Source organism: Brachycentrus maculatus, unplaced genomic scaffold, assembly GCF_059751285.1.
Source record: "Brachycentrus maculatus isolate JH-2025_06_01 unplaced genomic scaffold, ASM5975128v1 h1tg000405l, whole genome shotgun sequence".
NCBI lineage: Eukaryota > Metazoa > Arthropoda > Insecta > Trichoptera > Brachycentridae > Brachycentrus > Brachycentrus maculatus.
In genome coordinates this window covers 65527-353884 of record NW_028281154.1, presented here as the reverse complement: position 1 = coordinate 353884, position 288358 = coordinate 65527, and the positions used below count along the sequence as shown (strand labels likewise).

Here is a 288358-nt window from a genome sequence, read left to right as displayed (position 1 = left end):
ACTATTTGTAATAATGAGCCGCTTAGGCTTACAGAAATAGTATGAAATTGGAACATTTGTGTAAATACTGTAAAACACAAACATTTATCTTTAAAAAAATGTATATAAGTATTTGCGATAATTATTCTTAGCAACTGTTACTGTAACTTTTTTTAATGAAAACAGTGCAAGTGTAATTGAAATGTAATTTAATAAACCAGGGTTTATTGTTATTTTATTGTTTTTTAAAAAAAAGATATAAGTATTTGTATTTTTATAATGTATTTACGAAAATACTTTCACACTTTTTCTGTGAGCCTGAGTGGCTCATTATTAAGCATAGGTATCAAATTGTGATAGAGTAAGTTCAAACCCAGAAACTCTGACTTAAGAGTCCGCGATACTAACCACGGGACCACAGCGCGATACCTATTTTGGTAGTTATTCCAAGTTACACGATTTGAAACGTTAAAAATGTACATTCAGGTATTTTATGATGACATCATATTGGCTTTATGTAGTACCTGTAATAAATGACCCGGTAAAGATGCACCTATCCAATTTTATACATTTTATATTACTTAGTAAAAAATGGAAGGAGAATGGAGATCATCAAAAATTATTATATTTTTTATATTATGTTTCTTATCAATTGTTGTGTTTTCTTCCGTTCATTTCCTTTAAACTCTCTATTTTTCTTATCTGGATATAATGGCACCTAGGACACCCCATTGGATTAATGTGGTGATGAATGTAAAGTCCTTTTTATTTCTATTTAGTAAAGGTTTATATTACGAATTTTACTACCCATTAGGGACACAAAAGTTTTTCTGCGCCATTCAACCTGCAAATAATGAGATCCGTTGAAAACTTTGAACATTATTATACTTTTTTTTGTTCTTTTTTTTGTATAAAGTCGTAACTTCCTATCTGGACGTTGGTAAACTAAACTTAGCCTACATTCCATATTGGATCGGTAGGAAGTTGGAAGTTGATTGTCTAAGGCTGGACAAATAAGGGTGTCGTCTCGCAAATGGGAACCGTTTAGTTACAATTTAGAGGTTAGTGACACTTAATATACTATGATTAGTACTGTACCACAATATAAAAGCACTGTTTTTGCGACTAATTTATTGTTTTGTTCTCTCTTTTTTTCTGACCCCTATACGTACCAAGAAGTGTACAAGACACCGCATTGGGTTGATTACTATTGTTAATTGTTTTTCGTTTATTTACTGCGAGGATCAACCTCAATGGTTTTTTGTTCAAAGTATTGAACCGTTTTTCGAAAGGAAAAAATGTAACAGATACAATTGATTTTAGTAGAAAAATATAAGTACATATATATTAGAATTGATATGTATTTATAGTGTTAAGAATAGTATATTTAAGGTATATAATATGATACACAATTTTATTTAAAATATTTCTTGACGTATGGAGGATCTGGAGAATGGTAAATATCGATAATTTTACCAGGATGATAAAAATATAAAAAATGAAGGCAAAAAATCTACCCTCATTTACGAGTACATCATCTAAATTTTCTACATATACTTATGTGGTAATATTGTTATATCATATTTTGTGTCTAAATGCATCCCTAAACTAACTGCATTTAACGACATTTTTTAGGAAAAACAATTTAACTTTCCCTACTGAGTTCTTTCAATCATTTAGTAGTATTTTTTCTTCAATATTTACGTTATAACATTGGTTTAATAGCTTTTTATTGAAGTTGAAAACTTTACGTAAAACAAAATTAATAGTATGAAGAACGCAATACCTAAATACAAAATTAAATTAACGAGCGTTCGACTTCGACAGTTCTTTCTTCATTTAGATGACGTTATACAAATTGGTAGTTTTAATGGATTTTATCTAGTTATAAATTTTTAATCTTTTACGTGTAAGTTTTCAAACTTTCCCACTGGTTTCTGTGTGTTGAAAATTAACTATAAGAAATATTTTAATAAAAATTAATAACGTTTACGTTATCGTTTAATATTTTATAAAAAGGCAATCAACTGATCACTAAACGATGTATCGTACTTCATCGTTCTCGCATATAAATCGTAAATGTAGTATGTACCTACTTACAAGGCCTTTTCTCCCCTATTTTTAATACAATATATCTCATAAATTGAAAAAGCCGGCCAGCTGATGAACCTTTGTATTTGTGGGGACCTTTGTGGGATGTTGGTAAAGCGTTTTAATTTCAGACAATGATTTAAATTGCTTTTGGCGCCATAACACATTTCAATTCTTTGAAAACTCATTTAAATATTTTAATCGCCAGTTTTATTTTCCCTTTCCCACTTCAATAAAGTATTTTATTTTTGTAAACGTTTATATAAATTTAGTTTAATTTCTCATCAGTCAGCCTAAATACATACTTAACGAATTACGCCTACAACTACAAATTTCGCCTAAGTATACACCTACCTTTATAATACGAATTACTTCATTTGTTACTAGACCTGAGTTTAAACTCTTTTAAGACTCATTTAAAATTATTAAAATAAAAGGTTAACTAATTCGTTCATCATCATGTAATGTTGGAATTCTAATACTCTTCATGTCTAAATATGAACTTTTAGTACAAAATTTTCATGATGAGACTTAAAGACACACTTTTTATTAAACCATGTAATTAAATTGTACGTCCTCTGGTCATTTTTTTCTTGCTACACAATTTTGTGTTCCGAAGAAAGTTTGTGCATAGGCGGCCGAAAAGTTGGTACGAGAATAGTAATTATAACATTGTTTAACCCAACAAAATATGAGTCGTCTTAAAACTTATATATTAATAGTTTCGAATCTGTTTTGCAACTAAATGTCATCTGTCAACAAAATAAACTTCATTTACGTATCAACTTGATTTGTTTATTTGATTAAATACAAATTATATGGAAGAAAATAATTTCTTTCTCCTTTATGATTATATTATTAATATGATAAATAAAATAATGACACTAAATTCTTTTGTCCGCCTCTGTAGTTTAATGGCCAGCACGCTCGGCTACCGTACTGGAGGTCCCGCGTTCGATTCCCAGGGAGGGTCAAATAAATATAAGTGATTTTTTTCACTCTTATATTTATTCAATATTACCTTGGACTGGTACCGGAAGCGGAGGGCTGATCACCTTTCCTTCATGTGTTATCGATCCAGATTACACTGCGTTTATATGATGATGTGCCCTATGCACCATTGGGGTGTGGATAAGGGTTTGAATGAATGAATGAAATATTCTTATAAAGTTTGAAATTATTATTAGGTACTTGAAAGCGGAAATCGTGTTTTTTTTTTCCTTGAAAAAATATCGTAATTTATTTTTTATGATATCATCAGATGTAAACCGGGTGGTAATTAACAGAACCTGGACATTAAATTTAACAAACAAAAAAACTGGAATTACCCGCTATAAATTAATAAGCCACTTTATATTTGCTGAAATTCCACAGGTTTAAAAATACAATGTGCCTGAGTGTCCCGATTACGAAGTAGCAAATTTAATTCGGGTGAGCAAATGTTGAATTAGCTTCGGACACAACAAGCCTGGTAACCGGGTAATGTAAAGCTGTCCCGGTGTACTAACTCCTCTAGCGATATCCAAAATACGACCCTTAGCGGTGTTCCAGGATTACTGTGAAAGCTTTCGCTGTAAATCTTAACGCTAATGACGATTCCCTTAATCTTGCGCAGGTGGATAGACAGACCTAAAGCGTTTGTCATGTCGCCATTCGCCATTCTTGAAATCAGGGGAATAAATTTATTTTTAAATTATCTTTTACTTGGTAAATACCGCTCTTTCTTAAAATCTTTTGTGACACGCGTTTCGATGCTTTTCGCATCATTTTCAAACACCGAAAACGATGCGGAATCCATCGAAATACGTGTCGCAATAGATTTTAAGAAAAAGTGGTATTTACCAAGTTAAAGTTAAATTAAAAATGGATAGATTACCGTAAAGTGACTGCCGATTCAATTAATGAATAAATTTATATTTTTTCGGGATCTACGTTTTTTACACCCGTAAGGCCTATCATGATGTTTTTATTAGTAACATTTATATTGAAATTACTTAAACTACTTTTGATGTGCGTTATTCGATTTCTGTAACTATCGTAAGTACTTTTACCTTTTTTTTTTAAATAAGTAAAATTGTGAAAATATTGTAAATATAAAAAAGATAGTCTAGATCCGAATTGGGGCATCTTTTCATTTATCTGATATAAGGCCGCGTTTTTAAAAAAATGAAGGTCAACCCATCGACTACTTTTCCAGTTTTCCGGACACAAATATACAGAAGGTGAATTTTTGTAAATAAAGATATATATATATATATATATATATATATATATATATATATATATATATATATATATATATATATATATGTATATATATATATATATATATGTATATATATATATATATATATATATATATATATATATATATATATATATTTATATATACATATATATATATATATATATATATATATATATATATATATATATATATATATATATATATATATATATATATATATATAGATACATATATATATATATATATATATATATATATATATATATATATATATATATATATATATATATATATATATATATATATATACAGTGGGTGGCCAAATTATTAGGGACACTTCGAATTTCCTGTAATTTTCATGATCAAATGAATTTAATGAGCAAATAATTAGGTTTTTTAATTATATTTTTTATTGATTGGGGTGCTTTATTAAGAATTTAGAAACAATGTAATCATACATTTAATAAAAGTAATTTATTTTTATCATAAAAAGCGATTATTCAAAAATTTCAGAAAAAACCTTAATATTTAGTAATAACACCCTATGCTGCGATTACAACTTCCAAACGTCGGAGCATGCTTTCTATGCAGATTTTTGTATTGTGCCGAAGATTAGGGTTACCATGCCATACTCTGATAAGAGTTTCTTTCAGTAACCCCTTGGTGGTGATGACTTTTTTAGCAATTTCCCGTTTCGTTAGCCTCCAAATGTTTTCAATGGGGTTCATATCCAGCAAATTGCCAGGGCAAGGCAAAACACATACTCAACAGACGTTTTTTTCAGCCAGGAATGCGGTAACACTCCTGGCTTTATGACACGGTACTTGTTCATGCATAAACACATACTCTTTATCACCAGGGAACCATTCCTTAGCTTCGGCTGGAGCCGACTTTTCAGTACTCGCTGGTACTGGTCTTGCCTCATGGTCCCTCCATGATATGGAGGCGTCCCATACCCTTAAATGAGATCATGGACCACAACATTATGCTAACAGGGTGTTTTTAGCCTTCTTCACCAGGCAGTCCGGGTGGAATTTTTCTCCTGGGCCCAGTCGGACGAATTAAGTTTTTCCCACCAAAATTTTAAATGTTGACTCGTCTTAGAAGCAGACCTATAAAGTATTACCATGATTGTAAAAATGTGTATTTTTATTTTCTTCTTATTTTATTATACAATTATAAGTCATAAATTCTCGATTCCAGTCCGAAACAGTCATATTCCGGAGTGTTCTGGCTCATAAGAGTCGTTTTTTCTTCATGGCCTCAGTCAGGCGTAGTTTTTTGGTTGGACGTCGACCAATTAGATTTACTTCAACTAACCGTCTCCAAACTGTCATTTTGGAGGCGTTGATTCCTACATCGTTTATCAACGTAGTGGACAATCAACACACGTTTTACGATTTTGGAAATAGATGTCCCTGATTTTACAGTGACCACGCGGAGTGGTGATCGTTTTTCTGCCACTTTTTCAGACGCGGGCTGCTTCTAGAGGTGGATTTTTATAAATTTTTCTTTTTATCCGGTTGACTCCGGACTTTGAAATACCTGTGAGTGCTGCTATCTCTCTTTAGAAATATGTGGAATGAAGTAGTTAGGTTGGTACTTCCCTACATTTTCTTGGAGATATGTCTAAAGACTTGCCCATACTTAAATTTAGAATATTAAGGTTCAATTCAAACTAAATAGAATTTTAAATAAAAATTAATTGAAATTTACTTATTAAATTAGCAAAACTAATAAATTATTAAACAATACTTAATTTTTTATAGTCTTGGACTCAAAAAACATACAGAAAAATGGTGTAAAAAAATATTAACTGAGCTCACACCAACACCATTTTTCACTAATTAACACTAAAATGAGAAAAAAACTTACTTCTTTGATATTTTGCAGCATTGCTACGTCTTAAAAACAATAAATATGATACAAGCAACAAAAATAAATAATATTTTTTAATTAGAACAAATTTATTTGATCATAAAAATTCATTTAAACTTGAAAATTACAAAAAAGGACAAGTGTCCCTAATAATTTGGCCACCCACTGTATATATATATATATATATATATATATATATATATATATATATACATATATATATATATATATATTGTATATATATATATATTGTATATATATATATATATATATATATATATATATATATATAAATAAATATATATATATATATATATATATATATATATATATATATATATATATATATATATATATATATATATATATATATATATATATATATGTATATATATATATGTATATATATATATATATATATATATATATATATATATATATATATATATATATATATATATATATATATATATATATATATATATATATATATATATATATATATATATATGCAGAATTTCTTTTTAAGGCATATGAACCTAAAAATGTAGATTTTCAATGTATGGAAAAGTGTAACGCTCTTTGATTTTTTCTTTGTTTTAAATTCTTTTGCATTTTACAATATATCAAAATTACAAGTAGGTACATAAAAATATATAATTTAATAAAAAAAAAGATCCCACAAAGGCATGATTAGTTTTATATGTTCTAATTAGGCAAGATCACTTTCATGTTTTAAGAGAACATTAGTTTTAGGACATTGCCTCGTTTCTATTGAAGTGCCGAAAATACCACAAGATTGTACCAACATGTTTTACAACTTTAATTTTACTTTGAATGATTGTATTGTCATTTTTTTTATAAAATCGATATTTTCGAAAGATAAAATACGCAATAACAATGATTAATTAGATTTTGGGTTATTACATAAATTTTAAGCTCTGTTAATTTTCATTTCTCTCATAATTCTCGTTTTTATCATTGTTATCTTATCTGAGTCCCAAGATCATATTACGAAGGGAAACGCTGTGATGGGGTGATCGTTACTAATGTTATTAAACCCTTACCTGTGATCATTAATTAGCCAATTTCCAACTACCAAAGGCCCTTAGTATTGATGGGGGGGTTCATTACGCAAGATATAACCAAACCTTTTAAGATTTGATAGTAATATTGTATATCTGGTGTCTACTCTTCAATAATTTTAAATTTAAACTTAATTTCGTATGATTTAATATTTTTTTCGGCAAGTAACGATTTTATGAATATGTATATTTTTAAATGCTTTTTTTTTAAAGTTGCGTTATACTTATATTGAAATTCCCGCCACATTTCTGGAACCTTCATAGAAATTCTAAGGTTTTAAAGAAACAAAAAATTATCTTAGGATCTCACTAAATAACAAAATGGTTAGATATTACCTTAAAGTGACTACCGAATCCATCAATGAAAATTATGGATAATGGAAATATTGCGATCCGAATTTAATGAAAAGTTACATTTAGCTCTCAATGTCTCTATAACTGAAAATCTAAATAAATATTAACATGGAAACCATCATAGTCCAGTTTGGGAATGATATGGATTAGTTACTGTTTAGTTCTGTTATTCAGTTAGATCCGAGTGCTAACCCGACGTTAACTGATACGCTGACGTATCCACAGACCTGACCAGCACAGCAGATAGACACTGAGTCATAGAAAACGTTCACACAAGGATTCAGTGACCAACTTACGTTGTAATGTCCGGGTTTATTTATTATTCGTATAACATTATATTATATATATTATACGCTGGTGACGAAATTAACTGGTCATTGGTCACTACCAAAATATTTTCCAGGTCAATGACGTTTTCTTTTGAATTTATATGTATTTATTATGAAAATGAAATGCTTTGTCTTCCGTTTTTACTACTGTTTTTCTCTTAATTCACCTAAAGTAATAGACACTTCCCAATTAATTATACCTCTCCAATCGCCCACTACGACTCTTGACTAACCGCCTCTATTCTATTCTAGTGTTCTTCATGGATCCTAGAATATCGGGATCAATTTTTGACATTTGTTATTTCTGGACTTAATTTGGTTATTATTTATTCACCAGAAACACTAATTTACTTGCAAATTTTTTTTACTATTATTTACGAATTTATCATAATGTCTTCTGTTTTCACATTTCGAAGTACTCCTTATTCTCGTTTTTACGTATTGTACTAACCCATGTTATTATTTTATTTCCTTTAGTGTTTGCACCCTGCTTATAAATACAAGGTAACTTTACAGATACAGATTTTTACATATTTACTACAGTGTTTTCAAATACATATTGTATAGAAAAAAGGTAAACCAGTACAGTTTAGCCAATCAACTCTATCTTACTTTGGCTCTATATATACTCGTGCAAGGTAAAATAAACGTGTCTATAAGAGAAAAATTATTACATATAAATTATGACAGAAAAGTGAATTTCAACTGCTTTATGGTAAACTAACATTCATTGGCTCTGGGTAAATATGCGTGCTAAAACAATGCAACTAAATATAGAGAGCGAAATTATTTCATATGTTCTGCAGTGTTGCATAATCATAAAACATCTTATATAGGAAATGAGATGAAAAACAGTAGGGTTCAGTTAAAATGCTCTACAAAAACATTATTTCACATGTTCTGCAGTGTTGCATAATCATAAAACATCCTATATAGTAAATGAGATAAAAACAGTAGGGTTCAGTTAAAATGCTCTACAAAAACATTATTTTATATGTTCTGCAGTGTTGCATAATCATAAAACATCTTATATAGGAAATAAGATAAAAACAGTAGGGTTCAATTAAAATGCTCTATAAAAACATTATTTGGCTTCTTATATACAAGGTGGATATATATATATATATATATATATATATATATATATATATATATATATATATATATATATATATATATATATATATATATATATACTTTTGTATTTACAAGGTGAATAAACAAAAGGTAAATTATTTAATTTTACTATAATGTTATTAAATGAACATATCCGTTTAATTATTCATGTATGATAATCCTACATTTCACATTATAATTTATTTAACGCATACATTAAAATGGCGCGATTTCAAAATTTAATAAATTATCGTTTTTGTATGCTTTGTTTCGAAATTATAATTTTTGTAATTACTGTTAAAGTATTATATCATTAGCATTATCCTTTGTCGTTTCAATGAAACTGCGTGGAAAATTATTTATGCAATAATTTAACATCTTCCCATTCCGATTCCTTTTTCTTCCGTCTCTCTCATTCAAATAATAACAAAAATTTTTGTTTTATAAACATAGAGACCGTAACAATTTCACATTAATCTACGGTTGACCTGATGATTGTGTGGTTATTTCGAAACCTGTAGTCATAAAGTAGTGTTTTTTAAGTGGCATGACTAAAAGTGATAGATGAATGATTAAGAAAGTGTTATATTACCATACCACAAAGTTGACAATGCTTTTAATATTATTTTTCTTACATCTCAATATAGATGAAGACTGCCAATATGGAAGTCTGGGCATTTACAGGGCTTACGACCGTCATATGCTTGGTTAAGTGATCACTTTACACACGTGTAATATTCGCCAATTCTACCCATGATTGACAACCACACTACTCAAATTCTTGAAACTGCTAGATGATACAGATTGTTAAACAAGTATTTGGACACACTCAAAATGTTGTATATGCTTTTAATATACAAAATCTACTTATCGTTTTTATTCGTAACTTATCCTCTATATACTCGTATAAGAATACAAAGTAAGGTGGAATAATGACTAACACATGTATCCGATTACACAATACACATACTGTATACACATAGATTCTAAAAATTATGTTAAATTATTGCATTTTTTCCAAACCGCTGTCAGGTTATGCTAAAAGCTCTCGAAGCGCGCCAAGTTTTCCCGCCCGCGGCGCTGGCGTCGCCGTCATGGCGGACACATCTCGAGTGCCACTACTCCCGCCATGCCACGCTGCTACACAATAATACGTACGCACGCCGCTCTCGGTCCTGCCATAACAGGCCCTTACTCGATTAATTCGGTCCCCGTGTAAGCGCCAATTAAACGGATCGCGACCTCTCGTGTGCCGCCAGCCTCGTGTGCCGACGTATTAATTTCAAATTTTACGAGTTGGCGGGCATGATATTCGAATTTTGAACGTTGACGTGATAGAGTACATAATTCAAATTAGATCGAACAACGGATAAAGCGCGAGTGTTAAATTAGAACACCATTTAATAATTTGTACCTGTGCCACCGTGTGATTTCAAATTTCGCGCCCTTCCGACTTGTAAAATATGTGTTCGTGAATGAAAAGTGATCAGTGATCAGTGATGTTCGAAAAATGTAAAATGCGCTCTGTGGAAATCGTCAATGAAACTAAACGTAATATTTTTATATTGTTTGAATTTTAGAGGACCCGTATCATTAGAAAATGAAGAGTTCGAAAAAACGCGACCCGAAGCGTGTGTGGAAAATCTTTTGCGATATCCCCATATTTAAATGTGTGTAAAACTAAACTATATTTTTTAACAATAGTCTTAAATATACCGATTAGAAAAAAAGGCATTTGCCAGTTTGTACTTACCGATTTTTTTGAAGGAATAAATAATAGTCCCTTTCTTGTAAATGTACCACATTTTTACGACATGGTCCGAAATGCTACCAAACGGTTGCCTGTCGGCTGAGGAAGACTAATGAAGGACTTGATAGTTAAATATCAATGCCTCGTAATGTTCTTTGATTGTACTAAGTAACAAAACAGATGTCGTATTCACTGTTCAAAGTGATCAATGTGTCCTATTATGGTTATTCTCGTACTTAAAACCATTTTGTTTTATGTTTCTACGTCGATTCTGATTACACTGTCATTTTACTGTCTTAAATATACGCATCGTTTCACATTTAAAAAGTACCATTTTTTTTGTCAACAAAGTAGAATGTTTAACATTTTGAGTATGTCCAAATACTTATTCATATTTACAAATCTGGATTATCTCCAATTATAGGAGTTATTTTTCAAATTATTTTTTTGTCATTTCAGCATAGACGAAAAAGAATATGTAAGTCTGGGCATTTGCGGGGCTCACGACCGTCATAGACTAGTTTAAGTGATGTTTTTACACACGTGTAACATTCACCAATTCTACCCATTTTGACAACCACACTACTCAAATTCTTGGAAATTCTATATATATTAACCAATTTTGAAACATTGTTCTTGAGTCACTAGAACTTCACTAGAGACATCTACTAGAAGATGTCTCTAGTGAAAATTCTAGTGATTCAAGTAAAAATTAGATCTCGAAATTAGATCAAATATATAGAACTTTCAAGAAATTCAGTAGTGTGGTTGTCAATCATGGGTAGAATTGGTGAATGTTACACGTGTGTTAACTGATCACCAGTCTATGACGGTCGTAAGCCCCGTAAATGCCCAGATTTCCTTATTCATCTTTGTTGAGATGTCAAAAAAATAATATGCTGAATATGTATTTACTCCGCCTCCGTGGCGTGTTATTTTTAATACGTTGCTAGATTTTTTTTTGTAAATCAGTTCTAAAATATGCTTCATAAATGCAGCAGTTTACAGTTCCCTCTGGCGTAATTACATTATGTACTCAGCACCCAGACTGTTTTGCTCTCGAGAGCTGGTCGTAATATGTTTTACTACGCTACTAGAACTTTACAGAACGCTTTTCCGACGTACTTTCACAAAATGCTTCCTGAATACGGACCTGAATTAACATACGAGTATAATCAAAAATGTTTTTAGAAGTACCCCGTCCATGAAGATATAATATATATGTATATATATATATATATATATATATATATATATATATATATATATATATATATATATATATATATATATATATATATATATATATATATATATATATATATATATATATATATATATATATATATATATATATATATATATATATATATATATATATATATATATATATATATATATATATATATGTGAAAATTTTACGTTAAGGTTTGATACTCACGTGCGTTTTATCACCACATGATCAAATTATTTATTTGCTTGTCTTTCGGGATAAATGAAAACGAATATGCTGTTGATAATCTCGCATGTGCATCGCCCTATTTGTTTGAATGTATCTCGAGACGCAAACGATTTTATTCTGTTGTGATTTAAATTCATAAACGTTAGTACTCGTAGTATTATCGTATTCGTTTTTTTACCTTTATGTTTTTCGTAAAGCGAAACACCTTCCATAAAATAAAAATTTAAAAACCCATTAAAATCCGAAATCGCGCGTTGTTCAGCTATCAATAATTATATATATCATTGAAACATCAATTCAATCTGTACATATAATATAATATCATTTATTTATTTAAATATCTTATATACACTTTTAAACCCTCAAATGTTTTCATTTCTTATGTTTAGATATTGGTAGACAGTACCTTATTTTTAAGAAGAGAAACAGAAATTATTTTTTTTCCATTAATTATATATTCTTATTTTTACGAGATTAAAAAATAAAATTGGGATCTTCTTACAAAAAAAACTATCCTTGATGTATTGATAATTTAAAAACTAAATGATTGTCCTTGGTTTGATAAGTAGGTACCTTTATAACGCGTTTTTAATTGTGTCTTGAATATCATCAGCTTAATAGTAGGTTACATAGTGATTGCGTAGGTTGGGTTTAATTGATTTGAAACCAGCATGTCCTAAATTAAAACAATATTCAATGTGTTTAAAAAGAGACAATTATGTTAATGATAATGACTAATAAACTAGTTTAAAAAAATCTATGTAAATTAGACGTGACTCATATTTATTTTAAACCATTTGTTTATAATTTTTAAATTCGTCAATAAAACATCCTACATATAAAATACCATACATATTTTTATTAAATAAATTATATAGGTGCCAACAGTTTTGTAGTGATCGTAATTTTTTCCTGCATAATTTTACGATCGGTCGAAATTCTTGACGCAATATATGATTTAGTTACGCTCTACTTGGACCAAGGATAACTTGTGTATATCATATTTGTTTTATAATTTTTGTTGATCCTTTATCAATAAATTAGTATTATGTTAGCATTATTTATTGTATCCGGGTGTTGATCCGATAGGCGTAAATAAATTTATTTCATTAATTGATTCCGCAGTCACTTTGTGGTAAAATCTACCCATTTTTAAACTAAGTTTTACAAAGTAAATTCAGTACCACTATTTCTTAAAATCTATTGTGACACGTGTTTCGATGCATTACGAATAATTTTCAAACACCAAATGATGCGGAATGCATCGAAACTCGTGTCATGACAGATTTTAAGAAATAGTGGTATTTACTAAGCAAAACTTCAAAAAAGTAAACAAATTCACTCGCTTAACTGACTTTATTGTACTCTAAATTTCACTATGTAGCTACTAAGTCTAGAATTTATCCACTCAAAGCTTAATAGCTTCAAGCTCGAGTCTCTACGTCATCGCTTGCTTGGGCTGGGATTGCATACATATGCATATTCATTTTACTTTAGATAACTTTAACTCTACTTATGTACTTTTATTTCTAACGACTTTGGGATTTTTAAATGAATCGTTAATCAGTATTGTCAGGATGTTAATGATACCGAAAAGAACAAATTTATATATTTTTTTACCGAATAAGAGTAAATTTGAAATTATCTACACTACGTAGTTAAAATTTAACTTTCGTATGTAATTGATGCTCAGATAATTTATGCACTGTTGTGAACGTATAAACATCTGATTCAAGATTGTGTTTCTTGATTGTTCGTAAATATCATAAATACGTATTTTAATTTGTAAGTCTATCGGGTACTTTTTCAATTATTACATTATTTATCTCTTAGATACCTAGCTATTTCGCTATCGTTTTTTTTATTGTAAATATATCAAAATTATATATTATATTGCCTTTATTTTTGCTAGTTTATTTTATTTCACAACATTTCCTTAAAATGCGTTCCATGTTTTTTTTTATTTATAACACATGACTTTCAAATTAATCATAAGTCGGTTTATATCAATCATATACAAAATTCCCAACTGCATAACAATCCGCATATACTCATATTCATGTTTTCCGTAAATACGAAGACTACTTTACGTGTATGTGCTTGTCGTCTGAGTGGCATTACGGAAATGTGCAATGCCATTACTAAGATACCCAAGTGGAGCCTTCTGCAGTAAAGCGAGCAATATTAACGCAAATAGAGGAACATTGCGGAACTACTACTGAACTTATTGCCTCTTGAAATAGGACGCGTTCAGGGGGATCTATCAGCGCCGAGTCCGGACGTCGTCCGGTCTAATTTTTTATTTAATTTCTACTCTATTTATATTGATATTTAAGCTTCGGACAATTCGAGTGACATTAATAACGACATTTATTTAAATTTTGGGAAGGTTGCGTTTATCGACCCGTTGTGATTTGATAAAAATACTTTTTTCAGCATAATTTATTCTGTCACCGTAACGCGCGAGCGAGACAAGTTTAACGTTTTTCTGTCGCGCGTTGGCGGAACAATCAACATCGCTTTTATTTCCGGGACACAACGCACTGTCTAGAAAAAAGAAATGTCATCGACTTAATCGGTCGAGTCCACCCGCTCATCTGTTCCGCATAAATTAGCGGGCAGTTCGAGCACGCGTGGCTGACGGCGCGGAATCCCGGAATGCGCGCGCTGCCGCGCATAGGGAATAGGGACAGCGAGGATATCCGATGGAGTGCATCAGCAAACGGTCGAGCGGAAGTGACGGTGAGGACGAGAGGTTCCGACCCGTTGTCTGGGGACGCCGGTCGCCCCCGCCGCCGCCGCTGCCTCCCAAGCCGTCCGCTCCGCCGTCGGGTTGTAGATACCCTCCCCAAGTTCCGTACTTCCATCCGCCTACCGAATACCAGAATCCGCCGAGTCAGACTTTCTTCCAGCCCGAGCATCAGAGATATAGTCGGGAACAGTGCTACCCCTTGGAAAACAACTGGTACCAACGGACATCGTTCAAAGACCCGTGGATTTCTTCGACGGAGACTGTCCAAGTTCTGCCGGCTTACGCTTTGAGCGAAGATTTCGTGACATCCTTGCGAAGTTCGTCTTCCGATGTTTTCTACACGCGGGATGACCGTTGCCCTGTTCAGAAACCCCCAGCATCACCACAAGTTGTCCCGCGCAATAGAAGATCGTCGCTGCCGAGAAACTCGTTTCTGCCAATATCCATTGCACCTCCGTCTCCCGTTCTCTTCTACCTCCAGCCATCCACAGGAGACTCCAACGGTTTCGAGGACCCGAGAAGAAGGAAGAGTGTAACTCCGGTCAGTTCAGGAATATTCTTATTATTCATGGTTTGTTTAATCACATCGCATCGTGTTTGCACTTTTGTGTGTTGCATATTAAAGTTTTGGGAATGGCACGAATTGATTTATGCTTTCATCAAAAAGTGAAATATATAATTTAGTTCATAGACAAACTTGCATGTTCAATTCATTTTGATTTTCCCTCTGGGTTGTAAAGTACGTACGAGTATAATTTAAGTATTATGATTACGTTTCGTCCGTTTATTATGGATCTTGTACCAATTAATTCACGGCTTATAATGAAATTAGTAGAACCAATTGCCAAATAATTTGATCCACGCCTACCGTCTATTGCTCTTAATTGCTTGAGTGATTTACCCTCGCCTCTCTTTGATAATAAAGCTATGTTTTATTTGTATTAATGACCACATTAGTTTTAATCGGCTTGTCTGAGACGGATAATTTCTGTGTCCGAAGAAATCATAAATTGGTTTAATTCTTTACGTCGATTTCATAAATATCAACTCCCCGGACTTTTTGATCGCAGTCATATTTTTATCTATCTTGATATCATCCATTACGCTATTTATGTCTACAATGTTAGTTATGTTGTTAATTTGATCCTGATAAATTTTATTAAAGTAATTTTTATATCTCAACATAGATGAAGAAGATCATGGTAAATACAGAGCTTATTACCTGTCGTAGGCTTGTGTAAGTGATCACTTCACACACGTGTAACATTCACCAATTCTACCCATGATTGACAGCCACAATACTAAAATTTTGGAACTCATACATATGTCATCAATCTCATGACGCTTCAGCATTAAGATCATAACAGCCATCCAAGGTTCGATTCAGAAATATTCTTTTTAGCAGAGAGCCTTTATTTAGATGTATGCAAGATCTTAATCGGATCATTTTACATACTGGGAGACGACTGAAAATATAATTTAAAAATTTTATGCGATTGCTTGACCAGTTAGTTATTTTATTCACGTTTTGGGTTTGTAGCACCCAAAATGTTATTTACTAAAGTCATTTGGCAAATCTTCGGAATGGGTATGAATGAAATGAGGCAGATTTTTTTTCATTTTTAGTTACAATAAATGGGAAATAAGTAATAAGTTATAAATATGGTAAACCTTATTTACGAATATGAATTTTACATGAACATAATATGTTCTTAAATACATACACAGGTATCTTTTTGCATTTATCGCCATTTTTCAGTTGCGCGGGAAACCGCCATTACACACGAGTGTTATATTCATCATCGTCCTCGGAATGGATACGGCTGAACGAGATCCCGTATTCGGTTTCAACTTCAATAATCGATTTCCAAGTATTTGCGAAAGGTGTACAGTACATTGGAATACAGTTGTCTTACAAATATGACTAGGGCTGTATCATATTTATGTATTATCAGTTCTAAAGGAGTATCGCAACGCAGTATTTTCATACAAATGTTTGACTCTTGAATTATGTGTTTAAAAAATAGGATTTAAAAAATGTTCAACAAATTATACTACCCTCATTTAACTTCACAAACGTACCACTATTTAAAAGCCAGCTTTATATTTAAAAATATTATGATATTGTTAATACGAGTATGAATAACTTGATATATTTTGTAAAAATAACTATGGTAAATTTCAACACTTACTTTTTTGATGGAATGATGACATGGTAGTCTAAAATCCACTCTCAATATGTAAATTTTACTTTGTGTGCGTTGTAGATTATTCCATAATTGTGGAAAATTCATTTAAATGTCCCGAGTTAATGAAAAACTCGTGCGCCGGTGTTGTTTAGCGTGTAATCACACAAACCTTCATTCTCGGTATTATCCTTAATAATGGTTTTCATTTTTTATTTCGTGAGTGTTTTTTTTTCATTAGTAATATTGCTTAAAATCTTTAAAAAAAACATTGTAAGTATATCAAACATTTTGAGTGTGTCCAAATACTTGTTCACAAATCTGGATTATCTCCAATTATACGAGTTTTTTTCATATTATTAATAAAAGAGTTTCTGCTCAATAAAAAGCTTATTTTTATCTCACCTTTAGATGTTCTAGTGAATTCAAGAACAATGTTTCAAAATTGGTTCATATTTATAGAATTTCCAAGAATTAGAGTAGTGTGGTTGTAAATAATGGGTAGAATTGATGAATGTTACACGTGTGTAAAGTGATCACTTAAACCAGCCTATGACGGTCGTCAGCCCCGTAAATGCCCAGACTTCCATATTCTTCTTCATCTTTGATGAGATGTCAAAAAATAAGTTTATCAAAGTTTTTATTCACAAACTTTAAGTATAACATGCTTATATCAAATGGAAGTTATTCATATTAATATTTTTATCAATATCTCAGCATAGATTGAGATGGGAATATGGAAGTAGGTGTATTTACCAGGCTTACGACCCGTCATTATTGCTGGTGTATTGATTATATTTATATGCATATACATTTACAACGTATCATTTACCAAGCTGACAGGTGCCGTGGCGTAGGTAGGTAGTCGCTCGACTACGAAACTGGCGTCGCGGCTTCCATTCCCTTCAATTGCAAAAAAAATATGAAGATTTATTTTCAATTGATCTGGTTATTGTGATATATTTTTTACATCTACCTTCCCTATCCTTATTATCCTACCCGTAGTCAAGCCTCTTAAAGTAGAAGCTTTGCGCGTTATTCGATAGTATGTGTAGGCCTAATATTACAATTTTATCGAGTAAATCACCTTTATGTCCGGAAGCTTTTTTAAAAATCTGTTAAAAATATCTGATCTTTGAAAATATTATCATTTTCTCATTGTGGGATTTCGAGAACGCGCTCATATCATTTTTGATTTGTATGTATTGTACTTAGATTCCCGCGCTTGGCCACTAAACAAACAGTACACAACGACAAGCCGTGAATTTTATTATTCGCACGTACTTTCTAATTTTTTTCTTCTTATTCCTGTTTCCCGGCTCGTCTGCGATTCCACAGTAGGAACTAAGGTACCTACCCTCCATTTAAAGCGTGTACGCCGACGCGCGACGTCAGCATAATGCTTTTCCTCATTTATTTGGAAACGCTTTAAAATGCCTCGGATGACGCCGTACGCCGAAAGACATTCCGGATTCCGCAAACGTTTGGGAAAAGGCAACACCAGGATATTATAGACCGCGAATGTTCAGACATTTTGGCGGCATTCTTAATTTGAAATGAGGAAAAAAATGAGCTCTCCATGTTAGTTTCCCTCGGTTTGCCCATAAAATCCCGAAATGATATTTTTGTCGCATGTATTGGGTACGTGACCGCTTTAACGCCATTTTTATGGAATACAAAATAAATAGTGTGCATATTTAAAAAATCAATACTTCCTATGTATTTTTGAAATTTGGTGACATGAAGAATATCGCTTAAAAAAACAAAATGGACATAAATATTCCAAAAGTTTTGAGACCTACATATATACTTTTTTTCTACAAAATCCCGCTAAAGCTGCCGCAGATCGATTTTTGTTAACCCGATGTATCAATAACTCCCTTAAAAACATGATATGTTTTTAATAATCCCTTAAAATTGCAACAACAAGATGAGATGGGTTATGTTGCTTTCGATATAAAATTTCATTATTTTTTTTCGTATGATAGATTTTATAAAATACTTTCTTTTTTAAATTAGCGTTTTTGTATCAATAAATGTGAACCATTCATAAATTACACGAATTCTCATATTATTTAAATCATCCACTTGTTAGACGTAATGAATCCTTACAATGTATTAATTTTTAAGAAAGAAATAAAGATTTAACCAAGAAATATTGACGGGAACGTTTTTAATATTCAATTTGCAAGAATTGTTCGCTTTATATTGTAGATGTGTAGATTATGAGCTTAATATACAGGTACAATACTTGTATCGTACAATACTTGTAGGTATTTATTATTTGATAAATGAATTGAATAATCTTGAAATCCTCTTTTAATATAACATAAAATAAATTAACATAAAATATAATGTTTTTTATTTATTGTTTCGGCATTAACTTTGTGGTAAGACATGTTACAATGATTAAAGAAAACACTTCGTTTTTTACCACTTGAGTTTTATTATATGTAGACTACATGTTTCAGAAGTTAAACTTCCATCATTCAAGTCTGTATAATAACTGTTATTATACAGACCTGAATGATGGAAGTTTAACTTCTGAAACATGTAGTCTACATATAATAAAACTCAAGTGGTAAAAAACGAAGTGTTTTCTTTAATCATTATAATGCTTTTTCATTTTCTAAGGCTTAGCCGGTAATGAATTATTTTTATGTTTTAAGTTTTTCTCTTCCTATTAAACATTTCATAAGTACTCGTATAAAATATTTCTCAATATGGACGAACTATAATATTGATGTAACGATAAGTATTTTTAAAGGGTCGTAGCACCTTTTCTGTTTACTATTGAGTGTTTTTTCACTATTTTTAGACACCTATTATAGAACTTTTATGTTGCTCCGTTATTTTGAAAAGCTTCTACGTACAGAACGCTGATAGTATTTTAAAAGCACTTTAGTTTGAAAAACTTCACATCGTATCTTGGAATTGCAACGGAAAGCTGCCTACGCTTGGAATGTGGTTCAAATCGATTGGTTAATTCTTAATTTCTCCAAAGTGCCTAGTAAAACTTAATTGTAAATACAAATAAAAATAATCATTAGAGTGAGATGTGGCTCTGTGGTAGCGAGGTTAACTTTGGGATCCAAGTTCTAAGAATTAATTCCTGTTTCTAACGTGACACTATGAAGCATGAAATAGTACTGATGAAATTGTAAAAGAAAAACACTTGTTTTTTTACCACTTGAGTAACTTTTACTCAAGTGGTAAAAAAACAAGTGTTTTTCTTTTACAATTGCATTATGTTTTACCACAAAGTGAATGCCGAAACAATAAATAAAGTACAGATGAAAATGACAAAATATATACATTTTTCCTTACACAAGATTTTTGTGATATTTCTAATCGACGTTCTTCAATTTGTATTTTTATTACAATTTCAAAACGATAAGCCTATTAATATAATTTAATCACACAGATTAAATCAATTTACAAGTATCGCTTTACAGTATCGTGTGATATGTTGATCTGACAGCTTCACAGCAAACATTTTTGAGCATTCATAAAGTTTTGTTATCATTATGATAATTTGATTTGTGATCTCCAGTCAGTTTTTTCCAATCCGGTGAATAAATATTATCATTTTTATTTTATTTTCTGCTCCAAAAATGGTATCTAAATCGTCAACATTTTCATATTAAAAAAGACTCCCATGATTCTAGCGTTAGAAATGGATATTTCTAACGCTAGAATCATGTGTGTCTTTCGAATATGAAAATGTTGACGATTTATGTAGATACCATTTTTGTAATATTTTTTTTTTGCGTTGTGACCCTTTGGCATTTAACCAGCAACATGTCTTACACCGTTTTTTCATTCATTTTCTTTTGTCTAGAAACATTGGTAGAAAACAAGCAAAAACGAGTTTTATACATAGATAAATATACCATCACGACTATTTTTCTTATATAAATGCATATAGTATGCTTCTTCTTCTTCTTCTTATTGTAGGCCTTACGGCCTGTTTTTAAGAGGGAGTAGCCTCCTGCGACGTCGATTCCCAGCTATCGGCCCATCTCTTTGGTGGTCTGCCCGGGAGTCGTCTACCATGGGGTTGGCCGTACAATGCGATGTGGGGGAGTCTGGATGGTTCCATTCTCTTCACATGCACATACCATTGTCTTCTTCGTTGCCTTCCCCACCTAACGACATCTTCATCTTCATCTTCTTCGTCATATAGTATGCGAGGTTTCAAATATAAATAAATTGGTTTATGCAAATTGTGTATTTATTTTAATTAAATCCTTAATGATTTTTTTTTATAAATGTATTTCTTCTTCCATCTATTGTATATAGTTTCACCAGTTCCAATCAGAACCATATTAATAAATAATAATAAAACCCTTATCTGCACCCCAATGGTGCATAGGGCACTGCGTAATACAAACGCAGTGTAATCTTGATCGTTACACATGAAGGAAAGGTGATCAGCCCTCCGCTTCAGGTACCAGTCCAGGGTAATATTGAATAAATAGTACAGTGAAAAAATCACTAATATTTATTTTTACCCCCCCTGGGAATCGAACCCGGGACCTCCAGAACGGTAGCCGAGTGTGCTGACCATTACACTACGGAGATGGACGTGCTGACCATACACTATGGATTAAATATATATACATGCGTATACACACATACATACATTTTTGTAACTTAGTTTTTCTTGTACTTTGTCTTTCCAAACAAACGAACCTTAATATTATTATTCGCTCAAACTCTTAACTTATCACTCAGGAAAGTTTTTGTCCTTTTTCCTTCTCCGCACGCAGTATAAAAAACTAATAATTCAAATTGAGTTTCGTTGTATTTGTTTTTCCTGAAACGAATCGAAAAGTTTTACCTTTAAAGGCACATGCTTTGAATTTGAGTTTTAATTAAAATGTGTAAGTATGTCAAGTCAATTCCTTTTTATTTTTATTTTTATCAAAATAAGCAAAAGGTCGTCCTTTTAGTTTAATTTAAAACATTATAATGAATAACATACTGTGAACCTAAAATTGTAGCGTTTTGTTATTATGAATTCTCATTTCTTTTTCATTATTTTGCTGGAAAATGATGATCGAAGTTTAGACTTTGGAGTGTGTTCATGAACGGAAATATTTTAAGAAATATGGCCAGCGTGAAAATGCAATACGGGGGCGGATTCTCGAATGTAATACTTCTAAAAATATACATTTTTTTTACTACGTCGTGACGTAGTAAAAAAATGAGCCGTACACATACAGTTAAAATAAAATAAGCATTGTTTTGATTTATAACTAGTTTTTTTTTATATAATTTATATTTGAAGCACTAACTTTGTGATTTTCCATTTTATAAATATTTAAAATGTAACTTTGTTTTAAAATCACTATAAATATTTTATTTTAACTTAATTATAATGTCTACCGGTTTCGAAGCTAACCGCTTCTTTATCAAGACTGATTATAAAGAAACGGTTAGCTTTGAAACCGGTAGACAAAAATAAAATATTTATAGCGATTTTAAAACAATGTTACATTTTAATTGTAGTTTTTTTCTGTCCAGTTTCACTCTTAATGATAAAAAAACTGTTATTCGAATATCTCTTATGTATGTTATTTATTCGGTATCACTTCGTGCTAAGATATGATAAAATTATAAATGAAACACTTTTTTTACCACTTGAGTATAATGTTTGTTATAAAACATTTATGGGTTTGAATATAAATTATTCCACGGGACCAATTAATACCACTTTACATTCTAAACGGTAGATAGAAGCAACTGTAGCCTCTTATGCTAGTCGCAGCAATATAATTCACATGTAGTGTTTTATTTTTATTTTTATCTCTTATGTAGGCTTTATGATTGCAACCAGTCAAATAAAATAAAGTTGACGTAATATGGTTTGTTTTCTTTTTATTTTATGTTGGAAATATGGATAAATATGTCAGTTTTTACAATATGTACATTCATTATACAGTCACTACAGGTTTATTTATATTTTAATTTTAACCCTAGATAACTAAACATTCGTCCACGCGACAACGCCCTTCTCCGAAAAAGTCAAGTGCACCAGGCTTTGTTTGCGGAATAGTGGTTTATTGTTAAATGTCTTTTACATTCATTCCTAATAAACCAAACTTAAGTGTCATGTAACCACTTACTATTTTTAATAAATACTTTTGATAATTTTCACGTTTTTAATTACGTAGTCCACCGGACGAATGTTTAGTTACTATGTATCTATAAATATAGTAAGTTATCTAGGGTTAATTTCACCTTATGTTGATTGATGTAAGTAGTGTTTATTTGATAATGTTTGCAAATAATTTTGTGAGCGAGTAATCCAAATCTTTTCCATACTACATGCGTATTTTCATTAAAAACCAGTGGCTGGAAAATTTGGCGATTTACAAAAGATTAAGCGCTCATTCTCAATTTACTTAATCATTCAACAATTAAGGAAGACTTAATTAGGAAAGGCTGATGTCTTGGAGGACATTGATTCTTACGGCAGAATATAATCAGAGTTACTTAAGTTGAGATTACGTTGTTCTCAGCGTTATTTATTCACGTCGTGTGTGAGAAAGTTCCGAAATAATTAATCATATATTGTGTTTTAGTTAACTAGACCTTAAAAAAGCTTTAATTTATATCGATTTTTAAAAGATCTGAATATAACGACCAATACTGTTTTACGATAATTTAAAGTCAAAATCGTCATGTAACATTTATTTTATTTTTTTTTACAAAAATGTATTTATTAATACTTACATATGTAAGTATTAATAAATACATTTTTGTATATGAATTACAATAGCTGAATTAGATGAATAAGATATTAACTAATTTTAGCTCATATCAAAAAATTTATTAGTTTTAAGTTAAAAGTTAAAAAATGACGAATAAAAAAATCTTGAATGTTCACGAAGCGCCCCCTGCTTCGACTGCCATACAATAAATTTCCTATAAAATTGCTAACGGCTCGGAGGAGCGTTCTGTTTTCATTTTTACTGGTTTCCATTCTACTCGGTTACTTCTTTCTTCTTTCTGCGAGGGGTCTATTATAGATCCCTCGGTATGAAGTACTCGGCAGAGGGAAATTGTTCCTACTGCATATACGAGTACACCTATAGGCAGGGTACGGTTCAACCGCCGAATGTATTACGGATTGTGGAATCTGTCCATTGTTCTATTGTGTTATGTCTTCCGAGAACACTCCGCAGAGAGAAGTGCCATCTCGAGGCACCTCAACCCTCCTTTAGTCGAGAGCATTCTCGACATTTTTGCACTCAATTGATTTTGGCTTTTAGCCCTTACAAAATACCTTGAATGTCTATAAACTTTATGTTTTTTTTATTTTTTATTTTCATTGGAAAACCAACAGAATATTGAACAAAAATAACAATAAAATTAAATTAAAAAATAACATTCCAATTAGAGGTTTTCACTTTAGTAATCTAAAAATTTAAATAAACTGTTATTTACATAAAAGTATAACTACATAAATAAACTTACATTACATGTTTTTATCAAATAATAGAAAATTTCTTTATCAACTAGTCAAATAGACATCAACAATATTTCTCTTAAACGTATTAAAAGAAAAATTATTGATGTTTATTTCATTAAGCATTACATTGCAACTATCGCAGGCTCGATTTAAAAATGAATGTTGGTAGGACTTGGTGTTCATTTTAGGGATTTTAAATAAATTTTTGTTTCTGGTCTGTGCTCCCGGGACTCTGGCTCTGGGCAATCTACATAATTATTAAAAAAAAGTATTTGTTCCCACGTGTTATGGATATATCGCTCACTCCTTTCAAGAACATCATAAATCAAAAATCGTCAATTTTCAGTTGTTCATGTTTTCGGAATGCCCAGAAAATGTTCTATATCCCAGCAAAAGAAGCATATTTTTTACTTAATATTTACCCGCTACAGGGCAGAAAGTGTTGTTTTTGCATTTTGAAGAAAAGGTTTTGATTAATAATTTTTTGAAATATACTAAATATTTTTTAAATGGAGAAAAAACCTTCAGGTTTTATCTAAAAAGATCTGTTGCACAGTAAAAAGTTCAGTAAGTGGCTTGATATATTTTTTAACACAATGTTTTATATTTTTTAAACTTTAAAAACGTTCTCCTGAAAAATCAAGTTTTTTGATTTATGACGTTCTTGAAAGGAGTGAGCGATATGTACAATTTACAATTTGCAGTTTATTTAAATCGTGAACAGCATGTATCGTATACGCACTATTAATATGATTTACCGTGTGATTTGAACAGATTTTGTTTGCATGAGTTGTCAAAACTAGATTATTAAAAACAATTGGTTACAATATCGGTACAATTTATTAATGCGATAAATTAACAATAATTATACTTATTATAATGTTCTGTATTTTCTCGCAATCGCGTCGATACGTCTTGACTCAAATATTAAATTTTATTGTCAGTTTTTCAAAACCCATTTGTTCGGGCTCGGGAGAGGAGATATTTTGCTCAATTTTTTATTCAGATATTCAGGATTTTTCAGGACCCATATGAAATTGTCACGTGTCGGGACGAATGACAACCCTTCATGGGGAATCGAACGGGTTTTATATTTTCAACGTGTATTTGTGTTTGCTTTTTAAATTGTAAAATATTTTCATAAAATTATTTGCTTCTTTGAATTTGAAACTTCGTAACCCTATTTTCACGTATGTTTCTCATTAAAGGGTTAGATGCGTCTTCCGTAAGTAATATTTTTTAGTATTTGTTTTGTTTGAATTTTTATTTTGAATCATTTTACTTACTATCCGTTGTGTATTTTTAAAAACGAGTAAATGAAAGTTAAATCCTATTTTTTACTTACCCTCGTTAAAACATACGTACTAGATTATGTTTTCAAAACATGTAGGCACTAATTAATATACTGTAAATTTTGTTTGTGAATTTCAGCCCCGAACAATATATTGTAGCTTTAGAGCATTTCACTGAACAACTTTTTCTACTTGTTCATTTCAGTAACGAAAAATGCGCGAAATGAAACATTCCGATCGTTTCAAAATATCTATATTTAAACCATTGTGCCTTTTATGTTTTGTTTAATTATTTATGTTATGCAAACTATTTTTGGCGGCTCAGTTAGCTTCACATTTTTTGACATCTCGTTAATTTTCATATCATCCGTTGTGAAATTACAATCCTTTTGTGATTTCGGATTATTTTGTATTTAAAGTCTGCATAACGCTAATACTCAATGTACATAAAACACTTGTTTTAATATTTAATTTATAAATTAAAATGGAATTCTACAAATTAAACGCCAAATCTATAAATAAATATACTTGTTACGTTCAGTTTTAGTTGAATTTATTTATTACCTTTAAAAGTAAAACTCTCGATTCAATCCACCAGTAGTTATTTTCTTCATTTCTCTCCAATGAATTTGTATGGATGTTTACAAACATTTCTATGTTTATTTTCTCATCGTCTAATAAAACATCCCGTTGTTTTTACCTCTCCCATGTATCTGGTTTTCTCTTCGATACAAGGTAGACGTTTATAATATAAAAATAAATGTTTTTATACTAATAAGATACTATTGTATTTCCTTTTGACCAGAGAAAATCAACCATTCTCAAAATATTATTTTTCACATGCTTAACATTTATTTTCTCTACCTGGTCACCACATACATGGGTCTTTTGTGTATTTAAAAAAAAAACATTTAATGAAGAATTCATGTTTAGCAAGAGGAAGACTGAGAAAAACATGGCACGATCAGGTATGCCAAATACTTGAAAGTGGTCAGGTTAGAAGTCGTAATAATCGGCGGGTATGTATGAGGAGATGCATGAACGTGGAAGAGGCGAAGAATGTTTACAAAGACAGAGTGGTGTGGCGTTCTATTCTCTCTGCCTACCCCTGCGGGGAAGCGGCGTGAATGTTAGTTAGTTACTTAAACAGAGAACGTTATTATTACGTCGACCTTGCTTTTTTTTTATGTTTTACGAGTATAAAATTATTAATTTGATTATACTGGATATACTTAATTTCAACTATTAAGGCGTATCGCATTTAATTTTCAGAGGTATTTCACTTATCAAGTACTCTTTTCTCAAGAAAGATATATTTATAAAATTATATCTGAGAAAATGAACAAAAAATTAAATTACGGTAATGAAATTTTATTCATTTACTGCTTACAATTTACTTTTACAGAGATCTTCATATGTAAATATAAGCGACATTGAAAATGAAAATTATACGTTGTGTATAAATCAATGAAATTTGATTCGCGGTGATCTTATTTATCGTGCATTTTTTAAATATTTTTTTTATGTATTTGTCATTTTTAAGAGTTCATTGTGAAATAAAGTACTACTTTCCTATGCTTCTTAAACAGAAATTTCATACAATGAAAATTATGTATATTTACAATCTGTTAATTATAAACTCACTTTGTTTACTCGAAGAACTATTATAAATTACTTAGTAAGTTTGTCGACCTGAATAATTAATATAGGTACACATGAGATGATACTGAACACCACTCTAACACACATAACCAATTATAAAAAAGTTCGAAGTAATTACCATATAAATTTTAGTTCAAAATAATAATTTAAAAAATCATTTTTTCATTTAATAGAGGTACTGATAGCCCTACTTTAAGTTTCAGGAGTTTTCAGTAACGCAGATAACAATACCGTTCTATATATATTTCAGTTCCCTCGGGATTTAGAATCTGGAGGCGAAGATTTATTCACGCAGTATTGAGTTCATATAAATCTCTGATCCCACCAAATCCTGATTGTAAATTTATATAACGGGACTCGGTTTTTTTACTCCGCCCTTTGGGCTATTTTATCCGTAATAAAGATTTGTATTTATAACACTAGGAACATAACAAGCTGTCAGTTGGGTTGGATATATGCATTTTATGATGTAAGTGCAAAAATAAAACTGTTTCTTGAATATGATAATGAAAAAATACGTTCAGTATTGAAGTCTATGTGTCTAGTGCCTGAATATATTGCTTAATTGAATTCAGTGGAGATTGCATAATTAACGCCTTTACTTATTGAGTAATTTAATCTTAAATTATAATAAAGTAGTTTTCAGCAACAACAACAAAAAGTCTTGCGAGCTCTTCATCTCAACTATTTTTCAACTACTGTTTAAGTTAAATCGTAGCTAGGTTGCTATACAAGGGTTGGTTGATATGTTCCACCCCTGACCTATTTCGGATTGGATAAGAAAAAGTATATGTATCTCATTTTTCAACGTATTTCCTCTGGATTTATATGCACCGTTTCCAGCGATGCTCCAATATTTATACAGTTTCCTAGTAGAACATTTGTCTGACGCCTGTCAACCGCTCACCTACACAGCACATGAAATTATTGTAATCCATAATTTTCTTTCCGTACAAATGTTCCTTGAGTTTTGGAAATAACCATCAGCGATTTGGGCTAGATCCAGTGAATATAGGGGTGTTCAACTACATTAAGCTTTATGTGTTGGAGCATTGTCTATAGCGCATTCTTTCTTAGTTTTCCCCGCCTTTTCCTTTTTGTCATCTTTTGAGAGAAAGTCAATAAACACACCTGTATTATCCCGGTTTAATGAGGCCATATAATTGCTGAATGACGTCTGGTTCCAAAACTTGCTGCGCAGTCGAGATGCCTTGTTTTTTGACTGCATGCATTAGCACTTGATTTCAGGGTCATAGTCGTAGACCCATGTTTCATTTTGTGGTTACTGATTATTTGAGTGGGAGATTTAAATTTTAAATTTAAAAACGTAATACTCAACTTTGCTCGCGAGCATCCATTTTAGCTCTGAACAGCATTTCGCCGTAGTGAGCGATCTGTTACCAAATCGTTGCAGGTAACATATAGTTAGGTTGCATAATGCACATCATCTCGACTGATTAACTCGAAACGAGACAGGGGTGTGGAGCATATCAATCTACCCTCACATAGTCCCTTACGTCTCACAAGTATCAGGCGCACATGTCTCATTGAGTTATAGTGACATCCAGAGTTAGAGAATCACATTATTTGTTACTCCAGCTCGGATATTCATTTCGCAAATACGCAACAATACTAATCAAGTGAGAAACTCCGATCAATCTTATGAAGAGATTGAATTTGCTTTGTAAAAGATAAAAAAAGTAAATTCTCCTGATCGAATTCCCAGATTTTATTTGATTTATTACGACTGTTGCTTCTGATTCAGTTTTTTTTTCTAGTCGACATCGTCTGTATTTGACGCCATCCATCAACATGGTTGTTGTCAAAAAATATAATTAAATAAGCTGATAAACAAAAAACAGTCGAAAACAGTAAATCAGTGACAATTTTATAAAGCTATGTTCAACTGTTTTTTATTATGTTTTGGATATTGAAAGCATTAACTTTGTGGATCATCTTGATATATCATTTCTCGAAATAATATATTTTTTTATTAATTAAAAAAATGCAACCAATAGAAAATAATAAAATATTTGATACGTGAAATCCCTCTTTATATTATAAGGATGAATCATATTTAGTAACATCAATCTGTATGAGGAGATGCATGAATGTAGAAGAGGCAAAGAATGTTTACAAAGACAGAGTGGTGTGGCGTTCGATTCTCTCTGCCTACCCCTGCGGGGAAGCGGCGTGATGGTTAGTTAGTTAGTTAGTTTTGAATCTGGTTTTAACTTTTTGACATATTCATATCTTAAGAATAATATGATAAAATCAAAATTACATACATGCCTTTAGTTAAGTCCCGAGCAACAATTCCTAAATCTTACATTAAATAATTTATTCCGCACTGTTCTAGTTCTGCTACCGTACCGGAGGTCCCGGGTTCAATTCCCAGGGGGGAGGGATTAAATAAATATTGTGATTTTTTCACTGCAATATTTATTCAACCTGAATGGTACCTGAAGCGGAAGGCTGATCGCCTTTCCTTTCATATGATCAAGATAACAAACACTACGTTTATATGATGCAGTGCCCTATGCACCATCGGGTGCGGATGAGGGTTTGAAGTGAAGAAGTCTTAGTTTAATGCCCTGTGTGCTATTCGATCCGAATAACAAACGAGAAAATAATAATTTGCTTGCGGTTTCTTCTAAAACAAATTGTCTCGTTTATTTTGTTCGCCGTTTTCGCTTTCGGCTTATTTTTTCTCCTAATACCGGTAGGTGAGTGAGTACCTACATTATACGAGGGTAAAATTCAATTTTGTTTCACGCATGGTACAAATTACATTTCCCTTTATATTTCTTGTCATAGTCGGTTTGGTGAACTAAGTTGTCATTCGTTATAAGCGAACTCTCGTCGATGAATAGTTTAAGACTTGAACCACCCGTTCTAGAAAGTTGGTAGAAATAAATTAACAATTTCTGAATCTTAATTTTCTCGTATATTTTAACTGCTCCAGTTGTCGAGTTTTCCCTTTATCCCCAGGGAACTTGAATAACCAAACATAAACTCGGTGAATGTTGAAAGTTTTCAAATTACTCCCAGGTAAAACGTAATGTTAACTTTTCAAAATATGAAGCATGTTTAAATAGTAAGAATTGTTTACATCACATATGCGAAAATTTCCAGTTTTTTACGAAGTTTTGTTGTTTTACGAAAAGGCTCTATCAAACAATTGTTCGTATTTTCAAAAAAAATGTAATTGTTATTAATGTTTTATTAAAAATATTTTTTCATTAATTGATTCGGCACTTTGTGGTAAAATATATCCATTTTTAATTGATGTTATACTTAGTAAATACCACTATTTCTTAAAATCTACTGTGACACGTGTTTCGATGCATTCCGCATCATTTTCAAACACCGTATAAACTAAACATAGAATTCTATGTTGAGATGTCAAAAAATAATATGAAATAACTTCTTATTGGAGATAATCCAGATATGTGATCAAGTATTTGGGCACACTCAAAATGTGTTATATAAATTAACTGGTCATATATGGATCAGCTAAAATAATACAATGAAAATGATGTTTTCTAGCGTTTCTCATGTATGTGATTATAATCCAGGATTCGGACCTCACATACAAATAAAAGAGTTTGTGCTTAGTAAAAAAGCTTCTTTTCATTTCACCATAGATGTCTTTAGTAAAATTCTAATGATTCAAGCACTATGTTTCCAATTTGAACAATATATATAGAAGTTCCAAGAATTTGAGTTGTGTGGTTGTCAATCATGGGTATAATTGGTGAATGTAACACGTGTGTGAGTGATCACTTACCACAACCCAGTCTATGACGGTCGTGAGCCCCGTAAATGCCCAGACATCCATATTCTTCTTCATCTATTTTGAGATGTCAAAAAAATAATGTAAGTGTATTTCTGTCTACTTGCCTCGTTTAAAGCCTCGAGTTGAGGGATAAGTCGTTTTTATTAAGTACCCGCTTGTTTTGTTTGCTTCGATATCTGGACGAATTATGATATTGTGTATCAACCGTGCTAATTCCTAAGGTCTGAGAGGGTCTATGGCATGGGAGGCCAACATTTTCAGTTGCCGGTCAGATTTTAGAATTGAAATTTCCTACCGGGCCGTAAAACAAAATTTATTTTACTATTCAAACAAACAAGATATTTACATATGCATATAGTATATTATAAAGTAAATTATAAATACATAATATAATATATATATATATATATATATATATATATATATATATATATATATATATATATAAATATATATATATATATATATATATATATATATATATATATATATATATATATATATATATATATATATGTATATATATATATATATATATAATATATATATATATATATATATATATATATATATATATATATATATATATATATATATATATATATATATGTATATATATATATATATATATATATATATATATATATATATATATATATATTATATATATATATATATATATATATATATATATATATATATATATATAGATATAAACATGCAGAATTATTGCATATCAGGCATGTTGGCTTTGTTTTAAATTCCACGAAAAAATAGTTCATCTGTCTTAAAAACTTCTCAGTTATTCTTTACTCTTCTCTTCTTTAGTCCAACGTCTTTACTACTTCACGCCATTATGGGTCTCGATATTAGGATAGTGAAATACTCCCATAAATGGAATATGATACGAAATACGCACGATAGAATGTTCATTTGGTGGTTTTGTGTACACTTAAGTAAAAATGTGTGATTTGCTCCGCAGGCCTCAAATAGACACGGCGGGCGCCGCATGCGGGCCGCGGGCCGTGGGTTGGCCACCCTTGGTCTATGGGGTGGGCGGTCGCTATGTTACACGAGGCCACGGGCCCTTGATGCCGGGAGAGGGTGCTAATGCTATTTCCTTGTGTACCTTGTATCTTGCAGAGACCTTACCGCTTGAGGTTATCTCGCGGCCCCAAAAAGGTGAGGGGTCTCATCAACCCTTTGATGTTTCGCCACAAATTTCGTCTTATAACCTTAGGGGTTTGTTACGTTCTTTGAATGACGATTCCTATTATATCTGTTTTGGTTAAATATTTGTTTTTACTCACCCCAACTTCTCGTTAATCCCTAATCGCTTTAGCGTGAAAACAAGAATTTATTTATATTTTTTTTACTCTCATATCCGCACCCGATGGTGCATAGGGCACTGCATCATATAAACGCAGTGTTTTCTTGATCGTTAACACATGAAGGAAAGGTGATCAGCCCTTCGCTTCAGGGACCCGTCCAGGGTAATATTGACTAAATATTATAATGAAAATATCACTTTATTTACCCCCTCCCCCCGGGAATCAAACCAGGGATCTCCAGTACGGTAGCCGAGCGTGCTGATCATTATATTACTCAGGCGAACAACAAAATAATATACGAGGGTGAAATACATAATATATATACTAGATGTCATATATAATGGCCTTTAGTCTTTACTAAACTCTTTCTGAACTCTTTCTGAACGGACGAAATTTCCTCAATTTTTTTTTCAGCCAGACACTGCTGGAAGATGGAAATGACGAATATAAGAACATTTTTTAACATCTGAATGAGGTGAATATCGAAAATACCGAGTTTCCTCTGTATGTGATAAATACTAGTTGCTACTCTTTTTAAATGCTGGACGCTGTTTTCCTGTTTTTCAATTTTGTGTACATTTTATAAGTTTTAGACATGTTTTTTTTTTAAATTTCATTTATTGATCCTCAGCGGTTTCAACTCAGAAAGATTCATTTCACAGCCATTCTACATATATTAAATTGTTTTTTATTCCAATGTGTACTGTTACCCTGCATTAACACTCAAAGCGTAAGATTATAATCTGTACATTTTGGATAAATATTGTTTTTCCCTTTTGAAATGTATTGGAAATGTATTGTTAGATTTTCCGCTTGACTTATGGAAATGTTTCCAAGTAGCTAACCTTAATTTCCCAATTGATGCACTACCGACATCTATGTCTCGGCGTAGGAACTTTTAGCGTCGGTGAACCGCTAGCATTTTTATCAACTTAATTTTATAACAGCAAAATGCGTAATACTCCTATTTATTATATACTTATATGATATGCGTTTAGGCACTATGCTGAAGAATCCAGGTTCGATTCCCAGGTGTATCGTAATAAATATAATAATTTTTTCCTTTTTTTTAATTAATAAGTATATTATGTCACCTAGTACGCGTGCAAAATCGCTTTACAACACCATTTTTTCCATTTTTTCAATACATATTTACAACAATTAAATTTATTCGAATATCTGTCTTCACTTATTGATTCGGCAGTCACTTTGTGGTAATATGTATCTATTTTTAATAAAAGTTTTACGTGATAAATATCACTATTTCTTAAAAATGTTTTGACAAGTGTTTCGATGCATTACGCGTTATTTTATACGGTGTTTGAAAATGATGCGGAATGCATCGAAACACGTGTCACATACGATTTTAAGAAATAGTGGTATGAACCAAGTAAACGTTAAATTACATACGGAATATACATCCTCAGCCACATTACTTATTTTGGCTTTCATGAAAATCCCTATTACCCACCATTATACACCTAGATCTAATAATATTTAATAATACCAATTATTGTTGATGTATAACGACATTTTACAAATATTTGAGTCAGTTTGATAATGTCTTGATAAGACGAAACGTGCTACGTTAAATATCATTGTATCTACTAAAATAAAAGTGGAATAGATAACGAATATCGAATCCTTACAATTTTTTACGTTTAGTTTAGTTTCATTTCATTGGAGAAGATTAGCTTCGATTTTCCTAAACCGACCGCATCCTCCCTAAACGTATCTCCATAAATCAGGCTCGTGTCCATTTGACCCGAGGGAAGGCGCGCTTGTGTTGTGTTGTGTTATGAACCCAGGTTATAAATACCGACATACAAAGACAACATTCTCTTTGTTCGTGAATTATTATCGGCGTGTGTTAACCGTCTCCATAAAATTACCAATATTTTACAAATAAACCATGTTTGCTTTGTAGTCGTACTTCTGACTTCTATCCGCATCCAATGGTGCGAAGGGCACCGCTTAGGAACGGTGTTATAATAATATTATTAATATTTAAAGCATTTACTTTGTGGTTCGTCATTTTAACTTATTTATTTTTTTACAAAAATGTTAATAAAATTAGTATATAACCACTCACCGAGATTTTTTATGTCTACCGGTATACATAAAAATCTCGGTGAGTGGTTATATACTAACTTTATTAACATTTTTGTAAAAAAAAAAAGTTGTAATAATAATAACTTGACAGGCGCCGTGGCGTTGTTGGGTACACGCTCGACTGCGAAACTGGTGTCGCGGGCTCGATTCCCACTGATTGCAAAATAATTTCAAGAGAGATTTATTTTCAATTGGTCTGGGTGTTTGTGCTGTGTTTTTCACATTTACCTTCCCTAACCTTATTATCCTTACTGCAGACAAACCTCTAAATAAAGAGGTTTTGCGAGTTATTCTTTGAAAAAATATAATAATGACATATAATTCTAACCCTTTTCCGCACCATTTGGTGCATAGAGCATAGAATCATATCTAAGCAGTATTATTTTAATCGTTAAGTGGTAACTTGCGATCGGATGATTCATTATGCGTTCGGCTGCGCGTGATACCGGTCTTGATAATTAAAAAAATATGTTTATTGGAATTTGACTGTTTTTTAGAATATATATTGAAAAATATTTCATTAATTTTTTGTTAACTGTTTTTTCAAAACTTTATATCTATTTCGAAGAAAAACTTATTATTTCAATACAAAAACGGTATTTCCAGCAAAAAAATCAATTACGTCATTATTTAATGAAAATTAACTTAAATGAATGCAATAAAAAATGTAAATATACCGTATTTTACAGACTGTAAGACGCACTTTTTTCTTCAGAAAAATTGCCTCCAAATTCACTCTCTATCTGGCAACATTGTAGTGATGGGAATCGTATTTATTTTTTAGTCCAGCTTTAAAATACGAAATAAATACAGAACTATAAAATGTACTTGAAAAATGTGTACCTACCATTGTTAATTTTTTGTGTTATAACATTACAAATAAATGAAAAAACAAATATATACTTTTTTCTACACTCTCACTTAAATTTTTTGACTTACCGGGCCCAATGGAGGTCCAATGCGCCGTTATATGCAAATTACCAAAGAAATCAAATGTCATTCGATGTGACGTTTTATTGTTGTAGCTTTTCATTTTTATAAAAAAAAAATACTAAAAACATATTTGAATTCCTGAGAAACACACTTTATAAATAACTTTTATTCTCATCTGTATAATTGTAAAGCAATGCAGATGTATTAATTAGGTATGTTAGTATGTGAGTTATATGTATAAAGGAATACCTATATATTTTTAGTCTTGAGGAATTTTTGTATTTAGCGGCGTAAAACCATCCAAGTCCTTAACTAATTTAGTTTATTTTCGTCCGTGATCATCCATCCATATGTAGACGTCTCCACTGGTATGCACATTTATAGGAATTGCTGTTAACATCATTATACCGTTCTTATACAAAATACCCTTAACATACAAAATACCCTTAACATACAAAATACCCTCATTATTTATTTGATATCTTGCTAAGACTATTAATCATACTTAGCGGTAATTTAATACCATTCTTAGATTAGTTAACAAATTAGTTTAATAAATAAACAATAGTATTAAACTGTAAAATTACGTTTTATTTACATGTTATGGACGTTTTCAGTGTATGTACTATATTTTTTTGACATATCGCTCACTCCTTTCAAGAACGTCATAAATCAAAAATCGTCAATTTTCAGTTGTGCATGTTTTGGAAATGCCCAGAAAATGTACTAAATCCCAGCAAAAGAGACATATTTTCACTTAGTATTTACCCGTTACAGGGCAGAAAGTGTTGTTTTTGAATTTTAAAGAAAATGCAGTGTTTAATTCGTTTTTTAAACATACAAAATATATTTCAAATGAAAAAAATTTCAGGTTTTACCTAAAAAGATTTGCTGCACAGTAAAAAGTTTAATAAGTGGCTTGATATTTATTTTTAATATGTTGCATTATATTTTTTAACTTTAAAAACGTTCTCCTGAAAAATCAAGTTTTTTTATTTATGACGTTCTTGAAAGGAGTGAGCTATATCAGCATAGATGAAGAAGAATATGGAAGTCTGGGCATTTACAGGGCGATTTACGACCTTTTATTTTATATTTACGACCGTCATAGGCTGGTTTAAGTGATATCTTTACACAAGTATAACATTCACCAATTCTACCCATGATTGACAACCTCACTATTCAAATTCTCGGAACTTCTAGATATAATATTTAAACCCGATTCACATGTCAAAAAAATAATGTAAAAAATAACTCCTAATTGGGGATGATCCAGATTTGTGACCAAGTATTTGGACACACTCAAAATGTTGTATGTTCTATATGTTCACTGATTTGTTTGTGAACAGTATGATATCTGCGTTGAAAACATTACTCTTTTTATTTTTACTAAAATCTTAACTCACTTAATTATACTTTATTAAAATGAATCTACTTTTTTACTATTGCACTATTTTCTTAGATTTTCAAGCTACTTTACTAATTCATAAAACTGCGGTTTTATATATTCTTTGTATTCAAAGGTTTATTATTGAAATGCTTTATTATAAAAACAAAGCATTTCATTAATAAACAATAAAGTATTCATTTATTATTAGAAGAAAAAGTTTATTTTTTAACTTACAATATTAATTATTAAGAAAAGGTCCGCCTCCGTAGTGTAATGGTCAGCACGCTCGGCTACCGTTCTGGAGGTCCCGGGTTCGATTCCCAGGGGGGTCAAATAAATATTAGTGATTTTTTCACTGTAATATTTATTCAATATTACCCTGGACTGGTACCTGAAGCGGAGGGCTGATCACCTTTCCTTCATGTGTAAACGATCAAGAAAACACTGCGTTTATATGACGCAGTGCCCTATGCACCATTGGGGTGCGGATAAGGGTTTTATTATTATTATTATTAAGAAAAGGTATAGGCAGTCTTTACTAGGTAGCAGTCTTTTAAAAAGTAACTACGTGCTATAAAGCTGTCAGTGTTTGTAAGTGTTTTTACTGGTTTTCTAGTTGAGTGTACACATTTCAGTTAAGTGGTTACTATTTTCAGCGCTTAATCCTCTCTTCTAAATCTCTTATTTTCTTTCCTAAACTTCATTTGGTAAATTCTCTCTTAAATATCCGCAAGAAAGTTTCAACTTTGATCAGTGAACTTGCTAGATATATCCTATAAAAGTATATAAGTAAATATAAAGATTTATATTATCCACTGACACTTCGTGATGGAATTGCATTTTTAATTTATTATTAGATTAAAACCAATATTTTTAGCTTTTCCACTTTTTTTATTTGACCAGCGACCGGGTTTCGTCGTTACCGACATCATCAGACTGGTCTGATGATGTCGGTAACGACGATGATGTCTGATGATGTCGGTAACGACGAAACCCGGTCGCTGGTCAAATAAAAAAAAGTGGAAAAGCTAAAAATATTGGTTTTAATCTAATAATAAATTAAATATAAAGGCTATATGGTACAGTCGTATTTTGATGTGTGAAATTTTAATTCGCGGCTTTACATATTTAGGGATGCCTTTTTTCAAAATTGTTTATATGTTAATCGAATTTTAGTGCATTTTTTAAAGAGAAATATTTGTGTTTTTTTACAAAAATGCTTTAATTTCATAATATTTCTGTAAGACTAAGCGGCTCATTATTAAAAATAGGTATCAATTTGTGGTTGAGTAGGTTCGAACCCAGAAACTCTAACTCAAGAGTCCGTGAAACTAACCACGGGACCACAACCCGAAACACCGATTTTTATTTTAACACTATTTTTCTATTTTCTTATAATATATTTCCTCGAATTTTTTTTTATTGCATACGTTTCTCATTAAAATATTGATTTTTTAACCGAGAGTAGAATCTCGAAGCTTTTCTTTATTTAATTTATCAAAAACTGTTGTATTTCAACAATTATGGTAAGTATTATATATTGATAACTATGTCGGTTCAAATTATTAACTTTACTACTTAGCGATATAACTTCTTTATTTCTTCTTGCCCTATCCGCTCACAATGGTACATAGGGTACTACATCGTATCGAAGCAGTGTTATCCTAAATAAGTTCTAGCTATGATGCGGAATGCATCGAAACACATGTCACAATAGATTTTAAGAAATAGTGGTATTTACTAAGTAAAACTTAAATTATAAATGGATAGATTTTACCACAATGTGCCGATAAACCAATACTGCCGAATAGTTTAATGAAATTATATAATTTGAACTTATATCTTTCTTACATCTGATTGCTTAGGAAATCTACTGTAATATTCGTAATTGTTTAGTCTGGCTTTGTGCCAATTTCAATACATTACTTTAATACTTTTACACCCTAATTAACTCTATTTAGAAAGCTTTCCTTATTAACTGCTTTAAACAACGTTAAGATAGTCAATTAAGGACTCGATTCTTGTATAATATAAAACTGCTTAAGATCGAGAACATTGTGTATTTATATTGGAAACAAATGGTGTTTTCGTTGTTGTTGGATAAACATGTTATTTCCAGCTTATGAGTGTGTTTTCGGCCTCAAAATCATATAAATTTGTGTTTCAAAGAATTAAAATCTAGAACACCGGAATATATTTAGTTGTCTCTGATAATTTACGCGTAACTTTAAATCTATTTCTCGAGTTGAACTGTCCACACTAATGAATTTAAAAATTAAATATATTTATTTAGCTAGTCACCTCATTGCTGATATGGTTTTTTTTAACGATCGGCTTTAAATATAAGCATAGGTTTAGGAGTCATTTGATGATTTTCTAATTTTTCTTTGCTTTATGATATCGCATTATTTGGATGGTATTTCAATCTTATCGTGCTCTCAAATTTAACTCGACGTCCCCCACCCCTCTTTTGGTTTGCCTATACTTGTATATCGTTTGCTAAAAGTATTGGAAAAAAGATATGGCTGATACGCATCAAGTTTTGCTACCGGTACCACCGATTGTGCCTTCTCTGATATTCTTCTTGGGCCTACTTCACACAGTGAGTTGATAGGGATATTTACTGTGTATATTCCAGCTACTAGACCTGTGTAAACAGATCTACAGAGTTACTGTCCGTGCGAATTGTACTGTCGACCAGGGGTGGAGAAACTTTTCATTTCTAAAGACCACAATAATTTATCTGATTCAAGATAAAGTCGCGTTTGTAAAAAAAAAACGATTCAATCCAATCACTACTTTTCGAATTTTGCGGATAAAAACACACGGAAGCTGAATTTTTACCATGTTTATAAAGATTTCTTATTTATAATTGGCACACGTCAAAAGGCCGTATCGTAGTAGCCAAAAGAGCGCTAGTTCCTCACCCCTGGTGTAGATTTCGTCTTCAACTTCTTCTAACCCTTATCCGCACCTAATGGTGCATAAGGCACTGCATCGTATAGACGCAGTGTTATCGTGATCATTACTTACATGAAGGCAAGGTGATCACTTCTGCACCTCAGGGACCAGTCCACAGTAATATGAAATAAATATTAAAGTGTAAAAAAATAGTATGGTGTAGACGTAGACTGTTCTGTTGAATAATGCCTTAAGCTTGGGTTTTTTTTATGGAAAAAAATCATGTACGGTCGCGAAATGCCTAAAGGAAGAGAAAGGGGTAATTGAAAATCATTATTTTCTTTTGTATATTATGGTATATGCTACCGAAGATGGGAAATTCGGCAGTAAAAATTCCTGATAAAATTTAACCTTAGAACACCTGAGATTGTATTCATTAGTTTGGTTTTTAAGGAGCATCTCGTGATAGCGAAGTTGTGTGACCCGGTGAACTGGAATATAGTAGCTATCGTTGTCAACTTGTACGTCATATCACACCGTATAAATCTTCTTTCTTTTTTAACCCATCTTCGCACTGCGTCCTATTAACCTCTCTGTCGTTAATTCCACCGTGTAAATCGGGCCTTACTTATCGCTCTCCACACAGTGTGGAGTGAGGGCTTATTAATAATTTCTCTATTCCTGGAATGGCGCACGTGTGTGTGAATTATCAAATAAAAAATATTTCACCACCGAGTTCAACGTTCCACCATCGTCTTACGTCTCATCCCGTCTATCTCCTCTTGTCTCTACAGATATCATTCTTCTGTACCCTATATTTAGAAGGGTCTTCCTATACGCTAAGCTACTATAAAATACACCTTGAAGCATTAACAGTATCAACAGACCTAAGGAATTTACATTCTTATTCGTCCATAATAAGACATGGATTAAACAAAATATTATTTATATTTGAAGCGCTAACTTTGTGATTTTCCATTTTATAATCAAAATGTAACTTTGTCTTAAAATCACTATAAATATTTTATTAAAACTTAATTATAATGTCTACCGGTTTCGAAGCTAACCGCTTCTTTATAATCCAGTCTTGATAAATAAGCGGTTAGCTTCGAAACCGGTAGACATTATAATTAAGTTATATTAACATATTTATAGTGATTTTAAAACAAAGCTAGATTTTAATTAAAAACAAAATATTTAAAAAAATCAAACCTTTATTTATACATCGGCATAGTCAAATGATAATGGATCAGATTGAAGAGGAAGTATTTAAAATTTTGAATGAATCTATGGTTACACTTAAAAATTAAATAAGCCGATGTTTGTAAAGGTTAATAAGCTTATGCTTTAAATCTTTGTAAATCAAGAAAATAATGAAGTTTATAAAATATTGATGAAATCTCAAATATAGACTGAATGCAGTCAAAATGCGATCTCTTAGAAGAATGTGCGACAAAATGATGTTTAATAGATGTCCGAATAGTCAAATAAGGAGAGAATGCAAAGCTGAGATAAGCATTATCGATAAAATTAAGAAAGGTGTGTTGAGATGGTTTGGACATGTAGAACGAATGGGTGAGGTAAGAACGGTAAAACAAATTGATGAAGCGAATGTAATTGGGAAAAGGAGCAGAGGAAAACCGAGAAAAACTTGGCACGACCAGGTATGCCAAATACTTTAAAGCGGTCAGGTTAGTAGTATAAACAATCGGCGGGTATATATGAGGAGGTGCATGAACGTGGAAGAGGCGAAGAGTGTTTGCAAAGACAGAGTGGTGTGGCGTTCTATTCTCTCTGCCTACCCATGCGGAGAAGCGGCGTGATGGTTAGTTAGTTATCTCAAATATTAGAAAAAAAGTTTTTCGAATAACCGAATAAATATATTATGCATCCAACAGTAATTCAGGATTTTGTATTTAGTGAGTATTCGTTGAGTTTTAATTACGAATTACTGAATACATTATTGAAGTGAATATTGAATATAAAAAAATGTATTTGAGAAGGGTGTAATAACATAATGATAATGGTTTAAATTATATCGAAAGCTTAGCATAATGAGCTTATCATATAAAATCTCAATTGTGTTGATTTTATTTAACTTTTGGTTCCTAAAATATGTAATATAAATATACATAAAATAAAACTTTATTTTGATTTCGGATCTGTTTTGATTTTGAAAATAAATCTAGACTTTGCTGTCTGGATAATGTTTTCAGCACGAAATCAGCGGAATACCAAATCGCCATGATGCGTAACATACGCGTATATAAGCTATGGCTTAATATTTACAAATCCCGCGCAAAAATCACACCACTTTAAAACGTGTCATAAAAAAGTTTATTTTGTTTTAATTTTTCATTTTTATTTAGAAAGTTTTATAAATTTTCCTTTTTATACAAGTTTTAAGTCAATAAAATAAATTAAGAGTGTAATCGGAAATAAAAATATTTTTCACTTTTTCTTTTTTTAACCCTTCCACACCCAATGATCAATAGGGCACTACATCGTATAGATGAAGTGTTATCTTGATCGTTGTTTGTATTAAGGCAAGGTGATTAATCCTGCAATTCTTGTACCAGTTCAAGGTGATTAATATCAGATTTAAAATCACACATATTTATTTTGACCCCCCTGGGAATCGGATCGGGACCTCCAGTACGTATAGTTAAACGTTATTTACTATTTATATTTAATAATAATATGATTAGTGATAAAAAAAATATTTTACGATGTGTAATAGTGTGGATAGAATATTTATATATAAAATATTATACACGCATTGGTTTATCTTCCATTGTCAAACAATGCGAGTATGTTAACATCTTGAATTGGGTCGAGATTTCGATATATTTTGGACGATAGGTCGATATCACATGGTCAGAGCAATGAAAACGTTTAAAAACGATGTTTCCGACGCTTTATTGCATTGGTCTTACAAAAAAAATTCATTATTCCGGCTTTATAAAGTCGCCTCTTCATAACTTGTAGACAAGCAAAGCATGTGAACGGCGCCTTTTACATACGAGTATCAATATAAATGTGTGCTCGCTTCCTATATGTTTTTCAGGCAAATAACGGCTATGATGACTTCAGCTGTATTGATAGATATGCCCTTGATTAATTTGACGTCATGATCAGTCTATCTCCAAATCAATATAACGGTTTTCATTCAACAAGGAATTCAACTCCTTGAGATCAAAATAGCTTTACTTCTATAATATATACACATTTTATTGCATTCATATCATACGTTTTATAATTTTTTTTATTCGATTGTACGTACCTTATTGAATACTAGCTGCACCCGACCACGCATTGCTGTGCCTCAGTCTGCTTAAATGGAAAAGAAAGAAAAAAGAATGATCACATTTATTGAAGATATCAAAAATCCATTGAACAACAGTGCAATCAAAAACGTTAAAATGCTAAGTGACAGCAACTGTCAAGAAGTACACTGTCTGCCATGAGCAATGTTTGAGTGTGAATTGCAATTGCATTAATCAGATGGTGCTGCCATTGCGGTAAAAAAAACTGTTTTCATGTCCATTATAAATCTAATAAATTACTTCTTTTGTTCCAGTCACATGAAAATTATAACAAAAACTGTCGAAGATAAAAAAATATTAAATTGTACGAATAATTTTGTAATCAGACAGTATCTCCATAATTATGAACACAAATGAAAATGATTTATTAAATATGCTTTGATTGAATTTCTGCCGCTGGTTTTTTGTATTTTTATGCGTTCTTAAATGCCATTATTCATCAGAAAAGAGGTCTTAAAAAACTGTTGTTAAATGAACGTTAATATTTTCTTATGCCTTAATATGGAGTGCAACATATGGCACCTATTTCTGCTTCTATAGCGGGTATTTTAAGTTTAGGGCGCAACAGAATCGTGTCGAATTATCAAGTGTGTGTCTTTGTAAATAATATGATATGAGATTCTAAATTCCTATACTGTACCTCGCATACAGTTTTCAGCGAGTACTGTTTTACATAATAATAAGAACGATTTTTTCCAAACAATGTTTTACCACACTTCATTTGCGTAATAATATTACACACTTAGTACTTGGTCATATTGAGAATATACTAAGAACTGTTCCTGTTGTAACGGGTTCTGAATCTTAGGTCCGGGGTCCAATTCCCATTCGGTTTATTTTCTAACATATTATCCAAAAATCGCACAAAAATATTTAAATACATAAGCAAATATTCATCCTAACGAATGAAAAAAATATTTGCAGTCAATTTCTATAATAGAGAACATTTAAAAAATATATTTACGAGAGTTTCTAAGAAATAACTCGGTTTACGTTTTTCCAGTTTCTTACAATGAATTACTAAATTAAATTACGTTTTTTTAGACTGAAATTCTGAACGGATAATCCGTTTTGTGAAAACGAAATTATTAAATAAAACGTTTTACATGTGTGGGGGTCCTCACCAAAAACTCAATATTCACAAAAACTCAATATTCTCAATACTCACTTCCAATATTGCGCAAAAAATCCTTAAAATGCAAATTTGTTCTGTTTACTGTATTCTATCGTAACAATTTTACAAGCTATAATTCCTGATTACTTAATATCATTTTTCATGGAAATGTAACGTTTTGGTGAGGACACCTCCACATGTGTTATTTTCCTTTGAAAACTTTGAATAATGTACTCAACGTACTTGAGGTATATACTTACCCGGAATTTAGAATTAATAAAATAATACGTCATATATACATATAAAACCGTCGTCATAGTAAAAAATAAGTCTAAGGATCTAGCATGATTTTTATATGTAAACTGAAAATTTTTGTATGTGTGTTTTATAGTGATTTTACGATATTTTAATACATCTGGTTGTGATATTATTATTATTTTATACAATATGATGCCATAGGTCATGAATATCGGGTCAGAGGTCTAGAATTTAATTTTCTTCTAAGTCACAACACTGCCCTATTTTCTAACGCAACCTACTTAATATAAACATTAAGAACATGAATATGCAGTTTATATTTTTAATATATAATTAGTTTTTATTATTATAATTGACGTTTATCTGAGTTAGGCGTGACGTGTTAAATGAAACTTATAAATCACTATAAACATATTATTTACGAGTATGTCGTTATTGTACTTAATTGAGTCACCCACTCGCAACTCGTTCAATTGCTCCTGATTTTGTCTCTTTTTGAATATGTACGATTGAGTTACTCTACTCCAATTTATTATTATTTTTATTCCTCAACATAATGTATATATTTTTTTCTTTAAATAAAATTGTAACCATATGCTCAGAGCTCTGTGCCTCCTTAGTTTATAGCGAGTTGGATCCTGAAATACGTACACATTGTAAAATCCATGATTGACAAATTTGATTCCCAAAATTCTCTCGGCTGGAATAAAACAATAGCTTGGTAACGAACAAAAAAGGCAAAATATCAAAAAATCCTTTTGTATTTGTTGTTAAAACTGTAAAAAAATGGGTTTGTCATAAGTCCAATTTCGTCTGTTTTATTTAATAAAATAGGATATTGATTTCATTCGTAATAATTATTGCGCAAGTTTTTTGTTGTTGCTATGTTTTAAGAATAATATCCTTTTCTTTATTTATTTTAACTTTATGTACAGTATCTACTCAATGAATTAGGGCCACGCAGAATTTCGCGCAATTTCTCAATTCAAACAGGAATAACTCAGAGAAAACCTTGAATAAAACAACATTGAATTTTATTTACACATGAACACTTTATTACGCTTAAATTATGCATATATTTTCATATAAATATAGTTAGTATTTAGTATTTCCACCTTTGGCAGAAATAACTGCCTCAATTCTTTTTGGCATACTTAAAATGCACTGTTTTATCATATTTTTTATTTCTTCGTCTACTGACCTAATTTTTTGAATATTTTTTTTTAGACAGTCTACTGTCGGATTTGGAAATGAGTATACCTTATTTTTTTTAACATGCTCCATACGTTTTCTATAGGATTAAGGTCCGGAGAATTTCCAGGCCAGGGGAGCAAAGGCAGATTTTCGTTAGACAAACATTTTATTATTGATTTAGCCCGGTGGCAAGGTGCCCCATCCTGCATGAAGGTGTATGGACCTTCTGTTGGGTCGAGTGTATGGTAAAAGGGCAATAAAATTCGTTCGAGGATCTGCTTATAGGAATTTTGGTTCATTGTTCCTTCCACGAAAAACAACGGCCCAGGTAAATTGTTAATAATACATGACCATATCATTGTTGCAGGGGGGTGTTTGATAACTTTTACCACACAGGCCTCATTGTAACTTTCCATTGGTGTTCTCCTGACGAATCGACGGCTCTCTGTCACGGCTTCTAGCCGGCACTCATCACTAAAGATGACCTGAAAAATAATGAAAATTTAAGTTGAATTCAAATATATAAGTTTATTTACTAAAATGATATGTTGAAAATTCAATTTAAATAAATACCTTTTTCCAATCATCTACCGAGTAATTTCGATGTAGCCTGGCCCATTTTAATCGATCCGCTTTCATTCGTGGTATCAATTTTGGTACTTTTACAGGGCGCCTGCATTTCAGATTTACTTCGTAAAGACGTTGCCTCAGTGTTGATACCGATATATTTATACCCTCTTCTTCCAATTTTATTTTTAATGTTTTTGCTGATGCACTACGGTTTTCTAAGGCACTTTGAACGATTTTTGATCAGTCCTCGGTGTTGTTTTTCTAATCCTACGACAGTTCTTTCGCCGATTGCTGGTGGCGAATGACTGATTTTTTATTGATTTTGAAATTCTGTCCACTGTTTGACGAGAAACGTTTTCTTTTTTTGAAATTTCTCTATTAGATAGTATTTCTAATTTCAGTAGCACTATAACACTAGACTTTTTTTCCTCAGAAATGTCTTTACTTTTTCCCATTTCGTCCTTTTCAAAAAAAACACTTGTGTTTACAAAAAAAAATTATACTTTATGAACTAAAATTAAAAATTAAGTTTTTTTCACAAGACACGATAACTATATAACCTCTCTGAACAAAACAACAACCAGAACTCAAGGAACTTCACTAATAAATGAGATAGGACTATTTTTTGAACTTTCAACTATCTGTCTACCAGTGCTAATTAGGGACCTTTCTCAGAAAAAGGGTTTGAAATTTTGTAAAGGGTTAAATAATCCAGGTATATTTTACATATTATTGAAGGTAATATACATGATATTAGATGTCAATAGAAAACTTAAAGTATTTATGTAAAATAAATATAATAATCCAAAAGATTTCAGAGTATTCTAAAAAATAATGGGTGGCCCTAATTCATTGAGTAGATACTGTATATAAAAAAATATGTACGTACATTGGCGGGCTTATTGCTAAGAACCAATATCTTCCGCCAACAAAAAAAAGACTAGTGATATTGGTGAAAACTTTTAATATCGTATATAGCTGTTTACAATCAGAGGGGTTTTGAGTGCTATTTTGCAATGCTAGAAGACCTATCGATGTGATTAACATTATTTTAGCGATGATTTAATTGTCGTCTGCAGCTGAGTTGTCGTTCTCCATGACCGACATCGACGTTTCAAGGGCTAGTAATATGATTACTTGGTTATATTTAGCCGAATCATTGAACTCACAGTTGACTCGGTAGTTCTCTCGCAACGCGATTCTGTAGGCGTGATTTCTGGACCCGTGGACTTATTACTCGTTATGGCCGGAAATTTCATACAATGAATACTTCTTGAACTACTTTTAATGACCCTGCCTGTTGTCGTTGGAACAAATCATTCATCCGTCACAGTGGTTGAGTGATTGCATAATGTTCAACGGCTATTGTTTTACTGATAGTCGCCTTTATAACTTTATGTTTTTTTTACAATCTTTGTTCTTTAAAATACATATAAATAATTACATTAACTTTTTAAAATATGTTATACCAAACATATTAGTACTGTTAGGGATATAATATTTTAGACATGTTTTTGCTACAAAGGTATATACCATTTATATCGACCTCTCCCAGTAAAATATCGTTAACGCCAGTTAGATATAGATATTTTTGTTTTACCAAATACTTATACGCATGGAGTAAATATTTCCAATTTACACTTTGAAGCGATCCAAAGACATTCCAAAAATCGCGTCAACGTTTACGGTTTTCTCCAGATCACACGTTAATTTTGAATAGATTTACTAAAACAAATCGATCTTTACCTAACTGTCATTAAATAATATTTTGCTGGAAAAGGGTCGTTATTATGTTGCTTTATTGACTATAGTCTAATTTGAAACGAATAAGCTAACGGTGTATGTTAATTATAAAATGAGTAATGGAAATCACTCATCGGGAATAGTATATATCGCTCACTCCTTTCAAGAACGTCATAAATCAAAAAACTTGATTTTTCAGGAGAACGTTTTTAAAGTTTAAGAATATAATACAATGTATTAAAAATAAATATCAAGCCACTTATTGAACTTTTTACTTTGCAACACATCTTTTTAAGTAAAACCTGAAGGTTTTTTCTCCATTTGAAAAATATCAAGTATATTTAAAAAAATAATTAAACAATCTTTTTCTTCAAAATGCAAAAACAACACTTTCTGCCCTGTAGCGGGTAAATATTAAGTTAAAAATATGCCTCTTTTGCTGGGATATAGAACATTTTCTGGGCATTCCGAAAACATGCACAACTGAAAATTGACGATTTTTGATTTATGACGTTCTTGAAAGGAGTGAGCGATATGTTACTCTTACGTATGTAATATTTTAAAATAAAAAATATGTGAATATTTTATGTTCTAATTTAAAATATTTACATTTGGCGATAAATGATACATTTTAAATTTTTGAACCGTAACTTTGTTTACACGTGCTACCCCTCGGTAAACAGGAGCGATCCAGATGATGAATCCAAACATAACCCATATCCGCACCCCCAGCTGTAAAGCTAGGGGGTGTGTTCCCTACCACCGCTGCCACTGCACGTACGCCGCGACCCCTGTAGAGAAAAAAATAACTATTTCCGAGAGGGGTGCAGCACATCCCTGTTCCTCGTTCCTCTAGGTTCCTACTAGGGTCGACCATCTGGCTCGAATCAGTTCGCGGCTGGAGTCGCGCGGTTATTTCCATCTCCCGTTTAGCGATCGGTTAGTTGCTCGCGAGCCGGGATACGGGCTTACTGGATCTCGGGACGACGCTCTGTGTATCGGTTAATTCCGCTTCGTAATACGCGCTTGTGTCGGGTATCGGCGCGCATCGGGAGTTTCGCGCACTGCGCCGATGTAAACACGGGCGCGGAAGCATGCGCGAGCTCGGGCGGGGCGGGGCGCTCGTGGCGGCCGCAGTCGCGCATCTGGAGAGCCAGACGCAGCGTCCCGCAGCCAGGCCCCCGGGAGACATGAAGCCGGCGGACGGCGCGTCCAGCTCGGACAGCGAAGGGGGCAAGACCGACAAGCCGGACTCGTCGGAGTCCGCGCGCAGCCCGTCCAGCGGGCGGGACTCGGAGACCAGCTCGGGCCGCAGCAGCCCCACGCTGGGGCGCTCCGAGCCCGCCGCGCCCGCTGCGCCCCCGCAGCCGCAAGGTGCTCGCCCCGACACTACCACTATACATCACCTGCTTCTCCAGCATATTCTCATTGTGGCCGGCGTTTCGTTGTTTACGTTTTACTTTACTTAAGTTCATGTCGTAGCTTTAAATAGAGTGTTGTTTTGTAGAGCATTTCATTCCGAATAAAATGTTTTTTAGTCATTATGATAAGTTTTGTGTGTTGAAATATACTTTTAATTAAATGTGAATTTTTTCTTTTTTATTTATTCTTTAAAATTTAAAAAAAAATCTAATCGATGACTCCTAAATTGATGACGACATCTATATACGATACTTAAATACGCAACAAAGCGAGACGCTACTTTGTTTGTATGGTATAAGTAGGTGTACCATATACTAAACTGCGAGTTTATATCTACTATCGATTTTATATCTAGAGTAAATATTTGATTTTTTAATATTCAAAAAGTAAAAAAAATCATAGTGGGTCTAAAGTAGGAACATTTTGGTAAACAATAGGTAAATGTTTGCGGTCCCACGTACGCAGTGTTTTGGCCGCGTGTTTACCAGCGTACGCGAGATTCGCTGGAAACAGGCCAAGTTCTGCAACTCAGCTACCGAAATAGAACTTCTGTCTATTCTCAACCGTTTGACATCTCTTCGCGTTAGTTAAACTCGATCGGCGGGCTCGGTGCACTCACTGACCTCGCACCTCGACCCGATCCTTGCTGCTAGAGTGGTTCCTCGTCTCCTGGCTCGGTCCTGCCGATGGCGGACGAAGACGCCGGCTTCCCGGCCGACGGGTGGGGGAGCGGAGAGGGAGAGGACGAGGGCGAGGACAGCGAGGGCGAGGGAGACGGGGATAGCGCGGTGACGGTGAGCGGGCTGCACCCGGCCGTCGGATCCTATATGTACTCGGTCATGGGTCAGTATGACGAGCGGCAGGCGGTAGTCGCTCCTTTCGGCTCCTTCCCCGTCTCCCTTTCTCTCCTTAATTTTAAATGGCTTTTTCTCGGAACTGTTCTCTAGGAAGCGATTCTGACAGTCCGGACGATTCCTCCGCGATAAAGCGCGGCACTCGATCGGACAGTAATTATTCCGCGCGCCGCCGCGACTCTTCCAGTTCAGACTCTTCCTCGTCGTCCGGAAGGTCTTTCAAACGGGAGGAAGATGCGGAAGGTCGAGTTTTTTTCCAAATACCGTTTGAGTGTGTTTTTCATACATTTCGTATTTTTTTCTCGATTACCAACATTCGCTGTATTACGCAGACACGACACGCTGTGATGACTTCCGATGGATTAAATCGGAGCCCTCCGCGACCTCCGGCTACGAAAAGGCCAGTCGCAATCTCGCGCGCGCGTCGCCCGCCCCGGATACGGACGAAGATGATCGCGCGAAATTGCCGCAACCCAAAAGATCGGAACTCGCGTCGAAATTCAGCAGCGACAAGCCTCCCGTCCCTAGCGGTCACGACAGGAGCGGAACCGGCAGCCTGGACCGGAGGAGGTACCACAACACCAACAGGGTGGACAGGGACCACAAATCCAGGTCGAGCCATAATCTCAAGGGCCACCAGCACTCTCCCAGCAGGCAGTACGCTAACGGGAATGTCCACACGAGTCCGAACGAGAGTCCGGGATCCGCGAGTTACCGCGTGGACTATGCCGGAAACCACTTACGCGACAACCATCACCCGGACTACCCCCACCAGTACAGCTCTTACACGCCTCCGAGGCAGTTGGGCGATTACCAGAGGAAAGCCATCTCGTACGAACACTTCAACAGGCGCCACGAGCACAACGACCCTCAGCGATACGGTAGCAACTCCATGCTCATGGAGGGCAAGGATCCTCACAAGCATACGGACTATCACGCCTATCACCACGACCTGAGAAGCTTGCCCTATCAGTACGGCAGTCGCCCGGAGCTTCACGGATCCCACGGGGAGCTCTCGTGCTGCGGAGCCCCCTACCCCCCCTCCTGCTACTACCACCCTCCTCCGCCGTGGTGCGGCTGCCAGGAACAAGGCCGCTACCGGACTCCCTATGGCTGCAAGGTATTAGGAAGGCTGGAGTGAAGTTTTATCGATTAACAGCATTGCATGTTTGCGACAATAACTAATAAGATCATCCGTGTTACTAAAAATTATATTTTTTTCCAAAATCTACTGCATCTGGAAACTGTAGAACACTCCTGCGTCGAAATTTGCAGCTATAGTTTCATAATCTGTTGTTTTTCATTGAACCAAGACTATTTAACGAAGAACTCAATCTTATACATTGTTTATTTACCCTGCTTTATATTGCCCATTTCTTTTTTACTTATTTTTTTTATGGTAAAAATAATATGTTTTCTTCCATCTCTATGTTGTAATTTTATTTTTTGTGTGTATATGTAATATGGAAAGTCAAAAGGAGATGTATAATAAACATGTTTCGAGAACTCAGATTCTCTAATATACATATTAATAGACTGAATATTAAATGTGCCACATGTGTGAACATACACTTTTGAAATAAATGGCAGAGAAAAATTTAGATATTTAATGTTTTTGTGGAACCGCTGTCAAATACTGAGCTTGCGGTTAGTGAACACCCTTTTGCCTTTTCACCAAGAATACCAGCGATTATGAATCATCGATTTTCTATATTAAGGTTTTTCTTTCTTTCTTTCAGAATTCGGATGCTGTGGATGACAAACTTAGAAGATTAGAAAGTGATAAAGAATCTCTTCAGCTGCAAGTGTCGGTGCTATCGGAACAGATAGCCGCTCAATCTGAAAAAATCCATGATCTGGAACGGTTACTAAATGAGAAGCGAACGCTTCTCACAAATGCCGAAGAATTGCTTCAAAGGGTAAGTTAAAGTTTATTACATATTTATTTATACATGCTAGAATCTCTTTTATCGAATATCTCACATCTTACGTCTAGTACACATATATAAATGTCTTTACGGATGTACAAGGCAGACGCCTGGTATTTTCAAAATTCCAACCTAGCAACGTTATTTCTAGAATTTGCGAACCATGGATATAGTGAGAATTATCAACCTAGCAATATTACAGAAAGGTCTCTCAACCTTGAGCCACCATGATCAATTGTAAACAAAAGTAATGAAACCAGACAATGCACGACATATGACAAAATCAGACTAATTTCCGCCAATTTGATGTGCGACCGAAAACCAACACTGGTGGAAAACGCTGTAGACAATACAAAAAAGATTTAAACAAAATTTATCATCCACCATATACATAAATGAAGACTTTGGTCGTCTGTAGCTCACATTAGACATCTCAGTTCATAACTCTTTAGCAGTGACTTGGGGCACACATCTGTGATACCGTTAAAATGTGTCCACTGTGAAACTATTACAAATAGTTGTTTAATTTGACAGTATCCAGGATACAATTGATCGTTCGGAAGGCCTTATTTTTTCTTCCTAGAACTCTATCCTCATCTAGATAGTGCTTATGGTATGAGTACTAAGTCGGATTGACCCAGTGTCATAAAGACCTTTCATTAAACAAAGGCAAGATGTTTAGTCCTGTGATCCAGATACTTAGACCTAGGAGTGGAATAAGTTTTATGGAGCTCAGAGAGCTGAAGGACATTACTGCCATAGAATATTGCCAGATTGCAATGTTAACTTAAAACATGTCTTATTTTTTAACATATTTCTTAACAATAACAATTGTTCTCAAATATACCATTGAGTATTAGATAAACCACTGAATATGTGAATTTGTTAAAGAATTGTTATCATTCATCTTTCCTCAGAAAAAAAATCCATTTGCAGTAATCCTCTTTTGTGCATTAAAATATTTAACAATAATTTATTCTTCTTCTTCATTGTCTGGCTTAGTGCCGAGCATCGTGGTATTCTGAGATGTCTGGTATGAGGTGGACCAAGCTGAAGGCAGCTTTTGAAGAGGACTCTGTTAAGTCCATTATTTAGTTGATCCATCTTATGAAAGGCAATTAATTCTCTTGCTCGCATACCCTTAATCATCCATGTCACTACTAGCTTCTTGAGACCTCATTCTTCACCCCTCCATTATTGAATTTTTTTACTATCCTTTATTATTGTAATTTCTCTATCCAGGAAATGTTAACCCGCTCATCTCTGGAGACGCAGAAGTTGGAGTTGATGTCCACCATATCGGACTCCAGGCTCCGGCAGGCCGCTCTGGAGAGGGAGAATGTGGAGCTCCGGGGGGGCATGAGCAACGGAGGGCGGGGAGTCTTAGTGGGAGGGGCGGTGCCCAGCAACAGGACCAGCCCCTCGCCCTGCCCGTCCCCCGGCCCTAACCACCGGGAGGGTTCCACTCCCAGGGTAAAGATACATTTCTCGCTTTAAAAAAATAAGACTTTCAAATTAAAAATTTTACTTATTTTATTTGGTAATATTTTTACAATCAGTTTGACGAATCGCCCACTCCTTTCAAGAACGTCATAAATTAAAAAACTAGATTTTTCAGGAGAACATTTTTAAAGTTTAAAAATATATTAAAAATAAATATCAAGCCACTTATTGAACTTTTTACTGTGCAACAGATCTTTTTAGGTAAAACCTGAAGATTTTTTCTCCATTTGAAAAATATTTATTAAATTAAAAAAATTATTAAACAATACCTTTTCTTCAAGATGCAAAAACAACACTTTCTGCCCAGTAGCGGTTAAATATTAAGTTAAAAATATTCCGCTTTTGCTGGGATAAAGTACATTTTCTGGGCATTCCGAAAACATGCACAACTGAAAATTGTCGATTTTTGATTTATGACGTTCTTGAAAGGAGTGAGCAAAATATGTTTTTTGTTATTTTTAGGGATTGAATTGCATTACAATAAAAATCCGTAATGGTATCTACCTCTCGAAAAGGTCACATGCCTATTTATTCATGATTATTAAAAATTAAACACTTGTATTAGACCACTCATCGAGTTTTATTTTATTTCACACAACTAGTTTCGAAAACTACAGATGTTTTCATCGACAGGTGATAACAAAAAACTGATCATTAATGAAATAAAAATTGATATCACTTAATCAAATGAAATAAAACTCAATTTATGGTCAAATACAAGTGTTTAATTTTTAATAAGGCACAGTTCTGGTACATATTGGAATGGAAGATAGCACCTTAAAAAGTTTTGAACCATGGATTACAGATTAAATTAACCTTACTATCACTATTTTAGTGGACTGTATTGTGTAGATTATAATTGGATATAAACAAATGACACTTTGTCCTATCGCTTAGTATCGCACACATCATCGTGCAATGTGTCGCGGTCAACTCCTTATCAAGGACTACCCTTTGTTTGCCTGTCTTTGTGCCGAAGTAGTCATAGTCGGACATAGTGGAACAAGTGTTGCCAATCTTAGAGAAACAATAATTATTGCAAAGTAGCTATACTTTATTATGAAATGTAATTTTAAAACTGGCAACACGAAAATCTAAACAGCATTGCTGCAGAAGATCTTATGCACAATGATTGGACTATGTGACTTTTTAATTGTAACTGCAGACAGTTGGTAGAATTCCATATTGAATTGTTGGGTAATATATCCAAAATTAAACAAGGTTTATTGGATTGAATTCTACATTTATTTATGTATATGTTAATATGTGACGCGTTTCGTCTTCATAAGACGTTATCAAACACATTGTGTTTGATAATGTTTGTAATAATGTTTGTAATAATATAAAATAAACCTTGTTTAATTTTGGATTTATTACCCAACAATTGTGTGACTTTGTTGAAGTCACATCCTTGGAGGGCTACTATTAGACTCCGAGAAGGCACAGAGGGAGGTCACAATAGACCTTATATGGTTACAGTTACATAAAGGATACAAGATACCTTGACCTCTTATATATATATTTTTTTTTAATTCTTTTTTTCCAGACCCCTCCCGCGACGTACCGTCGTCTGGTGAATCCCGACCAATCCCCGCACTCGTACAGTTCGCTGCCGCGCGGCGCGTCGCTGTGCACGCCACCGCAGCGCACGCCCGCCCCCCTGCAGCACTCCACCCCGCTGGACACGGCCGTGGTGGTCCGCTTCGGTAAACCAAACCAACAGCACTGTATGGTGGTGGCTCGGGGCAGGGGACATTCTGTGCCCAACTTAGGTTTTTTGCCGTTACCTTTTGATGTGTTTTGCTGTGATGTGTCACTGTAGTTTGGCCCCCATTGTCGTCACTCCTTTGGCATGCTTTGTGTGCGAGCGTGGTGGTTTCAATTCTCACACTCTCACCCAGACTGCCATCCGATCTCGGAATGCATGCAATCTATAGCCGCCTAGTAACCGCATTTCTGCAGTCTTGAAACCCGATGTCAACTTTGTCTGATGAGATCGCATTGCATTCTATACACTTTATTCTTCTCCCTCTAACCCTTATCTGTACCCAATGGTGCGTAAAGCGGTGCGTCACATCTGTAGTGTTTTTATTACATGAAGACAAGGATATCAGATCTGCAGTTTATAGTCCTTGAGTGAAAAATCTCTAGGACCTCCATTATGGTAGCCAAATGTGTTACATGTCATATTATTTCTATTTCTATTAAAATATTAAAATATTATTGTAACTAATTTTATCTCACCTTATCCGCACCGAATGATGCATATGGTGTTGGGCTTCAGGTAACAGTTCTGGGAATAATTTTAAATAAATATTACAGTAAAAAATCACTCACATTTATTTTTACACCCCTGGGAATCTTACCCAGGACCTCCAGCATGGTAGCCAATGTGCTAACCATTACACTATATCTGATTGGTTGTAGTTAATTCTGTGTGTGATTGTGAAAACATAGGTACAGTAAAATTTTCTGCCAATATTCCCCCATAATACATAATTTTCATTTCACATTAAATTATTTATAACCAACTTAATATTGCTTAAATTGTATATGTATTGCTAGTTAGTGTGTGAATACCACACCACCATAAGTAAAAGTAACATTTATTGAATTTAGAGGATTTACTGTTTATACTGTACTTACAAAATGTAATAAAAATATGCTGTTCCCTATTTATCTTATATCGCTCACTCCTTTTAACAACGTCATAAATCAAAAATCGTCAATTTTCAGTTATGCATGTTTTCGGAATGCCCAGAAAAAGTACTGTATCCCAGCAACAGCAGCATATTTTTAACTTAATGTTTACCCGGTACAGGGCAGAAAGTGTTGTTTTTGCATTTTGAAGAAAAGGTATTGTTTAATTATTTTTTAAATTGACTAAATATTTTTCTAAAAACATCTGTTGCACAGTAAAAATTTCAATAAGTGGCTTGATATTTATTTTTAATACATTCTATTATATTTTTAAACTTTAAAAATAATCTCCCGAAAAATCAAGTTTTTTGATATATGACGTTGTTGAAAGGAGTGAGCGATTTATGGTAATTGTTTGACTTGTGTCGTTATTGCATTTGCACTGCAATGTATATATTGCTTGGTATTTTTTAGAATATATATGTACTGAAAATATCAATAAGAAACATTCATATTTTCGGAAGTTGTTTTCTCTCTATTTGTTGAAAATAAAAATATTTGAAAAAATTTGAATGTGTTTTGTTTTTATGTGGATGACATGTATTTAATGTTTAAAATGAGAACTCAGATAAATTTCAACTTTAGAAATGAAATGAAATAAAATTTTATATATGTACTAAAACAATTTCATAAAATTACATTCTAAAATGTATTTAATTGTTTTAGTAATCCCATTTTTTTTACTGTTTATTTCAATACTGATACACAGACACTTATGAATTACCTATTCCTTGATGCTTATTATATAATGCGATTATTTTATATTTTATAATAATCAATTTCCCACAGTATATAAATTTCATCTAGTTAAATATATATTTTTTTAAACATAGACAAGATAGTTATATTGATTATAATTTTTTTGCTTTGTTTTACTATTGAATTAAATTATAAAACATTCTGTTTAAATGCCCATTTTAAATTATAAATTAGTTTTTCCATTTCTCTTTTTTTAATGCCACTATTTAAATTACAAATAGTTTCTTTATCCCTTTGATTTATATAGATTTCAATCGAAAATATATTTTTAATTTTCCATTAATTTGTTGCTTTAACACGGGCAAATTTCTTGAAAATGTAACTATCTTGTAAAAATCTATGATAAAGATATGAATACTATAAATGGACAGTATGGTGCAAAGTACAAATCGTCTTTTTTTTTACATTTCAATGACCATTAAGATAGTGACTACAGTCCGTTTACCTGCAATGAAATTTCGAGAAACTCTGTGTGATAATATGTATTTATCTTTGAAAGTCATAGTAATCTTAAAAGTTGAATATTTATCTGAGTTTATCTTGCATGATAAGAGTGTGATTCGAATAACAGTATACAGTATAGATTTGCAGCACAATCTTTACATTTAAAAATTAAATTATTCAGTACAAAAATAAAATAAATTATACTCATTCAAAGTATTTTTTATGTGATAAAAAATAACAAAAATATTACAGTTTCAAAATTGTATTTTTATCTGTAAAGTTGTGTTGGTCGGCTTATAACCAGGATCATTGCGTTTTAGTGATGTGAGTTGTTTGGTGTTTCAGCGGAAAAAGATACAGTGATCGGCACGGGGAGTCCCATACTTGGCAAAATAGGGGGCGGAACTAAGGGATGGGGGGGGTTGTGGCGGGGGGGCAGTGGGGGGACCCTGGAGGATGTGGAGGTGAGCCCGAGAGGCGGAGAGCCTTTTCAGAGGGGAGGGGTGAGAGCGACTGCGGCCCCCAGATTGCAGACTACGCATATTGATAGATGGTAATAAAATCATATATATATTTTGTTTTTTTTTGTTTGGGAAAGCAGACTGAATGTAGTCAAATATGAAGCAATACAAAGTATGATAGATATTCAAACTCCTTCTTCTTCATCTTCTTCCTCAAAGTTGAGCATTGTGGTCTCCTGATGCTAGGCACTGGATACATCATGCATGATACACTTTGTTCCTCTTGGCTCTGGTTCCAGATAAAGAAACCCTGTTATAAGGATCCCGTTATTCCTTAATTGAGTTCACCCATCTTATGTAACTCCTCTTGTTGGCTTTTCCTTGTGTTTGGTCTCCTGATGTCAGACACCGATGCATTATATATGATACTCCTCTGTTCTTTCCGGTTATAGCTCCATATAAAGGAAGCATTTAATAAGGAACCTATTTATTCCTTTATTTAGTCCGTCCATCTTGTAAGACCTCTGGTTGGCTTTTCCTTCCCGTTACTACCAGACTCTTTGTTCTTTCTTGCAATATGTCCGATGTAAGAATGAATATTTTCTCCATATGTCCTAGAGAGTCTCTCAATTGCTGGAGAATACATATCTTCCGCCTCCAGTACTACATTTCAAATACATCCAGCGTATGCAGCGAAGAATACTAGAGATTTGGCTAGATGCGTTTTTATTTCACTCAGTATGGGTCCTAAGTTCACAAATTAAACTGTAAATAAGGTAACTGACTGTTTAAGGGTGAACAGGAATAGCTACCTACACAGTGTATAAAGCTTTCAATTAAGCCATCCAATGCCAGGTCGGATGTCCTGTGAATGCCCAGTCTTCAATATTTCTTTTGTATAATAAGATATGTCAACTCGATTAAGACATCTAAAATGGATATTATGCTAACACATTGTTGTCGGGCAGCTTTTTCATCAACCCCGACCCTAATTATACTCAGACAGTCTGCCATCCGACCCTCAGTATACTTATCATAAGTAACCGCAAATTCAATTCCGATCTATACAATATTTTTGGAGTCTTTTGCGTTCCACCAAAAGATGCAAATACAACGCTTTTTAGCGTCTCCCGCTCACTACTAACAGAATGTAAAAGACATTTTTATGTGTTTCCCGTTTACAACGTGTTAAAATATTTCTCAAATTTGCTGCTCTACCTCCATTTAATAATTTTTGTGAAGAAATCCCAGCTAAATTTTACTTAATAATATCTTTTGTTTATTTTATCTTATCTATAAGTTGAGATTTACATTAATCTTAATTGTTTGGAGTTGAATCAAAATTTTTTTTAGGAGTACAACACCAGTTAAGGAATGGGATGCGGACATCACATGTGAATGGTTGGAGTCCATGGGGTTGGACTGTTACAACGCAGATGCCAAGAAGTGGCTGACCAACCTAGCTGGGAATAAAGGAATCATAGCCACCGCAACGCCACAACAAATAGAGAAGGAATTGAACTTGAAAAACTCTCTTCATAAAAAGAAGATTGTGTTAGCATTACTGGACTTGCAGGTACATTTTTATCTTTTTAAATAACAATTTATTTAAACTGTTTTATTATGTTTTTTCTCTAAAAAAAATTATACCAGGCCATCGTACTCATGTGAATCTAATATCAGGAATTAAATCATTATTATCTCATCATTAGTAAATGATGGCCACAAAAATCTTGCACCTTAAATGTAACACTGTAAAAGAACAAGTAACTGGAACGCAGAAACGATCGCCTTGCCTGTGTTAAACCCAAATTATTCAGGATAATAGAAGTTCTACTGTATTTACAAAATGCAGTATCAGATTTATTTATTTTTTAAAACATATTACAAATATAAATCATATTACATAATAATATTCCCAATGAGTTATTTCTGTTTCTCATTTTGGCACATGGGATTAAGGTTAACAAGACTGAAAGTCAAACGATCGCCTTGCCTGTGTTAATCTCAAATTATTCTGGATAATAGAATTTCTACTGTATCAGATTTATTTATTTTTTCAAACATATTACAAAAAAGTCATATAAATAATATTCCCGGTGAGTAATTTCCATTTCTCATTTCGGGACATGGGATTAAGGTTAACAAGACTAAAACACAAATAAGAAAATAAAAAAAAAGATAACAAAATTAAATAAAACTAACATAGGGCAAATTATAAAATTTAATCTTTCATTACCAAAAAATTCAACTGTCAAGTGCCAATATGTATTGCGTGTCACGACCCCCGTACATCTGACCAGACTAGAGTTACATTGCAGCCAGTAGAGTATAGTGCTATTTATTGTTTGTTTATACGACCCCTGTACACCTGACCTGACTTGCTGTTATCTCCTCTCGTACGGGCTGGATGCAGAATGTTGGTAAAGTATCATTGTGTTCCCAGAACCCTCCTGGAGTGGACCCGCTGCTGCGCGCGGCGGGGCGCCTGGAGTGCGGCTGGGTGCTCCGCTGGCTGGAGGACCTGGGCCTGCCGCAGTATCGCGAGGCGTGGGCTGCGTGTGCCGCCGACGGCCGCGTGCTGCACCTGCTCTGCCACGAGGACCTGCAGCCGCTGCGGCTCACTAGCCAGCTGCACGCCCTCAGCCTCAAGAGAGGTAACACACTGTCACACCTACCTTGTGTGTGTATGAATGTGTATTTATATTGAAAAAATATGTTTATAAGTGCAAAAAAATTCAAGAAAAATTTGTTTTCAATTGGTCATGGTGTTTGTGATGTATTTTTCACATTAACCTTCACTATCCTTACTTTCCTACCTGCAGTCAAGCCTTTAAAAAGTAGAGGCTTTGCGGGTTATTACATTTATATAAAATAAATAAAAAAGGCTAGTGGCTTCAACCCGCATCCACCCACTGCCGGGTGAAGGTCTCCTTCACTGCCTGCCACTCCTTGCGGTTTCGGGCCTTCCTCGACCACTCCTTTCTGGCATTTTGGCGATGTCTTCTGTCCATCTCCAAAGGCTAGTGCTAGGTAATAAATAACAATTGCATTTTGTCACATTTTTTCTTGGACCCATTTGAGTACAAATTTACTGGACAAAATGTGTTTACAGATGTTTGTAGACAGATGTCTCCTGTAAAATTACATGATAGTACACCTAGGACTGGTACCGATATATTGAGTATCAAATTCAACTTCAAATATTATTTTAAAAAAGTGCATTCAAATGTCATTTTGTCAGTTTATTTATTTTAAATCCAGCCTTTTCTGATGTACATCATCTAAGTATTGAACCTCTGCTCAGGTATTCAAGTGCTGCGCGAGACCAACTTCAGCCCCGACACGATGATCCGCCGGGCGGGGGTGCCGGACGGGCTGGTGCCGGTGGGGGGTACGGGGCCGGAAGGGGCGGAGGGAGAGGAGCAGCAGGTGGAGTGGGGCCACGTGTCGCGCTGGAGCAGCCACCGGGTCATGGAGTGGTTGCGCGCCGTAGACCTGGCTGAGTACGCACCCAACCTGAGAGGAGCCGGTAATACACCCATTATTATTACTGATATTCCAAGTATTTACAGTAATAAAGTCCTGCTAAACTGAACGTTCGGTTAATCCAAACATGCCCCAGAATTAATGTCTCATGTGTATTTACTTTTCTTCTTCATTGGTTCAAGATTTTTTTTTGGTTTGAACAATAGGTATATTTTTATAATTATTGTTTACAGGAGTGCACGGCGGGTTGATGTACTACGAAGTCCGCTTTACGGGGGAACTGCTGGCGACACTACTGAACATCCCACCAAGCAAGACTTTACTCCGAAGGCATCTCAACACCAGGTTCAACCAGCTCATCGGCAAGGAAGTCATACAGGAAAAGAGAGATGCGGAAACAACATTAGGATATCAGCCCCTCACTCTCACTGGAAAAATTAAGGTAACCATTATCATTTATTTACTGTAACTGCAGACAGTTGGTAGAATTCCATATTGAATTGTTGGGTAATATATCCAAAATAAAACAAGGTTTGTTGGATTGAATTCTACATTTCTTTATGTATATGTTAATACGTGACGCGATTCGTCTTAGGAAATTATCAAACACTCCATTCATTTATGGGTACATTATTTAAAAGACTAACTACATCTAGTAAAATTAATTTACAAATTGTTGGTAATGTGAGGTGTTTTATTTTTTCTATGAGATCAAGAGAATTCTTGTTTTATATATTTTTTTTTTTAAGTTTTATTTTTTCTTTGAGATCAAGCGCGTCACGTATTAACAAATACATAAATAAATGTAGAATTCAATCCAACAAACCTTGTTTTCTTTTGGATATATTACCCAACAATTATCATTTATATTACCTCATCTATAAACATACGCATTAGCTTACCGAGAGCAGCATTAAGATGGTCACTCAACTAAAGCAATGAACTAACGCCATGAGCATAATTAAAATAATGTAAATGAATATCTCAATGGCCTTCTAGTAAAGTATTCATTAAGAAAAAAATTGTAAAAAAAAAAATTGTTACTGAATAAGCGAGCGTCCTAGCTATTGCTACATTTTCCTTTGCCTGCCTATTATTCCTCCTCCATTTTCCTTCCCATATAGCAGTTATGTCTTGAGCTTCTTTGCTTGTGTCATCTCTTCTCCGTCTTATTCCTCATTGCTGAGGGTTGTGACCCTTGCAGAAGCAACGACTCTTCTCCAGTTATCCCTTGACTGCGCTGCACGAAGCGCTCCAACTACTGAGGTGCCTGCTGCTGCCTTAATTTGATCGGTCCATCGTGTGGGGGATCTTCCTCTCCCTCTTTCCCTCCAGGCTACCGATTACAACTAGTCGTTCCAGGCTATCCTCGTTGCCACGCGCAACGTGTCCAAAGTGTCATCTATATTCTGTCAAAAATATTCTACTCCTACATATCCACGATTTCAGTTTACAACTTCATATGCTGGTATGAGTGACCCCGAGTACCCCAGCCATTGCTTCTATTCTTCTATAGTACCTATTGTTCCTCCATTTTCTTTCCCATATAGCAACAATGTCCTTTACCCTGACTTTTTTCACTTACATCATCTGAATCATATCAAACACATTCCACTTCTTTATCAATGAATCTGGAGCGTAGGACTTATCACCCTGACTCCATATAATCACATTTGAGTTAACACTATGTCAATTTGATGCGGTGCCCTATGCACCACTTGGGTATGGATAGGGGCCGGATGAAAAAGAAGATCCAAACATTTCGCATCGAGATATGTTCCTTTTTAATTTAGATTCATTCGCTTTAAAATAAAATACTGCCAACATAAGACTTTTCAATAGCTCTGTGATTAACATTTGCCTTCTCTGTTATTATGTGTATGAATGATTTCAAAACTTATGTGATTAAAATAATGATAAAATAAAAGACTATTCCTTTCCGTTCTTTGTTGTCTCTTTATTTCAGATTTGTGCTTTTTATGTTATAGATTGTTAAGAAAGGCCAATTTACACTTAAAAGGAAAAAGAACAAAGGGGAGACAGAGTATGGCGATCTTGTCTGTCCCATTGTGGATCAATCTTCAGGTGAAATATTAAGTGTAAGTCTCTAACACAACTAACATTTACTTACATTTCTTGTCTATTCAGTTTGTATAAATGTACATATCACTCACTCCTTTCATCAACGTCAAATATCAAAAAACATGATTTTTCAGGAGATCGTTTTTGAAGTTTAAGAATATAATACAATGTATTAAAAATAAAAATCAACCCACTTATTGAACTTTTTACTGTGTAACAGATCTTTTGAGGTAAAACCTGTATGTTTTTTCTCTATTTGAAAAATATTTAGTATATTTAAAAAAATAATTAAACAATACCTTTTTTACAAAATGCAAAAACAACAATTTCTGCCCTGTAGCGGGTAAATATTAAGTTGAAAATATGCCGCTTTTGCTGGGAAATAGTACATTTTCTGGGCATCCCGAAAACATGCACAACTGAAACTCATTTTTGATACATGACGTTGTTGAAAGGAGTGAGCGATATCTAAATGTATATCAATTAAGGGCACTATATGCAAAATTGATTATCCCTATAATACTCACTGCATTTTTTACCACAAAAAGAACTGTTAAAAGCAAATGCTTTACAATGCGTGTATAATAATGCTGTCAAAAATCTTATCCGGTTTTTTTTTAAGATAAGAATTAATTATTCAAATAAGTTAATATAATTGTGTTCTTCTTTTCTCTAACATGTTTTAACTAACTTAAAACTAATGTTACAGCACTTTAAAAAAAATGGTTTTTGGATACTTTGAGTTGCTTAAATTTGGGTTACGGTTTATGTTTTCTGCATAATCTACGCATACCATCTGTATCATTTAACTCTAGTTGTAAAGTGTAGAATTCACCAGTTTAAATTGCGTAATTTTCCACGTTTTGTATTTTCGATATAGACGATGAAGATGGAAGCCTTCGGAGGAGAGGGGGGTGCCTGTCGGCAAACTGACGAGATGTCCAGCTCTACCGACTCTCCTCACTCCCAGCGGAGCGATCTTAGCAGATCCTGAGGAACACTTCCCGGAGGTCCTCCCCTGAACATCAATACCTACTTCGTTAACCTTCCCCGACTAGTGAGGTGACTTGCTCCCGATACCGGGATATCCAAGTTCAATAAGAGGCCTTCTGTGAATATGTGAAATTGCAACTAATATAATATGATTAATCGCAATGGATGCAAAATAAGATTTCACAAATATAACTAATACTGCTACAAGATCTGCCAAAAAATGGACGCGTTTAGAGTATGCGTTTTAAAATACTATACACGACATAATGATGAATGTGTCAAAATAGGATTAACAAGAAATAATTTTTTTAAATATCGACTGCAGGAGTGACGTCGCATTATGTTTAAGAATATATAATAATAAAACTTTTTATACCATGATACATGTTAAACTTATTGAAATGTCTATAATATTAATTATCATATAATATTTATTAATATACATTTTTCTCAGTGTGCTATTTAGCAATAACTGAAGCAAAAAGAAAAAACAAAATTATCGTAATATTAGCACTGAAAGGGTAAAAGGGCGTAAAACTTTTTAATGCAGTTTTGTATTATATTTGTTGAAGAAACCTCATTATTGGACAAACATATTTGATACAATCCAAAATACTAAGTATTTTATGAATATATCTTTTACATTTTCATAATTTCCTGCATTGCAAACATCCAGTTTTGCAAAATTCAAATGACGTGTGACTACAATTTCAGTAGATAAATTATGGATAGCTGAGTAAGTACTTGACTCAAATAGCACGAATTTGGAAATTTTTAATGTGTCTTCAAAATCTGACAAGGCATGATTTATTAATAAAAAAATCATCCAGACGTAAAATGCTCAACGCTTATGCCCTTTTTGCTTTTTATTAAAATTTAAAAATGATTATGTACACTTTTGGTGTAAACTACATATATACAAATTCAACTTTATGTTATTGGAAATACTTTTCCTTTACATGTTTTGCTACCGCAATATTAGGTAACAAGTTTTAAATTGAAGACAGAAATTGTACATTTTGTCTGAATGAAAAATTAATTAAGTATATCATTAATATTTGATAAGAGATACGCAAATTAAAACAGGATATACACTTATTATAAGCTTATTAAGTAAAATTATAATATCAACATATTTAAATGATATTATCATATAATCATTGTGTTCATAGTATAATGAGATATTCACTATTGAAATAGTGAAAATTTACACACATGATTCAGGGAAATTACCTACATTTTTCAGTTTCCCACAAAGTTATCAGCATTTTATTTAAATATCAGCGTATTTTGAATAAATTATGTTTTAAAAAAATGAGCAAAATAAGTTTAAATTACAAGCATACAAAAATAAATGACAATAAGAAAAAAATACGTAATATTGTAGATTTTATATATATTCGTATTTAACAAAATTTTGCTGCGGCATATAAATATTTTTCACTATAAAATTGTTACAAAAAAAAGGGATATAATTTTGTTAATTTTTTTTAAAATATTATTTGTAACACACTACTAAATATACTTAACATATCTTTATAGAATATCCAGGGTCAATTTTGGACGTTTTTTTTTGGATGAGTATAAAGTCCATTCCGTTACTGCTTGATTCCTATTTATAAATTAAAGACGCTTGTTCTTGTGTGGCTGAAAATAACACAAAATTATATATTCTAATATATCATAAAATATTTTTTAAATAAACATATTTCATTGATTAAAAACTAAACAATATTTTTGTCAAAGGCACAAAATTTATTACTTGAATGACTTAATATGTACTTCCTCAACTTTTAAAAAAAGGATGCGTTGAAAATTCACCGCCACGTCGACCCTTTACCAGCATAATATTGTAAATGCTGATGATTAGGAAAAGATTGTTCTAATAATTCTAATAATAATAATTCTACTCAAAATAAATATACGCACATTTATTAAGGGTACTCCGAAGATCTCTCCGAAATATAGAGACATGGTCTTTACCAAACTTACCTTAACCATGTATATTCTGCCTAAAAAGGGTCAGCACACCTCATTTAAAATAGCCTTATTTTAAGTTTCAAATATAAAAAGGTACAATTTATTTTTTGTGCATGGTGCGATTTTTGCGATATTCTTCTCCACATAATTTTTATCGTGGATTACATTTCTGAATATTTGTCATTTTGAATAACCGCTTGAAAAAATGCTTTGTATATTATCTTTGAAAACATGTTTTTTTTTATATGAAAAATTATGATATAATTTTCTTATTAGAATTATAACAATGATAAAGCTTTTTAATATATGTGGCAACTAAGTCAGCTGTCTCTTTCATAGTCTTATAGTTTATATAAGACTAAATGAAACAGAGAAAAAAATATTTTTATTTGGAGATTTTTATTAGCAAGAATAAAGTTGTCTCAAAAAAAGTTTATATGAATATTTATTTGTCTAAAAATATTAGTTATTTTTTATTATCAAGGAATCGTTTAAGATTTCTGCTAAATTCATACAATTTTATATCTTCGGCACTAGTTATATTAAATAGTTGTCTTGTTGAAACTTCTCAATTTAGCGTAGAACTATACAGAATTATGTCTTCCTACATATTTATCCAATAGTTGAAAATTAAATAAAAATCATAAAAACATAATCAGACCTTAATCAATAGAACTTAATTATAATTATTATGATCACATTTCAAGTTATAAAGTAAAGAATTGTATGTCTACCATTTTTTATAAGAATTTATACATATATTTACCGTAAGTTAAATAAGGTTAATTGATGGTAATAATTTTTCTTTATTAGTTAGTACTAGTGTGAGTAAAATATTCAAAAATCACGTTTTATATTTCTAATATTTGCATCTTCTTTTTTTTTAATGTTAACTTTGTAATCAAAACTCAAAATTATTAATATGAATCAGAAATTATTATAATACTGTTGATATATAGGATACAATGCATCAATAAGAATACTCAGTTTACATATGTGAAGGTCCTCACCAAAACATTTCCATTTTAAATGATTTTAAGTAATCGGGAATTCTAACTTGTAAAATTGTTACGTTTTGGTGTGATTTAATGATTTCATATTGGTTTAACGCAGGATTGGTCACGTTTTGTTGCAACTTTAATTAAGATTTCAAACAGAAAAGATTGGCATTTAAAGATTTTTTTGTGCAATATTGGAAATGTTACTTTTTGGTGGGGACCTCCACATATAGTTTCAAGGAGTCATTTTTATTTACGAAAAATTGCGTCTTTATTGTAAGATATGGGTTTCAAATCAAGGTGTTATTTAGATTACTAAATATGTACCAGGGGTGTTAGTTGAAGTTTGCCGGTTTTTTTCAATAAAGAAAACGCTTAATTCTCAAGGGAATCTCAATTTTTTTTTTATTCAAAGTATTGATAATCGAATTCTATACATTTTGCCCATCTTTGAGGCAAATCATGGATACCATTCCAAAAAAAAATTTTATCTTTCGAGGCAAACCATTCGACGAGCCATTTTTCAACTTTTTCAAAATTGGCAAAGCGCTGCTCTGCGAGTGAGTGTCCCATCGATGCGAAAAGGTGATAGTCGGACGGGGCAAGGTCTGGAGAGTACGGCGGGTGCGATAATATTTCCCAATTCAATGCTTTGAGAGTGTTCTTCACCACTTTAGCTGTATGAGACGGTGCGTTGGTTGCGACAATTTTTGATTTGTCTCTCGTTCATTTGGTGTGGTACCCATTTTCCATACTTTTGGATCTTTCCCATGGCTTTTAAACGTTGGCAAATTGCTCCTCGGGTCACATTAAGTGTTTGGGCCAATTGTTGTTGCGATTGCGTTGGGTCTTCATCCAATAACGCCTGCAATTCCTCGTCTTCGAACTTTTCCGTTGCACCAGGATGCTCATTGTCTGTTAAATCGAAATCTCCACTTTTCAATTGACGAAACCATGTCTCACATGTTCTAATCACTGGAGCATGTTCACCATAACATTCTACCAGCAACCGATGAGCTTCAACTGCTTTTTTCTTTTGATGAAATAAGAAAAGCAACGAATGCCGCAAATGCGATTTACTTGGGACGAAACTCGACATATTCACTTAGGTAAACAACTATGACACTATTATTTTGGCAGAATGTAACTTTGAAGTGTATTTTTGAAGGTTAATGTCCATAGAAAAATATGACAAAGATGCCAAATCATAGAAATGTATACATATCTCTAGCGACATCTATGAGTGAAACCGGCAAACTTCAACTAACACCCTTATGTACACTACTGACGCTTTATTGCGAGATGTGATTGTTAAAGGAAATTATAAAACTGTAAAAAAAAAATTATACTCGTATCATTGTTTTGCTTAAGGGATATATAAAAATGTATATTGATGTATTGTATTCTTTATAACTAATTCATTTCCGCAATATTTTTTTACTGTGAACAATCTTTGATACACATCAATAATATCAGATAACAAATACATATATATATATATATATATATATATATATATATATATATATATATATATATATATATATATATATATATATATATATATATATATATATAATCACTTGACTCTTGGATAAGATGTAATTAGTATGTATAAACTTATGAGTGGCATTGTCACTTAATTTTTAAAAATAAGTTATTAGAACGAGGGATATTTAAAAATGATCTTTAGTTTATGTGGAAACTCATTCAACATACACGTATCTATCTACTATTTAGTATATCTTCTATGTGTGTATGATTTAATTATTATTGAATGCAATGCAATAAGTTAACAATTAAACTTAATATTTTAATACTAGTAACAACTGCAGTAAATACATTTAAGCAATCCAAAGCAATTGAATGATTCCCGTGTACAATATCCCAGTTGCCTTTAAATTATTTTATATGTAAATAAAATATTGAAAGAGCTTTGTGAAGTGTACACATACAAGTGTACAGTCAAAATTGACAAAAATATGTTACATAATTATATAAAGATATTTAACTAGAAATAATATTAATAAAGACCAAATATATATAAACACACAAACACAAACGCACACACACACACATCATATATATATATATATACAGTATCTACTCAATGAATTAGGGCCACCCATTATTTTTTTGAATACTCTGAAATCTTTTGGATTATTACATTTATTTTACATAAATACTTTAAGTTTTTTATTGACATCTAATATCATGTATATTACCTTCAATAATATGTAAAATATACCTGGATTATTTAAGCGTTTACAAAATTTTAAACCCTTTTTCTGAGAAAGGTCCCTAATTAGCACAGGTAGACAGATAGTTGAAAGTTAAAAAAAAAGCCCTATCTCATTTATTAGTGAAGTTTCTTGAGTTCTGATTGTTGTTTTGTTCAGAGAGGTTATATAGTTATCGTGTCTTGTGAAAAAAACTTAATATTTAATTTTAGTTCATAAAGTATAATTTTTTTTTGTAAACACAAGTGTTTTTTTTGAAAAGGACAAAATGGGAAAAAGTAAAGACATTTCTGAGGAAAAAAAGTCTAGTGTTATAGTGCTACTGAAATTAGGAATACTATCTAATAGAGAAATTTCAAAAAAAGAAAACGTTTCTCGTCAAACAGTGGACAAAATTTCAAAATCAATAAAAAATCAGTCACCCGCCACCAGCAATCAGCGAAAGAACTGTCGTAAGATTAGAAAAACAACACCGAGGACTGATCAAAAAATCGTTCAAAGTGCCTTAGAAAACCGAAGTGCATCAGCAAAAACATTAAAAATAAAATTGGAAGAAGAGGGTATAAATATATCGGTATCAACACTGAGGCGACGTCTTTACGAAGTAAATCTGAAATGCAGGCGCCCTGTAAAAGTACCAAAATTGACACCACGAATGAAAGCGGATCGATTAAAATGGGCCAGGCTACATCGAAATTACTCGGTAGATGATTGGAAAAAGGTATTTATTTAAATTGAATTTTCAACATATCATTTTAGTCAATAAACTTATATATTTGAATTAAACTTAAATTTTCATTATTTTTCAGGTCATCTTTAGTGATGAGTGCCGGTTAGAAGCCGTGACAGAGAGCCGTCGATTCGTCAGGAGAACACCAATGGAACGTTACAATGAGGCCTGTGTGGTTAAAGTTATCAAACACCCCCCTGCAACAATGATATGGTCATGTATTATTAACAATTTACCTGGGCCGTTGTTTTTCGTGGAAGGAACAATGAACCAAAATTCCTATAAGCAGGTCCTCGAACGAATTTTATTGCCCTTCTACCATACACTCGACCCAACAGAAGGTCCATACACCTTCATGCAGGATGGGGCACCTTGCCACCGGGCTAAATCAATAATAAAAATTTTGTCTAACAAAAATCTGCCTTTGCTCCCCTGGCCTGGAAATTCTCCGGACCTTAATCCTATAGAAAACGTATGGAGCATGTTAAAAAATAAGGTATACTCATTCCCAAATCCGACAGTAGACTGTCTAAAAAAAAAAATTCAAAAAATTAGGTCAGAAGACGAAGAAATAAAAAACACGATAAAACAGTGCATTTTAAGTATGCCAAAAAGAATTGAGGCAGTTATTTCTGCCAAAGGTGGAAATAATAAATACTAACTATATTTATATGAAAATATATACATAATTTAAGCGTAATAAAGTGTTCTTGTGTAAATAAAATTCAATGTTGTTTTATTCAAGGTTTTCTCTGAGTTATTCCTGTTTGAATTGAGAAATTGCGCGAAATTCTGCGTGGCCCTAATTCATTGAGTAGATACTGTATATATATATATATATATATATATATATATATATATATATATATATATATATATATATATATATATATATATATATATATATATATATATCCATATACATAAACAGGTTGGACAATACTGTCAATAGTATCTTCTCACTCTCCTGTTCAGGTTTCAGTCTGGAATGCTTACTAACTAAAATGACCAATATGTTACTGATTAAGTTTACCAAATCGTTGTACTTTACCGCTTATAACAATAGATAGTGTGTATCAGCACAAATTAATAAATAATACTGAATATTGCAAAGGTTTTATAATTTTATTAAATCCTCCCCCCCTTCAAGAATTAAGAAAATGAGAAATGAAATGAAAAGTTACTTTATTTAATTTACAATATTGTTAAATTATGTAATAAAGTGCACTCAGGGAACTCTGCATAATTAAGTGCACTCAGGGAACAAGGAAGAATAGAAGCCAGATGGAATTTTAGAGGGACAAAACATATCGTTCACTCCTTTCAACATCATTTATCAAAGTCGTCAATTTTCAGTTGTGCATGTTTTCGGAATGCCCAGAAAATTTACTATATCTGCAAAAGCGGCATATTTTTAACTTAATTTTTCCCGCTACAGGGCAGAACGTGTTGTTTTTGCATTTTGAAGAAAAGGTATTGTTTAATTATTTTTTTAAATATACCTTAATATTTTTCAAATGGAGAAAAAACCTTCAGGTTTTACCTAAAAAGTTCTGTTCCACAGTAAATAGTTCAATAACTGGCTTGATATTTATTTTTAATACATTTCATTATATTCTTAAACTTTAAAAACAATCTCCTGAAAAATCAAGTTTTTTGATATACGACGTTGAAAGGTATGAGCGATATTAAACATTTGTTTAGTAGAATATACCTAGGCTTTTTTAAAAAAGAAACACGAAGATTAAATTTCTTTTCAATAAAGTGTGTAATATTTGTTGTATTATATTTCCTAAAACCAATTATCGCTTTATTATTTATAAAAAAAAACAGTTCAATTATGTTTCATTCAGTATATAAGTTGTGAAAAATATTAATATAACACTACTCAGATGATGTGTGTGTTTGTGAAGGTTTGACCCCCATTACTTGATTCCGGCTTGCTAGAAAACAATATTAAATTGAAATATTTGCACATATCATAATAGCAAAAATATTTAATTTTGAATGAGAATGGAAATTTATTTTTTAGTTTCATTAAAATTATTAATTTTTTTTTTAAAAATGCATTTTTTTTTTATTTAAGTGTCATATATATTTTTTAAAGATGGTATATATAACAGAGTAAAATGTTACATGAGACGCTCAAGTTAAACTAGTTGAAAATAAGTTGCATATCACAAGGCTCCCCTTGTTTTTACTAGTATTACGGGGTTGGGTTTCGGTAATAATAACTCGCAATTAGGATGTAATCGGTTTATTCAACAGGTCGCTATGACAGTACAAGGACAAGTGTGTGCAGTCTCTTTTGTATCAATCTCATAAGGGTTTTAACATAAACATTCCCTGCTTACACCCTACCCCTAGCAGGCATTTGGGGCCATAGTTTAATTTGTTAGAATCATTGTGCCATAGTTTGACAAGTTTTAGCCTTACATGACTGGTAAATATGAGATATTAATTTTTGTCTTTTTCAAATATATTTCAAATGGGATTTATGTGCTAAGCATATTCAAAATTAATGGGTTAGACTTCCGCTGTACATTTTTATATTTTTTAAAAACAGGAAAGCTCGTAAATTTAATTATAGGTAGCACCGACTATTCTCAAGTAATTAATGGAGAGAATGAAATATGTGAAAAGGCACTTTTTAGTCAAATAAAATAATATAAATCGTACTATCTTTTGCTCAACACAGTACAGGTAATACACGAATAAGATTTATTTATTAAATAAATATAAAATTAAAAAAAAAATACAATGTTAAGTAAAAATATATTTATTGTATTGTGGTGCATAAATAATTCTGAAAAATGATAATATTCCTAGGAAAAAAAGAATTTACAAAAAAAAAACTTTTATAAAAATAAATAGGTTTATAGAAAAAATATAATTTACAGTAGAAGACAAAATGGTTTAGACTTAAATAGAATTATCTGAAACTACGTCCGATTCTTTTAAAACTTTGACAACCTCATCCTTCTTGGAACCACCTATAATAAAAAATAAGAAATTAGGTTAAAATAAGCAAATAATCAATAAATTTATCATTAGATAATAGAAGAGCATTTGCCTGCATCGAGCGTGTCAGCATTTTTTTCAGTGTAATCTGCATTATTTCTGTCTTCTTTTGCTTTTTCATATGCGGACAACTCCAAGGGACTGAGATCTGTAAATTGGTTGACATATTTATATAAATGCATGTTCATAATATAAAAATATAAATTGACAAAAAGTCATTGTCTTATGTTTGTACTTCTTCTGTGTGTGTCATGTCAGGTCCCCCTGACGTCGACTATCACTTGAGAGTAATTGTCCTAGTCTTGGGCAGCTCTAAAAAGCGCCTCGACAGACGTGATCCCCGTCCGATCTCGAATATTCCTATATGTTTGTACTAAGAGGGGAAGATTGGGGCCCTTCGTACGCGGACTGTTTTTACCAATTAGCCGAAACAAATTTAATCAAATAATGTACAGATATATTTGTGCCTACTGGTAGGTAGCGGGCTTGTTAGAATTACAGTCTTGTCAGTTGTACCAGTGTATGTACATATTTGGTAAGTAAAAATATCTCTGGAGTAATGATAATCATTAACTGTTTGCAATTTTCTTGATACAAAGTAAGTATTTTTTGAACATTCGTTTATGCCCTAGGCAACAGGGATAAAAAAACGTCCTAAGAGTGTCAGAAATGAAGACTCTAAGGAGCATATCTGGCAACAGTCTAAGAGATAACATAAGGAACACCAGGATAAGAGAAATATGTATACAAAATCAAGATGTTAGGTTAGGAAGGCAATGAAGAAGACAATACATAGTATGCATGTAAAAAGAATGGAACCATCCAGACTCCCCCACATTGCATTGCATGACCAACCCCAAGGTAGACGACTATAGTACAAGGACTGTTGTGACAAACAAGGTACAGTTGTAGAACATTCGGCATTCTTCAAACACTACTTCAAACATCGATGCCATTTGATATTTGAAACATGTATACATTCAATGTTCAAGCGCCTATTTAAATGCAGATTTACAAAAAGCACAGAGACGCCTGAAATATAACATATTTAAGGTTTGTTCTTAATTTGTGTTAATCTAAATAGAGCATAATAATTTCATTAAAACTTACTTGCTAGACGAGAATCCATAGCTATCCAGTCCGACCTGATAACTTGGTCGATTGAAAAGCGTATACCCACGTCTGGTTCCATCATCATAGCTACTAACTTCTTACATTGGTCAGACAAGCCCGCCACTTTAGAACGGAATTTCCATTTTCGTTTCATTTGTAAATCGTAAAGTTTCCTAATGTTGGAATCATCAAATGGCATCGACTTATTAAGCATCACATACAGCAAGATGCCGAGAGACCAAATGTCGGCCCCTCTGGGGACATACGGAGTTCCCCGGAGTACTTCGGGAGCCGCGTAAGACAACGACCCGCAGTAAGTATTGCTTAGAATCGGTTTCTTTTTAGCGTCAACACAAAAGCGAGAAAAGCCAAAATCCGATAATTTAGTATTCTGGTTGCTAGTTATCAATATATTTTCGCATTTGAGATCCCTGTGGGCGATATTCATCTCGTGCAAGTATTGAACGGCCAAGGCTATTTGTCTAGCCCAAATCCTCGCTTGGTTCTCTGGCAGTTGACCGTGTTTTAAAATATATTGCAGTAAGTCACCCTTCTCCGCGTAGCGCATCAAAATGAAATACTTTTGTCTTCTGTGGAAAATACTATGAATATGCACGATGTGTGGATGGTTGAGTTTCAAAAGAATATCTAATTCTCTGGGTAAGAATTTTTTAACAAAATCTTTCGGAGCTTTCGTGGCGTCGATAATTTTGCAAGCTAAAGTTGTGGGATTTTTAGATTCTGCACTATTTTTTGCAACTGCCAAAAATACCTGGAAACACAACGTAACTTCAGTGTAAAATGAGACAAAATCTAAAAATTTAAGATTAAGATGGTTATAAAAAAAAAATCAGCTCATTTGAAAAATAAAGAAATGATCTTCCAACCTTTGCGTATGACCCTTCACCGACTTTTTTAATGGCTTTAAAGCCTCGCATGGAAAGTGTATCTTCGATTGACGCTGTTATGCTTAAATTTTGATCGACCATTGTAGAGAAGAATTAACATAAAATCATTATGTGCTTAGGAAGCTATAGGTCCATATAAGATTGATTAATATCTTATGAAAATACGGCCACAGAATCAATTTGGACACTTCAAAATTTTTCATTATTAGAAATTTAAAAGTCACTCTGCGTAATTTACATAATTTTGAAAGGATGTGGTGGGTAAACTAAATGTCAAATGTCAAACCATTACTGTAAGTATAAAAAACAAAACCATTTATTATTCTAAATTTCAAATATTCACAGAATATACATTTTTGAGCTAATCATATTGATTGACTATGATAAATTCCCCCGCCAGAGACAATCTCTGTAGAAAAGATGAGGCTGGCGTTTGTAATAAATAAAAGTCTTTAGTGGTAGGATGGCGTGGATAGAGTCTTTCCTTGCGGATTCTTTCTAGCATTGACTGGGGTTCGCATTTCTCTTTGGCAGGAATGGAACTGGTCAGGAGATCGTGCACAAAATCCGGGAGAAGTGAAACGGAAGATCTGGTCTTGTCCTGAGATAGCGGAGGGGGGATGGGACTCGTATCGGCTTGCTCATTGGACGCATTATCATCCGATAGGTGGATGTAATCAACATCGGATTCATTCAGTGGATAAAGACGTTTGTCTCTCGAACTGTCATTAGGAGCTGTAATAGTTTCTCCTTTCGGGTCGATAATTTCTTTATCTGTGTTCTTTTCATTCAATTCCAATCCAATTGTTTCAACATGTTTGGTAGTATTGTCTTCTTGGAAGGAATGGTCATCGGAATCACTCGAAATGGGCGCACTTTCTGCAGAAGTGCCGTGAGATGAGCTTTTGTCCGATACATTTTGACTCGGATCGGAATTCTCTGAAGTTTGATTCAGCATGTCTTGTCTAAAATTTTTCAAATTTAACTTTTCTTCTTCGAGAAAAAACTTGTAGAATTCATCCACTTTATCCAGGTCAATACTAGAATGAATAAAAAAAATCATTTTGTAACTACCATCAAATTATTACAGGGTATCTGTCTGGGTTATTGGTCTTAACCGGTTTAAGAGGCATCACAACATTGTACAATTTTCATGATTTTTGAATCATTGCAAAAATTATATTTATAAATTTAGACTTGGAAATTCTTACCCTTTATTAGCACTGTGACAGCAGTGGAGAGCTGCAGGATCTATGGGATGCGCTTCTGTGTTGAATATGTACCCACCAACATCGATGATGCATTCCCCTGATGGAGTTTCAATAACGGTTCCACTATGCCCCGGGTTGTGTATAAAATTGTCCGGATCGAACAGCAAATATAAATATTTTGTAGTCTCTGCCAAAAAGAATGATTCCATACGATCTTCTTTGCGATGGTCACGGACATCTTTAATCTGAAATTAAGATATTTACAAATTTGTTAGAAAATAACAGATCAGGAAAAATCAACACATAATTTTCTTTAGTTAGAAGAAACAAAAATTCATTTAACACACTAAAGACGGAAAAGGAATTTCTACCTGTTCGATCGATAATGCTTAAGGACGGAAAGGGTATTTTTACCTTCTGCGCTGGCCTTATTTCGAAGTCAAAAAAGGATGAATTATATAATATTTTTATGTGAATATTATGCACCAATCTCTTTGTTAAGGTCTTAACTATGTGTACACAATTATCGAATCCCGTCGCCAGCGGTCCGCAGGTGTAAAAAACACCCGTCCAAAATGTGTTAATGATCTATTACATAAAAGGATAAACGAAACAATTTTTTAATTTTTATTTTATTTATTTCTTAAGTTAGCTTATATTAAAACTAATATAAACTATTATATACATTTACATCATCTTTATATATTTACATTTCCTTACAGTAACTTAGACATTTATTTTTAAATTCTTTCAGACACTTTTCATACTTCATACATTCAGGCATCTCATCATACATTTTTAAACCCTTATACATTAAGCAATTTTGCGACTCAGCTCTTTTCAATAATGGTAGTCTTATTTTATCCTTTTGTCTAGTAGCATATTCATGACAATTTTTGTTTAAGACAACTTTATCCTTAAAATATTTTGGTAATTTATCGTGAAAAAATTTATTTATAAATATCAACATATTAAATTTAAGTCTTCTTCTTACAGATAACCATTTTAGTTTATCTCTCATTTTTTTTACATTGCTATATTTATTTTTCTTAAGAACTATTCTCATCGCTTTATTTTGTATAATTTCTAGTTTATTTAAATTTCCTTCGTTTGCTAAAAATAATATTGTTGAGCAGTAATCTATACGTGGAAGAATGATTGTTTTGTAAATTAGTTCTGCAGTATCTTTATTTAATTTATTCCTTAATCTACTAAGGAAAAATATTTTTTTTGATATTTTTTTATTAACGTGTTCAAAATTTGCATTTAATGTCAATTTTGAATCTAGTATTATGCCCAAATATTTCATTTCATCAACCTTTTCTATGGTTTCATTATCAATAAATATATTCATCCTTGGGTTTGGCTTTCTTCTTCCTAACTCCATGTATTTTGTTTTTCCAACATTAAGCTTAAGTTTATTAATTGTTTTTATATCACTTGAGTTTATTTATTTATGACTTCTAGTTTCGGAAGCTAAGCTTCCATCTTCAGGTCTCAATAATTACTAAAATATAAAAGTGGTGAGGATAGCAGCAGACAGCAGCATAAGAGGTAGCAGACCCTCAGGAAGACCACCTAAACGATGGAGAGATAGCTGGTCTTTCACCTCCCAGGAGCGGACCGGAGAATGACAAGACATAGTCCTACATAAAGAGGAAGAAGAAGAAATGTATTTGTAGACTCACGGTAGCATATCCGCAGCGCGTCTTGGCGCTGTGCTGCAGGCTCCTCAGGATGTCCTCGCCCATCTGCAGCAGGATGGGGTCACGGGTGTCCCGGTACAGGTACATGAGGGACTCCACGAGCTCAGGCCGCAGCGGGTAGCTCTCGCGGCCCCCCGACGCGCCGCCTGCCCCGATGTTGTACACCTCCGGAGTGAAGCCGTACTGGCGCCACACGCTGTGGTAGTTCTGGACAATCCGCATCGCCGTGTCGGAATCCCCTAGAAATTAGTATTGAATAATAATAATCAATTGATTCAGCAGTCACTTATTGGTAAAATCTATCCATGTCTTTTTAAGTTTGATAATTTATATTTGAAGCAATAACTTTGCAATATTCCATTTTATAATTAAAATAAAACTTTGTTTTAAAATCCCTATAAATATTTTGGTATAACTTCATTTTAATGTCTACCGGTTTCGAAGCAAACCGCTTCTATTTCAAGACTGACCTTGAAAAAGAAGCAGTTAGCTACGAAACCGGTAGATATTATAATTAAGTTATAATAAAATATTTGTAGCGATTTTAAAACAATGTTATATTTTAATTATAATTTAAGTTTTACTTGGTAAATATCACTATTTCTTAAAATCTTTTGTGACATGTGTTTTGATACATTTCGAATACCGGGATGCAGTAATCATGCAAATCAAAATGATGCGGTACTGGTGCAAATCAAAATGATGTGGAATGCATCGAAATATGTGTCACAACAGATTTTAAGAAATAGTGGTATTTACCATGTAGAGCTTAAATTAAACATACTATGTATATCTTTGCCTGCACTTGCCTAGCTTAAATAAACCATTTCACCAACAATTTTTTGAGTGTGTTAAAATTTTTATTAACAAGATTTTTATTGATGGTTATTTAATTGGTTATATTAATCAGATTCATTTTCTGCATTGAATACATGTAATTTTGTGTGATTTTGATGGTTGTGGTTTAGCAATCCAAAATTTGTAAAGGTTTTTTAAGGATTATAATATTAACTTTTTTTGCAAAATCTGACAAGGCACTGAAGACTTAAAACATGTATTTTTTCTGTACATTATATATTTTCAAGAGAGTAATAAAAAAAATTGAAAAATGCACAATCAATTAACAATAAATATGGGAGTCGAACACTGCAATATATCGTTCCGAACATTTTTAATGTTAGAGGTCAAAATAAAATATGGAACAAAGGCAAAATAAAGGAATGGGTAAAATGATCAAGAGTTAATTTTATGAAAATTGTAAAATGTTTATATTCTTAATTTTTTTCTCTTTTTTCTGTGTATATTGGGTTAAAATCGTTAAAAACAATAAAAAAAGTATTAAAAAAGAACTCCACCAACAAGACACACAAGGTGGCTTGGTCTCTGCAAAAAAAAGGTTCTAAATATGTATAAATTGTGATTTAAATAAATGTATACAAATAAAAAAAATAATAATAAACTTACTAACCAATTAAGCTGAGTACGCCGGGCCAATAAGCCTCCAAGGACTGGAAGACAGGGAGAGTGACTTGACCCTTAGTCATGGAAACCCACACGTACCAGTCGTCTTTCTTGAGATATTTGTCTATTGTGGCTCTCCCTTCGTTGAACATGTCCATCAATTCTGGTTTTTGGAATAGGATGGCCCCTGAAATCATGCAATAAGTGCTTGTAACACCAAAATGTTGCAGGCACACCGCAGAAAATGACGTTGGGATGTATAGTCACTCATAGATAGCCTCACGTGCCGTAGACGTATACTCATGCCCGAGTTGGGGCTGTTACTATTATTATTATATTGCTAACAATTATATTCCTCACAACATTTTGAGTGTGTCCAAATACTTGTTCACAAAATCTGGATTATCTCCAATTACAGGAGTTATTTTCTTCTCACCAATAGACGTATCTAGTGAAGTTCTAGTGATTCAAGAATAAGGTTTCAAAAATTGGTTCATATATATGGAACATCCAAGAATTTGAGTCGTGTGGTTGTCAATAATGGGTAGAATTGGTGAATGTTACACGTGTGTAAAGTGATCACTTAAACCAGCCTATGACGGTCCTCAGCCCGGTAAATGCCCGGACTTTTATATTCTTCTTCATCTTTGATGAGATGTAAAAAAATAACTATATTCCTCAACTATAAAACTACACCCCTTGACTTACCCCCCTCCCCACCTAACTTGCCCCCCTCCTTATTTATAGAACAGATAATTATTTATGCTTTAGTTTATATTTAGACCTGAAGATGGAAGCATAGCTTCCGAAACTAGTCATTATAATAAAATAAATACAAGTGGTAAAAACAAGTGTTTTTCTTTTACAGCTATATTCCTATCACATAAAAATCATCGTCTCTTTCGAGACATTTAATATACCTTGGTACATACGCTCAGGAGTTAAAGTCTATATTGAAAATTAAATAAATAAAAAATATTTATAAAATACAGTGAAATCTCTATCTATCGTTCCTCAAATAATCGTTTTCCCGGATGTGTCGTTTATTTCTTCTACCCTGGTTTCATTTCATACAAAAATAGATCGCATTGATCGTTTCTCTATCATCATTTTATCGCATTCATCGAATTACGCTCCAAATTTGATATTTTTGACTGTATAAATTTAAAATAGTAATGAATTGTCTTTGTTTTTCTTAAATAAACCATTTTGAATACTTATCAATTGGTTTTATTGTCAATTTGCATGATACCCACTTCCGTTTTTTTGGTTTTTTTTCTAAAATCACTATTTTTGTGCAAATTTGCAAAAAAGTACACTCGAGTTACGGGTATGTCATAGAAATTGTTTTCCAGCATTCATAGTTTATTTCGATGGTCCCTTGAAAAACGATAGATAAAGGTTTCACTGTAATAATATTTGCGTACCTTTTACTAAATATTCATAATAAGAGTCAACTCCAGCCCCTATGCCCGCATCCTGAGCCACCCAGCGCCCTGTCAATACGTCAATGTGGTTTCCGAGCAGACCAATAGGTGATCGGTGATTGTACAGTGCATACAATGCATGCATAGCTACCTGAAAACAGTGAAATTAATGCACTGCGGGAAAAAAACTGTTTAGACCGGCCAAAAGTCACTTAACACATTGACTCAATTTTCAAATTTCCGGTCTAAAAAGCCAATGTCATTTATGTAATCATATTATATTATGAAAAACTCTAATTATAGTACATAATTATATTTTCTCTTAATTTATTCATAAATTTTCTGTTCGTGTAAGCCAGCATTGATTTTTTGTTCTCTTCCCAGAACGCATCTACCCATATTAGCACTCAAATACTAAGAATTTTATCGTAGTTGTACGAATAAGTAAACACAGTACGAGATAACTCGTAGTCGGCGGTAGTTGGCAGTCAATGTGTTAATTAAATTTTCAAATCAATAATTAATAACACTGCCTGAGGTAACATATTGAATAATTATAAAGTCAGCTCCACTTGATGAACCTAACTGACAACCGCTTGAATGTTAATTTGCATGATCACTTTCAAATTCTGTCCTGCATTGATATTATAATCCCTCAATCACTTTTTTTGTTTATTTATTGATTGATTTGGCGTTTAATTTGTAGAACTCCGTTTTAATTTATGTATTAATTGTTAAATCAAAGGCAGATTTTTTGAGTCTACTAAGTTGTATTTTATGTATTTTTCAACAATAAAATACAACTTAGTAGACTCAAAAAATCAATTAATACATAAACCTTTTTTGCTACCTATCAGCATCCAGATGGCGCAAAAGGCACCGCTTTGAATGGATATGGTGTTAACTTGATCATTAATTGTACGAAGGCAGTGTGATAGTGCTATGCTCTTTTTTCCCGGTTTAGGTGTGGAATTTATTTGATGGAATACAAATGACGCAAGTGAGGAGCTCAGGTTAAAGCATATTGCTATAAATAAATAAATGGAAAGGAAAGAGAGGGTAAATAGTAGGTAGGAAAAAGATGGCTAGGACACTTGGTATTGCATAGCCAGACTCGTATCAGCTTGTGTAACCTTAGCACTGTAAACGTGTACCTGTCCTGTGAGGTAGACTACATCAACAGAATATTATAACTATTTTATTTTTGTATTTCAAGTTCTAAAAATGAATAAATTTACGTATTTATCTGAAACCGTGATTGAGAAAATCCATTATTTCCAACTGTTCACAGAAAATAGGATACAGTGAGAATATACCCTTTTTATATTGGTCTGGGTGTTTGTGATATATTTTTCACATTTACCTCCCCTATCTTTAATATCCGACCTGCGGACAAGCATCTAAAATAGACGCTTTGCAGGTTATTCCTTTAAAAAAAAATATATACATATATTGACCTGAAAAGGAACTGAGCCTAGAAGCTTGTGCTGTGAAATGCAAACTATTTTTTTTTTTCATAAACAGAAAAAGATCGATATATTTATAAAATATTCTATGTGGTGTTAACATTTTTTTAAACAAAAAAAAAAAAAAATATTTGCAATAAAAATGTGTTTGACAGAAGAATCTAAAAACGAAGAAACAGCATGATCAGTTACACCAAGTATTTTAAGGAATAATTGATGTGCACATACGAGGAAATTTGTAGACGTGAATTATATGAAGAATGCTTGCATGATGAAGTGGTTTAACATTCTATCCACTATGTATGCACTTAGTAAGTTAGTTGTAATGACGATATACTTCTTCATAGAGAGGGTCCCCAGTTAGCCGGCTCAGGGCGCCAAACTCGACGATGAAGGTTCCGATCCCGGCCGTGCAGGTGACACTAGTCTCCCCTCGAGGTATTCCGTGCTTCAGGTTGACAGTTCCGTAAGGCATGCCCGTCGGAGTGTCGAAGGCCACAATCAAGCGTTGGGCGACATCCTCTGCTAACCTCAAGAGTGGACCATTACAAGGCCATCCGGGTTCTAACTTTATACCGGCTCTGAAAAACAATTTCAATAGGTTAAAAGCCCTGTTATGGACGACACATAGAGACAAACAATTATTTCATTAAATGATTCCGCAGTCACTATTTGATAATATCTATTAATTTAAGTTTTAGTAAGGCGATAATTTTTTTTAATGAAAATAAGAAACAGCTCCTATCCCCTCTTCAACTTTCAACGTCCCAAGGACCAACGTCTAAAATTTAGAATTAGCTTCACACACGGTGTTAGAAAATGATGCGGAATGCATCGAAACACGTGTCACATAAAATTTTAAGAAATAGTGGTATTTAAAAAGTAAAACATTAATTAAAAATGATATAATTTGTGCATACAACACAGTATTTAATTTAGACACATTTTTAATACAATAACATTAATATAAAAAAACACATAAAATAAAAATGGTAAAACATACAAGCATATTTTTTTTCTTCGTAAGCTAGATGATTATGAATTATTTCGAGAAATATGTGAGTGGATCAAAACACCAAGTATTTTTATTTCTCTAAATAATTTATCAATATGATCAACAAAGTTAATGCTTTCAATATTCAAAACATAGATGATTATGGCTCATCGCCAGGTAGTTTTGGAAGAGTGTGTTCAGTTCAGAGTTGTAAAAGTTATTGTTATTAAATTTTTATGTAAAAAAAATCACTTCAAAGACAAACCGGCAAATCGCCAGCTTTGTGAGTCAGTGACATATTGAACTTGGCCGGCGATTCGCCGGCTTTGTGTTGCAATGGGTCAAAGTAATATTTACAACATTTTGAGTGTGTCCTAATACTTGTTCACAAATCTGGATTATCCCCAATTATTATTATATATGTAGAAGTTTCAAGAATTTGAGTAGTGTGGTTGTCAAAAATGGGTAGAATTGGTGAATGAGACACATGTATAAAGTGATCACTAAAACCAGCCTATGATGGTCGTCAGCCCCGTAAATGCCCAGACTTCCATATTCTTTTTCATCTTTGATGAGATGTCAAAAAAATAATATAAAGTAATATTTTTAATTACACAAAGCATTATTTTGTGGCACAAACAAAGTTTATTTGACAGCTTCAATATAATACCATAAGAACAAAAACAATACAATATAATATCATAAGAACAAAAACAATACAATATAATACCATTAGAACAAAAACAATACAATATAATATCATAAGAACAAAAACAATACAATGTAATACCATAAGAACAAAAACAATAATTTTACCTGTGTGACATAAGATGTGCACTAAGAAGGCCACCAACAAGTCGGATATTTGTTTCAAAAACAGAAATGTTAATGTTTGCATCAAAATTTTCCCTTGTAGTTACAATGTCAACGACTCGTTGGAATTCTGAATAATTTCCCATAATGGCTAGTGTATCCAAGGCATCGACGAGTGTCAAGGAATAGCTTCCCCACGTGTCGACTCCATCACAACTCAGAGGTCGCAGTTCGTCATAAGGATACGCATACTGCAAATAACTGTCATATGCATGCTGAAACATTTCTCGTACTTCTTCCCTGCGGATATATAAATTTCAAAGTTTTGACAAGCTACAAATGATGATAAAATCATACAAAAAATAATTAGAGTGTAGAAAAACTACTTTAATTCTAACCTGAGCTTGAGAACATCGTCTTTGGAATATTGTCGAATAGCAGATATAACCCCGACACCATAAAAAGAAAATAATAAGAGAAAGACAAACGTAAACTGAAAATGCATTTTAAAAAGGGATCTAATATTATAAACGGGTTAATTTACTATTTATAAATATAGTGTCATCGTACCGCAAACGTCATTCTGTCACTTTGACACATCCATACACCATACATTCCATAGACAAAAACAATAAAATATATATTGTTTATGTCTTTTATTATTTTAATAAGTACCTACTTTGATTTATCTATGTATTTTCCGAAGAAGAAAAAATGTGTCGGAAAATTGTGAAGAAAAAAGTAAGGCTACGTGTAGAAAAAAAGTTCGATATTCCTCCGTGAAAATATCATTACATGATTGGGAATACCAAAAGCGGAAAACGCTCAAATACTGGCGCCTCTAGTATATAATGTTTTTATTTATATTTATTGGCAGTCACCCAATCACCTTTTCCTGCCACTTTACGGGTAATTCTGACCAAAATTAATTTTATAACACAATGATGTAACCATGTTTTCTTCATCAAGCTTTGTGTTCGAATTTGTACATCAACTAATGGATATATCTACACTCTCCAAACGTAAAATGATTACAGTGTTCGCAATTCGTTTTGAAGTGAACGCACAGCGAATAAAAGTTGGTAAATAAAATTTGGCGAATATGCATCCGAAACTTTTCTATTGGAGATGTTGTAACACAGTGCAGTACAATTCGCTATCAGATAACTTAAAAATGAGAAAAAACATCTATTGCTGAAAAATTATTTCGATATATAAGACACATTTTATGGACAAAAAATAAATTACAAGTACATTAAAATGTTACATGTATATTAAAATCTAGTTTTTAATGATTTTTGAAACATTTAGATTACGATACAATTTTTTCAGATAGGTGAAGCAAAAAAAATACCATAAGAAAATTAGGCTTACTATCTCCAAAAGAAAATCACAAAAAATGTTATCAAAAATATTTTATTTTTATGTCTTTCTTTCTTTTGAATAAAAACATTTTTGGCGATTATAGAATATCAACTTAAATATAAAAAGGATGACATCCTTTAAGCATGATTATAATTTGGTAATTTAATGCTTTTAAAAATAATAAAATAATAGAAGGTATCTAAACTAGTAAACGTTTTTCGAAAAAAATATATTCAAAATTTTGAAATATACAGCTGTATAATATGCTTAGATAAAAGATAAACGATTTTTCTAATATTGTCTTTGAAATGGAAGGTCACGTGACCTTGATTAAAAGGTCCTGATTGGCAGAAATACAAAACTGTTCGAAAGTCCATAGACAAACACCACCAAGCGACCAGCTGTAGGAAAAGTTCATCCGGTCGGGATTGTTTGTTAATATTTTCGGTTGATGCTTGGTCGTCCGTTGTGGGCGTCGCTATTTCTAAACTAACGTTTTTCAATTCAGTTTCGAGATGTTATTGTAACAATAGTTAAGATGCTGTTAAAGTTGATAATTTCGATAACACCTTATCTCTTCTAGTGCGCCGATTTTCGCGGTTGGTTGTCTGCATATCCAACGGTTATTCTCTTTGAGTTTTCATAACATTTTTGATAACGTTTCGCGATGGCTTCATTTCAAATACACGATGATCAAGAAAATGCTCTTCCCGCCAGCAATATTACAGGGAAAGAAACAGTTGATGCGGCGAAAAATCAACGGAGACCCTTGGGGGGTATAAATCTGAACACGAACCAGCAACGAGTTTTGAATTCGGTAACCTCGAGTTTTCAATGAAGTTTAGCCTATTTCTTATTGATAATAACGCTTTATAATAATGCATGTATTTGTTTCCAGAAATTGCAAACTAACGATGTCAATATTCGCAATAAAGACAATCGCCCGCGTCCCGTGTGCAAGCGTGATAAAGTGCTAGCTTTATCGCAGTCTTCTGTTATTCCTCCAGTGGCACAGTTCGAAGCCTTCAGTGTCTATGAAGACAAATCAGAGGAAAGAGAAATCCCCAAAGAACCCTCAAAACAGCATGTTAAAAAGGCGGAAAAACATATCCCCCCGTCTTCCGTATTGAATTTACATACACAGAGGTAAGCCAAAATGCAAATTGTATTGCAGTTTTCCGTTAAACTATCATCTAATTTTCAGCAAAAATATCATTGATATCAAAATATAACTAACTAACTACCATCACACCGCTTTCCCGCAGGGGTAGGCAGAGAGAATAGATCGCCACACCACTCTGTCTCTGCAAACATTCTTCGCCTCTTCCACGTTCATGCATCTCCTCATACATACCCGCCGATTGTTACGACTCCTAACCTGACCACTTTCAAGTATTTGGCATACCTGATCGTGCCATGTTTTTCTCGGTCTTCCTCTGCTTCTTTTTCCACTTACATTCGCCTCATAAACTTGTTTTATCGTTCTTTCCTCACTCATTCGTTCTACATGTCCAAACCATCTCAACACACCTTTCTTAATTATACATCGTTTTGTCGTACATTCTTCTGAGAGATCGCATTTTGACTGCATTCAGTCTACTTTCATCCTTCTTTTTCCAACTCCATGTTTCACTTCCATACATTAGAGTTGAACATTAGTTACTAGATATCGAAATATTCTACTTTCAAAGGTTAAAAGTTTGTTATTAGTACATCAGTTTTACAATTTTGTTGTATTATCATGTAGTTGTAGGAAAAATAAGGTTATTTCGAAAAATGTATGCTTTGAAGGGATTATTTGCTGGTTACAGGATTATCACTTATATTAAACCCCATAGTGCTTTCTTCCTTTGCGCAACTTCCATTTCTCTGTGTAACAGTCAAAATAGTGTCAACATTTTTGTCAGTTACAGGCTGGATTATTTACTCATAAATGAATTTTTATGTAAATGCTGTGACGTGGTAAATTACTACTATAAATAGGACAATTTATTCAGTTAATTGTGTTGGATATAAATATTAAATGTTTTTTTCAGGCCCCCTTTAAAAGAAAAGAACAGAGATGTTATTCCGGAATCTCCCATGTCCGTGGGTCTGGACACTAGTTTATGCCCTATGTCCATCAATAAATCTGAAATTACCGAGCCCGAAGAAGAGAAACGCGCCACTGCCAAAACTGTTAGGGAATTATTTTTCCATGTCGCGGAATACAGAGATGATATTTATAAATACATGAAGGAAATCGAGGTGGGTTTTATTTGATACATGCACTTAACACATTACAGACGGGTATTTTTTGCGCCTGGAGACCGCTGGCGACGGGATTTGATAATTCTGTACATATAGTTAAGACTTTAACATAGAGATAGGTATATAATATTCATAGTAAAACATAAAAGTATAATAGAAGCATGGCCAACCCAAATTGCACTCCGGGCCGCATCGATTTTTATCGCATCTATTGTAAATTTTCCCAAGGGCCGCCATATACAGACATAACATAACATAACAATGAATTTCATACTGTTTTTTTTGTAAGTATTATAAATAATTTTAATGCAGAGGTAATCAGAAAGTACAATCGGGGTAGTTGTGAAAAAAAAAACTTTGCTACGACCAGGTGTGAGAAGAAAATACACATTAAACTAACAAAAAATGTATTCGTAATGTAATGAACATTTCGAAATTTTTTAATGCCACCATACTCAGAATCTAATTTAGTAAGGTATGCCTTAAATTGGCGATGCTGAAGAGCGTGCTAACAGGTTCACTGTTTTTATAACAACATGCACGACTTGGCTGATGGATAACACTTGACCTCATAAATTTTGTTGATATATCAAACAGTGTACTACATATATATCACTGGTTTAAAAAAAATCGTCATACATGACTGCAGGCGGCGTGTAAGGAACCTCGGGTCGGCCACCCTTGGTATAATTTCTTCTTTTCTGCCTTTAAAATGAGGCTGGCGCACAAGGTAAAAATACCCTTCCCGTCAATCGATAGTACAAGCTTCAATTGACCGAACGGGTAGAAATACCCTTTCTGTCCAAAGTGTGTTAATTGAGTGGTTTGATGAAAAAATTATACCAGATTAACCACTTAACAGTTGAATTCTGGCAAGAAAATTCGTTGGTGCAGGAAATCATCACCAAACAATTCGAAACAGGACTACCCTGTTTACTAACACTGTTTGGGTTAGTCAATAAAAACAAATACATAAATATATTTGGCTTGGGCAAATCAATACCACCATGTAGGAATACGATTTGCCCGAGGAGCACTTGGACTCATCAATGCAACACAAACTCCTCGAGTCACACTCGGCATAAACTGGCAACTGGTTAAACAATCGAAGAGCACACATCAATTTTTAAAGCCTACTAGCGTGATTACTAGGTGACTACAGTGATTACTAGGTATGCAGAATGTATGAATGTATAATGTAACTTGGCTACCGTACTGGAGGTCCCGGGTTCGATTCCCAAGGGGGGTCAAATAGTATAAGTGATTTTTCACTCTTATATTTATTCAATATTACCCTGGACTGGTACCCGAAGTGGAGGGATGATCACCTTTCCTTCATGTATTAACTATCAAGATAACACTGCATTTATATGATGCAGTGCCCTATGCACCATCGGGTGTGGATAGGGGTTAATTTTTTTTAATAGTTTGAGAGTAACGTGAGTGCATGTGGTTTCAGTGGAAGCACCGCCCCAAGGCTGGCTACATGCGCAAGCAGCCGGACATCTCGTACTCGATGCGCGCCATCCTGGTGGACTGGCTGGTGGAGGTGGGCGAGGAGTACCGCCTGCAGACGGAGACGCTGTACCTGGCCGTGTCCTACATCGACCGCTTCCTGTCCTACATGTCGGTGGTGCGCGCCAAGCTGCAGCTGGTCGGCACCGCCGCTATGTTCATCGCCTCGTGAGTGACTTTCTAAATACACCCTTTACAAACAAATATCACTACCTGAGAAGCATTAAACTGCAAGTTGCGATTCTGTCTTCTTAAGTAGATGATCGTATTTTGACACCGTTTAAGATACATTTAATAAAAGTTAGTTGGTTGGAACTGCCGCTATGTTCATCGCCTTGCGAGTCCTGACATTCTACATACACCCTTTACAAATATCACAACCTGAGAAGCATTAACTGCAAGTTGCGATTCTGACTTCGAAAGTTCGATGATCGTATTTTGACACCGTTTAAGATAAAACTAATAAGAGTTTAGTTATTGTCTTCTTTACTAATCAAAAGTAGGTTATTTTTGAGATCATTCTTTCACATTTATAGAAAGTAAGAAATTACCTTGTTTTTTTATGTTATGTTTCTCAAGAATAGGACTAATTATTTCCTCTGCAAATGACTTTGTACGCTGCCATTTTTCTTCAGCGACACTATTTTATATATTTCGAAATATATTCATATAAAATAAATAAAAAATAGTGATGTCTGACCTGGGTTCTACTGAAGTTTAGAAGGGTTCTGTAATATTTTTTTACATATTCCCAATCTCATGTGAACTAATCTAATATCCCTTGAAGAATACATCACTGACAATTTTATTAATTGTTACCTGGATACTTATAAATTAGATTTTTTTTATTAACTATAGCCGCGTGTGCACTATACGGAATTTTACCGTCCGGCAGTCCAGTTTTGAAAAATGATAGCGATTACGACAGTTTAGCGTGATCGAATTTACGCGCAACGAATTCAGGCACCGATCTGAAGAAAGATGGACAAAAGCACAAGCACAATCCAAGCCATCCGTTTTATATGCTAAATGACGTGTCGGACGGTAAAATTCCATGTAATTCCGTGTAGTGCACAAATGCCCTAAGGGTGGCCGAAACATTGATAGGAGAAAAATACATAGTTTAATAAAAAAAGTCATTAATTACCTGTGACTGCAAATCTACATTTTAGTGATAATGAATTTATGTATTAATAATGATGATGAAATTTAAGTCAGTGTTAGCATGTGTATGTCAGGCATGAGAAATTTGCATAATGTATTCCGGAATCGTTCTTCCGGAACGTAAAGTGCAATGTACCTGGAATTTTTTGTTACATTAGCGTTTGGTTTGCAGAAAATATGAGGAGATATATCCACCAGACCTTGGCGAGTTTGTTTACATCACGGATGATACGTACACTAAGCAACAAGTGCTGCGGATGGAGCACCTCATCCTCAAGGTCCTCTCGTTTGACCTCTCCACCCCGACACCACTGGCGTTTATCTCGCTGTTCTGTATTTCTAATGGCCTCTCGCAGAAAACTCTTTACTTGGCGATGGTATGTTTTATTATTATTTTTTCTTTCACACATACACAAACACATGTCCATATTGACATCTTGTAGTGGATATCACAATGTGGAGTGTTATCTTGATTGCGAAATATTCAAAATAATATAATAAATTTTACCTCTTTTTGTTGCTGATGGTGGCGCATTGAATTAAAAAATAATAATTATTATTAATCCAGATACTCATTGTTAGGACCTATTAAGTTATATATTTTATTTTTAAAAAACATTACAAAAATTGTGACAATTGTTTCACTTTGTTATGGCATTATCAAACTACCATCAGTACTACAGGACAGTAGTTTGATAATGCCCGAATGCGACAAGGCGAAACAATTGTCACAATTTTAATTTTGATTTTTTATTATTTAAAAAAATATAAATACAACTTAGTAGACCCTAAAAACCAGTGTTTGATTTATATATTTAAAATATAAATTATGGAGTTCTACAAATTAAATGCCAAATCAATAAATTTTTCATATTTCGGGCCAACTCACGTGCCCCAGACCACTCCCTAATCCAAATGAGTTGAAATACCAATCAGAATCTAGTTGCTTTAACACTGTGGAACTGCTGTTTTTTCATATCACATATCGCTCACTCCTTTCAAGAGCGTCATAAATCAAAAACCTTGATTTTTCAGGAGAACGTTTTTAAAGTTTAAAAATATAATAAATTGTATTAAAAATAAATATCAAGCCACTTTTGAACTTTTTACTGTGCAACAGATCTTAGGTAAAACCTGGAGGTTTTTTCTCCATTTGAAAAATATTTTGTAAAATAAAAAAATTATTAAACAATACCTTTTCTTCAAAATGCAAAAACAACACTTTCTGACCTGTATCCGGTAAAAAAAAAATTAAGTTAAAAATATGCCGCTTTTGCTGGGATAAAGTACATTTTCTGGGCATTCCGAAAACATGCACAACTGAAAATTGTCGATTTTTGTTTTATGACATTCTTGAAAGGAGTGAGCGATATATTTAGCAATTGTTCTGTTGTTCAGTACATATCAGAGCTGGCGCTGCTGGAGGCGGACCCGTACCTGCAGTTCCCGGCATCGATGCTGGGCGCGGCGGCGCTGCTGGTGGCGCGGCACGCGCTGCTGTGCTGCCACTGCGAGGGCGGTGCGGGCGGGGAGGGCGGGGCGAGTGCGGCCTGTGAGGCGGCCGCGTGGCCCGCCGCCCTGCGCGCCTCCAGCGGGTACGCGCCGCCGGACCTCGAGCGCTGTGCCCGTCGCCTGCAGCGCACGCACGCCGGCGCGCCCGCGCTCGCGCAGCGTGCCATCCCCGACAAGTACAAGACCGCCAAGTGAGTGACCGCTTACATTTCTCACTTAGGGCTGGATTTGCGAACGCTTTATTGATATCAATAAGTATTTGAGTAGTGTGGCAGCGCTTGCGAAGTGCGCCTTCCCCGACAAGTACAAGACCGCCAAGTGAGTGACCGCTTACATTTCTCACTTGGGGCTGGATTTGCGAGCGCTTTACTGATGTCAATAAGTATTTGAGTAGTGTGGTTGTCAATCATGTGTAGAATTGGTGAATGTTACATGTGTGTAAAGTGATCACTTAAACCAGCTCATAACTGTCGTAAGCCCAGTAAATGCTCAGACTTCCATATTCTTCTTCATCTATGTTGAGATGTCAAAAAAATGATGAAATTAGTGTAACATTTTGAGTGTGTCCAAATACTTGTTCACAAAATCTGGATTATCTCCAATTACAGGAGTTATTTTCATATTATTTTTTGACATCTCATCAAAGATGAAGAAGAATATGGAAGTCTGGGCATTTACGGGGCTTACGACCGTCATAGGCTGGTTTAAGTGATCACTTTACACAAAAAAAAAAAAAAAACAAAAAAAAAAAATGAAATTAGTGCTTTCACTATAAAAAAAAATATTAGAGTAAATATATAACTATCATTCAACTCTCCATACAAATAATAAAAATAAATAAATAAAAGTTAATAAATACACCTTTCCACTTTAGTGGATTATGATTAAATAATTTAAAATAAGTGCTTGTTTTTTTCTTGTAATTTTTTTAAAAGTAGGTGTGAATCAATCTTACCTACTAAAAATATATATATTGGATTACTTTTTCTAATTGGGATCGGGATTGCTTTTTTTTTACTGCTAGTCTTACTTTATTATAAATCCTTAATTTTATTTGAATATAAATAAATGAATAAAATAATAAATAATTTGCAGATACGAAGGAGTGTCACACATTGAAGCCAAACCCATGTATCCTGTTGAAATGGCTGACGAGAAGTCAACGTCATTTAGCAGAAAACTCAACGATAGTGACGGCTCTCTATCCAATAGCCAAATAAAACAACTAGACCTCAATGAGACGGGTAAGAAAAGCTTGAAAGAAAGTTAGTGATGTTGCGGGATTGTCTGAGTTTCAAAACGAAGGAGTTTGTGCCTTTTTGTCGTTAAGAATCCGGAATCCAAAAAACTACGCTTTTTCAAAATTATTAAAATTTAATATATTACAATTGGGAGTTGAAGTAGGCGTTCGTAATATTTAATGTGCGTCGATAGTAAAGTAACACACGGACATTGTGTACCAAGAAATGTATCCCGTGTGCTTTGATACAATTTTTTTTAAACGTAATTGACGATACGTTTTTTACTGCTTTTTTCTTGGTTATGTTTAACCATTCTCCTTCTATTAGTTAGATCACATTATTTGATAGGTAATGATTTTATAGGCAGTACAAAGTAAATGTTAATTTATACACTTTTTGTATTTTAATAAACGATAATGTATTTATTATGTCGGATGCAACCACCCTTGCTTAGTTTTATATATTTTTAACAAAAGATCGTTTAGGATATTTTTGTACTGTTTATTATATCGTGTAGCATCGAATTGCGTTCATCATAAATGTAATTTTCCTCTTAAAAGTACAAAATGTTTCCAAGAAGTTGAGTGTAAATTTTGAGTAAAGTAGATTTTAATATTGATAATTAATTTTAAATATTTTTAATTACGATCTGTGCAAATAATGGTAACATTAGACTTAGTAGCCATATACATATCTGTATTCACTAATCCTGTTCAAATTTAACCTCATGAAAACTATACCCTAAAAAATGGTTAGGCCAGTCTTTGCCGCCTGTATCCTACCCTCGTCCAATTAAAATCTTTCCCTATGGGTTTTGACATATGGGTCTAGAGCAATGATAATTTACTGGAGAAAATATTAATTTTAACTGGATTATGGTAGGATTCAGGGGGTGATGACCAACCTAGCCGTTTTTTGTGTGGAGTTTTCGCTGCAAGGTAAAAAAAATTGGGCAAATGTGAATACGTGCAATAGTCTGTTTAATAATACGAATCGCCCAGAGATATCATAGTCAAACAGTTATTTCTTATGCCTATCTAAATTTTTTATATTTTTTTATTTATTACCTTCTCAGTAAATATTTTGATGACATTTATTTTTAAATTTTACGGCCGAGATAATATTTTTGCAATGTTTTACATTGGTTGTTTCAATTCTCGGTAGCTCAATGTTAGAGTTCTGCCTTTAGTACGGCGGGGTTGTGGGTTCGATTCCCACCTGAGGAAGTAGCAATTTAATGTGAAACTTCATAGTCAAGCGTATAGATAATTTGGGTTGTAGTTTAAAGTGAATCAAATGGTTAATTTTAATAACCTGTTGCCATATATTATGTATTCTGAAATGAAATTATTTTAGCGTATCGGTGGCAAGAATGATGATGCATGCTGAAATGAGGGATTTTGTATTCAATGAGAATGTGGGACGGATGAATGAACATTCTGTTTATTGAAGTATGAAATTCTGCCTTAAGAATGTAATATTTTACTTTTGGACATTTTTTATTTGTTTTGTTTACTCAATGTTTTTTTTTTAAAGTCTGACTGGAACCAGTTTTATACAACATCGGGATTTTTATTTCTACCGGTTTATGAATATTTTTCTTTCGAATACTATTATTTACAGGCATTTCCTTGTGAATACTAGTATTTAGAGGCATTTGATACATTGTTTCGATTATGTGTGTGTTTTTTTATAAAGTGGACAGCCTGGGTGTAATTTCCATATAATAATAAATGTGAATGTACTCCATTTAATTTCAATTAAAAGTGGTTTTAAAAATATTTTGTATTGTTTTATTTTATTACACATTTCTTACTTTAAAAAAGGTCATTTTATCTCAATTCGTCTACTATAGGGATGAACAACATAAAAAAATTATAAAAAAAGAGATAGATGCCCGTCAGGTACTTGTATGAAGAAGATAGCACACGATTATTACATTGAATACCTGAATAAATATCTGATGCGGAAGCAAATGCGTCCGCGTCGTCATGATTGGTCCCCCCTGGTTTTACACAAAACTATTCATAATTTGAAAAAGTTTCAGCTCATGACAGTAATATTTTGGTCCAAATAAGAATTTAAAATTAATTTTTTTTCTTGAATGTTTAAATTTGAACTGAAATGTTTAGTTTATTATTTTTCTCATACTTTAAAATCATTTTGCTTATTTCTCAAATTTTAAACATAATTCTTATACTTAAAAATTAATTGTAAAATTTTTATCAAAATAAAAAATTTAACAGGAAAATATGAACTTTTTTAATTTTCATTTTATAATTCATAAATTACATTTTTTTAATAATCTTTTAGCCTTTTAATTTATGTAAGAAAAAAGGATTTTTTTATGCAAATAGTTTTTTAATTGATTTAATTTATTGACAATTGATTTTGTCATTTTGTTCACGAAAAATACAAATTACGTTTGAAACATTGTTGCACATTAGTCGGTATATGGAAAATGGGTGATTTTTTTAATTACTAAAAAATGTACTTTAAATTATTAAAATTTTTTAGTCCTGTCAATAACCATACCGGTTAGTGTCCACAATCGATAAGGATGCATTTACTGCGTATTTGCGTATCAATGCATACATAATTTAACTGACGAGTATAACACATGTCGCTCACTCCTTTCAAGAACGTCATAAATCAAAAAACTTGATTTTTCAGGAGAATGTTTTCAAAGTTTAAAAATATAACACAATGTATTAAAATAAATATCAAGCCACTTATTGAACTTTTTACTGTGCAACAGATCTTTTTAGGTAAAACCTGAAGGTTTTTTCTCCATTTGAAAAATATTTAGTTTATTTTAAAAAAATAATTAAAGAACACATTTTCTTCAAATTGCAAAAACAACATTTTCTGCCCCGTAGCGGGTACATATTAAGCTAAAAATATGCCTCTTTTGCTAGGATATAGTACATTTTCTTGGCATTCCGAAAACATGCTCAACTGAAAATTGACGATTTTTGATTTATGACGTTCTTGAAAGGAGTAAGCGATGTGTGTACATTCAAATTGTTAATAAAATGAAAAAATCCACATGTGTGATATATTTTTATTTTGAAAACGATGCGCTAAAACATTAAAAAACTAGTGTTGGTTATCAAAGCAGTGCATATTTCTCACAATAATACAAACAAATGTATAACACCTTTTTACTACTTCACAAAATATTATTTATTGGAAAATCGCTACCTGTGTTTATGTATATAAAATAATCACTCTATTTTATATGACGTAATACTATTTCCTAAACCTATTTAAAAGTTACTCTATTAGACATTTTACAAAAATACAAAACAGCCATGAAAATTTTAAAAACAAGGTATAACTTCTTTTATAATTAAATTTGTGCCTTATATTAATGTCATATCTACTTTATTTCACTACGAGTCTAAAGCACACTTTAGTAATTCTCATAAAACTGTATTTAAGAAGGCATAATTTCTTTCCTGTAGATAGTCACACAAATATTTTACGTGCGATTGAAAAAACGCACTTCTTTATTTAAACACCTTATAAACAACAGTGATGAAAAATACTACAATTAAAATGTAGCCTTCGTAAAGCGCACCTACAATTGTTGCGCTAAAAAGATATACTGCAATCATAGTGTTTGCGCACAAAGTAAAGATGTTCTATTTAATATTTTAACACAATTGAGCACTACAAATGTAGTGTACTACAAATGTGTGTCCGATGTTCGTGAGATCCAGTTACATTCAACCTATTTGTTTGTATTATTTAGCAGATGAGTTTAACTCGCATAGTATAATTGTATTTATACGAGCAGGCTTTGTGAACTTCAGATTTGCAATTGTATTAACATTAATTAATCTACACACTGTATTTAACACATTTGTGCATATGTGGCAACACTACGATCGTAGAGTACTTTTATCTGAAAATGTATGTATGTAGTAAACCTTCATATGGACAGCGCTACACACTTATTCATAGCTGATGTAACAGTTAATTTGATTGTAAACAAATAAACAAATCATACGACTGTTGCTGTCCACCTGAACCAAGGGTAATGATTACAAATGTAACAAGCTTTGATTACGATTGGAGATGTTATACACAATAAAAAACTTTAAAGTCTATGACAAAATCTGTAGAAAAAATGCTACATAATTTGTGATGTTTTCAGGAGCAGGATAAATTTTTCTATTGTTTGTAGATATGGTAAGTATTGTATCATAAATCATGAGAAAAGTTACATCATTATTTATATTAATACATTTGTTATACAAAATAACCCACATAATCAATAAAATACGAATTTTGTACATATTTGTATATTCCATGACTATGGCATTCTTTTAAAATGCGAAAACGATAACGAAAACTGTTGATGCTGCCAAATTTTACGCAGTTTTCATTTAATATGTAGATATTGATTCATATACTTCACCCCTGACTAGTTTCGAATTAATGCAATATGCAGACTAATATGTTTATGTTTAAAGTAAAGAGTAATGTCCTTAAACCTGCAGTTCAGTTGCAGCAGGTCGCTGACCACCACAAGTGCATACAAGTCCAAGGGGTTGAAAAATATAGTCCAAAAACTTATTCTCATCCTGTGCGAAATAGGTCAGGTAGAGCATATTAATCAACTTTAATGAAAGATACTAGCCAATAGTTGTACACAAAATAAAAATTATGTGATGTATTCATTGACTATCGAAGCCATATTCCTCTTAATTCCTGATGTTAAACAAAGTTTTTGTTTTTAAAATCAATCGTTTTATAGCCAATTTGCAGCCGTCATATTGATTTACCATTAAGAGGTATATTGAAACAAGTATGCTGACGGGGTTCTGACAGGGATGAGTCTCATATCTCCCCCGGGAATCTGGATTACCCAATAATCTGTCCCGTTGATAGTTTTCCTCTTCCCGTCTGTGGTGTCGATATTGCCGTAGGGTTGGCCGAATATGGATTGGTAGGGAGGAGGAGGTCCTGGTGATATTTTTCCATCCTCTTGCACCCGCGGAAGGAATGGCAGGATGCAAATATTATTCCAGTAACGATAGAATATCTAAAATAACGCAAAAAATATAAATACCAATGTTAATAATATATTAATCTAAAGGCAAATCTGAAATATTTTATTTAACCTGTTAACCGGGCGGGACGCATAAATACGTCCAACGCAAACAATATCGGGTACGGGAAGGACATATGAATACGTCCTTGAAATATATGTTTATTATATTATATATATGGACGTATATTTATTAAACAACAAAGGTATTAGTCATTCATACATGTCTCAACATGAATTAAAGACACGGAGTGAATCAGTATTCGCGCCCGTTACAAGTTGCGTAATTGGACAGAGGACCGCCCGGTTAACAGGTTAATAGAAATGCTATTTTGATACCCGCTAATAAATTTTACATATTCAATAATGTATCATAACTCCTCAATTCCTTTGATAAAGCTGAATCTATATTTTACTAAATAGAACACTCCTGAAGAGTAAAAATATAAAAATAAGAAAAATGATTTGTTTTATTTACAAAAAAAGACAAAAAATGATGATAAAAAAAAATAAGAAAAACTATATGGAAAAGAATCATTTTCAACAATCACAAATAACAACAAAAACTTATTGAAATCCTAAAAAATATTTATGCGTAAACTGCAACATTTTGAAACAATAGTAATTCATAAAAATATGAATAATAAACCCATTATTTATCTCCCACAATGACTTAAGCCTCTCCCTTATTGTCTATATTCCCAGTGATAAAAAATAAATGTAAGAAACAGCTCGTACCCCCTTTTTATTCTTGAACGTCCCAAGGACACAGCTTTAAAATTTAGATTAAGCTTCACATACGGTATTTGAAAACGTTGCAGGATACATGAAAACACAACAAAAACTGAAATTTGAATAAGATATATAAAAAAGGTTTATTTTAAAAATGATTTTGTCCGCCTCCGTAGTGTAATGGTCAGCAACTGTTCTGGAGGTCCCCGGCTCGATTCCCAGGGGGGATCAAATAAATATAAGTGATTTTTTCACTAATATTTATTCAATATTACCCTGGACCTGAAGCGAAGGGCTTATCACCTTTCCTTCGTGTGTTGACGATCAAAATATAACTGCGTTTATATAATGCAGTGCCCTATGCACCATTGGGGTGCGGATAAGGGTTTGAATGAATTAAAAATGCTTACCTCCACCCCAAAGGCAAGTGCTGCAGTGAGTATTCCAATTCCAGCCAATTTGTATGTCATCTCCAGGTCGCTGTTTCTGAGTCGCCTTTCCTTAGACTTCAAGTTCAAGGGACAGATTTGATTGGCTGGTAATTCATAAGTCGATTTGTACTTTATGATGCCGGATTCCACTAGACTTAGAAGCCTGTTGAAAAATGGTAAGGAATATTGGTAAGGAATATAAAATAATTTTATTAAGGAGTCACGCTATAAGCTTGACAAACTATAGCTGAAGGGCCTTTCACCTGAATACTGCTGACTTAAAAAAGGGAAATTTGAGATTGTCGTGTTATTTTGACTGATGCCAATAGAGTCATAGAGACTTGTCGATAGAGGTGGTAGCATTTGCGATAAAGTTAGTTTATTCTGACCCTTATCCATACCTAATGGTGCATAGGGCACCGCATCATATTGAAGCAGTGTTATCTTGATCGTTAAATACACTAAGAAAAGGTGATCGACCTTTCACTTCAGGTACCAGTCCAGAGTAAATATTACACTGAAAATTTACTAATATTTATTTAGACCCTCTTGGGAATCGAACCCGGGACCTCCAGCATGGTAGCCTAGCACGCTAACTACTATGCTATGGAGGCAAACAAAGTTAGTGAGGGCCTTGAAAATATAAAAATAGGACGTAGAATGCTGAACACTTAAGTATAATGAGAGGTCAGACATTATGTTGCAAGGCAAGTAACAGTTTGTTTTCTTCTGTTAAGTTTTATGTGGTTTTCGCATCAATGTAGTTTCCACAAATAGGTCATAGAAAACCATCTTACCTGATCCTCACACAAAGTTATTAACTATAGATATATCAAAATTCATTTTTCTTAATTTTATTTTTGCCTTGTATATCATAAGCAAAGAAAAATAACTTCAATAATAAAAAAAAACAGGCAGCGATACACAGTACAAAAAATAAGCCATATTTTAAGGAAAATATCAACACATATTAACAATCTAAGTATGCCGTTCAAAGAAACTGATTTTAATCTTGGCTAATCTTAAATTATACATTAGTAACAATCGCACAGCAGATACTTTTGTGTAGGGGTCAAGGGAATGAATGTCATCAATTTAGAACTTATATAAAAAATATAATGAATAATTCATTGTGAAATGAGAAGAAGATAAACATTTTGAATGATTATTTGATTATATTGTAAAAGTAAAGGGCCTCTAAAATTGCCTCCCTCATCTGAATATTTCTAAAAATTAGAAAATCCTTCTCCTTTTTCTTCTTACCCTTGTTTGTATGCAATGGTGCAAAGGGCACAACATCTTGATTGGTAATTACTAAAGGCAGGGTGATCAGTCCCGGTGAAATTGAATAAATATGTAAGTAAATAATAGACAATATTTATATTGAAACCACATGGGAATCGAACTCTGGACCTCCAGCAAGGTAGCCAAACAAGTGAACCACTACAGTATGGAAGTGAAACAAAAAATTGAGACAAAATAATCAATAACAAGCATTGTCAATAAAATTAAGAAGATTGTATTGGTGTGGCATTCTTTTCTCTCTGCCTACCCCTGTGGAGAAGTGGCGTGATGGTTAGTTTTTATTTTAGTTTAAGTTTAGTAGTTCAAAAATGTTTGATGTTCTTTATGAGTCAAAATGAACAAGCATTCAAGATAAATAATTTTTTTGAAATACCGTAGAACGGGGCTACTTGAACTTTGATGTGTTACTTAAGCCCAGTACAAAAAAAAAATTTAGATCGTGGTATCGATCGAAATATCGTGACAATAAGTGTCACCTGTCAGGGAAACAATGAATCATGTCGATACATTCATTATTGTAGACCGAATACAGATTTTTTTTTTTTTGTACTGGGCTCAAGTAACACATCAAAGCTCAAGTAGCCCTTACACGGTACGGTAGGGTACGGTATGCACTTACACGGGATCAAATAGTCGATTGAGAGAACTGTTTTTAGGAAAACCGAAAGCTCTGGACTTTGTCATAAACCTTGCTTTGGTTACTACGTAGGTGCATCTGTCCTTCTCTTCAATATTGTGCACAGTTTTATTCTTATAGTCCTCATACATCAGCAGCTCGACAGCCGGTTTGTCCCGGATGAAAACGTAATCGCTATTCACAAACGAAAGGAAAGCCGAGTCCAGTTCCCCTGGCTGGAATACACCTCGGCTCTTGACCACCATTTTGTTGAGATAGTACAGCTCTTCATCGGGCTGAAACATTGAAAATATAAATATGGGATTTAAGTATTTATTTTATTTATTTTACTTGTTCGGGAATTGTACAGCTTAACATTTAAAAAAGTATATAATAAACAATAGTTACATTAACAATAATAAACATTACATTACATTAACAAAAATAGTTACAATTAATAAAAATAAAGCCAATTAAACAATTCCACATTTATGTTATAATAACTATTAAAAACATTAAGAGATAAAAAAAGGGTATGGTATAAAAAATAGATTTTGCAGGAAGGAGAAGGAAAGGAGAGGAGTATGATAAACAGAGGAGTTATCAGCACTGCAAGAATGATTAAAGTAGACTAGAAAGTAAGAAGTGAATGCAGTCAAAATGCGTTCTATCAGATGAATGTTCGGCAAAACTTATGAAAGGTGTTCGAATGGTGATATGCATAAGGAAAGAATGCAAGGCTAAGAGAGGCATTATCAATAAAATTAAGAAAGGTGTGTTTAGGTTTGGGCATGTGAAACGAATGAGTAAAGAAATGATACTGAAACAAATTTATGACTCGAATGTGGTTGGTGATAGAAGCAGAGGAAGACTTAGTCAGATTTGACATGATCAAGTATTCGAAATACTTGAAAGTGATTAGGTCAGGAGTCGAAAAATCGGCAGATTGATGTGGCGTTCTATTCTCTCTGCCTACCCCTGTGGGGAAGCTGCGTGATGGATAGTTTTATATATATATTATTTAAAAATGCATTTCATCAGTATTGAAAAAAAAGTAAAAAGTTATTGTGTTGTTTAAAATAAATTATTTTTGTATTAAAATGTAATTTAGTCAAAGAAAAATTAATAAAATAAAACGTCGACCATAAATAATAAAATACATATGTTTATTTTGGCGGTCAGTGCCGGTTGAAAATGTTGACAGTGAAATTCTTTCGACACAAAATAAACAGAAAATTTGTTTATTTTTGCATCAATGGTTTCCTTGCCTTTTGTCCGACCATCAATTCGGACACGCTATAACGGTAAACATCAACATACGACCTATGTAAACAATATTGGCAAACATGTATCAAATGTGACAGTTTAACTCTACGTAGGTTTAACGACGTGAATCCACGATGGCTATCGATTTGTAATGTATTACGTATTACAGTAGCTCTATGATATGGTTGGCGAACCTTTTTGAGCCTGAGTGCCAAAAAACTTTTTTTTTTAAATAAAATAATAATTATTTGTTCAAAATTAAACACTTGAATATACCACATTAATAAGTTTTATTTATATGTACGACTAGTTTCGAAAACTTACAGATGTTTTCATCTTCTGGTAAAAATTGAAATTAATTGAATTATTATTGAATGTATAAATAAAACTCATAAAAGTGGTATGTTCAAGTGTTTCATTTTTAAAAAATAAACAACATGTCATTCCACAAAGTTAATGCCGAATCAATAAATAATATAAAATAATATTTCGCATGCCATGGAAATAAAAATGCATCAAATGTTTGTGTAACTTAAAATTTTTATATTAACAAAGTATTAATACATGGAAAAAATAATTAAGTACTTATTAATGGCTAAATAAAAGAAATAATTAAAAAAAAGACTTAATAAAAAAATGAAGAACCCTTAAAACTTAATTAATAGTGAGTTTTTTGTTGTTGGATGCTAAATGCCATTCTTTTATATCGGGTTCATAGCTGGTAGCTTTTATTAGTAATATACTTTTAATAGTATTATTAATAATACTTTCATCTGTAAATCTACATCTAATGTTGTAATAAAGTTGATTGAAGAAAATAATGATTCACAGGAATAAAAATCACTTTAACTTTTTTCTTTTCATTCGCGTGCCACGTTAAATCGTCTCGCGTGCCGCCTATGGTACGCGTGCCATAAGTGCGCCATCTCTGCTCTATGAGAAATTTACACTGATTTTTAAACCAAGAATTTTAAATCCACGGTTATCTATTATATTTGGATACGTAGGTACATCCATAAACCTGAGTTTTGAATAAGTACATATCCAATAAAAACACGTAATTAAAATGAATTATTTCATAAATTGATTCGGCAGTCAATTTGTGGTAAAATCTTTTCATTTTCAATTCAAGTTTCACTTAGTAAATACCACTATTTCTTTAAATTTATTGTGATACTTGTTGATTTTCACGGTGTTTGAAAATGATGCGGAATGCATCAAAACATGTGTCACGATAGATTATATGAAATAGTGGTATTTACCAAGTAAAACTTAAATTCAAAATGGCTAAAATTGATTATTGAACAGAGTGATCGTGGTTATTTTAGTAATAATAATAATAAAACCCTTGTCCACACCCCAATGGTGCATAGGGCACTGCTTCATATGAACACAGTGTTATCTTGATCGTATACACACGAAGGAAAGGAGATCAGCCCTCCGCTTCAGGTACCAGTCCAGGATAATATTGAATAAATATTACAGTGAAAAAATCACTTATATTTATTTGACCCCCCCTGGGAATCGAACCTGGGACCCGGGTTGTTTTAGAGTCATTAAAAATCCCTCTTTTCTTTTGATATTCTCTGCAGATGGATGGTTTATTAAATCATGGAATATTTTATAGCTGACTTGATGAGGTTCGTCCATCGATCTTTTCTTCCCTAATGTCCATAGCCACAATTCCCTCCAATACATTTATGAGCCTTACCGCTAACGTTTCGGCTCCTTACAGATATTAGAAAGACATGATCTTGACTCAACACTTTATGAGTCGAGTTTTGGTTTTTGATATATTTATCCATACCCAAACGTTCCAACAACCATACATAAAAAAACTAAACCCACCATTCACCCGCAGCGGTTATAGAGTCCTGGGGACTCTTTTGTCAGCTGCGCATAGAGGAACAATTTTTATTCATTCTTAAGGAATTAAAACTCTATGCAGATAAATGAGGAGAGAGGAGGAAGTATGGACAGAGTATGTCCATACATCCTCCTCTGTCTAAACAACCATACTACAAAGGTGAAAAATTGATTCTAGTTTCATATTCAGTGAAATACTTACATTCTTTTATTAAATTAAACACTTGAATATACCACTTTAATGAGTTTTATTTTTATTTACGACTAGTTTTGAAAACGACCGATGTTTTCATCTTTTGGTACAAATTAAAATAAATAATATACTTACATTCTTCACTACATATTCCACAGCGCTTCCCTTCCGGGCGATCCACTTATTATTTTTCTTGATCAAATCATTTGGGTCGTTGATGGACAAAGTGAACTGTGACAGGGTGAGGAAAGCCGTCAAGTTGGCGGTGTAGAAGGCTGACAGGAGGGTAATGAAGATCCACCATGTTGCGAATAGGATACGAGTGGTGTCTACAATAATAATAATAATGTTATTATGGAAAAATAAGGCGGATATCGTCGTAAATTGCGAAATTGTCCATTGGAAAAAATATTACAATATGGCAATAAAAGAAAACTACGAAAAAAGCTTTGTTTTGTCACGTTTTAGACGATTGTCCATATTTCAAAGCCGATGATTCACACAAAAAAAGTTATGAAGTATAAATAATTTATGTATTATTTTTTGACATCTCATCAAAGATGAAGAAGAATGTCAAAATAATACGAAAATAACTCCTGTAATTGGAGATAATCCAGATTTTGTGAACAAGTATTTGGACACACTCAAAATGTTGTAAATAATTTATGATTCGTGAATTGTTTGAAAAATTAAACTGCAAATTTCCTTTGGACATATTTCTTTGTCTGCTTTTCGGTTGAAAAACGGTAAGTAGTCCAGGTAGAGAAAAGTAGATTCCTTCAAAAGTAGATTTCTATAAGTAGCTCGAAGAGCTAACAAGGTTGGGGACTTCCTTCAGTCAACAAATGGAAACCATTTTGGTCTTTTATCGATTGATAACTGAAGCATTTTCGGTAGTGAAATGATTAAACATAATATTTATCTTGCTTTCAATGAATATGATAAACTTGAATTCTAAAAATTAAACTATGTAGATGGATCCGTACTTGCGTCAGGGGCCAAAGAGGTTCCTTGCTTGATGAAGGCTCCATACACAAACCAGACGCACGGAGAGAGCTTGTACGGCATGTTGTTTTTATCCTTGGTCATCAGGTATCGCAGCCAGGTCATGACGTATATGAAGGGCCCGAAGGTCAGGACGGCCACGAGGATGAGGTACCAGACGCTCTCGTTGAAGGGAGCCAGGAGCCCGGAGCCGCTGGCTGACTCCCTCGGACGCTTCATCATGATGAGCCACTCGCCTTCGTCGAGTCTCGAAGAGTACTTGATGATGCTCGCTGTGTCTGACAGTATCGGAAGGAAGGCGGCGGCGAAATCTATTTCCTAAATATTACCACAAAATTATGGGAACGTTAGAAAAATATCTGTTATGTAAGGATTTTAAATACAGAATACCTTTATAATCCGAACGCCCACTCATGCTTCAAATGGACTAGCCAAGTGGATATTCCTGTGTCAGAGAAGATGCTTTTACGTAAATTGCAAGATAGTTTTTTACTTGTAAGTAAATAAATCTCGACCAGCAAAATTCTTTCATTTCTTTAAAAAAGTGTAATAAATACATTTAAAATTTCACAATACATAATTGTTTTATTTTATAAAAATACCCTACGGATTCTCTGTACTGTAATCCGAACGCTCCACTTCTTCGAACAGAGGGTAAAAATTTTGCGTTCGGATTATATAGGTGCTGTAAATATGTATATTGTGATGTATTGTAAAATATGTTATATAAGGTTGCCTCATTTCGTTGAGATTTAAAAAAATGTATTCAAATATATTTGTTTTCCACTTCTACATGTATTCTGGAATCAGGAATGAAGGGCTGATTACTTTGCTTTCATATAATTAACAACATATTGATCCGATGCAGCGCACTATGCACCATTTTAGTTCGGATAAGGGTTAATGAAAAAATATCTTTATGTGTATAAAAATGTCACTCATTTTTTACTTTCACCACATTTGACTGCGAGAAGTTTCGAATTTGTAATTTCGAAGAAAGAAAAATATTAGAATGTAATATAATGAGCACGAAAATTCGTAAACCCTATGGGCGTTTGTGCACTACACGAAATTACACGGAATTTTACCGTCCGGTACGTTAGTAAGCATATAAAACAGATGGTTGGCTTGGATCGGCTTGTCCTTTTGTCCATCTTTCTTCGGCTTTGAAAAATGAAAGCGACTACGACAGTTTAGCGTGATCGAATTTACGCGTGTTCACGCATCGATCAAGAGCACCGATCCGAAGAAAGATGGACAAAAGCACAAGCTAATCCAAGCCAATCATCCGTTTTACATGCTAACTGAAGTGCCAAACGGTAAATTCCTAGAAGTGCACAAACGCCCTATTGGTATTATAAATCCGTGACACTACTTGATTGTGAAGTAATAATATTATTTTTTCTTGCGTATTTTGATATTAAAACATCTTTCAGCAGTCTTTGGTCAAATTGTGATTTACGACTTTCCATACAATTACGAAATTTCTTTGTAGATGTAAGTATCAAAATAATTCAATTTTTACATTGCGGTTCAGCAATCCTATGAGAGAATTATCCAGATAATTTATGCTTCCTTCTAAATTTTCTTTCGGCTGGATCACTTCATAAGTGAAGTTAAACTTCTTCTGCAGCAAGTCTACAATGTCAAACGACACCCCCAATCCTTGAATGGTGCCATTTGGGTATGTTGTGGTGTAACTTAGTGGATAATTCTGAAAAAAAATAAAGATAAGCTGTTATATAACTTTAATATGTAAATTATTGTTTGTTTATATTGATATACTAGTTTATTTGATATGAATTAAATCCCGATTTTCTATAAGGCATTAAATGACCTAGATCACGTTTTTTACAACATTTTATGTTCATTTTATCTCACAATGGCAATTAATATCCACATGCATACAGAATCCTATTAAAATAATTTAGCATTAAAAAGACATATTTAAATGATTTAACCTACTTTGAAATAATGTTTGAAATAAATTTCAATATTGATGCTAAAAGTTTAAATTTATGTTATCGCTTATCCAATTAATAGATAACGAGCACCCTCTAAACTCTTAAAGAGACTTTAAGACACCATACCTCTAAAAGAGTTTATAAAAAAAAACAACTTTCTTTTTTTTTTTTTTTTTTTTTAATAGATAATAACTTGGGCTGATAAAAATGCAATATGCAACGACGTTACACCTTCAATACAATGTAATCAACATATATACATTACCAGGTCTTGAGCCCTGTAAATGTTCCCTATTTTCCTGGTATTAAAAAATACATAATTCTTTTCGTTTTAATAGAAAGGAGAAGATGTTTATATCTTTTAAGAAATATCTAGGCATTGAATTCCATATTAAAATACTAAAATTATCAAGAATTATACAAAGTAATTTCTACACCATAAATTGATTATTATACATGTATTGAAATTTAATGGGTTAGGCAAAACTTTAATTGGGTAATCGATATAAAAAGTAACATTACTATGAAGTTATTATATATAAGCCGGGTTATGGTCCCGTGGTTAGTGTAACTTCATAGTAAAGAGTCCATACTAGTGTTATGGACTCTTTTTCAGAGTTTCTGGGTTTAAACCCAGTCTACCACAATTTTTACTCAATTTAAATTTTATTAATAATTTTATTTACATAAATTGTATACATTTATTTAAAAGAACAATTATAAACGTTTTAAAAATATTTTTTGCAGAGACCCACAAAGCCACCTTGTGTGTCTTTTTAGTGTAGTTCTTTTGTTTTGATCCATTTAAACCATTAGGTTTATATTAATACACACAAAAAGAGAAAAAACCTATTTAAAATAATGAGCCGCTTGGGTTTATGAAATTTAAATATTCGTATTTAATAGTGTAATTAAAAACATAAACAGTTATAATTCTCTGAAAAATAAAAAACGATAAATTGTATTGTTTAAAATAAATATATAAAAGTTATACTTATTATATGGCTTTTTTAGTTTTTTATTTATTACTATAGATATAATTGATAATTAGGCTCTAAATTTATATAAATAATTATGTTAAGTGAAACGATCAATTGAGAAATACTTTGAATGACTTGTAATTACAAGTAATAAGTGAATTACAAGTATCTCGTAAAATTCTCATAAAATATTATGATCCTATTAGTAAAATAAAATACAAATCTCGTTACGCGATAATGATACAAATAAAACGCCTTATTAAAATTTATGTAATTAAATATCGAATTTTACGTATAAAATCCTTCGCAATGCTTAAAACAAAATATTTCAGAATTTATAAATACATACCTGAACCGTCCCAATTTTTAGATGGCGTCCATTGTACATTTTTTCCAAAAAAGAAAGTTCTTCCGTTTTGTTCTGAAAGTCACCTAAAACCGGAATAAAATAATACACGTCATTTAATTTTTACAAAGATCCATGAATATACCTATTTATGGTTAACTTGTTTGTGGTAAATTTAAGTTTAGTTATATTTAAAAAAATACCCATGGGCGAATCATTGTCGACATCAAAACTGTAATAAGGGTCGTTAACTAAATTCGTCGTATTTTCACATATTGTAGTGTTAAAACATATTGCAGATAGTATTATTTCCATTCCAGACATTCTGAGCTTATATAAAAAATACAAATAGGGATAAACTAAAAAAAAACGTTTAATTAAATAAAAGGTTATTTTTTCTTAATTTTATCACATCATGGCAGATTTCAGATCAAGTGTTTAATAAACAATTGAAAAATTGATAGTTTGGTTTTCATTATGACGATATTTTTCGAAAACTTAAAAAGCTTTTAAAGCTTAAAGCTCGTGTGACGTGTGAAGCGTTCAACTGCCGTATAAAAATGTTCCGGTTAGCGCCATCGGAAACTTCATGTTCATACTGACTCCTTTTCCACCCCACTCATTATCCTCGTTGATATAGGTACGAGTACCATACATCATTATTATATATATGCATATATATGGGCAATGGTTTGCGACGTATAATACAACCATCAAATATTGCGACCACTAGTTACAGGGGTTGAAAAATATATGTAAATAACAACGACTAATAGAAATATTTGATTTTGATGTAAATAGTTTAAATTTATGTTAAAAATATGTTATAGTAAGTGATCATTATCAGTTATTATCTAATTAATAGATAATAACTTGGGCTGATAAAAATGCAATATGCAACGACGTTACACCTTCAATACAATATAATCAACATATATACACACACATATATATATATATATATATATATATATATATATATATATATATATATATATATATATATATATATATATATACATATCTTCATCAAACCCTCATTCACACCCGATGGTGCATAGGGCACTGCTTCATATAAACGTAGTGTTCTCTTGATGGTAAACATATGAAGGAAAGGCGATCAGCCCTAAGCTTCAGGTATCAGTCCTTGAGTCAGAGTTTCAGGGTGCGAACCCACTATACCACAATTTGATACATATTTATAATAATGAGCCGCTAAGGCTCACAGAAATAGTATGAAATTGAAGTATTTTTGTAAATAATAAAATCACAAATATATCTCTAAAAAAACCTGGACTGGTTGTGAAGCGTCTTTGCTCACCTTGATGAATTTAACGATTAAGATAACAATGCTTCCATACGATGCAGTGCCTTATTCACCATTGGGTACAGATAAAGATTAGAAAGAATAGACATTTATTTTACATAAAATAAGGAAGAGCAAAATATAGGAATAAATGTTAATGTAAGAAAATATAACTAAGAGTACGAATATCACCAAACAATATATTATAATAATAAAAAATAATAATATATTTTACAATATTTAAAATATGAATAGATAAGGCGTAGGACGCAGCAAATCTTGGTCACAACTGTCGTCAAGAAAAGGCGATTCAGTTGGCTTGGCTATGTACTCCGCATGCCTCCCGAGAGCCTTAATCAAGCTTGCCTCTTTTACAAGGACTCCATATGGTACACATAGGGAGCGGATGTGGTAAAAGAAGAAGAAGAATATTTAGGAACGACACACATCGCTCACTCCTTTCAACAACTTCATATATAAAAAATGAATTTTTCAGGAGATCGTTTTTAAACTTTAAAAATATAATACAATGCATTAAAAATAAATATCAAGCTACATATTGAACTTTTAACTGTGAAACAGATCTTTTTAGGTAAAACCTGAATGTTTTTTCTCCACTTGAAAAATATTTAGTATTTAAAAAGAAAATAAACAATACCTTTTCTTCAAAACGCAAAAACAACAGTTTCTGTCCTGTAGCGGATAAATATTAAGTTAAAAATATGCCGCTTTTGCTGGGATAAAGTACATTTTCTGGGCATTCTGAAAACACGCACAACTGAAAATTGAAGATTTTCGATATATGACGTTGTTGAAAGGAGTGAGCGATGTGAGTGAGTGTAAAACAAGGCCAAAAAAATGGTCACAGTATCAAAAGCTTCGTTCGGTAAAATGATACGAAAATAACTACTGTAATACGGATAAAAGTATCTATATTATTATTGCTTTATGATCGTGATCGGAGTAAATTATGCATTGCACGGTCATAACAGAATGTCAGCACAGAACATATTATGTCATGTTTACTATAATATTTTTCATCCACTAAAGCAACCGTATTGTGGACATTTTCATACAGTACGTACTGTTAATGTATCATGTAAATACCGACATTAATGACAAATAATGATTTATCTATTATTAATTTTCATTGACGATTAATTAATCATACACATACATATTTGTGATTTGACGGTGTTGGAAAGCTTTCTCAAATATTTTTTAGCGTTCTCATTTATTTTTCAAGTTAATTTTTTTATCTGTTCTATATTTATTTTGTAACAACTTACCTATTTAAAATCTGAAATAATATTTAACCTAAATAATCATATAATAATCATTCCTAACGCCATAAAAGTTGATTTACTAAAACACATAGGCCAACCCCATGGTAGACGACTGCCGGGCAGACCACCAAAGAGATGGGTCGATTAGATGGGAATCGACATCGCAGGAGGCTAATCCCTATTAAAAACAGGCCACAAGGCCTACAACAAGATGAAGAAGAAGTCATAGGTATTCAATTGTTTGTATCGCATAATCATATACAGAGGCGTTGATTCTATATAGGCAGAAAATCAGTGCCTACCCTAGATTACTCGCGTTCTACATACAAACACGACCAGTGCCTACTATGCCTTATCCTTACCCAACCCTACTACCTACTCTGATTAAAAACTCTATGCACGCTACTGTTCATATATGTAGGCTCATTGCGGAAGGGTTATCCAGATCCCGTTGAATTTTATAGAAACAAAAACTAAAAAAAACTAACCAACACGCTGCTCCCCCACAGGGGTAGGTAGAGAGAATAAAATGCCACACCAATCTGCCTTTGCAAACCATCTTCTCATGCATCTCCTCATACATAACCGCTGATTATTCCAACTCCTTACCTGCCCACTTAAAAATATTTTAAATGTTTGAGCTCGCCAAGTTTTCCTTGGCCTTTCTCTGCCTCTATTATCAACCACATCACCTTATAAATTTGGTTTAACCATTCCTTCTTCAGTCAATTGAATCACACGGCCAAACCATCTCAATACACTTTTCCTAATTTTATCGAAGAGGCAATTTATAAAATAATAAAAAAAACATCATTTAATTTGATAATATTTGTGTTTTAAAGTTTTTTTTATTATTTTTCACCCTTTAAATTCCCACCCTTTGTTCTCAGGGGTGCGTGACGTAATTCTATTTATTGGTTGTTATGACAACCGACAAAACTAGTCAGTGCCTTGATTGCGTTGTGATAAATAAGAAATAAAACGCTTGTGCATTAGTAAAAATTTGACATGCTTAAAACGAAATCAAATGTTGGTTGTAGATTAATAAATTTCAGTTAAAAAGAATCATTTTTGTCAAAAATTGTGGTAATTAATTCATTGTTTATTTATCAGTCGACAGTTAATTTTTTTGCTTCCATGAATCATTCTGATGAAAGCATGCAAAAAAGAAATGTTATTATTTTTGTATGTAATATCTTCACATGTACCTATGTACAAATGTTATAATAACAAATACTTAGTTTTTGATAATATACGTCAATTGGATAACCCAACGTGACCTAATTTCTCGTAATATATGGTAAAAATAATAATTTGGTGAATAACTATGTCACGCGCATAATAAGTGATAATTCTAAAGATGCATAGTGATATTTGGTGAGTTGTTTATTGGTCAGGTGTGACATGAGGGTAATTCAATTTTTGACATCTCAACATATCGCTCACTCCTTTCAACAATCGATCAAAAATCGTCGATTTTCAGTTGTGCATGTTTACAGAATGCCCAGAAAATGTACTATTATAATATAATATATCCCAGCAAAAGTGGCATATTTTTAACTTAATATTTACCATTTTTAATTAACGTTTTACTTAGTAAATACCTCTATTTCTTAAAATCTATTGTGACAAGTGTTTCGATGCATTCCGCATCATTTTCAAACACCGTATGATTAATTAATATTTACCCGCTACAGGGCAGAAAGTGATGGTTTGCATTTTGAAGAAAATGGATTGTTGAATTATTTTTAATAAGGGTTTTTTTGAAAAAAATAAACTTAATATTTTTCAAATGGAGAAAAACTCTTCAGGTTTAAACTAAAAAGACCTATGGCACAGTAAAAAGTTTAATAAGTGGCTTGATATTTATTGTATTCTTAAATTTTAAAAATCTCCTGAAAAATCTAGTTTTTTAATTTATGACGTTGTGGAAAGGAGTGAGCGATATGTAGATGATTTTTTTAAAATATATTGTTCAAATTCAAAACTTACTGCTTGAATTGACTAGAATTTCACTACAGATGTCTATCTCGAGATGAAAGAAGCTTTTTATTGATCAGAAAAGTTTGTATGTGAGGTCCGAATCCTGGATTATATTCACATACGTGAGAAACGCTATAAAATATTTCAGCTTTTATTTTATTTTAGCTTATAATTTCAACAGTTAATTTATTTACAATTTTTTTAGTGTGTCCAAATACTTGTTCACAAATGTGGATTATCTTAAATTAGGAGTTATTTTTTGATATTTTAACATAGATGAAGAAGAGTATAGAAGTCTGAACATTTAAAAAATAATATAAAAATAAGTCCTAATTTAAGATAATCCAGATTTGTGAACAAGTATTTGAACACACTAAAAATATTTTAAGGGTATTTTTACATGAAAAAATTACATATCCGAGAATTTTTACTATTATATTATATCATGCGAGTATGTAATGTGTAGATATCCATACTCGATCATTATCGGCTTCCTCATTTGTTCGACATCGAACATTATTTTGTGGGAGTAAAACAAATGTAAAACTGACATGTCCAACGATATTTTTTGCCTTCTACCCCATCGTTATGATGTTAATTTAATCATAAAACCTTCCACTAAGCCCGATTTATTTTCCAAAATGTCTAAATCTAACCACTAAATAAATACCATCATTATTTACCATGAATAATGAGTAACGCTTTAAGGCTAACCTTCACGATATGATTACACACTTGTATTATCGATTTTCCTAGAAAAACTTATCATTTTCCGACGGTATCAATATTTAAGTATTTATTAAAAATGTCCATAATGATAAAACCGTTCATTTCACTATCCATAATATTCTCCATAATATTCTCATGTAACTAATAAAAATATCGATCTGAATATTGATACATTAATTAAAAAAAAAAAAAAAGTAATGATACCAAGTTACAACGAATTTCCTAAAAATAAAACCTCATTTTTTGGGTAACGCTGATTTTTTCGGTTTGTGTGTATAAGAAAATAAATAAAGATTTTTTATTGTTGTTATAGATAATGTCCCCTTTTTTACTTTCATGTATTGATTATTTATAGTCCTCTTCTTCTTCTCACCCTTATCCTTATCCAATGGTGCATAGAGCACTGTTGCCTATCATAGTAGTGTTATCAAATAATATGTGGTATTAAATAAATATTACAATAAATATATCACTTTCGTAGGGAGTAAATAAAAAATAAAGGTATAAATAATTAGTGTATGTCCATTTAGAGAAATCTAATACTTTATATCTACAATAGTTCATAAAATATAATTGATAAAAGTATGATAAATAAAAATTTCATTATTATAATCTAATTTTGTTCGCCTCCGTAGTGTAATGGTCAGCACGCTCGGCTACCGTTCTGGAGGTCCCGGGTTCGATTCCCAGGGGGGGTAAAATAAATATAAGTGATTTTTTCAATGTACTATTAATTCAATATTACCCGGGACTGGTACCTGAAGCGGAGGGCTGATCACCTTTCCTTCATGTGTAAACAATCAACATAACACTGAGTTTGTATTACGCAGTGCCCTATGCACCATTGGGGTGCGGATAAGGGTTAATTATTATTATGATAATAATAAATAAAAATATCATAATTATAATATAAAACGTATAGTTATAAGAATTGCCAATCGCCAGAGATAAATAATATGGTAATGCGCAATATTTTGTTAAATTATAATCTAATGTTTACAATGCTTTATTCATTTATATCACGTGTTTTTTTTTGTTACAGAATTTTTGATCGACGAAGATGTGGCATTTAGCGACGAAAATGTGACGTTGTTGAAAGGAGTGAGCGATATTTAGATAAAAAAGAATTTGATTTATTTTTCAAATTCAAAACTTAGTGCTTGAATTGACTAGAATTTCACTACCGAGTCTATGTCGAGATGAAAGAAGCTTTTTATTGATCGGAAAAGTTTGTATTTGAGATCCGAATCCTGGATTATATTCACATACGTGAGAAAATGCCACCCATAGGCCATATTGAAGAAAGGTCTTTACCATCTGGAGCGACTTCTCCGGCCACTGAGACTCAGCATTCTGAAGTTGGATCCAGTCCATTAATGAGTAGACCATCGACTTCTTTTGGATCTTCCAGAAGTTCTATGGCACCAGAAGTTTCGGCGTTATTCAGGTTTACTTTCATCGTAATTATATGAATTTAAACATTAATTTTCGGAGTGATTCGTACCGATTACGTACAGATGACGTAAAAAATTGACAACGTATATCTATAAATTTTGTCCGTCTCCGTGGTATTATGGTCAGCGTGTTTAGCTACCGTGCTGGAGGTCCCGGGTTCAACTCCCGAGGGGGTGAAAATAAATATTAGTGATTTTACACTGTAATATTTATTTAATATTACCCTGGACTGGATTTATCTAATATTATCCTGAAGCGCAAGAGTGATCACCTTGCTTTCATGTAAGTAATGATTAAGACTGCGTCACATTTGATGCAGTGCCCTATGCACCATTGGGTGCGGATAAGGGTTATAATATCTATAAATAAAACAAATAATTTGCAATTGAAGACACTTTTGTCGGTAAAAGTTACAAAAATATATTTATTTTCATATGTAAAGATGACCAGTAAAGAAGAAAAACTTGATTTACTAGAAACACTTTGAAATATTTTTTTTGTTTTGTTTTTTAGGTTGCTAACAGAACCTTCGATCGACTATCTAGAGTTTGAAAATAATTCTGACTTATCCGAAAGACTCCCAGGGTACCAAAGGATTCATTTTCCAAGGGAGCAGACGCTCCTAGATTTATTGGTGAGTAATCAATAATTCTTTACGTCTCACCAATAGATGTCTCTAGTGAAGTTCTAGTGATTCAAGAACAAGGTTTCTAAATCGGTTCATATATATGGAACTTCCAAGAATTTGAGTAGTGTGGTTGTCATTAATGGGTAGAATTGGTGAATGTTACACGAGTGTAAAGTGATCACTTAAACCAGCCTATGACGGTCGTCAGCCCCGTAAATACTCAGACTTCCATATTCTTCTTCACCTTTGATGAGATGTTAAAAAATAATAGTAATCAATGATGTTATATGTGCCAGGTTTCCAAAGCTTTTCCTTATTTTATTAGAAAAATAACACATTACTATACTAGTACACTTTTTAGACAACCTTCATCAACTTTAGTTTAAGATATAATAAATAAATAAAAACAAACTTGTAAGGCAGGTAAACAACTAAATTCAGCTTGTTGCGTCTTGTAGCTCTTACGTGAATTGCTGTAATGATTCATCAAAGTAGTCATTATTGCAATACATCTATTAATTATGTACTAATTACAACATTTTGAGTATGTCTAAATACTTGTTGACAAACTGGATTATCTCCGATTGTGGGAGTTATTTTTCGTATTTTTTTAAACAAATAATTGAGTTTCTGCTCAATCAAAAAGCTTCTTCATTTCAACAATAGATGTCTCTAGTGAACATTATAGTGATTCAAGTTCAATGTTTCGAATTTGGATCATATTGTAAGTACCTACTTACAAGCGAACCTACCGACCTCGGTAGGTTCGCTTCCGTAGTGCAATGGTCGGCTATCGTTCTGGAGGACCCGGGTTCGATTCCCAGGGGGGGTAAGAATAAATATGAGTAATTTTTTCACTGTAATATTTATTCAATATTACCCTGGACTGGTACTTGAAGCGGAGGGCTGATCACCTTTCCTTCATGTGTAAACGATCAAGATAACACTGCGTTTATATGACGCAGTGCCCTATGCACCATCAGGGTGCTGATAAGGGTTTTATTATTATTATTATTTATTGTAAGTAGAATTTTCAAGAATTTGAGTAGTGTGGTTGTCAATCATGGGTAGATTGGTGAATGTTACACGTGTGTAAAGTTATAACTTAAACCAGTTTATGACGGTTTTAAGCCCCGTAAATACCCAGACTTCCATATTGTTCTTCATCTATGTTGAGATGTTAAAAAAAATGTATTAATTAAGTGAATGTCCCCAAAGATTAATTGGGAATATGCAATTATCTCGGTTTTCGTTTCGAACCATTTTCCAACAATAGTCTGCATTACAGAACCAATCATGCGGTGATGAAGATATCCATCGTCTCAGAGAAGTGAGACTAAGAGTGGTGGCATCATCAGTGTCCCTCAGCAGACTAGGATCATACTGTCCCAGAATAAGGACACTCAGATTAGATGGAAGCGGTCTAACGTCTCTGAGGGAGATAGGGACAGAATTAAAATATCTCAAGGTTGGTTCAATAAAAGGTTCACCTGCTGCCATAATATCATAGAGTGTCCATATTTCTGGTAGCTAAGATACCGACAGAGTCTCATCCCAATAAGTAGGGTTCATGACGGATATCAAATTATGATATTTTGATTGTCGATTTTAACGAATATCTTTGGCCATACAAAATTAATAATAGGCTATGCGATTTTTCTGATCTCTCCAAATCATTGGCACAGAAAATGGCATTGATGAATGTGTTTTATACCTACGCAAATAGTGACTACAGCGATAGCAATTCGCGTGGAGCCTGTTTTTGTCCCAATCTAATTCTAAAGTCTTAACACTTTTACTAATAACTCTTTTTAATCAATGGCGATAAAAAAAATACATTACGATCACGAGTACACTTTCCAGATAACCTTTATCATTGAAATTTAACTTAAGATAAAATAAAAATAAAACACACAAGCGTGTAAGGCAAACAAACAATTTAAACTTTTTGCTTCTTGTAGTTCTTTAATGAATTGGTGTAATGACTCATGAAAGTAGTCATTATTGCGATATCGTTCACTCCTTTCAACAACGTCATATATCAAAAATCGACAATTTTCAGTTGTGCATATTTTCGGAATGCTCAGGAAATGTACTATATGCCAGCAAAAGCAGCATATGTTTAACTTAATATTTACCCGCTACAGGGCAGAAAGTGTTGTTTTTGCATTTTGAAGAAATGGTATTGTTTAATTTTTTTTAAATACACTAAATTTTTCAAATGGAGAAAAAAAATATTCAGGTTTTACCTAAAAAGATCTGTTGCACAGTAAAAAGTTCAAAAAGTGGCTTGCTATTTATTTTAAAAACATTTTATTATATTCTTAAACTTTAAAAACGATCTCCTGAAGAATCGAGTGTTTTGATTTATGACGTTGTTGAAAGGAGTGAGCGATATGTCTATTAAGTAAATACTAATGATAATGTATTTATTTCATAAATTTGTTTTGAACTGGATTTATGATCAATTACAATAAAAAATATTGTATTCGTATGTACGGGTATTTCATGCAAATTTATAGATGCATTTTTTTCGGAAGTATGTCTTAAACTGAGGAGGTCAGGCAGATTGGTTTTCAGATTTGTGATACGACTTCATTTAATGCTGTAATCACTAAATCAAATCTTATAGAACAAACGTGTATTGTGCTGTATTTTTGAAATAAAATAGGTATAAGTATACAGATTTTTTAGTAAATAAAATAAACATGTAAAATATACGAAATGATTTGTTCAGATTTTACATGTGGCAAGGTGTGGCTTGACAAGTTTGGATGGAACATTCGGGTTGACAAGTCTCGAAGAACTCCATGCTGCTGATAATCAGATAGATAATGTTGCTCCATGTGCGGCGTTAGAAAATATCAAAATCATTTATCTAGACAGGTATGGTAATTTTAGACAAATATTTCTTCTTCTTCTGTTCGTGTCATACCAGGTCCCCCTGACGTCGATTATCACTTGACAGTAATTGTCCTTGTCCTGAGCAGCTCGACGGTCTTGATCCCTGCCAATCTCGTATATTTCAAAGCCAGGAGATCTGTCTTCTGCCCACCCCCGTTGACCCTCTGTTTTATGATTAGGTGTAATAGCTCGTACTTAAAATTAATAGATGGAAATAAAAAATAAATAAACATTATATTTTTACAGAAATCCCATTAAATGTAGACGCAATATTGGACTCCTTTCTCTGTGTCCAAAGCTGATTAAACTTAGCCTTATGGACACTCCGTTATCGAAGGAAGACGGTTATTTAAACTGGATTGTTGAAACTCTTCCGAATGTTCGACAAGTTGATGGTAAAATGGTTCGGGATGGTAAGGACGAAACTCTTTGTTTTGTTGAATAACATTGAGTGCGGATAATATATCGCTCACTCCTTTTAACAACGTCATGTATCAAAAATCGACAATTTTCAGTTGTGCATGTTTTCGGAATGCCCAGAAAATGTACTATATCCCAGCAAAAGCGGCATATTTAAAACTTAATATTTACCCGCTACACGGCAGAAAGTGTTGTATTTGCATTTTGAAGAAAATGTTATGTTTAATTATTTTTTTTAATGCAGTAAATATTTTTCAAATGGAGAAAAAACCTTCAGGTTTTACCTAAAAAGATCTATTGCACAGTAAAAAGTGCAAGAAGTGGCTTGATATTTATTTTTAATCCATTTTATTATATTCTAAAACTTTGAAAACGATCTCCTGAAAAATAAAGTTTTTTGGTATATGACGTTGTTGAAAGGAGTGAGCGATATGAGGAATATTATTGATTCAATTGACCCATTTTCAGACGCAGATGGTCGAGATTCAGAAACTGAGAGTATTTCTTGCTCCATAGAACTGAGTAGCATGACTGAGCCTAATTCCGAAGATTACGTCAAAAGTCCAGAATTAGAATATTCAGAGAATTCTAATGGCTTAGATTTTTCATCACCTTCACATAACCATTTGGATGAAGGATCGAATTTACACGAGGTAAAACATGTCACTACATCGAAACATTTATTATTTGTAAGAAAGCATTTATCTACATCAAATAGGGGTGGATTTCCAATTTCTAAAATTATTGTCATCACAAAAGGTTGAACTGAATTGAGTTATTTTAAATTCAGTAATTTTTATACCATATCATGAAAAGTTTTTATTTGTTTATTTTGTTAAAATGTTAGCATTCAATTTCGATTATTTTCTTTAATGTTCGGTTCGATATTACACGATTAATCGCACTCCTTAAAGAAAGCTTTTCTATAAATTGCATATCTAAAACTAACAACCTAACTTTGCAAGCAATCTTCGTCGCTTCCACATTCACACATCTCCTCATACATACCCGCCGATTATTCCGATTTTCAGGTCAGGTCAGCCTGACCACTTTCATGTATTTGAAACACTTATTGCTAAGTTTTTCTCGGTCTTTCTCTGCTTCTATTTTCTAGCACATTCACCTCATAAATTTGTTTTACTTTTCTTTCTTCACTTATTTGATTCACATCCCCAAGCTATCTCAACACACATCTCTTAATCTCCGCATTCTATCTTTGTATCACTATTAGAACATCTAGTATACTTCGTTTTGCCACACATTAGTCTGAGAGATCGCATTTCGACTGCATTCATTAAATCTACTCCCATCCTATATCTAATCATAACATATGTTTTATGAAATTTATTAAGAGCCACCAACTTCCATAATATACTTAGCTTGTATCTACATATGCTAAATAAGATGTTCAATTTTACTTAATGGTAGCTAATACACACAAGATATTGGGTTCCATCCTTGGCAGGGTATTCTATAAGTTTATGTTTTTATTTGATAACAAACACAGATTTTTTTGAGTCTACTAAGTTGTATTTTATTAACAAAAACGCATAAAAAGTTATAGTGTTTTTGTTAATAAAATACAACTTAGTAGACTCAAAAAACTCTGTGTTTGATTTAAAATTAATACATTAATTAAAATGGAGTTCTACAAATTAAACGCCAAATCAATAAATAAATATATATACTATAAGTGTCCTTTCCCCTAATCTCTCATCTCAACTGACATCTCAATTGAAATACTGTATTATTCTGTCATATTACATCTTTTTTAGAAGCACCATGATATATCGCAGAAAGAATCCACCGACATGTATAAAGACCAATCCAAACGACCAGCTACAGCTATTGGTGTCCCGTCACTAATTCCATCCATTCGAAGACCAATTTCTTCAAATCGTCCTCGAACAGCTCAATCACGGTCAAGTAATGCACTCAAATTTATAGAAATGTAATACCACTTAAAAAGTATTCACACGTTAAAACCGTATCAAGTATCCCATCAATTTATCAAATGTGACTTTCGAGTGTAATTATTCTGGTAAAGAATGAAAAAAATACACATTACTTTGGCACGTGTCGTAATTAAGATATAAAAGTAGTTTTTTCTCGATAAAAGCAATTTCCGGCAAATTATCTTGCAAACTATCCCCAATTGATAGCAAATTAACGAGTACGTATTACATTTTTTAGAATATAAAGAGATTTTATTCTTACTTTACACAAGTGTAAATCACACATTTTAACATAAATCTTTAGTATTTTTTTTGAGATACGGGGTGTTAAAATCGATTACTTTGATTTTTTTTTCTCATAAATTATTGGTGAGCTTTATTAAATTTACATATGTTTACGAACTGATTTTTCAGGCAAAAATTTGGTGGAAACGGAGCCAGTCTTTCCCGAAAGTTCTCCCGATTCAACCCCCAGTTTGATGACTTCAGGAGCTGTGGTGTGTGGTAATATTGGGAGGGCCTTAGCTCGGGCGAGGTGCGCAGCTCGAAGGTTAAGGACCACTGATCCAGTGACCTTGCCGACCGAAAGCAAACAGAACGAGTCATTGATTCGTGAAAATACAAATGAGAATAAACATTCGGAGGTAAACCGCTGGAAAAATTAAAATCACATCATTACATTTTTGGTATTACAGAGCAAACATGTTTTTCCAGAAATGACAAGCCAAAACTTAATGTGGAGTTCCTCACCAAAACGTTACATTTCCATTATAAATGATTTTAAGTGATGTAGCTTGTAAAATTGCTACGTTTTGGTGCGATTTAATGATTTCATATTGGTTTAACATAGGATTGGTCACGTTTTGCCGCAACTTGAATTAAGATTTCGATAGAATACAGTAAACAGAACAGATTTGTATTTAAAGATTTTTTGTGCAATATTGGAAATGTAACTTTTTGGTGAGGACCTCCACAAATACGAACATAATGAACAAATATTTAAGTAGTCAGATAAATGCCCAGTATTCAAGACTAATTAATAAATTAACACTAGAACCATCGACATTATTGAAGTATTGAAAAATAAGAAATATTTTTTGTACTTAATTCTTACTAGAAAACCGATAGTGTAACATCATATATTTATATCACACTGTGATTATTCATAACACAATTTTTTTTTGACCCTTAAAAATAAACATTGAAAAGTAATCATAAAAATTTCATCTATGTACATATTTCGAGATTTTCGCAAACACAGAATTCATTCGTAGGGTGACCATCGGAGAGTTCACATGTCTGTCCACTCCCAATTTTTTTAAAGAATGTATATTGGACTTTTTTGTTTTTTAGAATATATATTGAGAATTATTTTTTTTTAAATGCAAAACTAATTTTTAGTGCAAAAACGGGCTTTACGAAATCAATCAATTAAGTAAAATGTTACCTGGATTTACAGAAAATTAAGTTGCGACTTAACGAATATAGGGCCTTAATGACCGCTCGACAGATCAATACAGTAAAAACTAAACTTGTCGTTATCCATTGAACAATTATTATTATTATTAAAAACAAAAAACCCATTATTAAATAAAAAGAAATTCTTGGTAAAATTATTTTGTTGGTAAACGAAGTAGGTACTTTGAAAAATGGTATTTTATAATAAAAATGGTAAAAATAAAAATGGTATTTTCTGGCGTTTCTCATGTGTGAAATTATAATCCAGGATTCGGACCTCACATACTAATATAAGAGATTCTGCTTCGTAAAAAGCTTCTTTACATCTCACCAATAGATGTGTCTAGTGAAGTTCTAGTGATTCAAGAACAAGGTTTCTAAATTGGTTCATATATATTGAACTTCCGAGAATTTGAGTAGTGTGGTTGTCAATAATGGGTAGAATTGGTGAATGTTACACGTGTGTAAAATGATCACTTAAACCAGCCTATGACGGTCGTCAGCCCCGTAAATGCCCAGACTTCCATATTCTTCATCATCTTTGATGAGATGTCAAAAAATAATAGGTACTTTGAGTTTTAAAATATATTTTAGAGTTTATAATAAATTCTTCTTCTTCAAACCCTTATCCGCACCACCCCAGTGGTGCATAGGATACTGTATCATATAAACGCATTGTTATCTTGATCGTTAACACATGAAGGAAAGGTGATCAGCTCTCCGCTTCAGGTACCAGTCCAGGGTAATATTGAATAAATATTAGAGTTAAAAAATCCGTACCCTTATTCGACGATCCCCCTGGGAATCGAGCCCGGAACCTCCCGAGCAGTAGCCGAGCGTGCTGACCATAAATCTATGGAGGCACACATAATTAAAATGATACTAAATAGCTTAACCCATTTCAGACCAGCTTAAAATTCATGTTGGTTACTGTTACTAGATTGATGTTCATGGATGTTACTGGATGGACGTTCATGGATGGTTACTGTCTCAAGACTAAGGACATGGTTTTTTTATTTTATTTTTTAATTTTTTAATGTTTCTTCATAGTAACGGTCCCACATTAGATTATCCCTCCTGTTCCCAAAACAGATTCAAATAAAACATATTTAATTAGCTAGAAGAAACAAAAATCCACTAAATGATCTATAAATCTTGTACGTAATAAACAAGGTAAAAAGTAAATGCAATTCCCATCTAAAAAAAAATAACGGTCACATGACCGAGAAACTTTAGACTTTGGTCACATCTATGTGTCATTCCGTCATCATGTTTCCATCCACATGTAGAAAGTTTTCATTTTATTTTATAGCTTCATACTCACTATCATCCGAGTCTTCTGTGTGCAAGAAGGATGCTGGAAGAAGCACTTCCCGAGAGACCCGCAGAATCCACTTCAAGCGTGGACCTGGAATTCGGAGTAACGGGAGTTGTTTATCTTTATGGGAAACCAGCTCCAACGAAGTTGTGCAGAAGACTTCCCAAGATGCTTTAAATGCATCTAGAATGTGGAGGAAGGCATTTAAAATGTATAGAAAGCATCACCGGTAAGTAGAAGTCATAAATACAATTTTTTTTTATTTATTTTTTATTTATTTAACATATTTACATTTTGTTTATAACATAATACATTTGAATCATTTATACATATGGAGAACTTTTATATTTCGATTCGCTGTGCCTCTCCATAAAAGAGACTGTGCTCTTGTGCTTGGAGAGGGACTTACAATCGTGGTTTTATGTTATATAATAAAAGATATAATAGTCTTTTTCTTTTGTATATTTTTTAAAGATTTAAATTTAATGAGCTTTAATTTTTTTCTTAAGTACTTTTATATCATCTATTTTTTTATTTCTTTAGGGAGTTTATTGAAATGTTTGATTGCCAAATATTTGAAGTTTTGTTCAGTTTAATCTCATAATACGGTTCTGATTTCTGGTTTACAAAGGCAAAATAAAGGAAAGGGTAATGATCAGGAGATAATTCTGTGAAAATTGTAAAAAAGTTTTTTATGTAAATGAGGTTAAAATAGATTAAAAAAAACGTATGTTCAAAGAACTCCACCGACAAGACACACAAGGTGGCTTAGTCTCTGGGTCTCTGCAAAAAAAGTTAATTACGTTTATAAATTTTTAAATGATTGTATACGGTACATATCGACGGCCCCTACGTAAAATACTCTATCTGTAAATCTGTTACTTTACAGGAGAGAGCTTAGAAGATTTTTTCAACGTATTCTTTTTTATTAATTAACGGTTTTATCTGAAATTGTAAAATAGTATTATAAATTCAAAAACACGATAAAATAATGTATTAAATTGTTTTAAAACTTTATGCTGTGTCAAAATTAAGTAGTTAGCGTTTTAGGAGTTCAGTCCATTTCGAAAATTCAATGTAGATAACGTCTTATACGCCTGAAAACTAGGCGTAATTTATTTTATATATTTTTTGCATGTTTATATTTGTAGATAACGGTCAGTTGATAACATACTCGAAATATCTCAAAATTGACAACAATGTAGTTGTAGGCACGTCGATATATGCATGTATTTATATGTACATATTTATATAGTTAACAAATAAATGTTTAAAAAACGATTAAATAAAACTTTTTTTAATAATAAAAAAATCACAGTGCAACCGAGCAACGAGCAAATATATCCTATTTTTCTTCATAGTACACATTTCGCTCATTCCTTTCAAGAACGTCATAAATCAAAAATCGTCAATTTTCAGTTATGCATGTTTTCGGAATGCTCAAAAAATGCACTATATCCAAGCAAAAGAGGCATATTTTTAACATGATATTTACCCGCTACAGGGCAGAAAATGTTGTTTTTGCATTTTGAAGAAAATATATATTTTTAATTAATTTTTAAATATACTAACTATTTTTCAAATGGTGAAAAAACCTTCAGATTTTACCTAAAAAGATGTGTAGTACAGTAAAAATTTAAAAAAGTGGCTTGATATTTATTTTCAAAACATTGTATTATATTTTTAAACTTTAAAAACGTTCTCCTGAATAATCAAGTTTTTTGATTTATGACGTTGTTGAAAGGAGTGAGCGATTGGCCAAACATTGATTTACTAATACAGGATGGCACATAATTAATAACATTATCGGATTTTTTGCAAATGGCGTCGTACGTTCGTCATATTTGACATTTGTGAACTAGACATCTGTAGTATACAAACAAATTGACAAAACGGACACAAATATGTATCAATACTCGCGGCAGGCACTTGACAGATATCATCTTTTTCACTTTACAAAAAAAATGTTAAGGTTCAAATAAAGATTTCCATCACTCAAAATCACTTTTTTAGTAAAAAAATTATTGAAAAATAAAATTGGATGATTAATTTTGAGCCAACCTGAATCTGTTTGTATGCTACAGCTGTCTAGTTCACAAATCGCTCACTCCTTTCAATAACGTCATAAATTAAAAAAAATCGTCATATTTCAGTTGTGCATGTTTTCGGAATGCCCAGAAAATGTACTATATCCCAGCAAAATTGGCATATTTTTAACTTTGGTAGAAAATGTTATTTTTGTATTTGAATAAAAGGTATTGTTTAATTATTTTTTTAAATATACTAAATATTTTTCAAATTGAGAAAAATATTCAGGTTTTACCTAAAATGATCTGCTGCATAGTTAAAAGTTCAATAAGTGGTATGATATTTATTTTTAATACGTTGTGTTATATTTTTAAACTTTAAAAACGTTCTCCTGAAAAATCAAGTTTTTTGATTTATGACGTTCTTGAAAGGAGTGAGCGAAATGTCAAATATGATTGACGCACAAAATTCCATTTCTAAAAATGATAACATTTTCCGATTGGGTGATTAATTTTGTGCCACCCTGTGGATTTAACAAATAATACTTCGATGCCTTAGAGAACCAACGTACTAACTACATAAAGAGTGAGTGGTTATATTATCTTAACATTTAAAAAAATGTTTTGTGAAGAAGAAGCAAATATGTTTCTTTTCAATGTAATCTTTTTTAAGATCGAATAATAAATACAATACTAAATATTCTTTTCTTATTTTGATGAACTTAAAAGATATTCTCCTAGAAAATGTTGTTATTACTTTTGTGCGCTAAGGCGTCGATTTGAACTTATATATTTTTTCTCACACAATGTGTCATGATAATGGACTTGAAGCCGGAAGAGGAACGTAAAAATAAATAAAGCTTGTTAAAAAAAATCTCTATACGCTGATCGAGGTGGTCGTAAGAAGACGATTCATAACAACACTCTTTGTACTGATTGTTCAACCCCTTGACCCAACGATGATGTTTCAAAAGCATCTAATTTACATATTAATGTTAAAACCAAACACTGATTTTTAGAATACTAAATTGTATTTTAATGTTAAAAACACATTAAAAAAATGGTTACAATTGTTTCACCTTCTTATGGCATTTTCTAAATGCCATAACAAAGCGAAACAACTGTCACAAATTTTATATTCATGTGTTTTTAACAATAAAATAAAATTTATCAGTCTGTTAAACTCAGTGTTTGATTTTAGTATTTAATATATAAATAAAAAAGGAGTTCTACAAATTAAGTGCCAAATCTGTAAAAAAAGCATCTATCCTCGACAGCGATTTTTTCGTCATATAATGATGGCGTTGCAATAGATTTTCATGTTTCACGTAGAATTTGAGCAAACTTTTGAGAAAAATCTTCAATGATTATAATATTCAAACCTGAAAAATTCTCTTTTTGTTCATTATTTCTATTATAAATCATTAAGTAGGTACTGAATAAAATAATGAAGGTATGCTATTGAGATTTTCTTTTTTTAGATTTTCCGATCAAGATGATGATGCTTCTTGTCAGCAAGCAAGCCATAGCTTTGACAATGTTGGAGATCCTTTGGAATCGATTGATACAATTGGTACTACTGAGCTTAATTCAAATATTACACAACATAATCAAAGTGATTTGATAAGGCAAACTACGACAGACAGTTTTGAGGAAATCGACGAAAACGCCCGAATGGACAGTGAGCCCGGAAAAAAAGAAACGCTTATCATTGAACACGAAAAAACGTAGAAATGAACCTTTATTGGGTAGAATTTTATAAAATAAATTCATGAAGATCACACCCCTAGTTTAAATTATCATATGTAAGTTAAATAACATTGAATTAGCAGTTTTTAATTATAGCTTAATTTTTTTCACAGAGCAATTTGGTTCTCAATGAAAAAGTGATATCCAATAGGGTCTAAGACGAAGAAAAAATTAAATATGAAAACAATTTTTTTCCCAACCTGATTTGACAAGAACCTTGTCATCATTAGGGTTAAACATGTACTAAAAAATTAAATCCCTATACAGGTGCCCCACAATCCGACGTATTCCTTTTGAAGGGTGTTAGGCAAGCTTATGACTCACCAAAAAATGAAAATATTACCTCAGTAAAAGTGCCTTATTTTTCCAGATATTTCCACTTTTATGAATTTTTCAAACATCTACGAAGTATAGTTTTTCGAGTGCCACTTTTTGAATTTTTCATATTTTAGGATTTTAATTTTTGTTTCATAACACTAAATAAGTATTCTATTGATCGCAGTCCAAAATATTACCAATACTGGCTTGCCTTGGCGAAAAAAAAATATTAATGACAGGTCAATAAAAAAGCAATATCTTTTTTTTCTAATGTAAAATGTAGTAAATGTTATACTGTTTTTAAAATTTAAATTGAGCAAACTTTTGAAATAACTTGCCAGGTTAGCGTCATATATTTTTTTCAGGGTGAAGAGTCAACGTCACCTAAATATTTATTTTTAAACCATTGACTGGCATTTATATTTTTTCCCCGGCAAGGCAAGCCAGTATTGGTAATATTTTGGACTTTGATCAATAGAATACTTATTTAGTATTACGAAACAAAAATTAAAATAAAAAATATGAAAAATTGAAAAAGTGGCACTCAAAAAACTAATCTAAGGCGTAGATGTTTGGAAAATTCATAAAAGTGGAAATATCTGGAAAACTAAGGCACTTTTATTGAAGTCATATTTTTATTTTTTGGTGAGTCATAAGCTGGCCTAACATCCCTGAAAAGGAATACGATGGATTATGGGACAACCTGTATATACTAGCTAGTGGACTTGTCATTAACTTTTAGTTAACTTGTCATTGACCATTAATATTTGTTTTTAACCACGTTTTATTGGTACTTTTCTCCAACCAGTTTTGACAAGAACCTTGTCATCATCAGGGTTAAATATGTACTATTTTTTTTTTATCCCTATATATACTAGCTGGTGGACTAGTCATAGTTTAAAACCAGGGGTGTTTTTGTCTAAATATATATATTCTGTTTCATTATTATCTTTGTGCATTAATAAAGATAAAATATTGTTTCCATTATTTTTTTTCACTATTCGAAAATAAAATTAGCACTATGGGCATGATTTTGAAAATAAAATATTTTATTTGAAAACAAAGCAATTTTTTTTTATTAATTAGAGAACTAATCATACTATTTTCTTCTATTCAACTGAATTACTGCTTATAATCTGAAATATAAATACTTATTTTTAAACATGAAAAATTTATTTCTACTAAGTTGTATTTTATTAACAAAAACACATAAAAAATTATACTGTGACAACTGTTTCGCCTTGTTAGGGCATTATCAAATGAATGTGAAGATCAAATGGACTCCGTCCTTATGTAGCTATACAATTCTAAGTGACATTCTAAACGCCAAGTCAATAAATAATTATACGTCGCACAAAACCTTCCAATATAATGATATCACGACTGAAGCTAAATTTTATCACAATATAACACAAAGCTCGCGGTAGGTAAAAACTAAGGTTTTGTAATATTAAACTCAAAAATATCAATTTTATAATATTTTAAAATTTTACTCAAAAACATCACAAGAGACGGATAACGGAACAAACAGATCCAAAGATCTAGAAAAAGGAAGAAGAAAAAGATACTCAAAATTATTAAAACTTTATTTATTTTTATTACATAAGAGTACATTATATAATATTCCCGATGAGTAATTTCCATTTCTCATCAGCGGATTAAGTTTAACAAGGTACCAAAAAAACAAAGTAAATAAGGTAAGTAAAAAACAAAATCAAAGAGTGGATCATAGTAAAAATAATAATAAGAATAAAATATTTATTCAAAAAACATTTCTATTTAAAAATATATTTTTAAATCACAAAAAAAAACCAATTATGAAGTGAATTAAGAATATGCAGGACTTTTTTAAACAAAAAAGGTCCCGGAACACAGTTCATACCAAGCTGTTTACTAAAACAAATTTTATTCAAATATCATTTAATTAAAATTTGAAGCACCTTTTCCTATCATTTTGATGAATTACATAAATAAAGATTTTAATTACGTAAGCACTAATATTATTTCGTAATTGATTTTGAAAAATTAAAAAAATATACATCCGTTAAAAAAAGTGCCGGAACGCCGCGCCGTTTCACCGCATTACATGAAAAAAGCCCTGAAAAGATTTAATAGCTTTCTAAAATCATGGATTCCGAAAAATTGCAAGCGTGTAAATTAAACACGCTTACATTTTTCAAAGAAGAACACGCTACATCATATTAATGTATGTTAGTGTTAAAAGAAAATAAATAAAAAGTAAGATAAATGAATCTACTTACTTAAATTTTAGTCTGGCTGTATCGGCCATGCATTCTGGGTAAATAAAAATGAAATAAAATAGAAAGAGCATAAACTTCTTACACGTTTAATTTCACAATGCTTGTGAATCAATGAAAATTTTAAAAATCCGTAAAACAAGAATGCAATGTCAAAAAGCAGGCTCTCCGCCATTATTAATGTTTAGTATAACGTGTGTTGCTGTTTGTGCGTTCAAAAGATGGCAGTATCATTGCGGTGACTAAATTTATTTATTTATTTAAAGCATATTTTTACCTGTTAAATAAAAAACAAGCGTGTATTCCAATGCAACATTAGGAAAATTACAAAAACCAATATAACTTTAAGAGATTGAATATTTTAAACAGACGAACAATAACATTTTTATTCATAAAGAATACTCAAAAATACAAACCTGTACGTACATATGCAATTGTACTATTCTGATACCTGCCGTATGAGAACATGTAGACCGAATTATATAATAACCAATGCGTACAACACAAATCATTGTGCAATAGGTAGATAGGAACCTGTTACGAGTACTCAATCGACCGTTGATTTTAATCTTGCCTATTCACTGAATGTACGAATACATTATTTTTATAACACACGATGAAATTTCAAACGTATCGACCAATGATAACTCTGCTTGCGATCAGTCGTGTTTTTGGACTGCATAAAGGCAGTTGTGGATCGCAACTCAAAAAGTATTAAAAATCTGTATTAACCAGTATTATATTAAAGTAAAAATGCATACCTACACTATATACAGGCTTGTAGCAAAGTTTATAACAGCCTATTATTTTATCAAAGTGGGTGCCGGTCTTTTGTTTTATTACTTGACACATCCATTTAAGAAAGTCGTTAAGGATAGACCAGTACCACCTAAATGTCTCACAGACCCTAAATATGGGGAACATCACTATGCTATTGTTAATGTAAGTATTTATTTTATTTATTTAAATTACCAAGATTTATTTTTATGTTCTCACTACTTAAATTTTTAGCGAAATCTTGCATTTTTCACGAGAAATATATGAAAACTAAGGGTTGTTAATGTCAACCTCCAAAATATAGTGGTAAGGGCGTTTGAGGATTTAAAAAAATATAGGTGATTTTCACTCTCATATTTATTTAATGTCACTGTGAACGGGCCTAATGAACTCAACAGTGATTAAAATAACTCGTGCCCTATGTACCATAAGTACGGATAAAGGTAAGAAGAAGAATGTTATAAGTTCGAAAATAGGATATCACTATTCTATTCATACAGTTTGCGATATACCTGAATACACGACAAGCTCTGTATTCATTGAAAATATATGCCTAACGATCATATCTTTCACATATAAAAAATATGTAAAAAAAATATTATAAATTAAAAAAAAATGCTGCTAAAATCGTGATGCGTTTTTCTACTTTTTTTACTGTAACAGTCTGAAATTTGATTTTTATGATAAGGTGAAAAACTTTATGTCAAGTATAAGGAAGATTAATATGGCCCACCATGTATGGGATAAAGTCGATCGGGTGGGTCTACTAAATCTTTCTACCCTATATTAGTTTAGTGTTTTTTACTTTACTGAAATCCATAATTAAATATCAGTCAGTCGAATATTGTATGAGAACGTAAACTAAATTTTTCATTGGTTACACAGCTATATATATTTTTGATTGAGTACAGTAATTTAATTAAAAAATCACATAATTTTTTCATGCTTCATTTTTTATTATTTAATTACTGTAGTGAATCACTAGAAGGCGAAAAAAACGTATTTTTCTCTGATTCAGAACATTTTTATTTGTAATATTTTTTTTTCAGTATTGATATCAGTACGGCAAAATAATATAATTGAAATTATATACTAATGTTGAAATTCTCGTAAAATAAAAATCAGATGATTTTAAATTTTATTTCATTAAAAATGTTTTACTTATAACATAAAAAAAAGAAAGTCACACATTTTTATGTGTCATACCCAAGCTATTATTAACACACTCACAAAAATACATTAGATATCTGTAATTCACACGCTACTAAAAACACAAGCTGACACACATTACATACCTGTAAGCACACATACGTTACATAGCTGTAATACACTCGCTACCAGAAACACATATACATTATTCTTCTAACCCTTATCTTCACTCGATGGTACATAGGGTATTGCATCGTATATAAACAGTGTTGTCTTGATCGTTATATACAAGAAGGAAAGGTGATGGATATAATAAAATAAATTTTAGAGTGAAAAATCACTAATATTTATTTTAGACCCCCCCTGCGAATCGAGCTCGGGATGTCAAGCACTGTAGACAATCGTGATGACTTCTACATTATGGAGGCGGACTAATTACCGGATTAATTACCCAGATAACAGCAACACACATGTATTAGACACCTGTAATGCAGGCGCTACCAGCAACACACATACATATGTAGGAATATTAGACACCTGCAATGCACGCGCTACCAGCAACACACATATGTAGGAATATTATAAGGCAACACACATAAATTAGACATCTATGATGCACGCGCTATCAGCAACATACAAATATTAGACACCTGTAATGCATGCGCTACCAGCAACAAACATATATTAGAGACCTGTAATGCAAGCACAACCAGTAATATACATATCGTCGTGTTGGGGAAACAAGGTTCTATCTAACACATTTAGGTATTTTCACATTTAACTCTAACTCTATTCAGATTTAAATTTCGGTTCGATCTATATAAAAATTACTACAAAAAGCAAATCGATCGTCATCAATTTAAAGAGAAACAAAGTTCTATCCGTTATTATAAAATATCAATCAGAGAAACAAGGTTCTATCTCGACTAATTTCATACTCTATAGTGTTCAAGATGGCGGAAAAGCTGAGTTTTGTGAACCTCCAAACTCGAGTTTTGTGTGATATAACTGGTGAATTTATTAATATTCCCGAAAAAATGATACAGAAAGGTAGTGTACACATAAATTTTTCATATTTTGAAGTAAAAATCAGTAATTTTCACGATAATCTGTGAAATTTACACTGTTGAATTTATAATTATTTACCAAAGGCAAACTAGTTGCTGCTAAAAAAGTACACAACAAGAAAAATTGCTTGGAAAAGTACGAATTTAAGTGCGGGGCACTAGATTCCAGAAGATGTAAGAAACATCATTCATAAAAAGCATTATGAACTTGCACAAAATGAAAAAAATAATTTTATTTCTAAAATATCATGTTGTTTCCAAAAGAAAAAAGTTTACGTTTAAATACTAATTCAAAAATGAATCAATCATGTTTCGCATATGCAAAATATTTTATTTGAGAACTCTAGACACGTATATCTCACAAGGTCATTTACGGTGTCCACATTAGAAGACGCTACAACAGGTAAGACAAAAGGGGTAAACATGGAAAAAAACACAAAATTGCTAAGAAAAAAGGCGCTTGGTCAGGGATGATATAAATTCATTACCTCATGTCTTCTGTTATAACAAATGTCTTAATCAACAATAAATAAGTGGAGGATATTATTGTCAAATACTCAACTCCCGGACATTCAGCAGTTCAAGAAGTGCATAATGTACACTCTAGAATTGAGAGTATTTTGAAAGTGAAAGAGTATTATTTACCACTTTCCCTGTTAAGGCTGTTAAAACAGATAAACACTTCGAAATCATATCGTATTGTAATGCTCAATAGAAACGATTTTAAAGACTTTACCCCTTGCTCAAAATATTTCAAATATACGAGTTTTCCATTTACTAAAGTAACAATTCTTCATTTTATAAAAAATCACTTTCAAGTGACATTTAAAACAAGTCATGCAATAAACATGGAATGGTCCAACGTAAACATATTAGCAACTAACGTTCAAACCAGAAACAACGGTCCAATCTCTCTGAATCCAACATCAAACACATAAGTAAAATTACTCCAAAATCAGATAACAATAAGCGAAACTTATCGGAAGCTAAAATCGAGTCGATGAAATCGATGTTCGAATGGATGCCTTTAATTGACAGAGAATTTTATAATGCTTTATTTAGAGAATTAAGTCTATATTTTTTTGCATTTATTATATTTTAATCAAAGTTTTACTGTGTTATGTTTATTTCTGTTAAATTGCTTCCTATAATATAAAATATATCAACCTTATTTATGATAATCAATAGCCGTTATGTTTTGTTTGTTTTTCCCAATGTTATTGATAGTAAAATATTCAAAAAAATATTATTCCACCAACTTTGGCAGTAAAAACAAATTAAAATAAATATTTTTCATCATCATCTAAGTGACTGCAATAAGGTTCTATTTGACATAGAACGTTTTTGCATTGTATTATTTGAATAATTTTGAAAAATCTCAAGGTTACAAAGTTCTATCTGAACGTTTTTTACTTAAAAATTATTTACTATTCCAACTTTCCTAAAAAATGTTACATTAAATTTGCTTCTTGGTTTGATTTAATCATATTATTAAAATGATAAATAATTATTTATGTATTTATGTATCTCATATCTCAAAACTATAAGGAATCCACATAGAACCTTGTTTCCCCAACACGACGATATGACAGATCCCCGTAGTATAGTTACATGAACATTTTGGCGTCGTAATTTATAATAAAACTGAATAATTCTATTTACACTTCTGATTATCACGTTGATATCTCAAACCTGTATCTAGAATCTAGACTTTGACCCTCGGTATCAGTCATATCTATATTTAATATTTTTATTATTATTATTTCGGTTACCAAAATGGTTCATATAAAGCATTAGATCTAGGCGGTCTCTAGTTAAGTTTTGTAGAAATAAATCATGAAACTAAAAAAAACTAACTAACCATCCAGCTGCTCCTCGCAGGGGAAGACAGAGAACATATCGCTCACTCCTTTCAAGAACGTCATAAATCAAAAAACTTGAGTTTTCAGGAGAACGTTTTTTAAGTTTAAAAAAATAATACAATGTTTTAAAAATCAATATCAAGCCATTTATTGAACTTTTCACCGTGCAACAGATTTTTTTTGGGTAAAACTTGAAAGTTTTTCTACATTTGAAAAATGTTTAGTATGTTTAAAAAAATAATTAAACAATACCTTTTCTTCAAAATTCAAAAACAACACTTTCTGCCCTGTAGCGGGTAAATATTAAGTTAAAAATATGCCTCTTTTGCTGGGATATAGTACATTTTCTGGGCATTCCGAAAACATGCACAACTAAAAATTGACGATTTTTGATTAATGACGTTCTTGAAAGGAGTGAGCGATTTGTAGAACGCCACACCAATCGGTCTTTGCAAACAATCTTCAAATGCATGTATGTCTTCTTTAAAAACCGCCGTTTATTCCGACACCTGACCTGACCGCTTTCAAGTATTTGAAATACTTGATCATGCCAAGTTTTTCTCGGTCTTCTTTTGCTTCTATTGCCAGTCGTATTCGCCTCAAAAATTTGTTTTACTATTATATCTTCACTCATCCGATTCACGTCCCCAAACCATCTCAACACGCCTTTCTTAACTTTATCGATAATGTTTTTCCCAGCCTAGCATTCTTTCCTTGTATCACCATTTGAACATCTATCATACAACGTTTTGCAGCACATTCGTCTTTGAGAACCCATTTTCAGTCTACCTTTATCCTTCTTTTACCAACTCCATGGTTCACTTTCACACATTAGGGTTGGAACCAGTTATCCATTGTGTACAGCCAGTTTAGCTTTCGCTGATAGGGTTTTATTTGCCATAACTAAATTCAGTGCACAATTTACTCTGTTCCTATCATTCAATCTATTATATATGTTCATAATAGTGTTAAATGATAAAGAATGTAAACAAACAATAATTTTTTTTAAATTATTTATGTTAAATAAAATCCATACACATACGTACATACATAAATGTAAATATTATTTATTTTGAACGTACACATTTTTATCAGATAATCTTGTAATTATTACAACTTGTGTACATTTTGTTGCTGTTTCTTAAAATTATTTCATATGTCTATAAAATTGGCTTTGTTTAACATTTGTTTTTATTTCTTTGTTATTTTGGTATTTTTAAAATCAAATATCAGCATAAGAAATAATCAACAGTAAAAAGACTTACGTAGTGTATAAAAATATTGATTTATGTTTTTTTCTATCAATAATATAAACATATGTACATACGAGTACGTAAACATTGGCGTTTTAATATTTTATAATATGCAAGTATTACTTTACAAGTTAGAATAAAGTAAAACTTTATATTTTTTCCACATATATTTTATTTGACCAATGACCGGGTTTCGTCGTTACCCACATCATCAGACTGGTGGGAGGCTAGATGATATTCCATGTTATGAACACAACAAGGCAGGGGTAGAAAACCATACTGACAAAAATTTTTACTGACAAAATTAACTTAGAGTGACATCTATTGGTGAGATGAAAAGAAGATTTTTATTGAGCAGAAACTCTTTTATTAGTATGTGAGGTCCGAATCCTGGATTATAATCACACACATGAGAAACGCTAGAAAATATCATTTTCATTTTTATCATTTTAGCTTATAATTTGACCAGATAATCAAATTATAATTGGAGATCATCCAGATTTGTGAATAAGTATTTAGACACACTCAAAATGATGTAAATAAAATATATGTTTGAATAAAACTATAAAGTTGTTATTTTATTTTATAAATGCAGATCCAACATGAACTGTCAGTACAAAACTTTAAACTTTGCAGGGCGTCAAGTTGCACTACGTGGAGAAAGGAGACAAGACCAAACCATTAATGGTCTTTGTGCACGGATTTCCAGAGTTCTGGTATTCCTGGAGATATCAGATGGTCGAGTTCTCCAAAGACTATTGGTGACTATACATTTATCATTTCTTTGTCATTGCCTTCTTTAAAGCTCTTATGTGTCGCCTACTTTCAAAATCCGCCAGATCCAATTTTATAAGATTTTAAAATAAATACGCTACCAGAATGCCAATTGTGGGTTTTATTGTTTAAAATATATTTTTACTTGAAAACTGATAAAAAAATATATAAAACAGCGTTGTATTTCAAATTCCGCTATATTCATGAAACTTGCCTTCTGACCCATATCGGCCAATCAGAGAGCGGGGATAGGTCAAAAATTAAGATGACGTCATTATCGGTTTGTGTCTCGTGTTTTTTTTAATACTGACAAAATTTCTAAAAAATAGGAAAATTTTCCTATTTTAAAATATTTTATCCGAAGATAGTGAAATCTTTGAGAGATAAATGTTACCCGGAGAATTTTGCATTTTTTATAAAATCGACTTACATGGATCTGGCGGATTTTGAAAGTAGGCGACACTTATTGTCTATGTACCGCGGGATGACTATTTGCCACCATTTCTTTAATATTACTAATTGATTTACCATGTAGGCCCAGTATTAGTCCGATTAAGTAGCAACTTAATTTTCTCTAAATCCAGGTATCATTTTACGTAATTGTTTTTTTTTCTTAAAACGCCGTATTCTGCCGTATTAAAAAATAATCTTTTCTTCGTAATAAGCATACGGTTTTGAAAAGAAAAGAGTTATTGAAAGGTAAGGACTTTAATTTTTTTCTATATGTATTCTTTTTCTGACCCTTATCCGCACCCATTGCTGCATAAGGCACTGCATCATATAAACGCAGTGTTATCTTGATCGTTTACACATGAAGGAAAGGTGATCAAAAGTCTAAGGTAAAAAAATTAAATAAATACTAGAGTGAAAAAAATCACTTATATTTATTTTTGATCGCCCCCCTGAGAATTGAACCCAGGAATTCCAGAACGGTAGCCGAAAATGCTGACCATTACACTACGAAGGGGGAGATATGTATTCTAAAAATAATAAAAAATAAATATCCATTCTTTGAAAAAATCGGGCGTGAACAGACATGTAACCTATCCGGTCGAATGAATTCTGTGTTTGCGAATATCGCCTTAATTTGGTGGGATAACATTTGAGTGCGTCCAAATTGTAATGTAAAACAGTAATGTCCCAGTATGTTCGGATCCAGCATACATGCACATAAAAGAATCTCTGCTAAATAAAAAGCTTTCTCAATCCAACATAGATGGCTGTCGTGAACTCACGTGTCCTGTTTCATGAAATTGATGTCGAAACGATGTACGAGTATAGTCTATTCACCATACCTGATGTATCGGTGATACATCGTTTTAGCATTCATCAGTCCATATTTTATTAATGAGTAGATACTTAATGAAATGTCATGATTTTAATTTTACCATACTGAAAGTGTAGGTTGTTTAGTCAAGACAATCAATGGCTTTGTATTTTTATATTAAACTGATGTAATAAAATAAAATAATAATATTAATTTCAATTAAAATAAATTGTAAATTGTAAAACAAGTGTAAGCCCCTCTACAAGCACAAGAGCTCAGTCTCTTTTTTAGAGTGAACTATGTTTTTTTTAATTTTAAGATTGTTATGAAGATTGTTAAGAAATTGAATTAAAATTGTAAAGAACATTGTCACCATATATTTTTTTTAAATATACGTGTACATACTTATTTGTATATGCACATTTGTTTAATATTTGAATATATGTGTATCGTATTTCGGTTATGACGTAAATGACCTTCAATAAAAATAAATAAACTCACATTGCATGTTGTGAATCAATTGACTATATTATAGTCACTATAAGTATTTTTAAATTGCGTCGCACTATTGATTGAACGTGTTGAAAAAACACAAATACGTTTACGTCATAGATAGGTAAAGCTTCAAATTCAATTTGAATCCCGGAATCTTTTATTTTTCATTTGAATTGGTTTCAGTGGCGCACTATGATGTTTAAGAAGACGAAGCTCAATATTGCAATATTTCTTATGGTGGACGTTGAATGAAAAAAAAAACAATATGCCTAGATAAAAAAAATATTTTAAAATAAAAATACCTGCAAAGCATCCCCTTTAAGAAGATTATCTGCAGATAGTGTAGTAAGGATAGGGAAGGTAGATGTAAAAAATGATCACAAACACCCAGACTAATTGAAAACAAGTCTTTCTTAAATTTATTTTGCAATTGGTGAGAATTGAACCCGCGACGCCAGTTTCGCAGTCGAGCGCCTGTCTTTTACTCATTAAATAGGCTAAACCCAGTTATTGCTTACAATCAAATAAATAAAAATTATTGCTTATTCAAGTGATCAAATTGTACGCAATTGAAAATTAATTAAATTTATATAATATTTCAATCGTCCACTAATAGCTGAAAATTAATTCGATAAAATCTCGCCTAGATGAAGGAAGCTATTTACTTTCTCAACATACGACAGTTCCCACTGAAATACGAAGGCAGTTATCAGAATAATATATGTATTTACGTATACAATTTCCAATAATTGTGGTAGTATAGTAATAAATTTTTCAGGAATAACCCGCAAAGCCTTTATTTGTAGAGGCTTATCTGCAGGTACGATAGTAAGGATGGGGATAGTAAAAGTGAAAATACATTACAAACACCCAGACCAATTGAAACACAATATTTTTCAAAAGTTATTTTACAATTGGCAGGAATTGAACCCGCGATGCATGTTTTAGGGTCGAACATACATACATATACATACACAAACATACACACAAACATAAACATATATATATATTTTAATATTTTAAATTTATAAATTAAATAAATTACATGCAAACATATTAAAATAATGATTTCAAATCATTACAGAATAGAAATGAAATTCGCTTCGTAATTGTTTAGCTATTTGATACTATATCTTAAAAATATAAATCTAAAATTATGAATTTGTTTAGAACACGTGATATTTATACGAATGATATGTGGTAAATATTGAAAGAATAATGACCAACTGATACGAGTTAGAAGAATAATATACTAGAAAAATATACTAATGTACTAAGAAGTAACTATAATACTCGTAATAACAAACAAACTAACAAACTAAGTCTCTTTAGGAGAATTTGATGAGACACTGTATCGAATGCTTTTGCGAGGTCCAAAAAAAAACATATTTACTTACTCGTGTCGGGTTGTGGTCGAGTGGTTAGAATCGCGGACTCTCGAGTCTCTTGGTTCGAACCCACTCCACCACAATACCTATTTCTAATAATGAGCCGCATAGGCTCACAGAAATAGTATGAAATTGAAATATTTTGGTAAATAATAAAAACACGAATATTTCTATTCTAGATTAAAAAAATCTTTAAAGAAATGTAAGTAGAATGACATAACAGGGATGTGTTTTTTTTACTGTTCTTCTTTATACTAAAATTGAACTTTAAGATTTTTTTATAACGTCAACGATATGTACAATTATTATATTTTCGAAAAGAAATGTTTTTCCTACCGGGCCCTATCTTTTGTTAAAAACAAATGATGTTCGCATAACAAAAAAAGTTGCCGAACAATGGTGTCTTTTATAAAGGAGAAAGAATACCAGATATTTAAATTCTTATTGTAGTTTTGACATATTTTTTTATGTTAATTTAACGATATTCATCTAGAGTTCTAGAGCAACCGAATACAATAACATAACATACAAAACATGATATTTTTCTTATAATTTTTTGGTATAATAACAAGACCTATAACCCTTTGACATTTTAAAATACACGAATAAGAATACGGATCTCGGGGTATTTACATAGCTTATAACCCGTCAAAGGTTGGTTATGTTATCACTTGACACACGTGTAATATTCACCATTCTACACATGATTGACAACCACACCACTCACATTTTTGGAACTCAACATATGCAGGGTGGTGCAAAATTAATCACCTTATCAAAAGATGTTGTAATTTTTGCAAATGGGGGCGTAAGTCAATTATATTTGAGATTTGTGAAACAGACAGCTATAGTATACAGTACAAAAACAGGCACATATTGCTCACTCCTTTCAAGAACGTCATATATAAAAAAACATGATTTTTCAGGATAACGTTTTTAAAGTTTAAAAATATAATACAACCAACTTTTTCGTTAAAACCTGAAGGTTTTTTCTCCATTCGAAAAATATTTAGTATATTCAACAAAAAAAATTAAACAAAACATTTTCTTCAAAATGTAAAAACAACACTTTTTGCCATGTAGCGGGTAAATATTAAGTTAATAATATACCTCTTTTGCTGGGATATAGTTCATTTTCTGGGCATTTTAAAAATATACACAACTGAAAATTGACGATTTTTGATTTATGACGTTCTTGAAAGGAGTGAGCGATATGTGCATCAACACTGGCGGCAGCAACTTGGCGGAAATCATCTTTTATACTTAAAAAAAATGTGAAGGTCTATGTAAAGATTTCCACTCTCAAAACCTTTTTAATTTTATTAAGCATAAAAGTTATTCAAAAACAAAATTGGATAGTTACTTTTGCATCACCCTAAATTTGTATACTGCAGCTATCTAGTTCGCAAATGTTAAATAGGATTGACGTGCGACGCAATATGTAAAATATTAAACTTTTTCAGATAGGGTGATTTATTTTGCGCCACCTGAAGCATCAAACTAATGACGCTTCATTATTGAGTTCACAACAGCCATGTACAGTTGAATTGAGAATGTTTTTATTAAGTCGAAACCCTTTATTAAGATGTATGCAGTATCCGAACCCCATATATATTTTTACATACTGGGAGACTCCTGAAAACATGATTTTAAATCTTCAATGCAGCTTATAATTTGACGAGTTATATTATTGACAGCATTTTGAGACATTTTTACTAACAAAATTTGGACACTCAAAATGTCGTGAGACATATTAGCGTTCAAGGAAAGAAGTTTTAATATGACACTATTTGCAATACTGTATCATTTGTGTTAAAACTGTTAAATGCGGTAAGAATACATATATAATACACGTCAGGCGCCGTAGTGTAGTTGGGTAGACCCTCGACTGCGAGTTTGATTTTCACCATTGCAAAATATACTCAAGAAAGACATATTTGCGATTGGTCTGGGTGTATCTGATTAGTTTTTCACATTTGCCTTCCCTTATTATCTTACCTGCAGACAGGCCTCTGAAAGTAGAGGCTTTGCAAATTTATCCTTTCAAAGGAAAAAACAGAATTGTAGAGAAAATCTTTTAATCAACACAATAATGTATACAAAAGCAGGGGAAAATAGAGTCAAATTTGTAGGAAAAACGCAAAATCACAGAATTCTGTACTTTATAAGGCTATAAATGAAATTGAAATGCTGAATTCTGTTTTTTTTTAAGATTTCAAGAAAAGTTTAGTATCCATTCCCTCTGCCTACCCCTACAGATAATCTGGGTAGTGGTAAAATTAGTGTTTTTTGGCTTGTTTTTACACTTCTCTTTTTCTACATCAGTAAAATCCCCAAAAATAAAAGCTTTGCGTTTAAATCCGTTTGTTAAAAGAAAATACGTTTGATACATGATACAAATGACATTATTCAAATGATGTAATTGTGGTTGTTTAGGTGTGTAGCATTAGATACGAGGGGATATGGTGATTCGGAGAAACCAAAAGAAAAAGAAGCTTATTTAGTGGAGAATGTTGCCTTGGATATAAAGGAACTGGTATTATCGCTTGGTGAGTTAATATAACCCTATTATTAAGTGTATTATTTGATTTGTTCATAGATTTAGCGTTTAATTTGTAAAAAAATCAGTTATAATTTATATATTAAATAAATTAACTAACACTGATTTTTAGAGTATACTAAATGTATTTTATTATTAAAAACAAAATAATATACTTTAATTTGTTACAATTGTTTAATCTTCATATTATTTTAAAAATGCCATAACAAGACGAAACTATTGTAATACGTTTTATATGACCCTGTGAAAAGTCTTTATAAAAAACATGTATAGAATTTCCTCACCCTCTATATTCACATCCTTAACCATTTAAAATAACCTCTTTCCCTAAAATATTATGATCTACACTTATTTGTTACAAAGCTGAAAAAAACTTAATTCGTTGTGTATATTGAGATTTTCAATAAAAAATTCAGTGTAAATTTGGAAATTATACAAAATCTATGATTTGGTTAGTTGAAAGAACATCAGTTTGACAGTTGCTTATCGTTCAATTATCTATAATCTATTGGACAATTTACAAAGCGCCGTTTTTGTGAAAAATTACTACAAGGGCGCTTTACAATAAATAATTGTTGTTTATTACCTTTTTTCCTGACCGATATTAGGTAAAAAAATACTATACGAAAATGTCCACAGTTCCTTCACATGAGCCATCTGTATCCTTTCAAATATTTTGAACGTTCTGCCTTCAAATGAACGATCATGTTAACAACTCTAATGCGATACCCTATGCACCAAAAATATGCATAAAAAGTCCCTATGTGCCCTATGCAAAAAATAACAGATAACATTTTAACAGACACTAAAAAGGCGGGGTGCTCGTACTAGGCACGGGTAAATCCGCAAAGGCCCATTTAAATGTGCTTGTACCAGGTACGGGCAAATCCACAAAGGCTCATTTTTGTGCGCTCATACCAGGTATGGGCAAATCCACAAAGGCCCATTTTTATCTGCCCATATCAGGTACGGGCAAATCCACAAAGGCCCATTTTATATGCTTGTACCAGGTACGGGTATATCTGCAAAAGCTTATTTTTTGGGCGTAGTTATAGGTAAAATCGGGCAAAGTAAATAGGTAATTAGTGCTACAAAAAGTAAAGTATAGAGTTACTTATTGCGGGACTCACTTTGCGGGTTGCTAAGTCTAACATGTACATATATTGTGCAGCAAAATATTAATATGATGAAATGGGTATTTTCAGGTCGCAAGCGGTTCACCCTTGTGGGACATGACTGGGGAGCGGTGGTCGTTTACAGATTCGTGGATTCTTATGGCTCTATGTTGGATAATTTTGTGGCTATGAGTGGACCAAGTGGAGACACTTGGGTCGAACTGGTCTTCTCAGAGTGGTGGCAGTTCACTCACGCATGGTAATTATACCCACAAATTCTTGTAATTATACCTACAAACAACCTGATAAATCTATATAAATAAAAATGTAAATGTTAGTTTGCTCAAAATCTCATATCATCTGAACTTATTAATATATTCGTTATTAATAATTACATTTTTGAAATTTATAGTATTTATTATTTCGAGAAATATGAATACTTTGTGTTTTGATCCACTCACATTTTTATTAATCAACTAGTTTCGGCAACAACCTGTTGCCCTCTTCAGGGTTTAATTTATAAAATTAATAAGGGTTTAATAAATTAAACCCTGAAGAGGGCAACAGGTTGTTGCCGAAACTAGTTGGTTAATAAAAATGTGAGTGGATCAAAACACAAAGTATTTTTATTTCTCGAAATAATATATCAATATGATCCACAAAGTTAATGCTTTCAATATTCAAAACAGTTATAGTATTTACTTTGTGGTAATAATTTTCCTTTTTTTTACGAAAATGTTAGTAATGCGTTGAACTATAATTTCTATACAGGAATCGTCGATTAATATTAGGCATAAAAGAACCTCCTTTATTTGTATTTTATCCCTATTATAATATCCCTTATTATAAAAAAGTTTTTAAAAAATGTTTATAGTGATTTTAAAATAAAGTTACACATTAATTATATAATCCTAACACTCGTTATAAAGTTTAAAATTAATGAGTATCTTATTAATGTAAATACTGAGTATTCTAGGTGTCTCAACATGATATATAACTTGAAATATAAAAAATGGAAATATTACCACTTAATAAAACGTTACACAAGTGTATAAAGTGATCATTAAAGCCAGCCAAATACCAGATCGTAAATCCATATATAACTTGAAATATAGAAAAATTAAAATATTACCACTTAATAAAACGTTACACAAGTGTATAAAGTGATCATTAAAGCCAGCCAAATACCAGACCGTAATTCCATGAATGCTCAGACTTTCATCGTCTTTCGTATAAAAATATGACATGTAAAATTTATTGGTGGTATTCCTTCTTTTACTTCAATTTATGTATGTACTTAAGTTTTAACAATGATTTATTACTGTTTCTTTAGTATAACTATTTTTTATTTTATTTGTTTTTATATAATATCTGGTTATTCTTCATATCTTGTTGTTTTATTACAAATTATAAATTGTTTTCCTTGTTTTTTTACCAAATTTTCAGGTTCAATACTATTACAATCAGTTTAATACCACATCGTATAGTATATGGTGTTTTTTTTTGAGGTTTACAAATTAACATTCTGACCAATTTAAAAAATATTGTCCAATGATTTCCCTGCTCGTAAAGTACACCAAACATTGACTTTTATTAGATGTAAGGGCGTCTCGACAAAGGTTTCTGTGTTTTTTCGACTCCGTATTTGGCAAAAGTGTTCATTGACAAAGCCATTTAACAAAAAAATTGCCTCTTCGGTGTGCAAAATTTTGCGTTGAAAAAGAAGATCAAGCTGAATATTGTTCTCGGCCTATTCACTGAATGGTCATTCAGTCTATTCATAGTGAAATGGCAAAACTTACTGACTACAAATCAACCGTCAAATTTACAGTCTGTAGAAACAATGTTGACAGTTAGAAAACAAAGCCTCTTAAATAACATCCTGTATATTGTGGATTTTTTAAAATATAGTATATTTGAAGTTTTTATCTTGTTTTTATATATTTTTCTCGTGTAACAATCACAACTAGTTTCATACCATAACATCATAATAAAAAATCATAATTAAATTTTTAAAAAACGTATCAATTCTGGAAATCAAGGATGGTGAATAAAAAAATCAGAACGTGTCGTTTCAGTAATTAATCTGGGTCACCTCCCAAGACGAAAGTGATATTTCGGAATAAGCTGTAATTTTGTTCAAGTACTAAAACTTGAAGTGCTATAATTTTGTTCACGACATTTTCAGTACGTCCAAATACTTCTAATAGTTCTAAGAGTTTACAACATTTTGAGTGTGTCCAATTACTTGTTCACAAAATCTGGATTATCTCCAATTACAGGAGTTATTTTCATATTATTTTTTTGACATCTCGTCAAAGATGAAGAAGAATATGGAAGTCTGGGCATTTACGGGGCTGACGACCGTCATAGGCTGGTTTAAGTAATCACTTTACACACGTGTAACATTCACCAATTCTACCCATTATTAACAACCAACTCAAATTCTTGGAAGTTCTATATATATGAACCAATTTAGAAACCTTGTTCATGAATCACTAGAACTTCACTAGAGACATCTATTGGTGAGATGTAAAGAAGCCTTTTTTTAAGCAGAAACTCTTATATTAGTATGTGAGATCCGAATCCTGGATTATAATCACACACATGAGAGTTCTAAGAGTTATTTTACATTTTTGATAATTCAACAAAGACGAATGATATGGAAGTCTGGGTGTTTACAGGGCTTACGTCCTGTCATAACTTGGTTAACCCTTTGGTTACAAAGACTTTAAAGTTACTATGCTAGAAAAAAAATACGATTTAAACATAAAAAAATTCAAAAGTAAAATGTCTTTAAAATTCTTTAAAATTCTTTTGAACTCTGTGAGCGATAAAAATATATCTTCAGCGCGAACAAAATAAATATTTGATTTTATTTAACTCAATGTATACAATCGAAACACTCGTTGACGAGTGGAGGCTTGTTTTTTTTAATGTTTATTTTTTTATGAAAAATTCTGCCCACGATTGAAAACCGCACTACTCAAATTTTGAAAGTCATACATATATAATATGATCAATCTCATGACGCTCCGTTATTAAGTTCGAAATAGCCATCTTTGATTGGAATTAGAAAGCTTTAATTAAGCAGAAACCCTTTTGTTTGTATGCAAGATCCGAACCCGGATTACTTTACATACTGGGAAACGTCCGAAAACCTGATCTTCAATGTTTATACACCTGATACTTTGACCGGTTGTTTTATTCACAACATTTTGAGTGTGTCAAAATACTTGTTCACAAATCTGGGTGTCTCCACATTTTTGACATGTCAACATAGATGATGAAGAATATGTGATCACAATCACGGAACGTCATGAGATATCATATATGTATGTATGACATCCAAAATTTGAATAGTTGGTTGTCACTAATGGGTATAATGGTGAATGCTTCTTCTACCCCTCATCCGCACCCAATGGTGCATAGGGCACTGCATCGTATTGATGCTATGTTATCTTGATCCTTACTTATATGCAGTCAAGTTGATCTGCCCTGTGCTTCATGGACCAGTCCAGGGAAATATTTAATCAATATTATAGTGTTAAATCACTAATATTTATTTTCACCCCCCCCCATGGGAATGTATCCCGGGACCTCCAGCACGGTAGCTAAACACGCTAACCGTTACACCACGGATGCGGATGGCGAATGAAACACGTGTGTAAAGCGATTATTTACTAGCTTAGGACAGGTCGTAAGCCCTGTAAATACCCAGACTTATTTATTTTTCTTTATCTGTGATGAGATGTAAAAAAAAACTATAATTTTGTTTCAGGTACGTTTTTTTCTTCCAAAATCCTTGCTTACCAGAAGCATCCCTTCGTTTGGGAGATCTTCCCCTATTTAGTAGAGGGATGGTTGCCAAGAACTCTAAAGGAGAAAGGACAGTAACCGATGAAGATATCGAAGCCTATAAATACACTTTTGGAAAACCGAGTAAGTAAATACTTTTTTAATTTTTTTTATTTATTGAACGGCTAAAGCCTTTAACATAAAACATATATACAGTATCTAATATAAAAATACACTAATGAATACACTTATAGAGAATAAAAAGTCATAAAACATAAAATAATAATAAAATAACATAATAACAAATAGTAAGCACTGGTAAATATACGTCTCCTTCACACACTGTCAGCGAGCATCGACAGAGTGTGAAACACAAGTTTAAATTTATCCATTATAACATGGAGAAGAAATGCTGAGAAAGTACAGACTTCAAGGTGGATAACAATATATTAAATAAATCTCAACTATCAAAAGCATTGGCAAACATGTGAAGCCGCGTGTAAATGTATTATTGAATTTACCCTAAGTTACTTAACTATCCTACGAGTGACGTTGTTACTAAATATTTGTAAAACATACGACATAGGAAAAATTCGAGAATAAATACGACAATCAAAGACTTATTAATATTATTTAAGAAGTCCGCCTCCGTAGTGTAATGTCAGCACGCTCTTCTTCCGTCCTAGAGGTCACGGGTTCGATTTCCCGAGGGGAATATTGGAAAATCTGTATGCGATATAGGCCAACTTATATTGATTTCATTATCATTTCATTATTCCGAGTATTAAAAAATATGTACGAGTATGTACTAACAAAACGGCTTTCTGTATTTTCATCAAAGATTCCAACCATTATGTAGATTTTAGATTATTGAAAATGTTACTAGATGGCGTTGGAGGCCTTGAAATGTTTTTTTTTTGTAGATAATTTTATTACTCTTGGTAAGCTTACAAAAGTTCTCGGGAAATACAGATAAGAGGGCGTTAAATCTAATGAAAAAAAGAATTAAAATGTAATAAAAACAAAGGTATTCTTATAGCATTAAAGCACTCATATTAGGGGCTTTAAAGTACAAAATGCCTTTTCTATGTACATATATCGAGTTTACACAAGTTTAAACTTGTGTACGGACGGAAAACACTGAGTGTCCTAGCCGTCACTACCATTTTTCCTCCATTTCTACAATGTAGAACGCAGTATTGATAACCGTACCTTTTTTTTAGTTGAGGTGAGGATATTATATGAGACACGTGAATACCCCTCTCTTTGATTTCACAAGAAGATAGCTTGGGAATGAAAGTCGTACTTATGTGCAAGAACACTGTTTATTAATTTAAATTATAAATATAATTACAAGTTATGGAATCTTAAACTATTTATAAAATAAAAAATAGGTGAATAAGGTTAATAATAATCTTGCTGCCTGAAGGTCTTGGCTCTGGATGAAGTTGGTCGAGCGGGAAAAAAAAAGAAAAAAGATCGCTTAAAGATCGCTTTTTTCTTACTTAAGAAAAGAGCGATCTGTAAGGGCTATTACAGCCCCCGCTACGTCACTGTTCTTGCTCGCTCACCTACTTGAGACACCACATAGTTACGCGTCTATCTGATGCGGTGCCCAATGTACTATTTAGTAGCAGATAAGAAGTCCAAGGAATAAAATCAATCACAGACACTAATCAATTCATCGTTTTTAATTTTAGGTTTTCAATAATTATAAATTCGTGGAAATGCTCATTTTTTGAAGGCCTTAACGGATTAATTCATCACACATTTTTTTATTGTGAAAAGTATATGGGATTTCGAACAATTCGAGTTGCGGAACGATACTACTAATAAAAGAGTTTCTGCTCAATAAAAAGCTTCTTTTCATCTCACCAATACATGTCTCTAGTGAAGTTCTAGTGATTCAAGAACAATGTTTCTAAATTGGTTCATATATATAGAACATCCAAGAATTTGAGTAGTTTGGTTGTCAATAATGGGTAGAATTGGTGAATGTTACACGTGTGTAAAGTGATCATTTAAATCAGCCTATGACGGTCGTCAGCCCTATAAATGCCCAGACTTCCAAATTATTCTTCATCTTTGATGAGATGTCAAAAAATAATTGTCCGTTACAATTGGAGATAATCCGGATTTGTGAACAAGTATTTCGACACACTCAGAATGTTGTAGAATTTTTAATTTTCCAATGAGACTATCTAGACTTCCTTGAATGATTAACATGAATAAATATCTAAGTATCATACAATGATTTACATAAATAAAAATCTGAGCTTTGTACAATAATGTTCGTACCTAAAATAACATATTTACGTATTTCTTTCATACGAATTTCATCACAATGAAATGGTAACCGTAAGGATAGCTGAAAATCTTAAAGTTCAGACGGGTTGTCGTTCCATCATGATAAGATAAACGTGTTATTATAATTGAGCAAAAGCGCCTTTGTCACAAAAGTGTATCCTACTGGCTGTCTGTCTACAAATTTATTATTTCTATGAATGTATGAAATATTTGCCACAAATTATTCATATATTCCTTTTATTTGCGCATATATGCGCAATACTACCCGTGTGCTCCAGATTGTGGAAATGGAAAAAAAATAGCGACGGCCAGGGCACACCATGTTGTCTATCCGTACTCTTTAAAACTTCAGTAACTTATATAGATAAAAGTACATACAACCGGAATTTGATGCGTTGAACCTCTCAAGGTGAGAGCTTTAATGCTGTAAAAACACTTTATTTTTTTTAAAATTACATTTCAATGCTTATTTTTTCTGCTTATCTTATGTTTCCGGGAGAACATATGCAAGCTTAGTAACAGTAATAAAATTTTATAAAAAAAAAAAAAAAATTGAGGCCTACAATGCTATCTAGTAGAATTTTCAATAATCTGTAATGGATAGATTTTACAAATCCCAATAAAGTTTAAAAACTCTATAAATCAAAGTGAAATCATTACTACTTTTGTTGATTTGCTTAGAACCTTTACGTTTGTATAACACCTTTCTTTATGTTTTACCCAATTTCTATGATCAATATTTATAAAAACATATTGTAAAAAATGCTTTTTCCATTTTCTCTATGGATTTATCCGTATTAAAAAAAACGTTTTTACGTATATTAAACACCGTACGCTATTTGAAAATGATACGGAATGCATAGAGATATGATAGATTTTTTAAAAATTAAATTAGTGGTATTACCAAGTAAAAATGGATACATATTACGACAAAGTGACTCCCGAATCAATTGTTATATGATCGTAATACTAATTTAACTATTTAACTATCTTTTTAAATTCCTGATCAACATTAGCTAAAAAAATTCATTCGACTCCATAAAAACTGAAAACACATGCAAAATCTTAACTAAAAATGGAGACAATTATCGTTTCCATGACGATTGAAACAAAATAGTTGAGTTTTTTGTTGGTTTTTCATTATGTTAAAAATAATCGGTTACCACTTTTAAAATCAACTTAAATACATATGAAAACTTTTAAAAAATGTAACTTGAAATAAAAATAATAATGATAATTATATTATTTATTGATTTGGCATTGACTTTGTGGAATAATATGATTATTCAAATATAATAATAAAACGCTTGCATAATACCAAATTATTATTGTAAACACAATAAATTTTATCGTATAAATAAGTTTGTATGTTTATTAGTTGATAATACCATGTTGTGTTCTTGAAACTAGACGTGTTTACATTAATATACTAAAAAAATGGTCAAAAACTTAACAAAGGTTTTATTTTCATATTTAAATAATGATAACAATTATAATTAAATATTAAACATTTATATTAGACCACAAATTGAATTCGACTCGTTTTAATTTCACTCGACTAGTTTCAAAAACAAAAGATGTTTGTATCGACAGGTGATCACAAAAACTAACGAGCAAAAACATTCAAGCATCGTTAGAGAGGGGGGTTAAGGGGCGGGACTTGGTTTAATGGGAAAATAGACATCAATGGTGATAAATTTTGGAAAAGCATATTTTTAACTAATGTTTTGTCAGTATTTATGGGGATATCCGGTAACACAGAATTCAATCTACCGGAGACTACTGGAGAAGTCACACGTCTGTTCACGCCCGATTTTTATTAAAGAATGCTGATTGTTTTTTTTTTGTTTTTTAGAATATATACACGAAATATTTTTAATTTTTTTAAGCTCCTTACCTTTCAATAACTCTTTTTTCAAAACCACATAATTATTAAAAAAAAACTAATTTTTTCAATGCATAAACGGCGTTTAAAAAAAATCAATTAATTTTTCCAGGCCTTAAAGAAAATTAAGTTGCGAATTAACGAATGTTGGGCCTTAAATTTGTATGTTTTTCTAAATTTTCTTAATTATTCATGGTGCCTTTTGTATGTGATAGAGTGTGCGTGAGTCGAATACAAGTGTTTAATTTTTAATAATCAACATGTAATTCCACAAAGTTAATGCCATTTCGATAAATAATACAATTATGTAGGTATTTGAAACCGTCATAGACTAGTTTAAGTGATCTCTTTACACACGTGCAACATTCACCAATTCTACCCATTATTGACAACCAAACTACTCAAATTCTTGGAAGTTCTATATAAATATAATCCAATAAGCCCCGTAAATGCCCAGACTTCCATATTCTTCTTCTTCTATGTTGAGATGTCAAAAAATAATATTAAAAATAAATCTTGTAATAGGAGATAATCCAGATTTGTGAACAAGTCCAGAACAAGTATTTGGACACACTCAAAATTTTGTAATTATATATAATTATGATAATAGTGATAATAGTGATTTGTATGATAAAATAATAATTATTGACTTGCAAAATATTAGCAAAATAACGTACATATCGCTCACTCCTTTCAACAACGTCATATATCAAAAATCGTAAATTTTCAGTTGTGCATGTTTTCTATATCCCAGCAAAAGCGGCATATTTTTAACTTAATATTTACCCGCTACAGGGCAGAAAGTGCTGTTTTTGCATTTTGAAGAAAAGATATTGTTTAATTATTTTTTAAAAAATACTAAATATTTTGTAAATGGTGAAAAAATATTCAGCTTTTACCTAAAAACATTTGGTGCACAGCAAAAAGTTCAATAAGTGGCTTGATGTTTACTTTTAATACATTGTTTTATATTTTTAAACTTTAAAAACGATCTCCTGAAAATAAAGTTTTTTGAATTATGACGTTGTTGAAAGGAGTGAGCGATATGTTAATACTTCGGTGCAATGCACTATTCCGGTAGTATGGTAAACCATATGTAGGTACTTGTTTTCTAGAGTTCATGATGTGGTTTGCAAGTAAAAGGTGAGTACAGTACATGAGGTTATCCACCTTGAAAGGTGGAAAACCTTCATTTGAGGTGCATGATATCCAGACACGCCACCTCCATAAATCCTGTTTTTTGTAAAATATTCTTCGGAAATACCTAAAAATATGTTCGTTTTCTAATACATTCTGGATTATTTCTTGAATATTTTTCGCAGATACTTATATAAACTTTATAAAATTAAAAAACTTTGTTTTAACCACTTTTTTATTATTAGTACCCTTTAACCAACCGGTTTCGACAAGACCTTGTCATTATCATGGTTTATTACATTCTAAAACATTCAAATATTCGTAGTTAATTACATTCCCTTACCAAAAACTTCCACACACTCCTTTTTTTTCTCTTTTTTTCACTTCTTTTTTATTATTGGTACACTTAGTTAAAGTGCACTAATAATAAAAAAAGTGGTTAAAACAAAGTTTTTTAATTTTGTCAAGTTTATTCTCGATTACTTTCAATCATTTTTTAATCAGATCAAATATCCATATTTTAATTAGTATTAAGGCTTTTCGTTTAATAAACAAGGGGTAAAAATCTAATATTTATTATTTATTAAAGATATGGGCAGAAATGAACCCATGTATTGTATTTTTTTTTGACATCTCAATATAGATGAATAAGAATATGGAAGTCTGGGCATTTACGGGGGACTTACGACTGTTATAGGCTGGCTTAAGTGATCACATTACACACGTGAAATATTCACCAATTCCACCATGTATTGTAGTAAAAGTTCCTAACATTTGAAAGCAAGTAAAGCTCATCTTGTTCCGTAAGTACTGTTGGTTACTGAATCGGAATTCTACGTTAAATTTCACTCTGCTACAGTTTTCTCTCTATTTCCAAACACAAAACGTTAGTTGAAATCAACCCGGAATGGTAACTGAAGCGCATGACTGATCTACGTGGCTTCACGTATTACGATCAAGATAAAATTTCAAATTTTCAAATCAAATCAACACAATCAGTTTCAAACCATAGTGTACATTATACATATACCAACGCTATTCAGGCTTTGGCTGTGTAGAAGAGTGTCGGATTGTGGTCCCGTGGTTAGTGTAGCGGACTCTTAGTCAGAGTTTCTTCAGGACCCACTCTACCACAGTTTGATACCTATTTCTAATAATGAGCCGCTTAGGCTCACAGAAATAGTATGAAATTGAAATATTAAAAATTAAATATATCACTTAAAAAAAAAAAATATTTTTGTTTTTGTTTTCAATTTATAACATATATTTAATATGAATTAGAGTAAATACATGTTTTTATGAGAATTTGTGACTATGGACGTTTTGTACTCACTTCTTTATTTTTACAAGAAGTTGTTGCGAGGTGGCTGAGACGAGTCAGCCTTGAATGTCTGCCTATAGTACAAACAAAGTTTCAGATTGAGCAAATATTATTATTTTGAATTGTATTGTACAAGTTTAAAAAAATGTGTTTATTTATATATATATATATATATATATATATATATATATATATATATATATATATATATATATATATATATATATATATATATATATATATACATAAATAAATAAATAAATATATATATAAATATATTTTTATAATAATAGTAAAACCCTTATCCGCACCCCAATGGTGCATAGAGCACTGCGTCATATAAGTTTCAGATTGAGCAAATATTATTATTTTGAAACAAGTTTAAAAAAATGTGTATATACATATATATATATATATATATATATATATATATATATATATATATATATATATATATACATAAATAAATATATATATATAAATATATTTATATAATAATAGTAAAACCCTTATCCGCACCCCAATGGTGCATAGAGCACTGCGTCATATAAACGCAGTGTTATCTTGATCGTTTACACATGAGGAAGGAAAGGTGATCAGCCCTCCGCTTCAGGTACCAGTCCAGGGTAATATTGAATAAATATTACAGTGAAAAATCACTAATATTTATTTGACCCCCCTGGGAATTGAAACCGGGGCCTCCAGAACGGTAGCCTAGCGTGTTGAACATATATATATATATATATATATATATATATATATATATATATATATATATATATATATATATATATATGTAGATATATATATATATATATATATATATATATATCTACATATACAATATAAATCAGATTGATATATCTTCGTTTACGTATTTTATTTTAATGATTATTCAATAATAATGAATATGTTTGCAATAGCGGCATTTTTTTTCCTAATTACCTACTTAAAAGAATGCTAATGGCGTAGTTTTTCATTAATGAGCAAAGCAAACTTAAAAACTGTCATAAATGAAGGTGATATTATCTGGGTGAAATAGTTTCATAACTGTGTCCTAAAAACGATGAATAGGAATTTAAAACGACAAAAAATGTGCAGGATTTTAAAAATTGATTATATTAATCCTTGTTCATACATGAATTAGAATTCGGTTACGTATAAAATATTAATTTGTATTTTTTATGATTCCCGATAGCAACATTATATGATAGTTTTATGTAAATTTTAAAATTGCAATGTCCATGAAAAATTTATGATATGTGGATTTAAAGTTTCTTCAAGAGGTCAACTACAGCGGGCAGATATGATATAAAATACGAATAATAATAATTTAAATTATTTAAATACCGTCATTTTCGTAAAATACTACATTAACCCTAGAATACTAAACTATCGTAAAAATTACGATGCCAAAATGACAATTCGCCCCACGTTCCACAATACCTTCCTAATGTATCTTTATTTTTTCATTATTACGTAATCTCTTAAACTCAAAGAATGTAACTTTTACTTCTTAAATAATATAAATTTTTATTTGTCTTATTTATTTCCGTTTTATTTATATGTCGTATTTTTTACGAATGTTTAGTAACAACTGTAACTGATAGGATAGTTTAGTTATCTAGGGTTAAATGCGCCTATGGTAATAACTTTGACATTGCTTCTGGACGTTCATTTCTAACGACTGGGATTTTATGACCGGTCGTAGTCGTCCATCCATTATGTATTATGAAAATGCTAAAAGTGATTCAGTAATTAATGCTAGTAAAAAAATGATGGAAGGAATAAAAGAATTATGATTTTTTTAACCAGAAAATGTTTTTTTTTCCAAAAAAATAATAAAACTTGATGGGTTCATATATACGTTTGTTTAATGTGCATTCTTGTAAAAGTGCAAAAACCGCATTGGATATTATGCAACTACTGGGAACCGCTTTCACTGAAATGTTTTAAAAGTTATTTTTAAATTGCGTGCCATTACGAATGCGTTTCCGCTGCATTTTGTGGATGCACCATGAACTAATAAAAAATGCTAACCGAAATCGTTATTCAATGAAGTTTTTTTTAAATCATGTGAATATGTACTTAATTAAGGTTATTTCTTCGAAAACTTAAAACAACGGAAGTCGTTTTTTGATCTAAAGGTAGTGTTGAATCAGGGAGCTGTGATTCGATTCCGGCTCGACTACAACTGCACTTCTTTTCAGAAATATAAGCTGTTTTTATTTGTTGATTTGGTGTTTAATATGTAGAACTCCATTTTGTATGTATGTACTCCATGTATTATTTAAAGATTTTTTTAAATAAAAACTTAAATATACCACTTCAATTAGTTTTATTTATACATACGACTAGTTTCGAAAACTTACAGATGTTTTCATCTTCTGGTAAATATTTAAGAAACATGTTTTATTTTTTTATTTTTACCAGAAGATGAAAACAATTGTAAGTTTTCGAAACCAGTAGTATATATATAAATAAAACTAATTAAAGTTGTTTATTCAAGTGTATAATTAAAAAAAAATTTAACATGTCATTCCACAAAGTTAATGCCGAATCAATAAATAATATTAATTATTGTATTAACATTCGTTTGCAAATACCATAACTGGGCGAAACAATTGTCACAATATTAATTTGATGTGTTTTTTTTTAATAAAATACAACTCTAAAAATCTGTGCTTGATTTAAAAATGAATACATAAATATAAACTGCTTGGGCCTTTCTAAAAATAGAACAGTAAAACCTCGATGTAACGGACGCATTAGGGGAAAAGGTGTCCAATAAATACGCAAGTCCGTTATATAAAAATAGGTTTAAAATAAATGGGAAACCTTTTAAAAAAATATATAAACACTATATTTAGATAAAAATAAACAATACAAAAAACTAACAAAATACTTTTTAATGTCTTCGGACACTCGTCGTGAAGTGACGTTGCTGTTATCGACGCGCTTGCTTTCGGTAATCCTGTTTTAAAAAAGGAATCAACTTTTACTTGCACTTTTAAGATTTAATTTGATATTATCATGGCCTCTAAAAATTTTTCATGCGGCGACACTTCAATTTAAGCATGTATAAAATTAACAAAACGTTTTTAGTTTTTTACGTGTGACCAGATTTTTGTCTGTTACATCCGAAGTTCGTTAAATAGAGGTCCGTCGAGGTCTTCATATATTACTGAAGAAAATTAAATAAAAAATTAGAGACATGGAAAAGGCAATTTCGCCTTTTTCCTTTGAATTCGTTCAAAGAACAAACGCTTACAAAAATACGTAATATTTTCATACATTCTGTAGGTTTACTGTGGGGAATCATTCATCATCGGTTTGTTTAAAGATCATAAATTGGTTGTAATTTTGTATATTTAAACTTGTAACTTCCTCAAACCCTCATCCGCACATAAATTCAGTGTTATCTTGATCCGTTAACACATGAAGGAAAGGTGATCAGCCCTCCGCTGTAGGTACCAATCCAGGGTAATATTGAATACTTGTAACTAAACAGTAGCTACTTGTAACTAAAAAGCCCACGACTTATACGAAGACATGGACTGCTAAAGAGGACTTCCGAAAATGGGCGAGAATGGAGAGAGATGTCATCTGTTGCTACCGACCAATCCGCAGGATTGAGACCAGAGAGAGAGAAACAGTAATTTATTGAACAACTGTAAAATTATGCCAAATGATTGTCACAATGTGCATCAAGGCCGCCCAAACTAGATCTACGAAATAAATTAAATAAAAAGAAAATCATCGTATTTGCGGTAGATCGAAACACGCATAGAAATAAGCTTAGGCCGTGCTTTAGACCGTCCTGATGAACACGTATGTCTTTTGTTACAGTTCGATAATAAAAAAATGTTTTTTTTTTATCGCGTGACCTTTTGACCCCGCGTATCCCAAGTTCTGCACTCGCTGCAATTCAAGGCGCATTCACTTTCACTGACCTCGATTCTCCGCGCTATTCGCATGCACCATTATTGCTTTACACGTGTGACCTAGTTCTTCAATAAGAAACGTCTGAGAAAGATGATCTCTCCTGAATACAACAATGTAGTCGCTCGGTTTTATCTGCACGCTTTGTGATGGCCTGAACACAGACGGTATTGTGTGCAAGCTTTCATTAGGTCTTACATTTGGCTGACTGTCTACAGACTGTGTATCCGTAAAGTACCTACCTATGATCCGACACGCAAGGCTCGCGACCGCCGCACGTTGTACGCTTTGTGATTTGGGTACATTCGATATTACACAATCTTTTCTTATTCATCTGCGAATTATAAAATTTTACACATAAAATTTGATAATATCTTTAAATAGAGGAAATGATTATAAGAATATGAAATAACTAGATGTATTAATTTTAAGAAATACATAATTTGATTTGCAAATTTTGATCACGAGAACGTGATTTGTTTTATCTTTCATATTACTTCACAGATATTGAAAAGAATAGTGCCGATCGTAAACAATCGAAATATTTATCTATATTTAATTACTATGTATATATATATATATATATATATATATATATATATATATATATATATATATATATATATATAATATATATATATATATATATATATATATATATATATATATATATATATATATATATATATATATATATATATATATATATATATATATATATATATATATATATATATATATATATATATATATATATATATATATATATATATATATATATAAATATATGTATCTAAAGATTTGTACTGCTTCTTTTGTTATCTCTGTCTGTAGGACAAGCATCAAAGAATAGACTTTTGAAGACGAAACAAGCTTCGGGGGTTTTATGAATTGCAAAATATGAATTGAATAAATATTTATTTTCAATTTATCTGGATAACTAACTAACTACATACTGATCTATTTTACTGCTTACACTGGGGTATTTCTAGTTACTCAGTGATGGTTTAACAAATATGTTTATTTAGATTGGCAGTGACAGGGACATTGAAAGCTTTAAAATGTAAATTCACAGTAATATCGGGATACAATTTTCATAGTTCATAAAAAAATATTTGCAAGAGTGGTCTGTCAGGAAGCCTAGAGCTTCCGACTCAGATCCGGTGGGAGATTTTAATGGTTTGGGGATTTGTTATGTATTTTTCACATATCCCTTCTCTATTCTTATTATTTTACCCGCAGACAAATCTCTACAGTAGGAGCTTTACTTGTTATTTATTTGAAAAAGTTGATTAATCGAATTCCTAACATAGTTACAAGCAGTATATTATTAGCAGTATATAAGAGAGGTAATGCTCAAATATTATGTCGTTAAGTTTTGTTGTATTATGTCATAATAGAAAAAAAAAATTTATGTTGAAAACAACTGAAGAAGATTTTCTGATACCCATAGCTTATCATTAGGTAATCAATCTCAGTTTCGTGAACAGCAACCATTGATACTAAACCTTATAAACTGGAGCATTATCCAGATGAAACAACAATATCTTCCTAGGTTTTCTCCGTTTTTTATCTTTTATCACCTCACCATCAAGATTAAGGCGTCCTAATGCAAAATGAATATGCGATCATTGCGCGATTATGCGATAAGGAAAACTGGTAGTCCCAATAGATAGCTGCGCGATGACATTCGTATGTCCCCTACGATGCAACGTGATTATCTCGCGAATGTCAATTAGGACACCTATTCGATATCAATATGTTTGATCGCGTGTTCGTAAGAACATAATTTTCCCGATTATATAGGGTCCGCCATCTAAAGTTTTTTTTTTCAACTAGTGCTTATTTCGTGAATGGTAACACTTAGCTCATGTCTGATTTGACAGATAATTAGTTTTATCCTTCCGCTGAGCGAATATGGTTGTGTATACGCTTGAACAACGCTGGAAAATATTGCGACATTACTTTGAAAATCATGGTAATGTTGCAGAATGTGTGCGAAAATTGCGTACGGTTTTTGGAAGAAGAGAAGCACCGTCAGCTCCGTATGTTCGTTATCTTGTGAAAAAAGTGAAAGAAACTGGCATCCTCATCGATAAACCAAAGCGTGAAAAGCCAAAAACAGTGCGTACACCCGAGAATATCGATGTTGTGGCAGAAAGTGTGCGTGAAGCGCCATCAACATCAATTCACCGTCGTTCTCAACAATTGAACATTTCGGAGACATCATTGAGACGAATTTTGCATAAAGACCTTGGTATGACGCCATACAAAGTCCAATTGGTTCAGGAGTTGAAGCCAACTGACCATCCAATGCGTTTTCGCTTCGCTGAGTGGGCCTGCGATCGACTTACAGAAGATGCCGATTTTGCCAAAAAAATCATCTTTTCGGATGAAGCTCATTTTGATCTTGGCGGGTATGTAAACAAGCAAAATTGTCGTATTTGGGGCACAGAAAACCCGCACGCATACATTGAAAAGCCGGTACACCCAAAACGAGTCACTGTTTGGTGCGGATTTTGGTCCAGAGGCATAATTGGGCCATTTTTCTTTGAAAATGAGCAAGGAGTGGCCGTTACAGTCAATGGCGATCGTTATCGGGCCATGTTGAACGGATTTTTGTTCACAAAAATTGAAGAGGAGGATATTGGCAACATTTGGTTTCAACAGGACGGCGCTACGTGCGACACAGCCGAAGCTAGTTAGTTTTTTTTTTATAGCATTTTCAAAAAAAAAAAGTTATTTGGCGGACCCGCGAATTCCAATTACTTTAAACTAGCTAACCAACACGCCGCTTTGCCGTAGAGGTAGGCAGAGAGAGAGTAGAACGCCACACCACTCTGTCTTTGCAAACATTCTTTGTCTTTTCCACGTTCATACATTTCCCAATGTTTATAATTGAAAGGATGTATGAAATTTATAAAATAACGATATAAATTTGTTTGTAAATGTTTCTTTAGTTGGTACGTTCACTAAAAGACTTGATATAAATTATACATGAAACAATAATAAAAATTATATATAAAACTATACGGGAGGTTGTTTCGCTCCCTTGCGAGATATTAAGATATCAAAGATGATGACATATTTAATTATATTTTTTCAAGCTTTACGTATTGTTCATAATTCGTAAGCAATTGGTCTCAGATACTAAATGTGCTTATACGCAAATCAGAAACATCATAAAATGAATCTACGGACCTTTGAATTTTTTATTTCGGAGTTGAAATTTTTGCTTTAAAAACCATCGTTAAAAAATACTTGAAGACACATTTTGAAAACATATTTTTTACGGTTGTATTTTCACAAAAAACCTACCTGCTTTATCATTACGCAGCCATTTGATGTTGTAATCCAGGATTTAGAAAATATACAATTTGTAAAGAATTTTCTTTGTATTCAATTTGTAAGAAAATACAGATTTTCCGAGAACAGTTTTTGACGGAATATTAAATTTTATATTTGAAAAAATGTTTTTTACAAAACCTATCATAACACCATATTTCTCAGAAAATTATTTATGTCAAAAAAGACAGATGAAAAAATCCTACATTTATAAATACCATTTTTTTAATAATTGTTTTTCCAGGATAGGTACCTATGTAATATGTATTCTTATAAAAAAAATACTCAGATTTTGGATGAGTTTCCATTTAAAATAACAAGATGGTTTAAGAGGGGCATTGGAGGTGGGAGTTTCAAACGAAATATCTTTTATAAAACCTTTTTACAATTATCTCAGTGTATTTCAAATTTTTAACGAAAGCAGTTTGAGATGATGAAGTCAAAAATGGAAATAATAAACCATTTGATAGTAAACGAAGTTAACATTGTTTTATTATAAAGAATGTCTGCCACTTTCAAGGTATATATATATATATATATATATATATATATATATATATATATATATATATATATATATATATATATATATATATATATATATATATATATATATATATATATATATATATTTATATTTAAATATATATATATATTTATATATATATATATATATATATATATATATATATATATATATATATATATATATATATATATATATATATATAAATATTGTATAACTTGACTACAGCACTTTGTACGAATTCGTTGAGGAAAAACCCGGAAAATCATTTCAAAATCTGAAAATTTTGCAAAATGAAAGTAAAATAAATCAAATAATTAAATTTTTGAATCAATATTTGTATGTTGCACATCAAAAGGAGAGGATTAATATAAATTAACATAAATTCGGTCTTGAAAATGATGCGGAATGCATCGAAAATCGTGTCACAATAGCTTTACGAAATAAAACTTAAATTAAAAGTGGATAGATTTTACCACAAAACGACTGCCGAATCAATAAATGAACATACACATGTGTCGCCTTCTTTCGAAATCCGCCAGAAATCCGTGTAAGTCGATTTTACAAAAAATGCAAAATTCTCCGGGTAACATTTATGTTTCAAAGATTTGCCTATCTTAAGATAAAATATTATGAAATAGAGAATTATCCCATTTTTCTAGATTTTTTTCAGTATTTAAAAAAACACGAGGCACAAACCGATTATGACGTCATCATAATTTTTGACTTATTACCCCGCTCTCTGATTGGCCAGAAGGCATGTTTCATGAATATAGTGGAATTTGAAATACAACGCTGTTTTTAAGTATTTTTGGCAGGCTTTTCAAGCATATAAATGTTTAAAAAAATAAAACTTACAATTGAATTCTGATTTTATTTTAAAATCTTATAAAGTTAGATCTGGCTGAGTTTGAAAGTAGGCGACATATATATTCTCTCGCAAATTAGACTGATATTATAATGATGAGTGGCTTGACTTTGTAAACAATATGGCGAACTTTCTTTATGGACATACTTTTTTGCGAGTATATTAGTTTTTTAATGTTTGTGGAAAATAACGCATTCATTTTTTTTGTAGATGCTTTGACTCCTCCTCTGAATTACTACAGAGCAAATTTCCTCAACCATTATGAGTGTCCCGAGAAGAATGAAAACAGGGGTCTATTCATCCTCGGCCAGTTCGATGACTATGTTTCAAGAGGTTCCATAGACCTGCTGAAGAAGAGATTTTCAAATTTGAAAACCATTACTTTAAAAGACGGAAGACATTTTATTCAACAAGAGCAACCCGATGACGTGAACAGAATAATCAAAGAATTCCTGAAAAATTAGTTTTATAAACTTTATAAAATAAAACTAGAACTTTGTTTTAAACCACCTTAAAAAAATGCAGAAGAAGACCGAGAAAAACATGGTACGATCAGGTATACCAAATACTTGAAAGTGGTCGGATTAGGAGTCGTAATAATCGGCGGGTATGTATGAGGAGATGCATGAACGTGGAAGAGGCGAGGAATGTTAGCAAAGACAGAGTGGTGTTGCGTTCTATTCTCTCTGCCTACCCCTGTAAGGAAGCGGTGTGATGGTTAGTTAGCAAGTTAGTTTTGAAAAAATGCTTAAAAACACAGTTCTTATATTATTTTATAACGTTTATAAAATGTGCCAAAAGTATCTGCGAAAAACATTCGAAAAATAAGTTTTATGTTTGTATCGTAGGAATAAATATATTTTTAAAAGCAGTATTTATTACTTTTGTCAAACTAGTTCTAGAATTTTAATATTTTTGTTGCACTTTGAATAAAATGAATTAAAACTCACGAATGTTGTTATAAATAGTAACAAAAAAATATGAACTACTAATAAAAATAGATATTTATTGACCACTACAAACCCGTTTTAAAAATCAATTCATTTTAATATATTTTTATGCATCGCTAATGCTCAAAATTAAATTAAAATGTGCATTAGAGTCAGAGATACGAGTGGCTACATATTACTTATATTGACATTATTTGTAAATTTGTGAAGATGATAATGAATAAATGTTATCTTCAAGCTATGTATTATTAAGGGGCCTCTCTGCGTAGTATTTTCAAAAGTATTTCTATTGTCGTTATTTATATTTACTTGAGAACAAAACGTGTTGCTGACAAAAAGACGAAGAAAATAAAGAATTACATAAACAGTTTTTGCTACTGTTAAACTACTTTCTCAATTTCGAGAACAACGTCAATATTAAAAATTATATAAGGGTCACAAACCATCTTTTTTTTTAAAATTAGTTTTTCCAACCGGGAAACGTGAATGCAATATAAAACGATATAATCTTATTTAAAAAAAGGTATGCAAATGAAATAAAATACTATCGACTTATGGATTTTATTAAATATTCATCAATAGTATTATTCATTTTTATAATGACATCATTTCTTAGGTTGTACCGCTTTAAATGCGTCTCATTCAAAATCACGATTTTTGAGTTGTGACGTTGTTCTTGCAAAAGAGCGATGGTGATTTTATTGGAAATAATATTTTTAATCACATTAAAACAACATATATTGATTAATTTATGTTGTATGACCATTTAAAAAAAATTATGTAGGTAATTTATTGTTCAATGACAATTATCCTTAAATTTTATTTGCCACTAACTGTACCCGGCCACGCATTTCTGCGTCCCAAAAAAGTGAAAGCACTCCTTTCACATAAGTTAAAATTAACAAAGCTTGTGGGTATACAATATTTAACAGCTGTCAAGAAGCACGCTACCCGCCATGAGAAGTATTTGATATTGCTGGTATTGCTGTTGAGTTCAACATATTGCATTGCCATTGACGTGCAAAAAGCAGTTTTTCACCAAAAAAAAACATGATTTTATTGTCACAGGTACAAACACTGACACTGATATATATTATAAAAACGTGCGTGTACGAATGCAACGTTGTGTTGAAATTTCACTTTCATTTGCCCATATTTCATACAAAAGACTTCGTATTTAGTGCTATAAGCATTTAAATATAACGTCGAAAATGTTTAAAACAGTTGTTTTGAACAATAAAAAAAATTACTTAACGTTTTCAAAATAAAGTGGTTATTTTTGTGCTAGAACTTCCCTAACCGATGTCATGCTGTTCTTCAAATAACAATTTTCTTGTGCTCTAAAGATTTTCTTTTTGTTATTTAAAAAATAAATAAATTAAGCACTAATTGATATTTTTAATCCGTTGAGACGTTTAAATGATTTTCTTTGGAAACAATGTAAAAAGAAAACGTAATAAATAAAACGATAACAGTAAATATAAAAAAACTGTTACTTGAAAATATCAAAAAGATTTCTCTGTATCACCCATAACGCTAACGTACAAAAATAACTCTAACTTACGTAAGGAATACGGATAAATCTTTTTTGGCATTATTTTGTTTTCGATATTTTTATAAATTCGATCATGTGTTTTAGAAAAAAATTTTAAAATTATATATTTTAAATATGCCAATCTTAAAAGTGAATAATATAAATACTCTAAATCAAATTTAATTAATATTTTACTCTTAAAATGAAGTCATTTTTCTTGTTATTAATAACGATAATACATAAAATTATCTAACAGCAAATGTTATGTTCTTTGCAGTAAAAATTTACAATTACTGCACGATTTTTTTCAAAGATGTTTTTAATCGTGTAACTTATGATCCGTGGCCCTCCCTTGTCGATAATAGGCATTTTGATGTAAGCCGCCGGATAATTTGAGAGCCAATTAGATTTTAGATAGTGGGAACTTGCAAAAAGAAAGAAAAAAAGGCGGATTAATTTAAACATGGAAAAAATGAACATAGCAATTTTATAAATTAACATAGGTCGCAAATAATCTGAGTAGCGTTTCCATTTGATAAAAACATACCTTCAGAATAGTAAATCTTTATAATTTTAGGATTGTAATATTATGCCAACATTTCAAATTATTGTAATAAAAAATAAACGAAAAGCTAATATCATTTAATGGGGTACAAAAACAAAAACAAAAATAAATTAAGGTGATCACCATTTCTCCTTTGGGCGATTTTCCTCCTTTTTTTATCGAATCGTGCTCAATAAGAGTATTTTTTTGGCTCATATTTGATAAAGAATGAGTTTTCTGGTGCAACGATTTAACTAACTTGTTACTTTAGCTATTCAATGTCTGATAGAATAGTGGGCATAATTACTACATATTTATATTACACCTTAGATCTTAAACGTTAATAATCGAAAAATATGTTATTTTCACTCAGAATGAACAAAGAACTTGACATACATTACTTATGAAGGAATTGTTTTTTAAGGTTAAATATATTTTTGTTTGTAAAAGTCCAAATATACAATAATTAAAAAAAATTAATTAAAATTAGCATATTGTGATTCTGTGTTATTGCGCTGGTGGCATATTGCGTCATATACATAGGTTGACATAAATATCGTTAAAACTGGAGCATAATAATAAAACAAAAATCCTTTGCACTCAATATACTCGAAAAATATAGCTACTCGCTCAATTTTTTTAAAATCAATTTAAGTAGCTATATTTCAGGACCTGCACATTGAATGAAAATGAAATAAGTATAATTTTATTGATGATTCCATTGTTATCGTTTTTTGCTAACGAAAATTTTCATTTAATTCTAACCGTTTTCGTGGAAAAAAATTCGGACGGAGACATATTTGGACTTTTGAGGGGACACTTCTAGTGTCCTTATGAACACTTGTACAAAAAGCCAAAACTATTTTGAAAGGTAGATGTCTCATTCGCCTCGACTTTGATATCATTCGAGCGAAGAAGCAAAGATATTTACTAAATTTCGTCCAAAAATTTTTCTACCGCAAAAATATATGAAATATATGTGAATTTGCAGACTAGCATGAATATTATAAGAATAATAAGTACGTTGATAAGAAGTTCTTTGTTTTGACTTGAAACATAAAACCTTAGAGCGACATTGAATGGTTCAGAAAAATTACAGATTTTATTGTACATTTGGTCAAAAATAGAATTTCTTCTAGCGCAGTTATGATAATCTGCCAAAAAATTGCATGCAACAATAACAGGTCACATAAAAAGTCTCCACAGTTTTTAGCAACTAGATGGTGTTATTGCCTATATACCAGGCAACACTTACCCGATTATCTCAAAAAAACATTTGCTTAAAAGGTAACTTTCAAATTACATTTATTGTATAGTTAGTTTTTTAATTCCTCGTGCAAAAAGTTAAATTTATTTGAAAATGAACGAAATACTTTAAGAAATACGCTATGTGATGCTTTTTTTACTACAAAAAGTGTAAAAACGCTGCAAAGTCATGCCAAAAAAATTGTGATGTGTACGGTGAGAATGCTGTAAGTGAACGAAAAACGCAAAAGTTGTTTGCTGGATTCCGTTTCGGAAATTTCAATATCAAAGATCAGTCACTGAAAAATTCGATAAAATTTTGCAAACTGCTGGAGCAAGACCTGTATGCAAGCTGTCAGGAAATATCGGAGGCACTAAACATCAACCACATGACAGTTTGGAATCATTTGAAAATAGCAGGCTACAGAAAAAGCTCAATGTTTGGGTGCCACATGAATTAACGCAAAGAAATTTGATTGACTGAATTATCATCAGTGAAATGGTGCTAAAACGCAAAAAATCAAACCATTTTTTAAGCGAATCATTACAGGCGGTGAAAAGTGGGTGAAATACGAGATCAAATGCAAGCGATCATGGTCAAAAGCTCTTATCCCTCCACAAATGACTTCAAAGCTTAGATTGACGGCAAACAAGGTTATGTTGAGTGTTTGGTGGGATTGGAAGGGAACTGTCCATTATGAGCTGCTGAAACTTGGCAAAATAATTTATTTAGTCTAAACCTAGAAAGGAAACCTAGAAAGGACGACAATAATCAAATAACAATGGCAATCAGAAAGGGAATTGTGTTCCGTCGTGACAATCCAGGGCCAAACACATCCTTGATGATTCGGAACAAATTGAAAGAACTTGGTTGACAAGTTTTAATGCATACACCGTATAGCCCGGATCTTGCACTGTCTGATTACTACATATTTGTTTCGGTCTCTGTAAAACTCTCTCGATGTTAAAAAATTGGCCGACCGAAGCGTCGCTGAAAATCAATTGGCCAAGTTTTTCAACGATAAACCACATAAGTTCCAAGCCCATAGAAATATGAAGCTACTAGAAAAAATGGCAAAAGGTCACAATAATAATGGTCGATATGTGTTTGATTAAAATTGATTTTCAATAAAGATTTTTTTTGTTAAAAAATGTACTAAAAACTGCGGAGACTTTTTATATGACGCAATATTATTTCCTTTTTTCTGTTTTAGCTTATAACTAAGTAGTTAATAAAAGTTTCGTTTTAAAATATTTTTTGTTGGAAATTACTGATTATGAGAAGATACTGATAAATCAACAGTTTTTTTTGTTGTTATCCTTTAGAGGGGTCAGGGAAATCGCAGTTATTACTGAAAAAATACTCGTCGCTGAGCCGCCAGCTGACCTTCCAATGAGTTTGCTACACGTGCAAGCTATTCCAATTTTGACAAGGTTAATTATGACCCGAGTCTGTCCATTATTTGCGATAATTGTCTAATTTCTGTTAATGACATCATAACGATTACTTTCACCGAGTATGTATATTTATTGCATACTACACGTACTCAATTGACAATAGATATAGTTTTAGAGGTCACATTCTATACCTGCACCCTAGTGTTTTTTTATTTATTATTTTTTTAAATTACCTTACGTCCAAGTGGCTGAAATATATCTACGGTTTATTCGACACCGCTTATCAAGCCCCTACTTCAACTTCACAAGTTTTGTAGCTACTTGTGAGTAGATTTACTTTTTATGTTGAAAGTCACTTTAATATTATGTATTTCATGAGTGAAGATTCTAGACAAAAACACTTGCATGAGGGTAAATAACTTACCAAAGAATTAATAACTTATTATATTATGGTTTCAATAAAGTGGCGTTAATTTAAATCATAATGCAATTAGTTAAAAAGTTAAGTTTATTTATTTAAAGGTTATAATTTAAAAAAAAACCTTCAAATGTATCTTCCTATGCTAAGTATTACTCTTATATATATATATATATATATATATATATATATATATATATATATATATATATATATATATATATATATATATATATATATATATATATATATATATATATATATATATATATATATATATATATATATATATATATATATATATATATATATATATATATATATATATATATATATATATATATATATATATATATATATATATATATATATGTATGCTCGTCGAAATAGGTTGGAATAATAGTGCCAAAAATAAAAGTGGTTGAAAACAAAATTCGTGTTTGGTTTATTTTGTAAAGTTATAATATTATAAATAAATAATATTGTATAATTTATACTGCGCCATTTTCATAACGTACTTCCTCTTCGTCACTAACTATGTTATTCATATAAATAAATGAGGTATATCGAAGTAAATGAATTCATTATATATTATTCAGGAGTAAATGTTTTTTAACTTCTAAAGAAAAATATGTTTTTTTTTTAAATTATTTTTTTCGTTGAATTTTACCCCTTTTAAAGTGAGTGTACCATATATCGATATATAAAATTTGCTGAAAAAATTTGTATATACTACCGTTTTTTTTATGTTAGCAAACATCAAGAAGTGGCTTGTGAATGTACTGTTACCGTAATAAAATCACCAGAGTATGTCGGTTAAGGTATACCTACTTTGCTAATACGTTTCCAGGAACAGAAGGGGTAAATTTGTCCTTTCAGTCTTGTGATTCTTCAAAACAGCATGTCAGTAAAATATGTTTAACTGACGATAGATTTTGTAATTGAATTATTTAATATAATTATGTGTAACTTTATACAAAGTACAGTTAATAATGTTGACGAATTATAAAAATCATAAAAAATGCAGAATCGCTTTTACCGTTCTAATCTCGGTGTTCCAAGTGTATATTGTTATAGTAAGTTGTACGAAATAGTCACATAGATGTAAAAATTCCATATAGGTTATCGAAAAAAAAATGTCGAGCGACAAACAGATTGATTATGGCTCCAATCAATAAAAATGTTACGCAGCATTCCGCGTACATTGTGCACGTAATATTTGTTATTTACCATTATTCGCACATTCCGGTACACGAAAACCTCGCTTAGTCCGGCTTATTTGTAATGCTAGTATCCACCTGTATGAAACCACGCTATTAAACGAATTATATTTCATATCGTACCCTTTCTGCTGGAATATCGTAAGCGCTAATTTGAGAAGACTCGTTTTTCAACAGTATAAATATTAATATGTAAAATATATAATTTGTATTTTGTTGTGTTCTGTTATGTACGTGTATATCTTGGTCGTTGCCTACGTGATGAAATACTTTTCACTCTGGTACTCCAAGGACCTCAGTTGACTCTCATAGGAATACGTGGCATTGACAGAAGGCAACTATCCTGGAATTAAAGGACCCTAAAAGCTGTTTCGGATAAAGCACGACCCGGAGGTCTACCCCATAGTGAATTCAAAGGTCTGGAGTACGCACTTAAAGAAAGATAAAACTTTGTTTTGACGCGGATAACGATAAAAACATTATTTAATCAAATAGATATACTTATAATTCGTCATATTAGCAAACAAAACTATTTTACTAAAAATCATTTTTATCTTTCTAGGAGAGGATAGCTCACCCTGCAAGTATAAACACAGTACGTATTTGCAAAAGATAATATGTGACAGAATCAGTACTAAAAGTATGAATTAACCCAGATTTTGGCAGAACTAATATCACAAATCACATAACTGATTTCATGGAAGTTCAATGAATACGCAGAATATGTTAAAGCACGCTGCAATGATTGGGGTGACCAAAAGAGAAATGTTTTCACTTCAGTTACAAAATAAAATTTATTAGCATTACATATCTTTGATGACGTTATGTTTTAGGGCATTTTGTCGCGATAATGTTAGGGCTTTTTTTATTTAAATTTTGAAAAAATATTTACTAATCATAAATAACTTAAAAAACATTTTTAATATCAACAGACGATAAAATCTAAGTAATTTGATTAGTAATGATACATATTAAATTACATAAATAAGTTTTTGGAAGGTACTTGAATTACAAAATACATCGATTCCTAATACGTATATGATCGAAAGCCACAATATGTAATTTTAAAATAGGATTGAAATATATTTAGTTCCCGATTTGCTTGATATTTTTGAGCTCGATGGAACTAAAGATATAAAGAGATACGCAAGAAATAAATTGTGCGTTTGTGGGTTACGAAATTGTGCATAAGAAGGTCGAAATATTAGTCTAAATAAATATGTTTTTCGTCTGATACTTTTACTTTCATAATATTATAAAAGACACGGAAAAAATAAACGATTACGCAGCACCGTTCTAGCGTCGTATCGAAAAGAATGCCTCGAGTGAACCGATTATGAAACAGGACTGATCGGTGCCGGACTGAGCGAGGTATACCTGTATTGTATTATCCTCACCTTCCGACGATTCCCTCCACTAGCACTGTTACCCTCTTCGCCTACAACTTCGCGATTGCAAATTTCTCTGCTCATTTCACGTGTCACCCTCCAGCGAGCGGCACACGGGTTCGGGCATACACGCGAACTAGTTTATTTGTAAACAAAATCGAGCAGACATTTTTGAAAAAAATAAATCGATCGAGTACTCGTTTATTAAAAGTTAAACAAGTGAAACTTGAGAAAAACGAAAAAATTACAAAGTATAATCGATTATTATTTATGTGGAAAATAATATATTGGATCCGATACGTTTATATAATGTAGACCACATTTTGGTTGCGCCTTGAATATTTTACATACCATTTTTATCTCCAATTATTACAGAAATTATCTTGTTACTCTTAAAAAATAAATCGTGTGCATAACGAGATCACACCTCGAATACGAATATCCAAACATTTCAATTGTGAAGTAATATTTAAAAAAAAAAATATCTTCAAAATGAATATTGTGGTGTTATTTTTGTTTAAGTGCATTATTTATGTATTTACATTAATATACAGTATTGGTTTTTGTTGCTGGATTTTTTTTTACGCAATAACGCATCCGAAAAATCCATTTTGGAGGATAACAAACAGGGAGAAGCCTCCGCAATGCCTTTTGGACCCGTCTTGGGGATCGCATGGGTTCATGCAGCTGCAGGTAAACTACAGATGATTTTTTATAGCCAGATAAAAAATGTTTGATTACGTATTTAATTTATTTTGTTGTCAATTGAGATTGTTTAAATCAATTTTAAAATTTTTGCTGAATATATACTGATCTTGTTATTTAATTAAAGTATTATATTATTTGTGAGTTTACTAACTTAAAGTTTATGTTTCTCATGTACGGGATAATAAAAATATGTATTTTTATTATCATGGAACATCATAGAACATGTACTGGACCTTATTATTAAACATAGCATCACAGAAACAACAAAAAAACTTTTGTTTTAATTCAAATAAAATGTTTTTTTTTTACTGTAAAAAAATTCAAGGATTACGATATATTTAAATCGAGCATATGTAGATTTAGCTCTACATTATTTGATTACTTTTGTGAAAATTATTTTGCTACTTGTATAGTTATTTTATTTTTCATTATATGCAGTATCGACATATCCCCAAAGCAAGATAATTAGTGAGTAAATTAGTGATAAAAGTTAAATAATAAGTGAGTAATAAGAGTCATAAATTTGATTTTATTCTATTCCAATTTACTTTAAAGTATAAAATGACAGAATTTTTGATGCAATTTTTGTGACACCTAATTACTTTTGACATTTTACGTTTTTCATTACATCTTACAATGCCAACATTGAATAATTTTCTAATAATTTAACATAATACGGATACCTAATGGAAATAACAATAATAAATAATAATAAAAAAATTAATCATATGTGGCTGATTCATATAGCCCCATTTTTAAAATTAATTGTGTCAGGGGCTATTTACATTTGCTTATTTGTACTAATTTCAATATTCATAAAAAAAAGTATTTTATCGCTTATCTGATTACTTACTAATCTAAGACCGATAAAAATGCAATGTGCAACAGAGATACACCTTGGACTCAATGCAATCAAAAAATTTATTCATCGATTAAAAACCGATTTTACATATTAAATCCGTCCACGAAAAAAAAAAATAAAATTATATATATATATATATATATATATATATATATATATATATATATATATATATATATATATATATATATATATATATTTATATATATATATATATATATATATATATATATATATATATATATATATATATATATATATATATATATATATATATATATATATATATATATATATATATATATATATATATATATATATATATATATATATATATATATATATAAACATTTGTAGCTACTTGCAGAAGATCCACATATATAATACGTGCAATATACAGGAAACACGTATTTAATTATTTTTTAAGTTCAATAAATTTCAAATTTCTCAGTTTTTTAAACGGATTTTCTGGCAAATGGCAGCTTTGTCAGGCTATAATTTCTAACAGTTTTAGCATTTTAAAACCGGTTATCAGCTTTCAATATTTTCCGCAAATTAATGGTTTAGAAATATATATTTTTAAACATAATTTAACCTTTTTATTTAAGGTTAAAATTGTCTACACTACAAAGCATTAAATTCCGAAAGGAATTCGACCCAGGACATTCTTAGGTTACATTATTTCCATATTTTTTGTTTTGTAATTCCTTCAACCTTTTTTTGTAGTGCGTAGGTCTAAACCGCACCAAATTCACTATTGTGTTAAAATAAACAACCTGTCCCTATCCCTTATGTACCAATGGATCTTCCAAGGACCTCCCACAGCATTAAAAAATCTAGGACAGAAAAATACCACTTTGATGTTATTTATTTTAAAGGATAGGCAGGTATACTTTTCCATAAGATTACAATTTATCTCTGCGTTGTTTAGTAGAATATTAATATGTAATAGAGTATCCTTTCCCATTTAGTAAAAAATCTTCTTCTTCTTTAGTTTGGACTGTGTCCTGTTACTCTCTGGTCCGCTCCTGGGAGGTGGAAGACCAGCTAACTCTCCGTCGTTTAGGTGGTCTTCCTGGGGGTCTGTTACCTCTTGTGCTGCTGTCTTCTGATATTCTCACCACTCGATTTGAACATGCTCTTCCCACATGATTTCTCTAGAAACGTCTTCTTATTCTACATAGTAGAAATGAAGTACTTTAACTGTTTTCCTTTACTTTCCTCATCTGCATCCCACCCAATATATTCTACTCCAACTCTAAGAAGTTGGAGGATACGTCTGCTCATCATGCATGTTATCATGTCAACATCGCGTATACGAGTTGGGTGCTCTATGTATCATTTGGGCGTGGGTGGGATAGAGGGAAATTTGAAAAATATTTCAGCTATTATTATATTTTCCTGTCATATGCATACATGCATAATCTCTTATACAATCAGACTAATGATGTTTATATCAGTGCTCCGCAACCTTTTCTTATCTACGACACACCGAAATTCCTCCTAGAATTCCGCGGCACACCAAAAGCTAAAATATATAGGTAAAATTTATAGACCATTGATTTTTTTAAAATTATAATAACTATTATTTTATGCTACATATTGAAAAATAGACGATATTATGAAAAATAGTTCGTCATTGCGTAATAAATACATGGTGAAAATTTTAAAGTGTCAAATACATTGAATTTGACCGTGGCACACCCATAACCGCTACCATCGCTCAGGGAGGCATCCTGCCGAACATCTTGGCCAAGCTCCAGCCTAAGTAGATCGAGAAGAATGCGCAATAATACGACGTATCCACTTTCTTCCCTTCAGACTTCTTCACTTCTTCAATATATTTTTTTAACCTATCGTTATCATTTTTATATCACAATCCATATCTGTTTAAGCGCTCTTGAGGTAGTCTTTTACGAAAATGGCGCTATAATCCGGTATATAATTTATCCGGTTCACGCCTCATTGGTTGCGGAGCACTGGTTTATAGAATTTTAGCATCGACATAGTCTTTGGAGTTTTATATTAATTTTAGACATGGCTACTTATAACTTCTTATTTTAATATCATTGCCATTACTTTCAGGGCGTTCGTCTTCATTATGTAGAAAGCGGTAACAGGAATCAACCCTTGATGCTCTTCGTCCACGGATTTCCAGAGTTCTGGTACTCGTGGAGATATCAACTTCGAGAATTTTCAAAGGACCATTGGTAAGAGACGAAATTATCATATATTTCTGCAATTGCAAATAGTTTTCCATACAAAATCATAAAAATAATGGTCTATCTCTATTTATTAATTTTTGACGTCTCATCAAAGATGAAGAAGAATATGGAATTCTGGGCATTTACGGGGCTGACGACCCATAATTAATTGGAGATAATCCAGATTTCGTGAACAAGTATTTGAACACACTCAAAATGCTCTTTATCTAGGCTACATCATCAGAACATCACATCAAGCTAACGTATTGTAGAAGATTTAAGTATTTTACTGACATTTCTTGATGAAACTGCAATTTACATTTTACAAAACAACTATAAACAATTGTCACAAATATAATTTTATGTGTTTTTAACAATAAAATACAATTTAGTAGTCTCGAAGAATCAGTGTTTGATTTTTTCATTCAATATTTGAATTGTATTTTTTATAAATAATATAAACTATGACGTGGTTTTGTTTGCATTTTTATTTTCTTTGACCCGTGACCAAGTTTCCTTGTCACCGACATCATCAGACTAATGGGAGAAAACACAACATTCTAAGTTATTTGCAAAACAATACAGGGGTTGAAAAACCTGATTTTATATAATTTTTATTACAGAATGAATTTATATTTAATGAAATTAGTACTGTAATATAATAATAATAACATTAGGGCTTTAAGTAGAATTTAGTATAGTTTTATTAAATAAAATCGTGTAAAATGATATAAAATCATGGTCCTTGCCTTACTGTGGATATAACATGGAATTGTGTCTAGCCTCCCACCAGTCTGAAGACGTCGGTAACGATGGATTTCAGTCACTGGTCAAATAAAAAAAATAAAAAAACATTATACATGTTTTTTAAATTTTTTATTAACATCAATTGTATACATTTATTTAAATCACAATTTTAAACGTATTTAAAAAAATATTTTCCAAAGACCTACCAAGCCAGCTTGTGTGTCTTGTCGGTGGAGTTCTTTTTTAATAAATTTTTTTGTTTTTAACCATTTTAACCTAATAAACATACAAAAAAGAGAAAAAATTAATAAGAATATAAATATAACACATTTTACAATTTTCATTAAATTAACTTTTGATCGTTTACTCATTCCTTTATTTCGCCTTTATTCCCTATTTTATGTTGACCTCTAACATCCGTCGGCAACAAATTAAAAATGTTCTGAACGATGTATTGCTGTGTTCGACTCCCATATTTATTGTTTATTCTTGGGACTATCAAACCTTCGTTGTGTGTAAATCGTGTATCATGGTTGTGTACTAAAAGATTTTGATATTTTTGTCTAGTTTGTTGTTTTATTTTATATTTTTGAGGACGTAAATTTGATTGCAAATATTTTATGTGTGTGACTTATATTACGATATTCGAGTTCTTGGTAAAATTTTGACATTTTATTGAAAAATATGCACAAAAAATTAAATGACTTAAGTCTTCACCCACTTGTCACTATATTCTGCAATTCAACCATTTAAGATAATATTTTTCAGTTCATTATTTTTCTTTATATATCCTATAGGCTTACAGTGATATAATCCGCCCCGTTTCGTTAAATGTTTCTAAGTTTCTAACGACAGTGAGAAAAAATATAGGTAACTCCATAATTTCCTCACATTTTCTACTCTTTTCTTCATTAAAAAAACATTACATTGGCATTTGATTTTTGTCATTTTTGCAAATAATTACTTTTTATTAAACTTTTTTCGATTCTTGGCCGATATTTTTGAAAACGTTAAACAAGCGTACAAAAATTGATATAAAAATGATAATTATAAAACACGTGAATATTATAAGAACACGTTTTTCTTTTTAACGTTATATTAAAAATCAATGATTGGACCAGTTTTGAGGAAAAGAACCAATAAATAACTATGAAGTGTAAATTTACCAACAACTAAATTAAATCCATCCCGAAAACATGAATTAAACAGATGAACGAATTTATTCTTAAGTGTATGTGATTAGAAATAAATTTCTTGTGGCGGTGTATTATTTTTTTGACTATAGAAATTATTTTAATATTAAAAATATATATTTTTTTATAACTATACGCAGTGCAGGGCTTTTTTCCATATAACGCAGTGGAATAGCGTTCCGACACCTTTTTTTACGGATATTTTCAAAGTTAATTGGACGAAACAATTTTTGCTATAACGTTTTTACAATTTTTATTTATTTAATCATGAAATGATAGGAAAAGTTGCTTCAAATTTTATTAAAGTGATATTTGAATAAAATTTTTTTGTCTTAAAAAAGCCCTGGTTTTACGGATTATAAATGAGAAAAATTAGTTCTCCACGAATTGCTCTAAATTGCAATTTACATTTTTTATTTTTCATTGGTTTTTAATTGAGAAATTGAATTATAAAAATGTCACAAGGCGAAACAAAATTTTATGAATTTTTCCAGCCTACAACTCGTTAAAAATGCATTTCTAGAAACTGTTTTTGTCCGTTAATGAAAAACAATACTCCTGCTTGAATTCATTCAAGCATTTTTCCTATAAAAAAGAAAAAACCTTATTCTTCACCCTAATGTCTGATCACGAGAGGAGCTATTTACTAGCTTAAAATATTTCATTTCTCAACGTTTCTAAAAACCATTGGTGTAAAAAGATCATTAAATATAACATTTCATAAAAATTATAAATAGAAATCCCAAGTTCTCGGAATTCAATTGATAAACAATATTTTTATAACACCCGTCCCATCCTCCCAACGACAACATTTGAAACACTCTTTTCGTAATCAATTATGTTAATTACGTCATAGTTACAATATGACATAAAAGTAAGTTGCAGTGAGTACATGATGGATAACAATAATTTATAATATTATAAATTTATGGTAGCAAGAGTTCAAATTTAGCGTTCTTATCAAATAAGTATTTCATTAATTAGGTAATTATTTATAGAGATAATACTCCATACAAAACCATCGGAAACAAGTGCTCGATTCGCGGGGGGTTGAAGGTGAAGCGGGGGTACATATTGTTTCAGTCCACCCTAGTCACAATCTGCGAGTCAGACAGAGTCAGACAACATAATTGAGGACAAAAAGGACCAAGCATGGACACATTTGCGAGCGCCAATTGACATATCTAATATACATTTGTATATATATATATATATATATATATATATATATATATATATATATATATATATATATATATATATATATATATATATATATATATATATAATATATCACAGCCCACTTTCACACATCTTAGGTCGATACGTAAAATAATGACTTTAATTGTTTTAAAGATATGAATAAATGAATTTATATAATAAACAAAAATCAGGTTAAGTTTGTATTACCGTTACATTATTCTTTAGGAATTAAAACCCGACATCCGACTTGATTGCATAGAATTATTCAAAATGAAATTTCAGTTAAATGGTTAAAAACTTATAATTAATATATTAAATTTTAAAATCAAACACCTATTTTTGAGTCTACTCAATTATATTTCATTGTTGAAAAACACATAAATATAAATTAAATGACCATTGTTTCGCCTTATAATGGCATTTTTAAACGAATCTCATTCGTTATGGACTTAAAAATCAGTGTTTGATTTTAACATTTAATATTTAAATTTAAATAGAGTTCTACAAATTAACACCAAATGTATAATGTATAAAACTTTCCTGATATATATAAAATGTCGGATTAACAAAACTCACTTCGCTAATCTTATCGCGCTTAAGCTGGAACATTCTATAACTGGTCCAGTTCAACAAACACTCCCCTACAACTTAGAGGCTTCAATCTAAGTACAATCACTTTACATAGGGAAATCCTTCTTATATGTCATGTTGTACCTTATAACGTTAATATTTAGTAAATAATTAACAATATATTACTTATATCTTTATGGCAACAGAAGTAATATAAAAAAATGTATTTTTTCAGGGCTGTGGCTATTGACTTGAGGGGCTTTGGAGAATCTGAAAAATTTGAGAGCATGTCTAATTACAAACTAAGAAAAATTATTGAAGACATTCGTCAGGTTGTATTGGCTCTAGGTAAGTAAAAATGTACATTTTATGTTAATATAACATGAATATGGGTAAGTACATATAATACAGTCTCAGAAATTAAGACTCTAAGAAGCATATCTGGCAAGAATCTATAAGATTGAATAAGGAACACCAGGAATAATGAGAATACAAGAGAAATATGCGAGATCTAAGACGTTGTTAGGTGGGGAAGACAACGAAGAATGCACATGTGAGGATAATGGAACCATCCAGACACCCCCACATTGCAATGTACGCCAACCGAAGGTAGACGACTCCCGGGCAGACCACCAAAGGGATATATCGACAGCTGGGAATCTACATCGCAGGAGGCTAATCCCTCTTAAAAACAGGCCACAAGGCCTGCATTTAGCAGAAGAAGAAGATAAAGAAGAAATTTAATACACTACAACTTATGGATTTTATTAACTAACATAGAGAGGTTTGAAAATATAAAAAAAATGAGGCTGAAAAGGTGGAGAATGAACATAAAGAGAAAAATGTAAATATACGTATAGATTATCCCAAATAAATGTGATTTAATGACTTTTATTAACCTAGAAATAGAACTGAATAATTTTTATAGATATTTATGATTTTATTACTTGCACGAAGATTCCAATTTCATACAGGCCTAAGAGGCCCATTATGAAAAATAGGAATCAAGGTGTGGCAGAGAACTACGAGACTACAGCCAGAGTCTATGTTTAAAAAATACAAGGTTGGCGTAACTATATGCAATTTTTAAAATGGGATAATATAAAAAAATAAAAAAAAGACTACATAAACAAGATTTAATGTGAGAGACAAAGAGAGGAAAAAAACACAACAAGACAAAATTAGCTTAAAATATTAGTATATAGTTTATTCAATATTCACAAATATAAACTCATTAATATATGCTTAAATTGAAAATACTGATATTCACTGGCGTGCACAGAGAATTAATTGCGGTAGGCAGTAGAGGTAGGTAGTAAGGTAAGCTAGGTACGTACTACTTACAAGGATAGGCAGTAGAGGCATGTAGGCAGAATGGTGAGCTGGTACTACTTAGTAAGGTAAGGTAGGTACTGGTTGCGTTTTTATATGTCACGCGGGTAAGTTAAGATAGGCACTGCTTTTCTGCTTATATGGAAGGCAGGTTCCTGCTGATTTCGCCTCCAGTCTCGTCCAACTATCGATTATCGAATAAATATAAAGAAATATCTTGTACTATTCTTACGATAACACTTATGGTATGTTTTATTTTTATTAATTAATATGTATTTTTTTTTATTCAAGTTTTACTTGGAAAATACAACTATTTCTTAAAATCTATTGTGACACGTGTTTCTATGCATTCTGGATCATTTTTAAACACAGTTGAAACTGATGCGGAATGCATCGCAACACGTAACACAATTGATTTTAAGGAATATTAGTATTTACGAAGTAAAGCTTAAATTAAAAATGCCAAGTGACTGCCAAATCGAATAACGAAAATATAATTTTCGATGATATTGCACATTTGTACTGTTCAGCGCTTCAGTTTAAACTATTTAACACGCGTTTTTGGCGTTTCCTTCCAAATCCAGGAGTCTACGGGACTAGAAAACCTCCGGGAATTCGGGATTGTATTCCCTAATCACGAATGCGTCGATGTATTAGCGTTTACACCGAGATATTGCGTCGTTCGTGTCGCGTTGGGTGTTTACACAGAAACATCGAACCGAGATACACCGTGTGCGTGGCTATTAAAAACACTATAGGTACGTTTACGTTTGTGTGATAAAAACATTTTATCGTTTGAGCTGGTACGTCTTATATCGCTTTGTTTTGTTTTTGATACGCAATACATAAACGCCGGACAAAAATATTACAACAAAGAGATGATAGAGTATTTTTTATTATTGATTTCTAATGTACCTACCGGCCGGCTTCTGAGTATTACCCAAGTATCTGATAGCAGATAAAAGCTGACGCCGACTGTTATTTACCAGTATATGTCCTTGTATTGTGAGTTTCACTTTTGAAAATATTGCAGGTGCTTTTGTAAACAATTTTTCGCCATGCTCAAAAACCGATAGAGTAAATACTTGAAATGCACCGATCGAATACTTGTCCATTTTTTAAGGCCCAGTATACGATAAATCGCAACTTAACTTTCTTTAAACTTAAGCAACTTAAAACGTAATTGAATTTTTAACTTAAAACTCCGTTTTTGTATTGAATCCATTTTTCTTCGAAAAAAACATTTTTTAAAAAGAAAAGAGTTATTAAAAAAATAAGGAATTAAAAAAAAGGGTTAAAATATTTTTTCAATACATATTCTTAAAAAAAATCCAATATGTGATAAAAAAATAAATAAAATGGGCGTGACCTGATGTCCGGCTCTCTACGTTACCGGACGCTAACTGAATTATATTTTTACGAGTAAGACCTTAAAACACCGTTTTTGTATTGAAAAAATAAGTTTTTATTCGGAATAAATATTTGGTTTTTAAAATATAAGTTATTAAAAGCTAAGGAGTTAAACAAAATATAAAAATCGTCTAACTCGTCTAACTCCTAGCGCGGCCGATCGCGTTCTTATTTGAACGTTCGAGATCTCAGCCTTAAGATCGACTAGTCAGAATCAGGGAATATTTATGAAGAGAAAATAAACTTGTACCAAATTAAGTAGAAAATCTTTCTTTTTGGTTTAATAATGTACCATATTAATAAATCATAAATCATTATTATGATTTATTATTAAAAATAAATCATAATAATGTTTAAAATATATTTTTAAAAATAAACGATTTCTTTCACATATCGCTCACTCCATTCATCAACGTCATATATATAAAAAACTAGATTTTTCAGTAGATCGTTTTTTAAGTTCAAAAATATAATAAAATGTTTTCAAAATAAATATCAAGCCACTTATTGAACTATTTACTGTGCTACAGATCTTTTCAGGTAAAACCTGAATGTTTTTTCTGCATTTGAAAAATATTTAGTATTTTTTTAAAAATAACTAAACAATACCTTTTCTTCAAAGTACAAAAACAACACTTTCTGCCAGGTAAATATTAAGTTAAAAATATGCCGCTTTTGCTGGGATACAGTAAATTTTCTGGGCATTCCGAAAACATGCACAACTGAAAATTGTTAATTTTTGGTTAATGACGTTGTTGAAAGGAGTGAGCGATATTTATATTATTGGTAATATTTTTTGTTTTATAAACAATATTTTTTTTTACTAAAACATTTTGTTGAGAACTTTATGTACCTTTCTGACCATAATCAGACCTTCAAAAAAATATTTGTTGACATCTCATCACAGATGAAGAAAAATATGGAAGTCTGGGCATTTACTGGACTTACGACCGTCATAGACTTGGTCACACGTGTAACATTCACCAATTCTACCCATGATTGATAACCACACTACTGAAATTCTTGAAACTTCTAAATATGTAGATTAAAATCCTAGCACAGTATGCGCGAGTTCACAATAGCCATCTATGGTGGGATGAGGATAGCTTTTATCAAGCGAAAACTCTTTAATTTTTATGTGAGGTCCGAATCCTGAATTATATTCACGTAATTGAGAAACGCATGAAAACATCATTTTCAATTCTTATTTTAGCCTTGCAAATGCCCAGACTTCCATTTTCTCTCTTCTCCTCTGTGTTGAGATTCCAAAAAATAATGGACAAATATTTCCTAATAGGAGATTATCCAGATTCGCGAACAAGTATTTAGACACATTCAAATTGCTGTACCTTTAAGAAGCATTGGAAATCCGTAGAACCCCAAGGGTCCGTTATATTCTCTCCTATAAAGGATCATCTTCCTATTTATTGATTTGGCGTTTAATTTGTAGAACTCCATTTTAATTTATGTATTAATTTTAAATCAAACACAGATTTTTTGAGTCTACTAGAACTTAGTAGACTCAAAAAATCTGTGTTTGATTTCAAATTAATACATTGATCATCTTCCTCTCCATCCTCGCGTCTTCTTACGCATCCATACTCACACACATGCACACACACATAAGAAAGAATACTGTCCTACATATTCAGTCTGTTTTTGGTTGGTTTGGAGATATGGCTTCATCGCAATAAGCTCACGAATGCATTTATTCTGTACAAGGCCAAGTTTGATAAATAAGTAATTTTTGTTTTATTATTTTTTGTTTATGTATGGAAAATACGTGTGCCTGTACCGTTAAGTAAACATATTAGTACGTATGAATTGAATCACCGCGTAATAATTTATTTGCGTTTTAGGATATATTTTTCTTAATGGCCGACTGTACAATTGCGATGGTTAAACGCACGTTAGTTTTGGCAAATGCATATTATAATATACGCAAATCAAGAGGAAAACTAATGCAAAAATCTATTGTACATTCAAATAAACAACCTGAGTAGATCGGAAGGTACTTAAATATCTTCTTTGCAAAAAATATAATCAAATATTTAGAAGAAAGTAGTAATACTATTAACCAAAAACAGTTAGTATGTGGCATATAAAGGTTGTTTTTTTTTTAGAGGTTTGGTTTTTAAACTGGCAACATTGTTTCTACAGACTGTCAATTTGACAGTTGACAGTTGATTTGTGGTCAGTACGTTTTGCCATTTCCCCATGAATAGACTGACGGCAGAACAGCGCTTGTAAATTGTACAAATTTATTTTGAAAATCATAACTTATCGTGTACTACGTCCATTTTACGGTCGACATGGTTGTCCATCCGAGCAAGTTATTCGGAAGACTATGGATTGTTTTTGCATCTACATCTACACTTTAGTGCATAATATACCATCGACATGATCCTACTATGCCCTCACCAAAATAATGACGTAAAATATTATTTGATTTGCATTTTTTTGCTATTGATTAAATTATTTGGATTATTAAATTATTTGGAGACAGTTTGTGGACTCCATATGCTAGGGAGCGATATGGTTTAGTAAAAAAAAACATAAATAAAAAAAAAAAAATATATATATATATATATATATATATATATATATATATATATATATATATATATATATATATATAATATATATATATATATATATATATATATATATATATATATATATATATATATATATATATATATTTATATATATATATATATATATATATATATATATATATATATATATATATATATATGTATATATATATATATAATATATATATATATATATATTTATATATATATATATATATACATATATATATATATATATATATATATATATATATATATATATATTATATATATATACATATATATATATATATATATATACATATATATATATATATATATATATATATATATATTATATATATATATATATATATATATATATATATATATATATATATATATATACATACTTGTAAATATCTCACTGCTTATTCATGTATAGTATGTAGGTCATCTTGTTTTTATAGTAAGTAATTAGCTTGAAAAAATCAGTTTTCTTTGAATGAACGAACCTAACTGGTGTTCAAGGGCTAAATCACGCATTCGTCTCAAAACCATAAATTCCTTAGTGTTTTGGACGACTTCTTCAGTCCAGTTGAGGGCTAAGCTTTCACGGCTTTAGAAGGTAGAATTATTGAAACTGGCATCGTTCGGATTACGGCGTGTTTCGGATTACGGAGCGTTCGAATTAGCGAGCACTTTATTGCAAAAAGTAATAAAAAAATAAATAAAATGGTCGTATAAAACTATAACTACTGTTATAAATATCTGTATCAAGTACATATATTATTATTAATATTCTGAATCTCATTCGCTCCATGGAACAATACAACTCCTTTAAAAAAATCTCCAACCTATGCATTATCACCTATCGTTATAAAATTGTTGTGCGTTGTACCGAGTGTTTCAATGATTGAATACATTTTTTAATAAACATTTATCAAATGTATTGAACTACTCACACACCGTTATGTTATTTAATCGTAATGTTTACATAAATGATTATTTAATCGCCTTTATTTACGTCTATTTTTATAACTGATGCGCACATTTCACTCAATTTTCGCTGAGGAAAATAACAGTGAAAGTAGAAGCAACTAAATATGCGTTTACCGACTCGTAGGTACTCCTATGTCTAGGTAGGGGATTCTTCCTAACTCAAACACGTAACTTTAGCAAATTAGTCATGTAATTCGATTTACACAACATTGTATAATATGCACCATTTGTAATAACAATGTTTTATAATTTCATTTAAAATATGTTGAATTTTACACAACGGGCATATGTTACAATTTTGAGGAAATATTTCTTATGCAATGAAAATAAAATAAGTAATAAAACAAATTTGAAATTGAAATTTTATTACATTAATTTAATTGATTTTTAATTTGAAATTGAAATCTTATTTTACAATATTATTTAAAGTGATTATCATTTTGAAATTGGAAATTCAATATATCAATTACAGTGATTTTCAATTTGAAATTGGAAATATATTATATAAATTAAAGTGATTTTCAATTTGAAATTGGAATTTTATTACATTAATTAATGTGATATTCAATTTGAAATTGGATTTTTATTACATTAATTTAAATGATTTTCAATTTGACACGGTGAAACAACATTTACGAGCTTTTTTGCTTTTCTTGAACTTGGATCCGTGACTATATTCTACGCCAACATCTAGAAGTGCGGCGTTTTTTTCGATGGTCCATTGTATTTTCATTTGCAATAACCTACAATTTGAAGCATAACTTATTATTTTACTCGATTATAAAACAAAAATGACAATCTTAGCAAATAAATACGGTTCCTACTAATTCCTATGTAATTACAATTTAGCCGCCTAAACAAAACCAGATTTCTTTGCTTTTTAATTTAAACTGTTTTTGATGACATCATTTCAACGAAATAAAAAACACATGGACATCGGTAGGCTCCTTACACAAGGGATTTATTTACAATCTTGATGGTTTTATTACTACTATTTATTAATGCAAGTACCCTTCATATATCGTAGTCATACAGGAGAAAGTGACCAAGTGCATTTTTTACAAAAACGTGATCATTGACTTTTTGATATCTTACTAGCTTAATATAGGCCTGAAAAAATCCCAAAGCGATTTTAAACTTGGAAGTATAATACATAAAAATGACTAATTGTATTGATATTTATTTTCTTGCCAAGCAAAAGTGACTTAAATGGCCCTCCTGAACATTTTACGTTTTGTTAGTTGGTGTCTTTCTCCTGTTCGACTACGATATATCCATGACTATTTAAATGAAACAAATTATTATAAAATATATTAAAATCTAGCCAGTTGTAGCAAGTTTTACTGAAAGCCTTTATTATTTTCAGGTCGTGAGAAGTTTACTTTGGTAGCTCATGACTGGGGTGGTCTGATAGCGTGGAACTTTATGGACTTCCACGTGGATATGGTTGAATCCTTCGTCATTATGAACTGTCCGTATCACAAGGATTGGACGAAATCCTTATTATTTCACCCCAAACAATTCATCAAGTCGTGGTAATTTTGCCGTTGATTATAAATAGATAATAATAATTGTAGGTATGTTCAAGTGGTATTTTTAAAATAAAAATATTGAACAGAAATGAGTTAAATTATACTACAGTATAGCCTCAATATAACGGACCTCTATTTATTAATAAATTATAAAAAAAGAAATCGTCCTGTTGATATCATAAACGATTAAATTCAAGTGTCGCCGCATGTATGTAGATAATCACAAATTACGTCTCAAAACTTCAAAAGTGCTTACAAAACTTGATTTCTTTTTCAAAGCAGAATTACCGAAAGCAAGTGCGACAAAATCAAATAGCGACGTCACTTCACGACGAGTGTCCGAAGACAATAAATAGAATTTTGTTTGTGTTTTGTATTGTTTATTTATATTTCAATTTCAATTTTTCAATTTCAATTCAATTTAATTTCATTTAATTCAATTGAATTTCATAATACAGTGATCATATTTTCAAAAAAGGTTTTTGATTTATTTTAAAACTATTTTTATAACGGACTATCGGCTTTAACGGACACTCTCCCTCCAATTAGTCCGTTAAATCGAGGTTTTACTCTATTGTTAATTTCTTGAAAAACGATTTTTTTTTATTTCTTGAATATGTGAATGGGTCGGGATATTCCTCTGTAAATGTGAAATATCCTTTTTCCTTAATTTCATACTTAATGGTGTTGTTACAGGTATTGCTTCTTTTTCCAAATGCCGTACTTGCCTGAACTAGGGCTTTCCATGAATGATTTCAAAAAATTTGACACCGTTGCCTTGAAAGGTTCTGATCCATCGAAGAGATTTGTCACCGAAGAAGACATTGAAGTCTTCAAGTATGTGTTTTCTAAACCAGGTCAGTACTTAAATCTAATTAAATAATTTAAATAAAAATATGTTCAATTAAACAAGAAAGGGTAATGTTATTTCAACTTAACATAATTCATAACGCATTAAAAAAGGCTAAAACCTACCACAGAGTTATCCATAAACTTACTAGATGAGTCGCAGTCAACTACCTACTTACATTTTAGGAGTGATGATAATACAAATCAAGGTATGTATTCAGGGTGGCGCAAAATTATTCACCCTATCGGAAGATGCTTTATTTTTTGCAAATGTACGTCAATTACATTTGTAAACTAGACAGCTGCAGTTTACAATTCAAGGTGGCGCAAAATTAATCGTCCAATTTGTTTTTAGAATAACATTTTAGCTCTCAGAAGAATGTGCGACAAAACGATGTATGATAGATGTACGAATAGTGAAATAAGGAAGGAATGCAAAGCTGAGATAAGCATTATCGATAAAATTAAGAAAGGTGTGTTGAGATGGTTTGGACATGTAGAACGAATGAGTGAGGAAAAAACGGCAAAACAAATTTATGAGGCGAATGTTAGCGGGAAAAGAAGCAGAGGAAGACCGAGAAAAACATGGCACGATCAGGTATGCCAAATACTTGAAAGTGGTCAGGTTAGGAGTCGTAACAATAGGCGGGTATGTATGAGGAGATGCATGAACGTGGAAGAGGCGAAGAATGTTTGCAAGGACAGAGTGGTGTGGCGCTCTATTCTCTCTGCCTACCCCTGCGGGGAAGCGGCGTGATGGTTAGTTAGTTTTTTTTTAGCTATATAAAAAAAAGAGTAATGGAAATCTTTATTTGGACCTTTACATTTTTTTTCTGTTCAGTGGAAGGGATGATATCTGTCATGTGGCTTCTGTCAGTGTTGATACATATTTGTGCCCGTTTTATCAATCTTGTACACTGCATCCGTCTAGTTCACAAATGTCAAATATGACTGACGTACAACGCCATTTGCAAGAATTATAACATCTTCCGATAGGGTGGTTAATTTTGTGCCTCCCTGAATAAGTGCAAACGAGATCTCTCTACAACATGATTTATGAACCGAGTCAGTGGCTAATTTCTGCCCTACAAAACCCAATTATAGAATGAATATATGTATTTTATATTAATATCAAGTGTATTTCCTTTCCAGGAGCCTTAACTCACGCGATTAATTACTACAGGGCAAACTGTGGAGTGCTTCACTTGGAAAACTCGCCGAAACAATACCCCCCAGGACTATTGCTTTTCGGTCAAAATGACGACTATCTTGGCATGGTATTTTTAGATATGGCTAAGCGATCTATTGAGAACCTACAGACTTATTGCATAAAAGATGCCAATCATTTTATTCAACAAGATCATCCCCAAAAAGTAAACAGTGTGATGAGAAGTTTCTTGGAAGGGAAGAATCTACATGAAATTTAATTTATTACAAGTAGTATACGAAATTCTCAAATTTATGACAGCATATGTACCAATATAATAAAAAAAAAATTATTTTACATTATAAGTATTTAGCAATATGTCGTATGTCCTTTTTATTAAATTTTGGATTTAACAAAGATAAGTATCAATAAAACGATAATTTCATTAGATCGCTTAGGATTTGTATTTATCACGAGGTATCTATTTAGATTTACATAATTTAGAGTCTTGTTTATTGCTCTCAACTGATATATAGATCTTAAAAACTAGTCTTCTTAATGCAATATACGTATTAGTATTTTTGCGCAAGACTAATCACTGCTTCCACGAAATCAACGATCAAAATAACACTGCTTCGATGCGATGCAGAGCCCTATGCATCATTGGGTGGGGATAATGATAAGTTAGTGGGCATAACGATTAACTGAAATGTGATACATTTTTACATTCCACCAGATATATCACGAAATGAAGGCTGAAATCGTGAAAAATGAGGAAATACTCAAATGGGAAATCAATGTTTCTGTACAAGTGGGTATAACATTTAAAAATATAATAATTTGAAAATTATTCATTATTAGACAAATATTTTATGAATTTTTAATATGTTATTCCGGAATATTTAGCGTTTGTTAACCTCATTAGAAACATTCTCATTGTTTAAAAAAAACACACATTTAAAACATTGTTCTAAACACTGTATATTTAACACCTTCCTATAATTATAAGACTTGATACATTTTGTAAATTCATTTACTGTATGTATTATACAAATAGGTTAGATATTTTGATTGTACCTTATTATCTACTATATATGTAAGTGTTATATATTATTTTAAAAAACATGTAGTGCGAGATAAAGTCTTTTGTCAATAAATAAAAAAATAAATATAAAATGGTTTTTTTCAATTAAATATATGTATTGTTATTAATTAAGTATGGATTTCGTCCAATTATTCTTAAGTGTAATATAAAAACATTTTGCAAGCACATTATATTGCATAACGGTGTTTGACATAATTTGTTGACAAAAATTGTAAACAAGAGAATCAACGAAAATCCACTAAACGAAATTGCCAAGAGACACATTAAAGGTAGGTACTCACAAACCGCACTTTATGGCTAGTAATCGAACGGACTCGAGACAAGCTATCTGCGCAAAACGCCAAATCTATGGAATGAAGTAACAATTTTTATCTGTGGAATAAAAGCGAAGACATTTAAAATGTCACCACGTCTTAAAATTTCGACTTGTGTTATTGAGGTAAAGTATTTAATTCAATCTTCGTTTTTAGTGATTTATATATTAGCGTACCTACTAAAGCACCTTAATGTAATTTTCCCATTTATTTTGTAATAAACATGTATACTCCATATGCCACCAGTTTGAAATTTTGGGAACGAAAATACAGCCATTGACATAATTGTTATTCTTAAATTTTACAGAGGCTTCTGAAGCTCGATACAACTGTCAGCAATGGCTGTTTGTTTGGGCTTATGTACGACAGCACATTACTAGTTCTAGGTTTTAACTTGGAATTAGATGACGAATATGGGAAGCCGACTTATAATGAAGTTCTGTTGAACTTCCCCACTGAAGTTGAATTATGTGGAGTTATTAAGTTTTCCAGTCACCCGAACTCTGAGGCCCGAATCAAAAGCATTTTACAGGTAAAAATCCTTAAAGATTAGTTTTTAAATACAAATGGTGCTAATAAAGTAACATTGTATTTCGAAAATTGGAAGTTGATGACCAATAGATCAGAGTCGATATTTAATACAAACTTACAGTCGGTATTTTTTCTATGCTCATAATTAAAAAGGATTTGCAGAATATGGCAAATAAGTCTGGGTATTTACAGGGCTTACGACCTGTCGTAGGCTGATTTGAGAGATCGGTTTATACATGATTGAAACCAGGGCTCTTTTTTAGATAGATTGTATTCAAATATCATTTAAAAATTCATTATAATACCACATTTTATCATTTTGATGAATTTATAAATAAAGATTGTAATTACGTAAACGCAAACACTGCTTCGTCTAATTGATTTGAATTAAAAATTATAAAAAAAATATCTGCAAAAAAAATTCCACCACATCACATGGAAAAAAAGCCCTGGTTGTACCCATAATTGACAATCACATTACTCAAATTTCGCAAGGATTATTTATCCTCCAATCGACATCTTTTTTCGCATATGAGTTCTCGGCACCATCTATGGTTGAGTTGAATGAGTTTTTTTTTTTATTTACCAATGACCATGAAATATATGTAAAATTCTTCCCCTATTATTTTACATATTAGAAAACGCTTTGAAAACATGATTTAAAATTTTTATTAAATTTATATTTTACTAAATAAAATACCAAACCGGTTTGATTCCCAGGGGGGGTGAAAATAAATATTAGGGATTTTACACTGTAGTATTTATTTAATATTACCCTGGACTGGTTCCTGAAGCGCAAGTGTGATCACCTTGCCTTCATGTAAGTAATGATCAAGATTCACTGCGTCAATTAGATGCGGTGCCCTATGCACCATTGGGTGCGGATAAGGGTTATAAGTAAGTATGAAGTAATAAAAAAAAACTTGCGGATAATACTATAAAAACTGAAAATATTGCACATTTGATTATTATCCTTAAACGTGACGGTTTGGATTGTACAAAATAGCAAAATTACTGAATATCTGAAAGTACGTGTAATCATTTTTTGGTGCTGATTACGCTTAATTTTTATTTCAGAACGTTGATATGACGGATAATCCTTTGATTCTGACATCATCTTCCGAGAAACTTACGGCCCACTTCCTGATTCACGATCGCCTCGAAGAGACGGAGTATGAAGTTCTGTCTAACGAAGAGATTCTGAAACAATTTGTTCATCTAAGGCTGCAAACCACCCTACCCCTGTTTTGTGAAGCGACGGCTCATGGAGTTAAGGAAGCACTGCAATGTAAAAGAAAAAAGGTATTGGACTTCATATACAAGTTTATAGTAAAAGCGGTACCGTAGAACAGGGCTACTTGAACTTTGATGTGTTACTTGAGCCCAGTACAAAAAATTATTCAAATCTGTATTTGGTCTACAATAATGAACGTATCGACATGATTCATTGTTTCCCTGACAGGTGACACTTATTGTCAAGATACGTTCATTATTGTAGACCAAATACAGATTTAAATCTCTTTTTTGTACTGGGCTCAAGCAACACATCAAAGTTCAAGTAGCCCCGTTCTACGGTAGGCAGAAACTCCTATATTTTCGTGGTAGTTTGTCTTACACAAACTAATGTGAGTATGTAACAACGAGTTTCATTAAGAATATTATTTTTATATATAATATTTCCAATGAAAAACTTAAAAGCATAATAAAATAATTTTCTTAATTTTTAAAATAAATATCTTTAATTTCTTATCATTCATCCTCCACTTTGTGTAATAAATACCACTTAAAAAAAATACTATTTAATGACTACTTGTTTCGGAGTAATCATTCAATCATCAGGTCGACATTTGACTTGATGATGGAATTATTATTCCGAAAACCGGTAGTCATGAAGTAGTGATTTTTAAAAGTGGTATTACACAGGATGAATGATGAATGAAAAGGAGAGTTTAATATTAGGTCAGGAGTCGTAATAATCGTCAGGTATGTATGAGGAGATGCGTGAATGTAGAAGAGGCGAAGAATGTTTGCAAAGACAGAGTGGTGTGGCGTTCGATTCTCTCAGCCTACCCCTGCGGTGAAGTGGCGTGATGGTTAGTTAGTTAGTTAGTTTAAGCTGACAATGCTTTTTATATACAAAATAGATTGCATTTACTTTTTTCATTAATTGATTCGGCAGTCACTTTGTGGTAAAATCCATCCATTTTTAATTAAAATTTTACTTAGTAAATACCACTATTTCTTAAAAACCAGTTTAAAATACGGTGTTTGAAAATAATGCGGAATGCATTGAAACACGTGTCACAGTAGATTTTAAGAAATAATTGTATTTACTACACTGTACTGTACAGTTGTTACTGTATTACTGCACAGTTATTACAGGGGTTATTACTGTAAAGTTTTTATGTTTAGAAGTCCGATGGATCGTGTTTTTATTTGTATTTGTACGATTCGACAAATCTGTAGAAAACTTTATACTGGAACTTATAGAATGTTATACAATTTCGTATGTTTAAAATCAGTCGTGTGTCACAATTAACTTTGTCTAGGTGTCACATTTATAGAAATATTACGTCTGAATTTTTGTTATTCTATTTCATTTACCAGTGTTTTCACGATGTCACTGGTGTGGATAAAATAAATTATACGTATAATATGTATATATTTCTGCTATTGTCATTTCAGATAGCGTCAGGCCAAGTGTCTTTCCATTTCCCTGGAACTGATATATACTTGATAGGCGGTGAAGTCGGAGTAGGCTTATCTGGATTGAATGATGATCCTTCCATCGAGGACTTGCTTAGCCAAACTAATACCAATCATCTCAAGAAGAAGAAAAAAGGTGCACATGACTATGTAAGTTTCTTTATATTACACTTCACGAGACCAAAAAAATATTTCGCTATAGTGAAAATTCGTTACACTGGATGTATAGGATATGACACATTTTAAATTTATTTTATCGCTATATTATACCTACTCTTATTAGAAAATTAAAATTAGTTATTACTGTTACACTACACCCGATCTTCCAGCAAGTGATCAATAAAATATAGGTACCTACCTACTACAGAACACAACATAAATGAAACTATGATTTTCATACTGTGAGACTTTATTGGAAAAAAGAAATTAAAAAGCAATGAAGGAAAAGTGAATTAAAAAGCAAGTTCAAATGGGTTTTTAAATTTTGATAAAAAAAAACGGAAATTTTCTTTTGGACTTCTCAATCTTTTAAAATGAATTGTAACATCATTTTAAAATTTTGAAAAAAAAAAGTTAGTTATTTTGAGATCGGCTTCGCTACATTGAATTTTGGTTCAGTACATTCTATTTGAAAGTTTTCCGGGGACGAATTGCAGATTCGTTATACTGGAAATTTCGTTAATTCGGTATTCGCTACAAAGAGATTTGACCTGTATATTGTATGGTATAAATATATGTGTGTTTGGGGTACACATTTTATGAAATTGTGTGTATGTCTTCTCCATTTTTAGGATATTGTACCAGTAGACCTTGTATTAAAAGCATCGCGTGACTTCATATCGGATAAGTTAGTAAAGACTGCCGTAAAAATGATGTCCACACAAGGAAAACGTAAGATGTTGTTTAACTTTAATTTTTTTATTTATTCATTAAACCTTCGTTGTTGTCCGCCTCCGTAGTGTAATGGTCAGCACGCTCGGCTACCGTTCTGGAGGTCCCAGGTTCGATTCCCAAGGGGGGTAAAATAAATATAAGTGATTTTTTCACTGTAATATTTATTCAATATTACCATGGACTGGTACCTGAAGCGGAGGGCTGATCACCTTTCCTTCATGTGTAAACAATCAAGATAACACTGCGTTAATATGACACAGTGCCCTATGCACCATTGGGGTGCGGATAAGGGTTTTTATTATTAACCTTCAGGGAGTATGTGGAGACGTTTGAGGTTTGGCTATTTCTTCTTCTTACCCTCATCCGCACCCTATGGTGCACAGCACACTGCGTCAAATTGCGTGGAAAAACCTTTAAAAAACCCAGATTTGTGAACAAGTATTAGGACACACTCAAAATAAGGTGAATGAAAAATATATCTGCCGGAGTGGTTAAAAAACAGGGCTCTATGATAGAGAACATTATAAAGTGGTTGATCGATCAAAATTAATAACATTTTTTTTAAAGTATGCTTTCTTACTAAAAAATGTTTGTTTTCTTTTATATGAAGTGCATATTTCTGATTTCAAACATGTGTTTTATACGTCAGAGGTTGCGAACTACATACAACAGCCCATCACGCTCCGTTTTTTTTTTATATCTTCTCGTATTTTCTGTATTACGTCTAGTTCAAGTTTTTATCGTGCATCTTTTTTATTGCTGTGGTCGACGAGTATCTCAGGTGTCTCCTGCACACGGGTGACAACTTGTGACATCACAGGGACAGCTGAGTAAAGCAATATTAAGGCAGGATAAAAAAAAAATCAAAATAAAAAATACATATAGTAAACCAAATGTTTTTTTTTCCTTGGGGGTCAAGGGATCTTGCATCCCTTATGTCACCGTGACCATGTCAGGTCTATTGTGACTTAACCAAATGTTACTTCCTTTTTAAATTTTTTTAAAATCCTTATCCGCACCCCTATGGTGCATAGGGCACTGCAATACATAAACGCAGTGTTGTATTGATCGTTGACATACGAAGGAAAGGTGATCAGCCCTCCGCTTCAGGTACCAGTGCAGGGTAATATTGAATAAATATTAGAGTGAAAAAATCACTTATATTTATTTGACCCCCCCTGGGAATCGAACCCGGGACCTCCAGAACGGTAGCCGAGCGTGCTGACCATTACACTACGGAGGTGGAAAATGTTAATATCAACTTATTAACTATTTTTTACTTTTTAATAATAATACCACATTATAATAAGAGAAGATATAAATGATTTTTTTAAAGCTTAATTGATTTTTGTATTCAGAATTGTAATGATTTTTTACCATTTATTTTTCAGCTGCATATTGTATAAAGTTACCTCTTAGTATCGATTCTCTGGCGATGGCTCACTTGAGCACAAAACTTATTCCCCTTTACAATATCCTCGTGGAAAGTGCCTGTCGATCTTTGAGATTATTGGAACAAAATTTACTTGAGCAATTAGGTAAGTTTCACATTTTCTAACCCTTATCCGCACGCAATGGTGCATAGGGCGCTGCATCGTATAGAAGCAGTGTTATCTGGATCGTTAAATACATGAAGAAAAGGTGATCAGCCTTCCGCTTCAGGTACCAGTCCAGGGTCGTATTAAATAAATATTAGAATGAAAAATCACTAATATTTATTTTGACCCTCTTGGGAATCGAAACCGGGACCTCCAGCACGGTAGCCTGGCGCGCTAACCACTACACTATGGAGGTGAACTAAAATTTGTTAATTGCTTGGATTTTTTGTTATTAGTACAAATTTGCTTGGTTTTTTTAAGGTAAGTCTTTTAAAAATAGTTTCACATAGTGCCACTATATTATGAGTAGCAATTTCTTCTTCTTGGTGTAGCTATATGGCCTGTTTTTCGAAAAATACGGTAAGATTGTGTCAGAAATGAAGACTCTAAGAAGCATATCTGGCAAGTGTCTACGAGACAGAATGCACACCAAGTCCTACCAAAATTCATTTTTAAATCGAGCCTGCGATATGTGCAATGTAATGCTTGATAAAATAGACATCAATAAAGTTTCTTTTAATACGTTTAAGAGAAATATTGTTGATGTCTATTTGACTAGTTGATGAAGAAAATTTCTATTATTTGATAAAAAAATGTAATTCAACTTTATTATATAGTTATACTTTTATGTACATGACAGTATATTTTTATTTTTAGATTACTTAATTGAAAACCTCTAATTGAAATGTTTTTAATTTTTTTTTATTATATTATGTTATTTTTGTTAAATATTCTGTTGGTTTTCCAATAAATAAATAAATAAATAGAATAAGGAACAACAGGATAAAAGAAAAATGCGGGATCGGAGATGTCGTTAGGTGGGGAAGGCAACTAAGGAGGGCAACAAAGGAAGGCAACAATGGTATGCGCCTGTGAGGAGAATAGACCCATCCAGACTCTCCCACATTGCACTGTATGGCCAGCCATTAGGTAGACGACTCCCGGGCAGACCACCAAAGAGATGGATCGACAGCTGGGAATCAACATCGCAGGAGGCTAATCCTTCTTAACAACCCTACTCTCAAGTTTTTTTCTGAGTTTATTCTGTAGAAAAAAATCATCTTTTTTTCTACAGAATTATGAAAACAATGAAGGTTTTTTTTTTTCCATAATAGGTGCTTTTAAGACGGTACTGATGTACTTTTTTGTTAGCGTGTTCCCTTTCTCTGTCTCGAATTAAATATTTTTGGCACAGGGTTAGCGCAGTAAAAGACGCTTATCACGTACGTTTGTATGTGTAAGGCGGTTAAAAACAGTTGCAAGTTTCATAATTAATATAAGCTTCGAAGACATGAATTTTAAATCTGAAAAATATATTATGATTATTATTATTATTATTATTAGGTCAAGAAGGTATTGGAGATGGTGCTGGATTAAGGGTGCCGGAAACAATTCATTTTCTACCGGTCAACTGTGGTCACTTCTTCACTAGAATTGTGCCCAAAGGTGTTACTGAAGAGTCAAGTGGTATGTAATATTTTGAGATGCCAAATATTCTATTTGCGATGTAATGTATGAATACCTAGCTCTCTTAGACTCGTCAAAAGATTGCTTATAAATGAAAAACGTACTCACTTGACCACAGATCACAGTTTATTAACCTTTCGCTTATGGCGCTAAAGACTACCACATCCAACGGTGATATGTATTTTTTACACTCTATGAAAATGTGATTTAAAAACGGTAAAAATGTAAATGATGCTTTTACTGCCCATAGTTGAAGTTGAAATGTAAAAATCTTATAATTTTACTGCCCATAGTTGAAGTTGAAATGTAAAAATCTTATAATTTTACTGCCCATAGTTGAAGTTGAAATGTAAAAATCTTATAACGTTAGCTCTGGTAAGTATTGAAGTATGAAAATGAGAAAAAATACATCGCAAGTAGCCGCAATAGCTAGTGTAGCAGCACGACCGTATTGGTGACTTTACCCCCAATTTTTTCACAAATGATTTATTTCTGTCGATGCAAATAAATAACTTTATATTATATTACGTTTATGTAATACGTAATTATGTAAATACATATCACCGGGAAGTAAGGGTTAATTTGAAGTTATAAAGTGCAATATGAGTAAGGACTCTAAAACTATTTACAAATCATAAAAATTACTGAATCTAGTTGAAAATAATTGCCTTACGCAAAAGTCGTGTTTGCTGGCCACAAGAGTCTGAATCTGAGGTTTTAAGTATGGTTCGATATAATTTTTAATTTTTGAAATATATTTAGTATGTGCATTTAAATAATATATGATTAAATATAAGTTAATATACAAAATACGTTTCTAAAATAAAATTATATTAAATCATAACTAAACCCTGTACCATAACATGTTATTATCATTATAATACAATACTTAAACTCATTCAATTTAAATTCATTTTGTCAGGAAAAAATTACATCAAATCATGGTTTTTTACCCCTGCCTTGTTGTGTGTATAACGTAAAATTTTGTCTAGCCTCATACCAGTCGGTGATGATGTCGGTTACGACGAAATCCGGTCGCTTGTCAAATAAAATTCATGTGGGAAAAACTACAAAGTTGTTATTTTATTCTTTAAAAAATATTCTTTGATTAAATTCAGCTGTTAAAAATTTGACACTCCTGTTATTCAATGTCCGCCTCCGTAGTGTAATGGTCAGCACGCTCGGCTACCGTTCTGGAGGTCCCGGGTTCGATTCCCAAGAAGGGTAAAATAAATATAAGTGATTTCTTCACTTTCATATTTATTCAATATTACCCTGGACTGGTATCTGAAGCGGAGGGCTGATCACCTTTCCTTCATGTGTTAACTATCAAGATAACACTGTGTTTATGTGATGCAGTGCCCTATGCACCATTGGGGTGCGGATTAGGGTTGAAGAAGAAGTTATTCAGTATGTTTCTCGCTTAGCTGTAAAAGCGTCAAGTCCTCGCCACTATGTTGCGTTTCATTTTTAGAGTCGGATCGTCAGCTCTTGCACCAGCAGCTCGGTCTCCCGACCGTCTGGCCATGCTTCAAGCGTGGTAACGCCTTCCCGTTTGTGAAGCAACCGACCAACGAGCCGATGATCAACCCCCACGAGCACATCACCACCCGCGTCGGCTGCAAGCCGGACACCACGGTCGCCCTCGTCCGGGGGAACTACACGTACCACCACTACATGCAGGATAATTTCGATGACAGCGGTTGGGGGTGTGCTTATCGCTCTCTACAAACGCTCTTTTCTTGGATGAGGTAAGATATTTTTATATTATTTTTTGACATCTCATCGAAGATGAAGAAGAATATGGAAGACTGGGCATTTACGGGGCTGACGACCGTCATAGGCTGGTTTAAGTGATCACTTTACACATGTGTAACATTCACCAATTCTACCCATTATTGACAACCACACTACTCAAATTCTTGGAAGTTCTATATATATATGAACCAATTAATTCAGACTTCCATATTCTTCTTCATCTTTGATGAGATGTCAAAAAATAATATGAAAATAACTCCTGTAATTGGAGATAATGCAGATTTTGTGAACAAGCATTAGGACACACTCAAAATGTTGGAATTAATTTTTCTTAAGTTGAATTAAATTTACTTAAATATTAAATGTTAAAATCAAACACTGATTTTTAGTGCCTACAAAATTGTATTTTATTGTTAAAAACACATAAAAAATTAAAATTGGGACAATTGTTTCATCTTCCTTTGGCATTTTCAAACTAATGTAGACAGACATTAGTTTAAAAAGCCATAACACGGCAAAATAACTGTCACAAATTTATTTTTAATATGCTTAAACAAAAAAATACAATTTAGTAGACTATAAAGATCAGTGTTTGATTTTAACATTTAATACATAAAGTAAAATGGTGTTCTACATATTAATCGCCAAATCTATAAATATATTTCGAATTAATTATTTATCTCATTCTAATTATAAATTTGTTATTTCTATCTTTTATGTATAATTTTACAATGCTTAAAAAGCAATGAATATAATTAAAATCTGTTAAATAATAATGCAGTTGAAAACATTGTAAATTCTAAATGACAGCATCTGTCAAGAAGGGCACTGTCGTTCAGCAGATGGCGCTGCATTGAGGACAATCTTTTTATTTGTTAAATGGATTTTTACATATCACAGGTATATAATAACACACATGTATTCAGATGCAAGACTTCAAAGCAATGAGTGAATAACTGAAAGAAGTGGAAAAGTAGAGATTTTGAAGAAACTAATATCTGCATTTTTTTTATAGACTAAGCTCATTAAATAAACGTCTGACCCATTTTTCTGTAGTACATAAAATGATTTGATTTGACTATGTAATTTGCAAACAAACAAAAATGTCAAATTATCCTGGATTTCAATTTTTAGATTTCAAGGTTATACCGAAGAGGTCATTCCCACCCACAAACAGATACAGCAATGCCTAGTGAAGATCGGAGATAAAATGTCTTCATTCATCGGCTCCAAGAACTGGATTGGATCAACTGAAGTATGTTTTGTGCTGGAAACAATGTTGGGTATACAATCCAAAATGATATTTGCTAATTCCGGGCAAGACTTGCAGTCCTACGGAAGTGAGCTTGTGTTCCATTTCCAGCGACATGGATCCCCCATAATGATTGGTAGTTATACAACTCAAATATTCTATTTTTACATCTTATGCTTACATTTATAAATTGACAATTCTTAATTTTTACTGTCGTAATTTCCTTGAAGGACAACACACGGAAGTCAAAATTGCCTATGTTATCGTCCACATCTCACAATATTTCCGTCTTACCCATGCTCCGGATATCAACGTTCTTATGCGATCTCTCAACATGTTTCCGGTTATAGATAGGAGAGTTTTCATCTCAGAGGTTCCAAGTCGAGATTTTGTTCTAGAAGTATCTGGCCTTGCCTCGATTCCATAAGTGACTATTGGTCGAGCAAATGCTTTGTATATCTTCATTTTACTCTTAATCCTCATGTGTTTGTTCCTCCACATTACTAGACATGTTTGTATAATATTTTCCCTTTTTTAAATTTCTGTGTGGTTTAAAATGCACAATGTATGTCTTTGAAAAAAGCTTTAACTATTTTTTCCCAGACTTTTTTTAATAGTAATTTCAAAATGGATAAAATGTTATCTGAAAATGGACAGTAATAACTGGGATTATTCAAACAGGGATATTAGAGTTAATGTTTTTTGCCAGTATACCCACGATGTACTACATAATACATTTGTTACATAGTGAAATTTCATGTGCAGAAAAGTATTTATGTAAACTTAGCTTATTATTTTTAATTACATCAAGATTTTTTTACATGCTGTATTCATTATTTAGATGTATATACATACTTCATTATATAATATGGCTATAACAATCATGGAATTTGTTATATTGAGGTTCTATTGTAGTATAAAATATCCTTGAGGGTAATCAGACCCAGGATTATCGTGCTGGAGGCAGGCAGCATGATGCATTTAGTATTACACTAAGGAGGTGGACAAACATTTGCTATGTGTAGGTACTATACAATTAATTTAATTAAAACACGCATTATTTTTCTAGGTGGGGGAGTATTGGCACACACAATACTGGGAGTAGAGTACAACAGCGATTCCGGTGATATTAGATATCTAATATTAGACCCGCACTACACTGGATCCGAGGATATCTCCATCGTCACTGGAAAGGGCTGGTGTGCTTGGAAAACTAACGATTTCTGGGATAAGACTGCCCATTACAATCTCTGCCTTCCTCTTGTAAAGCCTTGTGTCTAGATAATGTTCATCTCTCAGAACTCAATATGAAAGACTAATTAGCGATAAATCAAAGGCAGACTTTGGGTCTATTTGTGCATTATTTAAATAACTAAATCGTCATAATAATAACATCTATATATGTAGTGATTACTTTGCTTCACAGACCACGCTTATTAGACATAATGGTAATAATAACTGATGTAATTTAGGTGATTTTTGCGACAATGTGTTGCCATTTGAAGGGCATAAAAAGGTTTGTTTTTTGCAATGAAAATAATGTTTTGACTGACTCAAAATACACCTTTGATTTATCCTTATATGTTTGTAATTCTATGTATAGATATTAACGATGCTCAAAATATATTTGAAGCCTTTATCGAAGAGTTGAAATTTATTACATTTCCAAGAAGTTGTATACAAGTTTATCTTCATCTTTTTTTCTGCTTATCTTGTATCCATGTATGGTTTGTTGATAGTTTAAAACCGATTTTATATTTACATTCCTTTCTGGATAGGTATTTTTAACTATGAATGATACCCCAACATCATAATTTATTTAGTGTAAATTCATTGATGAATTATTCCTCTAGTTTTTTCTGGCTTGATTTACAATACCACAGTACGGGTAATCTTATAAATGTGCAAAAGGGTATATTAGATTATATACCATACAAACATTTCATAGCGAAGCTTCTATTATTTTTAAATAAAAAAAATGATTAGAAATTTAGATTTACTGTCCTTCGTAGTTCTTTATCAAATAGAATAGGCATTAAAATATGTCACAGCTTTTATGGCAGATCACTAACACTACTTCAAAATATTAACTGCAGTTTTATATATAACATTGTAATGTACATATTCATAAACTAGGTTTTTTGTTTATATTTTTGGAATATTGTAAAATAGTTATAGCCGATTTCTCTGTGCCTTTTAATGTGCAATTTAAACATTATTTTATTTCAACGTTTGTCACGGTAAGTGCCTAAATATAATAATTTAATTCCTGCAGATGGAATGCTTATAAATGAATATTTTTAGAATATTTTTATACAGCGGCTAGTAAATTTTATTTGCTTCAGAGAAAATAACGTTTCTTATTACATATTTGTTTATTAATTTCCTCCTTTTCATCACTTTGTTTTACTTTTGATACAAAACATCATTGTAGCACTATGCAATTATTTAATGTTATTTTATTTATATTACATAATTTTGATTATATTAAAATTGCTACTGGTTTATTATTCATTATAAAAAAATAAAAATAAATAACTGAAAACTGAAAACTGTTATATAATATGCCTGAAAATATTGTATAATATAATGAATGTACCCAAATGTAAATTTTTTAATTACAAAATTTTGATTTGCTCTGTTGTATGCTTATAATTATTTTCTAAATGCTATTTTGGTCTTAGTTAAAGGTAAATTATTTAAAATGTTGTTTTTTTAAGCATGTTCTTGTTAATATCTTTTTCGTTTGTAATTTGAACTTTTTTTTGTGATTTTCAAGGAATGACTGGAATTTGTATCGAAAATAATTTAATATTACATTTTTTAAGTGTAAATAAAGTTTTTAATATCAAACATTGTTTTTTAATAATCCATAACTTTTCCATAGGTTATGTCCCTGTCTTCAAAACTAGGTTTTATAGCTAACATAAATGTGTGGCAACTACGGAAGTGCTTTTATATGAAGTTCTAATAGATATCCACTACAGAGCATTACTTTAAGAAAAGATATGATATGAAAAGTGAAGAAATAAGTCTACCCAGACTTATTTATTTACTTGCACTTGGCTATCGTACTGGAGGTCCCGGGTTCGATTCCCAGAGGGGGGGGGGTTAGTCAAATAAATATAAGTGATTTTTTACTGTTATATTTATTCAATATTACCCTGGACCGGTACCTGAAACGGAGGGCTGATCACCATTCCTTCATGTATTAACAATCAAGATAACGCAACTTTTCACCATTGGGTGCGGATAGTCGTTTGAAGAAGAAGAGGAAGTATTTATATATTATGTATATATCAGGGGTGACCAAACCTTTGATTTCTGCGAGGAACCTGTTTTTTTTAAATTAATGTTTTTTTTGTTGTAAATTATTGTAATTTTGAAAAGTAGTCATTTAATGACTTAAATATGTTTCAATTTAATATAAACATTGATAGTACTAATAGATTTTTCATATGAAATTATTTTAATTACAGAGAATTCTCTCTGTCCGCCTCTGTAGTGTAATGGTCAGCACGCTCGGCTACCGTTCTGGAGGTCCCGGGTTCGATTCCCAGGGGAGTCAAATAAATATTGATTGATAAAGTGATTTTTTCACTGTAATATTTATTCAATATTACCCTGGACTGGTACCTGAAGCGGAGGGCTGATCACCTTTCCTTCGTGTGAAAACGATCAAGATAACACTGTGTTCATATGAAACAGTGCCCTATGCACCATTGGGGTGCGGATAAGGGTTTTATTATATTATTATTATTAAATGATATCTTCTCGAAACTAATTAGTTTAGCAAAAAAAAAGTTCTTCTATTTTACTATCATTGGTGCGGACAGTGTTAAAGTGAATATTTTTTAAGGCCCAATATAATATAAATCGCAATTAATTTTCTTTAAACCCAGGTAACATTTGACGTAATTGAATTTTTCGCTCAAAATACAGTTTTTGTATTTAAAAAATAAGTTTTTATTCGAAATAAAAAAAAATCAGTTATTGAAAGATAAGGAGTTAATTTTTTTTTTCACAATATATTCTAAAAAGGTCAAATTACAATATAAATTAAAAAAAAAATTAGCGTGGAAAAACGTTTAGCCCCTAGCGCAGCCGACCGCGTTTTAATTTAAACGTTCAAGATCTCAGCCTTAAGGCCGACTAATCGAAATCAGATAATATTTTTGAAGAGAAAATAGATCCTCAAATCAGATTATAGAAAGGAGTTCAAAAAAATATTTAAATATTCATTCAATGTATTTTCTAAAAATAATCAAATTCCAATGCATATTCTGAAAAAAAATATGAGTGAAGACGCGTCTGGCCCCTCGCGCGTCCGATCGCTTAATGAACTGGATGTTTGCGAGTTCCCCCTTAACTACTTTTTTTATTTCGTATCAGAGGACGCGCTGGAAACACGGCATTGCATACATATTTTCGTCATCCTTTACATACATATTGTACATAGAACTAGTCAGGATCAGGAATAGTTACGCGGCCGACACATTGGCAACCCCTGGCATGTATAACATATAATACTGTATACATTTTTGCTTTATTTTGTTGCCATGAATTATTAATATTTCGTTTCATGATTTTCTTACTTCAGAATTTGACACTTTTGACTAAACATTTTTTTTTCAATTTTTAATTAAATTATGCCAGTTTAAAAATAGATTTTTTAGGTATGTTTTTATGGTAATGTTCAGTAAAAAAATGAACCTTCATAACGTTAGTAAAGATATTAAAACTGTGAACTTAAGGGAGAAACCGCAAATATACAATTCAGTACGTGATCGGCTGCGCGTGGAGCTACACGTGTATCCGCGAACATTTCTTTATAGAAAATATATATTTGATTAAAAAAAAAGTGTTTTTTGTAAAAAGATTTTTAATCATGTTTTTAACTTTTATCTTTCAAAAACTATTTTCTTTTCGAAACCATATATTTATTTCAAAGAAAAACGTTTTAAGCAAAAAATTCAATGACGTCAAATGTTACCTGGGTTTAAAGAAAATAAAATTGCGTGGTATCGATTATTCTGCCTTAACATATGTCTGCAGGTAGGATAGTAAAGATAGGGAAGTTACATATGAGAAATACATCACAAACACCCAGATCAATTAAAAACAAATAATTCTTGAACTTATTTTGCGCTTGGCAGGAAACGAGCCCGCGACGCCAAGATCGCAGTCGAGCATCTACCCAACTACGCAACGGCGCGGCGCCTGTCATTGAACTTATTAATGTTTTTGTATAAATACAAAGATAATCTAAATAAATACTTTTTACGTGTACAGTAAGTCCTCTTCTTACACGATTTCGACTTATGCGAATTCGTACTTACACGATTTTAAAAATAAAATATTTCCCAAGTCGTGTATTTACATATACTATTGTGTTGATAGGAAAGTGAGGAAGAAAGAAGAGAAATGACACTGGTTTATTCCTTGCACTCTTTCCCTCCTTTACTTTCCACAGGATGTGATTAATTAACAACTAAGTCATAATTTAGATTTCTTCCTTGTTAGTTACGTGTGTGTTGCGATCGGGATTCTTTCTACGTTTTCATTTTCATATGCATATACATCTATTCTGTTTTCACTCTATGTCGCTCACTCCTTTCAACAACGTCATTTATAAAAAATCGTAAATTTTCAGTTGTGCATATTTTCGGAATGCCCAGAAAATGTACTATATTCCAGCAAAAGCGGCAAATGTTTAATTTAATATTAACTCGTTACAAGGCAGAAAGTGTTGTTTTTGCATTTTAAAGAAATGTTTTTTTTCTAATATCCTAATTTTTTTCAAATGGAGAAAAAACTTCAGGTTTTTCCTAAAAAGATCTGTTGCACAATAAAAAGTTCAATAAGTGGCTTGATATTTATTTTTAATACATTTTATTATATTCTTAAACTTTAAAAACGATCTCCTGAAAATCGTGTTTTTTTTATTTATGACGTTGTTGAAAGGAATGAGCGATATGTGTTATATCCATTGAAACAAGTGCATATTATAATACCATATTTCTATAAAAAAATATCACAAACAAATTTTTTCAACTTACACGATTCTTCGACTTACACGAAAACTTTCGGAACGAATTAATCACGTAAGTAGAGGACTTACTGTATATTGAATCGGATATCCCTACCGAATGATAATACTAAAGGCAAATAAAATTTGTGTTGTTTTTGTCGTGGTTAAATGTTGAAACATTAAACCGAGTGATGATTTTAACCAAAACCACGCTCGTTTAATATCTATATACATTTGTTTTCATCCGGGTGACCACCACAAAACCTCCTTTAATATTATAATATATTTGTAGCGTGTAACATCAGTTATTTCAGGGCATAATAGCGTTTGGTTAAAATATATGCAAAGCATGCCCGGAACAGTTATGTATAGTTTGGGGATTCAGCCATCTGTTAGAAATTTAGATCGTACCTTCTGAATCCACAATGAACGGGGAAGTAAAAAATTGAGGGTTGAAAGTTGAAAGGTTCTAATATACCCACTTAAAGTTTAAAGCAATATGCGTAGTAACCTTTACATGATAATATGTAATCGAAATCATTTTATATATGACTTTTTATTAAAGTTTATTAGATTTTAAATTTTATATTTTAAATATTGATTTCTAACGTCCAATCAACAATATTATGGTGAATTTTTTTATTTCAAATTCGACGCCTTACAAATCAAAGGACGTTTAACAAATCAAATTGGAGGTTTTGCTACAGAAAGATAATATGATTCGAAGGCATGGCCTAGGTGACGTAGTATATGATAGAAGGACCTACAACCTGAGGATAAGGAGAGCTGACCCATAGTGCAACGGTCTACATAGACGATAAGTTGCGATGGAGCAAGGAAGAAGACGATATAATATCTGCTTGTTGTTTTATTAAATAAAATACTCTTCAAATATGATTAAAAACTTAATATTCTTGTAAAATATGATAAAATAAGTATTAGTTTTTAAATTACAAAGGTAATTAGATTAAACAGCTCTAAAACTCAAGTTATTCTTAATTAATTAGTGATGATTACTGAAATACAAACTGAAAAAATACCACTCGTTAAAGTTTACGCTGGTGTAAAAATACTGATATTTATATGTTAAAACAGGTCTCGTTACAGTATCCCCACCATCCCCGGAAAGTTTTTCCATATTATACATATATAAAATGAGGGAAAACTTTTGTGCTTGAGAGTGCTCCGTATTGTTATGTAAATAATGGGACTTTACGGCAGGAAGTTGTAATGTTGCGTTGTCCAAAATACATAAATTATTCCCATTTTATGGCCCTTGGTTAATAACTTCAGTTCGCATCGAAAATTAAAATGTTACGTACTCTTTGAGCGGATGAAATCCCAATTTCAGCCATTTTCTGTTTTAAGGGTTGGACTATGTTTCATTTTATTTACGAGTACACTTATATTTCAACCATAAATGATGTAGTTTATCATAATAAAGTCAACGAATCTCTGAATTTTGTGTAATTCCTTATATGACTAGATTGTGGTGGACATCGAAGGTTTTATTAAGTTTTTCTTGTTATTCTTTTACATAAATGTAATTTACGAATATCTAAGCCCGGCGTGTTTAAATCCTGAAAAAACATGTTAAATAATAAATCTTAATAAAATAAATCTATTCATTGTCAAGTTGTAATTATCTACTGATAAAATCGTAGACTATTGTGGAAAATAATAAATGATAATTGTCTAGCAAACTATCATTTTATTGTGATACATTGAACACAAAGACTAAATAAAGGATTAGTAATTTTAAAGGAATTTAATTCAATATTTGAACGCTTTAACGTTTGACGTTATCAAAGTTCTGAATAAATAGATTTTTTGATAGTTAATTTGTGGGTGTAAATAAAAGTTAGGTAGGAACCTTATTTTGTTTTATTCGAATAAAAATAAACATCTTAAAATAATACTCATTTTATTTGTCACACATAGTCACATTTACGGTGTTATTCATAGTTTTTTTACCAGTTATTTTCTAACCATTCCATTTGCGCGTAGAGTAGTTACATGTTATTATACTAAATGTAAGTACTGAATACATCCAGTATATGAACCTCAAAATGTAATTTCCAAATATAGGTAATTACTTGATGTAATCTCCAAATATAACTTCCCAGCGTACCCCTGAATACAGCCCTTATATATAAACAACACAATTTAAATGAAACACAATTTCTCGAATTACTCCTGGGTGCGGCTAAAGTTCGTCGACGTTCTTAACCCCAACATAATATAATTTAACGTGGACCTAAAATTCCTTATTGGGAAATAAATTTTACAAATTAATTTGCACACCCCTTTTTCAGGCTGCTACGTTTGTACCCGTCCGTGTATTCCCTCGATCCTAGTAAGGACCGAAACGTAATAACATACCTTTATATTAATCTGTCTGTGTTCCTACATAAATGATAACTTTTTATGGTCAAATCTACATTTTACCGTATAAAACTTTAAATTGCTAACGTTCTGGTATTGCTCTGCTAGGGTGTGATTTATTAGTTTCCAGAACAATTTATTTACTAACATCACAACCGATATAGTATGATTATATTTGTACCTTGTTATTACAATAGTCATTATTCCGTAACCGTGCGGATTTATTACCATGGTTACCATATCACTAGACACAGGTTATTACTAAGCCCATTTACTAATTAGTAATAACTTATAACCAAATTCGCATGCCATTTTCCGATACCAAAATTTGAATTATTTGAAAGTTGGGAACCCGGTATTAAAACCCTCTATAGTAAATCCTTTTATTTAATAACAATTATATTGGCGAGATATTTTTTATATTTAATATTTTAAAACCAAATGTTTTTTAGATACCATCTTTTGTCTTGTACAATATCCACCACAGTACAACTACAATAAAACGGAAATTTCCATTAAAAGAGCTATGGGCTGTATTGAAGTTAAGACATATAAAGAAAACACCATCTTATTATTCACGATATAAGAGATTTTAGCTTTCATTAAAAGGCAGATTAACGAAATTAGGTACTTACATTATAGATAATTACATTATTTAATATGTGCGCGATAATAATTAATTAACGAACAGCATTACTGCACCATTATTATCATTATTTGATACTTGAAAATAATTTCGTTAGCCGTCTCAAATTTAATCTACAATTTAAGCGTTTTATTTAAACCAAATTCGGATAATCGAATGAAAGCATAAATTATATTACTAGTTCTGACTAGGTTTAACGTAATCGGATTTCACTTATTTGGGTTATAATATAAATTCATTCATACCATATTCTTCATCATTATGTCTTGATGTCTTTAGCCTTTAAAACTGAATAGTTTAATGAATCAAATTTACATTTGCCCACGTAAAAAAGTATATGTTATCTTTGCTGGAAAAGAAGTATATTTCTTCCCATTTTTGAGGATTAACAATTTAAAAGATTTAAAACTCATTTCAAACCATCATTTTCCAATTAATATTATGGAATAATAACATCTTGAAAGATTTTATTAAACATTTTACTAGATACTGGAATTTTACCTTAAAGAGGATAAACAATATATATACGTGTATAAATTAAAGGTGTAGACGAGGCATCTGCATATTTTATTTCATACGAAGGAAGATGGAAGTCTTAGCATTCTAGGGCTTACAACCTAGCAGTTGACTTAAGTTATCACCTTTTATACGATTACTTTTACTGTGGTCAGCATGTTTCGATATATTGCGATGGAGGTCCCGAGTTTGATTCCCAGGGGGGCAAAACAAATGTACCTATGTGATTTTTCACTCAATTATTTTATTTATTTAATATGACCTTTATTATTTTATCCACCTCCGTACTGTAATGGTCAGCATGCTTGACCATTATTCTGGAGGGCCCGGGTTCGATTCCCAGGGTTGGTTCAAATGATTAAAGCTATTTTTCACTATAATGTTTATTCAATATTACCCTAGACTGGTACCTGAAGCAGAGGGCTGATCACCTAAACTTTATATATAAACGGTTAAGATAACACTGCGTTTATACGATGCAGATGAGGGTTTCTAAAAAAAAAATACCCTGGACTGATACTTGAAGCGCTGGGCTGATCACCTTTCCTTCGTGTATTTAATTTAATTTAATTTTATATGCAACTGATCCTATACCATGCAGTGCTCTTTGCACTATTGGGTGCGGATAAGGGTAAGAAGAAAAAAAAAATACAATATGGATATTTGCAGTGAACGTAGCACTGTGTATAAAGTGATCACTCAAAAAGATGATTCGGGAAGCTCAAACGTCCTTCCTTTGTATAAAAATAAATTCATCTCAACTTTTTTTCAGACAGACATGTATTACATTGTTGGGACATCTGTGATGTAGGTATATTTTGACATAAATGTGATTGAAAACATTACATGGAGACCAATATTGTATTATGTAATTATTATATTTATTACTAATGCAGGCTTATATCAATCATATGTTTTTTTTATGAATTTTTTTTAAAAATAATAAATTATGTTTTAGATATATTAGAAAAAAAATGCTTGGAATAACATTAAGAGACAGAAAAAGGAACGATTGGATCCGACGCCAGACACAGGTCTGTCACGTGGTAGAGTGAATTGCTTGGCTGAAGTGGAAATGGGCCGGTCACATAGCCAGAATAACCGATGACAGATGGACGAAACGCGTTCTGGTGTGGAGACCGAGGAACCAGAGGCCTCAAGGACGTCCACCGATGAGATGGGTGGACGACATCAGGAAGTTTGCTGGAAGACAATGGATGGGGACGGCGCAGGATCGGGAGGAGTGGAGGCGGAAGGGGGAGGCCTATGTCCAGCAGTGGACCTCAACGGGCTGATATGATGAGATATATTACGTATTACGTAATAATTGGCGGGTATGTATGAAGAGATGCATAAACGTAGAAGAGGCGAAGAATGTTTGCAAAGATAGAGTGGTGTGGTATTCTATTCTCTCTGCCTACCCCTGCGGTGAAGCGGGGTGATGGTTAGTTAGTTAGTTCGATAGTTATATATTACGTATTTAGTAGGAAAGCATCCATCTTCTAACACGATGTTGAATACGTACAGTATCGAACAAATTAATTAAAACAAAACTTTTTGTTGTTGTTGTATTTTCTTAAAAAGTTTTGTAAAATCTTTTGTTTATTAGTTATATCACAAATTCATATTTCATATTATCTCATTTGGGCTCAGTCAAAGATTTTACTCTTCTTGGCATCTATTATATAAGGTTTTGGCACGTGGATGCCATTTTTTCGTCTCGAAACCATACCTGAATTATTGACAAAATAAGCTTTTCCACCGTAGTGCAACCATTTTTAGAGAGCCGATTCTTGCAGATTGCCGATAGATTTTCAATTAGGTTTATGTCTGGTAAAATTCTTAACCAGTCCAACACAGTTTATTGTTTTTGTGTGAAAAATTTCATCATTATTTGGATTTGTGTCAGGGAGTTAAATCCTGCTGAAATATTCCATTACCGATTGACCTTCGTTTTTGTATCTCTAGTGGTATCTTTTCCAGTAGAATTGGGTGATACTTCTCGCTATTCATCATCTTAGTCGCTGAAAGAAGCAGTCCTGGTCCATTATACGAGAAACACCCCCAAAACATTTTTCAGAGGGTATTGAAAATACGAAAAAAAAGGTTTAGTTTCAATTGATCTGTTTGATGCTGTGTGTACATATATGTTTATGGAATGAAATTAAGTATAAAACTTCCATCTAAATTGTGCTCGTAAAACACAACAAATTTCTAGAGGCATGTACCATATATCTGCGTAAGACACTATAAATTCACCCAAAACTTTCTTTTCCGCCATTTCTTGTTAGTAAGACTTTATTGCCAGAGAATATAAACTATAAAATGTTCATACATTCGGTAAAACAGTGATAATATCACGATTTTTCTTTTATACCCAATAAAGTTAAAAGCTCTAGGGCGCATGTGTATTTAGGAACATTACTCGTGCTAACGCCATTCCCGTGAACCTTCAGTTCGGTCTGGCCTCCACGGAAACACAACGCGTACTGTAGCTCATATCCAGCGTCACAGCTTACGGAGATCGGAATAAGTGTTAACTTTGCGGAACTAAAAAGGATTTTTACGAATATCTCCTTTTTCCATAAAAAATGAAGCCAAGGCATATATATGTTATTTTCACGCAAATTTCTTCAATTTATCCTACAAAGAAGTTAGAAGAGACGCAGCTTTAGGTTTGAGGTATGTTTTGTGATGATTTTGAAAAACGAAAGTTGGTTTATGCATATTAAATTGTATCTCATGAATTTATTTTAGTAGGTATGAAAATCTATGTAAAAACACAATCCAAGAAAATATCAAATATGACAAAAAGTACTCGTTTTATTTTCAAACATTTAAATATAAATATTTGAGTATATACTACAGTAAATATACTTTAAGCGAATGAAAAATTATTAAAAATTTATAACAATGTACTGTAAAAAAATGTTTTTTAATAAAAAAAGTTTTACTGATTGTTTCTCCAATAAAATTAAAACCGTCCGAAAAATTTGTTAAAATACTGTTAAGTTTTTACTACTAAGTTTTTAAAATATCATAAAATATAACCGTAAAATATAATCTTAAAATAAAACTGTTTCTAGATTTTTAAAATTCATGAAACTTACTATAACCATGAGGTAAAAAAAAGAATAATCATTAAAAATCATGCAGCCTATGTGAAGCAGTAATTATCATATATTTTCTAAAAATACAAATAAAAATAAATGTGATATACCTTTTTATGATATTAAAGTTCTTTGAGTGCACCTAGATTTTTGCCATTATCTAGATAAATGGTAAAAATAATCAACATAAATGTGTAAAAAGATCAACAAAAAATTCGAATTATTTTTACGTACTGTAACTTATTTTTAAAAAATAAACAACAAAAAGGAGAAATAATTGATTTGGAAATATACATGGACTTAACCATTTTTGAAAATAAGCTTCCTATATCGTCTTTTTAAAGATTTGCAAGGATTTTTTTATGAATCAAAACTATTTCATTTCGATTAACTGAATAAAAGCAGTAACTGTTATTAAATACAGCATAATGTAACGTTTCACAATAACAGTATTATAACTTAAATTTATTTTATGTACGTATTAATATTGTGATAAATATTTTATTTTACGACGATTTTTAATTTTTAATTAACACAATATAAATATAAAATAAATAATCTGCAAATTAAATACTCTACATTCAACGTATTAATGTCATGCAACAAATAATGTGTTTTCAGAGTGTGTTAGAGTAGGACTTTAAATAAGTACTGATTACTTGTAGTTCAAAGTTTCTCACACTCACACTCAAGACTGGAGTGAGTGGAGTGTAAACAACATAGATAAACATTACAAGACTCAAAGTAGCCCTGTTAAGAGATAATAGAGTATTAATTGCCTGGCGAATATATGTATACCATAAAGTGTAAAGTATCATTAAATGGGGAAGACTGTAAAGGATATCCGGTCAATCAGATGGTTCGCATCGGTGAATCTTTGTATCATTAAAATATTAATAATCGGATTAATTGAACGATGGAGCTTTGACGTTATTCTATCTCAAACCACGTTTGCAGGGGTTGATTCATAATTAATTCCTTTAGCTGTTCGTGTATTGTAGGACAGCGAAAATTTACTTTCTTCAAAAATTCATGGCAATATCCGTTTTTTTTAAAAATAAACATATAAAAGTATTTCTAGGGAAAAAAAAGCGTGTAAATCATATTGACGATGAACAAAAAAGGTTGGCAGGAAGATCGAATCAACAAGAGATTTATAATTGGATCAACCGATCAATGGCTTTGTGTATAATTCGTTAATGAATTGAACGTTTCACGTTTATTTTAAAAGGGGATAACGAGTGGAACATGATGAAACTAAAGCTGTAATTTTATTTCAGCCGGGATGTAGTAATACGCTGTAGGAGGGCAATGAAGTCAGCAGTGCTCTACCCTTACGGTGCGCTGCAGGGCGGAGGCTGCTGCCGGCTGCACGCCAAGCACGCTGCCTACTGTAGCGCCCTATATACTCTGGTAAGTTTACATTCTCTAGTAGAAACCTTTAGCACCAGTACGCAATAGGAGACAATGAATCCTGCAATGTCCACCATCAGACTTTTTGATGGAAGCCGCGATACGATCGAAAACCTCAGCAGAATGTACGTTTTACGGCAAAATAACGGTGAAAATTATGAATATTTACCTAAACCAGTCTGGCGTAGGTCTAGTGTGTTTTACGAAAATGCTTAAAATAGTACCTCATGATTTAAAATTCTATTTCATAGCTACTTAAATGCTTTTAAATGATGCCAGAAAATTAGTGAATTCTCGTGCATAGTATGAAATAAAGAATAACACAAAACACGGCCTCGTCAGTTTTCCCTAGCTAGTTTACAAGTACATGTATATCGTACCCGCCGTCGGTGAGCTGGTAGCGCTTTTCAAAATCAAGGGGTGTATTGTTGATTTCTGAAAAGCAACCTGAAAAATTCGTCGTGTAACTTGCGCAGTCATGCTCTCGTATTCAACATATTTTCAGTTCGCGTATACATAAAAACATTTTCATAGATACGTATACTATTCTTTGTGTTTTGGTCTTTATAATGTAACGAAATGAATGGAGAGGAAACGAATAAGTATAAAACTGATTGCGCAATAATTATCAAAATAAGGCAAAGCAGTATGCGAAAAAGAAATTGGAAAATAAATTAAACATAAAATAATTCAAAAATTAAAGTTACTTTGAATTAAATACATGCATAGATTTGTAAATTTTAAGCCATTGTTTTTGAATATTTTTTTGGATTATACTGCAGAAACTTATCTTTTTTAAATGTTTTAACCTCTATTGAAGGAAACACGTTTACTTTTACACGATTACAAAAACACAGTTGTTTGTTTATTTTTTAAATGGATGATTTGATCATATTAAATATATCATACAAACACATTTTATGATTTGATATTTTTTATGGTTGCGAAAAAAAAAATTAGAGGGAAATATGTGCAAATCAAGTAAAATAAAACATAAATCTCTTTCTTTATTAGTTTGGTAAACCCCAAAAACCGACATAACTTTTTTTAGTTACGTTCTTGCTTATTCTGGACACAGCGTATTTTATTACGTGTACGTTCAGCCACGACCTTTTGCATGGAAGCACTACAAATAGAAATTAAGTTTCAGCACTGGCAGCTTTTATCCCAAATCCTAAGCTTAACTAAAATATTAGAACAAGATTACTGTACCCTGAACCATTATTCAGTGCAACAAATCCGGCGGGTTTAACCTAAGTTTATTAAAATACTTAATCGGAAACAACGGCTTAGCTTCCTAAAATGGTGAATTAGTTGCAGTTGATGCCCAGGGATTCGGAAGCGAAATTTTCATCCCTTAGTTTAGCTTAAATGATTGATAAATAAATGTTGATACCATTTTCCTGATTTTAACCATAGAGTGTTTTGAGTTATTTATCGAAAATAATACTATGTCAAATCTGAACAGATTTTTATTTAATTTATTATATTATTTTTTGACATTTCATCAAAGATGAAGAAGAATATGGAAGTCTGGGCATTTACGGGGCTTACGACCGTCATAGGCTGGTTTGAGTGATCACTTTACACACGTGTAACATTCACCAATTCTACCCATTATTGACAACCACACTACTCAAATTCTTCGAAGTTCTATATATATGAACCAATTTAGAAACTTTGTATTTACTGTAAAGAATTTGAGTAGTGTGGTTGTCAATAATGGGTAGAATTGGTGAATGTTACACGTGTGTAAAGTGATCACTCAAACCAGCCTATGACGGTCGTAAGCCCCGTAAATGCCCAGACTTCCATATTCTTCTTCATCTTTGATGAAATGTCAAAAAATAATATGAAAATAACTCCTGTAATTGGAGATAATCCAGATTTTGTGAACAAGTATTTGGACACACTCAAAATGTTGTAATTTATTATATATAAATTTGTATATATATATATATATATATATATATATATATATATTTATAAATATATATATTTATATATATATATATATATATATATATATATATATATATATATATATATATATATATATATATATATATATATATATATTTATATATATATATATATATATATATATATATATATATATATATATATAATATATATATATATATATATATATATATATATATATATAAATATATATATATATATTATATATATATATATATATATATATATATATATATATATATATATATATATATATATATATATATATATATATATATATATATATATATATTTATATATATATATATATATATATATATACTTATATATATATATATATAAATATATATATACAATATATATATATATATATACATATATATATATATATATATATATATATATATATATATATATATATACATATATATACATATATATATATTTATATATATATATATATATATATATATATATATATATATATATATATATATATATATATATATATATATATATATATATATATATATATATATATATATATATATATATATATATATATATATATATATATATATATATATATATATATATATATATATATATATATATATATATATATATATATATATATATATATAATATATATATATATATATATATATATATATATATATATATATATATATATATGTATATAACCCAGAACTGATGATTTTAAATTAGATTTTATTCTTAACAAGCTAAACCAGGCCATGCGTAGCTGTGGTTCAGTCTAGTTAAATGGAAAAGAAAGAAGAGAAAAAACACACATTTCTAATGTTTAACTTTACGATGCTTGCCGGTTTAGTAGCTGACAAAAATTTATTTTAGTGGCTGACTACCATAAAAATTAATTAGAATTGTGTGTATTGATGTTGAGTTTAACATAATATGGCACTGCTGATTTAAGTAAAGAAGAACCGTCTAGTAGTATGTTTTAACCCGTCATAGTTATATAAAAGTATGCGCGTATTGCAATGATAAGTTGTGTTGAAATTTTAGATGTTTAATACATATTTTATTTTGGCTCGGGCAACATTCTTACATAAATATGTTTAAAATTAGTAACATTATAGACATTTCTAAAGAAACTTAACGATTTGATGACTATCATCATGTAAAAAATGATTAAAAAAAAAGTGGAAATAAATTACCAGGTTTCATTGGCACATCACACCAAATAAATTATCCACATATCTTGATAATAATAATTAAGTTAAGTTTTATGTTATTGTTTCAGAATATATCAGTACTCGTAGTTTTATTAAATATATGGAGGATGGGCGTAAACGTGAATAAGCGTAAACGTGAATAAGTATGGTGACTTAGAAGATGTATATTATGGTAAGTGTATATATTTATTAATTTATTTTAACTTAATGTACAGAAAAAAGTACTTTGGCGGGCTTATTGCAAACAACCAATATCTTCCCACCAACCAAAAACAGACAATATACTATTAGATTAAAACCAATATTCTTAGCTTTTCCACTTTATTTTTATTTGACCAGCGACCGGGTTTCGTCGATACCTAAAAAAGCTAAAAATATTGGTTTTGATCTAATAATATATTAAAATGCAATTCCATCACGAAGTGTCAGTGGATAATATAAATCTATTAAAAACAGGCAAGTGATATTGGTCAACACGTTTGATACCTTATATCTAGTGCTTGAACATAAAGTATACATAAGAAATCATAAAGTACAATTTAATGCTGTATTGATGAAGCAACTACTTAACATGAAATATTTATTAATTATTATTGATTTTAATATGCAAAGCAAAGAAAGAAGGCGTTTAGGGAAGCAGGTAGAGGAAAAACTAAGTAATGGGTGAAGTCTCCCTCCATGGTGTAATGGTTAGCGTGTTTAGCTACCGTAGTGGTGGTCCCGGGTTCGATTTCCAGGGAGGGGTGAAATAAATAAAAGTGATTATTTCACTTTAATAATAATAATAATGAATATTTATTTAATATTACCCTGGACTGGTCTCTGAAGCGCAGGAGTTATCACCTTGCCTTCGTGTAAGTAATGATCAAGATAACACTGCGTTAATACGATGGAGTGCCCGATGCACCATTAAGTGTGGATAAGAGTTAGAAGAAGAAGAATAATAATAATTAATTACACCGTTTGAGGCATCATATTGAATAATGGCAAAAATATAAAGTCTGTGTCTTAAATAAGTAAAGGGTTTTGGGTTCATAGATTTTGGCTGCTTGGAAGATATTGCTTTTTAGCAATTAACCTCGCCAATGTACTTATTATTTTCTGTACGTAAAGTTTAAAAAAATAAGATTTTTAAATTTTTTCACATTTTTTAAATAATAATCATGTTATGTTTCATTATAGGTGTACAAATAGCGTATATCGCTATAATAGGCACGCAGACCTTTATGGTAGGACTAAGTATCGTTCTCTTTTACGGTATATTTAAGGTAAGAGAAAACATTGTTTACCTGCATCTAAAAACTACCATTAATCATCAAGTACTGGTCATTAATACCTACCTTCCAGCTCAGGGGTTGTTCAGTTTTTTGCCGTCGATATTTCCCGAAATATATTCGTGTACGCCAGGGGTGCCAACGCGTCGAACACGTAACCATTACCAGTCGCCAGCCTGATGTACAATATGAAAAGCTTGCAGGAAATAAGCTTTGTCATGTTTTCAGTGCGTCCTCTGATTTGACTAAAAAAATAAATTAAAATGTATTCACAGTAACATTATTGGCATTGCAAATAAAAAAATGTGTGTATTAATTTCTTAATAGATTTGACGTTTAATTTGTAGAATTCCATTTTAATTAATATACTAAAGATTAAAATCAAACACTGATTTTTTGAGTCTATAAAATTGTATTTTATTGTTAGAAAACTACATAAAAATAAAATTTGTGACAACTTGTTATAGCATTTTCCAACGAATGTGAAGATTAAATGGACTGATGGTCCTTATATTGCTACACAATTCTAGGTACTTAAGTAATAGTTTTACATGTGTAGTAATAATAAAAAACAGTGTTTGATTTTAACATTTAATATATATATATACATATATATATATATATATATATATATATATATATATATATATATATATATATATATATATATATATATATATATATATATATATATATATTTATATATATATATATATATATATATAAATATATTAATATATATATATATATACATAAATATATATATATATATATATATATATATATATATATATATATATATATATATATATATATATATATATATATATATATATATATATATATATATTTATATATATATATATATATATATATATATATATATATATATATATATATATATATATATATATATATAAATATATATATACATGTTTCTTATATAATTATGAGAAGAAATCATTGTTTTCTATTTAATATTTAAAAAAAGAGATATGTTTGTTTTTTAAATTTATTATTTACACAATTATTTCTATTTCATACTATTTCTGTGAGCCTAAACGGCTTATTATTAGAAATAGGTATCAAATTGTGGTAAAGTGGGTTCGAACCGAGAAACTCTGACTTAAGAGTCTGCAACACTTACCACGCAACCACAACCCGACACATGTGTTAGTTATACCTATATTTATATCTCAATATAGACCAATAAGAATATGGAAGTCTGGGTATTAAATGAGCCTACAAACTGTAACATATTCTAATATGTAAGTAATAAGTAACAAAGGTTGAAAAATGTTTTAACATTTTGACACCTCAACACGGATGAAGAAGAAGAAGAAGGGCTTACGAACTATCATAGGCTGGTTTAATTGATCACTTTATACACGTATAACATTCAATATTCTATCCATGATTAAGAACCAGACTACTCAAATGTCAAAAATTGTAATTATGTTTCAATTGATATCTTCTTACACATGCTAGTTCTCGGCACCATCTGTGGTTGAGTTGAATAAGTTTAAAAAAATATTAGCAAAAACCTTAAAAATAAAATTTTGAAATGCCTCGAGAAAAAACCTTTTAAAAACCCCAAATTTGTGAACAAAGATTTGTACACACTGAAAATACGGTGAGCAATACCTATTTATACACCCAATATTATACATCCCTAGCGTTTATCAATGTTACCAAGTCGACGTATTAAATTAGTACCTCTCTATATTAAAATATGAGTGACGGTGTTAAAATAGCTTTACACCTGAAATTTTAATATGTTACCAAATTCTTGATTCCATCTCCATAGCTACTACTAACATGTCATACCTTTTTTATACATTCACGAGCTTATACGAGTTCGGATATGTAACCCTGAGTGCTCCGCCACTGTTGATATTCTTTTTTCCTACTATTCGTTTTCTTTCCCGTGTAGCAGGTACATCCTACATCCTGGACTCCTTCACTAATATCATCTGCATCTTGTCAAACATCTCCTATATCATATTATTTTTTGATATCTCATCTAAGATGAAGAAGAATATGAAAGTCTGGGCATTTACGGGGCTGACGAACGTCATAGACAGGTTAAAGTGATCACTTTACATACGTGTAACGTTCACCAATTCTACCCATTATTGACAACCACACCACTCACATTCTTAGAAGTTCTATATACATGAACCAATTCCGAAACATTGTTCTTGAATCACTAGAACTTCACTAGAGACATCTATTGGTGAAATGAAAAGAAACTTTTTATTGAGCTGAAACTCTTATATTAGTATGTGTGGTCCGAATCCTGGATTTTAATCACACACATCAGAAAAAATATGAAAATATAAAAAAATAATATGAAAACTAACTCCTTTAATTGGAGATAATCCAGATTTGTGAACAAGTATCTGGACTCACTCAAAATATTGTAAATCTCCTATATCCATGAAACTACGTTGCAGGATTGATCAGTTTACCTTTGTATAATTAACTATGACACCGTATTGATCAGTTGGGGTGTCGAATACACCATAAGGTGTGGATAGGAGTTTGAAGAATATTAATTAACTTAGATTAATATAGCGTTCAAAAATCTCTAGAGAGATTAAAGGTGATCTTAGAAAAAAAAGAAAGTCTAGAATTAACAGGGTTTACAACATGTAATCGGATTGTTTAAGTGATCACTTATTATACGTGTAACATACACCATTCTGCCCATGATTGGACAATTATATGCCTTTGTATATATGATTGACCGCAGATGCCGAGAAACGTTCTATCCTTCATGACCAAAATTAAAGTATTACGCATGTTAATATATAAAACATAATTGAAAAAAGCGTGTTTTTACATATCATAGTGTATAAAGTATGTTTGCTAAAATTTTAAAACTTTGGTTGAATTACTTTAAAAGATATACGGTTTTGAACAAACAAACATCTACATTTTTAATTATTTATATGAATTTAATAAATAAATATCCAAATAATTATTTATTAAAATTTTATTTTATAAGAAGAATTGATAAGAGACCCAATAATATTAATGAAGCTTGTTAACTAGTATCCTTCAAAAACATATTTTTTAAAAATTAACACGATCTTATAAATACAAAATCTGTCATAAACACTTTTATTTTTGTAGATAAGTTTTTAAATACGTTATTTCGAAGGTAAAAATGTTATTGGGAGATATTTTCGAAAATATCACGTGAAACTTCCCTTCTTGTCTAAAATAATTTCTGAAGGCTATATTGTCGCGGTGTGGCGCCCACGGTAATGTAAAATAAACGACATCAAAGTGTTATTAACCTGACCTGAAATAAATAACAAGGTGCTTTAATTTGTATCAAAAGAGAAGATAAATAATAGAAAGCGAGGAAAAAGAATGTTAAGTCTTTTCCAATCATTAATCATTATGAAATAAATCTGAATTAGTAAAATAAGGAATAAATTATATGCTCAAATTATAAAAAGGGTGTCTTCTGGCGTTTCTCATGTATGTGATTTCTCATAATCCAGGATTCGGACCTCACCTACAAATGAAAGAGTTTTTGCTCAATAAGAAAAGCTTCTTCATCTCACCAATAGATATCTCTAGTGAAATTCCTGAAGTGAAGTGATTCAAGTATAATGTTTCGAAATTGAATCATATGTATAGAACTTCTAAGAATTTGAGTAGGGTGGTTGTCAATCATGGGTAGAATTGGTGAATGTCATACGTGTGTAAAGTGATCACTTAAACCAGCCTATGATGGTCGTAAGCCCCATAAATGCCCAGACTTCCATACTCTTCTTCATCTATGTATGTTGAGGTGTCAAAAAATAATATAATGAGTATATTATTAAAATTGTTTAATAATAGAAATACGAGTATCATAAAAGAAATACGCATATATTTACTAACATTTTACGCTTTTTAATAAAAAGTTTAATTTATGAAAAATTTTATATTAAATTCGTGAAAAATTAATGAATTTTCAAAAGACTTTATTCATAAACATTTAAAGGCTGATAAACTGAGAGAAAATTAACCCTCAATCCCTTGAGGAAACGAAAATTTACATTTAACATGGCCTTCGTCCTTAGTTCAAAAATTGATCAACTCCATTTTTTTACGTTTTAAGCAATTACAAAAAAGTGAGAAATTGTATTGATTTTTTTTGATAATTATTTACTAAAATCATGGATGGATCGTGTTGTTCACAATCTTTGAATTATCCGGTTACTTAAATAAAATGCGTACATTGGTCACAAAATTATAGTTTTCTAAAAAAAACATCACAGATTTATGGTTTTGTAAAAAACAATAATATTTTTAAGGGAGAAATAGGCCGGTAATACATTGTGAATTAAAGAATTTTTACATCATAAAAAAATCCTAACTACGAATTTATTAATTAGTTGAGAAAAAACATTCAGATTTTACTTAAAAAGATTTGTTGCACAGTAAAAAGTTCAATAAGTTGCTTGATATTTATTTTTAAAACATTTTATTATATTTTTAAACTTTAAAAACGATCTTCTGAAAAATCAAGTTTTTTTTATATATAACGTTGCTGAAAAGAATTAGCGATATACGACTAGATGTATGGATGTTTAATAGAAGCGAAGAGTATATCTCGGGACAGAAGAGTGTGGCGTTGCATACTCTCTGCCTACCCCTGCGGAGAAACAGCGTGATGATATTAGTAGTAGTAGTACATGGACATACATCACCAATGCACTAATAATAACTCAGCTGATTATAATCCAGGATTCGGATCTCACATACTAATTTAAGAGTTTCAGCTTAATAAAAAGCTTCTTTACATCTCACCAATAGATGTCTCTAGTGAAGTTCTAGTGATTCAAGAACAAGGTTTCTAAATTGGTTCATATATACAGAACTTCCAAGAATTTGAGTAGTGTGGTTGTCAATAATGGGTAGAATTGGTGAATGTTACAAGTGTGTAAAGTGATCACTTAAACCAGCCTATGTCGGTCGTCAGCCCCGTAAATGCCCAGACTTCCATATTCTTCTTCATCTTTGATGAGATGTCAAAAATAATATGAAAATAACTCAGCTGTTGTAAAAATTTAAATATTAATTTTGTAAATATTTTATGGAGTTATCAGCTTTCGGAATTGACGGTGTATGCAAAATCTCAAAGGTAAAATGGTTAGGGAGGCTAAAATTTTAACTTAAGATAAAATCGCTTTTATATGAAACATTAAGTAACCTGTATGAATAATTAATCTCCCAGTTGAATTCTTTCATGCATAAATTGATGACCTCTAGCGTTTTTCACACTCTTTTTTCCTCACTTTTTATTTTGTGTAGTAGATAAAACTTACAGATTATAAATATTTTCTTTTGAAATTTCAAGTGACAAAATTTTCGTAATTAAATTTTCACAACCTACAGGTTTTTAGTAAATAGCTTAAAATGGAAATGTATTTGAAATGTTTTTAATTAAAAGCTTAGTGAAATTGTCACTTTATGATTTTTTTAAACCGGGATATTACTCAAGGGAAGAAGGATAAATGTAGACGGAATGCATTTGAAATACTATCTCTTAGACGAACGTATGGCAAAATTATGTATGCTAGATGTTCGAATGGTGAAACAAGGAAGGTATGCAAAGCTAAGATTATTATCATTATCGATGAAATTAAGAGAGGTGTGTTGAGATGGTTTGGACATGTGGAACGAATGAGTGAGGAAAGAACGGTAAAATAAATTTATGAGGCGAATGTAATTGGAAAAAGAAGCAGAGGAAGAGCAGGAAAAACTTGGCACGATCAGGTATGCCAAATACTTGAAAGTGGTCAGGTTAGGAGTCGTAACAATCGGCGGGTATGTATGAGTAGATGCATAAAGATGGAAGAGGCGAAGAATGTTTGCAAAGACAGAGTGGTGTGGCGTTTTAATCTCTCTGCCTACTCCTGCGGGGAAGTGGCGTGATGGTTAGTTAGTTACATGTACACTCTGCATAAAATTTCGTATAAAAGGCTAAATTTTAAAATTTTAAAGTGCACAATGAATTTGTCAAACAATTTTTTGCTTTTGTTTTATTGAAGTGGCTCATAAAATATATATTTTTCTAGTAAAACGCGAGCATCGTGTTCCACGGCATTTAAAACGATATGTTTCATGTTTGACGACGTAAAACGATAAAGCCTTATTTAAATTGATTTATGAGTAAACACTTAAATTGCTTGTCAGAACTACGAGAATTTATTTATGCCTTACTTTAAATGAATTTGTTCACAAAAATGTGCTCTATGTGTCCAGACTTCCATATTTTTCGTTCTCATGAAATTTTTCAATTTCTGATGATCAATCCGTAATATATCTTAGTGTTTATCAGCATGTGTGTAAAATGTTTTAAATATCCTCTTAATATTGTTGAAGGCATTACATCTTCGATCGACTGCCTAATTATCGTATTAATATTTGTGAAAAAAAATAAGGTGAGGAACAGTTTTATCCAGATTTTCTAAGGGTACATGTGTTCTCTTACACCTGTACCTTTTACCGTTTAACTTTTTACAGTGCATCGAGAATTATATATTTATTTTAATAAAAAGAATAAATGTAGTAAAATATTTAAATTATGCTTTACCATAGTTTTTTTCTAGTTTACCAAACAAAGTCATGATGAACCTCATTAAAAATTTATTGCTCTTGAACTCAATGTTTACAATTTAGTTAAAAGTAACGATAATATTTGCAGACACTAAAAACGTTGTTCTGCACAATTTGTGCAAACGCCAATACGACTGTAAGTCAAGAGAGCAACAATATTTATTGGATATTATATGCAAAAAATGTATACATAATTACATTTAATTAATGTTTTATTTTTTCAGGAAAAGTCGCCATTAGTGGTACCATGGATAATAGGTTGTATAACATTTATGGCTTTAGAAGCCATGGCTATGGTATATTCAAATGTATTAAGAGATCACGTTAATAGGGTACGTTCACATGTTTTTATGTTTTTTACAATCAATTTAAGAATAATAATTTCTGTTTTTGTAAACTTATTGGTTTATTAACCAAAGAAAAAACACTACCTAGTAAAATTATGATCGCATGTTTTTATTGTCTTATTGTAACTTACATCATTTTATTTCTTAAAAAGAGGTTTATATTTATATGTATAAAAAAAATAGCCTTATTTTTTGCGTAATAAACTCATACTATCCCAAAATACATATGTAAAAAAACGTTCAAGTGCAGAACAGCTTTTATATAACTATTAAAAACTGAAATTATCATATGCATTGCATTAACATATTTCAGTTATTTTTCAGTCTTTTTTATATTTTTATAACAAAATAGTTATGTGCTTTATCTTTTGATAGAAGTCAGTATTTATTAAAAAAATAAAAAAAATACTTTTTAATATACTAGTATAATATAAACCAAAAGGAATTTGTTATTTAAATGCTATAATTTATATAGTAAACATAATTTTTCTTTCATTGCGTTTCGATATTCAGGAATACGATTTAGCACTTATGTTAACAAGTACTTAAACGATAAAACTTCTCCTTGAAGTGAAGTCATTAATTTCAATTCTCGATAAAACTCATTTTTTTTCTCCATTAACATGAAAAATAATGTACATAATTAAGGGTTTCGTGTTATAATATTTTTCTTAGATCGTATCGGGAATTATTTATTGTACCCAAGTAACAAATTTATTTCGTGTTCTCTAAAAATGTAGATTGTACGCTGCGTTTAAAAAATACATATTATTTTAAATTGATAAAAAAAAACCAACTAGAATATTAGTTCATTACATATATGGTCAGAAATATTGAAAAAAGTAATGTGACATATACGAGTACATAAGTGGTTCTGTTTTTTTTTAAAGAATTATTTTACATATGTACATGTATTTTAACCATATAGCTAGGTAATAATTTCATATCAACACTCATTTTCCTTAAATCAAGGTTAAAAAGATTTTTTACTAAAATTACGCCCGACACATTTTTTTGGCTTTTATTATTATGACAGCTGCCGTCTCGTGGTTAGGTAGTCGCTCGACTGCAAAACGGCGTCGCGGGTTCGATTCCCGCCGATGGCAGAATCAATTCACAAATATTTATTTTCAACTAGTATGGGTGTTGACGATTATTTTAATACATTGTACTTAAAAATATTTTTTTCGTGACCTTGATCGAAAAATTATTTTTCCAATTTCCTGGCCTAATAGTAATAAACGAATTCAATAACTTTTATTCTATAAGTTCCGTTATAACACTGGTAAGTTTTAGGCGAAACCGAACTATGTTTGAGATATTTCAGCGAAAAATTGTTGCAAAGAGTTTTCCCAGAAAAGTATTATGTTCGTGCAAGTTTAATTCCCTATATCGTTTTCCTACAGGATGGTGAAAGTTTTCAAAGTTTTAGAACTTTCGGGCGTAGTTAAAGAAATTATTCACCAACCACTTAAATGCTTCGAAATATGAGATCGAATGTTAATGGAGAATAATTATAAAAAATATGAATATTTACATATTTACATATTTGAAATTAATTTTGGGAGAATTTTTTTTCTTCAATGTCTTAAGTTAGGTTATACCGTGTAACGATACAGATAGAAAGCCACATTAGTTGGAATCAATTAAAAATCAACTACTTTGAAATTTTATTCTATACATTTTCGCATATACAATTATTAAAAATGTTTTTATTTTACAGCATTTTGACACCGTTTGTAAGGCTGAGGTCTGTTTCTTTCTATCGAGAGCATTTCTTAATGTAAGTATATTTTGGGTATTTATTTTTCCGATAAAATATCATTAGAAAACGTAGAATTTTTCAGAATATTGGTCGAATGGTTTACATAAAGAATTATACAAAAATGATACATTTAAACATATTGTCTAAATATGTCTTTTTAATCCCATGAGAGTTCAGATAATAAACACATACTCATATGTAATATGTCAATACATGTATACAATTATACATATGTTGGCCTTAGGGACTGAAGCATTACATTACGCATTCCACATATACATGCGATGCATATGTGTTGGTAAATGTGTATACCAAATCTTTAGGTTTACCAACGTTTACCAAGAAGCAGACACAAAAATACGTAGCAAATGAAAGAGTTTTTGCATTTCTGCATTTCTGCATTAAAAAGTTTTTTCATCTTATCAAAGATGTCCTTGGTGACATTTTGGTTAATTAAAACAGTGTGTTTCGAATTCAATCAATATACTTAGAAATTTCGAGAAATTGAGTAGCGTGGTTGTCAATCAAAGGTAGAATTGGTGAATATTACACGTGTGTAAAGTGATTACTTAAACCAGCCCCTGACGGTTGTAAGCCCATAAATGCTTAGACTTCCATATTCTTCACAACATTTTAAGTGTATACAAACACTTGTTCACAAATCTAAAATATCTACAATTATAGGAGTTATTTTTTATATTGTTTTTTGACATATTCTTCTACGTCTACGTTGAAATGTCAAAAAATAATATGTAACAACACTTATTTTATTTGTGAACGTGTCACTTATTTTATAGAAAATTGTTATTTAAATCACATTTTACATTTTAAAATCCTAGCGAAGACGTTTTATCAGTCATCTCACGCCCTATTAAGTGATGGATTACACATATTGAATTATATATTCTACAATTTTACTTGTTTACATTCAGATGTAACTTGATATATTTCTGTAAATGCCTATAAGGCATCTGCGTAGAGTCTTTTCACGAATAGTAATTAGATAAATTTCACTCATTATCGCAGAATTGTAGAATATCACTTTACGCAATTCCAGGAAAATTTCACGTTATTTTCTCTATAGTATGGTATATATTTTCTTTGATCATATCTGAGGAGTATAACAAAAGTTTGCGATAAAATGGATGTTATGAACTCAACAAGAAATTAGATACAAAGATTAAAAAAAAATTCAAATTAATTTTTCTCAATTACATAAAATCTGATACAACATTTTGAGTGTGTCTTAATCCTTGTTCACAAGTCTGGGTTTCTCCATTTATTTTTATATTTTGAAATCTCAACATAAATGTAGAAGAATATGGATGTCTAGGTATTTACAGAGCTTATGACATAATATAGACTGATAAGGTGATCACTTTATACATGAGTAACATTCACCTTTCCACCCACGATTGACAACCACACTACTGAAATGTTGTAAGTCACATATATATGATTAATCTCATGACGTTCCATGATTGAGTTCACATCACTCATCTATGATAGGATCATGACAGATCATAAACCTTGTAAATACCTATATTTATATTCTTCTTGATCTATGTTGGAAATGTCACAATGTTAGATTTTTTTATCCTACGAACTTATTGAGTAATGTGTTATCTATTGTTTTTGGGTAATCTATTATTCAGTTCTGTTGGTTAATTAATTAAATGAAATGAAAGCAAATCGCTTAATTTATTAATTAATATATACATTCCCAGGGGGGGGTCAAATAAATATTAGTGATTTTTTCACTGTAATATTTATTCAATATTACCCTGGACTGGTACCTGAAGCGGAGGGCTGATCACCTTTCCTTCATGTGTAAACGATCAAGATAACACTGCGTTTATATGAAGCAGTGCCCTATGCACCATTGGGGTGCGGATAAGGGTTTTATTATTTATTATTGTTATTATATACAAAACAAAGTTACATTTCATACATTAAAAACATAAATTAAAAAGTGAGCAAGAAAAGCTCTTGTTAAACCTCAGACACATGGAACAGATCAATATTTGGCAGGGTATTGTTTAGCAAAGCAGTAACTCGTTCTACAAGTATAACCATTGGCGGGTTAGTCCTGTATGTAGGAATGTGAAACAATCTATGCCGACGCTGTCTTAGGTAACTTATTGGGGACATACAGACAAATGCTCCGGATAATTTCAGGATTATTGATCATACCGCGCGACAATCGATAAAAATGCGTAATCAAATACACATTCCATCAAGTCTCTAAACTATTGTAGCCATGCATCCTTGGAGAAACGTGGTCAAGTAATCTATTGTTTTAGATGGGTTTTATATTATAATTAGTTCATTCTGTTTTGATAAATATTTCTACGCCAACTACTCGTGAAAATATACAGGTGTGGTGTCACTACGTTATTTTACAACGTTATATGAGAAACTGAAATAATACTCTCCGATATTTACATTTTTCTGGCGTAGATAAAACCCTTCGAAGTTTATTATATCGTAAAGTTTTCCTTCCTTATTTATATTTGACGGTAAAAGTTTTCGCCTCGCCTCGAGACTGGAATATGTCAGACGATGCAAGATAGGTGATTCACGAGCTTTACACTGGGTGGTTTTCATATTGGGAGCATTCACTATTATTTAATTAGAAAAAATATTTTACCTGACATATCCCAAACAAATATCACCAATTATTTATCCTGATAATTGTTTCAAAATAATCCTGATAATTGTTTCAAAATAAATGTGTTGAAATAAAAATAAGAGATTGCATTTTCAATACAATGTTTGTGAAAAGATAAAAAAGTTCAAATGCAAATCAGAGATCGCATTTTTAATATAAAATTTGTGAAGAGATGAAACAGTAAGATTGGGAATATCACAGTACGCAATATAAATTCAGGATAAAAAACATTAACATAATTTGAAATGAGATATACTTAAATATTAAAAAATTGAAACCCCCTGTTTTTATGGAATAATTAATGTTTTAAATTTTTGCACTACATGTAATCAAACATCAAGTTAAATTTTCAACTTTTCGAAACTGATTTGTTTTTTTGATGTTATTATTATTTTTTTTTGTAAACCTTATCCGTACTCAATGTTGCATAGGGTACTGGTAAAGAAAAAAATATTATTTTGATAGTTAAATACATGAAGCAATGGTGATCAGTCATGCACTTAAAGCACCAGTACAGGGTGATATCAAATAAATATGAGAGTGAAAAATCAATTGTATTTATTTTGAAACCCCTGGGTATCTAATCCGGGATCTCTCTGACGGTAGCCACTAAAATCATGACATACAAAAACGGCATTAAATTATTAATTTATATTGCCAGAATCTAGAAAATTATTAAAAGCTTTAAAAATAAAGTATTCGTGTATTAAAGTAACTCGAGTTTGTTTACAACCCCGAGTGCTTTAGCGTTTCAACTATTCTCTTTTCCTATTTCTTATGCTTCCTCCACTACTTCCCATATGGCAGTAATTTCATTCTCTCTTAGCTACTTTACTTACATTACTTGTATCCCTTTAAATTTCATCCACCCCTAGATACTAAAACCTTCAAAAGATAAATGATCACCTTTTCTTAATATAATAAAAGATCAAGTAAAACGTCTGACAATTTTGGGGGGTTCCACATGCACAATTGGGTATGGATAGATAGTTATGTCGCATAGAATGGGCTTAAATACGATGTTTTAAAAAGAAAAATGTTAAAATTATATTATTTATTAACAAATACATTAGTCGACGTAAATGTTTTATTTGGGGCGATCCTTGCTTGATGGTCATATACTGTAAGAAGAAGGTATTGGACAGTAATGTTTTCTCGCTGCAAAACTTGTATTATACGAGTATATAAATTCTGTATTCCTGTAAGAACTTGACGGTAATATTCAACAACGATACAAGTACCCACCCGCATTACGGAACAAGAAAATGTTCAAATTTGTTAATTTTTCCTTTTGTTGTTGTTTTATAAGTAACTGGGAAAGCAAATACTTCTAGATGAGATTATTTGTTTGGAAAAAAAAACATTATTTGCGTACACTGAAATGTAGAACAGGTATTTATACTCGTACACCGGTGAGCGTTTTTATTATAAACAATAAAATTGTAGTACAAAATGTACAATCATTTAATTTTTATATGGGGTAGGGAATTTTTCATAATATCAAACTTTGTGAATTTTCATTTCATACCTTACAAAATAACTAGATGTTTTCCAGTTAATACCGGCTAAAATATAACTAAATAAAAAAATTAAAAAGTAATTTCGTAAGTTTTTACGATATCTTTTGATTGCAAAATGTAAAAAATGATAAATTCAGTTTCGAGACATTCATGTCAACTTTTAAACTTATAAAATATTAAATAAAACCCGTTTATTTAAAATGAAATATTGAATAAATTTTTATCATTAAATTATAAGTCATTGCATAATATGTGTTTTCATGTTTTATTTTTTAGGTGGACTAAAATAAACTGGTTTTATTGTAATAAAAATATATCAGCGTATAACTTTATTAGTAAATTATACTTTTTCGCTTCAGTAAAAACGTTTTTAATAGGTTATTCCCAACAGAACAAGACTACATACCTTTTTGTATTCGTATTCGCCCATATCCAGGACTAATAGTTTGAAAAACGTTTAACGTTTAGGGAATGTATGTAGTTACTATAATATTTTATCCATGCATGGTGATATTTTTTATCGTTCATACAACATGTTTGAAAAAGATAATAAAACAATCATGGATGATTTATTCAGCGCCATTTCCTTAAAGTACTCTCTCAAGGGCGCTTTAATTAAATTGTAATTATTTAGATTCTTAATAATTACACCTCAGGTACTTATTTTAATATTGTATGGCTAATTTTAAATATTTTTTAACATACTATTATTTAAAAAATAAGTGTCACTGTACTATTAAATTAACTATTGAAATTAAATAATAATTATAAAATGTGAGACAAAAGTATATTGATTATTTTAAAATGAATTTATTTATTAAATTTCACATTGCATAAAATATACATACGTTTATTACATTGGCGGGTTCATAGAAGCGGGTCCAAGAAGTAATTTTTTTGTAACCAATCAAAAGGGTTAAACTTAATTGAACATACTAATTTGATTTTTAATGGTCTTTCAATAGAATCTATTCAATAGAATCTATTCGATATATTTAATCATTCTTCATAGTTTTTTTTACGTTGTGGTTTAAATTACTTTGATGTTGAATAACATTAACATGTTGTTGAAGAATAACAGTAAAATGTCATGAATAACAGTAAAAATCGTTTGTATATTTTCTTATTTATTCTGATTTGTAAATTACTGATTTTCTTTATAACACATAGCTCACTCCTTTCTAGAACGTCATATATCAAAAAACTTGATTTTTCAGGAGATCGTTTATAAAATTTAAAAATATAATACAACGTTTATCAAATAAATATCAAACCACTTTTTGAACTTTTTAATGTGCAACAGATCTTTTTAGGTAAAATCTGAATGTTTTTTCTCCATTTGAAGAATATTTAGCATATAAAAAAAAAAAATAAATAACACCTTTTCTTCAAAATGCAAAAACAACACTTTCTACCCTGTAGCGGGTAAAAATTAAGTTAAAAATATGCCACTTTTGCTGGGATATAGTAAATTTTTTGGGTGCTCCGAAAACATGCACAAAGAAAAATTGACGATTTTTTAAATATTACGTTGTTGAAAGGTAGATATGTGAGTGATACATGTTATTTTACTGTAGGCTGTGGCTATTTGGGGGGTGATGAGATTCTACCATCTTCTCAAGGCTGGCGTGACTTGGAAGGGACCCGAAGCCATCGAGCTATGATGTATGCCTGACTTCTTGAAGGATCCTCTGGACGATCCACCGTTGGAAGATGAGTCCTTACTTGTCGGATATGATAGCAACTCTGAAATCAGTGCTCCGGAATCCGTTTAAACAGTGAATCGCCAAACATTGATTACTTGTGGAAAGTAAATACCATATTGTTGACTAAAATTAAATATTGCTGTGGGATGCTGTGGAATGTAAGGCGATGAAGAGGAATTAGTTCAATAGTGACTAGCAAATTTTTTTAAACAAACATTCTAATTTAAAATTCACTTCAACCAATTTTATTTGTCATAAGTTATTTTAGAAATACCGTAGTTTTGAGTTCACATGTAATTATTTGAGGTTCTTCACTAATTTGATTACTGTCAAGTGCTTTCTTGAGCCATTCTTGGGTAAGATTGAGCAAAATGAATTTATTTCATTAGAAGTTTTTTTACTACCCTTAAAAGCTAAGGTTTGTAAAGAAAGGAAAATCTTATAATAACAAACATTTATCATAAATTTGAAAATAAAACGTATTTTCAAAAATCTCTCTAAATAAAGAAACAAATGATGTATCCGATTTTTTTTTGCAAACATGTCTTTCTAAATATGCAGTCATTAAATTTCAAATCTGTAACTTCATTTTATGTTTGTGCTCATGAAAGATAAAAAGGTGGAATGAATGAATTTTTTAAAGATATTCTTTTGCAGCTTTTATTAAACAAATAATGTTCAATATTACCTAAAGGTTAAGTTATTAACTCTTATTGATTTATTTTAAAAAATCCCAAACTTTAATTGGTTTTTATTAAAAGAAAAGTTTGATGTGGAAAAAATACGATAAAGTCCCAGGTATTTCTTTATCACTTTCTTGAAAAAACCATTACAAATGCAAGAGAATACAGTATTTGTCCCAAATAACCCAGGTTGTATGTATCTGAACAATTTCTTTATTAAATATTTTTGATGATAGTATCTTTTCTCGGTGCTTGCATATTAAGGTGCTGAATTTTGTGTAAAATATCATAATAGGTGTTCCCAGGAAGGTAAGAAGAGTACGAGTATTTTGACGTCAGACGTAGGTTTTAAAAATATTCAACCATGGCTTTACGCTTATCAAATTAGTTTTTTTTCTGCCACTATGCGATAAAATTTTAATATGTATTTCATAATACAATTTTATATTATAAACATGATTTGGTGTGTTGTTCGAAAAATCCTTCCCTCGCGTACTACGATATGAAATATTTAGCAATGTTTTAAAGAAACATTATACTATTTTTCATGAAAATTGATTCATAATATTTTGTATAAATTCATTGTACATTGCCTGAAATGACAATACGTAAAACTTATATATTTGGATGCATATCACACATACAAATAATATTTCTTGTGATATCAGAATATTAATTTATACAAGAGTGGATTTATTTGTAAAATCTTTATCTTTTTATAAATTGTCTTAAGAGCATAATTTATTAAATAAATACAGATAAATATAACTGATATATTTTACAGTAGGAACTTGCTGTTGTAGATGTAAAAATAACGTTAAAGAAATAAATGTAAAAACCGGGTTAATTTTTTGACACGTATTTTATTATCTTTGTTAGTATGTTAAAATGTGTAGTAAAGGCTTGCTTTTCAAAAATGTAAGTTGTTTAATATGACTGTTATGTAAATAAAGATTTTATAAGTATTTTAATGTTTTAATTACTGCCCCATTTTTTTCATCCGTATAAAGAAAAAATAAACGATTCTTATTTTATTAATTGTTTCAGCATTAACTTTGTGGCAAGACATGTGACAAAGATTTAAAAAAACACTTGTTTTTATTTATTGCTTAGAATATTTAGAAATAAAAAAAACTTAAATTCTAATAATAATTTTTTACATAATATATTGTTTAAAAAATTTTCACCTTTGCTTTCCATTTTTCTTTTGTTTTCAAACTCTGCCCCTTGACTAACCCCCTCCCCCTAACTTTCCCCTCTCCTTATTTATTTAACAATTTTATATTTTAGTTATTATTCAGACCTGAATGACTTAAGTTTATTTTCTGAAACTAGTAGTCTTTAATAAAACTCAAGTGGTATAAAAACAAGTGTTTTCTTTAATCATTAAATTTTCTTGATAAAATTCTTTAATCGTTAAAAAAATTCTTTGGAAAACATTAACAATCACACAAATGGGATAGATTGCTTTAAAATTGGTATGGGTTGAGAATAATACTTGCTTCTCTTGAAACGATAATAAATCTTTACTTAATTCGAAACTGAAAGCTTTGGAGGATTAGAGGATTACAAAATGATTTAGGAATTTCGAACTGCTTTGAACTTTTGAACGGGATTTTATTTGACTTACATTTAAAAACAAATTCAACAATGGATAAGTTTATGGTGTAATTCAAATTTATAATCTGTTCATTTATTCTTTATTTAAGTGTTGGAGAATAAATTATTTTCATTGATATGCATTTGAAAGGAATGGGAATGTCAGCTTGATATTTAGCTAGATAGGAATGTCCACAGAAGATTTTATCAATACAAACATATGTAGTACCATAAGGATACATATACTCTAGGGATACATATTTTTAAAATTACCACTTCAGTTTTATATGTGAAACGATGCTCTCCAGTTATTTTAATCATTTTTTTTTTCTGTATTTTTCATTTAAGCTTTATTTTATATTAAAACGCCAAGAAAACTCGATTTGAGTGAAACTGAGCGGTCTCAAATAATTTTATTGAATTCAGAAGGTTAACCCAAGTTCAAACAGTTAAAAAAAATAAATGCTCCGTGTGTGCGGTCCAAAAAACATTTAAAAAAATTCTAATCCTTATAAAAACCTCCGAAAACTGGCAGAAAAAGGATCATTTCAAGTTGCAAAGACTAAATTACAGTTGATGAATCATTAAAAAATCGTCTAAGTATGTCTTAAAAGCTATCTGCTGAACTAGAAACTGAATGCAACAAAAAAATTTTGACACGCACCTGAGAAGACGTTTTAAAGAATATGTTTTTTTGTCGCTAACGTTATCATATATTTGACAAGAAGTTTATAAAACACGTTGTAAGTTAAGATGGACTAAAATGTTGAGAAGACGTTTTAAAGAATATGTTTTTTTGTCGCTAACGTTATCATATATTTGACAAGAAGTTTATAAAACACGTTGTAAGTTAAGATGGACTAAAATGTTTGCTTATGATTTCAATTAACTTCGACCTCATTAGTTAAATTTCCTTTTTCAGAACTTACTTTTTTTTCTTGCTTTAATTAATGCCGATTTTTGGCAACGAACTGAATGGTGAAATTACAATAATTGTAATAAAAACAATCGAAGTAAATTTAAGGATTTATGGTTTATATATATATTTTTTCGGATGAATCAAAAGCTAATCTGTATAAACACATATTATATTACTGAATTGTTAATATTTGATTTCTTTATATGACAGCTAAATATGTTAAAGTATATACACAAATAAACGATGTGTTTTTACAACACTAACGGACATTCAGTTTGAAATTTATTATCGAAAAGACTATAGACAATCTTCGAGTAATTGTATCCGTCAGAAACACCGCCACAAAGCACTAATTAATTTCTGTTGAACGTCAGTAAACACTTAAGTGCGCATTTATATATTTATTATATTAACTAGCTGTACCCAGCCAAGCTCAATCTGATCTCAAATTGAGAATAATGAAAAGAAAAAGCACATTTCCCATTTGCTTATTTTCGCAATGGTTGTGGGTATCCAATACTATAGCAGCTGTCAAGAAGCGCGCTGTCCGCCATGAGCAATTCAAGCATTTGAGCAAAGTATTTTGATAATACGTTCAATAGATGGTGCAGCCATTGTGGTAAAAAATACTATGTATAGACATATTTTTACTTGTCACAGATGAAACAAAAACACGTGCGTATTCAAATTCGAAGTTGACTAAAATTTTTAAAGCAATCGGTATATAATTTTAGTCGATTGAAGATTTCACAGGAACGTACATTAACATTTTTATTTATATATTTCAGATGTTTTTGAACAGGTGTAAAGAAAAAAATATTATTTTTACAAAATAAAAAACTAAAACAAAACATAACACACCCTTAAGTTTGTTTGAATGTGCATATGTATGATAGGCTGGTTATATATATTAAATAAAAAGACAGTATAATTCAATGTTCAGTTACTAATGAGCAGTGTGTTACATCGCAGAATTCTTGCGTAAAATAATCTCTCATTGTTTGAAATATAATACATTTTTGACTTATTAAAAAAACGGCAAAAATACTGAGCAGTCTTTCTTTCCTGAGGCAGGTTGAAATACACAAATTAAGTACCGACTTCCTGTCCTGGTACCAATTCTAATGTATGGAAGTGAAACATGAAGTTAGCAAAAGAAGGATGAAAGTAGACTGAATGCAGTCGAAATACGATCTCTCAGAAGAATGTGCGACAAAACGATGTATAATAGATGTTCGAATAGTGAAATAAGGAAGGAATGCAAAGCTGAAATAAGCATTATCGATAAAATAATAAAAGGTGTATTGAGATGGTTTGGACATGTAAAACGAATGAGTGAGGAAAGAACGGTTAAACAAATTTATGAGGCGAATGCAATTGGGAAAAGGAGCATAGGAAGACCGAAAAAAACATGGCACGATCAGGTATGCCAAATACTTGAAAGTGGTCAGGTTAGAAGTCGTAACAATCGGCGGGTATGTATGAGGAGATTCATGAACGTGGAAGAGGCGAAGAATGTTTGCAAAGACAGAGTGGTGTGGCGTTCTATTCTCTCTGCCTACCCCTGCGGGGAAGCGGCGTGATGGTTAATTAATTAGTTAGTTAAGTACCGAAATAGAGGATAATAGAGATAATTAAAATTTCAATCAATGCAAGTAAATAAGGATACAAATAAATCAGCTGAGTCATCCTCAAGGATTCGATTTTTTGAAAGTTGCTATCAACTTTCCTGTGAATAACCATTTCTTCCTATCGGAAACTCGAACCAGTGCGTGATCAATGTAACCCACAAAAATAATTTGAAAATTGAATTTCCACATAACGATTGAGTACCGAGTACTTACCTACGCTTAAAAAAACATTTGGAGAATAACTTGAAGAATAAACAGTACAGAAATAACAATTTTTAACGGAAATAACACACACGTGTGCATAAATAGCTGATTTTATACGCTCGTTAGACATGAAAACTTAATTACGTACCTGTTTTGTTCACATGTGGCACAAAATTACCCCGTTTACCTCAATGTCAACTCATGTTACCTACTCTACATTCAAACAAATACCTAAATGCCTAAATGAAAATTAACTCTAAAAACGGTTTTTCTGGTTTTATTTAGGCTTTTTGGTGTAATGATTAAAAAAAAAATGTGAATATTGAACCAGAAAGGCTAATAATGAACCTTTTTAAAAGCTAGGGGAATTATGATAAAAATGTTATTTCAATTCTTCATATTAAATGATGAACTCGTTTAAAGGTTTAATTCATATAATCTTATACTTTACATATCGCTCACTCCTTTCAAGAACGTCATAAATAAAAAATCGTCAATTTTCAGTTGTGCATGGTTTCGGAATGCCCATAAAATGTACTATATCCCAGCAAAAGTGGCATATTTTTAACTTAATATTCACCCGCTACAGGGCAGAAAGTGTCGTTTTTGCATTTTGAAGAAAAGGTGTTGTTAATTTTTTTTTAATAAATTAAATATTTTTCAAATGGAGAAAAAACTAAAAGGTTTTACCTAAAAAGGTCTGTTGCTCAGTAAAATGTTCGATAAGTGGCTTTATATTTATTTTTAATACATTGTATTTTATTTTTATACTTTAAAAACGTTCTCCTGAAAAATCAAGTTTTTTGATTTATGACGTTCTTGAAAGGAGTGAGCGATATATAAAAAGACATTTATTACGTTTACACGTTAAAAGTTTTTTTTGTGATAAAGGAAGTTTAAATTAATTAAGCACATGTATTTCATAAAAACTAAGCAAAAACAAATTTGAAAAAAATGTGGTTGATTTTTAAACTTATATTTGTACATTTACTCCTCATGTTATGTAGGCGTAGTTGAAATAAAAAAGAAGCAGTGAATATTTCATAAAAATTGAAGACTTTTAGACAAGCACTCTACACATATTATAATATTCTATCCTTCAAAATAAACATATATCATTGAGTCATTCATATGAGTATTTCTACAAATTCATGCAAGAATAAAAAAACTTGATTTTACTCTTTTTATATTTATAATTTTACAAACGAAACGTTTCTGTTGCGTTAAAAAAACGTGTTAAAATCCCCTTAATTCAGGAGACCTTAAAAACTAAATATAAATCTAACTGTATAATATGTATAAAACTTAACATATTTCATGCTGATGTGAGGCACACATGATTTTTATATATATTTTATTGTGCAGTTGTGCGTGCATAGACAATGAATACGAAAATCAATAAAATAATGGGAGTGTATGAATTTGTTCTACGGATATCAAATTTTATTTTCCTGTATGTAAAATGTTCATCTTTAGTTCTTTAAAAAAAGTTAAACATATCCAAAATATTTTTATTGTCCAAAATAAAATCTGCTGCAATAATCGCTGTTACAGGAAAAAAGACAAAAAACAGTGAAATATTCTGAGAAATCAAGCAACATTAATATTTTACGGAGTAAATTAATTTTATAGCCCAAATTAATAACACGAGTTGACAATAATTTGAATGAAAACTCACTCTTTCATAGGCTTTGAAAGCCCATTGAAAAATAATTTCAATTTCAATATTTAAGATTTAAGTGCGAATTACTCTTCGAGAGAAAATACATTTGACAATTTTGGCTTGAATTATTAAACAGAACAGTGGAACAACTTTAGCTGTCAACTGCTGAGAGAAGTCCTGCGTAATGTATAAAAATTTGCAAAGTTCGCAAAATTTCCTGCAAAGCTGTCGGCAACAAGTCGAGGAAGATTTTCAACGCTGTTTTGATGGATTACTCTGAAGGCTTTTTAGAAATCTAAGAGTATGCTAAAAAAATAAGTAATATTTTTTCCATGTATTTAAATCCTCGTTAAGATAAAAAATATTTTATGATTTAAAGTATCATTCTCTATATTTTTCATTGAAAAAAATATAAATAGGTACCTGAAAATAAGAGACATTTTGATAGACATTGAGAGACAGTATTGGAGTGATAAAGGAAATGGAGGGTGACGGGTTTATTAATTTATTGTTTCCCCAGTTCGTGAACAATAACAAACAATTTTTTTCTAAACAAACAACTCTGGACTGGCCTGTGAAGCATATATCTCTAGCACCTTTAAATAAAAATGAACAAGATAACACTGTTTCGATGAGACACGCGCCGTGGCGTAGTTAGGTAAATGCTCGACTGTGAAACTGGCGTCATGTGTTTAATTCCCGCCAATTGCCAAAATACAATAATCAAAACCAAATTCAAGTAAGATTTACTTTCTTTTGGTTTATGTATTTGTGGTACATTTTTTCATCTTTCCTATCTTAACTATCATCCTGCTGATAAGTCTCTAAATGTAGAGGCTTTGCGGGTTAAAAAAAATATTTAAAAAAATAAGTTTTTGTTGATTGCGGATAAGGGTTTGAAGAAGAATAAATGCATTTCTTTACGTAGCAAAAGGTTTCTTTTGAATTATAAATTTCAAACATAAATTTTACTTATTTATTGATTTGGCGTTTAATTTGTAGAACTCCATTTTAATTTATGTATTAATTTTAAATCAAACACAGATTTTTTGAGTCTACTAAGTTGTATTTTATTAACAAAAACACATAAAAAATTATATTGTGACAATTGCTTCGCCTTGTTAGGGCATTATCAAACATTCGTTTGATAATGCCCTAACAAGGCGAAACAATTGTCACAATATAACTTTTTATGTGTTTTTGTTAATAAAATACAACTTAGTAGACTCGAAAAATCTGTGTTTGATTTAAAATTAATACATAAACATAAATTTTACCATTGAAGTATAATCTGTATTATAAAACATAAACATTACACAAATTTTGAAATTCGCTTGATGTGTTTGTCAATCATAAGTAAGATATTGAATTGTCATGGTGCAAATCAGATGATCTGTTAGCACAAGATAAATTATAATAGTAAATTCTCAGCGATCTGTAAACATAGTATTGTGTGATCTGTACATATAGTATACAACTGTACAAGATGTATGTACATGTATGCAATCGTATTGTGTAACTATGCATTCTGCATCCTATGCATCGAAACACTGATTCTCGAATTGCCCTTCAAGCTACATTGAAGATGCAGTCTAATTGAAACTCAAAGAGCAGTACCTACTGGTGAGAGATTTCAATGGTTGTTTATGTGCATATAATATATGGTACTATGCATTCAATGGTCCATGCGACACATTTGCTGATCAAAATACTGCATCTCCAGTGTAAGATAGTTACTAATGTATGATAAATGTTGGTATAATTAATATAAGAAAGTCCACCTCCGTAGCGCAGTGGTCAGCTCGTTTGGCTACCACGCTGGAGACCCATGGCCGATTTTCACTGTCATATTTATTTAATATCACCCTGAACTGGTACAAGAAGCGCAAGGCTGATCACCTTGCCTTTATGCAATAAACGATCAAGATAACACTGCGTCGCTACGATGCAGTGCCCTATGCACCATTGGGTGTGGATAAGACGTTGTGACAGAGAAGAAGTCGAACCTAGAGCCTCATCTTGCTTCATGCCAAACCATTGTAAAAGTAGGATATTAAATAATATAAAATATTATTGATCCTTGTTCTTAAATCTAATCTAAATTGTATTTTTTTTTAAATTTTAATCAAAATATTGATAGTTTCTTATACAAAATCTAAACTTCTTGGTGTTAAAATTTAAATATTAATCCAATGTATGAAACAACTTATTAAAAAAGCTTTGCACGAAACAAATAGAAAAAAGTTTTTCATTAATTTTTTGTATTATAATTTTTTTTAGCAAAATATCATTTTTGTACTGGATTTTACCATAAAACTACACAATGCAGCCATTAATTGAGCTTTTACTTCATTTATGTAAATTAAACGAATTTTGATTCTACCTCTCTGGAAGTGCTCTCAACACTCGCTCTCTAATTGTAAGTTCCTTTCCCACCCATGCTGAAAATCGAACTGGAAAATACAGATTGATACACATTGCTGACTACTCGGGATATAGAAAGTAAATGTATAGTATGAAGTCCATAAAACGTTGCAGGCAAACATTCATTGCTCGAGGGTTCACTACTTCAGATATTTGCTCAGAATTCCAAATGACATCTGCAGTCTACGATCCAATATTATATTATTGAAGTAAATCTATTTACGAGTACTCGCTTTCGTAAATATACAATACTTTGAGGAAAATATCTTTCATTTAAAATAATACAATATAATAACGAAATAAAGGAATTAATGACGGTAAAATTACATTAATGTTCTATCGTTGTCTAACACTCTGATTAAATTGGAAATTAACATAAGATAATATGTTTTGAGAAAATGAACTTATTTATAATAATAAGAAACTTAACTATTGTTTTTGTTCAAAATAAATTGTATTTAAAATTATCATCAATAACCAATATGCAATTTTGCTGTATGCACTAAAAAACGATATTATCTGGTTAAAATCTATTGTTTTTGAGGTATGTCATATATATAAAGATAAAAAGATGAAAAGATGAAAATATAAAGATGAAAATTGTATCGCAAGAAAATCAAACCACTTATAAATATTTAAATTAATAAATGGCACATACAAAATAAACGAAATATTTATCATATAACTTATCATAAGTTTTTTTTAATTTTAATTTCAAATAGAATTAAATATTTTTATCAATCCCGAAAATCCTGGAGGAGTGAAGTTCCTGATCCCGGGATTTTTGAGACTGCGAAAATTCTCTCTACATTTCCGGGTCCGGTTAAGGAACTAGACGCTTCTATTCAGACCCAAACATGCTATTACTAGTTGTATTTAAGTCTAATATCGATGTTTAAATGATTATGCATAGTATTGCGAAATACAAGTAGCTACTTATGCTTTCAAAGTCCTAGTAATCACTGTCAGTAGGCACTGTGTCAGTATTTATAACTATAAAATGTTTAATCCATAACAATATTATTGATTAACTTTATGGAAAATCATAACGAATCAAATGTAAAAACAAAACACTTGTAAAATACCGCTTTTGAGTTAATTTATTGAAACACGACAAGTTTCAAGAATTACTGATTTTCTCATCAATAGGTGAAAATACAAACTAATTGTTAAAAAATATTTGTTCCTTGTTGGTTTGTATTTTCACTTGTTAATGAGAATATCTGTAGTTCTCGAAACAAGCCGTGTTTACCTGAATAAACTTAAATGGTCTAATATGTTTGCATTTTTATGTTTGAATCAACCAGCATATTTTAGTATCCTCGGTGATAGCGAAAGAAGAGTCTGTAACTTGCGGGATGATTTAAATCCCTACAGAAGAAAATCCGGACTAACGGGCCAAATCCTCGTTTCCTGGATCCGCTCGAAGTCATGAGAAGAAACACCAGGCAAACTCTTGCTTTTCATAGCCTAAAAATTCGGTGAACCTGGGTTCTAGAATTGAAATCCATAAATTTCGGAAAATATTGGTGAGTGACTTACAAATGTACGTTAAACAAGTAGACCTCGTCTTTCGCACATTCGACTTTCGCACAATTCGCTATTTCGCACATTTCAAAAATAAACTTTTTTGGCAATAATGCAAAAATGTTTTGTTTCCGTGCAGTGAACATATTTTTACAACAGTGAAGATACTAAGGAGATGATTGAATCCCATTCTGAACCTTTGACTAATGAATTTCTAATGGATCGACGAGAGAATGAAAATAATATACAAATTCTAAGTGAGGAAGAAGAACCTGAAGAAAGCATCAAGACCTTAATAATACAAAATGAGAAGGGAACTTTTACTTTTATCTCGAGACATTAAAAAAAAAATTGTAGAATGTGATCCCAATGGAGAACACATATCTCAAGTGCGTAGGGCGATGCATAATAGTACTTCATGTTCCAGAACTCTCTATGAAGAAAAAAAAATAGTTAAAATTAAGAAAATATAATTTTTATTCAGTATGTACTTAGTTAGTAATTTTTGATATATACAAATTTTAAAGAACAATTTTTGATGTTTTTTTTTACATCCCTCTACTTTTAAACTTTTAACTTTCGCACACGTTTTCAGAAACCAATTATGTGCGAAAGTTGAGGTCCGCCTGTACACGAGTTTGCCTGAAATTATGAAAACACTATTTGATTATTTCTGACCAAACGAATACTGAACACCATAAAAATATCATTTTGAAAAAACAGTATTTTTAAATAAAATTAACCTTTGATTTGCCGATGAAAATTGCCTAAAAAAATTCTTTAATTTATGTAAATTAATAAATGAATGAATATTACACTACTCAAATTTTAAGAGCTGCTTGATATGGTCAATCTCATAAGACAGAACATATGAGTTCGCAACAGACATCTATATCCAGCATTATTAAAACATATTTTTTGAACGGATCGAGTTGATTTATTTTGATTCAACATAAACAGAATAAACAGTAAAAGCATAGCAAAGTCGAGATTGAAAACATAACTTTTCTCATTCAATATGAAATTTTCATATGGCTCAAAAAAAAATCAGTCAGTTTTCTGGCATATTCTGTTAATATTTTCGATAAAAACCCCACATTAATTTAATCCAAATGGATTCGTTACATGTCGCGTGTCAGTTGATACATTTTTTACAAGCATTTGATGTTATCATAATATTGCCTTAAAGGAAAGCCGGGAATCTATTTTAAATGACGGTGGAGAGCATACAATATGTGGTATATAATTGGTTTACACACATCAATCATATTTAAAGGCCAGTGTAGTTTGTACATTGAAAAATAAACGGCTAAAAATATGAAAACAATTAAAAAAAACTTTATAAAGTGAGACCTAAAAATATACGTTTTTAATTTTTTTATTGCGCTTGAAAGTGTTAAGCTTTTCAGGACTAAATTAAAATTAACAACACACACTCACGCACACACACACATCCGACGGCATCGAAATACGTGTCAGAATATTAAGAATAAGTAGTATTTATCTAACAACATCGAAGTTAAAAAAGGGTGGATATTATTTCAGAACTGCCGAATCAATAAATGAAAGCAATACACAGTTAGTTTTAAAACAGACGGCGAAAAAACACGGCAGCAAAAGTTCGAAATAAGTTAACATAGATTAAGAAATTAGTTCAACGATCCGATTATAAAGAAAATAATCGTCAGATAACATAAATATTTTCTCTTGTTAAAGTGATTACGTTAGCTACGCCTCGATTGATGCCATTAATTACCTTTAAAGTTCACTCAATAAAAAATATCCCTATCCATTTATTCATGTCAGGATTCACACAGAACACCTGAAAATCCGATATCTCTCCGTTTATTGCTGGCTTTAAAAAACGTTCGTTTGCAGAGGTAAACATTTTCCAATAAACGAATTCAAATTGCCAACGAAGGACAGAAAATAAATTGAATAAAGTCCCATCTACGTTCTTTTCACGACAGTTTAATTAATGACATCGGAAACAATAAATTGCAAATTTTCACCTAGAAAATTGCATTTTGCAAAAACGCAATATTGGCGAATTCGGAAAACGCATCTGTTGCCAGTGTCAATAAAAAAAAACCATTCGAATATTCGTCTGTAAAAATTGTATTCCAGTGCCTGCAAATCATCGATTACTGAGCTTTAATTAAAATACTTTTAACTTCAAAGATTGAAATAAAATTTTGAAAATATTTTGAGTGTGCTTGAATTTGTGAACACTCATACATAAAATCCTATTGGGGTTATCTATCCTGATTTTTATAAATATATCAACAGAAAATAAAAATCTGTAAAAAACAGTACGTTAACATATGAAACAATAGGATTGAACTGTTTTTATTATTATATCATTATATTTTGAACGTACGTCCTTTCAAATATCCACAAACATTAATTTATTTTATGTCCGAAAAAGCAAATACTAAATTAAAGGAAATTCAACGTATTTATTTCAAAAACATATCTATTTACTTAGGAAACAATGCATATTTGATGTCCTGGAGATGAGTTGGGGTGGGGAATAAAAACATGAGGAAATTTTCATATAATGATCTAAGATATGAATAAATTTATATTGTAATATCAAACATATAATTTCTGTAAGTTCTGATAAATTGGTTTCCTAAAATAACATCAGCTTTCCATGTGGGTTGTGGGACGCATCTGTATTTTAAAGATAATTATCTAAGTAAATTTGGTACGAAAACTTGTATCCGCCAATTATAAGTGATTTATCGAGGCTAGAAAAGTTTTGAGAAGCATCAGAACGAAATGTGTATAAAGTATTATTAATCTGAGTCGGAAAAAGGTATTTCAACCGCAAGATCGATGGGTGTGTTAAAAAGAGCGCCAGAACTCAAAATAATATTTAAGAAAACAGAAACTCTGAACTGTAAAATACTTCAATTTTTCCCGTTAAGATTAATTTTTGGATTTGCTAAATGAATGTATTTTTTAAATAATTTAAGGTAAATATATTTTTGATATTAAAAACATGTAATTAGTCAAAATGTTTACTTGGCAAAAACAGTCAATCGTGATTTTTACTTTCGATTCATCCCGTAACTGTGTTCAAAATGATATCAATCAATGTCAATCAGATCACCATTAGACATCTCTGTGTCATCGTCCCAAAATCTAGCTCTTTTCGGATTCATTACGTGTGATTTCCAGAACATTCTAAAAAGACCCTGGAAGACGAAAATATTGGTATTTTTCAAAAAGTATTATTAATCACTTAAACCGTCGAACGATTTGGCATTTTTATGTCAATACAACTTAATATTATAATGGAGGTGAATTAACCAATATTGAAAATTATTGAAACCCTTTGAAAATTATATTGAACAATTGTGAAGCCAAAATCTTTTCATCAATCTGCAAGAAAAAAGAAAGGAAATATTTTCTTATTTCGTTAATGGTGAAAATTATATGTTAATTTGACAGGGTCATATCCATTTTTTGTTTGTTTTAGCTGTAAGTGAATACGAATTTATGTTTCGAAGATTGCAATTTTAGGTTTTTCATAGTTTTTTTTGAGTTTTGATTATCATGAAAAAATACATTTAAAAATTAAAAACACAAATTATGATCAAGGATGAAAAATATTACTTTAAGGTTTATACAAAAATTATATTAAAGCTCATCTTCAGTTCATAGCGTAAGATCTAGTGTATAAAAAATGTACCCTTGAGACGACATTTAAATAACACTCTAAAGATCCATTTCGACCAAAACATTGTTGAAGTCGAGTTGTGTAGTTTTGTAATGCCTCCATAGTGTAATGGTCAACACGCTCGACTATCATTCTGGAGGTCCCGGGTTCGATTCCCAGGGGGGGGGTCAAATAAAATATAAGTGATTTTTTCACTATAATATTTATTCAATATCACCCTGGACTGGTACCTGAAGCGGATGGCTGATCACCTTTCCTTTATGTGTTAACGATCAAGATAACACTGCGTTTATATGCAGTGCCCTATGCACCATTGGGTGCGGATAAGGGTTTGATGATGATGATGATGTGTAGTTTTAATTCCATTTGTTATTAATTTAATATTTAGTGCAATGATTTAGTACTTTTATTTTATTATTATTATTATGATGAAGCAATATTTTCAAAATTAAAACATGTTTATTCTTGCGCAACGCAGCATTAATGATCGATATTTTCGAACAGTTTACCAGACGCTACAGAGAGAAATCGGAAAACGGACTCGAAATGAAGTTATTTTAATTCCACCGAACTGAACAATGATTTCGTTCAAATGAACTTCATCTTTTAAGTGTATTTATAAAAAATCTTACAACAAAAATTTTATACAAGATTTTAAAATTATTTAAAAGAGTCAAGATTTCAAAATTTATCAGTCATTAAAAAATCAATGGAAATTGTTCTCCCCTTCGTACAAAAGGAAAATAATGAAATAATATTTAATTTTTATCCAAAACGAAATATATATTAATCCCACTGTTTTAATTTTTTTGATAAAATAAAAGTATTTTTTAACTGAAAAAGGTTCGCAAGTGTTTATCAATATTTAAAAAAAGATGGCGGAATCGTAATATTCAGTTTATTCATGACCGTAAGGTTATAAATAAATAATACGACCCGGGATTCACAGAAATTTCAACATAGTACTAAAAAATGCTTGAATATTTAATATTTTATTCTGAGTTGACGTGTGACATATAAGGCTTATTACTTTATAAAAATGTGATTTGATGTGAAGATTTTTTACAATAATATTGTACGTACGTTGCCTGTAATCTTACGATGTACATAAAAGACGGATACAGAACGGGATAGCAGGGTACAAAAAAAGAAAAAGAAAATTCAGCAATTTGTCCCAAAAATATTCTTAGCTTTAAAATAATAAACATGAAAGTATTGTTTTATGCATGAGGGTATTAGTCAAACTAATATTTAAACTCTTTTGTAAAATATGAAGAGATATGTACGAAAACCCATTTTGTGAAAACGCAGATTTTAATTTTTAAGCTGTTAAGGTGCTAGATTGAAACGCAATTGGAACTACTACTACTACTACTACCCATCACGCCGTTTCTCCGCAGGGGTAGGCAGAGAGGATGAAACGCCACACTCTTCGGTCCTGACATACACTCCTCGCCTCCTTCACATCCATACATCTAGTCATACATGCCCTCCGACTTTTGACACCGCCAGATTTGAACGCTGTTTATAAAGTAATTTTTGTCGGTTTAGGTAGTTTTAGTTATAGTATGGCTCTTATACCCTTATATCTTAATTATTATTATTTCCGATTTTAATGCAATTTTTAGGTACACGTGGTCTATCAGAACTATACAACAAAATGTCCTTTTTTTGAAAAAAAAACTGGATATATCCATATATAATGTAGATAAATGTTGCTCAGGAAATAGCGATTGCAAAAAAAATGTGATATACGGCAACATTTTGAGTGTGTCCAAATACTTGTTCACAAAATCTGGATTATCTCCAATTACAGGAGTTATTTTCATATGATTTTTTTGACATCTCATCAAAGATGAAGAAGAATATGGAAGTCTGGGCATTTACGGGGCTGACGACCGTCATAAGCTGGTTTAAGTGATCACTTTACACACGTGTAACATTCACCAATTCTATCCATTATTGACAACCACACAACTCAAATTCTTGGAAGTTCTATATATACGAACCAATTTAGAAACCTTGTTCTTGAATCACTAGAACTTCACTGGAGAACTTCACTTCTTTACGTCTCACCAATAGATATCTCCAGTGAAGTTCTAGTGATTCAAGAACAAGGTTTCTAAATTGGTTCATATATATAGAACTTCCAAGAATTTGAGTAGTGTGGTTGTCAATAATGGGTAGAATTGGTGAATGTTACACGTGTGTAAAGTGATTACTTAAACCAACCTATGACGGTCGTCAGCCCCGTAAATGCCCAAACTTCCATATTCTTCTTCATCTTTGATGAGATGCCAAAAAAAAAAAGAAATACGGCAAATTAAATGCATCCTCACGGTATATTTCACTCTGTAACACTGCAAGTAGATGGGCATATAATTTCTAAGCTACATACATTCGTTTCAGCTGGCACTAATTTATTCGGGAGTGGAAAGGGTTGAAGGAATTAGCTTTGTGAAATATGGGGCCGTAACACAAACATTATGTAGACATAATAAATACGGGAAAATTATGATATGTATATCTCTAAAACTAACAGTAATGTAAAGTGCCTTCCGAGAAACAGGCTGTTTATTCCTACGGTACCCAAACAGAATTTCATTGTTTCTGGTATCTGTAATAAAATAAATGTTGATCGTTGTGTATAGTTTAAAACTGATGTTTTTATTTTTATTTGAAGTTACTTTAACCTTAATTTATTAGATTTCAATAACTATAAGTTACCTAATTAGAGGAGATGAAAATCATTTTATTACACATAGAAAATAATTGAAACATAATTTAAAATTAAAAATAAACGAATAAGCTCACTTCTTTCCTTATTATTTGGTGAACCATATTTCGACTTTCAGATTTTACAATGTTTTTTACTAGAAAATTACACTCAAGAATAAAATGAAATGAAAATATCTTTTAACATTATATACAATTAGGTATAGGCCATAAAACGTATTGAGTTGGAACCTAATTAAGAATATGATAAATGGTGTTGTATAAGCCGTAGTTAGAATTTAGGGTTACTTGGAAGTTAGGTAAAACAGACAAAGACTTGTGTTTGGACATATTGATGTACAAAAATGAATAAAAAATAAATTTACACATATGGACATCTTGAAAATGTCAGTACTAGAAACTGTGAATTAAAATTCACAGTTTTACAGTAATTTTTACAAATTTAGAACAAGTAAAGGAAAGAAGAATAAAATTTATTACGAAATAATAACTAGCTTTTTGGAAAAAAATGCTGTTCAGAGTCAAGAAGGAATATACTTGTATTTGTCATGGATATAGTGATTTTTCCTTGCTAATTGATAATTATTGAATAATTTGATAATATACCTCACACAAATTAATCATTTATACAATATATACACAGGGTTCACAGGTACCCACTCACTTAGTTAAGGATTAAATCATACATCAAAGCGATATTCCGATGTATAAATTGAGAGTATGGGTAAAAGGAAACAATATTATCCCCTAAGTATTATGTTAACGGGATTTAGAACCATGGTGATCCAATTACACTACAAGTACAAGTTAAGCTATCACTGATAGTCTGTAGAAACTCGGCTGAACTGTTGGATTACGAACGAGTGATGGTTAATTAATTGATTAATACAATTAATTTTACCAAATAATCGACTAATAAATAGTAAAAAAATCTATTAAATAATCTAAAATTCGACATCTCAACGTCGGTAAAGAACAATGTGGAAGTCTGGGATTTACAGAGCTTATGGCCTGTCATGGGCTGGTTAAGTGATCACTTACATATCATAACATATCACGCAACATTCACCATTCTACCCTTCTTTGACAGCCACATACATAATTCGATTTTTTGGAGCTCCTACATATATCTTTAATCTCATGACACTTTTCATGTGAGTTCACTATAGCCATTAATGGTTGGATTGGGAAAGCTTTTAATTAGCAGAGATATTGTTGTGGGTAAAGTGATCTCATCATTGATGTCTCTAGTGAAATTCTAGTAAAATTTTAGTTAATTCAAACACAATGTGTCAAATAAATCAATATAGTTCCAAGAATTTGAGTAGTGTGGTTGTCAATCATGGATAGTATTGGGGAATCACACGTGTGTAAAGTGATCACTTATTTTTCCTATCTATGTTGAGATGTTAAAAATGTTGCAATATTCTCAGTTAAATTACCAAAAATTAATAAAAACGCATGAATATATAAGCAATGCAGGACTGATTCTTTTGAAAATTAACAGTCAAGTAAACATTGCGTCAATATGATGGTGTGCCCCATGTACCATCTGGGTACGAACAGGGTATAAAGAAAGATAAAAACATATTTTCATTTTACTTTGTTAAACGTAAAAATGGGAAGGGAGAAAAAAAATAAGTGGATATTATTTATGTTTTTCGCAAAATATAATAACAGAGATTAACAAAAAGTTACTATTGAACTTATAACCAATATTTTAACATTTTTAAATTAAATGCAATTAGATATTTCGTCACTGCATTCTTTTAAACTTTATTATATATTAACATAAACCATATTGTAATTGTACGAATTATATTATTTAAATATTATCTCTTCAGTTTTAATAAGTAAAAAAACATTTTCTAAATATACATTTACGTAAAAAAGTCTGAAGACAAAAGGAATTACACAGAAGGTAAACATACCAACTATGTAATATTATGTGTAGGTATATTAAGGATCTACGTTTTTTCAAACTAACTACTGGTTTTCTTACAAACAGTGATAGAATATTGAAATTTACACACTAATATCTCATAAATTCAATGATAAAAAAATGTCTTTACATCAGAAAATAATATTTTATAATAAATTGAATATGGTCATTAATTAAGTTATAGTACTAGCAAAATTTTTCAGTCACTAATATGATTCAATATCGATGTATTTAATAGCGTTAAAATTATATTTACCATATAGCAAACGCCAATAAATAATATTTTTTCATAATATTTTTTTGACATCTCATCAAAGATGAAAAAGAATATGGAAGTCTGATTGATTAGCTGATTTTTAATGTCTAAAATTCAATTTCCAGCACTGCGCGACATCTTTTGCCTTTCCGTCTAAAACATTTCTTTGGGCTGAATTGTTTCCACACACCTCCATGTTCTCACAGACACATTTAACGCTGAAAGATCTTCGAGAGAAGATTGGGATGTTCCTGTAATCCTTAGACTAGGGTACGACGCAGAACAGGAAAGTAGACAAAATACTAATACTTTGAGAGTACCTACTTGCTAAGGTCAAATCCTAGGGTTATCACAATTTCCTAATATTTGATTTTAAAAAATGTGTAAATTTAACGCTTTCACAACTGAATTATTTGTCGCCCAAATTAATATCACAAATACAAAATATCCGAGGAAGAATATTTGTTTAAAGAAAATATTTCTGTCCTTATTTTGTTTTTTGAACGCCATATTTTATTTTATTTATTTTTTTAATAAAAATATTAATAAATCTTAAGTCTTCTCAAACCTGTGACAGGTATTTTTACAAGGAATATATGAAATCATGTGTTTTAAAAGTGTTTTTTTTTCCATTTCAATGACAGTGCCATCTGTTAACCGTAATGCCAACACATGCAATACTTAACATTGCTCATAGCGGGCAGCGTGTTTTTTGATAGCTGTTGTCATTTATCATTTTCAATATTTTCGATTGGTTTGTATCTTAGATTTTTATTTACTTCCTGTGCATCACCATTCCAAACCGCTTTCTTTTCCATTTAACCAGACTTGTTTAATATATAATATATGTAATACTAATTATAAACTCGTGTCCTAAAGTACAGTTTCATGTTTTTTTTAAATCTCTAAAAAAAACATTGTTTCAAAACATTACTTAGAATTATTATTTTGGAAGTTTCATTAATTGATTTGGCAGTCCCTTTGTGGTAAAATATATCCATTTTTAATTAATGTTTTACTTAGTAAATACCACTATTTCTTAAAATCTACTGTGACACGTGTTTTGATGCATTCCGCATCATTTTCAAACACCGTATTATAAGGTTTCTTATATTACGGTGTTTGAAAATGATGCGGAATGCATCGAAACACGTGTCACAGTAGATTTTGAGAAATAGTGGTATTTAGAAATAGAAATAGAAAGAAAGAACGGTTAAACAAATTTATGGGGCGAATGTAGTTGGAAAAAGAAGCAGAGGACGACCGAGGAAAACTTGGCACAATCAGGAATGTCAAATACTTGAAAGCGGCCGGGTCAGGAGTCGTAATAATCGTCGGGTATGTATGAGGAGATGCATGAATGTAGAAGAGGCAAAGAATGTTTGCAAATACAGAGTGGTGTGGCGTTCGATTCTCTCTGCCTACCTCTGCGGGGAAGCGGCGTGATGGTTAGTTAATTAGTTAGTTAACATTATTTAAAAATTTTTAAAGTTACAAAAGTTAAAAAACACGTAGGCAAATTGAAAATCACTTAAAATATTGATTTTAAAATGAAACAATTCATATTTTGAGATTTAAAAACGAAAAATTATTTTCTTACCGTTTTAAGTGCCACTTGAAATCCCGAGAAAAAGTATGTAGGTACTAGTAAAAATAAATTTATCTTAGATTGAAAATTTAGGAATTCGAGGGTATTTAAATCAATTACGTTATCTAAAAAATCCCGAGAGCATAGCAAATTTTGCAGCCGTTTCAGTAATTGAATTTTATAGTAATTAAAGTACCTACCCACGAGAAATCTTATCTTTTAAAAAAAACTAATTAGCTGCTATCGACTAATATCTGTCTTAATGAGGTACCCTGCATTAAAAAAGAACATTAGAAATCCTTTGCGTTAAAAATCTGAAAATATTAACTTACATTCTCACGTGCATTGATAATTCTAATTAACATGAAAATATGAGATAGTAAATAACGTAGGTACTACGGTGTTTTGTTTACTACGGTTTTGGCTTAAAATAATTGGGTAGAACTGAGGTTTCTCTGAAAAATCAGTTTGAAAGTCAATTTGTGACCCCTACGTTTAACTACAAATAAGAAAGGTGAAGTATTATAACTTTTAATTGAGAAAGCTTTAATGAAAGAAGAGCCGGTCATCTGTCCTCCAAAAAAAAGTCTCTGGAATATTTCTTCATACTCGATTATACAGCATGATTTTAAAAATCAATAAGAAAATACAATGAAGCTATTTAATAGATTAAAGTTGTGTCCTCTCTGAAATGCACAGATACAAAAAAAGACTTTAAAATTGTACCATCTGTAGGACGGGAAGTCCTGTTAGGTATTGAAGTACAGCCACCCTTAGAATTTCGGGTACACAAATTTAATTTATTGATTTGGAATTTCGTTGAGTTGTCAGTACTGATAGTAGTTTGATAATGCCCTTATAAGGCGAAACAATTATCAGTTAATTCTTATTATATGTTATTTTTATGATTTAAAAAATAAAACATACATCTTAGTAGACCCTAAATATCAGTGTTTTTAAGTGTTTGAAATATAATCAAAAAAATTTTACAAAAAAAAAAATAGGATGAATAATGATAGTCTTGCACACAATTCTCACAATTATCAACTAAAAGTTTGGATAAATCTTCTTAGAATACAGCGTATAAAAACATTTTCTTTTCATATTTCACATTTATAAAAACAAATATTCTTTACCCAATCTTAATATTTAACTTCAATAAATTATTATATGAAACCATACAATCATATTTACATATATGAGTTAAATTGCTGCGGTATCAAGACGTGTATAGAATATTAAGGTTAGTTTGTAAATTATTGGTAAAAGTTAGTTGTAAGTAAATTAATAATTTAGCAGTTAAATACTACTTCAAGTAAAGGGAGCATCTACGAGTAAGTTTAATGATAATAAAGTTTGGTTTCGCTATTCTAACAGCATTACGAAATTGATATTAGTGCTTAAAGTATGGTATGATAACAACTAATACATTAACTTATAATTGAGACGCTATTAATGTTCATAATGTTTTGATACGCAAAATCTTGTAATCTTTATAAATAAATACTGGAACTAACCCTCTAAGAATTGTTATCGAGAGCATATAGATCGAACAATTTATAATTATTTATCCTTTTAAACACTGGATCACCAAACAGATGATTTAAAAATATTATAGGTGTCTCAGTCTGAGATGAAACATCAATCGAAATAAAACCTTTTTTCTTTATAAAACCGTTTTATATGAGACCATTGCATGTGTACCAAAGTTCCAAAAATTAATACACTTTGGATTATCAATAATGGACAGAATGGTGAACAGTGGGTAAGTCATAAATGAACTAAGTGATAATCAATCCACTTTTAGTTGTAAACCTTAAAAAGCTCAGACTTTCATCTTCTTTCATATAAAATGACTAGTTAAGTAAAATGTTGTGCATGTTTTTTTTCAGCTTTACAACATTTTGAATGTGTCCAAATACTTGTTAACAAATCTGGATTATCTCCAAGTAAAGGAGTTATTTTTCATATTATTTTTTGACAATACTGTAAATGTATAGTATTTCTTATTCTTCTTTATCTATGTTGAGATGTCAAATTAATATGAAATACATATTTCAGCTGTTTATTTTAAAATTATCTTTAAAAATGGCGTTTCAACTCATACGTAGCTGCTTGATTAATATGTGTTTTGCAATATTTCGGATTATGAGAACTTATCTTGTAATCGGAATAAGAAATGCATTTTTGATTTTATTTTGTTCATAAGCAGGCTAATTAATTTTTGTGGTAAAAGTCATGGTTAATTAAATATGTTCTTAATATATTATAACCATATTGATTATAATTGAGAAATTGTGTAAATGTTTAAATTGAAAACATTAACTGCTACTTGTTTTCTTAAATCTTTTAATATAAGCAATAATATTCATGAAATAATATTTTATTAGTTACATTCCTGGGTGGTAAGGATTGAATTACACGAGTATATATGTGGCTATACAAATCTGCGTATTATTTTTCTTCTTCAAACGCTATGTAGATTTTGTCATTGCTATTTAAGAAGCGATGAGAAATGAAAAGGGGCGCTTATCTAAAGATGAAGATAATACGCCCTAATACCTTTATGGAGTCAAAAGGAAGGTAATATTGAAGTTGGTTGTCCTACCCGCGGCGTACGCCCCTCTCTTGATACATTTCTAAAGTAAATAGGATAGAAGAAAATGTAATGAATCTTCATTCTTGAATCTCGGAAGCTTTTACTTGAAAACTTTCGGTGAATCTTGCTCAACAAAATGGTACCATGAACATACTGAAAGTACGACTTGAAATGTCGCGGGATCGGGAACAAACAAAAATGTTTCTATGTTTATGAGTATTTATGCCGGCATATTTAACTTAATTTATGTGAACTGTACGAAACTTCAAGTTTTATGCGTGAATCTTAATGACTTTAACCATTGTCATCTTGGAAAGCATACGCATTGTCTCTGCTTAACTTTTAAATCTTTTAATTTTCTCGGTAAAGTGGCTCACGTGAAATTACTAAATTATCACAGAAAATATTTCATTAAGGCTGATTTGCATTCATTTAATCATACTGTATTTTCAAACCACTGTGCTGTACAGTTTGGAAATGCCATAACAAGGCGAAAAAATTGTCACAAATTTTATTTTAATATATTTTAAATACTAAAAAAACAATTTATTAGACTCTAAAATTAGTTTTTCTTTGTAATAAAAGTTTTACATACTAATAACTACTTTTTCTTAAAATCTACTGTTACGCGTATTTCAATGCATTCTGCATCATTTTCAAAATTGATAGATTTTACCACAAAGTGACTGCCAAATCAATGAATGAAATTCTTAAATCAGTGTATAATTTTAATATTTAGTATATAAATTAAAATAAATATCTAAAAATTAAACGCCAAATCCATGAATATCTGTATCATATAATAAATTAAACTAAATATGTGCATAAAAAGTATGTGTTTTAAAGTAGTAAAACGAAACACCCGTGAATAAAACTCTATATTCAAGAAGCCTGAAATTTGATTTTAAAGATAGAAAAAAGCACCGAAGTTTATACAAAACTTCCCACAGGTTTAGTAAGATAAATATTTTTACAAAGTTCCTTAAGTCAATCAATAAAATTTCACGTGTAAATATTAAAAACTGTATATTCGAACAAACGAATTAACTTCAATTACCAACAAGCTGCGAGAAACTTCTTTATTTTTTCTTATAAACTGAATATAAAATTACCATTTACATAGAATACGTAAAAGCACTTTATACGTCAAAATAATAAATAAATCGGCTCAGCCAGGAGAAAGCTCGCATAAAATAAATATTGTCGAAATTCGTAAAATTCATCAAGAACAAAGCAATGTTTTTGAAGACATGTTAATAAAATTACAAAGACGAAAACCTCCGTACATAATTTAGAATCCGGATTGCGTAATGCTGAAAAGTGTATTACTTTGCATCTTGTCGAATAAAGATAATTCCATGGAGCCTACTAACTTTATCCTTAAAGCCTTATGTCGTTTTCATTGTACTATTAAAACTTTTTTTTGAATTAATATGAATGAAGTTAACGTAGGAAGAGGTTTTATTAAAAAAAACATGGTTTTTTGTAAACATTTTGAACTGGGTCAAAACAAAAAAGTCATATTTCGAAATAAGGTTTCGAGTTTCAATCAAAATATTATTATAACTGATATATTTTGGCAACTCGTTTTAGACCACATATTAAGTTTTACTTGATTTCACACGACTAGTTTCGAAAACTGCAGATGTTTTCATCGATTGGTGATTTCAAAAACTAATTCATTAAATCATTTATCTAATAAAAATGTATTATTTTTAATAATCAACATGTCATTCCACAAAGTTAATACCAAATCAATAAATAATTGTACTAAAAACTTAACGAAGATGAAGAGGAATATTGAAGTCTGAACATTTATCGACCTTACGATCTATCATAGGCTGCTTTAAGTGATAAATTTATACACGTGTAAAATTTACCATTTTACCGATGATAAATATCCTTTTAATCATAAGTTTCGAGAACATCCGTAGTTCTTGAAATTTATAGTGTTTACGATAACAAACTCAAACGTGATATTGTACAAGTCTTTTATTATTTTTTCATTGAAAGTATAAAGTTTTTTTTTACTTTCAGAAATACTATGAAGCATGTAGTATTTTTTAAATTAATAACGCAGTTCTCTTCAATAAAGAGACTTAGCTCTTGTGCTCGGAGAGGGACTTACACCTATTTAATGTTTTTTTCTTTATCTGCAGGAAGGTTATTTTGACACATATTATTCATTATGTTTAATATATTCTTCAGTGTTATTTTGAAGGACGTGTTCATGATATATTGAGTAAAAAGTACACAATTTTTTTTCCAATTTACGTTCCAGTCCAATAAAACGTTCAAAACATTTGCGGCGTCCGGCAGAGGAGTTTGTCCGAAGTATATGGGTGGTTTTTATTAGTCACGTAAAAGTTTATAGTAACGATAGCTCGATTTGTAGCGGATCCTACTGCAACAACTGTTAGACCCATTTTACTACCAATCGTAAAATCACTATGAAGAATGTGTGAAGATATATGAAAACGTGTGATTAAAGTAGGACGTGGAATATAGCATGTTTTGTAAAAGCAATCATTTCCTTGACTACGGGTAAGAAAACTATAAAAATATACATGGCATTGAGGGTACGAAAGTGTATTTATGCACACACATTCGATTCCCAGGGGAAGGGGGTGAAAATAATATAAGTGATTTTACACTCAAATATTTATATCTTATAATATTACCCTGGATTGGTCCCTAAGCGCAGGAAGATCGTTATTTTTATGATCAACTTGCCCTCATAAAAGTAAAGATCAAGATAACTCCACGTCAATATGATGCAGTAACCTATGCACCATTGGGTGTAGATAAGGGTTAGAAAGAAGATGGAGCTTCAATAAGAAAATTAATTTTTTTTTTTACAATTAGCGATCAAGTTACCACAGACTATAGAGCACGTCGATCTTTTTCGTCTTATGATAATCAAAATTCACAACATGTCCAAATACGTAGTGTGTCCAAATACTTGTTCACAAAATCTGGATTATCTCCAATTACTGGAGTTATTGTGAGTTTCATCTCACTAATAGATGTCGCTAGTGAAGTTCTAGTGATTCAAGAATAATGTTTAAAAATTGGTTCATATATATAGAACTTCCAATAATTTGAGTAGTGTGGTTGTCAATAATGGGTAGAATTGGTGAATGTTACACGTGTGTAAAGTGATCACTTAAACCAGCCTATGACGGTCGTCAGCCCCGTAAATGCCCAGACTTCCATATTCTTCTTCATCTTTTATGAGATGTCATAAAATAATACAATCAAAGTTAATTTATTTATTTTATGCAAGATGAAAAATACAATTTTCTGAAAATATTCCGGTTTATTATTGACACGAGTTCTTTATTGGTTAACCATTCGTGCATTCTATTGCTCATGGAAATTAAAACAAAACAGAATCCTTGATTTAAATTCTGCTTTCTCACTTTATTTAAGCTGTATTCCAGATACATAAAAACCGAAGTTACGAGTACTTTGTTAATCTTTCAGTATTTGAATTTCAAATCAATGCTTTGTTTTGTGGCTTAAAAAAGAATCTGATGTCTTTTAACGTAAGGCAAAAATAAAATTTGATATATGCATAAACTTGTAGATAAATAGCATTTTCAAAAATTTAAATATATATTTTAGTTAAACAGTTACATCGAATTTTAGATTTTTTAAATTCATTTTTTAAAAATAGTTTACACAATAATGCAATAAGCGCATGAAATAAAATACCAGTCACAAAGCTTTTTAAATAAAATAAGAATACATATACTACCTTCAATCATATTACCTTTGTTTATTTGTTGGCATATTAATGTTTTCTTTCAGATTTAATTTGCTTACCCACGTAGAAATTAATACATATTTTACTTGTACACTAATATTTTTTATTATTTCTTAAGTAAGCCTATATTACAACTATTATAAACTATTATTTACACTTAAAATATATATATATATATATATATATATATATATATATATATATATATATATATATATATATATATATATATATATATATATATATATATATATATATATATATATATATATATATATATTATATATATATATATATATATTATATATATATATATATATATATATATATATATATATATATATATATATATATATATATATATATATATATATATATATATATATATATATATGTATATATATATATATTTACATCTCTTTACAGTAAACAAAACATTTATTTTAAAATTCTTTCAGACTCTTTTCATTCTTCATACATTCAGGCAACTCATCATTCATTTTCAAACCCTTATACACGAAACAATTTTGCAACTCGGTTTTTTTCAACAATGGCAGCCTTATTTCTAGTTGTATGTTCATGAAAATTTTTATTTAAAACTATTTTATCCTTAAAATATTTTGGTAATTTATTGTTAAAAAAATTATGCATAAAGATCAGCATATTAAATTTAAGTCTCTATTTTATAGATAACCAGTTTCGTTCTTCTCGAATTTTTATATCTATTTGTCTTAAGAACTATTCTCGTCGCTTTATTTTGTATAATTTCTAATTTATTTTAATTTTCTTAATTTGCTAAAAATAATATTGTTGAGCAGTAATATATATGTGTAGATTACTGCTCAACAATATGCTCATAGTTTCAATAAGTAATTTTTGTTAAAACGCAGTGTCAATTTGATAGGAAATGTAAAAAAATCTAGCTTACACTTTCATTCAAAGCTTTTTTCAGTAGTGGACGAAGCCAACATTTTGACCTTTATTTTGCCCTGACAAGTGATAAGCGCATAAATACGCAAGTTCGCAATTCCTAAAAGGGTGTTCTTTGAATTCATTTCAATTTGATGTTTGCAAGTAGTGAAAAAATATTGAGAGCATAAAAGGTCTTTTGACAAAAATATTTAGTGACTTACACATCTTAGAAACAAAATTTTTATTATTTATTTAGGATTCTGTCTTCAAAAATATAAAAAGAAATACTCATCAGTCGGCTTCCATATATTATATTATTTATATTTTTAATAAAAAGTATAAAGTTTGATAAAAACAAAATCAATTATTTATTTGTAAACGGATTTTTTATAGGTTTCTTAAGAAAACTTTAAGGTGTTTAGAAATAAATATTAAGGATAGTCACGCTCAATCTGCAATATATAATAAAATATAGTCAGTATACAGAAACATACATAACAAAGAGCATATAATTTTTTTTTTACTAAAAACCGTCTAGTTTAACAATTCGGTTTCTTTATTCTCGTGAAAGGTTAAATTGAAATTTTATATTCGTAAGTTTAAACATAAAATTTTCAAAAAAGTTTTTTTTTTAAAAACAATATTTTATCGTTATTTTTTTTAATTTTATAAAAAAAAATAATTTTGGGGTCACTGATTGAAATTTTTCTAAAATGGATTGAGATTTTCCTGCCAGTGTCAACTTTTATTTTTATTTACAAACAAAATAATAAAATAAAATAATGATAACAATTAATACAAAATTTCAAAGTTTAAATGCGTTTAGATTTCTCATTTTAGAAATTATCACCGCAATTCTAGAATTAGATCTGCATTTTTTTAAAATTAATAATATCTCAATTTTATTTTTACTAAGCGTGTTATTATTATAGTATTATTTAAAAAAAAAGTAAAATCACAGATATTACATTTAATTAAAAATATATATATATTTCGAGGCAAAAAGTATTATTTAAAGTGATAAACTAATATTACTTACAAAATATTATATTTAAATTAACACGTTCTTTAAGCATTGTAAAATTATTAATGGAAACGTTAACTTGAAAAAAAAAATAAAAAAATGTTAGGATACTATTAAATATAATTAAAATTATCCCATTTTGTAGAATAAAATAAAATAAAATAAAAACATATTACGGAAGGCATCATATCATAAACAAACTTAATAAAACTCGTGTATAAAATATACATTCTTTATAAAAAAATCCTCAGTAGAAGAGATTTCACGAGAATGAATATAAATGAGATATTATTAATACTCTTTAGCATTTTGGAGAGATTTATCTCAGATTTTAAATGACAGAGAAATATGTGAAGAATTTAAGGCTTTTTGAAGAATAATCACTTTGACTTGAATTGAAGTAGGCGCACGTGCCTTGGCAAATATGAAGATAAAAAAAAACAAGACCTATCGAGTATCGCTTTAAACAAAAAACAGTCGATTGAAGATTAAAAAGTTTGAAATTTATCTGAAGCTACTTAAAAATAATCGGTTGGTAGATGTTTTATTTTTGAAACACATTTTTATTATGTTCTAGTTCTAAGTTACTTTTATTGTGATTTTATTTTTCGTTTATCGTACGCGTTTATTAGATTTTGACTGTTTTCACAGATCCATTTAAATTATTTTCAAATTCAAAATATCTTGTGATTTTTTTAAAATTTTTATTTTACGCGTTCATAGGATTTTGAATTCACCGATTTAATATACCCACTTAATTAATTTTTTTAGATCAGAATTAATTTATTTGTGATTTTATTACTCGTTTATTGACACGTTTATTCGATCACTTATATTAGGTCACTGTTTTCATTGATCCATTTTTACTTTTTTCTAGTTCAAAATTACTTTTATTGTGATTTAATTTTTTTCGTTTATTGTACGCTTTTATTGGATTTTTAACTCACTTTACATTTTTACAGATTGATTTTTATTATTTTCTGGTTCAAAATGACTTTCATTATGATTTTTTTAATACGCGTTTATTGGATTTTTAACTCACTATTTTTACCGATCCATATTTATTTTACATATTCATATTTTCTTGTCTACTAACTACTACACTATGGAGGCAAACAAAAATTCCTAAGTATGAATTAATTTTTATATGTAGTTATAAATTAAATGTATCCGAAATTAAATTTATTAAAAAATCAATATGTACGTGACAAATAAATGTTTAAAGCGTTTATATTAATAATACACAGTAAATAAAAGACAATAAAGAGACAATAAAAGACAATATAAATAACAAATGAAATAAAATAATCCTTTAATGCTTATATTCAAAATCATCAGTGGAGGTTTAAGGTATTAATACTTAATAATACCCTTTAATCCAATTTTTTATTTAAAATAAATGTGGCATTTTACCAACATAATTAACAGGTAAAGTATTTTCTACCTCAATTTTTTCAAACTAGATTTTTTATACAATTTCGATGCGTGTTACCACCACAAAGATATGTCCGATTTGCCACGCGGTTTTGACATGTTTTGACGTTAATACGTTTATGTTTTTACGCAGAACACGGAATATGGTAAGCGTTGGAATTAGAGCTACAATACAAGACAGTGTGAAATAAACGTATCAGCACGCAATACGTATTCAAGTGAAAACGGATATTTTCTTTGAAACCACCAAAAATACCACGTTTTTTTAGTAAATAAGAATGAATTTCGAGGCTCGTAGATTATTGTTTCTTGGGGAAAATAAAACATTCGTATTCAGGAATGAATTCGTTCCATCTTTAAATATGTAAATGCGTAGAGTGATTGATGACGTCAGAGTGGAGCGATTTCCTTTGTTTTCTTTAGATTGTATACTTATTTTCTCAATAAATTAGGTATTCCTTCCACAAAAATTAATAAATATCACATTAAGCTGAATTTTAAATGAATTCAGTATAAATAAGAAATAAAACGTTTTAAAAATACGTACGAAAGATACAGTATTATTTTAATTGATATATGTACATTTTTGGCACAAATGCACGACGAAATCGAATGTACGGAGCAATACATAATAGAATTGATTCAAATATTTTAGATTATAAACTTTTTGAGTAACAGTAACAGACAGATTACTCAATTTAAGGTAAGTAAAGTAATTCAACGATATTATAAACATTGTATATAAAAAATCATTAAACTAATACATTATCATTAATATTGATATTTAAACAATTGCATTTGTGTTGAAGAATTTTAAACAATTTTTGACATCCCAAAATACACGATGAATATGTAAGTTTGGGTCAGAAATGTAAAAAATACCTCCTTTTAGGAGATAATCCAGATGTGTATAATAATTGTATAAAAATTGTATAAAAAATGTAGTTTGAAAAAATTGAGGTAGAAAATACTTTACCTGTAAACAGGTATTTGGACACACTCAAAATGTTGTAAACAACGTTGGGTCTGGGCATTTACAAGACTAACAACTTGTCATAAGCTTCTTTGAGTGATTATTTTATACAACATGTCACATTCACAATTCCTCCCACGATTAACAACCACATCACTCAAATTTCAGATGATACATTCATTCTCCAATTGAAAAGATCTAATTTTTGTTACTTTTTTGGAGACATCTATGGTTTTATGAGCAAAAACGTTCATATTTTTACTAAACTACGATAAATCTTAAAAAATGTTATGTTGTATAATGACGATAAAAATAAATATGAATTAATCAGATAGTTTTTCCCCTAGTTGACTATTCCTGACAACATTTTTGAGCTCAGTTTATGTACAATGTAAAGAGAACTTTAAATATGGCCACGGCTTTGCAAGTAGAACCCCACCTATCAATTTAAAGCTCCCTAATCCACTAACTCTGCCTTCTCGCAGGAACAACGAAAATAGACTGGGGCATTCATTTATATTACTGCTGGAAAGGTTTGAAGGAACAAGACATAAAAAGGGTACAAGCGATTACGTATGTCGTTTCAGAAAATGTGAAAACTTTGCAGGTATCAGAAGCGATCCTTTATTACATTCTACAGAAATATGAATACACTTTGTAGTAAATTGGTATACTAAACAGAAACCTTTTGTGAGAATATCTAATATTAAAATCACTTGCGAAATTCTCAGCAACAGTATTTTAATCTTATACAAAAATAAAGGCACACCCATACATACACACAAGTTTGTATTATTTCAATCACTGGATTATTTACCCCACAGATGATACATCAATTTTATAGGTATTAATAGTTGAGATAAAACATCTATATATGAATCATCTTTATGGTGAATAACCCAGTGTTTCGAAATATTCTCAATTTTTATTTGAATGCTTTTTTTAATATTGTAAGGGAAGCAGTTATTTAAAGGACAAGATTATGATTCAAAGATGGTCGAGACCAGAATACAGGAGATGAAAATCCGGTAAATTTATTTTTGAAATTGAATTATAAAATTGTCAACCTTAAAAAGATTTCAGAATGCTGTATTATTTTAAAATTATATTCGAATGGATTGTTGTTCAGATTATTGAATCGAATTACATTGTACTGCAAATAAAGTTATTCCATTTACAACATTTTGAGTGTGTCCAAACACTTGTTCACAAATCTGGATTAATCTGGTCAAATTATAAGCTAAAATTAAAAAAAACCGAATTTTTCTAGCGTTTCTCGAGTATGTGAATATAATCTAGGATTCGGACCTCACATCCCAATGAAAGTGATTCTGCTTACTAAAAAGCTTCTTTCATCTTACCATAGATGTTTCTAGTGAAATTCGAGTGAATATAAATACAATTTTTCAAATTTGATCAATGAAATTAAAAGTTCCAGGAATTTGGTAGTGTTGTTGTCAATTATGGGGAGAATTGGTGAATGTTACACGTGTGTAAAGGGATCACTTAAACCAGCCTAACAGTCGTAATCCCCATGAATGCCCAGACTTTTTCATCTTTGTTGAGATGTCAATAAAATAATATAAAAAAAATATTCCAAATTGTGTTTGAGTAAAATTTCCATGCAGTCTTACAAAGGTCTTTATTTAAACAAGTTTCGTTTTAATTCTAACCCTGCTAACGTAATAAATTTCTCACAAAACAACACCGAACTGTTTCAAACTTCCTCTCTCGGCCTTTCAGCAAGATGCCTTTAATTCAACGGGAATTACCGAAATTTCCTCATCGCGATAAAATACAATGTTTTACCAATCTCTTTGTTTCTTCTCTAGATCCTTTCACCTTTTCATTAAGAACCTGCCTTCTGAAATCACTATTGTTATTAAATTATCTGATTGAATAAAAATCTTAATTTATTTCATGTATAATTAAATATGTCCGTTTTTTGGATGAAGGCCTTAGTAAAAAAAACACAGGTAACAGGACTTATGTTTTGTACTGCTATTTCATTGTAAGACTGCATTTTATATAATAAAACACAAATTATGTTTTTATGCTTTGTACTGACATTTATTGATAAAATTGCATTTTATTGAATACAATGACAATTTTGTAATTTTTTGCACATTCATTTTAATTCAAATAATGTGTAAAAAATTACGAAGTTGTTATTTTTTATTTACAACATTTTGAGTGTGTCCAAATAATTGTTTACAAATCTGGATTATCTCCAATCATATGACTATTTTTCATGTTAATTTTTTGACAACTCATCAAATAAAAATCCATATTCTACTTAACCACTAGATTATCTCTCCTGTTCCCAACACAGATTCAAATAAAAACATTTTTAATTAGCTAGAAGAAACAAAAATCCACTAAATGATCTATAAACCTTGTACATAATAAGCAAGGTAAATAATAAATGCAATTCCCATCTAAAAAAAATTACTTAAAATCACATTTGCTGAGATATGATATATGACACATTAAATATCCCAAAAGATATAAAATTGTTTTGGATGAATATACTCGGATAGGTAGACAAGAGCTGAAAGATTCTTTACGCGTATATTATAATGTAGCCACAAAATTCACCAACCTCACATTATTTTCTCGCAGTAGGGGGTGTAAATTGTAAGAAAAATAGCGTAAAAGAAATATGCTTTTATCATCGGCTAGAAACTAAAAGAGGCGGTATTGGGAGATAAATGTGTGTTAAAAAAAAATTTAGACCATAAATTTCAGAGGAACTGCGAAAAAAGAATTTCGTGTTTAATTTTATTTTATATTCTTGGTTCTGTTGATGGTGTACACACTGGGTTTCATTATTAAGATTTTCTTAAGAAAGTTAACATATAATTAAAATTAATTTATAATTAATCGATGATTGATGTATTTAAAGTTGAGAAAAGTTTGGTTACATTTTTTGCTGTCAAACATTCTTACAATTTATTTCACAATAAAATCATCCTGCTTAACAAGTTTAATCCCATTCTAAAATAAACATCATACCAAGATCTAGTTAAAAAAATCTCGTTTTCGTATCAAAAAAATATGTAAGAACGACTTATTATTCTATAATGATATGTTGGTTTTATGATATAACATAATAAAATTAGAATAAAAGAACATCGCCGTGGACTAACAAGTTATTATTTTTCGGAATTTGCAAATCATATCATGGAAACTAACCAGTCATTTGACTCTCATACACTTAAATTATTACACTCTGTTACAAATAAAGGCCAAGTCATGAATAATTTAGAAAATTTAGAAATACATAAAAAATTGAATTATGATAAAGCAATAATTAATAATATACTGTTTCAAAATACGTCACCATTATAATCAATGTTTCCTTTTACAAAAAATGTTGTTCCTTAACCCCCCTCCCTATATCTATTAACCTATATATACACCTAAATATATTTTTAATTTGTACCAGAAGATGAAAACAACTGTCGTTTTCGAAATTAGTCGTAAATAAAAATAAAACTAGATAAAGTGGTATATTCAAGTGTTTAATTTTAATAAAATAATTATGATACAACGCTTAAATGTCGATTTAAATATACAGTAAGTGTGAATATTGTAGATCAATGTGACAACATTTACCCAAAAGTGGTACATATATTATCTTTTTTAAATTAATTTAAAACTTAATTTGGTCATAAACCAGGAAAACAAAAATACAAATGGTAGGAGAAAAAAAGATAACAGGTCTTCTACAGTTATTGGACAAATTAATAAGTGAAGTTGGATTCAATCAAAATATTTATAATAACAATGATCCTGAGTTGAAATATTTATGTTTTCATAACATTTTGACTGTGTACCTGTTCTCAAATCTGGGTTTCTCCACTAAGTTGTTATTTTTACATCTCAACATAGATCAAGGATACTATGGAAATCTGGGTATTAAGAAGGCTTATGACCTGTCATAACAGTTTAAGTTATCACTTTACATACGTGCAACATTCACCATTTTATCCCATGATGTTATATATGATATCCCAAAAAAACACACACACTACTAAAATTTGATTTATGGGACAAATGAGATTGATGATATTTGTATGAGTTCCAATTAAATGAGTAGTATTGTTCTCAATCATGGATAGAAAAGTGAATGTTACACTTTATAAAGTGATCACTTAACCAGCCTATGACAGGTCATAAGTCCTGTTAATACCCAGACTTGAATATTCTTCTTCATCTATGCTGAGATATCAAAATGTATTTATTTTTGGTAAACATTACAAAATTGTATACTCTTATGCATAGACATAATTCGAACTGTAGAGGCACTTCGATGCACCCTCTTTACTTTAAGTGCATTTCGAGATTTCCAACTACGTGGAGCATTGAATTACAGCAACAAATTTTGCTGCAGAACAGAACCTTTCACGTAAGGGAATATGAGTTTAAAGGTATCGAGCTTAAGTGCCGTGTTCTCTATATTAACCACAGGAGAAGCACACTATTGACGTAAACCACCAAGAAAATTTTTGAATTTAACAGAAACTTACCGAGCAGAGGTATGTATACATGTTTTAAAGTTATTAAATTTTATAATTACAATTTAAACAAAATTAGTGTAGGCAAAATAATTATTTTTTATTTATTCTATTTGTTCGGGAATTGTACAACTTTACATTTAAAAAAGTATACAATAAAAAAATAGTTACATTAACAATAATAAACATAACATTACATTAACAAAAATAGTTACATTAATAAAAATAAAGCCAATTAAACAATTTCACATTTATGTTATAATAACTATTAAAACATTAAGAGATAAAACAAGAGAAAAAAAAGTGGAAGTGTGTGTGTGAGAAAGGGAGTAAAAGGGTAAGGGTTTGGTATTGTAAATTCTCAATATTATCAATATTTGAAGGACATGTTGTTCTGCAATTCTTATTTAACGTTGATCCTCGAGTCAATCAAAATCGTGATCAATATTTTATGCAGCTATAAGTGTGTGAATAGTGCTCTGGTAGTGACGTGGAGCGTAGTTCTCATGCTGTTGTAGTGATTGTCCTGATGAAGCGACGGGTTTGTCTCTAAACCAGTAGACGAAAAATTCGGTGAATGGTTATATACATTTTTTACATTTTTGTAAAAAAGTAGAATGATAATTATTACATTAATAATAATTAAAAAATCTTTTACCAATATAAAACACTTTTCACAAAATCTTGGTCTCATAAAAATAAAACAAAAAAAACTTAAATAAATAACATATTTCAATGTGATTTATCACTTGAATATTTATTGCCTTGGAGTGGTACCTGAAGCGTAAGATTAATCGCTTTGCCTTTAAACTATAAGGGCACATAAACTTGTTTCATAAAATTGAAAAAGGATTATAATATATCGCTTACTCATAAATCAAAAATCACCAATTTTCAGTTGTGCATGTTTTTGAAATGCCCAGAAAATGTACTATATCCCAGCAAAAGAGGCATAATTTCAACTTAATATTTACCCGCTACAGGGTAAAAATTGTTGTTTTTGCATTTCGAAGAAAAGGTATTGTTTAATTATTTTTTTTTTAAATATACTAAATATGTTTCAAATGGAGAAAAAACCTTCAGGTTTTACCTAAAAAGATCTGTTGCACAGTAAAAAGTTCAGAAATTGGCTTGATATTTATTTTTAAAACATTGTATTATATTTTTAAACTTTAAAAACGTTCTCCTGAAAAATCAAATTTTTGGATTTATGTCGTCTTTGAAAGGAGTGAGTGATATAGTAAAGTACGTGTAGTATTTTAATTCAAATAAATTGAATAAACCAATATTATAAACGAATATTTGCAACAGCTGTTGACCAAGGACCGGGATTGAAACTTTGCTAGGTACTTACTGAAGAAATTTACTGAAATATTGCGTTTATTTATATTTAAAAGGGATGATAGCTTTTGTCGTAATGATTAAATCGAAAATATTTACACAACATTTAGGGGATGTTCAAATCAGGGTTTTTTCCGCTAAGGAGTTATTTTTACTTTTTGACATCTCAATTGAAATAAATATAAAAGTCTGGGTATTTACAGGGGTTACGACCCGTCATAAGCTCATAAGGGGAGTGAGTAAAAATCGCGATAATTTTTATACGATAGATCGATACCCCACAGTCGTTATCATTAAAACTTGCAAACAATTCAATTTAATAAGAAATGTAAACCGTCGGTAAATTTTGTCATAGTATTAATAGTATTTTCCAAAGTGCGTTTGTTATACACAAAACTTTTCCGATTTAAAATTTATATGATTTATTAAGTTATTAAATGTAGGGTTTAAGATTTCTAAAGCTGATATCCACGAAATTGCACGAAAGACCGATAAATTGAACGGTTTTTGTTTATAACGCACATTAAACTCCATTAAAACACTCAGAGATTATTAAGAGTTGTTAAATTAGGTAGTCTTATCGTTAAATTAAATTAGTTTTTGAGTAATTGTTCTCGAAAGTTAATCAAAAGATTAATGGCGGGGTAAACTTAAGAAGAAAATAAACTGGGGCTATGCTTACCGAATTCTTTCGGCGTCCGTTCCAAAATACAGCCCTTAGAATGATAGCGGTCCATGTCATCTGACCGGAGAGGTAGAAAGATGAAACTACACAGCTGATAGTGAGAATGACGTAACTTTGTAAACAGAGGCTGAGAAAGTTGACCCTTGTGTATGAAGGAAGAAGGGTTAGTATTGTTTGCAGGGTAATATGGTTGCACCGTTATATATTTTTGAGACCCCTTCAGTACCCTATAGGTGCTTTGAGTTGAATAATACATGAGGGTCTGTTACTCTAGGCTTCCATTTCATACCGGGACCGCGTGTTCACGTGTGGTTGTGTAGTTAGACGAATAAATGTTTGTTTTAGCGCTACGTAAAATGATGAGATTTAAAAAGGCGTTTGCGGAAAAAGAGTCACGGAGTATTATTGCGAACGGGCATAATTCAAAAAAAGATTTTTAGAGCAGTCGAAGCCTCGGCGGGAGTTAGTTTTATGACCCTCATATAACTCTCCCGTTTTGAGATGATCATATTTCTCGCAAAACAATGCTTTTACTTTTTTTCCTGGGATGTCTTATTTACTTTTAGACGTATATGATGAAATATTTTTCAAAGATATCGAGAAAACAAAATTTAATTTAGTTTTTTTTATTTATTTTTTATTTTTATTAATTACAAACATTACAAACGTTTCTTAAAAAATGCCTTTCTTTTAGCTTGAAAATTGTAAGTGAAGTTTTTTCAAACGGTTTTTATATAGTGTTCATTTACTAGTCTGATTTATTGAAAGCATGGAAACTGAAATATAAATATATTTGATATCATATATATACTAATGGGTAACATAATATTACTATTAATGGTGTATTATAAATACATGTACCTTCATGTTGGTTTACAATTTACAGTGAAAATAAAAAAAAAGCATTAGTAGTGTTTACAACAACAAGCATGGCAGTTTCACATTTCAGTGTAAAGAAATTTAAAATTGATTTTTTTTAAATCCGGACATTGAAAATTTATTGAAAAAAAATCCAGCAAATTCACAAGTGCATGAAATTTTTATCAAATCAAAATAATTTTCGACCAATCGGTCATTACGCCTGAGGGAAAAATTAAATAATTTAAAAAATTAAATAAATGCTTTTAAGATATTTATAAAATCCGACACTATTTTCAAGTTAAATGTACAAGGTGTATAAAATAGCTTTTAACAGTGTAACATGTAATAAATCAGTACCTTCGGTTCCACATAGGTTAAACGCAATGTACACATGACCGTAAATTACACGAAGGCAAGGTAAACAATCCTGTGCTTTAGTTGCTTTATTCTTTTTTCTTTTAACCCTTATTTAAATCCAATGGTGCAAAGGGCACTGCATCGTAGCGACGTATTGGTATCGTGATCGTTGATTTAATTAAGGTGAGGTGATCAGTCCTGTGCTTCTTGTATCAGTCTAGGGTGATATTAATGAAAATCACCGATAATTATTTTTGCCGGGACAACCAGCACGGTAGCCGTACGCCCTGACCACTACACTACGGAGGTGGACTAGCTTTAGTTGCTAGTTCAAAAAAACATTTAAAACATATAAATACTATCTTATACTGTAGCAAAACATTTTTTACTATTCAATAAAAAAACCTTTTTTCGTACGAAAAACTTCAAAGCAAAATTACTGTTTTTTTGTACACTTTGAATATATATGACGAATTTGCTGGAAAACTGAATTCATCGATCAATATATGTATTCAAATACAACACTGCCAATATTGTAACCGAGATGAATAATTTTCCCGAGAGCACTTTCTTACTAATAACGAAGATAATAAGTTACTAATAACGCAATCGAAAACTTTCAATTCGATTCCGTGATCATTAAATTCAAGGGAACTTTATATTGATGTAATAACAATGCCAACTGTACTTCTTGAATGAGACGCTTCACTTATATTGGAACAAATAAAAGCGAATGTTGGTGGACTCGGGAACTTGCCTTTATTCTGCATGCAATTCAAATGATGCAGATTCGTTTTATTATCAGCAATAAATTTATGTACAACATTTTGAGTGTGTCCAAATACTTGTTCACAAATTCTGGATTATCTCCAATTACAAGAGTTATTTTCATATTATTTTTGACATCTCATCAAAGATGAAGAAGAATATGGAAGTCTGGGCATTTACGGGGCTGACGACCGTCATAGGCTGGTTTAAGTGATCACTTTACACACGTGTAACATTCACCAATTCTACCCATTATTGACAACCACACTACTCAAATTCTTGGAAGTTCTGTATATATGAACCAATTTAGAAATCTTGTTCTTGAATCTATACAGAACTTCCAAGAATTTGAGTAGTGTGGTTGTCAATAATGGGTAGAATTGGTGAATGTTACACGTGTGTAAAGTGATCACTCAAACCAGCCTATGACGGTCGTCAGCCCCGTAAATGCCCAGACTTCCATATTCTTCTTCATCTTTGATGAGATGTCAAAAATAATATAAATTTATGTTATTTATAGATAAAAATAATAAATAAATGCTGATAAAAATATAATAAATAAATGTGAATGCCGAATTAATAAAAAATATAGATTCGGCATTAACTTTGTGGAATGACATGTTAATTATTTGAAAAAAAAAATAACACTTGTAATAAACCACTTAATGAGTTTTATTTTTATTATACACGACTAGTTTCGAAAATTTAGAGATGTTTTCATCTACAGGTTGATAGGGTTATAAATATAGGAGAGAGGGGGTTGGGGAACAGGATTTTTTGTAAAAGGAAACAAATAATAATGGTGACGTATTTTGAAACAGTATATTATTAATTAACGTTGTATCTGAATTCAATTTTTTATATATTTCTAAATTTTATAAATTATTCATGACTTGACCTTTATCTGTAACAGAGTAAAATAATTTAAGTGAATGTGAGTCAAATGAGTGGTTAGTTTCCATGATGTGATTTACAAATTCCGAAAAATAATTACTTATTAGTCCACGGCGATGTTCTCTTATTATAATTTTTAGACTTTCAACTCACAGTTTGGCCAATATATTTGGTATCGCAGTCACCACAAGAAATTTAATAAATACCACTACTATTTAATATGTTTACTTTTGATTTTGAGTTTCCAAGAATTTGACCCAAGTTGTTACTCGTATAATACGCAGGTTGGATATGAGAGGGTAATAGTTAATAAATTTATTTTAAATAAATAATAAATTTATGAATTCGCCCTTACAAAAACTACGTTAAAACGTATATGTTGTATGAACCAGATCGGGCATTATATTGTATCAAGACTTATTTTTGTATTCATCTATATAAACATATATACAGGATGGTGCAAAATTATTCACCTTATTGGAAGATGTTATAATTTTTGCAAAAAGCGTCGTACGTTAATCACGTTCGACACAAATCAAATTATTTTACACTTATGTCAAATGTGATTGGCGTTCGACGCCATTAGCAAAAATATAACATCTCCCGATAAGGTGATTAATTTTGTGCAACCCTGTATACATAAACATATTTGTATAATGCCAAAGATAAATGTTTATAATATTTTTTTTAAATTGTTCAATTTTGAAAATGAGTTCTTATTTTTTTTACACATGAGATAATGTATGCGTCATTTCGGATCAAAGACAGTTGAAATAGGTAAAATTTACGTCAAAAAACCCTTAATTCCAGTCTGCAGGACACCGATACTCAAAAAACCATCGATCAACATAAATTGTTCTTTAAGCTTGTTACAAGCTCAATACATAATCTTTAAAATAGAAACGCATTAAAGAAATAAAACAAAACGAAACTTTTAATTAATTACTTTATCGTAAATATTCTGATAAAAAACTGCAAAAAATGTTTTTAAAATCTGCAGTAAAAACACAAAAAGCGATTTTTTAAATTTTACTGTCAGATTTGGTCCACCATATAACATTTATGGTATTTACACATTACAACAAAGAAATATTAAAAAAATTTAAAGAACAAAAAAAAGTCAGTGACATTTTTAATGCTCCTTTGCGCCGTAGAAAATCAAAAAAGAACTAGTCTTATAAATTAATATAAGTACCCAAAAGAATTTTCTAAAGTACTTTTAGGAATTCTTATCTCTTTCCTTGGAAAACTGCTCTGAATTCCTTGAAAGCGATTTATTAAAGGTAAAATAACTTAGGGTAATTAAAACTTCACCAGGTGCTAGAGATTATTTAAGGATTAGTAACAAAAAGGAATTTAAATTTATTTTAAGACCAAAAATATCCCAAGTTCTTTTAATTAAATAAATTACGTGTCCAGGAAGACTTTTTGAAATGATTATTTAAAGAAAAAGCCTTTCTTATCAATTCAAATAAAAAATGTGTTTCATTTTACTTGTTATTTTCGTGTAAAAATATTGATACGAGTTTATATTAAAAAAAAACTCAATTTACACAGTGTAAAAATACTCCATTACAAACTCAGAAAGGTACAAAAAAAACAAGTATTGTAGCAAATAAAACATAATAAATGCTTTTATATTTGTTTTTTATTTTTATTCAAGGTTTAAGAAAGTACCAATATATAAGTAAATATTCTTTAAAGTGGGTACCTCTATATATCAATCATAACAGCTCGAAGCCTTTAAGCGTCGTCGTTATGAATTTTTAAGAGAAAATTTGTATAAATTTTTAGTTAAAGTTTTACTTGGTGATTGCCACTATTTAAAAAAAATAATACGTGTTTCGATGCTTTCTGCATCATTCTCAAATACTACGAATTTAAAAATGATGGAGAATGTATGGAAACACGTGTCAAAATTGATTTAAAAAATAGTGGTATTTTCCAAGTAAAACAAAAATAAAAAATAGGACGATATTTTCAGTGACTTTCGTATCAATTTATGAGAAAATACATATCATTTAAAAGTTATATTGAAAAGAAGAAATTTTGATTCACATTTTGGTTTTCATATTTGATGCCTAAATTTCCTTACTACTTTTCTTTCTTATTATACAATACTTGTTTCTTATAAAACAATATTCTTAGCCTAAGCTCGGGATTCTCTGGATTAAATCCGCTTGATTAGAAGATAAGAACGTACCAAGAATGTGGTGATTATATATTTTATTCATGTAATGAATGAGAAAAGTTCTTCATCTACAAAATGGCAGACAAGAACACACCTAACTCGTACATCTTCGGAAGCCACAGGTTCAACAAGTAGCAAAAGCAAACTTTTGAGGGGAAACCGCTAAATCCCTTTACGAAAAACCTAGACAATTTTTTTTTAAATTCGGATTTTATGCGAAGAAACAAAATATTCTTGAGTGGTAATTTTTTTATTATTTTTTTTTTTTAATTAAAAAAGGTGTTATTTTTTTATTTCTCATCAAAGATGAAGAAAAATAATTGGAGATAATCCAGATTTTGTGAACAAGTATTTGGACACACGCAAAATTATGTAAAAAATGTGTGTTGAGATGGTTTGGTCATGTAGAACGAATGAGTGAGGAAAGAACGGTAAAATAAATTTATGAAGCAAATGTAATTGGAAAAAGGAGCAGAGGAAGACCAAGAAAAACTTGGCACGATCAAGTATGCCAAATAATTTAAAGTGGTCAGGTTAGGAGTCGAAACAATCAGCGGGTATGTATGAGGAGATGCATGAACGTGGAAGAGGCGAAGAATGTTTGCAAGGACAGAGTGGTGTAGCGTTCTATTCTCACTGCCTACCCCTGCGGGGAAGTGGCGTGATGGTTAGTTAGTTATTACTTTAAATTATTTGTTGGAAAAAGTCTTAACGAAAAGTATAAATCTTATAATATTTTAAACGATGTAAAATGATATTTCTCAATGCGTTTAAAATACGGATACCTATTTCAAATTGCTTACAAAAGCTTGTTTATGTATCTTACAAATTTGGAAACGTTTCAGTTGTTGATATAATACAATCAGTTTTTTGTTAAATATATAAATTTATTTAAGTAATTTTAGTAAGGTGTTGAAAAAGAATTTGTATTTTCTAGTTATCAAATTGTCCAATATTTTTGTTCACAAAAAAGTTCCATATGTATAATCAATTCGTAATAATCTTGTTACATAAAATAGTGTTGCTTATTTTTTATGTTTTTTTTTTTTTTTTAGATTAATAAAAAAATTCAACTTTTTTCCTTATAAAACGATGGTATCGTTTACATATTATTATAATTAAACTATTTTTTTTTATCTCTATCATATTTTATTTCCCAGTACTAGGTGAGGTCTTCGTTTACTGTTAAATTTTATATGCTCACATATTACTTATAACTAATAATTTCATGCATTGTGGTTATCAGCGTATTATGTATATTAGCGAAATCATTAATTATTCATGGAGTTCATATTGCCTAAATGATTTATTATTTCACAGGATTAAACCAGTAACATGTATAATATGATTAAAGATCAACAAACTACATTATCATCCATCAACAGTACTCCAAAATAATTAAATTACATTCCCACATAATAAAAATATTATATTATTTTCATTTAAAAAAATACGAGAGTAATATAAGGTTGAATTAAATTTTATTCTGAAAATAAAGAAAGTTGTAGAAGGTGAGCTTGGGCATGTGAAGCGAATAAATTATGAAATAAAGTAGTGAAAAAGAGTTATGTTGTGTACGTTGTTAGACGTAGAAGATAAGGAAAGGCGAAGAAAACATGATACGTTAAAATCCATAAAACATTTCAATTTGGACATGGCAAGAATTCGAACGATTGGAGAGCATGAATGAGACATGGATGTGAAATAAGTTAAGATTGTTTGCAAAGATAGAGTAAAGGTGCTTTCGGCTTATACAGAAAGCAGTAAAAAACAAATGTTTGTATTGCTTTTACTATAAATACATATTTAAGGTAATTTTAGACGTGGTAACAAAATATATCAAAAATTGAACAAAAATATTAAGAACACTCGACTCACCTGATGTCTTCGTTTACTTCTTGTTTGTTTTTTGTTGAGAATTAAATGATGATCCTCCAAATAGTCCTCAAAGATCACGTGCACAAAAAATTCCGTAACACGAAGCCACGATTTTATGGACATAAATTTTAGTAATTTAAATCATATTATAAAAACGAGGTAGATACACGAAATAGGTAAAAATACACTTTCTTAGAGTTGGTAGTAAAAATTGAACACGTGAATTCAGTTCACTGAAAATTATACTACAATAATCTTTTGATAATTTGTAACAATAATCGCAATATTTGGTTTACTTTATCAAACAAATTTAGGATGGAGGACTATATGGAAGATCATCATTTAATTCTCAAAAAAAAACAAACAAGAAGACATCGATGAGTCGAGTTTTCTTAATATTTTAGTTCAATTTTTGGTATATTTTGTTACCACGTCTAAAATTACCTTAAATATGTATTTATAGTAAAAGCAATACAAATATTTGTTTTTTACTGTTTTCTGTATAAGCCTAAAATACCGTTTAACCTTAAACTACTCTATCTTTATTTACTCTATATATTTATACTAATATCCGTGCTCGTCATTTTTCGGAGTAAACCTTTCGTACATATTATAATTTTTTTTAATTATCTCTAGTCTCGAACTAATGTAGGTATAAAAGATAATTAGACATGGAAGCAAAATAAATATATTGTTCGAGGTATTTACTTTGGAATTTCAGAAGACTTTGAGGGCTTCAGAAAGGCTGAAGTTTTTTGTATTTAAGAGAGCAAATATGGAATTGTAATTTTTTTATGCAAATGTCAATAAAAAATAATTACATGTAAAGGTCAAATATAATGTGTTTCTTTATTCCATTGTAATGTAATTATTGCATTAAATAATTATAATTTTACAATTTGTTGAACAAACGATAAAAGTATTAGAATAAAACAGATTTTCTATGCGGGAATGGAAATCCATAAAACACTTTTAGCACGATGATTTCTGTGCTATGTTGAGTAGATATATTTTATTTTTACATGCTTTTAAATGATGATTTTAAATATGAAAATAACTCCTTTAATTGGGGATAATCCAAATTTTGTGAACAAGTATTTGGACACACTCAAAATGTTGTAAATTAATTGAAAGCACTATTTGCAGCCATTATTTTTAATAAACCGACATACGTTACTTCAACATCACAAGAACATATATGAGGTTGTACAAAACTATCACGAGAATGCAAATAAGACATTAATAACAAAGCAAACATTCGAGATTTCCTCGGGGTTCCTTTTGGTTTTCATCCCAAATGAACCCTCTCAAATTATTTCTCGTCACTGCCATACAATGTACTATGCTACCAGACAATGGATTTGGTTTCAATGAATTTTGGGTGTTTCTAAGGAACAAGATACCTTTCACACGGGGGATAGTAAGTTTCAACATTGGTCTTCAATTAACTAATTCGCTCTTGGTAGATAAATTATCTACTAAGTATTGAGACACTTCGTCAGCATATTTATTTAAATATAATTTATACTTGAAGCACTAACTTTGTGATTTTGCATTTTATAATTAAAATATTACTTTGTTTTAAAATCACTTTAAATATTTAACAATAACTTTATTATAATATCAACCGGTTTCGAAGCTAATCGCTTATTTATCAAGACTGATTAATACAGTATTAATCAGTCTTGATAAAGAGCTGTTGCTTCGAAACTGGTAGACATTATAAAAAAGCTATAACAAAATATTTAAAGTGATTTTAAAACAAAGTTAAATTTTAATTATATAAACTTAAAATTTAATATTAAATCGCCATAGTTTTAAAAAAAGTGATTGAGTGCATTTTTTTTTACAAAAATGTGATCATTTACTATTTGATATCTTACTAGCTTAATATTGCCCTGAAAAAATCTCAAAGCGATTTTTAACTTGGAAATATAATATATTGAATTGTTAAAAATGACTATCTGCATTGATGTTTATTTTCTTGCCAAGTAAAAGTGACTTAAATGGCCCTCCTGAATATTTTATGTTTTGGTACTTTCTCCTGTAGGTACGACTACGATATGTGTGACGCGCAAATAAATAAAACTTTTTTCTTACATTTAGAATATTCTACGAGCTAAAAAAATAGCTACGTGTTTTGGAATTAGACAAAAAATTAAGTAACATGATTTGTATGGCAAAGTTTTTATTTTCAAAAATTAATTGTTAGAATTTTGAGGTCAGAGAGGGTCAAGAAGTTTAACAGAAAAACTTGATATTTTATTATTATACAAGTTTGAGGAAAATAAAGTTTTTAAAAATATTTTTATTTAATATATGTATGTGTTGTTTGTACGTGATATCAAAAGTTATTTTTATACACAATAAATAAAAATAGCGTTCTACTGATTTAGTTTATGTATTTTAGTTACAACGAAAGAAAACACGATAATTTTTTAATCATTTAGCTTAAATATTTTCTTAAAGTTTTTATGTTATTTTGAAAAGGAATAAATAAGTTAAAAGGAATGAACATGTTTTTTTCTATTAATGCCTAGTATTCGTTAATTTGCTACATAATTTTCTCTAAATCCAGGTAAAGTTTTACGTAATTGATTTTTTTATTAAAACACAGAAAAACCCAAGTTTTTCTTCGAAATAATTATATTATTTTGAAAAGAAAAAGTTATTTGAAGGTAAAAAGTTATTTTATTTTACATATTCTAAAAAACGAAAAAAAAAATTCAAGAAACATTCTTTAAACGTTTTAAAAAATCGGGCATGGAAAGACGTGTTACCTTTACAGCGGTGGCCCGGTGATTGAATTATGTATTTCGTCGTATCCCCTTAAAAACTTATTATTTATCATCTAAATTTTTGCGATTTATTTAAGGTTTGGAGGGTTGTATTTTGATAGTGACGTTATTTGTTCAACCCTTCTAGATCGGGGTAAATTGGAGAAAAAATATGCAAAAGGAAGTTACGCCAACCTTTTTTGGGGTATGTATTTAGGAGAAATTATCTCCAACAAGGTTGGTTCTAGTGTTTTCATATCGCCAAGTGGGTAAACATCACGCTCCCAGTAATGCGTCAATATTGACCAAGCTAGGTAATAGGTATACCGTGTATATAGCTGGCTTCATACATTATACAAGACGAAGCTGTCAGCCTGAGTGATAAACAGCTTGGCAATATCAGCAAATATCAGGAGGCGCTGCATAACATTACTATCTTATGTATTTGTTATAATATAATTTACCAATTTGGCATTTAGTTTCTCGCAAGTCTGAGATAAGCATTATCGATAAAATTGAGAAAAGTGTGTTGAGACGGTTTAGACATGTGGAACGTATGAGTAAGGAAAAAACGGTAAAACAAATTTATGAGACGAATGTAGTTGGAAAAAGAAGCAGAGGAATGTTTGCAAATACAGGGCAAATACAAAAAATTAAGCAATGAGTTTCAGTTCACACGACTAGTTTCGAAAACTACAGATGTTTTCATCGACAGGTATTCACAAAAACTTACGAACAAAAAAAAATCAGTTATTGAAAGAGGTGAATGTGGTTAAAACTAGAAGAGGGATTAAGGGAGTAGGATTTGGTGTAATGGGAACATTAACAATAATGTCGAATTTTGGAAAAACATTTTTAATTAATGTTTTATGAGTATTCAATTTATTATGTTTTTGTAAACTGTTAACGACTTTCCCTTTGAGGTATTGTTATATTATTTGAAAAAAAAAATCATGAACAATAGTAAACTATAGAACCACCCATGTGTCGGGTTATGGTCCCGTGGTTAGTGTCGCGAACCCTTAAGTCAGAGTTTCTGGGTTCAATCCCACTCTATCACACTTTGATACCTATTTCAAATAATGAGCCGCTTAGGCTCACAGAAATAGTATAAAATTGAAATAATTGTGTAAATAATAAAAACACAAATATTTATTTTTAAAAAAAGGGAGAATTAATTGATGTTTACTATACTCGTAGTCAAATATTTGATTAATTTGTTGGAATTGAAGACTTTTTTTGCTAAAACCATATCTGAAATAATTTTCAATATCTGTGAAAACTTTTTTTATTTAAAAAAAATTATCGCAATAAAACGGAGAAACTTCACGCTTCGGATATTTTATTTTCTTCACTTAATTTGTGCCCATTCACATGGACGAAAGATTTTGCAAAGTTCTAAATCTATGTTCCCGAAACTGTTCGAAACCCAGGTAGAATAAGTAGTTTTGGGCGTATTTTTAAAGAAGAATGGCAATTTCATGAACTCTATCCTCAATTAATCTTTTTTTTTCATGTGTAATGAGGTGACATGTACTTTTTTACAAAAAGAGATAAAATAAGATTAGATTAGAATTAGCGTATATTTCAAATTATAACACATTGTAAATAGGGACGTACATTGATAATTTTGGATTAAAATTAAAATCTCAAAAATTAGATACTGATGTCAAAATAACATTTATAAGCTAAATTTGAAAAAAATAAATACCCAATATGTTTCTAAATATAAAAGTAAAACGTGTGAGGAAATAATAAACAAAAGTATAGAGTCATGAAAGTATTTGAGAAAATAACAAATAACCTTAGGAATTGGAGTAAAAATTCACATTCAACAGGACGTGTTTTTATAAAATGATGAATAGAAATCTGAAAATCTTACTGAATCGTAATTTTAAAACTAATCCCATCAATATTTTTTGGTGGAATATTTCAACTTATATTTATTCCATATGTACCTACTCGTAGTTAACAATATTTGCAATGTGAAAAAAAGTGAAATAAATTAAAACTATGTAATGTATTTTTGAAATTTTTATCTACTTATATTATACTGAAATATTTTATTGCTAAGTATTTAAATTTTTAATTTAATTTAATTTACCTTGAATGAAATATCGTATGCAGACTACCTAAATCTTTGAAAAATCAAGACTTTAACAACATTAACAATCGTAGAACATGTGCTTAAACAGTTAAATATGATAAAATCGAACTACAACCTCAAATACCTTAATTACGCCAGCTCCCATTCGTATAAAAGCGAAAGCGGAAAACCCCAGAGACAAAACAATTATGTCGGATAACGGAAGGGCGGCAAAAGAGGATAAAAGTGAAGTCCCGTTTGAACTGTGCTAGTCTGGAAGTTGGCCATCCACAATGACGAGGAGCTCAACAAGCTGCCCTCCAGCGTGACGACCATCGCTCAGGAAGGCGTCCTTCCCAACACCTTGGCCATTCTCCAACCCATGGGATCAAGAGAAAGGCGTTTTAATTTGTCGGCTCATCTTTTCCCCGCTCCAGACTCGACGGCCCGATACCAATTGACGACGTTTTAATCCGTTTATTTTTTGCATATCATAATCATCATCCTATTATTATTATTATTATCCATGTCTTTATAAGCGCCCATGAGGTAGTATTTTACGAAAATGGCGCTATACAAATTATCCAAATTATTATTATTATTTAACATTTAAAGCACGATTGAACGAATCAAGCGCCAACGCGACAAAACATAGATATTATTTTATTTGAGGGTGTAGGGGAGAAAAGCAGAACAACAAGGCATCTTTTATATACTCGTAACCAAAACTTTTATTTGTACTTAATTATTCGAGTAAATTATTATTTTACTGTAATATAAACTTAATTCATTTTGATTAAAAACCTTTAAATAATAAAAAATCTAATTTTTGTATGCATAAAAAAAAATCAGAAGCTCTTGACCTACTCGTATTTAGCCAGAGCAGAGTTTTTTTCCATCCAGTTTAAAATTTAGTGTAACAAAAATACCACTTTCATTAAATATGCACTAACGCTCTAAACTAAAGTGGTTGGTTATGTCTATACGTTGAATATAGTTTAAACATGTGTTAAAAAGTTACTAAATTCATTCGGATGATGGCACTTGGTTACCCTGATGAACAGCGTGCTAAAAACTTGAGAGTTGCCATGCTTAAGTCACTCTCAAATTGCACATCCCTGAACTTTCACTAAAATGTGAAAAACTTAAATTAGTTTACCTTTTCCTGACCAAACAAACTAAATAAAAAAATAGGTGTTTAAATATTTTGTTCAAAACCTGAATTAAAAATTGTCTATATTAGATTTTTTGTAATCGATACGATGAAAAATCACGTCTCCAATTTACTTTGAAATTGTTTTTTTTTTCATTAGACTTCACGACCGTTTTTTGTCATTAAAGATTAAATGTCTTAAAGATTTCTTAGGTAGGAATACAAGTCTTGAAAATTTCATCAACATTTTCTGAGAACTTCAGTCAATGGTCATACGAAGGGAAAAACGTGGAGATGAGAATGAAAATGTTAATTTTTTGAGCTTAACTAACTTAATGAAAAAAAAAATTGAGTTAAACATACATTTTTATTACGAATACGAAAAAAGGTTATCACTACCATAAAAAGTCGCTTTAATTGGAAATAAAAGTTTCGTCCGCCTCTGTAGTGTAATGGTCAGCACGCTCGGCTACCGTTCTGGAGGTCCCGGGTTCGATTCCCAGGGGGGTCAAATAAATATAAGTGATTTTTTCACTGTAATATTTATTTAATATTACCCTGGACTGGTACCTGAAGCGGAGGGCTGATCACCTTTCCTTCGTGTGTAAACGATCAAGATAACACTGTGTTCATATGAAGCAGTGCCCTATGCACCATTGGGGTGCGGATAAGGGTTTTATTATTATTATTAATTGGAAAAAACTAGAATATTATTTTGATAAATATGTCTTTAATTAAATAAAAAAATTAATTAAAAATTAAAGAATACTGAAAAGATTTTTTTCAATAACAAAAAAAGTTTTCAAGCATATAGAATTTTGCACAAATTTGTGATGAATTATGAAAATTTCCACCGTGGTAATATCATTTTTATTTTTTCCGATTCGATTAAATTGCAAATTTTTGCACTCACAGTATTATTTTGGTCTTCAATTATCAGATTTCGTTAGCCAAATGAACCAATTTACACGTGTTTCCAATCAAAATGTGATAGGAGTAATCAGTAAATTCCTTTTTAATTATTGCACCTCAGTGAACTAGTAAATTTGTTCATCCAATTTGGTATTTATTTATATATGTATTGCCAATACATTTTTACTATCCCTATTTCCATCCGTAGACAAAACCACAAATATATGTTATCCATAATAAACTTTGATAATATATACGAAGAGAAAAGTTATGATTTTGTTTTCGGTTTGATTTCTGAACACTCCCACATGTTCTAAAACGACAATTTAATTTCCGTGTCACGTTTATTATGAAACAAATAGAAATAGAAGCTTAACTACTTCATATTTCTTCCAGTAAAAACATATGAAGGAATTTGTGGGCATGCTGGCCAAAAATTAACATTTAGGGCCTGGACTAAACTAGAGTGAACCGGAACTCCAGTTAGTAAAATTCTCGCACGGGAGTGTAATTCTCGTGAGATTTTTTTAAAATAATTTTATGTTATTGTTATGTCTTTGGATCAAAAATTATATATTTTTTATCATTCGAAATAGTATCCTTATCACTAACGACCATTTACAATGTATCTACTTAAAATCATTATTTTTCTTACATCGAATTTTAAACTGTGGACACATTTATGATTACTACTGATTTATACTCGATAAAATATTCATAGTTATTATAAAATTCAAATTTGATGGACGGTAATATCTTTACATATTATTTAATTCGTGCCAAATAAAATCCCGATTAAAAACAAAAATGTTTTTATCTTTCTGTACGTCAGTGATAGATAATCTGCAGGTGTATTAGATCAGCAATGTAGCTGAAAATCCATGCTTGTGTATAAAATTAAAAATTATTCACGTGTAGTCGGAGTCTGTCTTATAATTTTATCATCATTTTTATTTTTATTTTCTCAAATAGTTGGTAAGCTGGCAATATTAACTTAACGTTTACGGATTGTCGTTGATGT

At 31.0% G+C, this 288358-nt stretch overlaps 8 protein-coding genes and 2 pseudogenes across 18 annotated transcripts; 7 read left to right on the top strand and 3 right to left on the bottom strand.

Moving 5' to 3' along the window:
- Positions 1-49282: 49282 nt before the first annotated feature.
- On the top strand, positions 49283-65460 carry Liprin-beta (liprin-beta 1). Of its 8 annotated transcripts, none has more exons than XM_088270940.1 (13): positions 49283-49709; positions 50705-50854; positions 50944-51731; positions 52351-52530; positions 53782-54012; positions 55589-55748; positions 58291-58498; positions 59760-59982; positions 60853-61063; positions 61714-61938; positions 62129-62337; positions 63884-63994; positions 64858-65460. In XM_088270940.1, the coding sequence occupies exons 1-13, from the start codon at positions 49430-49432 to the stop codon at positions 64969-64971; spliced, it is 3090 nt and encodes a 1029-aa protein (XP_088127066.1). In that variant the 5' UTR covers positions 49283-49429; the 3' UTR covers positions 64972-65460. The 8 variants fall into 8 exon arrangements, with proteins under 8 accessions (XP_088127066.1, XP_088127067.1, XP_088127065.1 ...); XM_088270941.1 differs by having other exon boundaries at positions 55589-55814; positions 63884-63980; XM_088270939.1 differs by having other exon boundaries at positions 55589-55814.
- An 8221-nt stretch (positions 65461-73681) lies between these two features.
- LOC148302834 (testis-specific serine/threonine-protein kinase 6-like) lies at positions 73682-76173 on the bottom strand. Its single transcript, XM_088270952.1, has 4 exons — positions 75940-76173; positions 75050-75824; positions 73992-74087; positions 73682-73911 (listed from the first exon to the last, which is right to left on the bottom strand). The coding sequence occupies exons 1-4, from the start codon at positions 76039-76041 to the stop codon at positions 73841-73843; spliced, it is 1044 nt and encodes a 347-aa protein (XP_088127078.1). The 5' UTR covers positions 76042-76173; the 3' UTR covers positions 73682-73840.
- A 79-nt stretch (positions 76174-76252) lies between these two features.
- Edem1 (ER degradation-enhancing alpha-mannosidase-like protein 2) lies at positions 76253-85651 on the bottom strand. The gene is made up of 8 exons (XM_088270951.1): positions 85437-85651; positions 85042-85338; positions 83569-83812; positions 81766-81916; positions 80346-80525; positions 78860-79116; positions 77172-77416; positions 76253-77000 (listed from the first exon to the last, which is right to left on the bottom strand). Exons 1-8 carry the CDS (start codon positions 85541-85543, stop codon positions 76322-76324), a joined length of 2160 nt encoding a protein of 719 aa, XP_088127077.1. The 5' UTR covers positions 85544-85651; the 3' UTR covers positions 76253-76321.
- A 1129-nt stretch (positions 85652-86780) lies between these two features.
- LOC148302832 (cyclin-A1-like) lies at positions 86781-95866 on the top strand. Its single transcript, XM_088270974.1, has 7 exons — positions 86781-87220; positions 87302-87549; positions 88440-88650; positions 90113-90336; positions 91505-91709; positions 92731-93035; positions 93940-95866. The coding sequence occupies exons 1-7, from the start codon at positions 87071-87073 to the stop codon at positions 94112-94114; spliced, it is 1518 nt and encodes a 505-aa protein (XP_088127100.1). The 5' UTR covers positions 86781-87070; the 3' UTR covers positions 94115-95866.
- A 1288-nt stretch (positions 95867-97154) lies between these two features.
- On the bottom strand, positions 97155-125383 carry Ir76b (Ionotropic receptor 76b). 2 transcript variants are annotated; one of them, XM_088270948.1, is made up of 8 exons: positions 125297-125383; positions 109852-109934; positions 108084-108272; positions 106540-106876; positions 105689-105882; positions 102232-102524; positions 100287-100470; positions 97155-99138 (listed from the first exon to the last, which is right to left on the bottom strand). In XM_088270948.1, the coding sequence occupies exons 2-8, from the start codon at positions 109888-109890 to the stop codon at positions 98881-98883; spliced, it is 1494 nt and encodes a 497-aa protein (XP_088127074.1). In that variant the 5' UTR covers positions 109891-109934; positions 125297-125383; the 3' UTR covers positions 97155-98880. The 2 variants fall into 2 exon arrangements, with proteins under 2 accessions (XP_088127074.1, XP_088127073.1); XM_088270947.1 differs by lacking the exon at positions 125297-125383 and adding an exon at positions 110052-110348.
- LOC148302830 (uncharacterized) lies at positions 113805-125523 on the top strand (annotated as a pseudogene). Its single transcript, XR_015838579.1, has 10 exons — positions 113805-113850; positions 116195-116599; positions 117121-117241; positions 118524-118703; positions 119973-120121; positions 120386-120552; positions 121028-121212; positions 122335-122485; positions 122929-123158; positions 125285-125523. The product of XR_015838579.1 is annotated as an uncharacterized LOC148302830 (transcript).
- Positions 125524-132303: 6780 nt separating this feature from the next.
- On the top strand, positions 132304-165427 carry LOC148302829 (epoxide hydrolase 4-like). Its single transcript, XM_088270954.1, has 6 exons — positions 132304-132584; positions 138387-138511; positions 144111-144223; positions 145440-145608; positions 149131-149291; positions 164689-165427. The coding sequence occupies exons 1-6, from the start codon at positions 132396-132398 to the stop codon at positions 164940-164942; spliced, it is 1011 nt and encodes a 336-aa protein (XP_088127080.1). The 5' UTR covers positions 132304-132395; the 3' UTR covers positions 164943-165427.
- A 7781-nt stretch (positions 165428-173208) lies between these two features.
- LOC148302828 (epoxide hydrolase 4-like) lies at positions 173209-191686 on the top strand. The gene is made up of 6 exons (XM_088270955.1): positions 173209-173868; positions 176831-176955; positions 180898-181010; positions 188349-188517; positions 189211-189371; positions 190516-191686. The coding sequence occupies exons 1-6, from the start codon at positions 173668-173670 to the stop codon at positions 190788-190790; spliced, it is 1044 nt and encodes a 347-aa protein (XP_088127081.1). The 5' UTR covers positions 173209-173667; the 3' UTR covers positions 190791-191686.
- A 268-nt stretch (positions 191687-191954) lies between these two features.
- LOC148302827 (putative Ufm1-specific protease 2) lies at positions 191955-204670 on the top strand. Its single transcript, XM_088270975.1, has 10 exons — positions 191955-192054; positions 192237-192461; positions 193538-193762; positions 195146-195316; positions 195958-196057; positions 197452-197598; positions 199003-199125; positions 200600-200876; positions 202018-202271; positions 203205-204670. Exons 1-10 carry the CDS (start codon positions 192016-192018, stop codon positions 203414-203416), a joined length of 1773 nt encoding a protein of 590 aa, XP_088127101.1. The 5' UTR covers positions 191955-192015; the 3' UTR covers positions 203417-204670.
- A 9602-nt stretch (positions 204671-214272) lies between these two features.
- LOC148302826 (uncharacterized) lies at positions 214273-235426 on the top strand (annotated as a pseudogene). Its single transcript, XR_015838573.1, has 7 exons — positions 214273-214395; positions 216104-216236; positions 219505-219608; positions 220619-220704; positions 227559-227666; positions 229405-229464; positions 235215-235426. The product of XR_015838573.1 is annotated as an uncharacterized LOC148302826 (transcript).
- Positions 235427-288358: the final 52932 nt, after the last annotated feature.

What these genes read in the sequence shown, in the direction of transcription:
- Liprin-beta (XM_088270939.1), top strand. Translation starts at nt 49,430, where the DNA reads ATGCGCGAGCTCGGGCGGGGCGGGGCGCTCGTGGCGGCCGCAGTCGCG. An exon ending in ACATTCTGTGCCCAACTTAG is followed by an intron (nt 55,815 to 58,290) that starts GTTTTTTGCCGT and finishes TTGGTGTTTCAG; the next exon opens with CGGAAAAAGATACAGTGATC. An exon ending in TAGCATTACTGGACTTGCAG is followed by an intron (nt 59,983 to 60,852) that starts GTACATTTTTAT and finishes TTGTGTTCCCAG; the next exon opens with AACCCTCCTGGAGTGGACCC.
- Edem1 (XM_088270951.1), bottom strand. Translation starts at nt 85,543, where the DNA reads ATGCATTTTCAGTTTACGTTTGTCTTTCTCTTATTATTTTCTTTTTAT. An exon ending in CGGCGTACTCAGCTTAATTG is followed by an intron (nt 79,117 to 80,345) that starts GTTAGTAAGTTT and finishes ACTAATTTCTAG; the next exon opens with GGGATTCCGACACGGCGATG. An exon ending in TGTCACAGTGCTAATAAAGG is followed by an intron (nt 77,001 to 77,171) that starts GTAAGAATTTCC and finishes TATTCATTCTAG; the next exon opens with TATTGACCTGGATAAAGTGG.
- LOC148302829 (XM_088270954.1), top strand. Translation starts at nt 132,396, where the DNA reads ATGCATACCTACACTATATACAGGCTTGTAGCAAAGTTTATAACAGCC. An exon ending in GAGTTCTCCAAAGACTATTG is followed by an intron (nt 138,512 to 144,110) that starts GTGACTATACAT and finishes GTGGTTGTTTAG; the next exon opens with GTGTGTAGCATTAGATACGA. An exon ending in TGGCAGTTCACTCACGCATG is followed by an intron (nt 145,609 to 149,130) that starts GTAATTATACCC and finishes ATTTTGTTTCAG; the next exon opens with GTACGTTTTTTTCTTCCAAA.
- LOC148302832 (XM_088270974.1), top strand. Translation starts at nt 87,071, where the DNA reads ATGGCTTCATTTCAAATACACGATGATCAAGAAAATGCTCTTCCCGCC. An exon ending in AGCAACGAGTTTTGAATTCG is followed by an intron (nt 87,221 to 87,301) that starts GTAACCTCGAGT and finishes ATTTGTTTCCAG; the next exon opens with AAATTGCAAACTAACGATGT. An exon ending in GCCGCTATGTTCATCGCCTC is followed by an intron (nt 90,337 to 91,504) that starts GTGAGTGACTTT and finishes TTTGGTTTGCAG; the next exon opens with AAAATATGAGGAGATATATC.
- Ir76b (XM_088270947.1), bottom strand. Translation starts at nt 110,172, where the DNA reads ATGTCTGGAATGGAAATAATACTATCTGCAATATGTTTTAACACTACA. An exon ending in CGACAATGATTCGCCCATGG is followed by an intron (nt 109,935 to 110,051) that starts GTATTTTTTTAA and finishes TTCCGGTTTTAG; the next exon opens with GTGACTTTCAGAACAAAACG. An exon ending in TGGAATATGTAGTGAAGAAT is followed by an intron (nt 102,525 to 105,688) that starts GTAAGTATATTA and finishes TCAATGTTTCAG; the next exon opens with CCCGATGAAGAGCTGTACTA.
- LOC148302827 (XM_088270975.1), top strand. Translation starts at nt 192,016, where the DNA reads ATGTCACCACGTCTTAAAATTTCGACTTGTGTTATTGAG. An exon ending in TTTCGACTTGTGTTATTGAG is followed by an intron (nt 192,055 to 192,236) that starts GTAAAGTATTTA and finishes TAAATTTTACAG; the next exon opens with AGGCTTCTGAAGCTCGATAC. An exon ending in TGCAATGTAAAAGAAAAAAG is followed by an intron (nt 193,763 to 195,145) that starts GTATTGGACTTC and finishes TTGTCATTTCAG; the next exon opens with ATAGCGTCAGGCCAAGTGTC.
- LOC148302828 (XM_088270955.1), top strand. Translation starts at nt 173,668, where the DNA reads ATGAATATTGTGGTGTTATTTTTGTTTAAGTGCATTATTTATGTATTT. An exon ending in ATGGGTTCATGCAGCTGCAG is followed by an intron (nt 173,869 to 176,830) that starts GTAAACTACAGA and finishes CATTACTTTCAG; the next exon opens with GGCGTTCGTCTTCATTATGT. An exon ending in GTATGTGTTTTCTAAACCAG is followed by an intron (nt 189,372 to 190,515) that starts GTCAGTACTTAA and finishes TTTCCTTTCCAG; the next exon opens with GAGCCTTAACTCACGCGATT.
- LOC148302834 (XM_088270952.1), bottom strand. Translation starts at nt 76,041, where the DNA reads ATGGTCGATCAAAATTTAAGCATAACAGCGTCAATCGAAGATACACTT. An exon ending in GTGAAGGGTCATACGCAAAG is followed by an intron (nt 75,825 to 75,939) that starts GTTGGAAGATCA and finishes TTGTGTTTCCAG; the next exon opens with GTATTTTTGGCAGTTGCAAA. An exon ending in TGCTGACACGCTCGATGCAG is followed by an intron (nt 73,912 to 73,991) that starts GCAAATGCTCTT and finishes TTTTTATTATAG; the next exon opens with GTGGTTCCAAGAAGGATGAG.